This window comes from Cavia porcellus, unplaced genomic scaffold (genome assembly GCF_034190915.1).
Source record: "Cavia porcellus strain 051 isolate PalLab524CR breed Dunkin Hartley unplaced genomic scaffold, mCavPor4.1 scaffold_2, whole genome shotgun sequence".
Taxonomy (NCBI): domain Eukaryota; kingdom Metazoa; phylum Chordata; class Mammalia; order Rodentia; family Caviidae; genus Cavia; species Cavia porcellus.
This window is the reverse complement of record NW_026947485.1, coordinates 75,489,150-75,768,899: the sequence shown is the minus strand read 5'-3', so window position 1 is coordinate 75,768,899 and position 279,750 is coordinate 75,489,150. Positions and strand designations below refer to the sequence as shown.

The window sequence follows — 279,750 nt, the reverse complement described above, 5'->3', positions numbered from 1 at the left end:
TCACTTACACCACAAACAGGGCACCTGTCTGGATCCTGGGCCAGAGAACCCCACCTGCTGCCTCCTGGGGGGCATCACAGACATCAGTTCTCAGGCAGTGCCTCCATGGCCCCCAAGCACAGATGGGCCACACAAAGCTTCTATTATAGTTAACAGGTTGAGCCAGATTCTCTGTGCCTCCCACGGTCCTGCTTGCCCAGCCTGTGCTGGATGCTGCCACCGCTAAGCACCACTGGGCTGGCTGAGGCTCTGCCTTGCTCAGGACTGGGTGGGCAGTGGGAATTCGGGCAGCAGCACGGGCTCACTCCAGCTGAGGAAGGAAGTGGGGACTTTCTGCCCCGACAGGTTGGTTAATTCTTCTTTTCCTCTCCTTGCCTGCAATACTTCAGACAATCTGTTTCTTTTCTGGTTGTGATCAAAGAGCGATCATTCCGGCAGGCGCTGTGTAAAGCCTGGAGTTTGGAACAGTTGGCTTTGACTCTAAGGCTCATAGCCCCCAAGTTCCAGCTCCTTTGCTCAGCTGTCCCCACCCACCTGCAGCCCTGACCAGGATCTTGTCCTGTGTTCCCTGGGGCCCTGGGGTTTGTGAGTCTCCAACCTCTCAGCCTACGGCTGATGCGGGATCTGCTGAGATTCCATCACAACGAATTTTGGGGGGAGAGCTAGCAGTTCTGTGCAGTCCCTCAGTGCCATGGGTCCCAAGAGTCTGGCGCTGCCAGGAGGCCTTGTCCAGGGCCCCGGTGGATCAGAGGGCCGGGAGAGTGCGCCTCCCAGGCGGGGGAGTGCGCCTCCCAGGCGGGTGAGTGAGTGCAAAAGTAGACAGGCCAGTGGGGCAGCTCGATGGTGCGAGGAGGTCAGATGCCCGCTTCTGTTCAAGTCCTGATCCATCGGGCAGGGTCCAAGACCGACTGCAGGACTGAGGTGCTCCAAGACCAAGACCGACTGCAGGACTGAGGTGCTCCAAGACTTTGCAGCAAGGTTCTAAAGTTGGGGGAGCTGCAGGAGGAGTGCGCACTTGTGCTCGCTGTATTTCAGGAGAGGATGGATGAGGGTGAGGACCTGGGCTTTGGAACCAGTTTGCGGTGGTGGTGTTGGGCCTTCAGCTACTCGCTGCCTCTACCCCAGCTCTTAGGTTAGTAGTCTGTGACCACAAATTATCCCGCGTCCTCCGAACACAGCAGGTTCATGGGACCCGGGGACTCCGGAAGTTCAGTCTTCCAGGAGTTGGCTGCTGGGACTGACACTGATCCTGAGTCTTAAGGATGCAAATGGAGAAGACAAACCGGATCCTGCCAAGAAAATGTGGGTTCAGTCGCCCCATCCTGTCAGGATTTGGGAACAGCCAGACCCACACAGCTAGAATAATTCTGTAGTTTGAGAGGTCATTTCCAGATCTTTCTCCGCCCCAGAGACCCACTGCAGACTGGGCACTGCCACCAGAGCCTGTCCCTCCATCTCCTACCAGGGTGCTGAGATGTTCTGAAGAAGGAGGGCAGGAAAGACACCATGAATGAGGGGCTCCAAGTTCCAAACAGCTGAATTTTCCCTTGGGCTTCCCTGGGTGGGGGCTGCTGTGCCTGCTATCCCCGTATCACAACCTTGTATCAGCCTTTAGTGGCTGTGAGGGCAGGACTAGGACGGTGACTCTGGGGGTTTTCATAAGTCACAGAGCATAAACTCTGCGAGCCTGCACATGCTCTGCTCCCCACTAACCTCCACTTCCTAGCCGCAAAGTTTGCTCATTCTCCAATCCCCACAGAAAAGATCCTGTGTCCCAATTGGACTGAACTAATCCCTAAGCCACAGGTTCCGCAGATCCACCCGCATCCAGCTTCTTCGAGAAAAGAAGTCAAGTACCTCACTGCAGTTAGTCTGGTCAGGAGCGGATCCCCCATAGGCCAGGCTAACACTGGGAGCTGGAGAGTCCCACTGGGAGCACCAGAGAGAATCCTGGCTCTGATTCCTGGTCTGGTGAGCCACTGTCCCTGCAGCCTGCCAGAAATGGAGGACGCAGAGTCCCAGAACTCCTGGTACAGCAGGTTCCTCGTAGCACACTGCATCCCCACCTCTGATTCCGCCCTTGTCTATATTTTCACTGCAGAATTGTACTCACCCACCACCACCCATATCCACAGGGACAGCTCCCCAGTGACCATACCCCTCCCTACCTTCACTGCCCCAATTATGTCTCACACACACAAGTGCACGGCTCCCACCACAATGACACACAATCATAAACATTCACACATTTAACAAAAATAGACTCACAGAAAGGAGTATGTGCTTTCACAAATTCAGAAAATGGGTGACCAGTCACACAGAAAGCCCTGTCGGCACATGGTTACACACACACTGCCCTGAGTAACAGTTTCGACTTTCAGTTTAAACAGAAACAAGCATTTACATGCAAGAATTGCAAACCCAGTTGCACACTTAAACATAATCACAAACATTCACTATCAGTAACATCCTGATTGCCCATACTACTACAAACATACCACATGCTCACATACAACCCACAAACACTAGCAATTCTAGGGCAGGCTGCCCCTCTTCAAAGCCTGAGAGCGCTGCTCCCCAGTATCTTTTTTTTTTTTTTGTCTTTTTCCTTTTTATCAGTACCGGGGATCGAACTCACTACTGCCCGCTTGCAAGGCAGGCGCTAAACCCCCAGTTCATCTCTCTTACTGAGGCACCAGTGCTACCCCGGAAACTCCAGTTCCTCCAAACTCAAGTAGCAGCAAGATGTTAGGCTCGGCAAAGAGCAGGCAGCCCTGATTCTGGGTGTGAAGGGTTTTATTTTTCCACATAAATTACACAAGCACTTTATAAAATGGTACACAGAAAACACCTTATAAGTGCATAATTTAAACCCCCTCCCTTACAAACAGGATCTGGAGAATGGGTTGAGTTTGGGTGAAAACCTGTCTATCGTACCTGGGATGGAGGCCAGGTGAGGCTGTTGTGTGTCTTGGGCACTCTGTCACTCGTATTGGAGGGGACCATGCTGCTCAGAATGAGTATAGGTTACCCTCGGGCTGTGCCCAGTAGTGAGCGCCAGTAGTATCTAAGCCATGACCCTGTGTTGCAGGACACTCTGCCACAGGTCATCCTTTGTGGTTCTGGGGTGACATGGGGGGGACAATGACAACACCTTTGCATGGGTGCCTGGTGCAGATGCTGAGTGGGACACCATGGGCTTCTCAGAGCAGCCGTGGGAATCCCAGAAACCCTTCCACCACTATGCCCTCACCTCTTGGTCCCTGTGAAAACCAGAATGAAAGGAAATGCAGGAAAGCCGAGGGGCTCTGAACGGTTTCAGCAGGCATGGGATGTGTAGGCTCCTGGGCAGGCATGTCGTGTCCCTGTCCCCAGCACTCTTTCCTTGACTTCCACTGAGGCAGATCTGCAGTGGCAGTGGCGATGGTGGTGGCAGGAGTGTGAGGCTGGTGCAAGGGCTCTGAGTTCCCCTCCTTCTCAAAGGAGAGAAATGGGGACAGTCTTGGCCCTGGGGCCTCAGGACCTCTCACTTGGCCTGAGGTCCCCTTGGGTGCCTGGACAAGCTAAGCTCACTCGCAGGCTGATGCCACCGATGTAACACTGGTGATCTTGGTGGAGTCGTCAGACCAGGGCTGCAGGTTCTGCAGGGCGAAGAGCGAAGAGTTGTGCACGCACAGGGGGTCGGCTGGCAGCGGCTGGGCCAGGCTTTTCTGGAAGGCTTCCTGCTGCAGCTGCAGGAGGATGCGATTTGCCTGCTGCCTCTCGGCCTCCCGTTCCTCCGCAGTCTGCCGCCTGCACAAGGGCAACAAGCGTTACTTCGGGCACCTACTCACCCCCTCCCGAAGGGTGGGCAGGGATCCTTGTCGACATCGCTCCTGTTTTGCTGGTCCCATCACCAGTTTGGGGCCCATTAGCTCAGACCCTCTTCGAGAGGGTCCTAGACTCTCACAGAGTCTGGGAACCCCCAAAGTGGACACAGCTGAGGTGTCCCAGAGGGTATACAGCCATGGGAAAGCCTGCTAGGCTCAAACTAGGTCTCCCTGGCCGCCACCTCACGGGCAGCTGGTGTAGGCCTGCCCCTCTCCAGCCCTCAAGAACAGGGCGCAGAGGCAAGGGTCAGCAGCTAGCCCTGCCTCATTTCCTCGGCGAATCTCTCCCAGGGCCCGGACCTCCTGTTCCAACCCCATGCCCTGCTGGGACTCCCACCAGTACCAGCTTCCTCCGACAAGGAGGAGGAGGTGATCTGGCCTGCCCGGACTCAATTATTCCACTTAATGCTTTCCCTCCACCCTGTCAACTGAGATCAAACGTCTGTCTCTAAGGTGGACAGACCTAATGGGAGCCCCCGGGGCCTCCAGAAGCAATTTGTTGACGATCGATCGATGAAGATGCTTCGCGAAGAATAGGAGGGCGACAACCAGCGGCCGCCTGCCAGGCCTTTACACCCGAGTATCTCTCCGCCTCTCATCTTTCCTCCTTCCCTGCACTTCAAACTGCACGAATGTTTCCCTTCCACCGAGCTCCTATCTTTCTTTAGTTTTCTCTCATCGCTGCCCCCTTAGTTCTCTCCAAAGTAAGAGAATTCGTTTGAAACGAAAATGTTGGTTTTATCTCAAGGAATTTGAAGAGCAAGAAAAAAGAAAAAAAGAAAATGTTGGTTTTAATCATCTGAAGCTTTCCTTTAGGACACATACGATTTCTTCGGTCTGGCTTTTTTTTTTTTTTTTTTTTTTTTTTTTGCAGGAAAGGGGAATCTACCTTTGTCTCTATTCTTTGTGTTTCAATTTCTGTTTGCCTGCGGCAGCCTTTCTGTAAACCCTGGAGGGAGGAGGCTGGTTTGCTACTCTCCTTCCCTAGGCCGCACTCCAAATAAATCTTGAAAATACCAGCGACCCCTCCTGCCTGGCCGCCTTGCGCTCTCTTTCTTACCAGTTTCCAAAGGGCTGGAGCCGCGTTCCCCGCCCCTTCCCCGGCAGCAGGAATGCTGGTGGGGGGCGGTAGACTTGCGGGGCTGCCGCTTCCTTTGTGGCCCCGAAGGCGGAATCCTAGGCAGATTCCTAGCCTTCATTCAGAAAAAGAGGAAACTCCAATTCCTTCCTCCTGCCCCAGGCCCGCCCGGCCCGGCACCGAAGACTTCTTCAGACTCTCGAGCCCCCTCTCCCCCAAGGCATGTGCGTGTGTGTGTGTGTGTGTGTGTGTGTGTGTGTGTGTGTGTGTGGTGTGGCATCAAGGGTGAATACCCGGGGAGGGGGGTGCTGGGATGCCCCTGGGCAGGCGCTCAGGCGTGCACAGAGCGGGCTGCTTACGAGTGCGTGAGGGTAGGAGAGAGCCAAAAGCGAAACCTGGAGGTAAAGGTACACGTATGTGAATAAACAAAACTGAGTGTGTATTAAGTGTAGCTCTCACAACGGGAGGGAAAATGCCTCTCACACACACCCATCTGCTCCTAATTGATCCCTTTTTCAGTGGGACTCGTGAAACCCCGCCACAGCCGGCGCGGATTGATTTTGCCCTCTCCGACCGCGGGGATCTTGTGCAGTGGCCGGGCGCCTGGGGAGCAGCGGCCAAGGGGCCCAGCCTGGGGCCCGGCGTGCTGCGGATCGCTGGAGCACAAGGCGCAGGCATCCTGCCTGCGGACCTCCAGGACAGAGGAGGGTCTCCCGGTAAACGCAGATTTGAGCTCCCCCGCCCCCACCCCGTGAACCTAGAAGTCGGGATCCCACAGTGTGCTACACACCTGTGTGCCCAAGTGGCAGAAGAGACCAGATGCATCTACACAGGCGATGTGTTGTTCCGAAAGCCCTGAAACCTCTGGGGACAAAGGGTTTTCCAGCCCCACCCAGCCATGACTGCTTCCAGCTCCCCAAAAGCTTTGCAGGAGCCCTCTCCGGATGAGCAGAGGACTAGCGCGGCAAGGTGTGTGCACTCTCAAGAGAGGCCGAGCAGCCCGGGCCTGCGTGCTCACCTCCACTTCGTCCGCCGGTTTTGGAACCAGGTTTTCACTTGAGCGTCGGTCATTTTGAGCGCCTTGGCCAGCGCAGCGCGCTCGGCCGAAGCCAGATACTTCTGGCGGTGGAAGCGCTTCTCCAGCTCGCAGATCTGCAGGCGCGTAAAGGAGGTGCGTGGCTTCTTCTTCTTGGGGGGCGTCCGGTTCTGATAGGGGTGACCTATACGACGTGTTACAGTGAAGGGTGAGAGGGCCACTGGAGCGGGAGACAGACAGACGGCAGAGGCAAGCGGCAGAGCGTCAGGAGGTGTCCCAAGCCCGACACCCGCGAGTAGGCAAGCACACTGGCGGGACCCCTAAGAAAGGCCTTGCTCCTCCCAGCAGCCCTCGCTCTAAACCCGAGGCATGGAAGGGCCTCCTCCAGGCCTAGACTTTCACTGTGCCCTCCTTTTAGCCTCCCTAACCCGCCTGAGGCTCCCGTCCTGCTCCCCTTCAGTTCCTCCGTACAGTGTAAAAGGCAGAGTCACCAAGGCCTCTGACTCCAGGTCCAGACCTGCACCCCCAATTAGAGCCCTACAATATACAACAGGAGCAGGCCTGCAAAGTGTGTGTGCCACCCGACCGGCAGGCACACCTAGGGGAGCCAGGCACAGGCACACGGGGCCACAATCATACCCTCCCTCAGAACCCCATTCTGGCTGGAAACCCAGAGTAGGCCCAGTGCAGAGTACCTTACAGGTGCGTGCTCACACACATGCACACACACACCAGCACCAGAATCAGGGTAGCGCCTGGGGCCTAGAGCAGCTCCTGGTGTGCCTTGGGGTCATCTAGCTGAGGCTAGCGGTAAGCTTTGGCTCTCTCCACAGCTGCATGCACCACACACACACACACACACACACACACACACACACACACACACAGAGTCGCACACCCCTTTCACAGTTGGGCCCTGGCCCCCAGCTCCGAGGAGCCTAGCATTGGCTGTGCCTCCTGCCACCCCTCTCCTAGGCCCAGTTGGTGAACCCACACGCAATTCCCGGTAGCTTCCCAGCGGGGCAGGATAATCTTGGAAGAGTATGGTCTCACATCCGGGGAAAGTGCGGGGAGAGGGCAGTGCGGACCTGGAGAAGAGGCGGGGATGCACGCCTAGAGCGGAAGGTGCGGAGGGGAGCCGGGAGCGCCGGCCTAGCGAAGAAACTGTCGCTACCGCGGGCGCACTCATCCTCCAGCCGCTGCGGATCACTGGCCTGTGGTGCATTATTCGCCCCGAAGATGCCAGCCCAGCCGAGCAGGGACAGAACTCAAATAAGGTTCGCGGTGCCAGGCAGCTCGGCGCTCAGCGCTCGGAGCCCACAGTCCGGGAAGGTGCGTCCAGCACGCCAGGTCCCGGAGCTCAGAGGAGAAGCGTAGGCCAGGAGCCCGTTCCTCTCTTGCATTAGATCCAGGGCCTCACTACTTCATCAGAAAACGCCAGCCGGGAGGGAAGGGACTTTTTTTTCAGCACACCTCTTTCTCTGAGATCTCTGAGCCTCAAGTATTGACGGAAAGTGTCGCTGAAGCTATGGCCCTCTTCCTGCCGTCCGAGTTGGCCCGGGATCCCGAGGGGACCAAGGATCGCATCTCTGAGCAGGGGTCCTACAGGAGCCACGAGGGGCCCAAGCTGCGAGAACTCTGGGAGCCCGGCGATCCTGGGGCGGGCTCCCAACTTGGGAGAACACCGAGGGGGCAGCCAGCGACCCGGCGCTCGGAGGGGGCTTCGTGGCCACCGGCGGAGAGGGAAACACAGAGCCCGGCCGCGGCCGGCCGCGGCGCGCGTGGGCCGACTCACCTGTGAACCTGTCCTTTGTGTATCTGCGGTTGCTCTCCATCCAGGGGAAGGTGAGGCCGGTGAGGTTGTTGACGCCAGGCACGGCGGGCACGGCGGGCACGGTGGGCACGGTGGGCAAGCCGGCGGCCAGGGGCTGGGGATGGGCCGCGGCTCCGGCCAGGGGCCTGTGCGCTGGCACCCTGATCACTCCCGTGGCGCTCAGCGCGCCGCCGCCGCCACCGCCGCCCGCGGGCCCGGGGCCGCCGGCCAAGGCCATGTTCACGTTGTAGGAGCCGGCCAGCGGGCCCATGCTGCAGGCGCCGCCGCCTCCAGGGGGGCCTCCCGGGGGGCCGCCGGCCGGGCCGCCCGCGCCGTAGGCCCCCGCGCCCCCGGCCGCCGCCCCGGCAGCAGAGCCCCCGCCGCCACCGCCGCCGTAAGTGTAGGCGCCGCCGACCAGGCAGCCGAGGCCATATTCTCCGTCCTGCAGGCGCGACGCGGGCCCCATGCAGCCGCCCTGGTCCGGACTGTTGAGGATCTGGTCAATGCCGAAGCTGATGGGCTCCGCGTGGCCCGGGTGGAGGTGGTGCGGACCCAGGTGCTCCATGCCGCCCCCTCCCGCCCCCGTCCCCGTCCCCCGGGGGCCGGGGCGGCGGCGCGCGCGGTGCGGGCTTCTCAGGTAGCGAGCGGGGCGCGGAGGCGACGAGGACGGTGCTCGGGGCTGCGCCCAGACTTAGAGGCGAAGGGCGCAGAAGGGCTAAAGTCGGGGGAGGGGAGGGAGAGGGGAGCCGTATTCTTCCCCGCTCCGGGTTCTCCTTCCCCTCTCCAGTTGCTCGCGAGCTGTTGACTCTGGGACATCAATCACCCGGCGAAAAAGCCCTACGCGAGCGAGCCTCGCCGTTTCGGCCGGGTCTCTCCATTGGCTGTGCGCGAGAGGAGCGGGGTGAATGACGGCGCCGGGAGGGGGAGGGGGAGGCCAGGAGCCCAGACAGATGCCGGAGCCAGAGCCTGCGCTCGCTGAGAGGCCGGAGAGGAGACTCCAGCAGCCCCTGCAGAGAGACACGAGGGAAATAGCAAGAGGCTTAAAATGAGAAAGAAAAAAGAACAAGAACGGGGACCGGCCAGTCCAGAGATGGACAGCCAACCCAAAGAGGGGAACGTTAGCTGCCCCCTCCTTTTGGACTATGCCAAAGCAAGCCATCCTGTCAGGCCTCTAGGGACAGGTGTCCTGCCCAACTGGAGAATCTCCCCAAGGGCTTACCTGGGAAGCACCTGTCACTCAACTAGGCGATTTACTCCAACTTCAAGTCCAGCTTGTTAAAAAGCAGAAGACTGTCTACTCCGCAGGTATGGAGCCCAGGCCCCGAGGCGGGACGGTGAGTTCAGGCTTGTCCTTCTCTAAAACAGGACCTGTGAACAATCAGCTGTGTGCTGCTGTTATAAAACCCCAGCAAGCACTCAACTCAGGCACTTTAGAGAAATTAAGAACAGGAAGACTTCCTGAAAGGCAGGCCCAAATCTAGGATTTGGCTCAGGGCTTATTGCCAGAGTGCCCAGTGCTCAAGACACCCTTTTCCTCTAGGTAAACAGAAGTAGTTCCTGCAGTGTTCGGATGACTCCATCCTGCTCCCTTTGCTTTCCACCTAGCAACCAGCGCAGGGGTGGCTCTTCTGAGCAAGATGGCTATAACTACTGTGAAGGGAAGGAGTCATTTTATTACCTTTGGAATCTTGGGGAGGAAGTCTAGGGGCTTAAGATACAGGGGCTGTGGCTGGTGGGGCTAGAACCAGGGAAGTGCAAATGCAGGCCTTTCCAAAATTCTGTCTGTGGCTGCCTGGCTAGAGCCCAAGAAAAAAAGGAGGAAACTCCCTTTTTCTGCTTCCTCTCTCCTCCCTGTCCAGCAGGGGAAGGTCTTCTCTCCTCTAGGAGCCAAGCTTTGCCAATGCCATGGGGTATCATTACTGATCTATTTCTGGTTAGTTTCAAGCTCCACCTTTGGAGAGTGCCCTCTCTACCAGGCAAGATGCTAGAATGTACAGGCTCAGGGTTCTGTTTACCAGGTCTCACTGTAACCTGGTCTGGCTGGGTCTGGCACCTCCACTTGAAGAGATCTCCTAATCTCTGCTTTCTCCTCCTCCCAACACAACCCCAGCCAATGAAATATGCTCATGTTGGGTGACTAATGAATAAATGGTCCTTCCTTAAGAACTATCCAATGAGTACTTAGTGTGTGTCTAGCGCTATTCAAGGCACCTGAGGCCTAGCAGTGAACAAAAGTTCCCAGCCTCATAGAGCTTACATTCTGTACAGTGGTTCAGACAATAAACAAATTCAATAAGCCAGATGTTCGTACTATGGAGAACAATATAAACTCCATGCCAGCCCTTTGAGTATTATCCCTACTTTACAGATGGAAGGAAACGAGGCTTCAGAGAGGCTACAGTTGATATGGGTTAAGATAGAGCAGCTAGACTGAGCTTGCTTTGATGGATTGGCCTGGACACCTGCAGCTGACTGGAAGCCCTCTCTCTGCACAGGGAAGAGTTTGATCTCCTACTGGGACAAAGGAAGACATAAAGCTGGTGTTGGTCTGTAGACACTAGCAAGCTTAAGAGGGAAGAAGGAGGTTCACTGTCTTGCTAGTTTTCTCCTCCCTACCCGCCCAATCCAGATAGGAGCTCCGACCTTTGATTTCCAGAGCTTGCTTTAGAAATCACCTGAACCTGAATGAATCTCCTTCCTAAAAGAACTAAAGTAGAAATAAACATAAATGTGTACTAAGAAATCACTAGGTGCCAGGTACCACATCTCCTTTAAGACTCACACAGCCCTGTGAAGTTTGGAAAGATCCCAATTTTTGTCACTAATACAACTGAATGATGGCAGTGTTATCATAGAAGTGCAGACTGCTCCGTTATCTATCAATGAATGAACATCTAAAATGTGGGATACCCACACAGTGGAACATTACTCAGCCCTACAGACAAAAAGAAAGTGCTGGCTTGTGCTGCAGCACAGCTGAGCCTAGAAAACACCATGCTAAGTGAAGGAAGCCAGGCACAAAAGGCCAGTTATTCTATGTTTTCGTTTTTTATTCAGTGTCCAAGATGCACAAATCCATGGTGGCAGAAAACAGATTTGAGATCCCAGGGGCTGGGAGGAGAAGAACATGGGGAGTGACTCTTCTGGGGATGATGAAAGTGTGCTGAAACTGAATGGTGATGAGGGGTGTACCACATGTACACTTTTCGCTGCTGAATATTGTGGTGAGCTGTATCTCATCTTTAAAATAAGAAAAAAGATCCCTGTGGCCTTAGTCCTTTCTGGCTGAGCTTAGCCTGCTGCAGTTGGAACCCTGCATTTCCATGCCATCACCAGAATTCCTCTTCGCCACCCTTTGTGCCTCTGCCTGACCCCTCCTAACTCCTCAATCTGGCATGCCGGTGTCCAGGTTCCTGGGAGGAGGCTCTACTGGCAGAGGTTTCACCTTCTGGTGGCCCACTGAGATCCTCCAGGTCTTTTTAAAATCCAGCAGCACAGGGATGTCGTCTGTCCTTTTCTTCTGCCCTTTCCTGGACTCTCTTGCCTATTTGAGTCTACTTTTATTCCAATCCAATTCTGAGGTGCTGGGATTTTACAAGTCCACTTGGTTTTGGTTGACAATTGTCTTCCAATGGAGCACAGCCACTCTCTGTCCCCTCCTACAGTGATAGGTCATGATTGGTTGGGCTCTGGCCCCCCGAAGCTTTCCTGGATATGCCTGGATATAATCTGAATATGACCTGCAGGCTGAAAATTTTCTGAAATGGGGAAGGCCGAACAGCTTCTGTGCAGCAAAGCATCTGTGTGTCCAGTGCACTCAGCCTGCCCCCAGAACAGCCTTGCTGGGAACAGGATGGAGGGAAAAGAAGCAGGACTCAAACACATGAGCTGGCCCAGCAGCCTTCAACCTCAGGGATTGTCTTTCCTTTCGTGCTCCAATGATTCTGTTGTTTTGCTATCTCCACTTTACAGATGAAAAAACTGAGGTGCTGAAAGCTAGTAGGAAGGGGCAGAGACTGGTGCCCTACATTTCTGTTAGACTTTGTACACTAGAAGCTTCTTCCTCTACCCCAAGCTTGGCTCTTGCCTTGTCATAGTATGTTGCACACAGTCATCTAGGTGAGCCCCTCTCTCCTGTCCCAAGGCCACTTGGTAAGCTCCCCCAGCACCATCTCTCCAGCCTCTCAGAATACAGAAGTGCCTCCAATTAAAAGAGGACCAGCTGGGGCTGAGCCTGGGCTGGGGGAGGAGGAGAGGAAGCTGGAGGCTCCAGGGGGAGACCTCTTTGGATCCCACATACCCCCCTCACCCCCATGGGAGAGAACCCTGGGCCAGGGATGTCCTTTAGCTTAGGGGTATGTGTGGTAACTTAATTACTTTGTGTTTGTGGGCCTGTGTGTCTACCAGGGAGAAAGCCTGATGTGAAAGCCTGCATGACAGTAAGGGGGCGGGGCTGTGCAGATGTCCCAGGCAAGTCTTTAAGGAATAATTTTAGAAATTTGTTCCATGAATATTTATTGAGTGTCTGGTACACACTAGGCACTGTGTTAGGCTATTGGAATAGAACTGCAAGTGAAACACGTGTTGGTGAGAGGAAAGAGGGGTCTGCAAGTTTTCTAGGATTGCCACAAGGAGTGGAGGAGTTGGTGTGTCAGTATGAATGTAAATGAATGGGTGTTTTCAGGAACAGGATGAGAGTGTCTCTACAGCTGTTCTTCCTTAAGTGTGCGTGCCTGTGAAAGTGTGCAAATAACAAGATGTGTGTGCATCTGTGGGAGAGTGTCCTGTATTCCAGTATAGCCATCAGGGAAATGTGGGTTGGTGCATGTGGCTGGGGAGAGGAGACAGGGTAAGTCTACTGGGTATTGAGCAGAGAAAGGGCATCTCCTGAGAAATATGCAGGTGGTATATAACAAAGTGGCCCATGGTGAGGTCATGTGGGGTCTGCATTTCTAACACCCTCTTCCTCACCCACTTGTCTCCTTCCACTGAGGCAGGAGAAGCTGGTGACTCAGGGACTCAAAGGCCCAGCAAAGTGCATTCTCATCTTGGGGAGTGCTGCTGGGGCTTTGGTGTTCCTAAGGCCTAGATTAGGAAAGGAGACAGCCAGGAGGAGGTCAGACTGCTCCAGCCCACACAACTCAGTGACACTTCTTTGGGCCAGGGGATATTTTTAGGTTGCCCCATATGCTCCTACTCGCTCTCTTCTGTAAGAGACAGAAACCTCTCCAGTACTGGGGCATAGGTACACATGTCCCCAGTGGTGGAGTGACCTTGAGCAGTGAGAACAAAAGGACAGGACAGATTCTTCCCTGCTAGAGGCTATGCCTCTGTCACTTGCTATAGGAGACCAGAGAATTTCTCTTCCTCCCACCCAGTCCCATGATCTTGTGAAAGCTTCTGATATAGGTCCTTTCATCGTCCCTCAGCTTGTGAATGCCCCAGCAGCCCTGCATATGAAGCCAAGGCTCAGACCTCTCTCTTACCAGCTTCCTACCAAGGGAACTCCAGAGACTCTTGGGACCCACCACCCAGCCTGCATCTGGACAAAAATGCCTTTAACTAGGGAATCTCAGGTGCTGAGTCTCCTCCTAGGATGCCACAGCCCCAGCCAGCCAGGGTCAAGCAGGAGGTCAACTGAGAGAACCACAGGACCAAACTCCAAGGCTCTGCACTCCACGGACAGCTCCCCAAGCAGAGTTCAGTCCCCCACCCTGGACCCCAGGAGGGCAACTCAGCCTAGCACCCAGGACTAAATGCTGGCCTCTGATTTTCCTATCCTTGATGGCAGGTGAGCCCTGTATTCCACTGACCAGGTGATTATATCCTATGACTGGAGGAGTTTTGGCAACAGAGGGCACCTTGGGGACCTCCAGATGGAGAACAAGCTAGTAAGGGCCAGGGCCTGAGAACAACCGAGTCTTCCAGGAAGCACCCCACTTCTACTTCTGGGACCTCTTGGCTGGCAGACTCCCCTGATGGTCCACAGGGGAATTCTAGGTGTGCAGGCTCCCCAGCCCTACCAGCACCAAGTGAGCTTTCACTCTGGGGCACAGCCCTGCGGAGCCCAGACCTATCCATATTGCTCATTTCCTTCACCTGGGAGAGTGGCAGCCCGGCTTTGCCTCTGGTGGAGAGCACAGGCAGGTAGTGGTGCCAATCTCACCCCAGGTGCTGGGGCTGCTTGGTGTGGAGAGGTCTGGCTGTTTCTGGGTGCTCAAATCTCACTTTGCAAGCAGGGACCGGCTGTGCTGGAAGTGGAACGCAGGCCAAGAGGTTCCAGCCAGAGAGTGAGAGGCCTGGGCCTGATGGATCCAGAATGGTTCTCAAAGTAAATGAGCTGAGTCTGGAGTTTCGGTTTGCATTAAATCGCCAGGCTCCTCCTCCATCAGGAAGGGCTGAATCGGTGTAGCAGGAGGGGCAGTAGGGTCCCTGGCGGGCAGCGCTCCGGAGAGAACACAGACGGCCCTCTGGCCTGCGCTGGCAGGGCCACACCGCTCACGCGTAGACCTACGCTAACACACGCACACAAACACGCGGACACTCCCCGTGTGTCTCGCCAACCCCCCTCAGCCGGTCACACTGCGGGGCGGCTGCTAGCTCAGGCGGCGCAGCGCCGCCGGGGAACCACCGGACGAACCACGTTCTCCGGCCGCGCACACCGCCTGGCCGGGCCCAGCGCTGGGCTCCCGCGGCCCACGGGTGCACACGCCTGGCCCAGACGGCTCCCTCTCTGCCGCACTTCAGGCCCACAGGCCGTCCCTATTCCCCGCTTTCCCGGAGACCAGGGCCCTGAAGGGGGGTCGCAGGTGCCAGAGCGGGGTGGAGAGCCGAGCAGAGGGGCGGATCCATATGCATGCGCCCAGCACGAAGCGCAGCTGCCGGCCGGCGGCCCCGGACTCACGCAAGGCGGCGGCCGCCCAGCTAATTCAATTAGGTCCGACCGGCCCTGCCACCCGCGCGCCACCCGCGGCCGCTCTGCCTCCCGTCTCGGCCGCCGCAGGCACTCGCCAATGCCAAGGGACGGATAGAGTGAGCGAAGGAAGCGCTGCCGCCTGAGCCTGGCCGCAGGCGCCCGCCCCCCATAGTCCCATTGTCCCGCCGCACTGGGCGCTGATGGTCACCGACAGGCTAGGACTCGTGATTAATGGGCCTGCGGGAGGGGGATGACACGGGGAGGGGCCGTGGCCACCCTGCTTCCCGGTGCTCAGCTGCCCTGGGTTCAGGTGTCCCTTCTCCACTCTGGACTGGGGAATCAAGGGCGCAGCGGAGGAGAGGCCATGGCTGATAGGAATTAGACCCTGTGGGTTGGGAGCGAAGTGGGAGTATCGGGTGTGGAATGTGGGGGTGGGAAGGGTGCAGATGCATCCGGAGCGCCAAGCTTGTGCACAAGTGGGGCCTACTCTGGGGCCTCTGGACAGCTTCCGGGGCAGGAACGTGGAGTGGGTAGGGAGGAATGATTGAGGCGTGCAGTGAGATCAACGCCCTACCTTTGGGGCCCTCTGTCTCCAAGAGCAGGGAGCTGGGCCTGAGCTTAGCTGACAGGAAATCCTCCTCAGGCACCTGCCCCTCTGTCAGCTATATTTCCGTAGTCACCTCACCCATTTCAGTACCAGCCACACCTGGAGGCTCTGACTACAGAACCCTAGCATAGAAACTCCTCAGACATGGCTGGGAAGCAGCTCCTTTCTCTAGGTGACCTGTGACTGCAGGGGCAGAGCAAATCTGTGTCTGTCCCACTCCTAAACTACAAGTTTCCTGAAACTCATGCTAGCAGACTGAGGTCCCAGTTTGTCTTTCAACCCTGAAACCCACCTGTAGGTGCCCTAACAGTGAATACACCTCCCTGGCAGTGGAGACCAGGCTGTGCAGTTTGGGCAGGCACATTGTGCCTGCCACCCTCTGGGCAAGCAAGAGACTTGCTTAAGATATCCCGAGTCAGGAGGAGGTCCCAGAAGGGCCAAAGAAGCTACCATCCAGGACCCTAGGGCTACAATGGGCTTTGGGGACCACTCTGGAGACAGTCCCATGCCAGGACCCCAGCTCCCTCTTCCCTGTCTCCTGCTCTGTGTTCCCTACCACTAGCTCTGCTTAACCCAGGTTATGCAGAAGAGTGAGCCCCTCTCTCCCTCCCTTTGTTCAGTTTTGTATTAGGTTTGCCTCCTGGCAAAAGAAGTTCCACCTAAGGACAGAGGTGAAGCTGGTCGGTAGTCTTGCGCCCAGCAGAAGGGCCCAGTGTGCCTGCCAGGTGCATGCCAAGGGTAGCAGTACCTGCTGCCCCTGCTGACCCCACCTGGACTGCTGCTCCAGGCCCCAGAAAGATTGAAGGGAGAGCTCTGAGGGAGGGCAGCCAGTGGGGCCACTCAGAACCACAGACAGCAACACTGGCCAGCTGGCAAACTGTGGCCTAGACCTATAGCCACACAAAATTCTCTGGGACTTTTACTGCTGCACAGAGATAAGCAGTGACATTCCCTTCTCCCCTTTCATAAATATTGCATCTTCCCAATGCAATTACAGGAGACTGAACGGCATGAGCGTTTACTAAATAAGATTATGGGGTGATGCTAATGCAGTTTATGTCTACGCTCTGACACCAGGCAAACTCCCTATTAATAACCTCTCAATGAGGTGCGAGGCTGGGATCCAAAGCCTGCAGTTACCTGGTGACCCACTCAGTGAGAATGGTCCTGGGGCAGCTGCCCCCACTTTGGGGGTGCTGATTAGCCTGCACCCTTATCTGCTGGTGGTGAGGGCCTGGAGTTCCCTTGCAGACCTCTTCCGAGAGGTGGCTTTGCCCAAGAGAGGAGCCTCATGAATGTCCCCTTCTCTGCCATTGTATTTCTATTGCAGGGAAATTCAGTCCCAGCTCATGCCTACCCTCTCTCCTGAATCCATCCCCCGGGATTCCCTCTGTCTTCCGCTGATTTGGACTGGGTCTGTCTTTCCCAGCTTAGGAAATCATGGCTCTGCACTTTCTACAGGGGAGAAGCCCAAAGGCTGTCTCTCCATTTGAGGCTCATAACTGACGAGCTTTCTGTGTCACTCAGTCTCCCTCCATGGTCACTGCCTACCGCTAACTCAGTGGTGTCGGGATGGATATAAATCCTCACACCTTCCCCAACCCCTGTTGCAAAGCCCTAGCAATTCCTCTCACCCCCCATCCTCAAAAAAAAAAAAAAATTCCCCTTCCTACTCTTACTTCATGACTACCTCAAAGCCCTACCTGTCCTGACTCTCTTGAGTCTTCCCAAGTGGATAATAGTGTAATGTGCTTCTGAAATTCTGTGTGTGTGTGTGTGTGTGTGTGTGTGTGTGTGTGGTCAGAGATCTGAAGCACAGAGAGATGAGCTGGAGGCCCTGGCCTGCTGGGCTTATGTGAAGGTGAACAGATCAGTTAACTCCTCTGACCTTTACTTCTCTTGTTTATGGAAGAGCATAGGAGAGTCTGCCCTCTAGTTCATCCAGCCCTGTCAGAATCCATACAAAGATGAAACAATGTTGACATTTATGCAAAATGTGTTTGGTTCCTCATCCTGCTGGTCGGGGAGCCTCTGGAATTGAAAGCTGTCCAGGCCCACTCCCCGGATGACTTACCCAGACAGAGCAGATGCCCTCACTGCCTGCCTGACTGCCTGGAAACCTGCATAGGGGCCCAGAGAGGGCAGGGCCAAAGCAGCAGCAGCAGCACCTGGAAAAATAGGACATTGTGTGGCAGAAAAGTGCAGACAGACCTTCAAGGTCAGGAGAGTCTGTGCCTGCCTCCAGCCCTGGCCTAGTGCCCTGGTCACTACCAACTCTGATACTCCTCAGCCTTCACGTGAGCAGACAGTTCTGCCCAAGGCCCTCAGGAATGAGGCCAAGAAAGGGTTAGGGGGCTGCAGTCTCAGCAAAAGCAGCCTTGCCTCAGAGAGAGCCTCCCTCCTCCCTTCCCCCTCCTCCTTGTCCCTCTGAAGTCAGCGAGTCCCTCCCACAGCTTCTGGGAGGAGGGGGCTTTTCACCCAGGGAAGGGGGGGGGTAAGGAGCACTGGCCTGGCTATTTTGTGGGCGGGCATCCTGAAGCTCATGCCAGTGCCTCCCTCCTCTTTACCAGCCTCACAGAGGCCATAGGGTCTGTGGGAACAGATTGTCAGGTTGGGCACAAAGAGCACGTTACATAGTGCTCAGTCAACCCCTTGCTCCTGAACAGCGATGACAACAGGTTAGGTCAGCGTGCTCTTGTGCTGACCCCAGCTGTCACTCTCCGGGCTGCAAGGAGCTTTGGAGAATGCTGTGTACCTGTCGGAATCTATCTACAACTTTTTCTTTTCAAGAACCAGAGATTGAACTCAGGACCATCTCACTGAGTTTTATTCCCAGCCCTTTCAATTTTTTTCTAAGATAGGGTTTCACTAAGTGACTGAGTTGCCCAGGCTGAGCCTGGATTTACGATCCTTCTGCCTCAGCCTCTCGACAGACTGGGGATACCAACAGGTACCACCAGGCCTGGCTGTCTGGGACATTTCTGATTTACCATAACATAACATCCCTTTGCTTTTCCTGAAGCTTCAGACCTGATCCTCTTTTCTTAGTATTCTCGGTACAAAGACCTTCCTAACCAGTTCTTTTATACAACTTGTGTGTGAGTACACAAGCACACTCACACAAGTCACACACAGAAGACTAAACAGAGACCTCACTCTCAGATGTTTACATATGAGTTGTTTTTCTCCCCCTACTTGGGATTAAACCTAGGGCCTTCGTGTGTGCTGCATCCTCAGCCCTTTTTGTTTTCTTTTGAGACAGGATCTCACTAAATCATTAAGCTGCTCAGGCTGAGCTGGAACTGGCTGTCCTCCTGCTTTGGCCTCCTGTAGTGCTGGGGTTCCAGGTATACACCCCCACGTCCGGATTATATGTGAACCCTTGAGCACAGCCCTGAGCTGTCACTGAAGTTGTGGGTCCCTCATACAGAGCTGTTTCTCCTGCCGCAAAGGGTGCACTTCAGAGCAATGTGTAACACAGGGCAAGTGTGTGCCGCCATTCAGAAGCACGCTCAGACACCATGACAGTCAATACACCAACCTCACCTCTCCGTGTGTGTGGTGGGGTAGGGCCTTGGGTATAGCAGGCAAGCATTCTGCTGCTGAGCTAAGTGCCCAGCACAGTCTCCAGTATTCCAGTTTGCTAGGGATTAGGAAAATGGCTCCACTCATCCTAGGTGGGGATTCTGTGTACACAACATAATGTGGGCCCAGGGTTTTTGGAGCTCACACCATTGCATGATGGGGTTGAGGGAGCCACTCCCATAAGGTGCCTGAGCTATGAGTCACTCCAGACGACCTGGAGAAGTAGGAAACAGAAAACTATGAGCTGAGAGGGAATCAGAACCCTCCCATCCCATCGTCTGCGCTGGACTCCAGTGCAGATCCTAGGCCTGGAAGTGGGAGAGTGATGGCTGGGCTCCCAAAGGGTGTGGGCTTTGAGGCCCGAAGGGAAATGGCTATTGGGGCTCACTTAGGGAGTGGCCTCAGTTCCAAAACACAGAAGGCAAAATGCTACGTAGCTTCCTTAGAGTGGCCACGAAGCTTGACTGCAGGCAGGCAGGCAGGGCGGCCGCACTACACAGAGTGACTTGCTTTCACTTCTGTGTGCTCCAGGAAACCAAGCAGGGCAAAGAGAAATGGAGTGGGGTAAAGGGGGGGCTTTGGGTGGCAAGAGAGGGGCCAGGGACAATAGAGAGATCAGGGACATTGCTGTTTGACTGAAGAGATTCAAATTCTCCTGTTCTACTGCACTGCCTTTGTGGTATTGGTAACGCATTTAACTTCTGTGGTCTGTTTCCTCTTCTGTAGAATGGGGTATGCTACCATTTTGTATGATTGTGGTAAAGATTTAAAAAGACGGAAAAACATGCTCAGCCCAACTGCTGGCCCATGGCAGGGTTGTCTGTGGATGAGAAAGGATGTTATGGATTAAAAATAGGGGTCAGCTTAACAGCAGCTGTACTGAATCAGCATGGTGCTGAGTGTGGATGGCCCGCCTGAGGAAAGTTGCCAGCATAAAAGGACACTGCAGCGGAAGAGCGGGGTGTTGCAGGTGCTCCTAAGTGTTGCGGTTTGAAGCCATTGGTTCTCCTGGAGGAGCGTGTCCTAGTGGCTTCCTTGATGTGTACTGAGATGTTATCATCGGAGGAGCTCAGGACCTTGCCACTGAGAGTGCCTGTGATTCACTTTAGGGGAACCCTGGTCCTCACTTTGAGCATCTCTTCTTGGCTCCACTGCAGAACCCTCAGCCTACTGGCACAGCTCCTTCACCCTACTGGCATAGACTTTCTAGCTTCCACCACTGACCTTTGGGTCTTCCCACTCCCGATCCATAAAATAGACTTGCATGAGTCATTGTTGTAGGCTCTAGACCTCCAGCTGGACTCGTAGGAGGCACTGCCATGGGCTCTAAGTCTTCAGCTGGGCTCACGCAGGACATTGCTGTGGCATCCAAGCCCGTGGCTAGATTTTCTAGGTCTTTAGTGTTGGGCACAGATTTCCTGCACTTTCTGATATTCATCTCTGGGTGATGTCATATGTATGTAATTGTTCTCCTAGCAACCCTTGACTGCAACGAACAGGTAACTGGAAGGCAATGTAAGAAGGTCCAAGACCCAGGACATAAAGATTTAGGACTTTTTTCTTAGAATTGAGGCTTCTGGGACCAAGACAGCACCCAGAAAAAAGGATAACTTCAAGTTAACTGTCCCTTGGCAAGTGAGCACTACACAGCAGCTAATAGTTCCATGTCAGACTGACTGACTTTGAATTTTTCTAGCAATATAATTTTTTGTCTTTTTGAGTCAGGGTCTCACTATGCAATTCAGGTTAGCCTTGAGCTCACTATGTAGCTCAGGCTGGTCTCGAACTTGCAGCGATCCTCCTGTCTCAGCCTCCCGGGTGCTGGGATTATAGGAGTACGCCACCACACTCAGCTCTAGATATATAATCTACAAGCTATTCTATGACTCAGTTTCCTCACCTGCAAAATAGGGATGCTAAAAAGAGGCTCTATCTCGTGAATACATTATTTTTTGGTTTTGTTTTTGGGTACCAGGGATTGAACTCATGACCTTGTGCTTGCCAGGCAGATGCTTGTGCCACTGAGCTAAACCCCAGCCTAATCTTGTGAATACATTTAAAAAGCAAATGGGTTAATGTTTGTAAGGTGCTTAGACTAGTGCCCTCCACATAAGAATTCCTGTGCAAATGTCTGTGAAAACATAAGAATGTGTTGGGCTTCCAGGTGGGCAGGGAACCAATTCTGAGCAGGACACAGGGCAGCGAGAGAAGCAGAAGGAGCTGGGAACCCACTGCTGGCTGTGAGGGAGAACTGCTCCCCCAAATTCCCTCTGCGCCCTCTAGGGCTGTTCTGTAGCTCAGGAGCAGGTCACTCTCTGCTCTACAGCTGCTCCAGGCTTTGTTAGGGTCAGTGGATATTTCTGTGATCTTCTCTGGGTTATGTAACAAAAACCGTGTTGCTGCTCATAGCCTCTGATCAGATAAGTACACTTTGGAGCCATGCCTCAAGGAGATACAGAGGTCATTTATGCAGAGATGTTTGCAGCTTCCCTCTCCATAGTAGCTTGACCTTGGAAGCAACCCCGATATCCAACACTGAGGAGGCCTTTGACCCTTCTAGGGGACGTCGGCCCAAAGCAACTGTGTGCAGCCATCAAGATGTTGAATGTGACACAGAAACAGTGACAGGCACTGCATTCCTAGGCCAAGATGCCAAGACCTGCCCAAATGGCAGTTTTTCTCAAGGTAATTGACAAGCTTAGCACCCTGCTAATCAGTGTTATACTAGAAATCTTGAAACTCGGGGAAAATGATCCTAAGTTTCAGGTGGAACAGTAAATAGGTGAGCACATCAAATAACCTCTTCAAATAACAGAAGAGCAAGCCTGAACATCAAACATTTCATCATGGGGTAATTAAGAGAAAATGAGGGGACCAAGGCACTGAAATAGATATTCAAATCATGGGGACAGAATGGAGATTCGAAATCGTCACAGCCACACCTATGGCAGGAGAAAGTGGGGGACCAAGGGGCACTCACTGCCCAACAGATGGCTTGAGGAAGCCTCAACATTTAAAAATAGGTTGATTGTATGTCACAGAAAATAAACAGCAGTTAGCTTAGATAATTAGCTGGTGGCTATCAGGAGGTAAAGATGCACTGGAGCACTGCAAGGTGAGTTTGAAAGGCATGCAGCCTCGGGGCTGGAGCTGTGACCTGCTGGCGGAGCCTGTACTGAGCATGTGCAAAGAGCAGGCTAGGTTTCCATCACCGCCAAAGTAGTAACCTCAGCTCACAAAAGCTCAGGTCTTTTGCTTTGGTTTGTTTGCCCTGTACTAGGGATTTCAACTGGTGCTTTTAGATGGCAGGCAAGTTCTCCATCACTGAGCTGTGTCACCAGCCCAAAGCCCAGTTTCTTTTTTAACCTTGATAAAGACCCAGGGATGAAGCATTATGATTCTATAAACAGCTGATGTTTCAAACGGTTGGAATTTTGGGTGGTTGAGAAGGTAGGAGTTCGATCAGGTGGGAAAACAGGGAGAGCTACAAGTGCTTCTATCTTGTACCAAAGCAGGGCAACACTGGCACTGTGTGGAGAGGCTAGGGCTCAGACAGGTCCCTACCTTCTGGCCTGACCCTTGGCCCTGGGCTTTCCTGTCCCTGTCCCAAGCCAGACTCAGGTACTGCCAGCCACTTAAAAGCCCGGCTGCCTGGGTTCTAATTCCATGCTTCTCTTAAAACCTGATGACCTTGGACCAGTACCTTAACCTCTTTGGATGTCAGTTTTCTCATCTGTGAAGTGGGAATAACAATGGCACCTACTCATGGTGCTATTGTGAGGATTAGGTCAGTTCATTCATACAAAGCCCACAGGATGCTATCTGTCCCAGAGTACCTTCTCAGTAAGAGCTGGCTTAAGGGCCGGGGTTTAGCTCAGCAGTGTAAGTGTCTGCCTGGCAAACTCGAGGTCATGAACTCAATCCTTGGTACCAAAAAAAATAAAAAAGCTGGCTGTGAGTTGGAGCTGATGCACTGACTGTAACGGGGGGCAGAAGCTGGAGCTTGATTTCCTCAATGCCTGGGTCTCCTGGGTCTTTGGCTGGTTTTGAAACTAAGCCCACCTGACTTTTGCCTTCTCGGACTTGGCCAGGGAAACACAGGACTCGGCTGCCTGGATTCCTGCTCCCACTATGGGCTCAGATGCCCCTTCCCTCAGGGATGGAGAACAGGTCAGCATCAGGGATTGGAGGGAGACCCTTTTGCTGGGGCACAGAGGGCTGGATTCTGGGTGCTTAGCTGCTGGCCATGTCTTGCCAGGTGGGGCAGCTCCACCTGTAGGGCTCTGGTCACAGCTATGGGCCTCCACAAGGTCATTCTTTCCTATGAGTCTGAGCCCCAAGCTGGGGGTGGTTCGTACCTGTGATCCCAGCACTCTGGTAGGCTGAAGCAAGAGAGTCACAAGTTTGAGTTCAACCTGGACAATTTAGCAATTTACAAGACCCTGTCTCAGCCAGGGACGGTGGTGAACACCTATGCTTCTAGTACTTGGGAGGCTGAGGCAGGAAGCTAGCCTGGGTCACATAGTGAGTTCAAGGCCAATCTGAATTACAAAGGGAGATCCTGTCTCAAAAAACAAAAGCAAAACAAAATAGCAACAAAAATGCCCTATCTCACCAATTAAGAAATTTAAAAAGGCCCTGGGCTTCACCTTCCCACACACACCTCCCCTATACTAGGGGACGGGAGAGGCGACTTCCACCCAGACACAAACCTGCTGGCTTTGCAGAAATGGACATGCTTTCTTCAAACTCTGTCCTCTTCCTTTTATGAGTTGGGGCAGATGGGTTGTGGGCAGGAGGTGTGATACCGTTTCCTGTCGGCTCGCCTGGACATTTTCACATAGACACCTGGGAGTCTTCCTTTGGTGAAAAGTTTGAATTCTGCTGTATTTAATGATTATGGTGCTTTAATGATAATTTTCCAGGATTGGCCTTGCTGGGACCTATTTGGTGAACACTTCATGGCCTCTGGACCCATGCAGCATGGTGACAAAGACACAAGCACAGACCCTTTGGGGGCCAGATGGCACAGCTCTGTCTTCCAGGGCCTGAACCTGCTGAACCCTCAGGAGGCAAGGTGATTACAGAATAGAGAATCCTGGCCCTGCCAGCAGGGCAGCCAGAGGGCAGCTGTAGGGAGGAGGAGAGGCAGGGGAAGGGCTCCATCCCACTTGGCTCCTCAGACCAGCCAAACCAGTGCCATGTCTGGAGATGTGGGAATCAGAGAGCCGAGAGGTGGGTTCCCAAGATGGGGCTCTCCACACTTCACACCCTGCTTTCCCTAGTAGCCAACCCCACCAAGCTTGGCTACAAACCAAGTGTGCTAGTGCCAAGCTAGGAGAGGGTTCCGGAGGGGCACACAGGCCTGAGGTCCAGCCTCTCTCATCGAGGAATCAAAGCCTGAACGGCCACTCCTTGGCTTCTCTGGGATGCCTGCAGACTGCAGCATGCCCTGGGTTTGTTATTTTTGCCAAGTCCTGTTTGCCTATAGTTCCCAGTGATTAGAAAAACAAGCAAATCAAGCCTTAAACAGGAGAAGGGGAATGTACCCTGAGTTTAGGGCCCCAGGAGCGGAAGAGTCCTAGAGAGCAGTTCAGGGACAGGGAGCCAGCGCTGCTCAGCATGTCCCCACACTCCTCCCTAATGTCCCTGGCGCCTTCCCATGCCCCTGCTTCCTTCTCAATCCCTACTCCCTGCCAGTCCCCTGGCCTCATCTAGGGCTCCCAACACCCCCGCCAGTCTAGCCAGCCTCCTGCTGGAGAACTTGTGCTGGCTGAGCAGCTCCTCCCCATGCACTCTGACCTCCAGGGGTCAGAGGTGCCAGCCTTGTGTACTCACAGCCTCACTCTCCCGCACCGGCCCTTTCATCATTCTTTATAATGGAAACAGCCCGATGGCCACAGGCCCCAGGAGACACCCCATGGCCTCCCTTCTCCCCCAGTCCCAGACACAGGCACTTGAGTCCCTCCAGTAAGAGCTCAGATTTCCCAAGTGTAGCTTTGCTTCCAGGACAGTTTTCAGCTGTCAATTTTATCGCCTTCTGCTGTCTGTTCAGAGCCTGAGTCAGAGAAACAAGGAGCCACCAGCGTGTGAATGAGTGGCCTCGGCATGTGACACGTGAGGTGCATGGCGTTTGAGAGTGTTTTTGTACGTGAGAAGCAGGAGAATTCTGGGGAGCCAGTGTCCACCACACAAGCACATCGCCACCAGTGACAGTGGGCAGAGTGAAGTATACATGCAGGTGAGTGGTTCGTGCAAGCAGGGCTGCCATGCCTGCGGGGCTGTGCTTGCGTGTATATGAATGTCTGTGTGCCTGGTGCACCCGTGTGCATGAGGACATGGTTGTGTGTCCCTAACCCTGGTGTGTTTGTGTCTGTGTGTATGCCTGCACGTAAGCACTTTAAGTGCACACCTGTGGCAGAACCACAGCTACACCAGCCTTCATGGGTGTGCTCTGCCCTGCTTGGAGGCTGGGGGTTCGTGGGTATGAGCTTTTATTTTTTTTTTCTTGCTATATTTGCTTTACTTTTTATTTAAAAAGTTGCAGGTACAACTGAAGCCTCCTTTATTCTTCTTCTAGACACTATAACATTTTCCCCTACACACTAGAAGTGATTATTTTTTCTAAAGAAAATATGCATACTTTCTGTTCATAGTCATATACACTTACTATATGTTTTCATAAACATTAATGTCATTACAACATGTTTTTAAATATTACAAAAATTGTGCCCATTTTATCATTTTGTACTTTCCATTTTTCTCTCAACAATGCCTTTGAAATCTAAGAATATTGATATATAATAATTTATTTATTTTGAGCTGAGCATGGTGGTACACAACTGTAATCTCAGTGCCTGGGAAACTGAGGCAGAAGGATTACCACAATTTTAAGGTTTGCCTGGGCTACATAGTGAGTTCAAAGCCACTCTTATATTAAGATCCTGTCTCAAACAATAACAAGAAGAATAGTTTTTTAAGTTTTTTTAAGCTGCTTCTAAAAATGTATTATTCTGCCCTTGATAGATGTTTAGGTTGTTTCTAACCAGTGTGGCATGAACATCCTTGTATATACCTCTTTGAAGATGTATTTCTTTTTATATTGCTTCAATGAAGACTTTTCCTTAATTAGGTACAATTTCAGTTTCTTTCTTTCTTTCTTTCTTTCTTTCTTTCTTTCTTTCTTTTTTTTAAGGACAGCGTTTTTCTCCATTCAGAGTTCAGGTGGACCTGGACTCACTATGTAGTTTAGGATGACCTTGAACTCGCGACTATCTTTGTGCTTCAGCCTCTCAGTGCTGGGATAACAGGCACACACCACCATGCCCCAGGTAGGTGCAATCTTTCAACTAAACATATGAAATTAAAGATAAAAATAGTCGTTCTCTAGCATAACATTTGTGTCATACTGTCTAGCTTAAATTTTTATTTATTTTAGGTCTTTTACCTCTTTGTTAAATACTTGTGATACAGGGAGAAAAAAACCCAGAAATCTGAAACTGAAGCCCTTTTTTCCCTTGAAAATAATTCTATTTAGGAGCCTATATGTCATATGTCTGCATATGCAGAATTTCTTAGTTTTAGAATTCTAGTGGTGTTATCACCTCAGGAAATTAAAAAAAGGAAGATGTATTATGTATCAGCATTTAAGTACTCTTTTCTGTAGAATCAACATTAGGATTGGAAAAAATCTTATCTAATTTCTACCCATGCTCTGTTTACCAAAATTGTGAGGGTATACTGACTAAGTAGGTTAGGAAACCAGGAAACCTAACTTTTTATTTCTTATTTCCTTTAGGGAATGAATATGACAGTACTGTCTACCTTTGATTGCTTGTCTTTTGATATTCCTGATTTCACTTTATCATGTGGCTGGTTAAGAGTCAGATTATTTTCCCTGGTTTCACCATCATCAAGCAGAGGAACACAGCCACAACTGCTATCTCGACGAATTCACAAGAAGTAACTGTGATAGTAGTTTGTTGAAGTGACAGCTGTTCCTGTTGCTCACGTATTCTGTGCTCATAGTTCTCAGTCTTTTGCTGTAATTCTTTTACTGCAGTATCTCTATCCATGCTTGCCTGTCAAAAGGCTTCATATGCTTTATTGAGTTGTTCACCAATGTTTCACTATAAAGGATGGAGTAAATGACAGGTAGCTCAGGGACTCAGCCAAGCTCACAGCACAGGTTGCTGGCCCCCAGCCGGGTGACTGGGTATGAGCTTTTATAAGTGTGGGTATAAGCCAGGTATGGTCGCACACACCTGTAATCCCAGCACTCTTGGAGGCTGAGGCAGGATCATAGTTCTAGCCTAGCTCAGGCAACTGACTGAGAGACACTGTCTCAAACTTAAAAACAGATATATATATAGATAGATAGATAGATAGATAGATAGATAGATAGGGTCAGGGACAAAGCTCAATGGCCCAGCACCTGCCTGGGAAGCACAAAGTCCTGAATTTGATTCCTGGTACCAAATAAATAAATAAATAAATAAATAAATAAATAAATAAATAAATAAGCAGGCTGAAGATGTAACCCTAGGGAAAAAGGAAGGGTGTCCACCCAGGTGCATTATTAACAAGGCCTATCTAGACAGCATGAAAGGACCACAGACCTCTAACGCTGAGCAACATAAGCCAGACAAAAAAGCTAGCCCACCCTATGATCCCACTTCTATGAAATACTGAACACAAACTAAGAGCTGGTGTAAGAGGCCAGAATAGGGCCACCCCTGTGGGACTGTGCCTGGAAGGGGCTCCTGGGGTCCAGCAATGGGCTGCTGCTGTCTGCTGACACTGGTGTATGCTTTGTGAGACTTCACTGACCCCCATACTTACATCTAGGTGCAAATCGGAAAGCACATTCAAAGTTTGTGTGCCGCTGCACCGTGCTATAATTTAATAAAACATCCACCACAGAAACAGCATGTGAAGACCACCCCCACCCCTGTACCTTTCCTGGCTCTCGCAAGTACCCACCCGAACCCTTCCCCACCTCACACCTGCAGGCAAACCTGGCTGCATGGCTAGTGACCCCTAGAGTATGATGCCGGCCTAAAGCCAGTCCTCCTCACCAGGGCCTCTGCTCACCCATCTCAACTCTCTCAGCCTCCTTTCCTCATGGACCTCCTTCAGAGGCAGTGTTCAGGGAAGGGAGGATTAGATCCCACCCCCAGGAATCCCCCCTCAGCTTTGGAAGGGGTGAGACCTCGGGTCTGCCCACAAAAGCTTAGAGCCAGAAGCTGCTCCTGGACAAGAGAGCAAAGCATATGTCAGAAGGAAGGGTGCCTGCAGCGGCCCAGCCCCAGCGTCCCAGACTGTGAGGCTGGGGGAGTATTGCCAGCTCAGGAGGCTCCCTGGGCTTTGTGCCTGCTGAGTCTGTGTGTATACAATTGCACGTGTGTGTACCCAGCTGGTGTGTATGACCGTGTGGCTTGTGCCAGGGTCACCAAGGATGCACAGGAGCCCACGGGAAGGGTGCTCCTGTTGCACGGAGAAGCTGCAGGAAACTCATCCCACCTCAGACCCACTGTCCTGCAAGCTCCCACACAGGCCACTACTGGCCCCAGGTCCCAGTTCGGGGCTCAGACTCTGATTCTGCAGGTCCCCACAAACACAGGGCTCTACTGGGGAAGGTCTGTGCCTTCTACCCTGGGAGGGGCAGCAGTTGGCACCCCACTTCCCCTAAGGCCACCGCTGCCCCTGGCACTCAGCCAGGTCCCTTCTGCTCGTCCCAAGCCAGTTCAGCTGGCATCTCCTGGAGGTGAAGCAGGCAGGACTGGATGGCTATCATCCGTGCATCAACAGGCGCAGGGCAGGACAGGCACAGGACAGGCTCACCCTTGGGAGGGAAGTGACCTGATGCTGCCTGGACAACTCCCTGCCTCAGTGTGCAGAGCCCCCGAGAGTGCCCTGGACTGCAGAAGTGGACCTCTCAGCCCTGGATGGATGAAGGGCCAGGACAGTGCTCCCTTCCCAGGGTGAGAAGCATCCACACCACATGGAGGCCCAAAATACAGTGTAGTTTGTTGAGCACTCACTGTGTGCCACGGCTTTGTTGTGATTTTTTTTTTTTTTGAGACAGAATCTCACGGTGTAGCTCAGGCTGGCCTCGAGCTTATGGTGTTCCTCCTGCCTCAGCCTCCCAAGCACTGGGATTACAGGCAGGTGCTTCCACACCCAGTCTCATGGCTATTCTAGGAATCTTACATAACATTGTTCAGTCACAGCCGAGCTCTAGAGTAGGTGCGTTTGTATCTCCGTTTTAAGGATGGGAAGACTGAGGCCCAGAAGTGTACTGGCCAAGGTCACAGCTCCTGTAAACAGGTTTAGATGCTGCCCCAGTGGCTTGGGTATGGTGTCAGCACCCAATGACACTAGCATAATTGCCCTTCAGGGATGCACACCTACCCTGGCAGGTCAAGCTGGCTCCTGCATTTCATTCTGCACAGACATCATCACCTATATGTTAATCAGAACCACTATCTATCAAGCAGTTTATTTACAAATCACTTTGACACCTAGAGCAGTACCCTGGATGGAGGAATTATCACACATTCACAGATAGTGATGAAAGTACCACTATTCCCACTGAAAAGAAGCTTAGCCGCTTGATAGTCCTGTGGCTCATCATTGCTTCTCTCGCCTCCCTTTTTTCAAATAAACATCAAATATGCTCAGTCTCAGTGCTGGGGTTCTGTGCTGGGCTGGAGCTCTGTCCCTGAGCACGCCCAACCCCAGGGGTAGCCAGTTACCACTTCATTCCTGTTCTCCTCTTTCTGGAAACTTCCAATCACGTCAGATGTTCTACTTGGTGTGTGACCCTGGCCACACAGTCTACCTCATAGATGCAGTAGCTCTCCCAAGTCTTCAAGCTCTAAACTGGGGAGTTAGAATTCCAGCCCATCTCCCTGACCAGAGTCCGCGTCCCCTCTTCCCCTGTCCCCAGGCCCCTTCACTCCATTCCAGGCTGGCATAGGATGGCCCCACAGTAAGGCTCTACCTGCACCAGAGCCAGGGCCACCACTCCACACCTTTACAGCAGGTCAGGACCGGGTGTGCTGCTGGATCAGTGGGCGGAGGCCTTGCTCCAAGCCCTGTGAAGGGAGGCAGGGGCTGACCAAAAGGCTGCAGGGCCTGCCTGGGGCAAGGTTCCCAGGCTACGCCTCAAGTCCATGGCAGGTCTCCCTGGCAGCCAGACCCTTTGACCAGAGTCTCAGGATGAGGAAAGGAATGGAGTGAATGGCTACTAGCTCCCAGCGTGGGGAGATTCTGGAAGATCCTGCCCCTGCCCCTGCCCCTGCCCCTGCTTGACCCCTGTCAGGTAATGCTCAGAGAGGTTCCCCAGACCTGTCCTCAGGTCCTCTTTGAGCCTGGGGACAAGATCTAGACCATGAAAGGTCTAGGGCCACTGGAGGCACAGACCACCACACCTCAGCTGTGATCCCAGCTGCCGAGCCTCCCAGGCTTCCCCAAGCAAGGTCACAGGAATGCCAGGAGACAGGACACAGGCTGCAGAGCTGCCCCTTTAGGGCCCTGCATGCCTCAGGCCTAGGCCCAGTTTTCTACCTTCCCAACTCACGAGGTATCTGGAGAACAGGCCAGGGGCAGGGGCAACAAAGACTCACACTCCCCCAGTCCTCAGGAGGGCCCTGGCATGCCTTGCAAGGTGTCCCCTGCTGTCTGGACAAGAGGGCACAAGGCAAGGGTCAGCTCCTCAGGCAGGACAGATGTCAAGTCAAGGTTGTGGGAGCCAAAGTAGGAGCTGAAGTAAGACTTCCTTCCCCTTCCGCGAACCTGCAGGATAAGGCAGGCTTCTCTCGTCTCCTTTCTTTAAACAAACCAGAATTCCCTGGGACTAGCCACCTTGAAGCCCCATAGCTCCAGGAAGCCAAGATGCGCAGTCATGAGTTGGCCTGTCTCTCTCCTGACTGCTTGGCACTGGATTGATAGCCAGAGGCCACAGGCTCCAGGTGACACTTCCCCACTTTGAGCTCAGTTCACTCACCTGTGAAATATGAAAATGTGGTTCCACGGGTGAGCTGGAGTGTGGACGGCACAGAGCAGGACTGCTTTCTAGATGCTGAGCAGGACCTCTAGAAGGTAGGTCAGGAGGTGTGTGTTTATTCTGAGTGCGTGATACACACACATGATGAGACCTGAATTCATGTGAAGCGCGCGTGTGTGTGTGTGTGTGTGTGTGTGTGTGTGTGTGTGTACACAGAAGCAGCTAATTGATCTCTCCCTCCTAGGTGGGGTGGGAGGAGGGGCAGCAAGTGCAGCCACTCATTAGCAGGCAGCTAATGGGCCCAAATGGCCATCTTAGCAGAGGCTGAGCTCAGCCGAGCTCCCTCCCAAAGGGGACTGGGACCACTGAGAAGTAGGGAGAAAAGGAAGGAGAGACAGAAAAAAGGGGAAGGGGGGCAGTGAGGCTTTCCAAGAGAAAACTATGAGGCTTGATCCACAGGACTCCTGCCCGTGCAAAGGAAGACTCATGATCCAGAAGCCGAGAATGGAAAGCGAGCAGAGGTGAGAAGGGAGGCACTAGCTTCCTGCACCCGCAGACAGGGCACACAGGCTGGGTGTGACCAGCTGTCCCAGAGACCTTGGACACTAGGTACCATGGGTCAGCTCTCAGCATCCCACAGTGTTACCTGTGGCTTCCTAGCTGGAAGCCACACTCATACTGAGGGTGGGGATGGGAGAGCCAAGCCAGTGTGCCCCTGGCCTTTACTCTGGGGTCCTCTCCTGACACCCCACTCTTCCTTCACCTCACCTCACTCTGGCCATTGCTCAGAAATCTTCTCACTTCTAAATCATGGCTGCACCGTGGCATTCCTTGGTATTAGCAAATCAGCCTCCCAGTCCAAATACCTGTGGCGGAGGGCAGGGATGGTGCATCTCCAGATTTTCAACTGGACAAGGATTATTTCCATAGCACCACTCATTGAATAGATTCCAGAGGAAGTAAATAGCTGGCTCTGAAAATACTGAGGAAAGTATGATCTAAAATTAAACAGCTTCATGTCAGAAAAGTCTGTTTAAAATAAGACAACAGGGCCAGGGATTTAGCTCCATGGCACAGTGCCTGCCTGGTCCTGATTTGATTTCTGGTACAAAAATAAAAAGAAATAAAATAAAATAAGACACTAACCATAAGAATTCAAAAAGAAAAACAGTGAAACATATAATTAAATATAAACTTTCTGTGCCTTAAAAAATCATAAATGGGGGCCAGGAGTAGAATCAAGCCAAACCACACCTTCCTGTGAACCAGCTGTGTGCTCCAGCTGGGAGACAAGAAGAGCAATCCTCTCCCCCCCAGCCTCCAGCTGATTTGGAGGAACCCAGGCTCAGAAGACAGCAACTGAAGTAAAAAAAAAAAATTAAAAAAACATAATGCTTAATGTTTGACTGACTTTGTGGGCCCAAAGCTGATAGTCTGAGCCTCTCTTGGGGGATAACAATATGCATGACAGAAACTGTAGGGAATTTCCTTCTATCTTTTTTTGAAATCCAATGTTTTGTTTTGCTTTATTCCTGTATCTAGTAACCTGAGCAACTATTTTGTTCTCCTTTTTTTTGTCTTTTTCCTTTTTATTGGTACCGGGGATCGAATTCATGACTGCCTGCTTGCAAAGCAGGCGCTTATGCCGCTGAGCTAAATCCCCAGCCCCCTAGAATTAAGAATCTTAATATAGTAATTTAAAAAAAAGAATTTTAAAACCAAATATAGAAACCTGGGAGACTGAGGCAGAAGGATTGTTAAGAGTTCAAGACCAACCTGGGCTACAAAATGAGCTCATGAGCAGCCTGAACTGCACAGTGAGATCTTGGCTCAAAAAACAAACAAACAAACAAACAAAAAACAAGCAGTAGAAAAAATGGGCAAGTGTATGAATAGGCAATTTACAGAGATGGAACAAATTTAGAAAAATATATACACAGGGCAAGAAATTAAACCATAACTAGAGAAACGCAAATGAAAACAGGATTTGTTCTTGCTTGGTCCATTATATTAGTAAAATTCAAAGTATCAACAGGCTCCAGTGTGGGAGAAGGGTGAGTGAGCAGGGCTGTCTGCCTTTGGCAGCGGCATCAATCCATTCAGACTTCGTGTAAAGTGTTTCAGCATCTGTATTAAAATTAAACATGTCCTTCTTCATGCTAGTGACTTATTTCTACATATCCATTGTCCTGAAGAAATAGCCACATCTGCCCTCAGAACAATATACCAGGGAGTTCACAGAGGATTGTTTATAAAATTGGAGGCAAACTAACAGTCCATAGGTCAGAAAAACAGTGGCCCCTATGCCATCAAGTACTTAATACATAGCAGTCTGACATAATGAGGTAGAGGTAGATGTATATGCACTGATACAGGAAAATATCCAACCCGCATTTTATTCCATGCCGTATTTTTAATGGGAAAAGCAAATTGCAAAAAAAATAAGCACGATTATGTACAAAGATAAGGCCATCCAAAAAAACATATATTTCTTTCTGTAAAATACACACCTGTGTGTAAATGCATGAGAAATGATGCTAAAGGAGACCCCGTGAGCAGACTGCAGCAGGCACTTTTGGGGAAGTCAGAAACTGGAAGGGGTGTTTCATCTCAATTCCTTACAGCAAAAAATGCATGTTTAGCTTACTTTCAAAATTTAAAGTGACTATGACAAACATGTAAAGGAATAAATAAAAGCGCAGACTACCGGCTTTAGGCCTACAAAGTCAATCCAAAAAAAATAAGCATTATTGTTTTTCACTTTAGTGGCTTTCCTCTCAGCCTGAGTTCCTTGGAATCAGATGGTTGCTGGGGGCAAGAAATTGCTCTTCTTGTCTCCTGAGCCTGACGCAGACATGAGACTAATATTTTCACCCACAGCAAGCAGGCAGTCCTGAGTTCTATTCCCGATACCAATAAAAAAGGAAAAAGACCAAAAAAAAAAAAATTTTTTTTTTCACCCACTGTACAAAATAAGAGCTTCTCTCTGGCAGCAATCCTGCTTGGACAAATGTCACAAGGACTTCTTTCCATTATACCTTTGGGATGTTAAATTGGGTGCTTGAGTCCCCCACTTTAAGTTATGAAAAGACAGCCAGGGCCCAAATCATAGCTGCAGAAATTCAGGAAAGTGTTCAGGAAGGCACAGAGCAGCAAGTGGACCGCACTCCCATTTGACTTGTGTTTTATCATTGGGGATAAGTTCAGACCCAGAGACCCCCGGCACTATGCACAGCCCTGCGATTCAGTCCCAGCAACTCATGACAACTCTTTCTTTCATGAGTCCTGTTTTACAATGAAAAATGCAGGGTGTTAATCCTGATCACTTAGCTGGGAAGTGGTGGAACCAGATTTTGGCCCTGCTTTTAGGCCTTGCTTCCTGTTACTAGGAGAATGAGCACCTTCGTATGAAATAAAACCCCTAGGAGCCTCCTCCAAGGACCCCTAATAATCCAGTCCTGTCAGGTGACTGCAGGCTGATGGACGCTCGGGAAGCTGCCCAGAGTTGTGGTGTCCATAACAAGAGCAGCCAGGCTTCTGTGCATCTCAGTGGTGAGACCTGCTGACTAGCTACCCGCTCTCCACAGATGGAGAGAGTGTGGAAGAGTCTGAAGCTCTCTTTGGCCAAAGTCACCAAAGGACAACAAATATGACAATATGTGAACCTTGATGGCAAAAAAAAAAAAAAAAGACTTGGCCAAATCCACTCTGGTGAAGGCAGAGTGAGACTCAATCTCATTTTTTGAGAGTCTAGATCCCTACTTCTCAGCCCTTTGGCTAAATCCCTCTGGGGTTGTCATCTGCTCCCTGCCTTGATTTTTCTGAGTGTGAGCCTTAGACTGGCCTGAATTTACTCTAGAAACAATCCAGTGAGGCTGATCCCAGGCAGAGGACTTAACTGAGGCCTTGACTTGGTAATGAAAACCATGAGAGGAAGAACAGTTGGGTGGTGAAGGGCCTGGATTCTGGTGTTACATGTGCATGAGTCCCATTCCTGGTGCGCTGACCTTCTTACTTAACAACATGGCTTCTGTTTCTCTATCCATAAAATAGACAATAAAGGAATGACCTGTTGGCAATGTTGTGAACATGCACTGAGATAATGCATGTAAAGTCCTTATTTGGTGCTCAGCATGTTACTAAGTCTCACTAGACACTAAAGATGGGGACAGCAGAGGCTAATGACAGCCTGTCCCCTCCTCCTGCTTCGTGAAACTTAGATTTCTGCTTTGCTGCTCGCTGGGCACAGGAGGAGGCTTATCTGAGAGAGGACAGAGCAGCTTAGGAACCACAGGAGCAATGCGGGAAAGGCTGCTGAGCCAGGAATCAGCTATAAAGAGAGAGACATGGGCCTCCAAAGAGGAAAACAAGCCACGTGTCTTTGGAGTGGATGATGTGAGAGGTAGTCAGAGCTCAGCATGGGAAAGGTGGCTGGGCCAGTGTGCCAAGAGGAGAGACTGGGGTGAAGGAACTGGGGGGGCTTGTGGTTAACTACAAGCTAACTGGATGAGATCCAAGGGCAAAGATGCTTCTTGCACCTGGATTTCCTTTCAGTTGGGCTTCATTGTCTGGAAGAGAGCTAGAGAGGGATATGTGGAGAACCAAGACACTGAGAAGAACCCAGTTCCCAGCCTTCAGTTCACAGCAGCTGCTCACAGGGAAGCTCCAGAGTCACAGGAGGTCAAAGGGAGGGCTCTCTAGGACACGCGTTCCATACCATCCTCCAGGTGGCTTCCTGTTGCCTTCCCTACCCTAGGACCAGAAGATCCCATAGCCCCAGCCCCAGGGCTAGTAGAGCAGGAAGGAAGCTTTCTAAGCAGCTGACATGTGGAGAGCTCTTCGCTGGACTCTGATGCACAGTCAAGCTGGGGTGCTGGGTTACTACTAATCTCCCTTTTCCTGTTCCCCTCCTTAACCCAGGCTGCTATCTTTCACCTGGACCACAGCAACAACTTCCTGGCTAGAGCTGAAGCCTCTGACCTATTCCCCAGGTGGCCAAAAGAGTAACCTTTTAAAAACGATGCTCCTGAATGAGCTCCTCCCCTGTGTAAATCCTCCCATGCCTCCTCACTGTCCTGCGGTCCAGTCCCAGTTTCTTGTCCTGGTCCCCAAGTTGGCTGTTTCCTCTCCAACTCACAGCCTATCCTTCACCTTCTCATTCACACTACTGGTGGTCAGGATGCTGCTCCTGACCACCAGACCAGACTTGAACCTTAGCAGATACCCTGGAGACTCTAAGGCACATTGGAATTTGGTTAGTGCTTCTCTTGGCTTAGGCTCTCTGACATTCCTGGAAATTGGAATCATTCTGACATGTTTACTGAAAAAGCAAATCCCAGGCTGGGATGTAGTTCAGTGGCACAGCGTCTGTCTGGCAAGTATGAGGCCCTGAGTTCAATTTCCAGTATCACAAAAAAAAAAATAGTAAATCCCTGAAACCCATCCTGGACATAACCAGCCAGAATCTTCCTGGGAGTGGGAGGGCTGTTACCTGTTTACCACGCTTCCCAGGTGACTCCTTCCCCAGGGAGGCTGGGAAAAGTCAGCAGCAATTGCAAATTGTGGCTGCATGGCAGAATTGCCCAGTGGGACTTTGGCACTGTACTGTTGCCTGAGACGCGTCAGGCCAGGATACCACCTCGGTCTCTGAGTTTTCAGATCTTCTCCAGATAGCTCCTGTCTGAGCTCCAGGTATGACTGAGGAAAAGTATTTAGGAAATAGATTCCAAACACAAGCACAGAGCCTCGCAGCACTAGAGGCATCTGAGAAGCTCAGAGGATTTGGGAGTGGCCATAAAACTGGCTCAGAGCCCTGGAATCCCAGGGGGAAAGAGGAGGTCAGAAGGAGAACAGAGGGTGGCAGAACCCGCAGGGTGTGGAGCTGGGCGAGTAAAGGAGCAGCCCTCAGGTAGGAGCAGAGCAAGGAGGTCCAGGGTGGTGGGTGCTGGTGAGCCACAGCCTGGGACAACTGGTAGACCTGGAAGACAGCTGCAACAGCTGTACTTTCTCACCCTCCCCTGCCTAACCAGGTCTCTGACACCTGGGACTCAAATCTTGCCATGTGAGTGACAACTCTGGGGCACTACCGGACTCCAGCTTTCACCTGGCCAGGGCATGAACATGAGAGTGGGGGAGACAGCAGACAACAGAGCAGCTCCTTGACCTTCCCAGGTGCCTGCATTGGACAGTTGACAAAATGTTCCCCTCACACACCTGTGCTCAGTCCCCACAATTGCCCCAGGAGTGGGCAGTCTCACCATCTGTGGCTCCGGAGGATCTGAGAATGAACACAGCCAAAGCCCCAGGACAGCCAGAGCAGAGCACAGACTTCAGGGATTTCCCTCTGAGGTGCTCAGACAGTGACTGCCCTCTGCACTCAGTCGGGCTGTCTCATCAGGCATGATCAGCTATGCCCTGAAACACCCACACACTGCCTGGTTATACTAGCTCATGTGCATAGTCACACTCATGCATGTTCACACACACTGATGTACAAATTCTTCTGCCTGGCTTCCACCATGGGCACACACCTTCACGCAGTGCAGCATACACAGCCTGGCCTGGCGCACACAGACACCTGCCCCAGGCTCACTCCCTGTAGGGCCTGTGCCAGTCCCTCTCCCAGAGACTTCTTGCCCTACTGCACCTCCTACCACACCTCCCGACTGTGTTCCATGTGTGGGTGGAAGCAGATGTCTGGCTCAGACAGCCCACCTCACGGTCCTCCACTTGCTGCGTGTGGGCAGCAGTGAGGCTTTGGTGGTGATCAGAACCCGAAACTTGCCCTCATCCAGAGACCCCGAGGGGGCAACAGACCTGGCCCCTGCCTTCCTATGGCAAAGCCAGCAGGGAGCACTAGAGGCTGACACTTCTTGTGCTTCCAGCTCAGAGTTGCCTTCCCCAGGTCCCGGTGGGATTCCTGGGATCCCAAGCCCCAAGTGGCCACAGGATTTCCTCAGTCCCAGTGTGGAACCCGAAGGCAGAGAGATGCCCCAGAGGCTATGGCCCCTAACACTCAAGAGGCCATTTCCACAGACCCGGAGCAAACCCTGTTCTCTCCAGGACTGGAGCCTGTGTGCACCCTTGGTTCTGAAGTCAGACTTCATGGGTTTGAACCCAGTTCTAACCCTACTTGGTGTTCTGGCTTTGGACAATTAACCTCCCAAAGGCTCTGCTTCCTACAAAGCAGAGCTTTACCTCTAAAGCAGAGTGCCATGTCCTCCCACCTTAAGGACTGGTCAGAGATCAAACTGCACACATAAAACACATGGAAAGTGTTGGAGACCTGCTTTTCCATTATCCCTGTCATCCCATTCATCAAAGATGCTCCCAGGTGCAGCTCCATCACAGTGATGGCCAATGGGCAGGTGCACTCCAGTGGCCTTTCCAGGGCAGAGCAGCAAGCCAGAGTAAGGGTAGAAGTAGGTACTGAGTGAAAGCAGAGAGGGCAGCGGGGAGGTGGGGAGCAAGGGGGAATCCTTCTCAGCCAGGGACCAGCAGAACTGGAGAGGTGCTGAGTGTGGCCTCTGCTGGGTCCCCTGGTTCCTGTCACAGTTGCAGAGGATCTGGCTCCTTTCCTAGGGATAAGATACTTGGCATCCTGGCTTCAAAACTCCAGGCAAAAGCCAGGACCAGCCACATGCAACACCCCTGCTCTCCTCTGCCCTGTGCCCAGCATCCCAGCAGCACCTCACTCTTCTCCCACTGCTCCCAGAGACAGGGTCCTGGTACTCTTTGGGCACCCCAGGGAGCTTAGAGCATTAGGGTCTTGCTGTCTCGTGCGGGACCATTCCTTCAGGCCTGGAGGTGGAAAACCAAGGCACAGGGCCTGAGGACCATGGTTGAAGCCACAGGAGTGGGCCCAGAGTCCCTGACTTTCACTCCAGACACTGACCGTGATCTGGAGTGGGGTAGGTCTCCATGGATTGGATGGGGCGGAGAGGTCAAATCTGCAACCTCTGAAGGTAAGGCAGCAGCTCAAGAGGCCCCTGGACAGGCTCCTGTTAGAGGAGGCCAGGGGGACTATGGGGGTGAAGGTGGCGGAGGGGAGGCACTGAGACTAAGACATTGTACCCTCTGTGGCCTGGACCTTGCTGAGGAGGCCAATTACCCACGAACCCCTGCTCCCTAGAGTCCCATCACTAGGAGAAGCTCTCATCACCTCCGAGCCCAAGCAGATTCCCCTCTATCAGGCCCCCTGGCACCAGCCTGTCTGAGACTCCCCCTCCTCTGACGCCCAGCACGTTTGTTTTGGTACCTGTGATAGCTGTGGTCAGAGCATAATTGGGGCTGAGACACTCACTTGGACCCCCTGAAGGATAAACAAGTGAGGCTGGGGCAGCCCTGAAACAAATGTGAAGACAGACGTGAAGAGAGCCTGGCAAGCTGGGTGTGTCGGGGCTAGAGCTGGTGGGAGGGAGGGGATTGGCGCCATGCCCTCTTCTGGAAGTTGGAGCTCAGAGCTCGGATACCCACCGGAACGCGTCGGTTGCCTGGCCTGGCTTGGCTTCCCCAGGAAGTGCGGAGCTCCAAACACCTCAGCTTGGCTCTGTAAAGTCTCCCATGCATGTTCACAGGCTGCAGGGACTCAGTGGCAGGGCAGCTGCCTGGATCCTGCCACATGTCTGAGGCCAGGGGAAGAGTTGCACTCAAAAAAGCACTGCTCCTCACAGATGGGACGGATAGGGCAGCTCTGGAGAGCCTGCGGGGGGGCAGAAGGCAGGCCCGGGGGCTCAGCACCCAGAGGGGGGCCTGCTATTAGCCAGGAAGACAAAACATTTCAGGGGGCCTGAGCCTACAGCAAGATCCTCTGGGCAAGAATGGCCATGGGGACATGTGGTTCAGATATTTTCTCAGGATTCAGGCAAGGCAGAGGGGCCTAAATGAGGCCTGGCTGTCAAGCAGAGCCCAGTTCACCAGTCCCATCCCTAGGCTCACAGATTTTAAAGGGCAGAGTCCTGTGCTCCTGGGGGAAGCAAGTGGCCTATTGCTAGGTGGCAGAGCCAGAGTCTACCTGTGGGCTGCATTTGTCTCACTGCTGGGTGGGCCCAGCCTCAGTGGGTGTTGCAAGATTGCACCTTCATGTGTGAGGCTTGCAGAGTGTCAGGCTGGGGGCCTCTGGCAAGTCCAGGGCTGAAGCAGCCACCTCCTGGATCACAGGCCCCTTTGCATCTGGGCATTTCACCACTGTTCTGGGGGCAGGGAGATGAGGAGAAGGCAGTGTCTGCAGGGCACCCATCTGCAGTGGGATGGCTCCTGACACTTCTGGCTGGCCTGTTCACAGGGGCTCCCAGCGGCTGAGCTGTGGCTGACCCCACTGGCCACCTTATTCTGGTAACTCCCTCTTGTAGCCTCTGGGGCTCTCCATGGAAGAAATGAATTTGCACTGAGGAGGGAAGCCCTGCAGGTTGCTGCACTTTGAGGAAGCTGGCCAGGCCAGTGACATCAGGCCGATTCTCACGGCCCACAACATGTGCCCTCCCAGTTCTAGATGACCCCGTGTGAGGGTGGCACTTCGGAGTCTGAGGCTGAGGTGGGCTTTGTCTTTTCATTCCACAGAGGCTAGTGCTTTCACCTTGGCAAGCTCTGGGGGTTCCTTTCCTGGTGTCTCCTCCCTGCTCACCAGAGGCCCATGATGGGCCACAGGGCTGCCACCTGGTGGACACTGCCTTAAGCAACTTGGGCCAGGATCCTCTTGGAGGATGACAGGAGAGGGTGGCCCAAGCCCCAGGGTAGGTAGGGGTGCAGCAGGAGACAAGGAACGCACACACATCTGCTTCCAGGAATGGGGGAGCCCCGGGAGTTATGCCTCCTTAGGGGGAGAGGCTCTCATGCAGGCAAGAACCTCCTGGTGAAGGCACCGCCTGCTCCAGCCCACGAAGTCTTAAGAAGCGCAGGTCCACCAAGCAGCCAGCTCCATTCTGCTCGCTCTCTGTCTAGAATGGGAGAGGTTCCCAGACCACAGCCTGTGCTCCTGTGGCCAAGAGCTCCCATAGGTGCTCCTAGGTGGGATGGAGCCTCATCTGAGGCAGACCCCGCTGCCCACCACCCCCTGGTCCCCTTGCTATGCCGCATGCCTCTGCCAGGCCAATAAACACCACAGCTAGGTGGAGCTGAAAGAGATGGGAGGATGGAAGTCCTCATTACAAGTTCCTCCAAGCAGCCTGGCAATAGTGAATAATTTATGTACAAGGCAGAGAAGACAATAAATCAGCAGCAATGATTAACATGAGCTATTTTATGTGTGAAAAAGATCTATGGCAGGAGGCTGCCAGGTTGCTGGTGATTAATTTTGCTGCTTGCGCTGGCTTCTGGGCCTTTGTATTCAATTATGGGTGTAGAGTATGTGGGGGGTCTGGGGATGGCCAGGGGAGCCTGGGAGCACACAGCAGGAATGCGGGTGCCTAGGATCAAGGATGAGGTGACAACAGGTGGCATCTGGCCCTGAGGCCCTTTTACAGACAGAACTGGAGTTTGTGATGTGGCATAGAGCCTGTTTTTGTAATGGGGGTCACTTCTAAACATTGGTCAGCTGGGTGCCCCAGGAAGGAGGTGCTCTTGGGAAAATCAGAAGGATTGGTTTCTGGCCCCCCTCTTGCCTGCTGCCCAGGCTGCAGTACTGCACTGCCAGGAGAGAAGTACACCCCCAGCCAGCTTGGGGGGAGCACTGGGAGAAGGGAGCCAGAGTCAGGCTTGTGTCCATACCCTGGCGAGCCTGGGAGAAAGCTTGGGGTGCTCTCTTTCAGCTGACCCTGGAGGCCCCTTCCTGAATTCCCACACTTGGGGCTCTGGTCCTTGGCCAGCTCCAGCTGGTCCCCGTCAGTGCCGAGGTTCCAAAGTTCGGTGGTGGCCTTGAGGTTAAGTGATTTCCCCTCACCCTGCCCCTCCCAGCCTTGGCTCCCATCAGCTCCTTCCTCCTCTTCCTCTTGTTCCTCCTTAGTGACATCTGGGCAGTGTGGCCCTGGCTGCCCTCAGAACCGGTTTGGCGTGGGGGTTCTCTGGGTGCTGGACTCACGCTGGGCTTGGGAGCCCTCTGGGCCAGGCCAGACTGGGAAGCCATAGGAGGGCACCCCTCCTCTCCGGCCTGCCTGGGAGCTGCCCTGCTTGAATCTACCCACACACAGCACTTCAGTTTTGGGGTGGGATGGGAACGTCATGGCCCTGGCAGAGCTGAAAGGAGCAGGGGGGAGGCCGGAGAGGCAGAGCAGCTTTGGCTGGAGGGAAAATGCTTCCTGGGCAGCAGCTCTGAGTCCTGATGAGGTGAACCTGTGTGTGAGCACACATGTATCGTCTGCCTTTGTGAGCACCCCAGCATAGGTGTGGCACACGCTTGATGTATCCAGCCCCCCACCCCACCTTCCTAAGCCTCTAATCCCCTGTTTGCCTGGCTCATCCTTGGGCTCCATTAATGAAGCCCCAGTGAACCCTACAGCTGACCTCGACAGGGACACCTGTAATTAGGCCAGGAGTGGCTGTAGCAGAGATGCCCCAGGGCTAGGTAAGGTGTAGGAAGGCTGAGCGGTGACAGGGGCCTAATGCCTAAGAATGCTCTCAAAGCAATGTGTGGCTCCAGGGTGGCCGCCAGGCTCACCTCTAATACCTCACAAAGCTCCCAGACAGGCTGCAGGAGGATTACTGGTGGGGCCCTGGAGGTGGCACGGCTGCCCTGGCCCCACCCTGCCAGCTCCATCCTGGGGGCTCAGGACATGGAAAGCTGCCCTCCTGTGGCCTCAGGGCTCAGCCATCCTGCCACGAGACCCTGGGCAACCCAGAGCCTGTGCCCGCAGCAGCAGCTGCCTGGGGAAGAGGCAAGGCTGGCTAGCAACTGCCCCCTGCCACGGCAGGGCAGCCCCCTGACTTGTTTTGTTTGCTTTGTGAAGCGTGTCCCGGTAGCTCCATCCGCATTAACCCCTGACCCTGACAGCAGCTCTGCCGACAACTGTGTTTACCCTGTGGCTTTCTCAGGCACAGGGACCTAGCCTGATCCTTTCCTTCCTGTCCCACCTCTCTCTGGGGAAGCTGCACTCCAGGTTGGATGGAAGCCTCACTTTGGGTCCTTGCTCCCCAAAGCCTGAGCAGGGGATGTGGCTATGGCCAAGCGCAGAGGCAGCACTTCCTCCAGTAGAGCAGCAGGGGTGGAGTATATCATCTGACTTGGTAATTGCGCTTCTAGGAATCTGTCTGCATATGTTCTGCCCTGTTCAAGAACAAAGTGTGTACACTGTGGGAAGGGCACTTAAAGTAGCATGGCGAGGGTTAAAGATTAGAAGCAGTTTAGGTTTCCAGTGAGAGAAACTCTCAGCAGCTAGCATGTGGCCATGACCTGGGACACCTTGCAGCCATTCAAGAGAGCAGTGAGCCTCTTCCCATATCTTCAAGATACAGGGTAGAGGGCCAGGGATTTAGCTCAGAGGTGTAAGCACCTGCCTGGCAAGCATGAGGTTGAGAGTTCGATCCCCGGTACCAAAAGAAAAAAGAAAAAAGCTATTATAAGATACAGGCTAGCAAGGTCCCCCCAAAAACAAAGGTATAAACCGGGCATGGTGGGGCATGTCTATAATCCCAGCACTCAGGGGGCTGAGATAGCAGGACTGAGGGAAGAGTTCAAGGCCAGCCTGGGCTACATAGTGAGCTTAAGACCAGTGGAAACTGCATAGTGAGACCCTGTCTCAAAAAGACAAAAAAAAAAAGAGGTACAGAACACCTTTCAGGGAAATGGGGAGAAGAAAAATTTGCAAATTAGCACACATGTAGTTTTGAAAAGATTTTTAAAATGTTCTTCCAGAAGGGGCTGAGAATTTAGCTCAGCGGCATAAGCGCCTGCCTTGCAAGCAGGCAGTCGTGAGTTCGATCCCTAGTACCAATAAAAAGGAAAAAGACAAAAATGTTCTTCCAGAAATGAAAGTGGTAATCCCTGGGAAAAGGAATTGAGGGCTTAGAGAGGAGTTCAACTACTCTGTGCTACAATTTTTTAAAATTGTACCTTTCAAAAGAAGTTTGTTAAACCTACAAAAATAAATACAGTGTACATAGCCTCACCTCAGTTATCCAGTTATCCAGAACCCTCACTCAGAACGCACAGGAGCGGGGTGCACACCTGTAACTCCCTCCAGCTACTCAGGAGACTGAGGTGGGGCAGTCACAAATTCAAGGCCAGCCTGGCCACCGAGCAGGACCCTGCTCAAAACACAATCTCCAAAAACAGACTGAGGACGGACCTCAGCAGTAGAGCTCTTGCCCAGTGTGCGTGATTTTCTGGCTTCAGTTCCCAGCACTGTTGGGGGAGGGGGGCGTGCACAAAGGCAGAGGATGAACGGGCTGCTGTTCAAATGACAAACCCCTGGAAACCAGTTGAACGCCCACCTCCAGGTAACTGATTCACTGAATGGTGGTGCACCCCTAGGGTACAATTCTGGGCAACTGGACAAAAAATACAGGCATCTATGTGCAATGGCATAAAAAGACCACAAAGACCAACATAAGAGGAAGGCCATTCCATCGCAGAAAGATGGAAAAAAGCAACACGGCGAATTTCTGCATTTGTGTGTATTTAGCATAAGTACCCCCCCCCCCAGCTCTGGGACAGGGGCAGGCGGGAGAAAAGGGCCCTTCTGTGTCTACAGATGCAAAGCTTCATCGTACACCCCTTGAAGCGCTGCCCAATAAAAGGAAAGGAAGCACGCTGCTGTCACCGGCCTGGTTTTCTCTTACCCCAGACCAGAACCCCAAGACCAGCCTGTGACCTTCATGTTATAGAAAGGGAAACTGAGGCTGCAGTCAGCCCAAGCTCACACAGTCATCCCTCAAAGCCCTAGGCTTGGCCCTGCCTGCCATCCTCAGCAGTCACGTTTCTCTCAGTTCTGAGCCTCTTCCCTTCCTGTCCACATCCCCCCTCCAGAGGACCCCATCTGGGGTGGCTGTGGAAGCTAGAGCAGGCCCCAGCTCTGACACAGCTGAGCTTCCCTGTCACCTGCTCCTGTTTTGGCTCCTTCCTGCCAGTGAGGGCCCAGTGCCCGGTCCCCATGAGCACCTCCTCCTTGCCTCAGAGCACCCCCTTAATTATACTTAATGGCAAAGACCATAAGAGCTTTATTAACTTTATTATGGACCCAATTAGCAGCTAATGCCCCATGACTACTGTCCCCCTACAATAATCCCATTAAACGTAATGAAGCAGGCTTCGCCCCTTCCTGCTGGGCACAGGCTGTGGGGACAAGGAAATCCATCTTCCTGGGCCCCGTTCTGCCCCTTTAGGCCCACTGGATCCCACCTTAGGCCCTGAAGCATCCTAGGACCAGCTCTGGGTATGCCAAAGACAGAGATTGATCAGCAAACATCCTGGTGCCAGCCACTGCTCGCCTCCTCTCTTTCTCTCTCTCTCTCTCTCTCTCTCTCTCTCTCTCTCTCTCTCTCTCTCTCTCTTTCTCTCTCTTCCCCCCAACCCCTGTCAAGCACACAGCTTGGCTGATGTCCAGGTAGCTTTCTCAGAACAGGGAGTTGAGAACACACACCCACAGCGTCCCCTCGCCAAGGGCTCTTCAGAGCAGGGATGTTTGAGTTCAGGGTCTCCATCTGGGCTTGTCACAAAGTGCAAGTCCAGCAGGCACAAGAAAGAGTTCTCTCCAAAAGTCTGCACTCGCCCCATACTCTAGGCTTTGCCCCTCTCCAGCTGACCAGTTCCAGACTCATTCAGCACCCACAAGGTGCCAAGACAGCCCTAGTGAGGCTATCTCATACCTCCTTTACCACCAGCCAGGAAAGTAGGTTGTATTTCTTCCCATCTACAGATAGAGAAACTGAGGCACTGAGAGATGTTGTCTGAAGCAGCTGTTCTATGTGACTTGCCTTAAAAGACCTTCTTTCTTTCCTTTCCAGAAAATTGCCTCTTCCATTCCCGTGGCCAAAAAGCCAGAGAACAAAGAGGAAATTGTTCTCCTTCACGTACAGATAGAGTCAAGGCACAGATGTGGGGTGAAGAACCACAACCTAAAAGACAGCCCTGGGCTCAGGTTCCACATCACCCTGGATGGGGTGGGGAGACAAGAAACCAAAGGACATGCTCCACCACAAGAGGACCCTGGCTGAGGGTCCTGTGTGGGTTGTGGGGTGGGCAGCACAAACACAGCTGGTTACACGCCTGCCATGTTTGGAGGACTCTGTCCATCTCCACTCCAAGCATAAGCCTCACCTCCTAACAGAGCAGCAGTGGCCCTCTCCAGGGCGCCCCCCCCCCCACCAGGGCCACAGGCCTCAGTTCCGGATGGGGAGGGAACACAGAGAGTGACAGGCCAGAATCAGTAGCTGCCCTGAGCAGGGAAAGGAGACCCTTGAACCCTGGCTTGGAAAGAGGCCCTGTTCCCACTCCCCTCCCTGAGCTGGCTCACCCTGGAAGCCACCACTTGAAACAGGCCCCAGGGAACCTGGGAGAGGGGCTGGCCTGGTGCCAGCCTCCAGCTGCTGATGCCCCAACTTCTCTACTCCCTCTCGCCAGCCCCAAAAGGGCCGAGAGGTGAGAGACAGCCTCCTGTCTGCACCCCAGCTTTGCACACACCCCACATGGAATCCCTCTACTGGCTTGGTTTCTGCGGGCAGCAGGCAGGGCTATCAGTCAGCACCGCACTCTTTTCCCCAGGACACTGCGGGGCTGGAGAGAGCAGATGCCACTTCTGGGGCTACTCCAGAGCAGGGTTACGGAGACTTTCTAGGGGGCCACATTTCCCTCACCTAGATGAGTGTCCTCCAACCCAGCTACCTGACCCTTGCACATCCAGGAGCTCCACCCTCCCTCATTCCTTACATTAGAGTGCCTGTGGCTGGAGAAGCTGAATCAGCCATCCAGGAATCCTGGGAACTCTGGCAGAAGATGGGATCATGTGGGGCAAGTGGAATTTGGGGACTGCAGGGAAAGTTAGCTTGTGCAGAGACTCAGCCAAGGAATTTACTGTGTCCTGGCTGAGTGAGTTTGAGTAAGTCTCCCAACCTCTCTGAACTTGTTTTTCATCTACAAAATGAGGCCCAAAATGAAGCCCTCATAAGCCTCCTTGTGAACACTAGTAACGTTGTAGACCCTCAGCAAGACCATGACACTTAGAACACAGCGGCTGAGGGACATGGCTATTGCAGTGCTTTCTGACTGAAGGAGGGGACCGGGGTTGGGCCTTGTGATGACAAGAACAGATAGCATGGTGGGACCACGACAGGAACCACAGACCTCAGCAGCCCTCACCCCGGGTTCTCCTGAGGAGAGGTTAGGAATCACACTCACTCCCCTCAGACTTCCAAAGGAAAGAGTCCAGGCCCTGCGACCTGGAATGGCCACTTCAGGGGCCTGACAGATTCTGGCTAACTCCTGACAAACCCAAGATGTGGCCCCAGCCCTTTCCCATCTTGCACGCACACAGTCATGCATGCACGTGTGCGCGCGTGCACACACACATGCACACACGCACACACACACACATGCTGGTCCTTTGCTCCTCCTTTCCCTGGAGCAAGGTGAGAGAAAGACATCAGAGTTTGAAGGATGTGAAAATTAGCTGGAGTTGAGTGGGAGCCCGTGCCTGTCCCTTCTCTGCCTTAAGGGTGGAGTCTCCACAAGTCTCTGCAGGGAGATCCGGCCTGCACCCAGGTGTGGACTGACACTGTCAGGAAGCAGCTGCCAGGCAGAGCAGTCCCCAGCCAGAGACACTCCACCACTGGTCAGGCTCTGCCCCCTGCCCCGGTGGAGTCAGCACCATGGGAGGGACCAGGTGGGCCCTCTGGAGCCCAGCTTCCCTGACCAGAGCCAAGGGTCAGGGCTGAGCCAGCGAGGTGCGGGGTGATACTTCAGCCCGAGGTGGAGAGATTGAGGACACTGTGGCCTTCCCCAAAGCACCTTCCTACTTCCGCTTCAGACCTGTCCAAAGGTCCTTGTGGAGTCCTCTCCTCTCCAAGAAGCTGCACTCAACTTCCTGGGAGAAGCCAAGCTGAGCCATCTGTGGCTTCAGTAGGAGAGGTCCTGGCAGAGGAGCCAGGCCCTGGTGGTCTCTGTCTCTGTCTCTGTCATCGTTAACAGCCACAATTATTGTTACTCGGAGAGACAGGCTGGAGGTGGTAAGGGACATGGTGGGTGAACGAAATGAGGTCCTCCGTACGCGCCGTCTTGCCAGGTTAATACTCCTGCCTGTCGGCCTGACAGCTGCAAGATTGATTACCCAGGCCTCCCGCTCTTTATAACTCGATCAGTCGAATTAATCTCTGGCTGTCGGCCCATCTGATGCCTGAATCACAAATTTAATTTGGAGGTGTGCCGCTCCTCCCCCATCCGGTCCCTCCTCTCTCCTCCCCCGCCCCTTCCTCCTGCATTCCCGCCCCCTTTCCTCTTCTCCCGCCCTCCCTCTTGCTCCAGGCTCTCCCTTTCCTGCCCCCCTCCTCTTGCCAGCCTCTTGGGCCCTTCAGGAGCTGCTAGGAGCAGGAAGAGGGGGTTGCTCTGAGTCAGCAGCCCCTGTGCCCAGACCGGGGGAGGGGTCACATCTCCCCCTACCAGGCAAGGCGCCCCCCTCACTGACTCCACCCCAAACGCAGAAAGAGGCTTAGCTGACACTAAGTAAGACATATTAATGTACTAAAGACTTAATGAAGTTGGGGGGGGCGCGAGGGGTGGAAAGTGCTTGCTTTATTAGTTTATGGCCGATTAATGGGGACGCCATTACTGTGATGGAGATGGATTGCCGCTGTCAGCAGCGTCCGAGGGCCAGCCAGGATCCTCTCCTCAGGTGGTGGGTGCCTCGAACAGTCAGGAGGACTTCATTAGACGCCTCCACAGGATCCTGTCCGGGGTGGGGGCAGGGGCTCAGGTCAGGCTTTGGAGGGAAATTCCAAGGGTCCAAGGCTGGGACTGATACCAGCTGGGAACTCAAGCAGAGGCAGCATCTGGAAGCAGCTGGCCCTTGCAGGGTCCTCGGACAGCAGGGGCCTGAGTCTTCCAGGGAAACTCAAGGGAAGAAGAGACTGGGGCAGGATAAGTAGGACCTTCTTGCTCTGTCCAAGCCCTTCCTTCCCTGGATGAAGGGAAAGACAAGCAAGGGAAGCGAGCTCACTCCTTCATCCTCCAGAGGGGGGGTGCACTGTGACCCAGGGTCCACTGGGCAGCAGCCCCATCCTAGCATGCCCAGCACCCAGGCTGAAGACCTCAGCCCACACTCCCCCATGGGAATGGGATACAGGCTGCATGGAAAACAGCAGGCCTCCAGTGGGAAGCAAGGAGGTGGAGGAGAGCTGGGGGAGAGTACCCAGATGCTTTCTGGGCTTTCTCAGGCCTGGGGGAAAAGGGGACCCAGTCACTGGGCAGCCACCAAACACATGCTGTAGTTGCCAGTCTCCTCAGTGCCCTCTCACCACTGCACCCCGCCTGTGACCTTGTTCTCTACCGAGGAGAAGCAGGGAAGGTCCAACACTGTTCTTCCGAGGGGTTGGCTTCCACTGGGAAGACTCCCAGTGCCCCTGAACCCCAAAGCCTAATATGAGTTCAGATATGGCGGTCTCCCAGATGCATGTGACATTTTGCCACGGCTCTTTTGATGCAGGGGCACTAAGCTTAGTTCACAATTATTTTTTATTAAAAACTGGTATCCAACCAGAGACTCTTCTTGGGCCTTCCCTGATCCCAGTTGGTCCTGAGTTCTTCCCAGTCCACAGAGGCAAGGGGAGGGATCCAATTCCAGAAGGGCCCAGAATCACAGCCTGTCATCTGGAGCTTGGAGTGCCAAGAAGACATTCTTACTTACATTTTGACTCAAGTTAGGTGCTACAACTGTGTCAAAATGACTGAGTCCAAATGTCCCCTTTGGTCTCTCCATTTTGCCCTTTTCCTCACCGTGGGTATAGTCCTCTGTGGGTCCTTGTGTCTCACATGGAATGTTTACTGTATATGAGGCAGCAGCCCATGGGCCATGGTGCTATGTGTTCCTGGGTCCCAGGAGGCTCCTCGCCTGTGTGAGTACCATAGATGTTAATTCTCTGTGCCTGCTTAGGCCAAGGCCCTGCTATCCATCCAGTGGTCATCACCAAGGGCATTCTCCAAGGTCGTTGGAGCTACTGCTCAGCCTAACTGGGCAATAAATATAATTTCTGAGAGTAATTTAATTATTGGCTCCTGCGGACAAGTGGGTAATTAAATTTCGTAGCTCCCAAAGTAATTAATTGCTATGCAAATAGTAATGCCCTCTGCTTTGGAGAGGAGGATCCCGGCCTGGGTTTGCCCTGCAATTAGAAGCTAATAATTACCCTGTCAGTTCCTGGCTTCTGCTGGGTAATTACCTGCTAAAGCCCTACCGGACACTGAGGCCGTTACTGTCACTGGGTCCTCTAGCTGGTGTAGTGTTGGTTCTGGTGGCCCTAATAGGGAACCCTTAGAGTACTGGTTAATCTTGAGGTCCTTCCCATCCTGCATGTTCACAAACCCCAGGAGCTCCACCAAGGAAACCCTCACTGCTAACCCAGAAAGCTGAGGACAGGGCTCCCCGGGCTCCCGAAGAGAAGAGACATCTCACCTACATGGAAGTACAAGTCCTGCCAGCTGGGGTCAACTCACCTAAACTTTTCCAAAGAGAGTACAACTGTTGGTTGTGATGAAAGTTTTCACCAGGTGGCCTGCTGTTCTGGGTGTCAACTAGGCTAAGCTAAGCAGTGATATGAGCAGAGAACAGGGCAGAGGCCGCATTTTGGGACTCACACACACTTCCTCTGCTATCCAGCACACACACTGTGTCCCTAGACTGTGTAGCCCCATTGAGCGGGGACTCCGTCCTTGCTGGGCAAGGCATTCTGAAGATACCATCAAGGTCTCCAGTCTGTTGACTTCAGACTAAAGAGATTATTTTCTACAGACCTGGCCTCATCAGGTAGGCCCTTCAAAAGGCCTGGGCTTTTTCTCACTTACATTTTGGGGAGCAGCGGGGTCTGTAGCTGCTTTCCCTAGCCAGGTTTCTCAGCCTGGCTGCCTTCGCACACACCCAGTGCCTAGGAGGTTCCAATTTATTCGTGATGCTTCCTTTCCACTGCCTGCACTACAGACTTCAGGCTTGTTTGGGCAACTCATAATTGCATGACCCAACTCCTTGAGAGAAATTTCCTCATACAATTGTACATGCTTGTATGGACTGTGTTCTTCTGAGGAAAGAGTCAAAGGAGTCCAGGAAACAGTGGGGCAGAGAACCCTCCCCTGCTGTGCACATGTACCTGGGTACCTCCACTGGTCCTTTGGCCTCAGTATCAGTGCACCTGCCCCTAAGTAAGTGCAGGTCCCATGTTCCCCCTCTCCCATCCTCTGGCCTGGGTGAACTCAGAGAGAGGAGATTGCTCGCCTAGCTGTCAGGATCATGAGTAGGACTGGACCAAGAAATAGGAGTGGCAGGAAGCACTGTGGGTGTTAAGGCCAAAGACTAACCCTGGGAGTGCCTTACAGAGCACCCGGTTCACACCCCTGGAATGAGTGTGAGCCACCTAAAGTCACACCACCTGCGCCAGGGAGGACAAGGGGAAAATGGCTGGCCAAGAGTGGCATCAGGAAAGTCAGAGAAAGAAAACAGCTTCTCCAAGCTTTAGACAGGATTGGGCAGGAACCGTGCACAGGGAAACCCAGGATTTCCAATACCAGAGGTCAATGCCTGACGTCAGTGGACCTTCTCTGTTTGGGAAGATCTGAGCTCCCAGGGGGCCTTTTCTCTGCACCCCAGCTTCACTTTGACCCAGCCCACCCACCAAGAAGGGAGGCGGTGGTGCCCCATGGCCTGAGGTCTGTACCTATGTCTATTTCCAATTTCTGCTGCTGGTTTCTTTAGGGGCTGGGAGGAGTCAGGCTTCTGTGGACCTTTGTGAGGAGACACTGTCTAACCTCTTGTTAGAAATTCTAGGATTAAGATGTCTGATCGTTCCTGTGTTAGTACTCTTCAGAGGGTTCAGGGAGCCATCTACAGCATGGAGCCCCACCTCACTCACTCCAGGGAGACAGGACAGTCCCTAAAAACAGGGGCCATGCATCCCCTCTCCAAACAGGGGCTCTCAGAGGCCATCGATATTTCTCTTCTATCTTCCTCTCAGTACTTGATTCTGTAGAGATTCCCAAAATAAAATTCCTGTGACATAGCCTGGTAGGACTGGGACCTTGGCGTGGCCAGGGCTGGCAGGTGCTCCTGCCCTGTGTGGCCCCAGAAATGGCTAGGGTGGCACCATGCCACTCCACTGACAGGTCTTTAGAGTCCATTCAGAGTTTGGCCCCGCTGTAATCTCTGGGTGATGAACATTTCCCCTAGTGAATGGTTGAGAATTGAGTTAAGCTGGAATGCCTGTGAGTTTAGACTACAGCGATTAAACCTCCATCTGTGCCAGGCCTGCCTGGAACTAGCTCATTACATGTAATTTTTTAAGGATGGAAAAATAATGTTCATGCTTTAGTTCTTCAAAGGAGCAGGAAGGCAAGTGGAAGCAAAATGTCAGTCCAGGTTTCTTAGCAGAATCTGATTGCTTTGAGTGGAACCATCCAGCACTCCTCATCTTAAGGGGTCCACTTGTCTCCTGAGGATAGATTCAGGCCAGAGGTCCTCTGGGGATCAGGTACCTGCCCCAGGAGCCCTGTCAATCCTTCCAAGCCCGCCAGCTGCCTGCCTCCTGGGAGCAGCTGGCTGAGGAAAGGCAGGAAAGGGAGGGGTTAAAGACAGAAGTTGGACCTGTGGCTTTAGTTCCTGTCAGATGCAGTTGCGGTTCTTTGTTCTCCTCCAGACACCTTCCAGAGAAATTGTGGGAGTTGGGGATCTATCCCTGGCGCGTGCTCACGCTCTCAAAGGCGCTGTCGGTCAGGACCAAGGACAGCGGCAGCGTCCTTTCCAGGCGCCCCAAACTTCCAGGTCTCTGCACAGCCCCCCTCCCTGCTGCTAAGCGTGTTTCCCGATTCTCTGACATCTTTCTTTCTTTTTCCATTCCTAGTACCCCTCCCTCCCTTGTTTCTCCTCCTCCTCTCCCCCTCTTGTCCCTAATCTCACGGTACAGCCCACCGGCTTCCCGTTCTTCACCCCTGGGCTCTGTTAAAAGACTGACTCTTCCCCACCCCTACAGAGAACACACAGACACACGCTGATGTCTACTGTAGACCTGGAAGAAAGATCGTTGTGACTGGTTTTGAAGGATTGGACAACTCTCCCCTCTCCAGGGGCGCTGGGATCAGCTTGCCTGGCTACTCCTAGCATGACTACAGCCCTAACTTCAGGAACCTCTCCCCCACTCCGCCACCACCCTCCACCCCTTGTCTATGAAAAGCACAGCAGCTGCTGGAGAAGGTAAATCCTTCAAAGGGCATCAGCAATTGTAGTGACTGAATGTCCCAGCTTTCTTCCCCAGTTAATCTAACGGGGGAAGAGTTGAAGTATATTCTGGCTCTGCTGCCCATGAAAGGCAGAGAATAACAAGCCAGAGGCATAAACAGATGTGCAGATATATGCAGCTGGCTCTTCCCTGCCAAATTACCATGGACAGAACCCTGGCAGAGGGCCAGGATGCCTCCCCCTCTGCTTGGAGTTCAGCCACCAGGACCCATCCAAGCTCACTATCCATTTGGCAACCTCTGAGTGAAGAGAGGAGATGCCAAGGCAGGGAGTGGAGAGGCTGAAGGTGCCCCCGGGTTTGGAAAAGAGCTCGACAGTCTTCCCATAAAGACTTGGGTATGTGAAGGTAACAGGGTGGGGGAGGAACAGGAGGTTCTAACCAGCTTTCCTGGACATTCCCTGGAGTCATCTTTCCAGGGTTTGACTGACTGGGGGTGACTTGAGCCTCAATTCTTACAACACTATATAGGACACCCCTGGATATATGATCATATTTAGCATGCGTAAAGTCAGTATGAAGTGCAGAGGGTAGGCAGCCAGTGGAAGAGGGCTGGTCAGATGTCCCTGAAGACTCTGACCCTGGAACAAGAGAGGTGGAAGAAGCTGGTTGGGATTGTGAAACCAAGAGACAAAGCAGAGGGCAGGAGACAAAGCATGAGCTGGAAGAAGCATTGCCCAGATAGGCCTCTATCTGTTGATTCTCCAGATGTGAATTTAGAGACTCCCAAGTATCCTCTGAACTCCCTCCAAGGAATCTTGTCTCTTTATTAATTTGACTTTCTCGCGCCAGTCCATCTCACAGGTTGGGGTAGCATGGAAGTTTCTCCAGTGTCTGAACTCTCCCTTGTCAGACAACGGCATACAGTTCCCTGACTCATGGGACAGTGATCCTGCTCTAATGAATGTAGCATTATGACAGATCATGAAGGGACTCAATTCTGTAGGCAACGGAGAACTACAGAACCAGATGGGCAAAGTAGTGGCCTAAAAAGACAAGACCAGCTGCAGAGTGAAGGGTAGGCAGAGGCTGGGTGAGATGCACATGGGGGAGCCTAATTAGGATCCTGCTGTTGTCATTCAACTCTTGTGATGGGACCCTGGGAAAAGATATGAAGGGATGGGGCTGAGGATGTAGCTCAGTTGCATAGCAGCTGCCTGGCAAGCACAAGGTCCTGAGTTCAATTTCCCAGTACAGAAAGAAAGAAAGAATTGGTGGGGCTTGATGGTGGATTTAATCAGAATCAGAGATAAAGAGAGATGTGTGGGGGCCAGGAATTTAGCTCAGTAGCACAAGTGCCAGCCTGGCAAGATCGAGCTTGTGATCCCTGGTGAGAGACAGAGAGAGACAGAGAGAGAGAGAGAGAGAGAGAGAGAGAGAGAGAGAGAGAGAGAGAGAGAGAGAAAGAAAGAGAGAGAGAGATTATAATCCAGTCTAGAACCATTTGAGCATGCACTAACTCCAATCAGCAATTTTACCACAACTGGAACACAAATCTAGGCACACAGGTAATGGTGCTTCTGCTGACAGCATTTATAGAGAAGATGCTGACTAAAGTGAGGAGGGAAGGAGGCAAAGTGGCAGGGTGACAGAAGAGGAGGCAATGGACTTGGCACTGGACAAGTTGAGGTGAGGGTACCCAGAGGCAGTCACCTGCAAACAGCCAGTATGCCACCCTTCTGCCAACAGCCTGAGTGGTGGCTTGGAAATGTTCCTCAAACGAGAACAAGAGGTCAGAATTAGATATATAATGTGTATCTTTTGGCCCACTAATGCCACTTCTAGAAGTCTGAATCCCAGAAATACTCATTCTTGTGCAAAATGACTTGCTGTAGGAAGGCTCACCGTGGTATGGTTTGCAGAACCCAAGGACACCCGCTCTCCTTGGGTGCAATGGGAAGTACATTTTCCTGTGTCGAGGTCCATCCACACTACCAACCTAGAAAATACCCTGACTTTTTTTGTTTGTTTGTTTTGAAACAGGGTCTCTAATAGGGTCCCCAGGCTGGCCTCAAAGTCAGGGCAATCCTCCACCTCAGTCTCCGGAGTGGGATGACAGGTGTGCACACCACACCCGGCTCACCTCTCACATTTTTAATTGAAAAGAGGAAAGTGAAAATAATAGAATGGCCTGATAAAGACAGGTAGTTATTTTTCAAACACCTTCGAGTAGGGGTGGGGGTGGGGGGAGGATAGGTAAAAGGCCCAAAGAGCAGAGATCTTAGAGCAGACAGCAGGACTGCAGGGAAAGAAGAAAAGTTCTCCACAGGCTCAACCCTCTGAGACCAAAACTTTATAAGCATACAGTCACAGACTACATTTGTAAAGGACAATAAACAGGAATTTTAAAGGGCAAACTAAGGATGACCGGTGAAGGTGACAGCAGAGATGGGCTGGAGCTTGAGACCCAGTCCCGTAGAGGGGCAGGCTGAGCGAAGAGGGCAGAGCCTGGGGGTGCGCAGCTCAGGGTGTGGCTGATGAGGGCGCAAGGACTTCGGGCCCCAAAACCTGGGGACCCGGCACCAACCAGTGGCCCCAGCCCTTCCGTCCAGATCGCGATCCCGCCTTCCAAGCAATGCTTCCAGCTCCCTCCCTGGGCCCTGAGGGTCTGAAGGGCCGCCTGGCCGCCCCAGGCTCTGCATTGTGGGGAAAATCCCACCCTGGGAGCACCGCGGCCTGGAAAACCAGCCCGGCCGGCCGCCCCAGGCCCCCAGACTTCTGTTCTCTCCCCGTGCTGTCGAGGAAAGGACATAGCCAGAAAGCACTCGGTCTTCGAGCGCCAGGCCGCGTGTGCGTGTGCGTGTGCGCGCGTGCTGAGCGGGTGAGCGGAGGTGGAGGCGGGCAGCAGCGTGACTCACAGGAGCTCCTCCCCGGGGGAGAAGGAAGCTGACAGGCGGGTGTGGGACGCGTCAAGTGACTTCTGACAGGCCCGGCAGCTCCTGGCTCCTCGCGCTCAGCAGCTCGTCCGGAGCCGAGCAGGCTCCTGTCCCTCCAGGCCCAGGGCTGGGGCTGCAGCCTCCCCCGCGCCCCTCCCCCACGGAGCACGCCCCGCCGGGGCGGACTTCCGGTCTCCGCGCACTTTCCAGCTCTGCTGGGCGGTTTTTTCTTCTCTTAACAGAAATACATAAAGTCAGCTTTTCTGTTGGGTATCCTGGCCCTGCAATCCTTCTCCACCACAGCACATTTTACAGATGATTGGGAGCCCAGGGATGTGTACGGTACAAGGGTCAAGGAGACTGCGTGTGAGTGTGAGTGGGGGGGGCAGCCCAGCTTTGGCTGTGTCTGCCGTCGCCCAGGGTGGGAGGGGTCAGAGTGGGTGCCTCCTGGAGGAGACACAGCGGTCCTTAAACCTAAGGTGCCCAGGACTGAGAATTCACAGGAGGACGTCGTCAGTGTCTGGGGTCTGAGGGCCCCTCTCTTCGGTGTCACCCTCTCCTCTGCAGTTGATAAGTGGGAGCCTGCGGTCCGAAGAGGCTGCGGCTTCTCTTCCAGCGCAGCTCCTGACTGAGCCACGCAGAACGCAGGGATCTTGCCTCGGGCAAGACTGCCCTTAATTCTATCAGAGATTTCGGAGGAAAGGTCTTCTTCCTAAGTAACCCTGTAAAGATGACAAACTGTACTAGCAACTCCTCAATAAGGTGGAAAAACCTAGGACCTCAGGGCTCCTCAACAGACCAACAGAAGCCTCTGCGTCCCTCCTAGTGCTTCTCCCCAGCAAGAGAACCCAGGGCCCCCTCCTTCCTGGACGCCTCACAGCTAGGAGTAGCTAGCGGGTCGCGCTCTGATCCCAGCTCCTCTCCTGGCTGGATGTCTTTAGGCCTGCCCTCCCAGGGGCTCTGTCATTTTTCTCCTCCCACCTCAATCTAGAATCGCTTTTGACCCACACTGCTTGTGGTGGCACCCCCTTCCCACTCGCAGACTGGAGAAGCATGTGGCCCTCAGCAGGGCTCCCGGGTTCCACCTACACCCAGAAGCACGATGGTCAGGCGGGCTCTGGTCCCCGCCAGGGCCGGCTGCCAGCAAGGGTGGGTCCCCTCGCAAGCCCAGCCCCAGCCTGCAGGGGACCAGAGCCTCCTCTCTGGGAAAAGTGGGCGGCACTTTCTCCAGCCCTCTGACCGCCTCCCCCGCACCCTTCCCCAGGCTCGGAGGGAGTGGGGGTGCGAGGGAGTAGGGGTGCGAGGGAGGCCGAAGGCTGCCAACAAGCCAGCCCCTCCCCCAGGCTCCCCACTTCCTCTCTGCCTCCGCCGAGCCCCGGCCCTCTGCAGAACCTGCTGCAACCGCGGCCGAGCAGCGGCGTTTGGGGGCTGAGGCGGAGAGGTTAATTATTGCTCCCCGCCTCCCCAAGATGTATCTGACTGTCAGAAGGGGTGACAGATGAAGACAAAGTGCAGGTGCGGCTCTCGCGAACCGGCCTCGACGTACGAGCCGGGCGGGGCCGTCAGGGTTAACCCCTGCGCCGCCACCGCTGCCACCGGAACCCGTGGTCGACGCCGGCCCCGGCCCGTTACCATATCGGGCTGAGACGCCAGCGGCCGGCCCGCCCCTGCCTGCGTCCCCAGGTCCCCATCGGAGTGTGTGCAGAGGTATCTGAGCCTGGGTGCTCCTGTGCTGGTGTCACCGGCAGTCTGGAAAGTGCACACGTGTGTGTGTGTGTGTGTGTGCGCGCGCGCGCGCGCACGCGTGCGTGCTGCAGGGGCTGGAGGTGCCGGGTCGTGCAGCCCCTGCTCATGAGCACACGGCTGGTGGGGGTGGAATTCAAAGCCCGCGTCCAGGAAGTGGGAAGGGGAATCTAGGCGTCGGCCAGTCCGGGCACCTTTTGTGCGCCAGTGGGGTGCGAGTATAAGCATGGCTGCGTTTGCAGACTTGCGTCCCACTGTGTGTGTGTGCACCTCCCTGCCTCCTCCCGCCACAAGCAAATGAGGTGAAATAATTACTTTTCCGTTTAAATGGCCCATGTTCAAGCCAGAATGAAAACAAAGTGATTTAATAAAGTTGTCTTTAAAAAGAAAAATAAACGTGTGCCCAACTCCCCTCCCTGGCCTTCAGGGAGACCCTGAGCCCTTCAAAGTTAATTAAAACAGGAACTAAAATCACAGAATCACTTAAGAGCCCTTTTCCCATCTCTGCCTTCAAGGTAAGACAGCCCCAGAGTCCTGCCTCAGGCTAGCAGACCCTCAAGGTTCCTTGCCCCAAGCCTCCCTCCTTTCAGGACCAGCCTTGTTCCTGGTCCTGCCCCACATCCTGACCTTCCTGGGCCTGCACCTGGGGGTCTGACCCTCCCACCCAGTCATCAAAGGCCCTCTCCAGCCCTCTGAGGCTCCCGATGGGCAACGGTCCCCATCAGGAGCTTCCAGCCTGCCTCTCAGAACACAGCCGGTCCTCAGCCCCCCTGGTCCCCAGCTGCTCTGAGCTTTATCTGTCTTCACTGACCCCTGGCCTGGTCCTCCGCTCCACTCAGCACTGTCCTGCTGCTTCCGCTGCTGGTCTATATCTGTTCCCCATCAGAGGCCCCATTGGAGTGCCAGCCCTTCAGCAACCCAGATAAAAGAGATGGATGAAGCTGAGTTTGGGGGATGCCCCTCCCCTCCCCTCCGGAAAGCCAGACCTAGAGCCCTGAGTTCCTACAGGGGCTCCCTGTGGAGTAGGGGTAAGGGTGAGGGGTGCATCCCTGCCCATCCCCACCTCCCCTCTTCCCAAGGTGGCCTGGGTGGGCCAGCATGCACACTCCAGCCCCTCCAAGCAGGCCATGTGCCTGGAAATTACCCTGGTGAAGCAGACCAGCTACCGGAGCCTGTTGTGTTGGAGATGTGTTACCTGTAGGATCCGTAGTCATTGTGAAGGAAGTATTATCACTGTCTTATAGAGGGGGACACAGAAAAGAGGTGAAGCAACTGGCCCCCCAAAGTAGGTATCCTGGTACACACCTATAATCAGCATGCAGGAGACTGAGGCAGGAGGATCAGGAGTGTAAAGGGTAGCCCTAACCCTAACCCACCTTTTCTCCTGAGTGACTCCAGATGTAAGTCCATCCTTCCACCCAAGGGATGGCACGAGACTTGATCACTGGGTAACTTTTGTCCTGGAGACTGGACGTTCATAACCAGTGGCTCTGTCCAGAAAGGGTTCAGTAGCTTGGATGGTGGTAAAATGTCACAAATAAATCTAGGCCAGGACCCAGTCTGTGTGTGTGACTCCTCCTGGCCAGTAAGGATACCATCCAGCCACATAAGATCTCAGTCCTGGGATGAAAAGTGGGACCAAAGAAAGGGAGAGAACCTAAAGAGGCCCTGGCCTTAGGTAAAGGAGTCAGCAAGGAAGAGTTAAAAAGAAGGGAACAGATGGGAGGGGTGGCCACCAGCTGAAGACTGGGCGGCACTGAGAACCCTCCAGCAGAAAGAGGGCAGAAAGCAACACTTGCACTCCAGCCTGGGAAGATGCATGGGGTTGATGTTCTGTGACCTTTGGGACCATGTCCCACCCCTAGGAGCTGCGTGGCGATGAGCCAGGTGGTGGGGCCAAGGCTTCATGGGACACTGATGCTATGAACCTGCCCCACCTCACCTACTAGTGAGTCATCTAGGCCAGGCTGAGCCCCAAAACCCAAGCTCCCCTCTTCTAACCCCCGCTTAAGCAGAGAGAAGACAAAAGAAACTAGGGCCTAGCACAAGGATGAGTGAGTAGAGAAGTGGAATGACTCCTCAGAGCTGACTTCTGGCCTCCACCCCAGACAGCCATGTCCACCAGAGCCTCTGTCTCTGCCTCTACCCTTGCTTCAAACCACCCCACAGTGTGACTCCCAGGGCTCCCAACCTCCCAGGCTGATCCCTGACCATTTCTAAGTGAGCCCATGCTGCCCTCAGGGAGCCCGCCGCTCCCCCCGCCTCCCATCCCTATGGGCACCTAGCCTATCATGCTTCCCCAGAGCTGCTCTGCCTTAAACACGGGAGGGCTTGGGCTGCAGCAACTCTCCTCTCCATCAGCTGCTTACCTAGCTGTTCCTCACCTAGGAAGAACGTAGTCATTGAGAGGTCCGTGGACACAGCCAGAAGGCAGCCAGGCAGTCATTAGCCTATCTCCAGCCTCCTTTCCCCCAGGTCAGCTGTCTGCACACTTGGAGTAGAGTTCTAGGCAGCGGGACCCATGCTTCTGAATGGGTCACACACAGCTCCTCCAATCCCAGCTGCTCTGGAGACTAAGGCTGGAGGATTGTAAATTTGAGGGCAGCCTGGGCAACTTAACAAGACTCTATCTTAAAATAAAAAGGTTGTATTCAGGGATGGAACATATGCCCAGTAAGCATAAAGCTGTGGTTCAAATCTCTAGCACCCTGCAAAAAAACCAAAAACAAAAAGCAAGGTTTTTCCTGACCTACCAGAGTTTGTCTGTCTGGTCTACAGACACATGCATTTCTGTGTACATGCATAATCCTGTAGGTACACCTGCCTTTACGGTTTAGACCAAGAACAGAACCCAAAACCCTCATACACTCACAGTGGGGCATGCAGAGGACTGACCACTGGTGGCCAACTTGTAACACCAGCTGAACAGAGTCATTGTGGTGCTGGGTGCAGATGGTCCACCTGAAGCCCATCATAACATAAAACAAAACATAAAACATGCAACATAAAAAGGAGACCTGGAGAGGTCTCCATCAAGAAGCAGTGTTGGTTCTCCATAATGCTGTTGGTTCTCCTGTTGCCCTGGGTTCTCCTGGAGAAGCTTGTGGAGCTTCTTTCCTGATATGAGCTTGGTCATTGTCATAAGAGGAGCTTGGGGCCTTGCTGTCTCTGAGAATGGCTGTGGTTCACTTTGGGGGAGCTCTGGTCTTTACTTTGAGCATTGCTTCCTGGGTCTACAGGGGAAGATGTGTGCTGTTCAGTCTTCAGGAGAAGCTTGCTATGCTGGCTTCCCGATACTAACTCGGCTGTTCTCATCTTTGGAGGAGCTCAAGACCTTCTTGTTGCTGAGGATGGCTGTGGTATTTTTCAGGGGATTCCTGGTTCTTACTTTGAGTGTCATTTCTTGGCTCCAGTGCATATCCCTTAGCCTCCCAGCACAGCTCCTTTATCCCACTGGCACAGGCTTTCTAGCTTCCACAGCTGACCTTTGGGCCTTCCCAGCACAGATCAGTGAAGCATGAGACACTGTCGTGGGTTCTAGGCCTCCAGTTGGATTTATTGGGGGGGAGGGGCATTGTCACGGGCTCTAGGAATTCAGCTGGACTCATGCAGGATGTTGCTGTGGGATCCAGGTCCTCACCCTGATTCTTTGGGTCTTAGTGTGTGGACAGATTTTCTGCATTCTTTCTTTTGTATTTAACTCTTTGGGTGACCATTATAAAATAATACTATAAATTTTGTGTCCTATATTGTCTTATTCTCCTTGAAAACGCTGACTACAATAGGGATCTTTTGGAAGGCGATCCAATCAGAGGGCTTATGGCTGACTCTCCTTTAGGAGGTAGCCTGGTGAGAAGAGCTGGTCACTGCAGACATGACCAGGAAGGGCAGATTTCTGTCCTCAGTTTTGCCCTTTTCTCTGCTCCCCAGCGCATGTTGTGAGCAGCTTTCTGCCACGAGGCCCCTCTGCTTGCTGTTCTGCCCTGGACCAGGTGACCATGGACTAAAACTGAGTCCTTTCAGTTTTGGGGGTCAGGTGTTGGGTCTGACTCTGCCAACCCTGTATATATACATGCTCACATGCACAGCCTACACTGAAATGTAAACCCAAGAGTCAGGGACAAACTTTTCCATGATGTAGCCCTGGCCCTAAAATAGCCCTATAACAAATATTTGTATGACACATAATGAAAGAATGTATATTCGACAACTATTTGGAAGAAAACAAGAGACAATATGATAAACAGTGAAGATTTCCGGTAGTCTTGCTTTGAAATCTGTGTTTCTTAAATTGTTTTCTTATGATCTGTTTTGTTCTGTTTTGTTATACCCTCTTTAAAATTACATACTGACAAATAAATGCATATATACACAAATATAATGATACGTTCACATACACAATTCTGCATACACACATACAAACACATACATGCCACCAACGTGCCTACACATGCATATATACTGTGACACACACACATATATTACAGCTAAACATACGTCTAATCACTGTACACATGTCATAGACATCACTTTAGACATCATATGTGGATGTTTATCATATATCTAATGCACGTTCACATGCACTAAAATGAACAGAAATCGAACCTCTCCTACACCGATTTTTTCAATCAAGTACAAACTCACAAAGATCCTGGCCCGCCCAGCCTGCCACTACCAGAAATGTCCACCAGATGGCACTCTTTCCCCACCTCGGTACTTTCTGGCTTGCCAGAGACCCTTCTTTGGCTAGGGCATAATTTCTGCGGAGTCAGGTGGACACGGGCACTCGCCCTACCCACCACCCCGAGTGTCCTCGGTCCCCAAAGTCTGCGGTTTTGGCTACTCTGAAGTCAGGGTCGTTTTCTTGGGCATCCAGGGTTCTGCTGCAGGCGCTGCCCCTCCCCGCCCCCTTGAGGATCTGTCTGGGCCTCTATACCCCGCTGGGCTAACCCTGGATGGTGTCGATTCCGGCCGGCGCGGCTGAAGCATTCGAGGGTGCCAGAGCCGGGGTCAGGGCCCCTTATCTCGTCCCTCACAGCCTGTCCTACACCGAGAAAAGACCATGACCTGTCCGGCCAGCCAGCCGTGGGATGGGCGGAAGGGTCCGTCTGTGGGCTTTGGAAAACCTAAGGGCCGAGGGGCTGCTGGTTCCCGTCTTTGGGGAGCCCAGCTGGGAGGAGCTGGTTCCCATCTGGTGGTGGGGCTCAGCTGGGAGGAACTGGTTCCCAACCTGTCTGCCACTTGATGGGGTGTGGACTCATCTGAGCCAGAAGGCTGCAGACTTGGGCATCACGAACAAACCACCCAAGACCCCGAGGTGGAGGTGGAACGGGGGGGGGGGCGTGAACGACCTCTCCCTGCCCCTGCCGAAGGGGCTTCTCTTGGGTGGGCTTTTCTAGAACCCCCCCCCACGCGAAGGCCCAGAGCGAAGGCGGGAGCTAGGGTCGAGTTCTGGCAGCCGCCGCCTCGTCCGCCCCTCTCCCCCGAGGGAGCAGCAGGAAATTATTTATTAAAACGCCGCCGAGCTCTCATTTATTTGCGGTGAATAATACTCGGTATCTCGGCGCGTTTATTAAACCTTTCCCGTCCCCGCGCCCGCATTACTTTAATAATAAATCGCGTGTCACTTTGCAGCGACGTTATTAAAGCCCGTCCGCTGCGGTGCAGGCGGGATCGGGCGGCAGAAGCTCCTCCCGCTGCGGTGCGGCAGAGCCAGCAGAGGGGAAATTGAGGCCGCAAGGAGGCTGCTTGGAAAACACCTGAGAACTTGCAAACACGATCGAGGAGTACAGGTTCCGAGGCGTACAGGTTCCGGGGACAAGGGTCACGATCTCAAGCGCTAGGACCTGGGCGGCGAGAAGCCTCGGTTACGCAGGTGGGTTGCCAGGCCCCAGACCTGCATCCCCTGCGCCCAGGCCTAGTTAACCTTCGCTTGGCTCCAACGCGGAACACACCCAAACCCTAGCACTCCTACTCCAACCCCAACCGCAACCGAGTTCTTGCTCCCAAGGTCGACTAGGAGTTTGCCCCAAGGACTCAAACCGCCGCCGCCGCCGCGTGGCGTGCAGCTCCTGGGGCTACTCCTGGGGCCGCAGGGCTCCAGTCTGGGTTGACGGGCAGAAGCAGCCTCTGGCCGACTGAGCTCAACAGCGGGAGGGGTGACTAAGCCTGAGGAGGTTAGGGTTTAGGACCACGTGCCCGTTTCCCAAAGGACAATTCAGACACGGAGTCACAGGCCCCCAGTCCTCCTACCTCCCCTGGCCCCGAAGTGGCGCCAGCCTGGGGCAGGCCCTGGGCATGGGAGGCCCGTTAACTCACACTGTTACTCCCCCTTTGGTAAGGAGAAATGTGGGGAGCCACCGTCACAAGGTCAGGTCACATGCGGGACAGATGGAAATAGGCTCTCCAGGGCTGTGGTTTCACGAGGAAGTGGGCAGCTTCCTGTGGGAGCTGGCGCAGGGCATGTGTCCAACCTCTCCCCTCCATCTCCTTAGGTTTGCTATTGGGGCCCACCCAACTATGCCCAGAGAGGAGACAGAGTGCACTGCATAGGGGCCTGGGACTCCCATCTCCACCAGCCCCAGGGGGCCTAACACAGGGCCACAGGCCCCATCCAGAAAGCAGGAATTCCACACACAGGCCTCCCCAGGGTGCTGGGCTTCACTTTCACTCCTGCAAGTCTGCAGCTGTGTGCTTGGTTTATTCATCTTTATTGGTGCCTACTGTGCCTGTCTTGTGTGGGGTCCACTACATAGCAGAATAAGACGGAAGCAGGAGCAGCCCCTTCCTGCACTGAACTAAACTCTGCTGTGTTCTTACAGAGCAGATGGTGAGCAGCAAGAAGAATTGCAGTTAGGATGTTGTAAGTAGGCCTGGGATGAGAAGGAAAACTAGAAGATGAGTTCTGAGGAAGGCTAACCTGAGGCCATGCCAAAGTTGCTTACCAGGAAGATAGCAGGAGGAAGAGAGGCTGTGGGGAAGGGCAGCTGAGAAGACTGGCTGCGCAGGGCTGAGGAAGAGCTGAGGAACACAAGGGGGCATCCTGGAGTCTGAACCTCTTTGCAAGCAGTGGTCAGACTCCATCCAGGGCCTGCTGGCAGCTGCTGCCTTCTAGCTAGCTGGCCTGTGCTGGAGATCTTCTGAGCCAGATCTTCTTATGCACAGGCCCTTTGGCATCCCACCCCCTCTCCTTTCTTCTCCTCTCCCTGCCATTGTTCAGCCTGTGTCTTCCCTACTACACCAGCATGATCACTCTCCTAGGAGCATCAAAACAACCCATGAAGTGGCCCTGCTTGCCCCTTCCAAGAGAATACTCTTCCACCCTGTGGGCTGGAGCGCTGGACCTAGTAGTAATCCTCGCTTTCTTCATTTCCGGCCTCCTCCTCAGGTGCTAGGCTCAGGGACTGCTGCTGGGGCATGCCAGTGGAGTTCAGCTGCTCTGCAAACACCATCACAGCAGAGAAAATAGTCTATGGAAGGTTGTGCTTCAGTGTGCACCTACCTGTGTACACATTTCTTACACTCTGGGGCGTCCTCACCCTGCACCATCCTCCCAAACCCCAGGGCTCAGTGTTCCCCTTACCTGGTGTGAGTACAGTCAGGGTAGCAGGAGCCTCAACTTGACCCAGAGCATTTCGGGCAAGACAGCGGTAGGTACCCTCATCACTGGGTCGCACAGCCTGGATCTGCAGCCAGCTGGTGACCTCGAACCTCTGGGGTCCACCCCTAAACTGAAGCAAGATGTTGAGTCCGTAGGGTAATTCCTTAGAGCCCTAGGCTGGCCCACAGGCTGGCCCCTGCACCTACCTGCACAGAGATGTGGGGGTCGTCCCCTGGCAGCTGGATGTCCAAGCCATCCTTCCTCCACTCGATGGAGGCCATGGGATAGGCAAACACCTCACAGCCAAAGATCACATCCTGTCCTGTCACATTCCAAACGTCATGGGGCTGTGACAGGATCTGGGGCTCTAGGGGAGGGGTGAGAGGTCTGAGAACAGGAGTGACTGGAGATGCTTATGGGAACACATTTTATGCTGAGGTGAATATAAATTCCCGAACATGGCACACACACAGACACATAGACATAGATGCAGGCACACACAAGGATACCCACAAGATACAAGGATGTAAAAAAAAAAAAAAGATATGGGATGTACATGCACACATGTGTGTACATGGCACATGCAAAGAACATGTACAAACAAGTATGCAGTGCCATACCTGATCTTGGCAGACACTGTCCCTGACTGCCCTCCTGTCCTCACTCCACCCGGAGAGGGGAAGGGTTTTCTTGTTGTGCCAGTAACCAACACCGCCCTCCTTTTCTACCCTAGCCCAGTTCCCCAAGGCCTGCAGAGCGCTCCCTCCACCTCCAGCCCTGCAGGCAGGCAGAGGGAGGCTGGGACACAGAGCCAAGCAGAAAACCTGAAATTAGGCGTCCACGGAAGCCTGGAAGACTGGGGGAAATTGCTGGCACATTTGTTTTCTTCAGCAGCCTCAGCCAAGCCAGACCTCAAAACGTGAACGTTATAAGTTGCCAAAGAAAACTGGGGGCTGAAATGGACCCTGTTCCTCAGGCATGAGGGCAGGGAGAGTGAAAATGCTGCCGCCCTTTTCTGTAATCCCCAAACGTGGTGGGGGGAGGGGGCTGGTCAACAAATGGCTCTAAGATTTTGCCCAAATGAAACTTGATCTCTCAGCAGACCGTCCAGCTGACTGGGCTCCAGCGATCTGGGCAATGACTGAGGAATCTCCCCACTTTGAGCCAGCCATTGGCCAGATCCAGCGGCTCTGGGAAGAACCGACAGACCAAGCTCAGGGCCGCAGCGTGGGGCTGAGGGGCAGCATCTGAGGAACTGAAGAAGAGCAGGTCCCCAAGGGACATCAGACCACCTTGCCGACCTCGTCAGTGCTCCACTATCAGTCAGAGATCATCGCCTGGGGGTTTGGGAGCCCCTGTCCTAAGAGTGGGGCCCGTGCTGAGCGTACCCGATTCACAGGGGCCCGGGTGTGCAACGGTGAGGTTGACGTCAGGCTGAGCTCGGGCTGCCTCCCGCAAGCGGCAAATCTGGGCGTAGGTGCGGCCGTCCGACCCGCAGAGCGGGCGCTGGGTTCTGCAGGCGCACCGCGGCTCCGGTACTTCCCCACGGCTCAGGGCATCACCCACGTCCAGCCGGCACTCCAGCTGCTCGCCGCAGCGCCCGTAGAAGTGGGCGCTGGGGTCCAGGTCGCAGAGCTGACCCTCGAGGTTGGCGCACTCCCAACAGCAGCCGCAAGCATCTCGCACCCGGCCCGCCAGGCAGCCCCGAGGCGTGGCGCACTCTCCCGGTCGACAGGGGGCGCAGGCCTCGCCCTCCGCGAGGAGTCGCTGCCAGCCGCGCCGCAGAGGGTCGGGAGCAGGGGGTGGCTTGGCGCGGGCGGGAGCCAGTGTCCACAACCCCAGCAGGAGCAACATCAGGGGCCGAGTAGAGGCCGCCGTGGCACGGATGGCTGGGAGCCCTGCATGCACCTGGGGCATCGCACACTGCCGGAGGGAAACGGGGCCGAGAGGTCAGAAACAAGGTCTGTGCAGAAACACAGACCTCACTGCTCTTGGCACCGGATTAGATCCAGCACTGCCCCCACCCCTGCTACCTAGGAGCCAGGAAGACCCCCTAAAACAGGAAGCCCTAGGGGTCCCTAGCTATGCCAGTCAATGAATCAGGCTTCCTGGAGGGGCAGGGGTCCCAAGGCTCCAGCTTCTCTCTTACACACACACACACACACACACACACACACACACACACACACGAGTACATATTCACATGCCATACAGCCTGGGTGCTCCTGTACCCACAGCTGGGGAAGTGGGCAGTTACAGGAGTTAAGAGGCTGTGAAAGGACTGGGCGGGGATGGGGTGGCTCTGTGGGTCGTCCAGGGCCCAGGACTCACCGACGAAAGGGCCGACAAGCGGGGGAAGCCAGCAGAGGGCTCCACGGGCTAGGCCGAGCACCTCTGCTCCCTACTGTGGACCTAAGTGAGCGCGGACTTGGGACTCAAAGGCAGCTCCGTCGCCCTCTCCTGTCCCCCACAGTCGTATCCCCTTTCCCCGGGCTCTGAAACGCCAATTTATGCAGCCTCCAGGGATCCTCCCCAGGCCCTTTCTTCTGGGCTGGCGCAGGGGACCCGTAACCCAACACCAGAGGCGGGAGAGGAGGAGTGTGCAGATTGGGGCCGCGTGGGGGAGTTCGGGGACCCAGGCTGCCAGGCGTGCCCCACCCCGTCCGGCCTCGAGGGAGACCACAGCAGCGGCCTGGAGGGATGGAGGAGGTGCTCCGGTGCCGCCCAGTCTGCACCGCTGCCGGGGCGCTGCTGGATGGCAGGGTCCCCCACAGGCCAAGGCCGCCGCCCCGAGCCAGCCACACCCAGTTTCTCCCCGGGGCGCAGCCATCTTCCCCTCCTCCCACGCCCGACAGGTGCCGCATCCGCGGGCGACCGGGGTTGGGGAGTAGGCCGCGTCCCCGGCCGGGGCCGCAGGTCTGGGCTGCGCGCCGCGGAGGGCCGCCCCTCCCCCCGCGCCACCGTGGCACTGCGAGCTGGGAGGGAGCCGCATCCCAGGGGTCGCACCCGCCAGCCCGCCTCCACCGCAGCCAGTGCAAGGAGGCACTGCCAGGCTCTGCCCCGGGGGCTCGGACCGCAGAACGCAGCCAAGACTAGCCCTTAGGGGCTTTTGAGCTGTGCAGACGCAACTTTATGCAAGGTGCCCCAACCAGATGGGCGACTAGCGACCACCCTCATCCACTCTGGCTTCCAATTCCTGGACTAGAAGCAAACTTCTCGCGAGCCCTGGGAACTCTCGCGAGAATTCGTACGAGAACTCTAGGCATCCTGAACAGGAAAAGCCCGCGGGTTTTAATCCGGAAGCGGGTAGTTCCCGCGGTCCCCGGTCTTTGCGATGGACGTGAACACCCCGGAGCCGCAGAAGGCCTCAGGGAGAGCTGGGTCTACTGCGCCGCCCAGGCAAGGATCCCCGCTCCAGCGACGAGTGCAGTCCCGAACCAAACCGAGGCAGCTTTAGATCCCTGAGTGAATTGCCAGGGCTCGAGGCCGGCGTGAGACTCGCGAACCCAGAACCCAGGAGTCTGGTCCCGCCTCTCTGCTCTTCAGTCTTTGTCGGGCTCTGAACCAGGCTGCGGCTGTAGAGCCTGGCTCTGGGACTGGCAGCAGAGTCGATTCTCGGCAAATATTTGTGCAGTAAATGTGAAAGACTTCCTGAGTGTCAAAATCAAGTTTAATTTGTATTTTCTAAGTCGCTGTTGGAAACTGGACCGACAGGGAATGAGCGCCCTCTGCTGGTTTGCGGCTGGTGACGAGATCGTAGGCCCTATAGATAAAGGAATGCGCTTTACGCATTATCTTAGTTTTTGTTGCTGTGGTTGTAGAAATTGAGCCCGGAGCCTCATACATACTAGGAAAGTACTGTATTACTGAGCTACATCCCCAGCCTGGCTGTAGCTTTAAAAGCGTATGTAAGGAATTTAAAAGCGTTAAGGAGGAATTGTTTGCATAAAATACAGTTGGAAAGCCTAATTTGTTCCCAGATCCTTTTACCTGATCCTTAATCCATCAAGGTTCCAAAACATTCAGTAGCAGCTGTATGTGGCATAAATAGTAAAGAAATAGCTAAGGATTTTGCATATCTCCGTGTTAGTAAAACAAGGCATGGTGGTACAGGCCGGCAGGCAGAAGGCTGACTGAGATGGAGGCCAGCCTGAACTGCAGAGCAAGATCCTTCTCAAAAAAGTCCACCTGTTTTGAGTGGGGTCATCCTGTTGGGCCAGAGGAAAAGAATTCTGTAGTGTAGGTGGTGTGAGTGCTGTACTGCAAGGAGAGGAGCCTTCATGTGTAGGCAGGGAGGCTAGATTCAGATGAACAGGGTGAAGTTAAAATTTGTACTTTTCATGTTACTGTACTAAGGGTGAAATGTGTAGTTTGCTGTCCAACTGTGAATTATAGCCTGAAGTTTGTTTTCAGCCACCAGTGAATGAAATAACTGAAATATAATGAAATGAAAAGATCTCTTGATAAATGAACAATATAAAACTTATGAAACATGGCATAAAGAGTCCATGTGGCCAGGCATTGTGCATCGTTGTAACCCCAGCACTTGGGAGGCAGAGGCAGGAGGATCACTACAAGTTTGAGGCCAGCCTAAGCTACATAGTCAGTTTAAGGACAGCCTTAACTACATACTGTGACTTTTGTCTTCAGAAACAAAAAAAAAATTGTGTTTAAATTTAGCAAGAAATTACTTGGGAGGACCCATACATCATAAGCTTTAGTTCATGAATCCAGTTTTGACAAAGCTGGGGAAAACAGTGAAGTTGCAGCTTTGAGGAAGAAATAAAATAAATGATGCCTATTAACTTGTTAGAGATGGGTACAAAGGAACTGCTTGCTGTAAATGTCAAAATCAGTTAAGCCAAAAGGCTTAACAGATAATTAAGGTGAACGACTTTACAGCCACCTACTATGAAAAACGGATGAACTCAAAGTGAGAAATCTGTACAGAAAAATAAGGGTAAGAGAAGTATACAGGTAACGATCACATTTGTATAAATATTCTCTCATCAATAAATGCTTAAGAAATTGGAATGAGGCTGAGCGATAGCTGAGTATAATGCTCATGCCCTTTATTTTGTAAAATAATTTTTCATAATAAAAGTCTAGAGGCTACTTTTTAAGGTAAATTAGTAAAAGATTGGGACAAATGTAGAAAGTTGGGACAGCCATATAGGAGAATAATTATAATTCAGTTACAAATAATGTTACAAAATTATGTTACTCAACTTTCTGTCACTATGACAAAATACCTGAGAATAACAGTTTAAAGGAAGAAAGGTTTATTTTGGCTCATGGCTTCAGAGGCTCAGTCCAAGGTCACTTGGCTCTGTTCTTTTTGGGCTGAGATGAGGCAGAACATCATGGTGGAGAAGGTGACAAAGGAAACGCACTCACCTCATGGCAGCCAGAGGGGCCCGGTATGAGGCACAGCCCCAAGACTTCCCTTTGACTTGGCCTCACTTCCTAACCAACTGTTGCACTATACATTAATAAATAAACTAATCACAAGAAGAGTAGCATCCCATGATCCAAACACATGCAGTCCTTCCTCTGAACGTGTGAGCCTTTTGGGGGACATATTTCATCCAAACCATAACAACAGTGAGGACTGGAATTGCCAGGAACTGGCTCTCAAGGACAACTGGAGACAAGTGACTGAGCTATAACATGGTCCTCAGGCGGCCATGATCCACGTCAGCTGCCTGGTAGCTCTGATCTGGTCCCTGTTGTTCTTGCCAGCTTGAGCTGCTGGTGCTACATACATGACTGCCCCACTGAGCAGCTTGTGCTGTTTCCCCAGGGTCCTTAATTATAACAATGCAGAAGAAGGCACTGGCTTACGGGAAATACTGAAATGGCATTTAAAAGTGTGATACAGCTGATACGTGGTACGGCATCGTTTACACCAGCAGGCTGGGCATGGTGGCACACGCCTGTGTCTCAGAAGACAACTTCTGTCCCTGCCCATGTCGTACTCACACCACCCCACCTGCCCTTAGGATGGGCACTGTAACTCCATCTAACCTGGTGACCAATGTTTGTGAAGATGAGTGTAGAAAGGATGTTTAAGGCATTCTGTAGACAACATCCTACGTTTTCTGCTCTATCTTTAACTTTTTAACCACAAAGTATAGCAGACAAATGGAGAAAGAAGCACAATCAACATATACGTCAGTTAACTCACACAGAATGAATGCTCACAGAATGAATGTTCTACTTTTTGACCTGGATGAGGACGTTGCTAACAACTCCAGAAGCCCTACCATACCACCTGAATTACTATTCCTTCTCTTGCTCTAAATAACCTGCTTCTAACTGCATACTGTGACTCTGTGTGTGTGTGTGTGTGTGTGTGTGTGTGTGTGTGTGTGTGTGTGTGTTACTGGGGATCAAGCTTTCATGCTTGGCCTTTATTTATCTGTTGATTTTTGAGACAAGCTTGCTGTGTGGTCTCAGTGGCCCAGACTGAGCTGGAATTTACGATCCTCCTACCTTACCAGCAACATGGGCATGACCACCACGCCCAGCCTTTTAACTGGCTTGAACATCATAAAAAGCTTTATAATTTAGGATAATATGGTCAGTTTTACAAGGATTTCTTCCCTTGGATTTTCATTTTGTTTTGTTTTTTGAAATAGGGTCTCACTCTGTAGCCCAGGCTGGCCTCAAACTCACAGTCCTCCTGCATCAACCTCCCAGTGCTAGAATTAACAGATGTGCACCACAACACAGGCCTCCCTTAGGTTGTTTTTGTTTTTGTTTTTTGTCTTTCTGAGACAAGGTTTCACTATTCATTTCAAGGTGGCCTTGAACTCACTTTATAGACTAGCTGGCCTTGAATTAGCAGCAGTCTTCCTGCCTCAGCCTCTACCACACCCAGCTCCCTTAGATTTTTTTATTTTATTTTTTTGCCTTTTTGAGACAGGGTTTTACTATGCAGCTCTGGCTTACCTTGAAATCATTGTGTAGCCCTGGCAGATCTCAAACACACAGAAATCCTCTTGCTTCAGCCTCCTGAGGGCTAGGTTTACTTGTGTGCACCACCATGCCCAGCCCTCCCTTAGATTTTTTGTTTTGCTTTGTTTTGGTACCAGGGATAGAACTCATGATCTCATGTTTGCCAGGATCCCTTAGATTTGTGTGTGTGTGTGTGTGTGTCTTTTTCCTTTTTACTGGTACTGGGGATCAAACTCACAACTGTCTGCTTGCAAGGCAGGCACTTATGCCACTGAGCTAAATCCCCAGCCCCGATCCCTTAGATTTTTAAAAAAACGTTTTATTAAAATAATTTTAGGGGGCTGGGGGTTTAGCTTAGCGGCATAAGCGCCTGCCTTGCAAGCAGGCAGTCGTGAGTTCAATCTCCAGTACCGATAAAAAGGAAAAAGACAAAAAAAAAATATTATAATTTTAGACTTGCATAGAAGTTGCAAAAATAACACAGGGCATTCTCACATACCCTTCTGAGAGCCTCTCCTAATGATAATGCAGTGTATAACGGCACCATAATTATTAAAACCAGTACACTGAATTACTGTAATATCATTACTAGGGGATTTATTCATATTTGATCAGTTTTTACCTTACACATGCATATGTTTAGTTGAAATGTCATTACAGGTTTAGGTTTGTGTGACCATAAATGAGTAAATGATCCTTTGGAGGACAGAAACTGATACCAAAAGAAAGGTCAGTGGAATCCATGCTAGGCAGAGTGTCATTTAATATATGAGTTGTTTTTAAATTATTATTTTCACAAGTCAGTGATGGGAAAAGTTACTGGTAGCTGTAGCTAAAATTTGCACCTACCTGTCAGGGTAACCCTAGTCTGGGTGGAGCCCCAGGGTCCCCCGTGGGAGTCGGCTTCTCATCGTGGCACACAAAACAGGCACAGCTGGTCCGACCCTTTATTCCCTTCTTACCTGAAGACGGTGTATGTAGGGAAGGCCCACGAGCTAGCTCCCTGCCTTCACCTTTGCAGACTTTCTCATTCCTGTCCCACAGTCTTTTTTTTAAAATTTTTTTATTACCCCCCCCCGTCCCAGATTCTTATCCCCTGCCCATACCTGTCACCTGAATAGCACTCCAATACACTCAAGCTAATTAGCTGATTCTGATAGTTTCTGCCCAGAAGCTAGGGAAGATGGCTATAAAAGGATCCAGTCTGCTTCAGACCTCTGGCTCCCAGAAAAAGCATCAGTGTATCAAATCTCAGAAATCTTTTTTTAAAGCAAAACAGAAAAAAGGATAGAAATGATACAGCATTTCAAAAATATAGGAAATTAACACTAATTAACATATTGCATACTGTTATCTTAGAAGTAGTTGTTCAGGTTATAAGATCTAGGCACAAAAAATGATCACAGTCAAAATGATAGCACAAACTGTTCTTTTTGAATAGCTAACAGAGATCAATAGTGTAATTCTCTATCTTGCATACATATAAATATATACATTTGTATATGCATACCTACATAAATATAATCTTTTCCTTTCTTTCTTTTCTCCTTTCCCCTAACCCAGTAGTTCTGTCCTTTTGAGCACTTTCTTTCCCTTTCATTATTAGAATATCTGTTGTACATTTTGGATGTTGTTGCTCTTTTAGTTTTTTATTTTTAGTTTTTTACACTAGAGAGACAATACAATATTTATACATGTGAGTTTTTATTTCACTTATGACTATTGTCTCAAGTTGCCTCCATTTATTTATAAAAGTCTCAAGATTATCCTTTTTATAGCTGAGTAATATTCCATTGAATAAAAACATCACTTATTTTTAATCCATTGCAGTTGATGGGTATTTGGGCTGTTTCTAAGATTTAGCTATTACAAATTGTGCTGCTATAAGCATAGGTGCACATATATCACTGTACTGTGACATTTTCAGTTTTTCTGGGAAAATACCCAGAAGCAGAATAGCTGGATTGAATGAAACTTCCAACCCAGCTTTTTGAGGAATCTCCACACTAATTTCCATAGTGGCTGTACCAGTCTGCACTCCCACCAACAGTGGAGGAGTGCTCCTTTTCCCCCACAGCTTTGCCAACATTCGTTACTAGTTGATTTCTTGATGTCAGCCATTCTTTCTGGAGTGAGATCTCAGTGTTGTTTTAATTTCATCTTCATGTATTTATTTGCCATTTATATTTCTTCATCTGAGAAGTACATGTTCATCTCAGATGCCCATTTCTGAAGAGGGTCTTTGAATTTGGGGGTTTTGATGTTTTTCAATTCTTTATATGTTCTAGTTATAAGTCTTTTGTCTGAGGGACACCTGGCTAAAATTCTTTCCCATTCTATGGGTTTTCTTTTCACTCTGCTGGTGATTTCTTTTGAATGCCAAAGTCTTTAATAAATGAGATCCCGGTTATCGATTCCTTAAAGTACTTCCCATGCAGTTTGCATTTTGTTCATGAACTCTTTGCCTACTTCTATGTCTTTGAGATTTCCACCTACCTTGTCTTCCGGTAGATTGTGTTTCTATTTTAATATTTAGATCTTTGATGCATTTTGACTTTAATTTAGTTTTTATTGGTTTTGTTTTGTTTGTTTGTTTGGTGCCAGGAATTGAATTCATGACCTTGAATTTGCTAGGCAATTTTGACTTTAATGCACTGTAACAGACAAAGGTCTGCAGCCTGAGTAGAGCCAATTTTTCCATCACCATTTACTAAAGAAGCTGTCTTTCTTCCAGTGAACATATTTAGCCCCTTTGTCAAAGATAAGGTGGCAGAGTATCTTTGTAGTTGTGTCTACATCTTATAATCTGTTCCACTGATCCTCAGGTGTTTTTTGTTTGTTTTGTTTTTGCCAGTACCATGCTGATTTTATCACTGTAGTTTTGTAGTATAACTTCAAGTCAGGGATTGTGATGCCTCCTGCCTTGCCTTTGCTGCCCAGGATTGCCTTTGCTATTCTAGGTCTCTAATGAATTTTAGGAATGTCTTCTCTAGATCTGTAAGATATGTTAATGTTATTTTGATTGGGATTGCATTAAATCTGTATAACAGTTTTAGGAGTATGGCCATTTCCACAGTGTTGGTTGTTCCTAACCAAAAGCAAGGGATATCTTCCATTTTCTGATATTCTCTTCAATCTCCTTTTTTTTTTAAAAAGAGTATTATAGTTTTCAATGTATAAGTCTTTTATATCCTTGGTTAGGTTGATTCCTAAGTATTTCATTTTTGGGGGTACTGTTGTGAAAGGTGTTATTTCCATAATTTTCTCAGTGAGTTTGTTGTTTGTGTGCAGGAATGCTACTGATTTTTGAGTGTTGACTTTGTACCCAGCTGTACTACTGAATTTGCTTATTTACTCTAGTAGTCTTTTGATGGAGTTTTGGGGGTCTTCTATGTAGAGTATCACGTCATCTGCACATAGTGATAATTTAACAACCTCATTTCCTATGCTTACTCCTTTTATTTTTCTCTCTTGTCTGATTGCTTTAGCTAACATTTCCAGAACTATATTGAATAGGAGTGGAGACAATGGATATCCTTGTCTTGTTCCTGATTTTAGAGTGAAAGCTTTCAGTTTTTGTCCATTTAGTATAATGTTGGCTGTTAGTTTGTCATAGATGGCTTTTATCAGATTGAGCTAGATACCATCTATTCTAAGTTTCTGTAGGTTGGGTTTTTTTTATCATGAATAGGTGTTGGACCTTATCAAAAGCTTTTTCTGTGTCTATTGAGATGATCATGTGATTTTTGTGTTTGGCTCTGTTGATGTGGTATATTTATTCATTTGCATATGTTAAACTATCTCTGCATTCCTGGGATAAATCTCACTTGGTCATGATATATGATCTTTTTGATGATTTGCTGCATTCTATTTGCCAGTATTTTATTGAGAATTTTTGCATTGATATTCATTAGAGAAACTGGCCCATAGTTCTCCTTTTTAGTTGGGTCTTTCTCTGGTTTTGGTATCAGAGTAATACTTGCCTCCAGAAATGAGTTAGGAAAAATTGCTTGCCTTGCAATTTCATTGAAGAGTTTGAGAAGTATTGGCATTAAATCTTCTCCAAGTTTCTTGTAGGATTTAGCTGTGAATCCATCAGGACCTGGGCTTTTCTTTGTTGGTAAGTTTTTAATCTTTTTCTTTTTCGTTCTTTTTTTTTTTTAAATCAGTACCGGGGATCGAACTCACGACTGCCTGTTTGCAAGGCAAGCGCTTATGCTGCTGAGCTAAACCCCCAACCCCTTCCTATTTCTTTTAATTGGTGAATTGAGGTCATTTACATTGATGGATATAACTGATATGTACTGTCTTAACTTTGTCATGTTATTTTCCTGTTGTTGGTTTCCACTTTTCCCTTTTGTTTAATTGTTTGCCCTGTCTGTTGGTTTCTTTCTGTTATTGTACTGGGAATTGTAGTCATTTTTGTCTCTTTAGTATGTCTTTCAGTACTCTTTCTAGGGTTAGTGTAGTGGACATGATTTTCTTCAGCTGTTCTTAGTCATGAAAGTATCTTATTTCTCCACTTTTTTTTACTAGGGACCTAACTCATGACCTCGTGCTTGCGGGACAAGTGCTTATGCACCTGAGCTAAATCCCCAGCTTCTCCGTTAATTTTCCGAGAAAATTTTTCAGGGTACATCAGTCTGGGTTAAAAGTTGGGTTTTTTTCAGGGCTTGAAATACTTCGTTCCAAGCTCATCTTGATTGGAGGGTTTGTGCTGAGAAGTCTTCTGTGATTTTAATAGGCTTTCCTTGATAGGTTAGTTGTATCTTTTCTCTAACAGTTTTTAGTATTCTATTTTTATGATGAATTTCTAGAATATTAATTATTATATGTCTGGGTATAGATTTATTTTGGTTATGATTGTTTGGAGTCCTATGTACCTCACTTATCTTCAGAAATCTTTTATTGGCTTTGCTTGGATGATTTTCTTAGCCCAGTTAGTCAGTTAAAGAGCGACCACTTTGGACCACAAATGTCCTGTGTCTAATGCAGTCAGGGCCTCACGCACCTGTTCTCAGCTCACACTTGAGGATGCTTCAGGCAGCTGCCTTCCAATCTCATGGGTCTCTCTTCATGAAAGAATTCCCTGGCACCCTGAAGGAGCTCTCAGCTGGCATTCAGGACAAGTTAATGCAATCACTAAATTAGCTCAGAAAACCCCATCAACAGAGGGACAAAGTTGGAGGATAAATATCTGTGTTTCCCTGCCATTAACTGGGGTATTTTTTTTTTTTTTTTGGTTTTTCCTTTTTATTGGTACCGGGAATCGAACTCACGACTGCCTGCTTGCAAGGCAGGCGCTTATGCTGCTGAGCTAAATCTCCAGCCCCTGGAGTATTTCTGAGATACATTCTGTAGAGTCCTGCAGAAGGCCCCCAATTAGTGTCCTCAGTGGTAACCCACTCATTTTTTATTGGTTTCCCTACCTCTCTCATTTCCCTACTCCCCCACTGTATTTTCTGGGATAAACTCCCAAGGAAACTACTAGTACCCAAATTCTTCACTCAGGATCTGCTTTTGGGGAGCCAAAATTAAGAGATTCTCTGTAAAAGGAAGGAGGCCACCTTCCTGAGAACATTATTAACACTATAGAGACCAAGGGGGAAAAATTGGATTCTAAACTACACCTGTTTGTGACAATGTCCTTGTTTACATTCTACTTTGAAACTTTGTTCTTAAGACATAATATAGTGTAATGTGGGCTTCTGCAGAGAGTGGGAAATAAATTAACACTCAAGTCTTCCCTGAACTGACCAGTGGCTGAAACCAAGTGTGATGCTTAATCTGGATTGTCAGCTTGACTGGCATGAGAGGTGCCTAGGGGATTAACAAATCACATCTGGATAGGCCAGTTGAAGTCCCTGCCTGGAGCTCTTCCTCTGCTCTCACTTTTCAAATGTCATAAGTTGGGCAGCTTTCCTCTGCCATGTCCTTTTGCTATGATGTTTCTTCCGTGGAGCCAGCCAACCACGGACTGAAACCTCTGATACCATGAGCTCCAAGAAACCTGTCTTACTTTAATTTGTAGGTGTTAGATATTTTGTCCCATGGAAAGCTGACCAATACAGAAATTGATACTGGAGCAGTGAGGTTATTCCTGTGAGTGCGCCTGACCCTGTGGTTCAGAAGCTTTTTGACCTGGTTTGTGGGAGTCATCTGGAAAGATTTGGAGATGCTAGCTAGAGAAACCTTGTAAGCATGGATTGATGGGAAATTCTGGTGGGAGCTCAAAAGATCAGACTGCTAATAAAATCTAGTCAGTAAAAACTGCTCATGAGGTTGCAGATGGGAATGAGGTCTTTGTTAGGCACTGGACTACAGGCCATGTAGATTACATTCTGGCAAAGAACTTGTCTACATTTTGTCATGCCATAAAACTTCGTGTGAGACTGAACTTAAGATCAAAAGCCTAAGTGATGTTGCAGAGACGATTTCAAGGCATCCCCAGGCTGTGGCTGCTTTTTAGCCAGATTTATAGTGAGAAATAGAGTAAAAAACACAGCCATGACATTTGAAAAGTTTGTGGTTTGTCCAGATAAGAACATGTAAATTTGAAACCAAAGAAAGCATGGTTGCTGAAGAAATTAGTTCCATTAAAAAGTTACCAAGAGGTGGCTATGGTGGTGCATGCCTGTAAGCCAAGCAGTCAGAAGACAAAGGCAGGAGGATTGTTGCAAGTTCAAGACCAGCCTGGGCTACAAAGTGAGCTCAAGATGAGCCCGAACTGTGTAATGAGACCCTATCTCAAAAAACCACACAAAAGGTAACCAAGTACTTTGCACCAAAACAAAAAGTGTGATGGCTTACCAGCACCTCAAGAATCAGCAAGGAAGCCAGGCATGGTGGCTCATGCCTGTAATCCCAACACCCGGGAGGCTGAGGCAGGAGGATCATTGCAAGTTCGAGACCAGCTTGGGCTACAAAGTGAGCTCAACGCCAGCCTGAACTGCATATCGAGACCCTGTCTCAAAAAGACAAAAAAATAAAAAATAAAAAAAATAAAGAATCAGCAAGGAAAAAAAGGAAGAAACAGCAAGATCACATCCACTGCAGGCTCAAAGGTGTAAAAGTATAAACTCCTTTGAAGACTTTGTATTGAGGAAAAGACAGCAGAGCACCCTGTCATGGGCAGGGGCTAAGGAAGTGTTTTCTTTTGTTCAGCTAGCTAGACATTCAGATGCCACTGCAGCCATGGTCCAAGTGATTGCTCATACTGATGGCAGACTTTGGTGTGAGCCATGTGACACTAATTTTTCAGGCATGAAGAATACAAGAATTACAGGGTCATAGAAATTTCACCTAGATTTCAGAGGAAGATCTTGGAGGCCAGGAAATATGTAATAAAGTTGAAGTTCCTGCCTGGAGCTCCTAAAAGGCTGATGCAGAAAGCTATCAGAGTAAGACCACTGCATTGGAGAGCCTAGGAATGGGTCAGGAATGTAAACCATCTGTTCACTTCATCCAGTGAGCTGAGCCAACCTAAGAGAGGCCATGTGGGCTGCAAACCACAAAGCCAGAGGGACAGAGCTGCCCAAATCCTCTGAAACTCACATCTCATTATCATGTGCCCTGGATGCTGTACCAGACTTTACGTTTGCCCTTTCGATTTTGGTTTGTTTAGCCCAGTTCCTTTCCATTCCCTTATTCCTCTTTTTGGTATGTGAATGTTTATTCTGTACCATTGTATTTTAAGATTATGTAACTTTTTTATTTTTACAGGAATTCACAGCAAAAAGTTTGCCTTGAGCTTCAAAGGAGACTTTGGACATTTTTTTTTTCCAGTAGTAGGGGTCAAATACAGGGCCTCTGCACTGTGGTACAGTCCCAGATCCTTTTTATTTTTATTTAAGACAAGGTCTTTTTAAATCACTAAATTGCCCAGGCTAAGCTTAAACCTCTGTTTCAGCCTCCTAGAATACTAGTGTTACAAAGATTACACTTTTGAGCAATGATGGAACTGATGAAACTTTAGGGAAGAAATTAGTGTGTTTTCAGTGGAATGCAGAATAGTTACATCATGTTAGGTGGAAATATGACTTGTTATTGGCTCCTTTTGGAGATTATGGATGATTTAAGGAGATGCATTTAAGTATCAAAATGGACTGATTTTCTGTTTGATTGGCTTAAGAGATGCCTAGATTAGTAAAGCATACATCTATGTGTGTGTGTCTGGGAGGATTATAGGTATGACCTCAGTAACTATATCTGATCCCCAGCCCCTTCCTCGGGGACTCTTCCCCTGCTCTCTGTTTTCCAGAAGTCATAAGTTGAGGAGTTTTCCTCTGTTCTGCTCTTTAACATGATATTTCTGCCTTGCCAACCATGAACTGAAACCGTGAGCCAAAATAAGCCTCCACTACTTTGAGGCTCAGGTATCAGGTATTTTGTCCCAGCAACAGAGTTGACTGGTACATCAAAGGACAACCTGATAAATGTGTCCTCAGAACTTCAAGCCAAAAACAGCTAATGCTTTCTCAATGGCTAAGAGGAAAAATAAAGACAACTGATTAGTCCCCCATCACCTACAAACTGCTGGGCTTTTCAGCAACCAAGCTACAGGGAAAGTCTTGGGGCCCAGTAGAGCATCACAGTGTGATAAGAGGAAGCTCAGCCTGTTCACAAGTTTCTAGTCCTTCCATGTCAACATGCACAACCTCACAAAACCCCAGATTCCTGCCTCCCTGTCTGTCATTTTCCCCAAGCATAAGGCAAGAGAAGACAGGGAACAAAGGGTAGGAGTCAGAAGAACTACATTCAGCGAACCTCCTGCAGGCTACGTCCTGAGCTAAGGAGGCGCATGGGGGACTTGAGTAGAATCACACTGAAACTGATCTGCTCAGTAGGCCTGTAAAATACAGGGAATATTAGGGATTGAGACCTAGGGCCTGGGACTTGATTTACTGTTACACACCCCTCTCCAACATTTAAAAGAATTTGTATGTATCACGACATTGCTGTAACCCATGTGTTGAAGTGCCAGAGCTGCCAAACGCTTACGCTGCCTCAGCCACTAGGTACCACCTGAGTGGGGCAGCACCTGCAGCAGTGCGCAGCCACAGAAGCACTGCAACCCAGCAAAGGCCTTCTAGAAGTTTTCATTTTGACTTTTGTCTCCAGGCTTCTAATCCCAGCTGTGCCAGCAGCCATGATTCATATGAACTTTAGTTTTTTTCTCAGAAACAGTGGCAAATTCAGCCTTCAGACATGTGGCATTTCACACAGGGTTTAAAGTTTTTCTTTAACTGCCAATGTTTACACATTGAGAATTTTTCTATGAAAATCCAGATTCAGGGTCAGAATTATCAGGCAAAGATATTCAGAGAGGTATTGAGAAGAACTGCCAGCTAGTGCCTAGCTAGGAAAGTGTTAAAAATAGAGCTATTATGTGACCGCTCATCCAGATCGCTTTGAATACAAATAACAAGCAAAAATGGGAAATAGTTTCCATCTAATAAGAACTGGAGGTGAGGGCTGGGGATTTAGCTCAGCGGCATAAGCAAGCAGGCAGTCGTGAGTTCGATCCCTGGTACCGATAAAAAGGAAAAAGACAAAAAAAAAAAAAAGAACTGGAGGTGACTACTGGCTGTTTGGACAGGCCTGGTCCCCGCCCCCCTCGACAGTCCCTTCCAGGCCTTCTTCCCTCATTTAAGATTCTAAAGCTGCCCCTGTAGCCTTACAGTTTATATTTCTTGAACGAGATGGTTCCTGCAGCTCTCACTGCAGTGATAATGGCTAGCACTTACCAAATGGCTACAGTGTGCCAGGCAACGTGGTCAGCAATTTGCACACATTATCTTCTTTCAGAATTAAAAAATTTGTAAGGTAGGAGGATTATTAACTTATTTTTTAGATGAAAAAGCTTCAGAACTCCAGGTAAGTTTGCACAGCATCACATTGCACAGTGAGCAACACAGCTAAAACTTAAACCTGGGGCCACATAGTGCAGGCCCTGTCTGTGACCACTGCACTGTCCCACACTCCTGTGGTGACAGGTGGTATGGTATCTTTGCCAACCTGTCGTTGCAGCTTTAGTCAAAAGTGCAGCAGATGTTTTAAAATGCAAATTTCTCATGTTTGGAAGCCAAACTGTAGCAATGCAGGGTAGCCTGTGGCCAGGTGACACAAGATTAGGAGGTAGGGAGACAAAGAAGAACCTTCTAGACAACAGCACTGGGCACCTTGGCCAAAGTGCTTGGTGTTGAGAGCAGACCAGAAGAGCAGGGGATGTAGAGCAGTGGTAGAAACTCGCCTAGCATGTGTAAGACCACAGATTTGATCAACAGCAGAACAAAAGCACTGAGGAGAGATGAGCTATGGCGCCTGTCCACGTGGGTGAAGGCAGATGGCTCCTTGGAAGGCCAGGAGGTTTGAGGAGCAAAGTTACAGTTAATGCCTGAGCTGCTCATTTTGGCAGGAACTTTCCGGCTGCAGGAGTGTGCAAGGATGTGTGGGTGTGTGTGTGTGTGTGTGTGTGTGTGTGTGTGTGTGTGTTAGGGAATCGAGTGGTCCTCTGAGCTGCGGAGCAGTAGCCACGGGGCCCAGCCCTCCTCACTCTTACTCCCCTCCCCTTGTCCGAGTGCCCGTGTGGGAACCACCCAAGTCCCTCTGTGCGAGGCAGCCCAGCCGCCTCCCGAGGGAAGACACGGCCAGAGCCTGGGGCAGAAACACACCCGAGCCTGGCCCAAAGCCCCCAGAGCCCCGCCCTGCGCTCCTCACTCCACGCCAAGCAGAAGGAGAAAAGGGACTGGCTGCGGCGTGCGGGATGCTGGGGCGGCGGCTCCGTGTCCGAAGGCCCGATACTTGGCCGGGTTCTGCGCTAGAGGACTGGAGCACCCCCGGCCGGCGCCCGGAGCACTGCAGACTGGCGGTGAGGCGAGCGGGCTTCCCATCTGCGCCGGGCGATTTCTCCCGCCTAGGGGAGGAAAGGCGGGAGTCCGAGCAGGTCGGATTCCCAGCCAGCTCCCTCTCACAGGAGGCGACCCATTATCCTGCGTCGTTAAAGAGCAATTAGATGGAAATTAAGCCGAGAACAAGTATTGATTATCTCATTAAGGCCGGGGGAGCCCGCTCTGCTGGGGAGAGTTTACCTCGGCTCACCCCATTATCTGCAAGGTGAAAGCCTGCAGGTCATCAAAATCCACTGATGTATTGATCTTGCCCCTCATTTCCAAATCCACTCAGTGTCCCACCCCACCCCGTAAGTGGGTTCTAGAAAGGTGACATCAGGGGTGTGCTGAGGTGAATTCAACTCTTAGGCCCCTACTCTTGTCTCAGTACTTTCTTTTTCATTCCTTCCTCTTTCAGCTTATGGTCCCAAATTCATATTTTTCTCTGATGCTACTGGGGTGGGGTGGAGAGAGAGGGGACTCCCCTAATTGCACGCAAATAACACAAAGCAGAATTTATTTTGTTTTTAAGGGATAGGGCTTCCTATGTTCCCCAGACTGGCTCGGAACTTCTGGAATCATGCTATCCTCCTGCCTCAGCCTCTTGAGTAGCTGGCACTACAGACTGGCTAAATCATGGCCATGCCAGAACACAGACTTCAGAGAAAGAATGTGCTCCTGTTAACACAGGGTACAAAGGATCTCTGACTCCCAAGGCCCAAAACAGGAGGGGAAAGGCTTGATTCTTGGTCGCTACTATCACCAATCCCAGGGACCACCCTGGAGAAGCCAGAGGGGCCTCCACAGGGCCCTAGACGCGTGGGTGCTGGAGAGAAGTCAGTGCGCTGAGGAGAGGAGTTGTTTTCATCTCTGCTTTGCTTCTGGCTGGCTGTGTAACCTCAAGCAAGCCATTGGCTTCCCTGGGCGTGAAGTCCTCAAACGCATAGAATGGGAAGAACCCTGAGCTGCCAGAAACTGACCCTGGAGAACCGCGCCTTCCTCCGGAAGCTTCCTCGAGCTCACGACTCACCACGGAGCTCCCTTGAAAGCCTTGCTGGGCGGGAAAGGAGGAGGGTCGCAGAAAGGGCGGTAGGTGGCGCGCCCGGCCCGGCCTGGCTTCTGGGCTCTCCTCCCTGCCCCGGAGCCGGGCCTCTATTAATCTTTGCTGACTGCTACTTGTGTCCTAATTGGGAGGCAGGGGTGGGGGGAACGGCCCAAGCCGCCCTAAAGGTAGGGGCGGCTAATGGGCCTCTCCATCACCGCCAGGAGCGGGCCCCGGCGGAGCGCGAAGACGCGGGGCAGGTGGGCGCGGAGCCGGCCCTTAATGGAGCCCCGGACTGCAGCGGACGGCGAGGAGTCAGGGGAGGAGTCGGCTCCAGGTAAGGAGAAAGACAGGCGCCCCTTACCTGAGGAAGCGTCTGGGACGCAGTCTGGGGTGAGTGGGGAAGGCGCTGGGTCAGATCTGCGTGGACAGGGATTTTCCCGCGGGGGTGCCGGGAGTCGGTGAGATGGAGGCCCGGAGATCCGGCCGCCCGGCCGCTCTGCAATGAACAGAGACCGGACTCGGAACACGGTGCCACAAACTTCTGGGTTTTTTTTTTTTTGGTACCGGGGATCGAACGCACAACTTTGCGCTTGGAAGGCAGGCGCTTATGCTGCTGAGTTAAATCCCCGACCCGCGAAGACAGATTTTAATCCCCAGTTGCAACATGCCGCGAGACAGGGTAGGGACGGAAGAAAAGTGACCCGGAAAGCCCGGCCTGGCTGTCCTGGGAGCGGTGTGAGGAGCGGAGAGGACTCCCGGGCCGCAGTCCCCTCCGCGCCCCTCGCCCTCCCCGGATCCCCGGGGACGGCGGCTGCTGGGCCCGCTCCCCGTGCTCCGCGCCTCCGCCGGCGCCAGCCGCTCCTGCCTCCAGCCACATCTGAAATATATTGTATTCTCACCTAATCCTGTTCAATTGCAGCATAATAAAACACATAATAAAAACCTAATTCATTTTTCTCTCGCTCCCACCCCGTCTCGCGGCATCTTACAGCTCGGGATTAAAATCTGCCTTCGCGTTGGTGGCATCGCGCGCGGGCCCGGAGCCTCCGCATCTTTAATGCATGAGCCTGGAGCCGCGACGGCGCCTGCGGGCCGCCCGCAATACCAGCTGACCCTGCGCAGCCCCCCTCCCTTCCCGGGGTGGCGCCCTTGCTGGAAGCCCCTCGGAGGGTCATCTGTCCCGCCCAACAGACCCATGCGGCCTCCAGGGGGCGCAGCGCCCAGCGGGTCACCTGATCAAGTTTGCCCAAGAGTCAGCGGACCCAGGCAACCCAGCCAGAGGTGCAGGGGTGGGCACTGAGGGCCTCTCTGTCCTCCGCCTCCAACGTCCCCAGTCTCTACCTACTCTTGGATTATTCTAGACCCTTGGAATAAGGCGACACCTTCCCGGGAGGAATTAAGAATCCCCGAAGAGGCTGGAGCCGCAGCTCATGGACAGACCACTGGACTAGCACGCAGTCAGGTTCATCCCCAGTCCTCAGACAAGAAAAAAGAACCCAGGGAAAATTCCCTAGAAAGGAAGGCTAGCCAGTGAGTTTACAAGCCTGAGACCCAAATACCACCTCAGTGATAGTCTTTCATTACTTCATTTCTTCTTTTGTTCATTCAGGACACAGGCTCTCAAACTTTCTAAATTCATTGAATATTTTTCAGGATTTCCCCTGCTGGCATTCTAGGTCAAAAGAAATGTTGAGTTGGGTGCAGTGCACACTTGTAGTCCCAGCTACTAGGAAAGCTGAGGCAAGAAGATTACAAGTTCAAGACCAGCTGGAGCCACTTAGCAAGACCCTATCTCAAATAAAAATAAAAGAAGCTGAGGATGTCCCTCAGTAGGAGGACACCTCTAGGTTTAATGCACAGTACTCAGGGCTGTGGCTATGGCTCAGAGAACCCTTGCTTATCTTGTGTGAGGTCCTGGGTTTAACCACCAATTTCACCAAAAAAAAAAAAAAAATTAACTCAATCCCAACTACTGCAAATTTTTTTTTATTTCAATTGCTTTTCCTTTTAAAGTTTCATTCTTAAATCTAGTTACTAATATATACACCTGTTGGGTTCTGCATAACTTCAGAATTCTTAATTACCTTACACCCTGCCACCCTCACTTCTTGTTTCACAGTGGCTTTTGTTCTTGCTTTTTATCACAGCAATCATCAAAAGCCCAGTTCTGCAAAGACACAGCTAAGTAAAATGCAGACCAATCTGATGTTGAGTCTTAATTACTTCATGCAGCCTCCAACAGATGTTGAGTTAGCTGTGTCTTCCTTTCAGCAGTCTGGGGTGCCTCAGAACACAACATGGAAGCAGAAGATTTAGGGAATCTACCTCTCCTTGAGTACAAAGTCTCTTTAAGTGTGTGGAAAGCCTGAGACAACTGAACAGAGGTCTCCTAATTTAGACAAAGGAATAAAAACTGAATCTTCTCTGAAACGTGGGGTCAGTAGTCTGATAGCCTGCAGCTCAGGTGTGGGAAGCCAGCTTACAGAAATGGGCACTAAGAGAAAATCACTAGCAGGGTGAACCAGACTCTGCAGAAGGCCTAAAAATCGTAGGGAGTGATGCTTCCAGGCATATTGCAGTGTGATGTCTTATCTTACACCACCAAAACGTGGCACTGCCCCCTGGCACCACCACCCAACTCTACCATGCTGTGGTGTCCTGGCCAGGAAACATTAGCACCAAGGCCCAAAAAACACAGCTCCGGGCCACTGTCTAGGAACTAGACAACAATAAAAGCAGGCATCTCTCTTCTGGCAAGCCTTAAATGGTGGCAGTTTGGTGCCAGCTCTCAGCGGTGTACAGGCAGAGAGGTAGGTCCACCTCACAGCGCATTGCCATTGGCATGTGCTGGAAACACAGCAACAGCCTTGGAGAGAGCAGTTGTGACTACATACAGGACTCTTCCCCACATTGTCCCCTGAATTCAGAACTGCTAAAAAGGCAGCGCAAAGGTGTGGTGGCTCAGCTCGTGACCCCACTGAGATGGAGAGATGCCTCAGTGATTGTCGAGCCTGGGCTGTGTCCCTGGAGATGGGAAGGTTCACAGCCTGCAGGCTGGGGTGAACACAGCCAGGCATGCACAGGTTCAGCAAACATTTCCTGAACTGATGACAGCTGCCAAAATCAGGGCTTCATGATTTCCGGGCAGAAGTCTAAGGGGAGGGCACAATGCAGCTATTGGGTTTTGAATTTGGAAAGTGAAAAGGTTTTGGCCCAGACAGGACACTGTAGCCAGGAAAGCCTCAACCGGAAGCAGGAAGCCCCTATCTCTCCCGCCCCTAGGAAGTTACCTGTGATGCCATCTTCCTGCCCCTGGAAATTTACATATGACGCCAAACCTAGGACCAATGGGCTACCTGTACATCCCTAATGCCCGCCTTAGGTTCCACCCCAAACTGAGACTATTTACATACCCTCACACCATGTGTCCACCAGAGAGATCGCCAGAGGCCAGTGGTGGGAGTGCCAGTCATCTCTCTCCATGTTCTCAGAATAAAGGCCGCTTTTTATTTTATACTTCTCATCTTTTGAAAATATTTTTCATCTTTTGGAAATAATCCTAGCACTTGGTGCCATGACTCGATCGGTAGGCAATTGACTCCTCGGACACACCCAGTTGAGTCCCCTAGCTGATAACCAGATAACATCCTGGATTAATTCCAAGCTTTTTCCTCTCCTGAGACATCCTTGTCGCCAGCCACATGCACTCAGCATCGGCCAGATTGATTTCAGGTGAGCACTCCCCAGGGAAGTTTTGGCAGTGGGCAGCCCCAGTCGACTGTTCTCCCCGTTCACGTGGGTCTGTGCATTTTCACGTCCTTAGGACAACCCAGGGCAGGGTTCTTTCTGGGCAAACCTGTGTCCACACTCTATAAAATCTCTCAGGTTCTTTGGGTTCAGATAGCCCAAAGCAGAGATTTTTGGACTGCCCACACTGAAAGAACCGCCTCACTTCCCTTAAAGCCTTGTGCTTTCATGGGAAAAACTGTTACTGACCCCACGTGGGCTCCACTTGTAAATCTCTCAGTGACAACTGGAATATACGAGTTTTTGGAACCATAGCCGCTGTGTGGTGCCACAAATGAGTGATGGCTTGTTCTGGACCACCAGCTTATTTCTTGCCTGAATCAAGTCATGGGGAACGTATTTTCTAACTCCCAAAAGATGCCTTTACAATGCCTAATTTCCAATTTACGTACTCTAAAAATTAAAAGTACCATAAAAACTAAACAATTAACTTTTTACTGCCAGGAGGTCTGGACAGCCTACCCGCTTATCGGCAAGTGTTGGCCCAAAGAAGGAACATTTGACCCCTGCATTCTCAGAAACCTGTATGATTTCTGTCAAGCCGGCAACAAGCTATTAGAACTCCCTTATATTCAGGCCTTTCTTATTCTGAGAACACACCCATCTCTCATTAAGTCTTGTGCTCCCCCTCAGATACTTTTAGTTATCTCTACTGCACCACAAACTTTTCCATCCTGCTCTCTGGTGCGGCCGCTGCCTGCCTACCCCCAAACTCGTTCCCTGCCGTTACCTCCCACCGGACCACTCTCCCCTTCCACTATGCCTGATTCTCTCAGCAGTCCTGGTCCCAATGTGTCGCAGATACCTCCTGCTGTGCGATCGTCTCCCTCTCCGCCTTCTGGGACCCATAACTCTCCCAGCAACTCTAATAACTCTGTTAGCTCTTCCTCAAAGTCTCCGATTTCTTGGTCTCCTGAGAATTCTCTATCCCCTACAGCATTCTCACTGCCTGCCCACCATACTAGGTCTCAGTTGCTATGTCCTTCCAGCAGGCCACGTGATTGTTCCAGCTTGCGCCGGGAACAGTCCCCATGTTGCAACCCTGTGCCACGTGGCATGGCACTGCCATGTTCAGGAGGGTCACATGGCGACAGGCGCCACCATGTTTTGGGTCACGTGACAAGGCGCCGCCATGTTCCCAGGACCCTCACTATCAATGGGCTCCCCCTTGTGGCTCCTCTTGTGAACTGCAACAGCCACCCTGTTGCAATGCACATGATGCTTCATTGTGCTGCGGACAGCAGTCCTCTTGCTGCAAGGCACACAGTGAGATGCCATCTGCCTGTGTTTCCCAGAGTGACCAGCAGCAGCTCTGTAGGCTCTCTACAGATGATTGCTCACACGCGCCTATCAGACAGATGGCTGCCCAGTGGCCCTCTGCTCCAGAATCTTCTCAGGCTCTGCTACCACTTCGGGAGCAAGCTGGCCCCAAGAAACTTAAAAACATCCATGTGCCTTTTTCCCTTTCTGATCTATCTCAGATTACCCATAAATTAGGTAGCTTCTCTGATGACCCACAGAATTATATCAGGCAATTTAAATTCATTACTAATTGTTATGTTTTACATTGTTATGATTTACATTTTAAGGATGTTTATGTGATTCTAAATACCACTCTCAGCTCACAAGAACAGAATCAACTGTGGCAAGCAGCTCAAAAAGAAGCTGATCACAGACATAAGGTAAACACTGCTGATAATGACCCTGGGCCTATAACTGTGCCAGAGCAGGACAAGCATACTAACTATAACAAACTTTTAAAACAGGTCCCGGAGGCTAATAAAAACCCAGCTGTGTTTCTAAATTGCCTTTCTAATCCTCGCACCCCACAAGCAGTTCCAGCTTCGTGTGCTGCGTTGGGCCGCCTCCCAGCCCCTCCCTCCCCTGTGCGTTGTCGTCGCTGCCACCTTACGCGTTTCCGGGGGCAGTCCCAGCCCACCCCTGCATGCTACGTCCTGGCACTCGCCCCACCCCCACCCTGGGTGTGCTCTGCCGGCACGCCGTGAAACAGCAGCTCAGCGGCTCTGCTCAGGCATGTTTTTTTTACAATTTGGCTCCGCTCAAGAGATGCTATTTTTTTTTATCACAATCCTCAAACCATTTAATCAAAGTTACTGGCCACCTGATAATTTTACCAGCCTTGTTTATCAATCAAAGCCTTCACCAATCTCCTGTTTAACAACTAAGGTTATAACTTCCTTTTTGCTGGGAACCACTAGCTCTATTTCAAGACAAGGGTTTTCTTCAAAGTTTTATTTTATTTGTCTTGGTGCATACTACTGCAAATAACAACTTTATTTTTTTTTTTTGTCTTTTTCGTTTTTATCGGTACCAGGGATCGAACTCACAACTGCCTGCTTGCAAGGCAGGCGCTTATGCCGCTGAGCTAAATCCCCAGCCCCCTAAATAACAACTTTAAAAAGTAAATGTGTTCAAAATTTGACAGTATTAGATCATTGTTGATAGATTTATTCCTAAGATTGCTATACCTTTACTGCAAAATATTTCCATTAAAGCCTTTTTAGACAGACTAAAGCCTTTTTTGTTAATTCCACGTGGCACCCTATTAAAAAAAAGTGGTGTGCCATCCAGATAAAGCTTGCTCTCTGATCTGAAATAAATTCCTACATACTTACTTAATTCTACTGTAGTCCAAATCCCAAACAAAAAGGCAAAACTTGACCTTCAAACCTTATAGAGATCTTAATATGGTTTTTCATATTTTTTAACACTTGTGACACTTGGAGTTCTGAGGCAGGTAAACCTACACAAGGTGGAGCTGCCTGCCCCCCCCCCACCATGAACCATGCTCAAATGCAGCAGAAGACATTGGGCAACAAAATGCCCCATCCTGGTGTTCTTTGAGACCTTACTCCAGGGCTGCTGGACTGTCCTAGCCACCAAAGCGTGGGTAAGCCATCCTAACTTCTAGCCCTCACAGGAAATGTGTACACTGCCAGATTCATTGCTGAAAAAAACTGCTGCTGAAGACTGAGGGGGTTCAGGACAACAACAGTCCCCTTTAAGGTGTCCGTCTCAGATTCCAAGTCACACTAAAGTCTCAAGTAAGACATTCTCTATATTTGTGGACATAGAGGCCATATATAGAGAGTTCTTCCAGAGTATTCAGGGTGCTATATTAAGTCCTCAATCTCTATGACAGGATATTGAGGGTCAACCTATGCCATTTATAAACAGGGCCCATTTCGTGCAGGTCTCAGTCCTAAATCTTAAAATGCCTTTTATACAGGCTGACTTAGACACACTGAGGCCTCAACAGCTTCTACCTGTTATTGCTAGTAAATCTCTCCTCAGTGATATAAGACCACCCCCTTCCTTTCTTATTCACCAATTTGTCAGACAACCCTGGTCAAGACTGACAGATACATTTTGTCTTCTCACTTTGTTCATACTTTTTCAGGATACATAAAAGCCTTTCCCACAACCAGGTAAACTGCTGATACAACCACGTTACAGCGACCCATCCCTAAATCAAAGTTGCTGGACTCCCATCCTGGTTCCACATCACTCAGGCTAAGAGGTGCCCTTCCAGCCCTAAATCTGATCATTCTGAGTGATCATCTTATCTTCTGTCGCTCACCCATCTCCGTTTCACGAAGGCCTCGCAGCCACAGTTAATAGGCTAAGTCATGTTTTGTTATCCACTTAGGTTCCTAATATCTTACATTCTATTAATGATCATTTTTACAGCAGGACTCTTTAACAGCATTGCCTACAGACTCCAATGTCATGAATACCAGAGACAAGTCTTACACACCTACCCTTTTTAACTTTTATGCTTTCAGATGGGGGAGTAATCACCACTCATAACATCATCTCTCCTAACCTCACACTTAGTTTTCAGAATTCTGCCTTACCGTGGAACATGTCTAAATCAAAGGCACCTTTCCCTCTACCTCACCTGGGTCCTTAAATATGACAGTACCATGATTCCTCATAACATCTGTCTCTTTGTTTTTCCAGTCTAACATACGTGCATTCACCAGTGAAGTTGTCCTGGCCAAAACACCTGGCACCAGTGTCTACCTGGGCATCAACCTTCATCCTGTCGACTCCCCTAGGCTCTAGTACAGCGCCCTCTGCCACCAGGAAGTAGTTAAAGAGAGAAATCTTTGCCCCTTTTCATAATAATAATCATAAGACAGGATATGAAAGGGTTTTGGCCCAGACAGGACACTGTAGCCAGGAAAGCCTCAACCGGAAGCAGGAAGCCCCTATCTCCCCCGCCCCTAGGAAGTTACCTGTGACGCCATCTTCCTGCCCCTGGAGATTTACATATGACGCCAAACCTAGGACCAATGGGCTACCTGTACATCCCTAATGCCCGCCTTAGGTTCCACCCCAAACCGAGGCTATTTACATGCCCCCACGCCACGTGTCTGCCAGAGATCGCCAGAGGCCAGCGGTGGGGGTGCCAGTCATCTCTCTCCGTGTTCTCAGAATAAAGGCCGCTTTTTATTTTATACTTCTCATCTTTTGGAAATATTTTTCATCTTTTGGAAATAATCCTAGCAGAAAGGAGGAGGGGATTTGGAGGATTTCGCAGCCAAAGATCTAAGTAAGAGAAGACGGGGATCAGAAGTGTAGGTCTCAGGTGCAGACCCCGGAGGGCTGGTGGACCTAGCTGGCCTAGCAGCCCGTAGCTCTAAAGCTGTTCCCCAGGAAACTGGAGCTGAACCTAGTTTAGTTTAGAGTGACAGGAGCCACAGCAGGGCGTGGCACTTCCTCCAGGAGGCGTGGCTTGCCTGTGGACAATCGGCTCTGGGGCAGTGGCAAAGCTGAGAAGCAAAAGGGGTTTGTTTCGACCCTAGTCAGGGAGAACCCCCATGCTAGTTTCTAAGGCCAACTGCGGGTCGTGGACATAGTACAGCGTGCCTGTTGAAAGTTTGTCCCCGGAGAGCCTGTGAAGTGCCTTGTTGCTACATTTTCGAAGCTGGTGGGGCCTGAGTAGGAAAGAGAGGAAGGGTGGCTAGCCTGATGGGCCTTGCCCGCTTTCTCTCACGTGGCTTAGCACTGTCTTCAGAACATAGGTAATTCTTATAAAACAACCAGGTTTTGCTTTGCAGATTCCTACACCTTACTGCGCAAATGGGTTCATCCTACACAGATTCTCCAGGAAAAGTACAAGGGATCACCAAAGGCTTCTTCGCTGCAAAGGCAGCTTCAGCACTGGTCAAGAAGTTCAGGGGGCTGGCACCAGGCACTGCTCAGACCAGCATCATAAGGAGGAACTGCGATGGAGCCAAGTGGTCAGCTGAGTGCTGTCCATATTTAGTCAAGGCTGCGAATCTTTGCTTATATGCAAGCTATGTGCTCTTGGACTTGGAAATCCTTAGTGGCTTTAGGAAAAGGTTTGTGTATACTTGGGATGGGTTGATTTTGCTGTTGTGTAAACAAACTGGATCCAGAAATGAGAGTACCCAGAATGTCAAAGGGACCAGAAAAGTAACCTCAGGCCTGGCTGGCAGCTGGCCATACAGAGCAGGGTTCAATGGCTTCCAAGTCTCAGGCCTCACTCATACCCCACTTCCTACTGGGGAAGCTGTGGACAGCTTTCTTCCTGTGCCAAGCCAGTGTCTCTGCGAACACTGGTCGTGACCTCCCAGGTGTGGCAGAATGTATAATCCTGGCCACTTCAGAAGCCCAGGCAGGATGGTCACAAGTGCAAGGCAATCTCAGACAATTCAGAGATACTGGCTCAAAATAAAAAGTAAAAGGCTGGAGTTGTAGCTCAGCAATCCCCAGGCTCAGTAAAAATGTATGGGCTTTAGCACATCTGCCTCACAGGTGTGGCTGTAAAGATCAAGAGAGCACAGACTGAAAGCATTTGGCTCCTGTGAGCCTGGTGTCACAAGGCAGGACTTGGAACAGGTCCCATGTATCGCTGGCTCCCCAACAAGTACACTTCTGCTAACCTTGGGTCTGAGTGGTTGACCACAGACTAAGATTTGCTCAGAGAATGGCCTCAATGTTTATCTCCAACACCCAGTAGAACTCTGGGCTGAAAGGGCTGATGAGGGCTGATTCCCTGCAGAGAACTGCCCTGTGTTTACCAAAGCTAAGCCTTCAGGAAAGAGAGGCAACTATAAGTTGGTAAATAGTAGCTCTACCAGCTATCCACAGGCAGGACCTTTCAACCTTATTAAAAAAAAAAAAAAAGATTGCAGAAGTATGAAAGGAGTACAGGGGTCTGGGGTGGTGGGAAGGGCAACTGTCTGGGATTCTTATAGGCCTATTTGCCTGCAAACTGATGACGGGGATGCTGGAGTGTTGGTCCCCTAAAAGCTTCTCTCTGATGGAATTGGGCAGTCCTTGGCTTGTCCCCTCCCTCTCTCCAGAGGCTCTCCTACTAACCACAGGTGACCACCCCATCCCATATGCCTGCAGGAAACCAAAAAGCCCACAGCCTGGTGAAGGTGGAAATGAAGGCAGGGCGCCATCTCTGGAGGGAATAAAAAGGGAGCCAGACAAGGCTGATCTAAGCTCAAAGCACCCTCTGCTGGGGAATGAGGCTCCCTGCAGACAGGGCTTGGTCTCAGAGACCTGCAGGCAGGAGACTGTTCTGGGCACTCAGGGAATAGAATTAAGCACAGGTCAGCAGATAGACAGGGTTGCAGTTTATTGACTGACCAGCGTGTGGAAGCTGTTGGCCTTCAGGGCAGTGGTTACAGAAGCAGGAAGTGATCTCTCAGGTTCCCAGGGGGCCTCTGCTGTGCCCCACTCTGGTCTTCTGCCACAGGGAATAGGAACTGGAGTCTCGATCATCCAGGCTACACTCCGGACTCACCACTACCTGTTCCATTTGGCTTATCCATCGAGGCCCCAGCCCTCCCCTTGGAGATGACAGCAGATGGAAAAGGTCCAAGCCCCAAGAGAGCAGGCCAGACGAGGGGTGGGGCTTAGTGGTAGAAGACTGGCCTAGCTTATGCAAAGCCCTGGGTTCTGTCCCCAGCACCCAGTGAGAGAAAAGGAAAGGAAGGGAAGGGGTTAAGACGAGGGCTGTGGCAATGTCCAACAAAGGCAGATGGGACAATGACCCACCGCTAGATTGCACATGTGGGATATTGGGGGGGAGCACCTTTCCCACTTGAGTCCCTCGGCAGGGAGCACAGCGGCAGCTCCTGGAGAGGATGCTCACTCTGCCTGTGTGCCTGTGTGGCTTTCAGGTTGACAGAGGAGCTGGGCTCCTTGAGTCAGTGCTAGAGCAGGCTGAGAACTTCTACAGTTATGCCGCAGATGCCGTGTGGCAGTGTAGGGGGGCAGGTGGATACAGCTCTTTTGTTTTGAACAGAAGAGATGGAGCTACTCCAGGATATGTGGGGTGGCACTGAGGGGTGCATAAGCCCCCCACTTCCTGGTCCCAATCTGCCTTCCTCTGCTAGCTCAGGTCTTGAGCCAGTTTTGGAAGCCAGGTTATCAGAAACCTGAATGATCCAGCCCATGTTGGTGCCATGCTGTCAGAAGTGACATGGCCAGTGGAATGGTTTAGGGAAAGAAGTCCCACCTGTAACCTGGGAAGCCAGACAATCAGACTACCCAAGGATGGCATGTCTGCTCTTAGCTGCCAGGACCAAAAGTATAAACACATACAAGGATCGTATGTGTATAGGTAGTCCAGAAAGGATCGTGTGACTCTGCTTTTTTGAAACCAGAGAGGAGAGAGAAAAGGGTTCCTTGTTCAGCTTACTGGACGGCTGGTCTCGATGGCTACTGTCCTACCACGTTCGCTGAAGAGTACCAGGCAGATGGGCAAGCGGCAGAGACAGCAAAGTGGGCCTGAAGCAGCAGCCCAGGGAGTAAGGAAGGGACTGAGCTTCATCAAAGCCCCTTGTTGTAGTAAACCACCTCGATGCTGGGATTTTGCTCATGGATCTGGGCCCTCAGCTCCGGCTCCAGTCTGCTCACATGTATGGAGCTGCAACAGAAGAGCACAGCTTAATGGCCTTGGACTACACGCTCCTCTCAGGCCAGAGTCTTCTCGCATCCAGAAGGGGTGACTTGCTGGCTTCTCAGCCCCCAATCAGTGTAGGGCCTGCTAGGCTTCCCCAGAACACTCCAAAGGGCCAGTTGGTCCTGAGATGAGCAGTACCCCCAGCCCAGCTGGGGTAACACTTACCTCCTCTGGGGGAACAGGGCACAGCACAGAGGGGTGGCAAATACCAGGCTGAGGAAGAAGGTGTTAGAAAAGTTTGTGGAACATGGGCTGAAGAGTGTTCCCACCTGCACCCCACCCCACAGAAGCACCAACAGCCCTGGCGGTGGAGGTTGATTTTTTTTTTTTTCTTTTATGGTGCTAGGGGGTGTAAGCCAGGGCCTCACACATGCAAGCAAAGGCTCTGGGCCAAATCCCCAGCCCTAATGGTGAAGACTAATGAAGCCCGAAAACCTTTTTAGAACATTAAACCCCGCCTTGATATGAGTGTCTGGCTGAGGAGAGTCCCCAAGGTCTTGATCCGAGGCCCCCAAGCCAAAAAGTGGCAGAAACAGGAATTAAGTGAGCAGAGGCTCTGGATGGTATCAAAGGGACATTTCTATGGTTCTCTGGTGGATGAAGACTGTAACTCTTCACTAAACTCAACCTTTAAGGTCAGGGGTCACCCCTAATATGCACAGTATACCCCACACCAGCTGAATGTATGAGTGGATTATGTACAGAATCATCTTAAAGGCAGTAAATTTCTGCCCACATTTGCTACAGACAAGGCACTCCCCTGTACCCCCAGCTGGCCCCTGAGCACTTACCAGAAGCCCACCAGCCCCACCTGCAGGGGCGCCCCCAGCCAGGGCCGGCACTGTGGGAAGACAGAAACAATGGGAGGGCTCTGTGCCCACCAACCTCCTCCGAGTGAGCCCTACCTCTGCTGTCCACTGCCTCCAGCTCATGCTCACCAGCCTGCCTTTGAGCCCTAGGACGCATGGTCCTTTGCTTTCTTCCAAGCCTCTTCCTAGCTGGCCCTCTAGCCGGGCCCACACTACTTCGCAGCATCCCCACACATTCCCACTATTACAGCCGGTTCCAGGGTGCTCCCTGGGCCCCTCCTCTTCCTGCTGGAGTTGCTGTCTCCAAGAAACAGTCCTGAACCCCTACTTCCTCTCATCCCAGCTGCATGAATCTGTCCCTTTCCAAACACAAGTGTGCTTGACATGCTCTTCTCCACTCCTAGTCATAAGAGTTACCATTCTGTTCTTCAAGTGTGCAAGCCTACTCCTGTCTCAGGACCTCCGTATTGGATGCTTTCTCTACTGAAACACACCTCTCTGCCCTCTCTGCCTGGCTAGCTTCTTCTCATCCTTTGGGACTGCAGAGACCTCCTTCTCTAATCAGCCTATCCAAGCTGCTCCACACTGGTTCCTACAAAGCCACAACTCAAAGCTATGTTTACTGGTTGCTGTGTTCATTGGTTTCTGCACTGGACTATAATCTCCATGAGGACAGGAACTGTGACTTTTGCGTTCTGTGCTGCCTTCACAGCCAGAGCTTGTATTCCTGAACCTGTCTTCCCTGTGCCACGTGCATGGGTGTGGGTGTGCATCTGTTAGCAGGCGACGCCGTGAGTGACAGCATGAGTAAGATATGAAGCATAACAATGACAGTTCATTGGTACATCAGAAGCCTGCAGTGTCAGGACAGAAGCCATGTCCTTCTACCTGTTGTCAATGCCCTTCCCTGTGGCCCAATTCATTCTTGCTGAAGGAAGGAAGGAGCAGGATGGGAGAGGGGATGGCAAGTCTCAGACTCAGGCTGGGCTGGGAGTTGTCACTCCTCGATGACCCCCAGAGCTTCCACAACGGGAAAAGTGAGTGACCCACCTTCAGGAAGTCCTTCTTCTCCAGCGTGTCCATGATCACTGGGGGAATGGCTAAGGGCAGAGCGGGGCAGAAGAGGCACTTAGTGAAGAAAAGTCAACCCCAAAGGAGGAAGGCCCCTTCATGCATCCTCTCACTCCCCCAAGAATCTTACTGCCTGATTCCAGAGGCCCAAGAACCTCAAAGCTCTTGTCTCAAAGCCTTCCATGCCCTCCCCTGTCCCAGCCAGAACTCCTCACCCATGGCAGGGATGGCCATCCCAATCCTTGATATCACCACCTGGAAGATACCCTGCTTGGCTGCAGTGACCGAGTGGCCCAGTCTCTGTCCGGCCTCATCAGTCACTGGGATGCCCACTTGCAGCTCCCTAGGAAAAGAAGGGGTCTGGGGTCAGATGATAGGCCCCAAGTGGCCCCTTCAAAGCCCAAATGAGCAGCTTGTTCCTTAGAGCCCTTCACACACTCTTACACCCAAAGGCTGGTTCTCCCACCCCAGGATCAAAGGCATGGGGCCAGCCTGCCATGACTGTAGCCATCCTAAGCAGTGACCACCATGACTGCCCCTTAGTACTGCCCAGTTTTCCCTGCAGTTCCCTCAGAAGATCCTAAGCAAAGACACTAGATGGGGTGTGGAGTGTTACCACCCATATCCAGACACCAGGACTATGCCCGATTTTAATAACAGCTTAAATATATTTTGGCTTCCATCAGTCACTTTTGTCCTTACCATTCTGTATCATGTATCTGCTGACCAGGCTACTGTAAGACCACACTTAGGCCCTGAGTCCCCAGTAAACTGCACCTTGTTCATCCCTGGACCTGGCTCTATTTCCATCTCACAGCGCCTTAGGGCCGGTTCTCATCCGTGGGGACAGGGTTGTTCCAGAACACAGGCTCAGACTGAGGCAGGCCCAGCAGCTCACAGGCTCCTGCCTGGGAGAGGGCTCTCCCCATGCTGAGCTGTTTGGCATGACTGGGCCAGGGCCACTCACCGCTGCCTCATCAGGGGGATGTTGATGCAGTTGGCAGCAGCCACCGCCGCAAAGGGCACAAATCTGCCAACCAAGGTAGGAAGGTGCTGGGGAAGAAAAGTGTTGTTCAGTGCCCTGAGGGCCATGGGATGTGGAGGGACTCCTGGGAGTAATATGGGGAGCTGCAGGCCAGGACTGGAGGATAATGGGGTAAAAGCCCTGGATAAAGGACCTATGGGGGCTTACCTTGGTAAGAGATTTGAGTCCCAGAGCTGTGGCCACAGCTCCTGTGGTGGCACTCATATAAGCAGTGCCTAGCTGCCTATGGGCAGAAGAACCAGGTCACAAGGGAGAAATGAAGTCCAGTGTGTGGCTCAGATGCCTCAGAGACATGCAGTGCAGGAGGTGCTCTGGCCGAGGGGCCCTCCCTGCAGCACCCACATAAACTCAGATACCTACTCACTCCCTCTGAAGGAGAGTGGGTTCCCAAAGGGCCTCAGGCAGAGAAAGGGTCTGCACGCTGCAGCAAAGCTTAGCCCCAGGCATGGGGGGCAGCCAGAAGAGCACATGGGCTGGGCGGGGTGTCACAGCTTCCCGGGGACGGAGTCTCACCGCACTGAGATGGGCGCATCACCGCTGCGGTTGGAGTAGTTAACGATGGCATTGAAGGACTGATTCACCCACTGCCAGAACACCACAGTGGGGGTCTTCCTGGGGGAACCAGAGTTCAGTATTTGCTCCTGCCCCCTGTACAGTGCCCCCCCATCCTTGAGCCTCTGTAATGAAACCCCAGGGACCATTCCTAGATGCTTCAGAGGGACCTAGTCAATGATCCCAGAACCCCCTCTGTTCACCTCTGCTTTTCCCTCACTCCCCTCTCTCAGGCTGAGTTCTGAGGGTGGAAGGGGCTGCAGTAGCTCTCCTCCCCTGGCCACTGTTAATACAAACTGGCCCAGGGAGAAGCCCACAGTCACCCAGGCATGTTCCAGCGCACAACACTCAGCAGCGGACAGGGAGGAAGACCTGCCTGTAGAAGGTGAGCATGCAGCCCGTGATGGTCATGTTCATGGGCACCTGGGCAGACATCCGGCCAATGAGGATCACCTTCTCTCCTGTGTCTGGATGGAAGGCAGAGTCATACACATACTTGGCCTGCCATAGCTGGTCCTCGGTGAGTCCTGGGGTTACCACACCAGCCCTGCAGAAGTTGACATGGCACTGACGGGCAGATTCCCAGGCTTCATCTGCCTCCCAGGGAACTCTGAGCAGAAGACCAGGAACTCTGGTTCCCAACCTCAGGGTAAAGGAGGCTTTTGTCTCCAGCAGACTGATCACTAGAAGGGAGAGCCAAAGCTCCCCAGAAATAGGGGTTCCACTTCCACTTTCCTTCTAGCCACACAGTTTCTATTGGGTCACAGGTGATGGTAGTTTCTAATAGATCAGGAAAGAGTAGAGGCATCAAAGAGTTTTCCTCATGATGACAAGAGGAGTGCCCTCCTGCTTCCTTGGGAATCGATCTTGAATCCCTACAGTCTTGCAAAAGGGACCAAGATCCCTGGAGAGGGCTCGTGCAGTGCATGGGCAACCCCACCCCCACCCATAAAGATCAATGCCGCCTCTTCAACCCAAACACGATGAAATTCTCTGAGTTAAACTCTGTGCTATAGGTGTCTGAGATGCCGGCTGGCAGGGCCAAAGAAGCAGGGGGATGTGGGGCAGGGTCACCCTCATCTTGTGGAGGCAGGTACAAAATGCTCTAGATTATGTAAAGGAATGAGAACCCCGGGGTGACAGGGTCAGGTGGAGGAAGGATCACCTGTAGTTCTGCACAATATTCTGGGAAGCTTCCAGCTGTGCCCCAGACAGCAACAGGTTTCGGGGGTCAGTAACAGCGAAAAAGTGCCGGGCTCTGCCCAGGAAAGTGCTTTGGTCCCAGCGAGGTTCCTGAATGTTGATATCTAAGGGCAGTTCACCCATTTTCTGCAAGATAAGGACAAGGACCAGAGGGCTTCAAAGACAGACCAAAGGCTTCACCTGGAGGAAGTTTGTTGGCTTCCCCTGGTCCCTAAGCCTATCATCAGTCCCTTCCAGAGCTCAAGGAGACTGCAGGTAGGTAAGCCAAGGTGGAGGAGTAATTTCCTAGGCAATGCCCTGGTGAGGGACCTATAGCCACTGGAAGAGGAGGAGGGGAAGACCAGACCAGGAAAACAGATCTCCCTGTGCTCCGGCCTGGTGCAGATTTTCAGGACGGGATTTAACTGTGCATGATTGATGCATGCATGAACAACTAATCCTAAGCAGCTACCCATAAGCACTGGAAGGTCAAAAATACGTATGATTGGGGGCTGGGGATTTAGCTCAGCGGCATAAGCACCTGCCTTGTAAGCAGGCGGTCGTGAGTTCGATCCCCGGTACCGATAAAAAAAAAAAAAATACGTATGATTACACACCCATGCCCATGTTACCTGCAGCCCAAAGCTGTTCTGAGACCCGGACACAGACCCTGGAGGCTGTTGGGGTAAGCTTCCCACACTTTAGCCCTTGACTGAGTAGAGCAAGGGCTCTGGGACTCCCTGCGGTGTATATACTTGGAGCTCAGGAAGAAGTTATTCAGGTCCCTGCACTCAGGCATGCACTGGGCCCCTTTCCAGGACCCTCTCCTGCAATCCACACTAAGGACCGGAGGCTCTCCCTGCTCCCTGGCTAGGCAGGGCTGGCACAGACACCCATCCACCTCTCTCGGTACTACCTACCTCCGGAATGAGCAGGGTTCAGTGGAAGCTCCCTCCACCCAGCACGGAGAGGAAAGCCCAGAGCAGCCATCTGGCCATGCTAGGCAAAATCCTGCAGAATGACTAATCCCCTCCAACCTCACTTCCTCCCTCACAAGAAGACACACCCGCCTCACACATTCACAGCCCACACAGAGACAGGCACAGCTCTACCAAACATGCAAACAGACGGCCACACCCTTTACACACCATGCCCATACACCAAAGACCGTTACACACACACACACACACACACACACACACACACACGACCCCTGTCTGTGGGTTGCAAACACTTGAATGCCACCACAGGGAGCCTCACCCCACACTCATCTCCCAACCAACCCAACCCCTGTGGGCTCCCACGGGTCCCGTGTACTGAGTCTGGCCACATCCTCGCCACGGCCGAGAGTGAGCACCTCCCAAACACGGTCCCGCACCCTCCCTTCCCCGACGCCCACAGCCCACAGCCCGCACTCACGCAGTCCCGGCTTCTGCCTCCTAGCTCTCCGGGGCCGTGCTCCGCCCCCTTCCCCCCCCCGTCTGTCACGTGATGCGGGCGGAGCGCCGGGGCGGCCGAAGCTCTGCAGAGGCTGGGTCGGTGGGCGTCACGGCGCTAGACCCCCAGTTCGGGATTCGGTCCTGCGAGCTCCAGATCGTCTCTGAGGCGGGGATTATCTCTCGCCTCCTGTCTCTCACAGTGAGGCAGAAGAGGAGTGGACGTAGACGGCAGCGTCGCCTGCAGTGCCTGCGCCGGCCGCTAGAAGCGCCCTTCAGCAGCGAGAGTCCGGGGAGCGGCGCGCAGGTGGGTGGCTGTGGGCTCCGGTTGCTGCCGTCTGCCGCGTGACGCCTCGGCGACGCCGTCTGCCTGCCAGTCTCCCGGGCTCCTCCCCCGAACTCCCAGCTCGCGACGCAGCCCCTCGGCATCGCCTTCTTTCGCGGCCGAGCTCCTGTCTCGTCTGGCTCTTCCTGCTCCCCCCCCCCTGCAGTCCCGGCTGCACTGGGTCCTCAGGCTCGGGTGTCCCCAGCCCTTACCCGGGACCACACACTGAGTGACTGCAGGGCAGGAACCTCGAACAACCTCTGTGTCTGGAGCCATCGTGAGGGGACATGCATTGTGTCCCGGGACCGCGGTACCAAGCATCACCTCTCCAGAACGGGGGTCCAAAGAGACACCGACCTCCCGCCGCCCTCAGCACACAGCACACGCGACTCACCCAGTCACCGCCCCGCGCCGTTTGCACACGCTCCTAGCCCTGCGAGCTCAAGCCCCACGGAGCGCTGAACTCCGCTGAGCCTGCGGGTCGGCTGGGAACCAATCCTTCCCTACGCCCACCGGGAGGTCGGGAGCGGGAGTGACTGACGGCCCCGCAAGCCAATGGGGGCTCGGGACACCCAGGCCCGCCCTCCTGCACCGGCGGGGCGGGGCGGGGTCCCCCGCGGTGACTGCCAGAGCCAGGGATGCAAGGGCGAGGTAGGCGCAAGCGAGCAGGTGAGAGCGCGAGGGCGGTGGCCTGGCGGTCTAGCAGGGCCGGGGTGGGCGCTGCACTCAGGGTCCCGCAACGGCTCCGCTGGCTTCGGCTGCGGGTCTGCGCAGGGCGTTGTGGGGTCCTCGCCAGCAAATCCTCCGCCCGTGCGTGAGGAGAGGCTCACGCTGCGTCTGCACACCTGCGCCGCAGCCTGCGCCCGTGGATCTTGGGTCCTGAACTCTGTCCCGTGGCTGAACCCTCCTCGTACAAGCGGGAGAGGTGTCTCTGGGGATTGAGCCCACATCCTCTCACACGCTTGAAGGCCCAGGGTCTTGCGGTCTCCGTACTCAGCTCTGCCTCTGCAGAGCACGGGGGATGGGGAGATGACTGCTGAGAGTGGAAATGAGAGGTGCAGAAGGGCTCCCCATCCACTTTGTTATGTACTGGCTCCAGAGGTCCGAGCCAGTGAGTGGACCCAAAGTTGGTCCAGGGTAGGAAAGGCGTGCCTAGGGCCTGAGAAGGCAGGAGCCGCCGGGGCTGGGGCGACACGATGCACACAGCGTTCACATCCGCTGTCAATTCCTGCGCGCCCTGCCCAGGTCTGAGTGCACGCCGTCTGGAAAGGGCCCGGTGACACAGAAGGCCCATGGGGCGCGGGAAGCGGAGGGCCAGTCGCTGGAGGGCCACCGCCTCCGTTCTGGGCCAGTAGGGCGCCGCACCGGCCCCGCCACGCCATGGCGCGCGGGTTCGTGGCGGGCTTCGACCCCCTGAGCCTGGGAGAACTCAACTCCGGCTCTCTGAGCTCCCTGTCCTCCCGGGGCCACCTGGGCAGCGACTCAGGCTCCACCGCAACGCGATACCTGCTGAGGAAGCAGCAGCGGCTGCTGAATGGGCCCCCCCGCGGAATCCGAGCCTCATCGCCCATGGGCCGAGTGATCCTCATCAACTCCCCCATCGAAGGTGGGTCGGGCCCAGGCGCTGGTGGGGCAGAAAGAGACCTGCACTGTAGCAGGGGCAGAAGCGGGAGGCCAGACTGGAAGCTGGGAAGGGGTCCATTGGGGTGTGCCTCTGGGCAGGACAGAGAGCAGTGTGACCAGTATTGTCCCCAGGCTGGGGGGGGGGGGGGACAGGAGCCTGCAGGCCTAGCAGCAGATATTTAGAAGAGGAGAACAGGAGGACAGAGGGCCAGGGAGGGCACCTAGGTCCAGTCCCTGAAGGCAGGACAGTGTATGAGACTGACACTTCCGTGTTGCAGACCAGTTCTAAGCTTCGCTAGTTGACTCAGACGGGACATGCATAGACAATACCCAGTCTCCACCTTCTAGAACCGTACAGTGCGCCAGGACTCAGAGACCCCCCTGCAAGAGCAGCTGGTGTCAGGGTGCAACTAGCACCCACAAACGTTGGAAGCAGAAAGTGCAGCACACAGGGGAGGGCACTTGGGAGATATCCTGGTGCTGCAACAGATGGTGAATCGCAGAGAACTGGAACTAGACAAGACCTTGAATGCCACATGGAGCGGGAGGGGAGGGGCCCTGTGTACCCCCCGGGCTTCTGTGGGCAGGACCAGATAAGAATCTACAGCTCCTCTCCTCTTTCTTCTTCAGTGAAACTCCCCATGCTGGGTCTCCAGTAGGCCCCAGGGCCCTCTGGCCTGCCCACCGCCAGGCAGCTAGGGTAGGGGTTCTGGGAGCAGGCTTTCTTCTGCCCGAGGTGGGCATGTGTGCCCTGTCATCCACTGCAGGTGTGCACTACTGAGGGTCACCACTGTCATTCTGTCAGGAGACAGAAGTCCCAGAGGAGCTGGGTGGCCGGAGGTGCTACAGCACCCTGACTGTCAGAAGAGCTCTGCCGTACCTCCCCTTCCACACACCCCATGCCCATGCTTCAGAACCCTGAGGAGAGGTGCTACTAAAAGCTCTGGGCTACTTGCTTCACTACCTACCCCTGCAGTGGGCTCCCAGGGAGCAGCTTGTAGCAGTAAAGGCTGGGGCCATCGACCTGACCACCAGGCCCCACCCCGAGTGCAGAATCCTCCCTGCATCATAGGGACAGGCATCTCCCACTCACACAGCTCCTACCCCATGGTCCTACCTCCACCCCTCCAGGACAATAAGGTAACTGATGAAGGAGACCTGGGGCCTCCTTGACTTGTCTCTCGATGGGAGAAACCCAGAGGTCCCATAAGCACCAAAACTCAATTGGTCCCAGAGTAACGAATGCATGCTCTAACCTGGTACTGTGGTATGTGGCTATAATGCCAACTATTTTGGAGGCTGAGGAAGGAGGATCATCGGTTTAAGGTCATCCTAGGCCCCTTAGGAAGACTCCATCTTGAAAGAAACAAAAGAAAAGAAAATGCATGATCTTTCATCTAAACCAGCACTTTCTCCTCTCCTAGTTCATTCAGTCATCTATGTGTTCTCTTTACTCAAAAAATACTCGGGGCTTCGGATTTAGCTCAGCGGCATAAGTGCCTGCCTTGCAAGCAGGCAGTCATGAGTTCGATCCCTGGTACCGGTAAAAACGAAAAAGACAAAAAAAAAAAAAAAAAAAATTTAGCTACCAAGCACTATGCAGCATACTGGGGCAGTGCTAGTGGAAAAAAAAAATCCATGTGCAATTTCCACAGTTGAGCTTACAGCTCAGTGAAAGGAGACAAGTAATGAACAAGACATGAATAGCCATTGATAGCAAAGGATGGGAGAGTCCAGAAGGACAATTGGAGTGACACAACTGCGAAACACAGACTGGTTTTCAAACTCCAGAGTGGGCCAGGCTCCCTGGACCTTGCCTCCCAGGCTTCTGGTCCTGGGTGTTGGCGGTGAAGCCCAGGAATGCACTCTGTGACAAGTTGAAGGCTAATGCTGCGGACCCTGCTGCATGCCTGAGAAAGGCTGCCCTACGATGGGCAGCTCAGGCTTCCAGAGATAGTGATATTCAGGAGCAAAGGCTGTGAGGAAAGGAGTGGCCTTAGAAATGCCAGCATGAGTGCACTGCAGATAGAGGGGACTCCCAAGTGCTGGCCTGTGTGATGGAAAGCACGGGGGCGGGGGGTCAGGGAAGCCAATGCCCAGGGAGGAAGAGGAGTGAGCAGAAGAGGCTATGGAGGAGGAGCAGGCAGGGGGCTGGTGGGGACACTGCTGGGGTGGAACTGAGAAGAGCTGTGGAGAGCCTGGAGGGTGGAGCAGGAGAGGAGGGCCTGCCCTCATGGACACAGCCTGATCAGGACCCCAGGGAAGGACTCAGAGGAAAGAGGTGTGTGTGGGGGGGGGGGGGAGTGGCCCCTGGATGAGCTGCATGTCCCCAGTCTGTGTGATGCACAATTGGCTGGCTGCCCCAGGCTTGCCCAGGTGTCTGCCCTGCACCAGTGCTCCTTGGCTGCCTTGGGCATTCCTGTCTGAGCTGCCCTGGCCATGCACTGTAATCTGATTTCTGCCAGATCAAATTGAAGTGTATATAGCTGTGTGTGTGTGTGTGTGTGTGTGTGTGTGTGTGTGTGTGATTTCTCCCTCTAAGACCTCTAGAGTAAGCCTGGCCTGAGAAGAAATCTCACCTTCTCACCTGGGAACCAACTTACCATCTCTCCTGGAATTTTGAATTTCACTACCCAGGAGGCCTCTGGGCTGGTCCCCCTTCCCTCTTCCCCCTGACCCCATCTCTTCATCTGGCTAAGAGGCACCTATTCCTCCACCCTGCCCAGCACGGGCAGGGAGGTAGGTGCTGGCTGGGCTCTCTCCAGGCAGCCATGCAATTCCTGAAGCCCTTAGCCCCGAGCCCCAGAACCACAGCTGAGAGACAGATGAGGACTCAGAGATCCCTTCAGACCTAACAGCAGGATTCCCCCATCTCAGCCCACACACTTCCAGAGATGGGAAGCTCACTCTCTCCCAGAAAACCCATCCCATTGGGGCTGGGGGTTTAGCTCAGCGGCATAAGCACCTGCCTTGCAAGCAGGCGGTCGTGAGTTCGATCCCCGGTATCGATAAAAATGAAAAAGACAAAAAAAAAAAAAAAAAAAAAAAGAAAACCCATCCCACTGACAGCAGAGTGCTTGGGAAAACTTTCATTTCAAGCTCTGTAGCTCCTTGTCTGGCTATGTGGGCTCAGTTCTGTCCTCTAGGTTACGCGGTCAGGACCATGTGTCATGCCTTCCCCAGGACAGCTCCCCAGGTGTTTGGAGTCAGTCCCGGTGCACTCATTTCTGCTGTGAGTGAAAGGGTGGGGCTCCCTCAGCTGCCCCCAAGTGGAACCTTGCAACTTCCTTTCTATGCATCTGACTGTCAGAGTAGCAGGAGTTTTTCAGAATGTGGGCACTGTAAAATTATACGTATGCGCATACACGCACCCACTCTCCAGCCGTGCTCACCTGCCCACATCTCTGTGGCCCGTGGGGCAATGGGAATTGACATGCACACCCCATCAGGGCTGTGTGACTGCCCATAGCCCAGCCTTTACAGGCCTCAAGTTGGGGAACCCGGGGCCTCTGTGCCCAGACTGAACCGGGTTCCCACCTGTATCCTGTCCCCCACAGCCAACAGCGATGAGAGTGACATCATCCATGCCGTGCATGTGGAGAAGAACCCGGCCGGGAGGCTGGGGTTCAGTGTGCGCGGTGGCTCTGAGCATGGGCTGGGGATCTTTGTCAGCAAAGTGGAAGAGGGGAGCAGTGCAGGTGAGTGGGGTCAGGGGCCCAGTGCAGGTGCCACCCCCCACAGCAGAGGCTGGAGCAGCCCAGAGCTGACGGCTGGCCGCCCCGGGCAGGGTGGGTGGAAGAGCACAACGGTTCCCCCGGAACCCCTTGGGAAGGGAGATTGGTGCCACCTCGTCCCTGCAGAGCGGGCTGGCCTGTGCGTGGGGGACAAGATCACCGAGGTGAATGGGCTGAGTCTGGAAAGCACCACGATGGGCAGCGCTGTAAAAGTACTGACCAGCAGCAGCTGCCTGCACATGACTGTTCGGCGGATGGGTCGCGTGCCAGGCATCAAGTTCTCCAAGGAGAAGACCACGTGGTGAGCAGCGCCTGCCGGCCCCAGCCATGCCCCTCTACCATTAGCTCTGCTGTCTGGCCAGAGCCCTGTACCCTCTGCGCTGCTGCTGGGACCCAGGCCCAGGGCGAAACTTCTGCGTGGGCACTGGGCTAGAAACGGAGCCTGGGCTGCCTTGGTGGAATAGCAAGGGCTTAGCGTGCTCTGGGCCGTGGGTCAATCCCCAGGGAGGAGAGGGAAGAAAGAGGACAAGAGAGGAGAGAGACGAAGGAAGAAGCAAGGAGGAAGGGAGGAAAATGAGTGATCAGAGGGAGTGGGACGTTTCCCCAACCTAGGCTCAGCCGGCGAGCCCTAGGTCCTGCTGAGCTTGCCAGGCCTGGCTCACGCAGCTGCCTTCCTCGGGCGTTGTGGGGCTGCTGGGAAGCGAATGGCCCAGCAGACCCCTCGCTCTGTGCCCTGTGCAGGGTGGACGTGGTGAACCGGAGGCTGGTGGTGGAGCGCTGCAGCTCGTCGCCATCCGACAGCGGCTCGGAGGACGGCATGCGGCGCATCGTCCACCTGTACACGACCTCTGACGACTTCTGCCTGGGCTTCAACATCCGTGGGGGCAAGGAGTTTGGCCTGGGCATCTACGTGTCCAAGTGAGGGCCAGGGCAGAGGAGGGGCTTGGGAAGGGGCCAAGGCGCTGCGTGGTGCGGAGGTGCTCAAAGAAAGGGCCTACGCTAGTTTGAGGACACAGCCGACACTTGTCCGATCCCAGAGTGGACCATGGTGGGCTGGCCGAGGAGAACGGCATCAAAGTGGGGGACCAGGTCCTGGCAGCCAATGGTGTCCGGTTTGACGACATCAGCCACAGCCAGGCAGTGGAGGTGCTGAAGAGCCAGACACACATCATGCTAACCATCAAGGTGGGCGGGGCCACAGGAGCCAGGGAGGGGAGGGTGGGGGTGGGGGCCCGCCAGCCCTTGTCCTCAGCTGTGCTTGGTGCCATCCTCACAGCTGTGGGAAGGAGGCTGAGCACGGTTCTCCACCTGTTCAGTAAAAGAAGCTGAGGCTTAAAGAGGCTCAATAAGCGAATCAGTGAGTGCTTCTGCTGCCCCTGGCCCCAGCCTGGCCCCTAGATTGCGTGCGCCTCTTCTGCGTGGGGCCTAGGACTGGAGAAGCTCGGCCCCACCCCGCAGGAGGCGGGGCCCCTGCAGTTTAGGGCAGGACCTGGCGGTGGGCATTCTGGGGCGTGGGGCAGAGGGCCGGCTGCAGCCAGGGCTTGGATCTCAGGGGAGATGGCTGGATTCCTCACTCATGCGCGTCTCGGAGGGCCCAGGGTTAGGTGTTTCCCCTGGCTCCTGCAGGGACTGATGCCTCCCTCCCAGTCCCCACCAGGGCCCCACTCTGCCCTCTCCTTCCCACACCTTTGCCACCTCGTGTCCTCCACCTTAGCTGCCTCTGTTCCCCGCCTCTCCCTCCCCTCATGTCACCCAGACATCCTTGCAAACTCTTTCCTGACCCTCACTTATTGTTTGGCAGTATTTCTTTTTTTTTTTTTTTTTTTTTTGGTCTTTTTCGTTATTATCGGTACCAGGGATCGAACTCACGACTGCCTGCTTGCAAGGCAGGTGCTTATGCTGCTGAGCTAAATCCCCAGCCCCTGTCTGGCGGTATTTTTAAGCATGTACTGTGTGCTGGCCACTGTGCCAGCTGCAGCAGTGAATAGGGTGGACAGGATCTCTGATCCTGGGCGGCAGTGGTGAGGTTCTTGCAGGCTGTGACATGGCTGTGAAGGCACTATGGAGTAAGGAAGGCCAGGCATCAGGGCAGCCCCTCCGAGAGAGGGACACCTAACGCACAAGCATGCGCTAGCTGCATCGTGAGCTGAAGGAGGAGAGAATCAGGGGCAGGAAGAGCAAGTGCAAAGGCCCTGAGGTGCAAGGAACTTGCCATGTTCTGAAATAAAGTGGCCCATGTGGCCAGAGCACAGAGGACTCAGAGGAGAGAGAGATGGAGTTGAGAAGTTTACTCCCATTCTGTTCCTTCCCCATTCCTACCCTCCTGCTCTACTATGCCCACCCCAGGAGACCGGCCGGTACCCTGCCTACAAGGAAATGGTTTCTGAATACTGCTGGCTGGACCGATGTAAGTGGCTCAGGTACCTGAGGGTGGAGGCAAGGGGGTTGTCAGATCTCTGGCAAAGGAAAAGGCATAGCCCAGAGTCTCCAAGACTACTTGTGAGCCCCTCTGAGGACGTGTAAACTCAATCCCAGCTCTGTGCCTGGAGCCCCTGTGAACCAAGAAGTGGCTTTCTGGACAGGCCTGTAGTAGCTGTGACTGAACTGCAATCTGATGGTCCTTCCCCAGCCCGAGCCCCATTGGCCTGGAAGTCTCAGGCCCTGGAGCAAACCAGCCAGGGCCTGAGGTGGCACTGCCTCCGCTCTCCCTGCAGCCAGCGGCCGGGTGCCGCAGCACCCATCCTCCGCCTCCGCCTCTGAGAGCAGCTCCAGCGTCTCCTCCTATGCCTCCAGCGCCCCCTACAGCTCGGGCTCCCTGCCCTCTGACCGCACAGATGCCTGCCTGGGATCCGAGGAGCCCAGCGGCCAGGGCCCAGGCTGGGGCCGGGCAGACACTGCCATGCAGACAGACCCTGACGTGGGTGGCCATGTGAAGACCTGGTGCAGCGTGCGGCCCACGGTCGTCCTCAGGGACACAGCCATCCGTGCTGACGGCTCCCTGTCCTCCCGCCACCTTAACACCGTCCTTTCTGAGTCCCCCAAGACTGCTCTGCTGCTGGCCCTCAGCCGGCCCCGGCCCCCCATCACACGCTCCCGGAGCCAGCTGACACTGTGGGGTACGTGGGAGAGGGGAAGCCACTCTCCCCAACCCCCTGCTCAAAACCTGCCTCCTACTTGGTCCTGGGCCCAAACCTCCACTTGCCTCAGCCTTGATCCAGAATCAGTGGAGAATATTCTCAGATCCTGCTCTGGGCTCCATTTTAAACCAGGCCAGGGCCCCAAGCCACCCTAGTACTAGCTCCAGCTCTGATCTGCTCTGAGCCCCAAACCTGACCCATCCTCCAGCCTGAAGTGCCCAGCTTGCATGCATTCTGTCTCTCCCTCTCCTTTCCCACGGACCCCTTACACAGCTGCAGCTGTGCACTGGGGCAGTGAACTGCTGGAGAGGACATGGAGCCCCACGCCTGCCAGCTACAGATCTGCCTGGCTCCCCTTTGTCCCCCAGCCCACGCCTTTGCCCCTCAGCCTTTCCTCCTGCCAATCCTTCAGCTCCTGGCTCTCCCTGTCTCTGCAGAGGAGAAGAGGCAGCGGAAGAAGGAAAAATCGGGGTCCACTGGGGAGAAGGGGGCTCTGCAGCGCTCCAAGACGCTGATGAACCTTTTTTTCAAGGGAAGGTGGCAGGGGCAGCCTGCAGGGGACAGGCACAAAGAGGCCTGGACACTGGACGGCGAGAGCCCAACCAAAGCCCGCCCTCGCCTGGACCTGGAGAAAGGTAGGGAGGAGGGTTCGAGGCCAGGTCCATCAGCGGCACACGCTGTAGTCCTGGGGTGATACCCAGTCCCCCTCACCGCCCCACACTGGTGAAGGAGGAGTGTGATAGGGTAGTCGGTAGAGGCCTCACACTACCTGTCAGTCACATGGAAGGTGTTCAGAGCACATGGTCCTTGTCACCCCTCTTCTGTCCCACTTTCCAGAAAAGGAAAATGGTAGAGGCACAGCAGGGAGGTAGAACTGGTCATGGTGCTGCTCATCTGTAATCCAAGCTAGATGTGAGGCTGAGGCAGGAGACTTTTGAGTTTGAGGCCAGCCTGGGCAACTTTAGTAAACCTTGCCTCAAAACACAGTTGATAAGGGCTAGGGATTTAGCACAATGGCATAAGTGCCTGCCTGGCAAGCACAAGGTCATGAGTTCGATCCCCAGTACCGCAAAAAAAAAAAAAAAAAAGAAAAAAAGAAAAAAAAAAACATAGTTGATAAGAGGGTGAGGCACAGTTCAGAGGTGGCGCATTGGCCTCATGTGCCCAGGACCCTGGACCTGTGCTCAGAGCTTTGGACCTTGATGGTAGTGACAGTGAGCCCTGCTTTTGTCCAGGCATCTGGCTTCACACCCCCTGGCCAGAGCTTCATGTGCCCAATCTACTTCTGGGGCCATGCTTGAGCAAGGCCATGTCCAGATCAGCCCAGCAGGTGGACCCGCCTAGGCTTCATGCGGAGGCCACATTTGTTCTGGAGGCTTGGAATCTAGACCGAGAGCTGATGAGTTAGGATGGAACTGCGTGTGATTCAATTCCAGCCAGTTCTGAAAAGCACCTCTGGGCTCAGCTGCCGGCTTGCGCTGGCCTGAGGTCCGGGAGCTATCTCCGGACCTCTGGTCCTCCGCATCCCTCGGTCCCATTCTGCTGGGTGGTTTTGCCGTCGTGTACAGAGGTGCAGCGGTGGCTTTCGCTCAGCAGCCCGGGGGTGGTGGTCTTACATCCTTCCCACTCAATCTCACAACTCCACGGTGGCTGTGGGTGCTTCATAAGCCAGGCTGGGGCATGGGTACCCAGGACCTAGGCTGAGAAGGGAGCGGGTGTTGGGTAGGTGGAAATAACTGGAGGAAGAGGAGCTGAATGCTTCCCACCCTAGGGTTCTCGCTTCGGGATGCCATGTGCCAGTCCACAGGAAAGGCGTCTCTCCAAAGTGAGGTGGTCACCCCTCGTGCCTCCATCTCCCTCAGCACCTGCGGCTCTGTGCTTTCCTGCTCCTTGGCCTCTCTGGCCACTTCCATCTCTCCTCCCAAGGCTCCCTTTCCCTCTGATCCTTGAAGGTAGGTCCTCCATGCACTTCCCTTGGGGCCCTTCCCACTGTACAGTGGTGTGGAGGGCATCTCCATGGGCAGCTCGTCTACTCAAAGCTTCTCTGACTCCTGCGTTCCCTCTGAGTGAAGGCCCTTGCTGGTCTCTTGCCTCCTGTCCCACCTCTTTGCACTCCAAGCTCCCTGTCTAGTCCGATCCCAGCACTCTACTTCCAGGCCTCAGCCCCAAACCCGAAGCTGAGCCCTCTCTCCTCAGCAGGGAGCATGGGGCCGGTGCAGAAGTTTGTCACCTGGAGACTGAGGCGAGGTAAGTCCTGTGTCCCTCCCCAAAACCTGGCCTACAGTGGAGCAGCAGGCAGACATGTGCTGGGGTCAGCTTAGTGGCTGTGGGCTAAATGCAGGGACACACAGGAGGGGACTGGTGGAGGGGCCTACTGGACAGCATGAAGACTGGACTGAGCTTTCTAGGAAGCACAGGGCTGCAGGCAGGTATGGGGTACATTTCTGAGAGTATGTTGAGACTCTCTAAAGTCAAATCTGGGGGCAGCAGTGGGAACAGACTGATGTATTTTTAGGAGACACAGGGATCACTAGGCTGACTCCATGAAGGAACTGATTGGATCTAGGCAAAGTTGTGCACACCTGTAATCCCAGCACTTCAGGAGGCTGAGGCAGGAAGACGGCAAGTTCAGAGCCTCCTGAGCAACTTAGAACCTGCATCAAAAATAAAAAGCGCTGGAGATGTAGCTCAGTGTGAAGCCCCTGCTGTCTCCAGTACCAGAAAGAAAAGAAAAAAAAAGCCAGATACGCAAAGGAGCATGGGGTCATGGCATGGGGTCAGCGCTGAAGACGTGACAGGCTGGGGCTGGGCTCCGTTGTGAGCAAGTCACCACAGGACACCACTCTGGGGAGCCCATATTCAGTCCTGGAACTTCGGCTCACCCTGACCTGCTTGGGGCCTGGTGCCAATGTGAGAAGCCCATCACCCGGCAGCTTCTGGTTCCTCCATCTTACCCGTGTGCTCCTGTCTTGCAGACCGGGAGAGGGGCCGGGCCCCTCTGTTGGCCAGGTCTGGGAGTCCCTCAAGCCAGTTGCCCAGTGTGGAGGACCGAGTGCAGGCCTGGGACAGCCGACGGCCCCTCATCCAGGACCTGGCCCGCCGGCTGCTGACTGAGGACGAGGTGCTGGCTGTCGCTCGCCACTGCTCCAGGGTAAGCAAACCTCTGTGCTTCTTGGTCTGGCCTCTCACTCAGGCCACTGTGCACTGCCACCCCCAGTGTCCATCTGTCTATCTGTCCACATGCACAGCACAGGCACACACACAGGCTGAACTTGCAGTCAGGAGGGGACAGGTGGGTCGCATGTCTCTGCATATCTGGTTAGTGTCAACCAGACAGTGTGGCCCGGCATGCGTGAGCTCTGGGTATCTGGCTGGTGAACGTGCAGCGTGGCCATGCAATGCCAAGGGAGCAGAACTGTGGCCCTGTGTGTGCCCTGCCCAAGGTGGAGATAGAGCTGGGGGGCCCCAGCTCTGAGCACTCAGTGGGTTGGCTGCAACTCTGGGATCTGGGCACTAGGTGGGGCTCAGTGTCTGTTTCTGTGGCTGCTCTCCTTTCTGCCCCACCTCAAGCGGGAAGTCTCCTTCATGTGTCCCTGAGTCTGCTGTGGCCCCCACATACAGTTCAGATCAGACCCCAGCGCTCCCAGAACCCTCTGGAACAGAGCCTTGGTCTGAGGGATTGGTGCAGCTGCCCAGATGACTGGGAGGAGCAGCCCTGCGCCAGGCTCTCTCCAGGCCGCATGACCTGGAATCATAAACTTTACACTCCCAGAGGGAGTGTGAACCACTACCCCCACCCTCAGCCCCCTCCACATGACTCCCTGACCCATTCACCTTTCCCGTCTCCCCATTGCCAGCCAGCACCCCGGCTCATCCAGGCTGTGAACTACACATCTAGGGGCCCCAGCCCAGGCGCTCAGAATGTGCAGTCCTCAGGGGCACCAACTCAAGGCCCATGCAGGCTCAGCATCCACACCACTTGGGGGGCCCCTCCTCCTCACAGTCACACGGCCCAGCACCTGTCCTGTGAGAGTCAGCCCACAAATCACCACCTCCATGATGCATACTCTGACCTCCTGCTTTTCTGAAATTCCCCTCTGTGCTTCTGCCAGTGACCCATGGCCCCTGCTTGATGTGACTCCTCTGCCCTCATTTCACTAGGCTGAGCTCCTGAGGGTCTGGGACAGGGTCTGTATTATGGTGCCCTAGTTGCTGGTAGAAAGCTTGGCACTCAGAGGGTGCTGAATGCAGATCTGTGAGTTTGTAGTGTGCACACAGCTGGTTCCAGACGCAGTGGGACACCAGAACCAGCACTGTTTTGTGTCTGTGCCCACAGGGGACGTTCAGTGCGTGCCGCACACGCTCGGCTCCTCCTCGCCACCAGGGGGCAGTGTGCTGTCCAAATGGGGCTCCGGATCTCCAGCGTCTGTAGGGTGGGGCATCCGGGCAGTGCCAGGCAGAGGACCGCGGATGGGAAGGGCTTCTTGTGGAGCCGTCCCTGCCCCCTCCCCATCCCAGCCCCAGACAAAGCACTGGTGTCCATCTGCGGGAGAGGAGCTGGGGGCCGAGTCTCCCCGAGCTCCCTCTCCGTAGGACAGAGCCTGCCTTTGGGGAGCCAGATGCCAAAGCCCCGGCCCTGCTCGCATACCCTCGCCAGCCCAAGCGGCCCTGTGCATAGCTCTCACATCTCAGGGTGGCTGCGAGGATGTGCTGTGGGCTGGGGACGAGGCTCAGTGTCAGAATATGTGCTTCATGTACACAGGGCCTTGGATTCAAAGCCTAAGCACAAAAATAAAAAATAAAGGGAGAAAATGTTGGAGAGGCTCATCCTGTACATGTTTTCCTGGTGCAAGGCACACACTTGGAATCGCAGCTGCTGGGAGGCTGAAGCAGGAAGATAATTTCAAAGCCACCCTGGGCAATTTAGCAAGCCTCCATCTCAGAAATCAAATGAACTAGGGATGTAGGTCGGTGGCAGAGGGTTTACTCACTTTAAGTGATGTCCCCTTAAGTCCTCACTATAGAGCAAAACAAAACACCTAGTCCCAAAGCCATCATTGCCGTTGTTCCCTGTCTACCCTAGATGGGCTCCCCTGGGCAGCTCAGTTCTACACCTCATAAGACCACCTTGGGCCCTGAGATGGAGGGAACATGTCCTGAACGTGTCCTAGAGGAGTGGGTGGACCTGGCCCCTCAGGCCGCCTGAGCCATATGCCTGTCTCCCCAGTACGTGCATGAGGGTGGTGTAGAGGACCTGGTGCGGCCCCTGCTGGCCATCCTGGACAGGCCCGAGAAGCTGCTGCTGCTGAGGGACATCAGGTGAGCGAGGATGTGGGGTGGAGCGGAGATGAGGTCCCAGAGGCAGAGCCCATCCGCCCTGAGCCCTGGCCCCTCGCCTCTTTCCTGCCCTAGAAGTGTGGTGGCCCCCACAGACCTGGGCCGTTTCGACAGCATGGTGATGCCTGCAGAGCTGGAGGCCTTTGAGGCCCTGAAGAGCAGGGCAGGTCAGCAGTGGGGACGGGAGGACTTCTGGACCCTGGCACTAGAGAGGGCAGCAGAGGTCTCAGAGCCCAAAGGGTGCTAGTGGGGGGCTGGTGGGAAGAGGCCTGACTTCCGACCTGTGATCTTCCACCAGTGCGGCTGCCTGCTTTGAGACCAGCCCGGCAGGACACCCCGCCCAGGCGCCATCTCATCACCCCTGTGCCTGGTCAGTCAGACTCCCAGGGCCCAGAAGGGGGCCACACCTGGGGGATAGTACTGGGGGGGATGGGCATTCTGCAGGTCCTGAAGGGACCCTGGCTCACCCAAGCCACTTTATCACAGTGACTCACTGCCTGTCCTGTTGCCCATAGCTGGGTTTAAACCCACTTGGCTTTCATGTATGTATTTTTGCCATGTTGGGGCTTGAACCCAGGGCTTTTGCACCGAGCAACATTCCCAGCCCTTTTTATTTTGAGACAGGGTCTTGCTAAATTGTTCAGGCTGGGCTCAAACTTGTTATCTTCCTGCCTTAGCCCTCCGGAGTGCTGGGAGTACAGGGGTGTGCCACCATGCCCAGCTTGCTCTGTAAAATCTAGTTTCATTCTGTGTAATGATCTGGGACAAATCACCATTTTGATGTGGCAGGCATATTTTTTCTTAGAGACATTAAAATAGGACTGTCTTAAATAGAATGAACTGAAATACCATCACAACAGACCAGGGGTGTCGCCTGTCCCAGAGGACAGTGTCCTTATGGCAGGGTAGAATGCAGGGGGCTGAGGAGTGCAGGCCTGATTCTCCAAGGCCCTCAACCCCGAGGTGGGGACAGGGTCAGGAGCAAGGTAGGTGCAACACCAAGGGCGCCCTGACTTGGCCTCTTCCCCAGACAGCCGAGGAGGCTTCTACTTGCTGCCCGCAAATGGCTTCCCTGAGGAGGAGGATGGAGAGCTGCAGGAACGCCTGGGGGGGCTCACTGTCTCTGCAAGTGCCTCTGCCTCCTCCTACCCTCAAAAAGGGGTCCCACCTCTCCAAGATGTGCCAGTCGATGTCTATACCCCACACCAAGTCTTGGGAACATCACCTGCCCTGCTGTCCCCAGTGGCACCTGGGCTACCTCAGCCCAACTGGCTGCTCGCTGCAGCCCTGAGTCCAGAGAAGGCTCAACAGAGCCTGAGCCAGGGCCCAGCCCGCAGCCCCAGCCGCAGCCAGGGTCGAAGCAAGTCCCCTGGGCGCAGGCGCTCCCCATCCCCGGTGCTTCTCTCCACTGCTAGCGCAGCCAGTGGGCGCCACCACAAGCCTCGGAAGGCCAGACCTCTTCTGCCACCACCTCTGGGTGGGCAGGCGGCCAAGGCTGGGCCCCGGTCAGGGCCTTGGGAGAATGGTGATGGCAGGGCAGCTGAGGCGGCAGCCATGCAAGCCCCTGGTGGGGAGCTGAGGACGGTTACACTCTCCAAGATGAAGCCATCCCTGGGTGAGTCTGGGTAGACAGGGCCGGCTGCTTGGCTGGGAGCAGGGTGGAGTACAGAGGAGGCAGCTATATTTGGGGAAACTGGGATCTGGAGGATTTGAGAGTTGAGGCTTGGAAGAAAAGGGGCCCAGATTCTTGAGATGGGGTTCTAAGCTCCTGTTGGGAGCTCAGGGTTACAGGTGTGGTTGCATGCTCACCCAGGACTCCTGCCTTCCCAGGAATCAGCATTTCAGGGGGCATCGAATCCAAAGTGCAGCCGGTAGTGAAGATAGAGAAGATTTTTCCGGGGGGCGCTGCCTTCCTCAGTGGGGCACTGCAGGTGGGTGAAGCACCAGGCTACTCAGGGCTTTAGCCAAGGACTGGCAGGGCATGGGGCAGCTCCATGTCCACCTTCCAGCTAAATGGGCTCTGGCCAGGTTGCAGGAGGTGGCTTAGGAGCCTGAGGTCAGAGAGCCAATGAGCAGGCTTGGGGAGAAGCTGTCTGCTCCGTGAGCCAGGCCTGATGGTGGCCCATCTTGTTCTGCCCTGAGCCTGAAGGGACAAAGGGCCATTGTCTGGCCCCACCCTACCCCCAACGGCTCCAGGCACAAAAGTCTTATTGTCCACCCCCTGCACCCAACTGGGGGAGGAGTGGCCTAGCCTGGAGGTGAGAGGCATTATTACCCTCAGGTTGGTGACTGGATGGGGGTGACATGGGAAGAGGGGCTACAATTGTCCACCTCCATTCCAGGCTGGCTTCGAGCTTGTGGCAGTAGATGGGGAGAGCCTGGAGCAGGTGACCCACCAGCGTGCGGTAGACACCATCCGCAGAGCTTACCGCAACAAGGCCCAGGAGCCCATGCAGCTGGTGGTCAGGGTCCCTGTGCTTGGCCTGCCCACCTCATCCCCCAACCCACAAGCCCTCACTGATGGACATCTTCCTGCTGGCTGTCCTCTTGTCCCCCAGCCCCCTGACCCTGCTCTAGACCCCTCTCGCTGGCTTCCAGAACCTCCTTTGGAGGCCAGGCTCCTCCAGCGGACTGCCCCTTCCCCGACCCCCAAGACTCCCCAGGTCATTGGGCCCTCTCCCCACCAACCCTCGGCCCTTCCCACTGACAACCCTCACTGACCCGCTGGTGCCTTGGCTTCCGTGACTTCTCCTGTGAGCCTCTTGGGGCTTGGGAACTTCAGTCCTATTCGTCCTGCCTGTGGTAAACTCTTCCATGTTGGTGCCCCTCTAGTGACCAGGACTCTGCCCTACCAGATCGGCTTGGTGTCCAGATAGGAGCTAGGGAAAGCTTGGTCAGCTGCATACACCACTCCTTGACTGAAGGGGGTTCAGGGAAGAGGGTCAGGAACTCTGGTTAAGAGCACAGGACCAGCAGGCACTTCTTCAGCGTGCTCCTCCTGCAGCACTGAGGGATGCAGATGTCCCGTGCCAGGTAACTGTCCATGAGAGGGACAGGACAGCGCTGTTCTCCTTCCTTAGACCACAAGGTCACTTCAAGGCCTGTCTGCCAGGACCTGACTGCTGGGTTTCCGTCACAGGGGAGTGGCCAGGAAAGGATAAAAGGACGGAGCTCACGGAAATTTTCTCCAGCACGGTCACTTTAAAAAAATTTTTTTAAAAATTTTTTCTTTGGGTTTTTACAAGAAATTTACAGTGTGAAAAATATACAAGTGAAAATGAGGCCATAAATCTGGGTACTGGGAAGGTCACAAACACAAATAAACAAGACATCTCTGAGTTCTTCCTTTGGTCTGACTTCAGCCCCCTCCCGCCCAGGAGAAAGGCTGCAGAGCCGGGACTTGGGGATCAGGCCCAGTCCCAGCCCTGTCCCCCGCCATGGGCAGGGGCAGGCACATTTGGTGCCATCTGGCTCTCTTAGCTTTGGGGTAGGGTGCATGTGAAGATGAGACACCCCCCACTTCCCCCCAGCTTCTGGGCTAGAGTGGGTGGGCAAGTGTTGGGGGCTGACAGGACAGGCAGCAGCTGGGGTGTGTGTGTGTGTGTGTAGAGGGAGGGAGGGAGGGAGGGAGAGAGAGAGAGAGACAGAGAGAGAGAGGAGTGTTAGGAGCCTCTGGGGGACAGTGGAAATGGTAGCTGTGGAGTGGTCTGCTTTTGTTTCTCCTGGGCACAGAGCCACACAGGCCTGTTTCCCAGGAGATGAGTGGCTCTGGAGTCCCTTGGACTTCGGGATGCTCGGTGGACCCCAGGGCCTGAAGCAGAGTTCTCTGCAGAGGTGGCACCCTAGATTTCAGTGGCAGTGATCTCCTCTAGGCAGATACAGGGGGCTGGCTCAGCCAGGCCCAGTTCGGCCAGCTCCCGGGCCTCCAGCTCCAGGCTGAGCTGCTGCAGCTCCTGCTCCAGCTGCCGGTTGCGTCGGTACATCTGGATGTAGTTGTGCTGGAGCTGCTTCTGGTATCGGATCACCTGCTCCTTCTCCGCCTGCCAGGCCAGCCGCTCTCCCTCGAAGCTATCTCGCTGCTCCTCACCCCTCCGCCGCTCCCGCTGCAGCTCAGCCCGCAGCCGCTCCACCTGGGCCCGCAGGCTCCCTCCTGCCCCGGCTGCTGCCCGCTGTACCTTGGCCTCATCACTCTCGGCCAGGAGAAATGGGTCAGCAGTGGCAGGCGGCACAGAGGGCTCCCGGAGTCCGGCCACCTCCAGGTCCAGCTGCCCAGCTTTCTCCCGGAGCCTCTCAGCCTCCTGGCGGTGCCGCTGCAGCTCCTTTGAACAGGTCTCCAGCTCCAGCTCCCGGGCTCGGGCCGCTTCCTGCAAGCCCCGTGCACGGCCCTCACTGACCCGCAGGGCAGCCCGGGCCTCCCGCAGGGCCACCCGTAGCGACACCAGCTCGCTGCCCTTCTGGACAAGCTCTGCCTGAGACTCCTTCAGCTGCTGCTTCAACAGGGAGATCTCGCCTGACTTCTGGCACACCTAAGGTGGAAAAGATCAGGAGGGTGTGAGAAGTTTCCTCACCTATGAACTTGGTATTATTAACAGTACCCACTGCACAGGGAAGGCAGTAGGATGGCAGTGACACTGGTTACATGGGCATCAGACCAGCCCAACGCGGAATCTCCAGAGAGGAAAAGTGGAGGGTCTCCATTACACAGGCCAGGAACCCAGGGATGGCTGGGCCTGTCCTAGGTATACCCCACTGTGGCTCTCCTGCCCGCCCACCTGGCCTGGCGCACCTCCCACTTGGTCTCCTCCAGCCGGGGCCCAAGCTCCCGCTGTTCCTGCTCAAAGGTGGCACACCGACGTTCCAGCTGCTCCCGCTCCTGCAACAGCTGGGCAAAGTCGTCCTGCAGCTGCCGCTTCTCTTGCTGCAGCTGGAGCACCTGCAGCTGCAGCAGCTGCTGGGTCCTCCTGGCCCGCTGTGCCTGGGTTGCACAGTCTTCCCGTGGGGCCTCGCGCTCTCTCCACCAGTGCCGTGACTGCTCACTGAATGCCTGTGGGTGAGAAGGCCCCCAGGTCCTTTGTAGCCCTCCATCACTGTGCCCCCGCTGCCTACCCCCATGTGCTCACAGCTCCGGGGACCTGCTGCCCAGCAGAGGGGTAGGAGAGGCCATCAAACCTGCGATGATTAGGGAGACATTGGCATTGAGGTTTTTCTAGCAGGAATAGCAAGCATTTACTGGCACTGCCAAGGTGCCACCTGGCACAAGGTGCCAAGGAGCACTTTCTACTCACTGCTTTATTAATCCTGGAAGAGCCCTACGGAGTCAGGAACTTTCCCACTTGTAGACAGAAACTGCAGCTCAGTAAGACAAAGTCACCTTCCAAAACCTGGTGCCCAGCAGTGCACCACTACTCTGCCCCTTAACAGGTTAAGCCAGGCAACTTGGGTCACACTGCGACTGCCCACCACCCACCCTCCCTCCAGACCAGGCACACCACCCCGGCAGCTCCATGACCACACCTGGCACACGGTGGCCTCGCTCTCATCCAGACTGTCCCGCAGCTCGGCCTCCCGGTCTCGGAGCTTCCCTTCCAGGACGCAGTGCAGCAGGGCCTCATCCGATGGCGGGGGTGGGGGAGGGGGTGGTGGGGAGCGGTCCCCACAGGAGCTGCTGTCAGGGGAGGCCTGGGGCCCGCTGCCCAGGAGACTTCCAGCTACACGGCCGCCACCAGAGCCTGTGCTCTTGCTGGAGGAAGACCGGCCACTGTCCGAGTGGGAAGGCCCAGTAGGGGCTCCTCGGGCTGCCCCAGGCAGTGGCCCTCGCCCGGGGCCGTGGGAGGGCAGGTGTCTGCCTGGAGAGCTGGTGGCTGGCTCAGCACCACTGGTGCTGTAGGTGGGCAGGCTGGACAAAGAATTTCGACCCGAGTCAGACAGTGTCCCCGATGGGCAGCCACTGGCCCAGCCGCTCAGTGCCAAGGGTTTGTCAGCAGCCGAGGAGGATGAGGAGGAGGAAGAGGATGAGGAGGCAGGGCCCCCAAACAGCTGTGTCAGGCTGCCCTGGCTCCCAGACAGCCCAGTGGCCCGAGGACCCAGGAAGCCAGGCAGGGAGGGGGCCCCTCGAGACTTGGGCAGCACTGGTTTGAAGGCCGTGGGGCGGATCAGGACTTTCTCCATGTTCTGAAATGAGGCGCCATGTGACACTGAGGAGCTGCCCATCTTCAAAACCCCTGTCTTACTCCCTGCCCTCCCTCTATGACCCCAGGTCCCAAGCCAGCATCACTTGCTGTCTCTGGCAGGGGACCTCCTGAGTGTCAACTCATGTCCAGCAATCCAAGTTCATTTTTAGTCACTACACCAGTCATACAAGTGACACACATGGCCACTGTGTCCACATCACAGATGAGATGGAGGTTTTGCATAAAGCCTTGCCCAAAGTCAGAGTCAGACTTATAGGGGTCATTTAATAGTAACTCAAGCAACCAACATTTATGGGTACTTGCTAATACCTAGCATTAATTTCATTTAATTCTCCTAAAAGCCTCTAGCAAGAGCTGGCCTATTATCCAGAATATACAGATAACACAAAATGGGACTCGGACAAGTGAAGTGACTTCCCTGAGGTGGCACAGCCAGGATGAGGTAGAGAGGGGATTGGAAACTGTGGGTGAACTCCCTTCTAAACAGACTCCTGAATTCCAGCTTCCCCAGGGACTTCTGAGTCTACACAGATCCCAAAGAGGCGGTCCTTACCTTCTCCAACTTTCCAGAAACAGGGATGAGCTTGGGTGGGGGGCCGCAGAGGTGAGCGCTCCGTGCCCGTTGTTCTCGGGTGTCCTCAGCATCACTGCTTGGGGTGGGGGGTGACTCTGTCCGGAAGTCCTCGTTGATGTAGGTAAAACTGGGGCCAGGGATGGCCTTCCTGGGTGGCACCGTTGGGCACAGAGGCTCCTGTGCTTCATAGGTGCCCCGTAGCAGCCCATCTTGCTGGCGGAAGAAGGTGGGCCCTGAGGAGCCATGGTGGCGGGGAGGAGCTGGCCCTCCGGGGCAGGGCCTGCCGGAGATCAGACTACTCACACTGCCCATGGCTGGAGTTTGTGGGGTGGTGGCAGCCTCAGGAGTGGGCTCCAGTGGCATAGGTACAGTGTGCACAATGGCCATGGTGGCTGAGGCTCAGGCCAGGCCAGGGGCCTCCAGGGCAACCTGTAAACAGGACAGTGGTGTTAGAGTCCCTCTACCTGAGGCTCTCCGTGCATAAGGCCTTCCATTTTCCAATCCCCAGATCCAGGCCACAAACTCCCTGTACATCGGAAACAAGCTCTGGTGTTTCCCAAGTACTTCCAAGGACCTCAATTCTCCGGTCTTCCACCACTCCCTAACTCTGTCTGAACATAGCAGAGGGCTGAGTAGGGGACAGGAGGCCGGCACAGCTACGTGGGGCTGCTTGGCTGTGGAGACACAAGCCTGAGCCCACACCTGCATCCCCACAGAGCCCAGGATGCAAGGCAAGGCAAGGAGTCTCCTCTCCCAGGTCCAACCACCTGTCCAGGCCCTCCTGGGCAGAGGAAATGTTGGGGGATGCAATCAGTAACTCAGATGGTAATTAGGAAATAAGAAGCCAAGGCCGGGGTGGTGCCCAGTCTCTCCCCCGCTGGGCCTCAGTTTCTCCCAGACAGAGAGGCGGCAAGGGTGGAGCCTGCCTGACAGGAACCCCACAGCTCTTAGGAAAGTCACAGGTGTCCTCCAGAGTCTCCTACCTCTCGGAGATGCATAAAAGCTCATACTTGTTTCCAAGACAACTCCTAGCCCAGTGACGGTGAACCTTTTAGGGACCAAGTGCCCAAACTACAACCCAAAGCCCATGTATTTATTACAAAGTGCCAATACTGCGGTTAAACCTGAATACTGAGGTTTTGGTTTAGAAAAAAATAACTCTTACAAATTGTGACATCAAGGCAGAGAGGGCTCTGCAGCCACTGCTGCACACATGACACAGGTTTGCCACTGTGGTCCCAGCCCCTCTATACCCCAGCACTCAGGCCTAAAGGAGCCCAGGAGCCCTGCCCCAGCACTGTGACACCTAGCCTCTGCTGTGCTCCCTGGGGTTGCTGGGGAAGACAGCAGAGACCAGGCTGGGAGCTACAGAGGCTCACTTGCCTGGCACCCCAGGCTGAGGGCTCCACCCACCCAGCCCTGCTCCTTCCTGAAGGGGACCCTGAGCCTCTGCCAGAAACTCCCTCCCAGTCCAAGGCCACCGTGACCAGAGATTAGGCATCTGCTGAAGTCATCATGCAGAGCAGGAGACTAGAAGTGGAGAGAAATATTCAGGGGAGGAGGGGTGCATGTTTACTTATTTGTGCATGTGAAAATGTCTGTAGGTAAGAACCGGGCACTTGTCTAACACACAAAGTAGGGCTTGGGTTTAATCCCCAGCACTACAAATAAACAAAACAAACAAACAAGGACAAAAACAACCTAAAATGAGTATGTGTAAAAAGGAGTATGAAAAAGGAGTGTGTAGGGGCTAGGGATTTAGCTCAGCAGCATAAGCACCTGCCTTGCAAGCAGGCAGATCCCCCGTACCAATAAAAAGGGAAAAGACCAAAAAAAAAAAAAAAAGAAAAAGAAAAGAAAAGAAAAGAAAAAAGAAAAAGGAGTGTGTGATGTGTACCTGGGACAAATGCACCAGCACATTAGTGTATTTTACAAGATTGTGAATAAGAAGTCTCAGTGGATGACAGCTGCAAGTGATAGCTACCAGCCTGTAAAGGAGATGATTAGGAAAATGCTAGCCACCTCCATCCAGATGCGGGGAGTCTGTGGGCACTGCTCTTGTGCCTGCATGAGCAGGGTGGTGAAGCCTACCTACTTCTTTGAGAGGGATGGTACCCAGGTCAGCAGGGTGAAGGGAGCACAGGTTTTTCACACTGGGTAGTGGGGTAACGGGGAATGCATGACTCCCTATTTTCTTAGAGGAAGTCTACCCACCCTCCAGTGGATGGACACGGAGGCCCTGGAGGTGCAGGCTGAGTACATTGTGGAGATGCAGGAGGTCAGTCAGCTACAGAGTGAATCCTCAGGCGTCCCAACAGAGCTGGGACCTGGGACCACCACACAACACCAGGCTTGAGCAAAGGGCCTCTGGGTCACCCTCCTTCCAGGCCCTGGGAGATCTGTGTGCCCTTCCGGGCTGCGAGGGCCCAGAGCGCGGCCTGGGGAGGGTGATTGTCGACAGAAGAAGTCAGAGACAAAGAGTCGGAGAGTCTGGAGGTCCACTCGGGAGAGAGGGGATGAACAGACCAGCGGCCGGGCCAGACCCACGCGGCCAAAGCCCACGGATCCACAGGGCTGCCAGGTGGGTGAAGTCAGGCCTGGAAGTCAGGCCTTGCCGGGCAGCCGGCTCCCTGGCCAGCCGGCTCCCTCTCCGGGGCTACAGAAGGAGGGGCAAGTGAGGCTCCATTTTGAGAAATGCGTCGTGGCTGTGGGAACAAGGAACCCCTGGCTCTCCCCAGCTGGCAGAGACCCTACTCTCCTTAGAGAGCCGGGAACTTGGGAGTCTGAGGCTCAGCCAAGGCCACACAGGCATTTGACCCAGGGCCTGACTGCACAGACCTCGGCTTCGGGGTAGAGTTTGGCAAAGTCTCCCCCTCCCAAACTCCAAAGACCGTCCGTCGGGACTAAATTCTACGATCACGGATCCCCACTCCGCGACCGGAAGCCGGGAGCCTCCATCCCTCCCCGAGCAGCACCCTCCCAGGAAGCAAGGGGCTGTGGAATGCGCCCCCTCAAGCTGCGCCACCAGTCGGGACGCCCGGGCCCGGCCCCTCACCTCCACGACGCTGCTCCATGCTCAGCCCGGCCGCCCCAGGCGCTCTGCCCGCACGGCCCCTCGCAGCGACCCGGCCGGCCCGAGCGAGTGGGCGGGGAGGGGATGCGGAGGGAGGGGCGGGGAGGGGTCCGAGGGGCGACCCGCCCCAGGCGCGGACACGCGCAGGCGCCCACGTCACGCGTGTCCGCCTGGGCGCGCGCAGGGGCCGACACAGCGCGTGGGGTTCTCCGCTGTAAGGCCGCGTGGTGATGCGTCCGGCGGGGGTCGGCGGGCAGACCCCCCCATTCCGGCCCGGCCCGGGGGCCGGCAGCAGCTGGTCATTGTTCCCGCACAAAGAGCCGGGCGCGCGCTCCGCCTCTGCGCGCCTGGGCGGAGTTCCCCCTCCCGTGTCCGAAGCCGGCCACCCTTTCGGCCGCCTGCGCCCCGCGCCGGCACCAGCGGGCCAGGACCTGGGCTGCCCCCGCCCACCCCCGGCTGCGCCTCTTAGCGGCCATCCTGGTCATTGCAGCCACCCTCTAGGCCGCCACCCGCCTCCCGCCACTGGGGAGGGTGAGCCGGGCGGTCACCGCTCGGAGGCTGCGTCGGGCCCCGTCACTGGACGGAGCGGCCACACGACAGTTCAGGCCGATGGAGCCGGAAGGCAGATAGCGCCTCACTGTCTTTCGGGGTCAAACGCAACCTCCCAAAAACAGAGCAAGCTGAACGCCCACGTGCCCCTTTCCACACTGTGCCGGGAGGCCACAGCCCCACGCTCAGGCGTCACGTGGTCCCGCGCCATCTCCACGGTTGCGCTCCTGCCGGCAGCCGCACACACCTCGCATCCAGTCCTGGACTGCGATATACTTCGCCTCCAGCCCATCTTCCAGTACTGACAACTTCCTACACCCCACTTTACGTGACCACACAGACTTGCCCTGCCGACGGGTCTCCGCGACTGTCCCCTAGGCCGTCAGCTCCCTTTCTGCCAGACCAGGCCTGCCAGCGCCGGGCTCAGCCCCAAGAAGGCGCGTCCCCTCCTAGCCACCGCTTGGCCGGCTCTCTGCTCTATTTTTAGCGCTATGGAAAGGGTTGTTTTTCTTTCTTTTTCCCTGGAAAGGGAAAATACAGCCCAGCCACCCTTGGGCTCCCAGCAGATCCCGGCCTCCCCAAAGTCCACTGCACCCCTCTCTCCAGGAAAGACCCCTCCTTGTGCCTGACCCTGATCCCTGCTCCCGGGCACCAAGAGCCACCTCCCCTCTCTGGCAGCCTGCCTAGTAGTGCAGGCAGCAGCTGGGCTCCAGTATGCAGGAGTGCGGGCGGGGCGGGAGGCCTCGGTTGCAGCCCCTTCCTTCTTCCCTGGCAGAGGGGGCTTGTCCTCCCATCTATGGACCGAGGTCGACCCCCTCAGATGTTGAGGGGTTTGTACTTTCATGACTTCCGGAGGAGGGCTGCCGTTCTCGTTTGGGTAGGCTCTCTTCGCTTATCTTGGGATAGCGAAGTAGTAGGAAAGGGGCAGCTGTAGTCTGCCACCAAGGGTCCCCTCCCTTGCCATTCCTTCGGGGATGCAGACTCCAAGAATGTGCTCGGAAGCAAGGAGCCCAAGGGCACGCCACCCCAGCCCCTCCAGGTCTCCCGTGCCACCTGGCTCCAGGGAACGTCATTCTCCCGTTTCTAAGGAGAAGGCTATCACCACCCCAGGCCGAGAGGACCCCGCAAGCTCGCCCCTGGAGGGGTCTGCAGAGCGTTCACGTCTGTGGTGCTTCTAGACGCCGCAGGCTTCACCTGCAAGTGTGCGGCGGTGAAGTAGAGACCCCGACACGTCTCGCTGACCTCTCCCCGCTCGCGGTCCCTTTCTCTACCCTAGTCCAGACAGCCTGAGCCCTGCCCCAAGACCCCGGGGTACACCCCCGGCGCATCCTTTCCGAGTGCACGTGTGTCAGTATGCCCCAAGTGCGTGTGTGTGTACGTGCGCGCGTGCCTACCGGCCCGTTGACACGAATTTCTAGATGGCTTCACTGCTGAGACTTTGCCTGTGCCTGGCGGGACTCCTCTTCACTCCCACCCTAGCTTCCCTAGGCGCACAGTTCTCTTAGGAGCCAGGATGTGAGAGGAGGGAGTTCCTGCACCCCTGTCGCCTCGCCACTCACCCAATGCCGCCGTTCCGCAGCTCTGACTCGGGCCAGGCTCTGGCTCCAGCGCGCCCGCTCTCGCGCCTACACCGGCGCCAAGAGAACTGCGGCCCCCAGCCCACCTCGGGCTTTGGGCTCAGCGCTCTCGGCTCCTGGGTCCTGGCGCCCACGGAGGGGCGGGGCAGCTGAGGCCGCGCCCCCCACCCTGGGAGGGGAGTGGTCTGCCCAGCACCCAGCAGCATCGGACCCAAGACCCAGCCCAAAAGCAACTCGACTGCAGCCCAAGACTGCCCCGCGGGCCGGCGACTACATAGTTTACCGACTAGGCAATAGGACCTGGGGAAAGAGGCGGGTGTCACGTGACCTCGATCTACGCTACCTGGCTGCCATGAGGGGCTGCAAGGCATGACCCAGACACCCTGCCGGGCCCTGTAGGGAGCCCAGCTGGGGCCGCGCCCTAAAGTCAAGGAAAACCTCTGAGAAGTAGACAAAGGGAGCTTGAAGTTCACCAGAACGCCCCCACTCAAATCCACAGGTGGGAATGGGGCTGCCCAAGCAGCCAGCACCATCTTCTTCCCTGAGTAGATGTCTGCCTGGGGAACCAGCTGCCGGTGCTGGTCCCCACCGCGCAAGGTTGGACTCCTGAAGTCCCACCCACAGACGCAAACAGGAAGTCGGCTGCACAGGGAGGCACGGAGTTCTCTCAGCCTCCCTGCCTCAACGCCTTAGGTGGGAAGGCACAGGGCTGCAGACTCCTGAGAGTTTAACTCCTCTCCAGGCGTCCACAGTGGGGAAGCCACTCTGGCAGCCACGCGTGTCCACACTTAATGAGAATCCGGCAGCAGACCCAACTCTGCCCTACCTAGCCAGGCCCTCACTGAGCACCCCCCCCCCCCGGGCTTCCTAACCAGGTACACACACGGTGGATCAGTTCTAGCCCAGGTAATTTGCCTTGGCCACGTAGGCAGAGCCATGGACAAGTCCCGGATATTTAAGGATCTAGACCACCCTCTGACCCCAGCACTCCCCAAAACACTTTGAGCAAGTATGCATTATTCGAGCAGCTAGGGTGCAGTGTTTGCACAGGGGGTGAGGTGGGGGGCGTGTACAATCCCATCTCATCCTTCAGGTTTGTGCTATGTGGGAGTGTGCTTGGAGGGCGGGGCGAAACAAACAGGCAGCTGTAGAATCTGTCCAGCCCCCGCTTATGGAGCCCTCACAAAGGTCCCTGTTGGAAACCCCTGCAACATTTGAGGCCAGTATGTGGAGCCCAGGCCCTCCCAGGCAGGATTGAGAGGGCATTGTACATCTGGAAGGCCCAGCTGACAGTCTGCGGCACAGGCCTGGGATGGGGCCTAAACTAGCCTCGGCTGGGAGTGATTATGCAGTTATGGAAGTCTGGCTCCAGCCAGTCTAGGAGACCCCCAAGAACGCAGGCCCCGAGGGGGGCTACCCCCACCGCGGGCTCTCCCCCCTGCCCCCGCACAGCTCTGCTCCAAGGTCTGTTCCGGAGCTATTCGTGGCCACACCTCTCACAGACCCCTTCAGTAGGCTCCTTATAGCCCCTCTTGGGTAGATGGCAAGACCTTGAAAGGCAGGATCTTTTCCAGGAAGCAGGAAACTTTCTTTGCTGGTACAAAGGCCTTCCCCTCAGAACCTTGAGCATGGCTGCTCACCATTTTTTCAGGCAAGGGAAGCCAGGATTTTAAGATACCAGAGGAAGTGAGATGAGTATCATCATGCAAGAATATTTGGGAAAGGATCTGGGGGACCTATGTCATAATCTCCTGCAGGGCTTAAAATACAAATCCCTGTAGCCTCAGACTCCAGAGTTAGAAGTGTCTGTGCAGGACCAGGGAAGGGGGTTAGGGCAGGGCCTTGGGTCCTGCATTTTTAACAAATCTGCAGGGTTTCTGCCACATCACATATTATGTGGGGAAGAGGAACATGGGCGAGGGCACAGCAGGAGGGAAACTTTTGGGGAACAGAGATAAGAATAGGAGGACACTTGAGACTGCACTGAGAAGTGGCTCATAGCAGAGGGGAGAGGAACTGTTGGTGAGGCAGGGCACGGGCCCAGGGCCCCAGACCTCTTCCAGAAACTCATGGGAGAGCCACATGGATCCAACACACCCGGTCTCTCTAGACCAAGAAGTGGAAAGAGAGGTGGGAAGTCAAGGCCTTTCAAGGTCCTGTTTCCTCAGGAGCCCACAGCTCACAGTCCCAACCCCTACTCACAAGTCCAGGTAGACTAGGGAGACACCTGGTGGACAAAGAAACAAAGATACAGAAACAAAGGCAATGGAAAAACTTTTTCATGAAAACTGCAAGTCTACAAATCCTACCTCTAGCTCCTTGAGGCAATGGACCAGTGTCCACAGGCAGGGCTCCAGCATCCTCCATGGCTCTATAGCTAAGCACCCAATGGGAGGACACTTCCAACAGAGGCCTGACGTTACTGGCTAAGTACTCAGAATCCAATTCTAGCAGCTACCACCTTGTGCCTGGCTCTCCAGTGGACAGCAGAGATGCCCCATACTCATGTCACCAAAAGCCTAATGGCTGGACTCATACCAAAGTGACTGGTTACACTCTGGGCTCAGGGTGCCAGAGCACCCTTGACCCACCCAGAGCCTTGAATCTGCTGTGCTCATCCCCGCTCTGGGCCACATCCCCTTCTCCAGACACCGACAGAACCTTCTACTCCAGTGCCTGAGGCCCCAACTCACACTCCTGCTGTTCTTTAGACCTAAAACAGCCCATGCACACTGTACCACGTGTGTTTTCCTTACAGACTTTTCAGTTTTGTGTGTCTTTCCAGTGCTGCACATACAGGACCTTGGACAAATCTGATCACATCATAAAGTCCTTAAACAGCTGCTAGGCTGATTTTCCTATGGAGCCTTGCCCCAGTTTGAGAAGGAGCCACTGCTTAGAATTTTGGCAGAGATGACAAGAAAGAGTCCACGTTCCAGCCTGTTCCATGAAGCACATTCCAGGGGTCAGCTCTGGACTGCTTGTACCTTGTAGGCTTAGAGTTGCCTGGCTAGTAAGGGATGGGCTCAAAGGTCTGAGCAGGTCTCAGAGTTCTGGGGCACAGCCCCCTTTTTGCGAGAAGAGGACTTTTTGACCACTAGTCCATTGTCATCCTTGATCTTCTTGAGCCGAGCCTTGTTCTTTGGTGGGATGGAGAAAGTGAGGGAGCTCTTATTGAACTCAAGTGGAAAGACACCTATGTCTCCATCAAAGCGGTTCTTGGACACCTGCAGATACCGTTTCCCTGGCCCAGTTACCAGCTTCCTGTCCTGCAGGATCAGGACATTGTCTGCTTCTTGGCTTGCCTAGGGGATAAGGGACACAGGAGGAAGGCAGGAATAAAAAACGTATGAGTAAAGCAGGAAGGAAGGCTGATGGTCAGGAAGGAATGGTTGGGGAAAGGGAGGAACAAAGCTCTCTGGACACTATGCTGGGGTTCCCTGACATGAATGAGTGACTTTGGCCATGCTGTTCCCTCTACTTGCGATGCCTGTCCTCCACAGCGGGTCATCTTCACCCAGCCTCAGCTAACTTCCAGGCTTCGGTCTGACTGTCACACTTCATCAGAAACCGTTCTTGACAGCATAAAGGATGTGCTACCACTTTTTTACTTCTGCATTACTGTCTTTTTTTTTTCCAGTGTGGCACATAATTTGTGCTCCTTGCCTTGAGTTCCTTGTACTCAGCCCCTCCCTGGCATACCACAGGCACCCAGTGTACCACTGCACGCTTTAGGACTGGGTGGCCCTGCTGCCCAGTAGGCTGCCTTGTTTACTAACAACTCAGCCCAGTGTGTTGGCACTTTCTCTGGAAAGCCTCTCCAGATATTCTAGGCTGACTCAGCCTTTTTTCTCTTTGCTGCCCAAATTCACTGTGCTCGTCACAGTGAGCTGCAGTCAGTGTTTACCTCGATATAGGACATGAGCTCTTGCAAGGCAAAGAACCAACTATTACCAGAGCCTACACCCCAGTGCATGTATTCCCCAGGTCATGGTCCAGACACACTGCTGCCAGAAGCGTCGGGGAGCTCTAAGGCTGACTGATGGCTGTCCCCTCGACCCTCCAAAGCTGGAGCTCTTTTAAAGCCTACTCACCTTAGCTGAGCCAAAAATGGATGCTGTCTGCAGTTCCTTGTCATCATCCTCCTTCCGGGGGTGAATGACCAGGGTCACATGGCAGTTACTGTCTGTTGCAAACTTCCGAAAGGCCCCAACAATGTAGTCTTGAGCTGCAATCCTGTCCCCAGCCCAACAACATGAACAGGTCATTGGACAGTCAGGATGATACGAACATATACATGCTCTTGGTCCACTCATATCTCCCCACAGACCCCCCCCCAATCCCACTCTACACCTCCCCTGTCCACTCTCAGGTGGCCCCTGTCCACACTTCTTTCGGCCATACTCCCACCTCTCAGAAAATAATTACAATATTATGCCTAGATGCTGTATGAAAAGATTATCTATATTCCAATTAGACAAGAGGATGTCACCTGTCTGTGGACAGTTGCTCGTGACCCATCATGAACTGCAAGTTGTCAATGACCACATGGCAAACATCATAGACGTAGACAGCATGGTGCATTGTGTCTATTACAGACCTAGAAAAAAGGGCAATGAATTCAAGAGTCAATTACAAAGGGGCTGGGGATTTAGCGCAGCGGCATAAGCGCCTGCCTTGGAAGCAACGTGGTCGTGAGTTCAATCCCTGGTACCGATAAAAAAAAAAAAAAAAAAAAAAGAGTCAATTATAAGCAGTCTTCTTGACACCATAAGCCTAAAAGCTAAGATCCTGAAAACTGCTGCCCACCTGATTCTCTGCCCTCCCATTCTCTAAAAACCCCAAACCCATCAAAGAAGAGTTGGAAGGAGTCCCGACTGGAGCTGAAAGGGGAACCACATATGCACAGTGCTGGTATCTGGCTGGGAAAGTAAAGTGGCTGGCCTCTGAAGACCTCACCTGATGCTCTGCTGCCCGTGGAAAGTCATGAAATAGAGGGGAAGGTCCTCAAACCGGTCAGCCCACTCATCATATTTGTCCAGTTGCTCTTCTAGCCTCCCCACAGCAAACTGGGTCAGCATGACCCGGGCTAGTCTCACATTGCTGATCTCAAAGCTACCCCACAGTGTGTTCACGCCCTGGGTACATAAATCCAGGGCATACTCGCTGATAAATGTCGTCTTCCCACTGCCTGTCGGCCCTGCAAGGAGATGAACACAGCCCAAGGTAAGGAGGAAAGTCCAACCCTTGAACCTAGACACTGATCAGGGGCCCCAAACCCTCATGCTTTTGTCCCGACTTTCTGCCCCTTTATCACCTGTAAAGACTGTCAGCTCGCCTTTCCGATGCCCCTTCAAGAGACGATTGAGGTCTGGGAAGCGGCTCCAGCGGATGCCAGCTGCTTGCTCCACATTTGAGAGTTCTCCTAGCACCTCTTCCCGGAGCTGCCGGAAAGACACAATTGACTTGTGCCAGGCAGGCAGGGCAGTACGAAGAATACGTGACAGATTCAAGCCTTGGTTCAGGGCCTCCAGGGGACGAGGTTGTTGGTCTCCAGGGCGCACCAAGAAGCATCGTTTGGGGTTCAGTTTTCGGGCAAACAACTTGGCAGCTTCCCAAGACCGGAGGTCATCGCCTAGCCATAATATAATACGGCGGAACTGTTCAAGGTATGGGAGCAAGGCAGGGGGTAAGGAGAGCGTTCCTCGGGGCAGGGCAAGAGTGGGAAGCCCTGTGGCCTGGCTTAAGGCCAGGCTGTCCAGCTCACGACTGGTCAAGACCACCTCGACATCTCGCCGGCTAATCAGTGGTAACCCAAACAGGTTGTGGTAGGCACCAGGGCGGGGAATGGTGGTCTCCACATAGTGCACAACATCCCCCTGGCCTTCAGCTCCTAGCAGCTTCAGGCCTCGTAATCCTGAGCCCTGAGAGGAGAACCAGGGGAAGACAAGGCTGCGGGCAGGCCGCAGGTACTGCACGCTGAACCGCTTCAGGGTGTCATCTGTCACTCTGGTTAGGCTAAACATTACTCGAGCCAGCTGGGCCTCCTCTGCATCAGGCAGCTCCCAGAGAGGTACCGCTCTGTCCCAAATCCTCCGGATCTCCTCGCTGCCCTCAGTTTCTGGAGCCTCACTAAGCAGGACTCCCTCTTTTACTCCATCCCCTCGCCCCTCCACACTGGCCTGAAAGTCTTCCCAGCTCCCCTCTGCTAGGCTGGTCATGCAGAGAAAGCGGCCTGTGGTCTTGTCAATGAAGAGGCTGAAAGATGTGCTAGTTCTGGTGAGATCCTTGCCCTGTGAGGACTCCACAAAGGGGCTCGGGGCCCTTAGGCAGCTGTGGCCATCCTGGAAGGGGATCCCGCGTGTCCGCAGATACTGGCGAATTTCGGCTGTCGTTACAGGCAACACCGTGGCCTCCAAGGCCGAGAGAACCTCCTTCCGGTACCGTCTCCGCGGAGGGCCTGGGGCTAAGCTTCGGGGCAGGCCCCTGCGGCCCATCCACTCCCCTCGCAGCTGCAGCAAGACCCGGGAAGGGTACCCGCCTCGGAGAAGGCTCCACATTCCTGAAGCAGCAGGAAGTCACCTCTGGGCTAATTTAGGGGCCCTTACTAAGCCAGAAATCCCTAGAAATCCTCCACACAAAGCTCCAGAGTTTCAACCTGTTTCCGCCGGGCGCGCCAGTGCTCGCCCACGATTCCCCCGACTCAAGGACCTGCGCGGGAAAACTGTACACATCGATGCATTCAAACACCCCGTCTCAAGGAAAAGCCAACCAACCCTCCTCAGCCCTTCGACACTGCTGCTTTACGTCTCTGTTCATCCAAGCGACCCTTTCACATTTCTGTCGCTCTGCGAGGACTCCCTTACAGTCAGCCGCTCTCCCCCGCTCAACCCCAGTGCTCCAGCAGTAACACGACACGGGTCCCGCGGGTCATCTCCCCGCTCCCGCCTCCCTAGGATCCCCACCAGCCCCGCCAGGGTGTCCGCTCGCTGCGCCCTCGCCTGCCTGGAACCCTGCCGCCTCGAGCCTGAGGCGCCCCTGTCCTCTCGGGCCGCTCCTGCCGAGACCTGGAGCCGCCACCGCCTCCTCGGTCCTTGGCTAGCAAAGTGCTTTGCAGCAAGGGCCTGGCGCTGTAACCTCGGAAACAAAACTCTCCGGCGCTGAGACCTCCGGAACCGGAAACTCGGGCTTCATCCCGCCCCGCCGTGCCCCGTCGCGCCGCTCTGCTCCGTCGCGCCGCTCTGCCCCGCGCTCTGGGTCCGCTGCCATGACTGCGCGCGGAACTGCGAGCCGATTCCTGACCAGCGTCCTACACAACGGGTTGGGGCGCTATGTGCAGCAGCTGCAGCGTCTCAGCTTCAGTCTCAGCCGCGATGCTCCGTCGTCCCGCGGCGCTAGGTGAGCCCGGGGGCTCCGGAGCGGGGTATTGCCCCATCAATGGTCTCTGAGTTCGTCCTTCCTGGGTCCCTCAGGGAGTTCGTGGAAAGGGAGGTGATCCACTTCGCCCATCGCAACCCAGGGATCGTAGTGTACGTGAACCCCCGACCGTGCTGCGTGCCCAGAGTGGTGGCCGAATACTGTGAGTGGGGCCGGGAATGGGGCCGGGCGTGGCGCGCTGGTCCCCACCCCGCGTCGGCCACCGGTTCGACTGTTTCCTCTCACTCCCGCGCCTCTCTTTTTCCAGTGAACGGGGCGGTGCGCGAGGAAAGCATACACTGCAAGTCGGTTAAGGAGATCGCCACGCTGGTGCAAAAGCTGGCAGACCAGTCAGGCCTGGATGTGATCCGCATCCGCAAGCCCTTCCACACGGAGAACCCCAGCATCCAGGGCCAGTGGCACCCCTTCACCAACAAGTCCACGACGTTCCGGGGGCTGCGCCCCCGGGAGCTCCAGAATTGTGCTTCAGCCCAGGGGCAAGCACAGTGAAGAGTCGTCCCACCTACTCCCACCCAGGTTGGACTATTGCCCAATAGAGATGTTTCTTCCCCTGAGGATTCCAAGCTCAAGCACATAGTCTTGCTTGGGATAAAGAACTGCCTGTTTGGTGCCAATGTCCTGTGCTAAGAGCCAGGACCTTTTGTTTCCTAATTCAAATTAGTGAACATCCCTGAAACCTGAGATGAGAGGTGCTTGTCGTCCAAAAACTGAACTGAAGCCACAAGCCGTAAATGCAGCACTTGGAAAGCCAAGGCAGGAGGAAATAGTGAGTTTGAGGCCATCCTGTGTCAAAAAAAAAAAAAAAAAAAAAAATCCAAATTGATAATGCTGACTTCAAAACACTAGTGGGGAGGGGTTTGTCTCTGGGCTGGCTTCGCAGAATCCGTGATGTTCTGCCACAGCCCTTGAGCTAGAGTGGACTGCTGTGACCTGACATTGAGCAAGACTATGTGAATGTGAACAGATTAAAAAACTGATGTCATTAAACTTATGTAAATTTTTCTTCCAAATGTGTGCATGTTTAAGTATAAGCCCATTTTTCATTATTATAAAACCAGATGTAGCATATAAACCTTTAGAGTAGTATTAAAGGCAGTGTGCTGAGTTTAGGCCCGATTCCAAGGAAGGAATTCTCAGACCAGGTCCTGGTAACAGACAAGCTCTCCTGGCCCCAGCTACACTCCTAAGACTGAGCTTTGTCTAGAAATAAATCCATGTCTTTCATTGTACCTGAGGACAGGAGGTGGTAAACTGTATAGGAAAGGGGGCTGATAAATGTGAGCATTTTTTTTTTCTGGGCCTAGTTTTTAAAAGGCAGGCATGATAGCACACATAGACACATCTGTAATCCCAGTTTCTCAGGAAGATGGGCACACAGTAAGACCATCTTAAGCAGGGACATTGAGGAAGTGAACTGGAAAGCAAAATATTTAGGAACCTCTGTGTGAATTCTTTGGTTTTGGGTGTGTGTTTCTCACTATGAAGTTCAGGCTCGCCTTGAACTCACTATGTAGCCCAGGTTGTCTTCAGACTGTGGCAATCCTGCCTAAGCCTCCAAATTGCTAGGATTATAGGCCTGCACCATCGCCCTCAGCCCTCTTGTGAATTTTTTTTTTTTTTAATCGTATCGGTACCAGGGATCAAACTCACGACCGTCTGCTTGCAAGGCAGGCGCTTATGCCGCTGAGCTAAATCCCCAGCCCCTCTCCTGTAACTTATTGAATTGAAACTTAGTTCTGACTTGTTATACTGCTACCACCATGATCAATGAATAACTTGAGCCTTAATAGGGCAGGCTATGTGTCTGCCAGCACAGCCTGGACAGAAGTAAGGACCCAGTTTGCTCTCTAAGTGGTTTCATGGAGGTCAGAGCCAGCTCTGGGTGTAGAAGTCCCTGCTTCCAGTGACCCAGGGAGGCTGTTTATTTACTTTGGTACCAGGGACTGATGTCATGGCCTCTCGCTTGCCAGGCGGGTGCTGTGCTGCTGAGTTACATCCCTGGCCCAGGTAGGCCATTTAGACCAAACAGACTCAGAGCATTGGGGAAAGAAGGTATTTATTACCAACATCGGGGGAGGAGCTGATCCCAGGCTCCCCACTGTCGCATGCCTGTTCCACCCACCTGGGGCTGAGTGAGGGCATTCCTAAAGAAGAGCAGCCATTCTCACAATAAATACATTCATTGTGGGGGAGAGGTGGGAGAAGTTGGGTGAAGGGCAGTAAAAACTCGTGGGATTCCACGTTCTCAGCTACAAAAATAACAGTCGTCCTCACCCAAAGGCAACGGGAGCTCAGTCTGGGTCGATTGTCCCACATGGGCCTAGAGACTTCAGAGACTCCTGGACATTGAAAGTGCTCCGGTGAGGTAGGACAGGAATGGGAGCCACACATACAAACTCCCAGCCTCTGCCCTTTGCATAGTTCCAAGGACGGGCTTTGTATGCCAGGTGAGAGTTCTTTCCCCTGCTCTGGTCTAGGGGGAACAAATGCTTGGTCCCCCAAAAGGCTGGCTCATTGAGTGCAGTGTTGGTCACCTATCCAGGGAGGGGTCTCCAAGGACAGCTAAACGGGAGTAGGTGTTTCCCTCTGAAATGTCCACGGACCTAACCCAACAGACACAAGTCCGGCAGCAAGGAGGGGGCTCAGAAGATGCACATGGGTGTAAGTGTTAGCACATGTACCACAGATGCATGGGGAAGGGACATGCCCGGAGGTCTGTTTGCCACTCTTCCTTGTGACCGAGGGGAATAGGTAAGCCGGACTCGCAAAGGCTGCACAAGAAGGAAGAAGAGGAAATGATTCCACCTTACCTCCTGGGCTGGCCTGTTCCCAAGCTCTTGCAAGTGGGGTCATACACAGGACAGGGACAGGGAAAGAGCACTAGACAGATATGGCAATTGGGAGGATAACCCTAAATCCAGAAGTATGAAACAGGAGTGCCCAGGGAGAGCATGGAAATGGGCCCTACGGTCCAGCTATGTGTTCTGCTGTGAATGTATGTGGGGCTCCAGTGGCTGGCTGGGGTTCTGGGTGGCTTCAGGAGTACCTAGCACATGGGGACATGCAGAGGGTGGTGACACAGAGGCTACCTGGGCCTGCAGAGCCCTACCTGGGAGCAAGAGGAAAGCCTGGGCAGATAGGACAGGAGGATGGAGGCCTCTGAAGCAACAGGTTAAGGGCATAGGAACTGGGTCTGGGTGTGCAGAGTACCTGGCCCCAAGGGAGCACCTACCTCTGAGGAGCACCGGTGAGCCTGGGCTGCTCCCGTGTGGGTCTTGGAGGCTGAGGGGGCTTTGGCTGGGCCTAACTGGCTAGCCCTACTAAGATGGCACAGAGTTGGGAAGAGGCATGGAGTGAGGGTGGGGAAGCAGCTGCACAGCCTGGGGCAGACGGGGAGCCAGGCTCAGACAGAGCTCTCATCCAGCTGCTCCACGAGCTGCGTGTGCTTCCTCTTCTCCAGGATGCGGCTGAGCTCCTCAGCAAAGGAGCAGGGCCCTGCCGGCACTCCATTGCTGCCCTGCCTCAGGAGCACGTAGTTGTTGCCGTTCACCCTCCTGAGCCGGCTGGGCAGTGCTGCCAGCCCATTGGTCAGCTCGGCCGGCGGGGGCGGGGGCGGTGGGGGCGGCGGGGCCGGGGCGCCTTCCCCAGGAATGATCTGGAGGCAGCTACCCTCCAGACCTCCAGCCCCCTCCCCATCGTCACCCTCATCTTCCTCTCCAGGACACTGGCCTGAGACTGTCTGCAGCTGCACGGCAGAGCCCCCAGCCCGGCCCAGTGAGTACTTTCCTTGGTGTCCTCGTCCACCTCCGCGCAGACAAGCCACGTAGAGGAGGGCGAAGGCCAAGATGAAGCAGAGGGCTCCAAGGGCAGCAATGGCAAGCACGTAGAGCAGCTGCACGTCTGGGCCCAGCTGGGACCCTTTTGTTGCAGGGGCTTGTGGAGCTGGGGCAGGCGTGGCTGGCCGGACAACGAGGCTGTAGGAGGCCAGCAGGGCTCGAAGGCCGTTCTCCTCAGCAAAGCAGCTGTAGCTGCCACTGTGCTCGGGCTGGGTGTCTGTCACCAGCAGCCCATCGACACCCACACGGTAGCCATCTTGCCCATCGCTCAGGCTCTTGCTCCCGTTGAGTAACCACAAAGCCCGAGCCAGATTGGACGGCTGGTCACAGGGCAGGAGGACATCGTCGCCCCGGAGCACAGAGCGGGTCTTCAGGGGTGGTGGTGGCCCTGGGGAGAAGTCGAAGAGCTCAGAACTTGCCACCTCAGGGAGGGCACCGGAAGTGCAAGCGCACCACTCACTGGTAAGCCCAGCACCCAGCCCGAGGTGAGCCAGCAGGGACCACTGGCCAAGTCCAGACACATGAGCGAGGGTCACGCTGGCTCCCAGAGAGCCCGCTTCCCTTATCCCCACACTACCATCTTCTCTGTGGTGTCCTGCCATCTGCCAAGGACGGCCAGGCTGCTCCCACACAGACCTCGGCTGAGTACCAGGCTCCAGTGTACTGAGTGCTCCATAAGAGGTTCCGGGCCCCTTGCCTGGGCCAAAGCCTTGCGCCCTGCTCCTGAACTACACCAGGGCCCGAGAACTGCCCAGGTCAGGGTTGGCAGTCGACCTTGCCTCTCCGTCCTCCTCATCTGTGTATCAAGGCCTGCAGTGAGCTATGAGAACCAATGGGGCTGGGGGGTGTAGCTCAGCAGCAGAGGCGCCTGCCGGCAAATGCAAAGACCTAGGTTCTATTGCTGGTACCAATAAATAAATAAATAAATAAATAAATAAATAAATAAATAAATAAAAATAAAAAGAATAAACGCACGGCAGGGCATGTGAGTGTTTGCTCAGTGCCTGGCTTATTAGGAGGACTCAGTACATGTAATTATTAACTTTTATTTTCCCTTTAAATATCAGTGCAGTTACTTGATCTTCTTCAGGAAAATAACTTATACCTCTGAACCCTGACATGGTTGTAATTATTAATAATTAAATTAATTAAATTAATTACATGTGTGATCATTTCCCTGTCCATTCCCCCCACCCCCCCATCCCACATACTTGGCTATAAGTTCCAAAAGTGACAAAATACTTGACTTTTGGTGGGGTGCTAGAAATCAAACCCAGGCCCTTGCACGTGCTAGGCAAGTGATTCCCTGCTAAGCTCCCCCTCAGTTAACACCTTGAAGCTGGCTACTCATTACTTCATGCTTGCAAGGCAGGCACTTATGCCGCTGAGCTAAATCCCCAGCCCCCTGGCTACTCATTTATAATTTGTCTGGGCAGGAAATATCTACAGAGCTGCCCTGTACACAGCCCCCCATCCTGGGTCAGCCTTGCCAAGAGCACAGAAGTCGGCTGGGGATTTAGTTCAGTGGCTTAATCGCCTGCCTGGCAAGCGCAAAGTCATAGGTTCGATCCCCGGCACCAAAAAAAAGAGCACAGAAGCCTGGCCCTGCGGCTGACATGAGTGGCAAGAGAACAGGTCCACAGACATCCATAACAGTCGCTTACCTACATCAGTGCTGCCTTCACAGCCTCGATTTCCTCTCTCTATGTCCTGTATCAGTGATGTTCTGGGGACAGGAGATCAGGATTGATGAACAAGAGGAAAGGGTCAATAGGGTCATTTCGTATGTAACAAGCCCCACGTTCCCCACAGCAAGCCCTACTCTGCTCCGGCCACAGGTGACCTCCCCTTGCTCCCTCCTGCTACCCTGGGACCTGTTTGCTGTGGTGGTGGCTGCCACACAGGAATGGCTGCTGGGGCTCCAGCCACAGTAGGGGTCTCGGGCCAGGATGCAGTCATAGCAGGATCGGTAGCGGAAGCAGGTGGACAGCGGCAGCTGGATGACTCCACTGGGGGCACCCACATACAGGCTGTGCTGGGAGCCAAGAAGGACAACTGGTTGGCTACAGGCCATGCTCCCATGTGCAGATGCAGGGCCTCTGGCCAGTCCCTTGTGCATATAGCGAGCACACACTGAGGGTCAGCAAGCAGACCTACCTGCCGCAGGGAGACGACCAGATTCTCCACTGCCTGGGGCTCCCTGAATACCTGTGTCTCTTCAATAATGTGCATCCCAGAGCCGAGGACGACAGCCTTGTGGATCCAGCCATCAGCTGGCATGGAAAGGACAGAGGGTCAGATCCCAACAAAGGGACCTGCTTTTGGCACCCCACAAGAGGTTTAACGGGAATGGTTCAGGCATCATGAGGCCAGGGACAAGGGTCATCCCGTGGACACCGGGAACTCCAGAGGGTCATGCCCGGGGTTATGGGGTACAGGAGCACCCGTGATCCACTGAGGGGGGGGCAGGGATTCGGGTCAGAAACACCTGTGCCCAAAAAGAGGAGGTCATAGGTGGGCCCAGCAGGAGTGGTAACTGGTGTCCCTGTGAGATGTGTGTAGCGCACGTTGCGCTTAAGGAGCAGGGGCCGTCCACGGGTGGGCACCACAGGCCGCGCCATCAGCGGGTGCAACTTCACAAAATCCAGGACCAGGGATGGCAAGTCTTGGGATGAGTTGTAGCCACGACTGCGCAACGAATCTGTGATGCACTGGGGTGGGGTGGGGCGAGCCTCCGTCAGCTGCTTCCCCTCCGGCCCCGCCCCAAGCCCCCGCCAAGGCCCTGTCTGCCCCACAGCAGCCTGGCCAGGGATCTCACCGAGCCAGGCCGGGGCTCAGGGATCCCACCCTCGTAGCGGCCCCAGCGCCGGGCACCATCCTGGTACTCCATGTAGGGTCCTGAGAAGACAGCCTGCACTTCAGCCAGGTCATAGCGGCAGATGGCTGAGGCCTCCAGGGTCTTCCTAGGAAGAGGACGCAGGGGAAGGGGCTGAGTCGCAGAATGAGCTGCCGTGACCTGTGCTCAGCCTGGAGCCATGGTTACCTTGGCCAGTGCCACTTCCAGTCCCCAGGGCCATATCTGAGGGTCAGTGGCCTCCAGCCCTAGGCTAGCTTGATACAATGATGCCTTCACTTTGTACCCAGTCTCCCCACGACAGATCCTGTTGCATCTTCACTGGCCTTAGCTTCACTCCCATGCTGCTGCCCCCAGCTCCTGGCCTCCCTGCTGCTCCTGCACTCACCACTGCGTGGTCAGGGTGAAGGCTGCGTAGAAGTGCGTGCGGGCTGAGTGCTCGGTGTCCAGGCTGCAGACACCGCGCAGCTTCTCATACTGGGGGATGTGGCAGATGAGCCGGGCCTTCAGGAAAGAGGTCCACTTCTTCTGCAGGATCTTTTTTCCTCCCAGGTCTCCCTGCAGAGGGAAGGGCGCGGGCAGGGGTCAGAAGCCAGGGCCAGAAGCCCAGGCTCTGTCCCATGTCCCAGCCTCAGCCCTGTCCACCTTGCACACACGGGCCACCCGGGCCACTCGGTGACTGCTGCGGCTTGGCCCGAAGCTGCTGGAACCCTCCTCGGCAGCTGCCCGCTCCGTGAAGAAGTAATAAACCTTGTCGTCATCACCCACAGTGCTGGCCTCGCTCTCCCGCACCAGCACTGAGAACACAAACTCAGCATCTGCAGGGTTAAGGCATTTGGGGGCTCCTCAGACACTTGAGGACCCGGCCTGGCCCCGTCCCTCCCCTGACAGCACACGGGAGTGGGGTGGCCAGGCTCACTTAGCGACCTGGGGATGGCGTGGCTGCCTGAGGAAGGGTGAGTGAGGGACAGAGCTTGCAGCCACCCGGCCTCATCCTCCTCACCATTGAGCCAATGCACCGGGGCCTCCTCGGTCCTCAGAGAGTGCGGGTGGCGGCTCCGACGGATGTCAGGGATGCTCCGGAATTCGTACCTCGTGGCTGTGTAGAGGCCTCCATCTGGGGAGGGACAGGCCGGGCGTGATGGACACATCATATGTCTAACAGGGCACACCACACACACGTGGCAAGTCGTACAGGGGACACACATCCCGCCCCCGGTCCTGCGGAGGAGCAGCCAGATGGGGGCGCCCACTCACCGATGATGAGGCCTGTGAAGCCCCGGGCTGGGTCATAGGGGCACTTCTCCTTCCCCTCCTCAAAGCTGCCTGGCAGGGCGAAGGCCTCGGCATCCTGGGGGACATGGGCAGCAGTCAGTGGTGCTGAGGACAGGCAGGGCATCACAACTCAAGCTCGGGCCGCCGGGGTGGGCAGTCAGGGCTGGGCGGGCATACTCACGATGGCAGCACAGAGCGGCTGGAAGGCATGGGTCCCGCAGGCATAGAGGTGGGTGGCGTTGAGCCGCTGCAGGAAGCGCACATGGTTGAAGCACTCGGTCTGTGTGACAGGGAGCAGGAGAGGGGTGAGTGTCACAGGCCCCAGGCGCCCCTCCGGCCTGCTTCCTTCCTTCCTTCCTTTCCTGCCTTCCTGTCTCTTTCTCACCCCTCCTTTTTCTTTCCTTTCTGTTTCTGCCTGTCTTTCTTCCCCTGCTTTTTTTTCTTATCTTTTCCTTCTTCCTGTCTGCCTTTAAAAGTAGCAACTGAACCCAGGAGCTTCACACTGAATTACATTCCCAGCCCTTTTTACTCTATTTTTGCAACTTTGAGACAGGGTCTTGCTGATTCCCAGACGATGCTTGAACTGAGTACCCTCCTGCCTCTGCCCCTCACAGTGCTAGGATTACAGGAGGGAGCCAACATGCCTGCCTTAGTCTAACTTTGTAGTATGACTTTTGCGTCCACGTTCAGGATAGAACAGTTCTTTCCAAGATGCTCATGGACTTCTTGTTGCCTGAACAGTGCCGTCCTGTGGAGCTCATTCTTCTGGGCCATACAGTGGCACAGCCTTGGCACTACCCTGCCAGCTTCTTCTGCAGCCCCTGCTGTGCCCAGCTCAGCCACTTCCAGAGCTCCCACCAGCCTGAGGTGCTCCTCTCCCATTGAGCTCCTTCTTGGCAGTGCCCCCAATTCCGGAGCTCCTACATCCTCTCTGGAGGACACCAGGAGGCCCAGCCTGCCACCCCCACCCAGGGATAGACACATCCATTTCACCTCCTCGGGAAGCCAGTTTACTGCCTCCTCCCTGACCTACATCTTGCCACCCAGACCTGCTCCTCCAGCCATTCCCACTTACTCCCGGCAGCCTTCGAAGTTCCAGAAGCCAGGACTCAGCTCCTTTGGGCTTCCCACTCCTGTCCCCACACCCAGTCCCACTGCATGACTTGTTCTTTGTCCTGAATGGCTGCAGAATGTGGTCTCCTCCACCCACCCCACCCCCAGTCCAAATCAGCCATCATATTTCCTTTGAACAAGTGCCAGGACCATCTGCCCACCCTCCCAAAACCACTCATTGAAGGAGGAATACTTCTAATTGCATAAAATTCAGACAATATAAAGGGATACATGGCAAACAGCCTCCCAGGTTTGTGTCCTGGGGGCCTGGAAAGGGGCCTGCCACTGCTGCCATCCACGGCCCATTCCAGAGGTGCCCTCCTTCCAACATGTGCTCATGCGCAGGGCCCTCAGGTCCACTTTCCAAAGCAAGTCACTTAGAACACAGCCCTGCATGCCTGGGCCTGTGTGACGCCTTCTCTGCTCCTGCTACCTGCTTCACTGGCGACCCTCCTCCTGCTCCAAGGTGTGAGCCCTCACAGCTTCCTTATCTCCTGCTTTGTGCACTCACTGTACAGCCCCTGGCTCTCAGCATGCTCAGGTCTGGTGCCTGGTCAGATAAATATTCCTGCAGTGAGTATTCCCAAAAACGTTTATATTTAATTATTTATTTCAACTTTTTGAGACACGGTCTCACTAGATAGTGCAGGCTGACCTTGGACTCACAGTGATTCTCTTGCCTCAATCTCCCAAATTTTAAGATTACAGGTGTGTACTACCACACTTAGCTTAAAATGTTCAGATTTAAAAACAGGAACTGGAGCAAAGGATGTGGTGCTGTACTCCTATAATACCAGCACAAAGGGCTGAGAAAGGAGGATCGCCACAAATTCAAGGCTAGCCTGGACTATACAGCAAAATCTCGGTCTCAAAAAATAAAAACAAAACAAGAAAAGGGTGGTGGTTAGGAGGAATTCTGTGCTCAAATAAGTTTGGAAACAGTAGATAAACTGTCTTTATCTGGGGTATCAAGGAAGTTACTGTGCTTGGGGTGCTTCCCAAATGAATCTGACCATTAAACCTCTTCTGAAAATGACTGTTCCTCAGAACACACTTTGGGAGGTGTTCTTAAGAGCTTGTGTGGAGGTTCCAGAAGGGAGCACAGCTACCCATGCATCCTAGACCAAGGAATTGTCCTCAACCCTCTTCTGTCCAGTCCTGGTCCTCTGCCACCCAGCATGTACGCAGCTTGGGACACACACAGAACAGTGAGGATGGAAGGCGACCCTGCCCAGCCAGCACACCCAGCCGAACCAACCCTGGTGCTCACTGGGCTACAGATGTGGCAGTCAGATGGCCCTCACTGCCCGAGAGGTATTTTTTAAAGCCTGGAGAACAAAGTGCACCTGGGAACCACTGTCCCGGCTTCGCCTGCAAGTATATTAGAACTGTGGAGCCCATGCCCTTCCCAAACAGTTCCTAGGTAGCACCTGCATTTGTACCATGAATCCCATGCATGCTCAGGTATCAAACTGTCACAGGGAAGAACCAAACCCTCTAGGGGCCCAGTGCCACCTCCACCCTCACTGACCCCACTCAGCAGCAGACTTTGACAGACTCTCTAGAGGGGTGCAGTGCCCCAACACCCCCGGGCAGAATCCTAGGCCCAGCTCCAGATGGGTCTAGCACACAGCCTGCCACAGGACCCGGCAGACATCATCTCCTTTAGCCAGAAAGGACTGAAACTTTGCTGATTCCTCCCCATGGAATGCTGGGTACTTGGGCTAGTCTTCCACCAAATTTTTCTCATCTATAAAATGGGAAAAGCTATGACTTTATAGTTTTCTTAGAAGTGAATGAAGAGAATAGGAAAGTCAGCACTTAATAGATTATTAATTGTTACCATGACTGTAGTTTGGGAGACCCAAGGGGGTGAGGAGGCCATGACAGGCAGGTTAATAAATTGCCAGAGGCTGATCAGAAGGGGCCCCAGAGCCAGCACTCTGGCAGCACTCACCATGCTTGCAGTGGCTGTCTGACTGGCTAGCAGCCTCTGTCACCCTAATGTGGCCCTGCCAACCCTGGTATCCCAAATTGAAAAGGCAAAAAAGTAAGGATCTTAGGACAGGGCAGGCTACATACCAGGTTGTTCTTGCCTTTTTGGTGACATTTGCTTCGCATCTCTGGGGATGCCTCCCAGTGTATCTAGGAATAAAGGGAACACACTGACCCCAAAATCCACTATGCATAGGATCAGGCAACAGGACTTCAGGGAGCTGGGGCAATGGCAGGAAGGGTGAATTCCACAGTGGGCACCGGAGGCTGGGAAGGACAGTGCTATCCAGGGCAGTGCAAGACCGGCTGGGTTTCTGGGAAGCCAAGGTCCCAGTAAGCTGGACCAGGCTGCAGCCCTGGCTTGGGGCTGACCTCTTTGTGAGCTCCATCTGCTATGTCTCGGGCGCTGAGAGAGAACAGGGCGCCTCGTGCTCCCACCAGCAGTCTTGCTGAGGCTTCCTCCAGGAGAAGCGTGGAGTAGTTCTGGGCTTGGGCCTGAAAGTACCGGGTCCCAGAGAGCTCTGGGGAGAGTGGAGGTAGTGAGTCTAGTTCCAGGACTGCCATCTGCCCCCACCCTGGCTGATGCACGGGCCTTTGGGGCCTTTGAGGATTAAGAGTCTAACCTTCATGGGGGATGGTCATCCGAGGGGTGGCATCTAGCTCTTGGGAGGGTCTCCGCAGGGAGGGCCCAGGGACTGTGGCTGCTGCAAGGAAGCCTAGGAGGAGGGACCAGAGCCTCCCCCACATCTTCCTGGGGAGGTCAAGACCAGCAAGACCTCCAGCAGAAGCCAGGGCCAGAGGCACAGGGGTATGGGAAAAACAGTCACAGGGGTCAAAGTTTAGGTATGTCAGGTGGAAGGTCAGGGGTCATGAGGCCATGGGGGTCAAGCACTTATGGGGCCAGGGAGGATCCTGGAATGGGGGGGACATGGAGCCACAGAGTCGTATGGCCATGGAATCACAGCTCAGGGGTCAGGGAGAGGGATCTGTCACGTGCCTCTCTGCATCAAATGCAAACTCCACAGTGAATTGGGAGATGAACAGTCACAGAGGGCTTCTAAGTCCCCGTTAGGGTCACCCCAGTCTGGATGGCAGGGCTAGTCCTGGCTCTCTGAGATCTGTTTTTTGAAAGAGGGAAAGAGGGAAAAAAAGAGAAAGCACTTTGATCTGTGTGTGGGTGGAAGATGGATGGCCTTACCCAGATTTTAGGGGCACCCACAGAACTCTCACGCTAGGATGCCCTCAGTGTGTGCATCTCTGCTCTGATGCAGGAGGCTGGGCGAAACTTGCCCTTCTTACGCCCAAGGTAACAGCCTTCTTCTGGTCAGAGCAGGAGTGTGGGTTCTCAGAGGCAAGGCCTGGGCCTTCAACACCAGCTGCCCTGCTGCCTGCCCTCTGCAGGAAGGCTTGGGCAGAGGTATTTAATGGGCCTTTGTTAATTCTCTCCCATTTTTCCTTTGTTTTTTTCTTTTCCTTGGCCTGAGAGCTCCCTCTGGAATGTCTCTTTAATTAGACACTTCTCAGAGGCATTCTTCGCTGAGGGGGTGAACATTTCTGTCCTGCCTGTGCTGAGCCAGTGCTTCGAAGGGGTTCACACATGCCCCTACCTGCCAGCAGGGTCCCCAGCAGGGGTGGGACCCTGGGCGGGGCCTCTGGGTGCCCCTCCCTGCACAGTAAAGTCAGAGCAAGAGATGTGATGCATGTGCAAGGCCAGAGGCTTGCTTGAGACCTAAGCAACGTGGTATGGCGGGAGGTGAACGCAGGGACCCCAGGCTCCTGATCACCTCCCCTAGGACATCTTGAGAATAATTCACAATCTGAGTCTTTTGTAAGCCACCCGTTGGGGATGAGTTGGGCTGGCTGACAGCCTCCCCCACGCTCTGTGGCAGGTACCCTAAACTCTGAAGGGGCTTCTGAAGGCTTCCAGAACTGGACCAGAAGTGGAGGAGGCCAGACCCACTCCAGCTCATCAGACATCCACAGGCAGGGGTCAGGGTGCCACTGGTCTCACCTGTCTCTTCCGAGTCAAACATTAACTGCCTGGCCTTGAAACGAGGAGGAAGCAGGAGCCAGCCAGAGTGAAAACAGTAATCTGGAGGGTAAAGGTCAGCACCATCATAGGAGGGCAGAGTGTAACCCAAGAGGGAGTAAAGGAGTCTCGGCACAGCACAGCAAGGGTATCAGTATCCTACTTTGGGGGCTGGGATAGTAGGAGGCTCCAGGCAGGCTGCCCATCCAGACCGTGGGCACACCTGTTTGCCTCTGGAGCCTCCTATTTGCTTAGCAGAAGGGGGAGCCTTATGGCTAGGAGGGGCTGGTCCCTGGGATTGGGCAGGAAGAACACACCCCAGATAAGAGCCACTCAGTGTGCACAGCACACTTAAAGCAGTTTCACCTAAGTCTCATGAGCTGAGAAGGGAAGTACACATACACAGATATGCACACATGTTTGTGAGGAGGGTTGTGAACACAGGTATCCACAGGGACATCAGTCACACAGCCACAAGGAGGTCCTAAGCAGGCAGAGGACTTGGAGACAGGGTGCATATCTGTTCACATTCAGTGGGTCACAGCCCAGAGTGACAAGCAGGGTTATAACTTACATATGTAAGTTTCTATTGAAGTCTGCACACCCTCATAACAGCAGGACCAGTCTGTGTAGAGACACACACCACACCACAGATCCAGCGGCTCAGGCAAGTAGGGCTCACAGAGGTATCAGGAACATGTTATGTTCCGTGCTCTCAAACATGCAAGTACATTCATGCAGAGACAAGTGCACCTCCACATGGGGGGCCACTCCTTGCTCTGGGGTCGCTGACTGTCAGTGTCCACTGGGGTGAGGCACAGAGCAGAACCTGCCTCCCAGGTCAAGGGCCAGGAACCAGGTGTGCCCCTGCATGCTCATGTGGGCTGGGGGAGGCTTCTGACCTGGGATGAGGGCCGGTCAAGGCTATGCCGCAAGGGTGCATGCGTGCGTGTGTGCGTGTGTGTGTGTGTGTGTGTGTGTGTGTGTGTGTGTGTGTGTGAACCCGAGGGAGGGACCGCGGTTCCAGCAGGGCAAAGCAGGAATGGAATCTAACTAAGCAGCCCTCAGCCCCTACCTGCTGCTGCAGGAGCAGACAAGGGGAGTTGGGCTGGAGCTCACAAGGTGCCCACTTAACCTGTTAGAAGGGCGGGCGGGGCAAAGCATGCCACCTCCCTCGGCGGCCAAAGGAGTTCAAGGTCTGCAGTCCACACCCCACACTGCCCGAGCTGTACAATTCTGCGTCCTCCCAGAGTCTGTCCCCTGGAACTCTGCGATCGCCTGCTCTTTATTAGACCCGGGAGTGGAGAAAACTAGATCTCTCCAGTTAGATCTCACAGGGAGGGGACCTCGACAGGATCCGCGCGGGGTCCGCGGGTAGGCCCGCGACCTTCACCTCCGACGCCCCTTCCCGGCTCGGCTGGGGCCTGCCCGGCGGCACGGCGGTCTCTGGGCTCGAGACCCCTCCCTGCCATCCCGCCTCCTCCCGCGGCGGTTTGCTCACCAAACCGGGCTAACCTCAGTCTCTCTTGCTGCAGCCGAGGACAGGCTCTCCTGAGATCCCGCCGCACGGCGGAGACGTGACCCAGATCCAGGGGCGCTCTGGCTACGCCCCGCTCGGTCCCCGTCCGCGGTGGCCGCTCCGCACCGCGCGCACTGAGGCCTGGCCCGCGCTCCCCGGGAGCCTACAAGCTGGGCCGGGGGTCTTGGCGGTGAGGAAGGCCTGGCTTAGCGCGGCGGTGGGGAGGGCCGGAGAAGGCCCGCCAGCCCCGGCCCTGGACCCTGCCCCTGCCCGGCCCCTGTCCGGACCCTGCCCGGCCCCATCGGCTCCGCCGGCTGCTCGCACTCCCGGCCTCGCTCACCTCCGCACCGCGATCCGGGGCCACAGGGACAGCGACTGGCGGATTCAGCGCCGCACACGCCGCTGCGGGAGGAAGGGGCCGCACCGGGGGCGGGGCCGGGGGCGGGACGCAGGCCCCCACCCTTGCACGGGTAGGCCCTGGCGAGCGTGTGGGGTGGCGCCCCCTTCCAGTCCCGGGAGCCTAGCCGCCCTGGCACCGCGCCCTTTGCGGTCGCCCACTCGTCCTGGGGGTTTCTCTCAGGGAGCCCTCGCTGTTCTCTATCTGGACTGCGCTTGTTTCTCAACCTCGGTGTGGGTGAAGTGGAGGTGGGTGGCGACGGCAGGTGGAGACCAAGCCCCGAGATCGATCGCAGGTGCAGCTCAAGTCAGCTAGCGAGTCAGTGTCCTGCAGGGAATGAAGTGACAGCTTGACCCGAACGAAGTGCTTACAGAAGATGTTCTGTTCTGGATAAATGAGCTTTTTGTACCATTCATTCACCAAATCTGAGCCCTAACCGAGGTTCACCTCTCAGATCGGGTCATTCAGATACCTTTCTTCTCAAGCTTCTCTCGAACATCATTCTTAATCCGAAATTTCCAGCGCGCATCTCAGGCAAATAATGTTTTCCTCCCCACCTCCAGTCACTTCCCCAGCAGCCATCTGGAAACTTTCTCAGATCGGTTCCCCAACTCCTCTCACCAGGCCGGTCTTCCCTGAACATTCACACTCTGCCTCCTTCCTACCGGTCCAGCAGAATGAGCACTGCCACAAGCAAGTTCTGGCCTTACCCAGACTGCGCTCTTCCTGCTAAAATCTGGCTATGTTGGTGTTGGCCCAGAAAATCAAAACATGGACCACTGCAACTGATGCTTGCATATGCCCGGGCATCTGAACATTTTGCTTAAGGAACCTTCCTTGTTCTATTGTCTTCAAAGCTCACACTTTGGCACATCAACCTCTATACAGTATTGCCCTTTGGACCACTTTGTGTGACTCAAAACACACCTCCCAGCAATCTGCGAACAGGACTGAGGTGGGCTGGGAGAAGCACTAGAAAGTGCACTGAAGTATTAAGAGTGCCCAGCTCCATCCCTTTTATTGCACCCTGAGCCTATCCGGAAGAATTTCCAGCCACATTTTATACATGAGAAACAGGTTAAGTAACTTGCCTTAACATTCATTCTTCTATTTACAGAGGACAATCAAATCTGGAAAAGTCAGGGGCTGGGGATTTAGCCCAGTGGCATAAGCGCCTGCCTTGCAAGCAGGCAGTCGTGAGTTCGATACCTGGTACCGATAAAAAGGAAAAAGAAAAAAAAAAAATCTGGAAAAGTCAGTGAAGGGAGAAACAGGTTAAACTCAAGAGGAAATATCACTAGTAAGGGTAGAAATGTACAAATTTGTGCACAAACATGTTTGGGGAGAGTAGGGTGAGGCCAGTTAGTGGGACTCAATACAACAGGAAGGTCCCGGGAAGCACACGGGAAAACTCAGGCGGAAGCTTGAAGTCCTGAAAGAGCTGATGGTTTGGTGAGAAGTCAGTAAAGACATGATGAAGGGATGTAATTCAGCAGTCGGAGTGGGCAGGTGGGTGGGAAGTGACACCAGGATGGGGCAGCAGGAAAGCTGCCCAACTGTATCTTGCAGGAGAGTGCACAAGCTGCAGGGCAAGTGGGGCAAGGGGGCGACTCCTCAAGGTCTGACTGAGTGCCAGTACCCACTTGGATACGCAGGAGGCAGCAAGCAGGCTAGTGTGATGGGTTTGCATCTCTCAGCTTTGCTCTGAGGGAAGACTTCCTGTCTCAGAGGTGCTCTGGTGGCAGACAGAACCTCACACATTTTTTTTTTTTTTTTACCTCACACATTTTTAAATGAGGAAAATAGTAATTTCAATGCCAGGTGCAGTGTAGCTCTTGTTACACTGTCATGGGTAGTTACTTTGGACCACAATTTCTGCTGTCTTCCATCTCTGAACCTAATCAATCATCAGAAAGCAATTTGTGGAACTTTCTATAGGAAGCAGATGTAATTCAAGTTTCATTAGCATGTCCGCAGGACATGGTTATATTCATTGTGTGGAGTTGATACCTGTACATCCTTTCCTTTCCTTGCTCCAGATTCTCCATTTCTTGGTTTGTTTTTTACTTGCAAAAGATGTATCTCTGTTTCCAGCCTCGGCTACAAAGTGAGCCCAAGGCCAGCCCAAATCGCATATTGAGACCTTATCTCAAAAAGACAAAAAAAAAAAAAAAAAAAAAAAATTCTCATTTGGAAATGCCTGGATACTTCACACATAAACACGAGTGGGGGTTTGTGTGCTTTGAGATAGGGTCTTGCTTCTCAGTGCAGGCTGGCCTTGAACTCTATGCAGCTCAGGTCAGTCTCGAACTCAGTGATCCTCCTGCTTCAGCCTCCTGAGTGCTAAGATTACAGGTGCCCAACTACAAGTTTTGTTTTCTGCTGGGTTATTTTCCCTAGCTGTGTAGTGAGACAGGGCCTGAGGGAAATGTTGGCTGTCCTCAGGAAGTTCCACCTCAGGGTTGGTTTGGTTCCAAGTTCTGCAGTGAGCAGTTACTTACTGTGGTGAGGATCCTAGATAGGTGTGAGTTCTTGCCCCCGTAAGGGGCTCAGGGCTCTGCAAGTACATTGCCTGTTGGTCTGCCTGCTGCCCCCTCTAGGTGGAATCACACACAGAGCAGGGACTCTGACCTATGTGACAGTGCGGTAGTCTCACTGTTGCTCTGTGCCTGAGAAACCTGTCTCCTCTGGTTCTCTCAGTCAGCCCAGGCTTTGGCCTGCCATCTCCCCATTCCAGGCCAGTAAGGAAATGTCAGTACACAATTACATGATATAAAGCCACCACCCAGTTTCCTTCAGTTTAGCACACTTTTTTTTTTTTAAAAGTCAAAAACTGCTTTTCCTCTGGTGAGGACTGAACCCAGGGCCTTCACACCAAGTTCCATGCTCAGTCTTTTTAAATTTTTGAGGTAGGGTTTTAAGACGTGGCCTGAGCAGGGCTGACTGGAGACCTTGTGTGCCAGGGGTGTAGGAGTATGCCAACACGCTTGACTCGGGGCTGCACTGCTTGAGGAAGCTGGATCAGCTATCAACACCCCCAAGGTGCCCACTGGAACAATTTCAACTGCCCTCTCCCAAGAGGAGTCTCAAGAGCTCCCTACAGCAGTACCCCAACTGCTTTTGCTGACACTAGGCATGGAGAACCCTTTTGTTTTTTTTTTTTTTTTGTCTTTTTTTTTTTTCATTTTTATCGGTACCCCTGGAGAACCCTTTTGATGTGTGCACTGTTCTCACTTTCTATCAGAAAGGAAGCAGCAACCTGCTCAAGGTCAAAGGGTTAGTGTGTGAATTTGGGATCTAGGGCTGGGCCTAAGGGCCAAAGTCAAGGCCTTTCTTTCTCTGGAACTGCACAATGCTGTTATCCCCCAGTAACACCTGGCAAGATGGCCCAGCTCCCAGCCTTTCACCCCACTACCTCAAGAAGAGCGCTCACAGGAAGTTTCCTCTAACCCAGACTGCCTGGAGGGAGGGAGAGTGTACGGCTCTGAATCTGGGGCTCCACACCTTCTAGGAGTAACCAAGAACAGCGTCCAGAGGAGCCAGGTCCCAGTCTCCCCTCCGCAGCCTGCTAGCCACCCCAGTGGGTGGCACCGAGAGCTGCACCACATGGCCTCCCTTCTTGGCTGTAGGCTCCAGAGCTCAGCACCCAGGTCACCCCTTGCTTCCTTGCCCAACCCACTGCAGTACTTTAACCTGGACACCAGCAGGAAAGAGCCCCAAATCCTTACTGGATCCTGAAGTGGCTTAACATGTAGCTACTCAGCAGCTATTGAATGAACATGGCCAATGAGGTGACAAGGACAGAACTCCTGTGACATTAGAGAATTATTAACTTGTTATATAAAAGGGAGCTGTGTGCAGTCCCACATTTAAACAAGACATCAAGATAAAAAAAAATGGGAGAATCCAGAGCCAGATGGAGGGAGGAAGCAATCAGTTTAAACAGGGAACAGGGTAGAGGAAGACACAGGGTGTTCAAGATGTTACCCCCACTCCTGAATAAATGTTACCAAACATATTTCAACTGAGAAAAAGCAGTTTAATAACGTACACATACATTCATTGGACTCTTAACAAGATGTAGTATAAAAATCTTTTAAAAAGGAAAAGGAAAGAGAAATCTGCATTTACTACCTAGGAGCGGATGGGAAGGCCTGGAGAAAACACACACACACCTACAATGAGTGAGGCCCATCTGGCTACCTTCGAGTGCCAGGTAATCAGCAAGATGTGAGCCCTGTGAGTGCAGTGCTCCACATCCAGCTCCTGGGCCTCACCCTCACTGCCCCAGAGGCAAACCAGGCTGTGATTTCAAAGTTTTTCCAACTAGCTGCATGTTAGTAGTCATTTCTTAAAATTTTTTCTGGTTTTTGGAGACAAGTCTCACTACACAGTCCAGGCTGGCTCTGAACTCACCATATAGTCCAGGTTGACCTAGATCTTTTTGTCTCAGCCTCCTAGATGCTGGAATCACAGATGTATGCCACCATGCCCTGTGCTTCATAAAATCCTAGTTTTTTTTAAATTTAAAGGTTATTCTTGGTTTAAAGACTCCACACATTATTACTGGCCGGTCCCCATCAACTACATCTGTTTTGATAAATATAAACATACAAATAATCTGACTGAGATGGTAACACTTCATTGTCTATCTTTTACATCTGGGGAGATTTTTGTGAAGTCCAAGCAAGCTACTTGTGTTTCAAAACAAAAACAAAATGCCAACCTTCTAAAAGGTGACAAAGGTACCATAAGGAAACAGACAAAAAATATACAGATACTGTTATTTTACTGCGACATGGGTGCATTTTGTATACGACGAGTCTCTTCACTTAATATAACTAACAGAATTTATTTTCAGAGAATAAGGAAAGGTAAGAAAAGGCAAACAGTCACACACAAAAACATAAACACAAGTACCTTAATTTTCTGCTTGCAGAAAGGGTAGCAAGGCTTTGCCCACTTCCAGGTCACTGGGCAGTGATTTCTGGCACAGTGGTGCTGCCCAGCCTGGAGCAGGCTGGCCTTTGCAGTGAACGCCTCTCCCACCCCACCACCCCACTCACAGGCAACAGCAGCAGGAGGGAGACAGGGCCTGGGGACCCGAGAGGGAGAGGAAAAACTTAATTTGGGAGAAAAACCATGGGCTACTTGTGCTACAAGACAAAAGTCATGAAATTTCTATGAGAGCCCAAATGGAAATACTGAGTGGATTCAGACCCAGAGACAGGCCCTTTTAGAGTCATAAATACCAGGCCTGACACAGGTATCTGGCCACTTACTTTTAAGGTCAGATGAAGTACTTTTCTTTAATGGAGAAAGACAATTAAAAATAGAGATTTTTCTTACTAGAACTGCTAAATAAAAATATATCAAAGTGGTTTTAAATTTGATGGGCAGTTATCTGTTGAAACTGCAATATAAAAGCGTCACTTAAAAAAAAAACCTGGATAACCCACTTGCCCTGCCCCATCAATGTACACAATTAGAAAATATTTACACACTGTAATTACAAGCAATATAAGCAGTATTTTATACTTTGAAATTTTGTACACTTTACACAAAGCAAAATGAGAAAAATATGGACACTTATAAAATTACACACAAATAATGTATCCACAAATTATTAAATTACAGAGTGAAAACCCCACTGCTGGGCAGATAGACATGAATTTTAAGCTTCTGTCAAATATAACTCTTTGTATTTCTCTTTTTCTTTTTTTTTGGTGTGGTACTGGGGATAGGGCCTCTGCACTGCGCTACTTCCCCAGCCCCCTTTTTGATGTTTTATTTTGAAACAGGCTCTCACTAAGTTGCCCAGGCTGGGCTCAAACCTGTGATCCTCTTAACTCAGCCTCCCAGAGTACCAGGATTACAGGTGTGTCCCACTACACCTGGCTATATCTATCTCTTTAACCTTAAGTGGCAGTTTTTAAAGTGGCATTTTACAACAATACCTTTGAGAGGTAGTATCAAGATAATATTCTTACCAGTAAACTCAACACAGAATAAAACTTTTGTTGGTCTGCCTCTTCGAGACTCATTCGGCCTGGCTTTTTGGAAACTGATTTTAATTTTGCCTATAAAAACTTACCCAATGCTTGACATGAGCTCGAAAGTTAATTGACATCATAATGATAAATTTATTACATTTTTTTTACTCCTACACCTCAAAGTTGAGGTAGAAAGTTCTCAAAGTTTATTTTGTCCCCTTTCAAACCATGTACGTAACCCCATCCCTGTCATTTTCCTTCCTGCCAACTGGAGACATCACAATGCTCAGGAAAGAGCCAGTCACCTGACCCAACACTGAAGGAACAGCGACAGAAAAGCTGGAGTTCTCCTTCAGGAACCAAACCCTCCTAACAGGAGTACTTAGCCACCAAAAGAATTCTTCAGGCAGTTAGTAAGGGTCTGTCACCAAAGGCTTTAAGGGCCTTTGGGCTAAAACCAGCTTGTTCTACTGAGCCTCTGCCATCTTAAAAGGACGACTTTCCAGTGTTTAAGAACTCAGAGCAGCTCTAGTTTCAAGTGCAATAACCTCATGGTACGGGAACACACAGGTATGCATGCCTGCATGTCAATGCCCTTCAGTGTCCCGAGAACACACACAATCCAGGCCTCTGCAAAGTTACAAACAACATGGAAACAAGCTGTTTGAAAATGTTTCCAGATCCGAAAGCTTTTATAATAGAGACTTCTGTAATACTGTTATTAAGGGCCAGAATTCTAAGATTTTAACCAGTATTTCAAAAAGATGCAAGTACTTAAAAGAAATCTGAAATAAACTACCTATGAATATTCTGGCATTTTAAAAAGAGCCACTATTTTATAGCTCACTCTTTTTCACTTAGGGAGAACTTGAAAATACACCAAACTTGTTTCCTAATTGTTTTAAATGTTTTGTTTATTTATGGTTTGAGACAGGGTCTGCTACACAGTGCAGGTTGGCCTTGAATTCACTATGTAGCCCAGGCCGGCCTCAAACTTGTGGCAATCCTCCTGCCTCAGCTTTCTGAGTGCTGGGATTACTGGTGTGTGCCACCCACGCCTGGCATTTAAGTGTATTTTATTCATTTATTTTTTTGGTGCTGCTAATCAAATGCATGACCTTGCACTTGCCAGGCAGGTGCTATGCCATAGCTATATCCGTGGCCCAAATACATTTTAAAAACCTAACATTTATAACCCTAAATAGTGAAGGAAACTGTAGGACCTGTGGTTTATAGGAGTTACAGAAGAGATCTATACTTTTATTAGTAAATGTGATAAGCTTTTCCTTTGCACCCTAAAATAACCAAGACAAATGAAACCCAGTGGAAACTTAAGTCTTGGTTTCTAATGTCCAACTCAAGCTGGTCCCAACTCTTCTTCTATCCTTCCTATGATCTTCCAGGTGCCACAAATACCATCTGAAAAAGGCAACTGGCTTCCAGTATCACAGTAAGAGGGCAGGCAGCTCATACACGTGACTACTACTGCTTCCATCCCTCTCCTCCTTTCACAGGCTCCACTCTAGTAAAAGGTCAGCTGCTGTAACAGTTAAGCCATTTCTTCACCAGCTCACATTCAGTTTTCAAGCGGTACATCTGCTGCAGTTTCTTAACATCCCCTGGATTCTGCAGAAATACTTCCTACTCATCTTGGAAAGGTTCTTAGTGAATTTCTCTCAGTTAGTATGTTTGCTGTTGTGACTTTTGTTAAGAATCTGGTACCCAGAAGTCATGGAGTTGCCCCTAGAAAAATGAAGGAGAGAAAAATAAAGGTAAATTTAATCAGATTATAAAATTAGTCATTATACAACTACTAATTTACAGACAATGGGGCATTGATAACGAAAGAAAAACTTTTTTGGGGGGTACTAGGGATTGAGTAGTACTAGGTATTAGGGTACTTTGGTACTAGGGAATGTCCCCAGGGGACATTTTACCAGTAAACTAATTCCTATCATTTAACAAGTGATGTTTTGAGACACGGTCTCCCTATGGAGTTCAGGGCGACAACTTACTAGTAACCCAGGCTGGCGTCGAACTTGCAGCCCCTTCTGCCCCAACCTTCCAAGTGCTGGAATTACAGGTATGTACCACCACACCTGGCCCCAGCCCTGGTTATTCTGAAACAGGGCTGCGTAGGCTGGTCTTGAATTTGTAATTCTCCTTCCTTCCGCTTCCAGGTTTGAGATTACAGGTATGCACCACCATGTTTCACTGAAGTTGTTTTTCCCCTTCTACACTCCAAGTTCTTTTTAAAATTTCTGGACAGCATCTTGCTCAGCCTGGCTCAAATTTATAATCCTCTTGGCCTAGACTCCCAGAAAGCAGCTTTAATCTTTATAAATTTCTCTGAAAACTTCTGGCCATCTGATTCAAATTTCATTTTTGTGGTTTAACAGCTTAAAAAAAGTGTAACATATATACAGGATTTTTTTTTTCCTTATCCTCATGTTGGAGACCACTAATGAAGTGGCTCTGAACAGGACTTCTAATTGGCTATGTTTATCTGTGAGTCTTCCTAGGCCTCAGCCCCTTGCCTGGCAACGGGAACTGATTCACAGTAAGTGAACCTCTATGAATCACTGGTCCTGACCGAGGCCTATATCAACCTGTGAGGCCAGAGATACTGCAAAGGGCAAGAAGATAAGGCCACAGCTGCGGACACTTGGCTCAAACATCAATTAAGTAGATAGACTGCAGCTGCAGCAGGAATTATTCCTACAGTCTCACTCCTACCATGTCTTCATAAGACAGTTCTGCTGAACTGACTTGATTCATTACTTGGAGATGTCCTCGAAGTGACTCCCAAGGTCCTGTTCATTGCCTACATTTTCCTCAGTTTCCCCAACCCTTGTTGGACCTAATAAATAAAGTGGGAGGTCCAGACAAGCCTTTGTCATAGCCCTTGGATTCTCGAGCTCATCTAAAGGGTTTTGACCCTCTTGGAGTCCTAAAATCCTACCACTTGTTGCATTTCTTTTAAACCTCCACTGTATACTCGTTTGGGAGATTGAGGATCTAGGTCAGGACCCAATATCCTCACACTCACACAGTGGCACATTTAAAAGATTAATATGTTAAGTTGATTAATATAGTTTTGCTATTAAATTCTTTTCCATTTTAATGCTACATCAGTACAGATGGCCAGCCTGAAAAAGGTCTGTTGATGTCAGAAACTGAAACAATAACAAAGAGAAAATTTAAGACTCCAGAAAACTCTGAAAGGGCATGTGTATCTCATGAAGGACAGCAATAGCAAGAGTCAAAATGTCATCAATGAGCGAGATGCTTTTCCAAGCTCATACTTGGTGTAACTGTTATTTATTTATTTGGTACCAGGGAACAAACTCATGATCTGGTCCTTGCCAAGAAGGCACTTGCACCATTGAGTTAAACCCCTGGGCCCTGTTACTTTGATACAAAACACAAGCAACTTCTAGACCCTGGCTACTCTGAAGTTTAACTCTGGACCAACAACACTGGCATCAATCTGAGAACTTGTTTGAAACTAGAGTATGTCAGTTCCCAGCCCAGACGTAGTGACCTAGAGTATCATTTCAGCAAGTTCCTGGTTGGTTCCTATGTACATTAACATTTGAGAAGTACAATTTTAGACAATCTGTATCAGTTACCTTATAAACAAATAGGATGGCAAACTTATTATTATGTGTTAGAAAAAAAATGTCCTCTTAGTCAAAGCTTCTCCTTAACTTTGATGTCAACAGCATAAGTGAGAAAAAAAATTAAAATTAAGAATACTGTGCTAAAAGTCATACTATGAAATGTCAGACATGGTGGCACATAGCTGTAATCCCAGAACTTGCTAGGCTGAGGCAGGAGGATCATTCCGAGTTTGAGGCCCCTGTGGACCACATTGTGGGTTCAAGGTCAGCCTTTAATGACATGTGAGATCCTGTCTTAAAAAAAAAAAAAGAAATCATACTACGGAGACAATGAAAAGTCAACATACAAGAGAAAATATTTATAAACTATATATATAAAGGACTTATCTCCAGATTACATGGGGAATTCTTAGTGCTGAATGATAAAAAGAACCTAATTAAAAGTGGGCAAAGGACCTACACAGAAATTTTTCCAAAGAAGCTATACAAAGAGCCCAGAAGTAATCTTCTGGACAGCCAGTATTGGTTCCTGGCAGAATACGAAGTGAAACCATGAAGTCTCACTTCTCACCATCTAATATGGCTTTTGTCAGTGAAGACTAACAAGTGCCGGAGAGATCACAATCCTCACCCCTACTAATGCAATATAAAACGGCCCAGCCACTACTGAGAACAGTTCGGCAGCTCCAGAAAACACCATGCACAGGTACTGTGAAGCCCAGCAGTTCTAGCCCCAGGAATATATGCTTGAAATGCTTTCATCTGGAGATACATTCACACAAGACTCGCATGCACATGTTCACGGGGACACCAAGGGAAAACCCCTCAAATGTCCATCTTACACTGTAAAGGAAGATGGCTCTCCAGCCAGTACACTTCAGTTTCCCAATTGACAAGCTATCCTGCCTCTGCACTTCCCGTTAGCTTGCTTATCTCATATAAATCCTAGACCACCAGAGATCTGGGACTGATATTCTGGGAATAATCCTGATCAGTGCTCCTCGATGTGAATAAAACTGTCTCCAAATCCTAGGGGTTGTCTGGGTGTTCCTGCTTTCTATAGCAGTATGTCAATAAATAAAATGTGATGCATCCAGACAATCTGGTATTGTTGAGGACAGAAAAGACATACATACGACAACATAAATCCACTTATCATTATTTTAGGGGTAAGAAGATAGTCACAAAAGACCACAAAGTCTATCTCATATGGGAGAAATGTCCAGAATAGGCAAATCTATAGATAGAAAATAAATAATACAAAAAATAAAGTAAATTAGAGGCTAGAAATAGGGTTCAGTGGTAAAGGGACTGCCTGGCATGTTTGAGGCCCTGGGTTTGATCTCCAACAATACCACCAAAAAAAAAAAAAAGAGCGAGACAGAGACAGAGAGACAGAGAGAGAGAGAGCATAAAGAGAGACAGAGAGACAGTCTTAAAGGAGTGAGGAGAGAAGGCAGGCAGCGGGGAATGAAGAATGACTGCTAGTGGTAGAGGATTTCTTTTTAGCATGACAGAAACATTCTAAAGTTAGGCTGGTGATGGTGTGTACTACTCTGTGGATACATATGAAAAAGTATCATGTATGTTAACTGAGTGAAACGTATTTTATATGGATGAAAGTTTTTTTGGGGGGGCGGTAGCCGGGATTGAACTCACGGCTGCACACTTGCAAGGCAGGCGCTTATGCCATTGCACTAAATCCCCAGTCCTACATGGATGAAATTTTAATAGACCTGTTAAGAAAGATGTTTCTCATGAAATAACCTCCATTTGGTGCCACATAAAATTCTAAAATGGGCCATACCACATCTTTTTGTGTTTGTCTGAGACAAGGTCTCACTGTGGAATACATTCTAGGCTGGCCTTGACTTCACTATATAGGCCAGGATGGCCTTGAATCTGTGATAATCCTGCCTCAACCTCCTAAGTGCTAGGAGTATAGGTTATGTGTCACTGAGCCCAACTTGGCTATACAATAAAAATAAATTAATAAATATAAAGCAAATTGAAGCCAGGCATGGTGGCTCACGCCTGTAATTCCAGCATTTGGGAGGCTGAGGCAGGTGCTTGCAAGTTCAAGACCAGCCTGGGCTACAAAGTGAGTTCAAGGCCAGCCTGAACTGCATAGAGACCCTGTCTCAATAAAAAAAAAAAATAAAAAAAAAATTAAAAAAAGGCAAATAAAAATATAGAGAAACCATATATATATATTTTTTAATTTTTTTTTTGTCTTTTTCGTTTTTATCGGTACCAGGGATCGAACTCACGACTGCCTGCTTGCAAGGCAGGTGCTTATGCCGCTGAGCTAAATCCCCAGCCCCGAGAAACCATATATTATATTGGTATTTTCAGTTTATCTTCACATTATTTAGGCCAAGTACTCTATTATTCTTTGTTCCCAATAATATGAAGAATATAATTTACTTAGTAAAACTATTACAAATAAATAAAACTGTTTAACAAAATGACACCTGAGTAGGCCGACAGTTCTGGATTATTTCCTGCCATTTTCCATGTATCCTGGCAACCAGGTCTTTCACCTTAAAATCAAAAAGAAAAAGAATCAGTTCAAAAAATCTTCAGCTACAATCAATTTAACATGTAACATAAAAAAATCTTAAAGTTATCAAAGGGTCATATCCATTATGATTAAGGAGATTCCATGACACCATTTTTTTTTGTACTAACAATCAAACTCATAGCCTTGTGCTTGCCAGGCAGGCACTGTGCCACTAAGCTAAATCCCCATCCATGAGTGGCATCTCTCTCTCTCTTTTTTTGGTACCAAGGATTAAACTCACAACCTCACACTTGCCAGTAGGCGCTGTGCCACTGGCCTACATCCCCAGCCCCAAAGGACCGTATGTCAATAACGGAAACAGGCTACTCACCTCATGGAGGAACTTTAAAATTGTAGTAATTAATAAATCTACCCCTCTAATCTAAAATACTGACAGTGTGGAACCACTTTCCCACTACATTAGTTATTAAAGGTCACTTCCAAAACATAATTCCTGTTTCTGAAGCTTATGTTTTTGACTGGCTGGCTTTTGAATACTCAGAGAAGTTTTAGGGTGTTCTGTGCGACAGGATTCAATGTTCTGGCTGTTCCTTGCTTTGTCAATTTTTATTGACAGCTCACAACCCTATGCTTGCCAAACAGGCACTTGTGCTGCTGAGCTAAATCCTTGGCCCTGTGCTCTGTCAAGTTAAAAGACTCAAGACCACAAAAAATACTTGTCATTTGCTCCTTCCACATTATCAGAAGACCCAAAATTCAGTTAGTTCTCTCCATATTTTTTGTGAAGTACTATGAAGGCCCTTTAATTTAATTAAAAAGTTTTTGTCTTTTTGAGAAAATGTTTCATTTTATAGTTCAGGCTGGCCTTGAACTCACTTTATAGGCCAGCCTGGCCTTAAACTTACAGCAATACTCCTGCCTCAGCCTTATGAGTGCTGGGTTTAAAGGATGCGCTACCACAGCTGGCTGTTACTTTAATTTGAGAGACAGGGTCTTGTTATGTATGCCAAACTAGTCTTGGATTTGCTACTGGGCCAGATTGGTCTCAAACTGTGATCTTCCTGCCTCAGCCTTCTGAGTACTGGGATACGTGGCCACCATTCCTGGCCTGAATTTCTTCCAAATACTTGATATATTCTAATGTAAGGTTCAGTCAGGTCTCTGCAAAACTCAACACTCTTGAACACAAGGCTGAGTGTGGTGGTGCATACCTGTAACCCTAGCACTGAGGCAGGAAAACTGCCAGTTCAAGGCCAGGTTGTGGCTACATAGTGAGATCAAGCCTGAACCACATAGTAAGACCCTAATAAAACAGAACAAAACAAAACAGTTTCCACATTACATTCAAAAAGGCATTGTTTAAATTACCAGTCTTAGCAGCTAATCAATGTAAGATAAGAAATCACAAAACTGAGACCCAACATTTAATAATTATTCAAAATAAGGCACATTATTAAAGTTAAAAGACTGAGATTTTTAAAAAATCTGTTATTTAATTTTGTTTCAGGAAAACTTGAATCATTCTATTAATACATAAGTTGTTTTCCCAGCACATACTCATACATTTGGTTTTTTGACTGTCTTTACATAAATAAAACCTTGAAGAAATAAAAGACATAGCAAGGTTATTGAGAACATTCCATCCTAGAGCTCAGACAGGGTGATGCAGGACTTGGGAGATTTCCTGAAGAGCCTGTCCTTAACACATTCTTCAGTGGAACAGTCAAAGAATGACAGCTAATTTATTTCTTCTTTTTTATTGCTTTTGTTTTTGCGTGTTTCACTATGTAGTTCAGGCTGGCCTCAAATGCATGGTAATCCTACCTCAGCCTTTTGAGTGCTGGAATTACAGGTGTGTGCCACCATGTGGGGCTCTATTTTTTCTTTATGAGTAAAACAAGTTTTCAACTATCATAAAATTTCATAGTGCTTCAATTCTTGAAACTATCTTAAGCGCAGGAGTTTAATCTTTACAATGGGGAAAAAAAACTAAGAAATCACAAACAGTAACTAGAAAGAGTTTTTCTTCTTAGTATTAAGAGTTTCACAATAATTTTCCCTTTCACTTCCAATCTTGCTAAACAAGTACAGTATTTAGCAGAAACACAGTCTGCTATAAAAGAAAGAAGTCCTCTCCTTTAATTGTGTGTGTGTGCGCGCGCGCGCGTGTTTTAAGAGATAAACACCAGGACCTGGCAAGCCCTCTAATGCCAAGCTGCACCCCAACTCCTTGTACACAAATTTCCTTTAAAAGAGGGCTTCTATGATTCTTTCCCTTTAGTATCAATATGACCAGAATTGAACAAAGAAAGTGTTAAAAACATGCTTACTTTAGTTCTGTAGAAAAGTCTTGCATCTTCCCTAATGTCGCACTTAACATGCTTTTCCAGAGCCCCACAGAGCAGCACAAAGTGTTTCTGTACACAACAAAATAAATGCAAGGAACAAAACAATTCTGAAACATTATAGATTAGCAAAGAGATTGCACAGTAGAAACTAAATCATTTAAAAATCTATCATCTCCCAATTGGCAATTTCTGATGATAATAGCAGTCCTATCAGAGAAATTTATTTATATACTACCTTAGTATGTACAAGGTTCTGATTCAATCTCCACCACTGGAAAACAAATGAAACAAATCCACAAAAATGATACTTTGCTATGCTGTAAATTATACTAATGAAGATAAAACCTCAGAGATCAAACTGGTAATGTTGTACTGATAATTTGAAGTCTTTCTTTTAACATGCTCTTAAATATTCAAATAGAAACTAATCAGCTTTTGTATTTATTTACTGAGCTATGTCCCCATGCCTTGCAGTCCTCCTGCCTCAGCCTCCTAGTGCTAGAATACAGACCTGTGCAACCATGTCCAGTGATTTTATTTTTTTAAACAAGAGGGGCACAGAGTCCTGAGGAGTATAGCTGCAGGTTCTCCTCTACTCTGACTAAGGAATGGATTGGGAATGCTGCAGTGGCCACAGTTCAAGTATGAGCAGATGATTGGAAACAATCTAAGGCCTGGAGATTAAGGCACAGAACTGCTCTGGGCCTCCTGACCACCAAGCCGGAATGTGGTTGTTCCACGGAGCACAGGTTCAAGCTTTTAAGGCCACTAAAGTGGGCAGCGCTTGTGAATTTCCCTGCAGGGATGAGATCCAGATTAGCTCCGCCACCTCCCACCAGGTCGTCACCCTGTCACTTTAGAGTGGGCTGCCTTGTGTACCTGGCTGCTGGAGCTAAAATGTCTATAAAAACGAAAGGGTTTAGGTCAGTGTTACTAGACACACACACAAACACAGCAGTGGGGTAGGGGACATCTAAGGCTCTATAAAGTGTAACTACTAACCTGTGTTTCTACTCTCTGTAGCTTAATAGGAAGATACCACGGATGATTTCCTGGGTCTCAGATGATGCAAAGTATTTTGTACAAAAGCTGCAATGAAACTGTAGGCTATGATTTCAAGTCTTTGCTTATGTGTAGATACTTGACAGGGGCTTATAAAATAGCAGTTAGTCTACTTTCTGTCAAGTTATTGCCTAAACCTAAATGGAAGTATAAGATTTTCTAGTTAAACTCATTTTTAGATAAACAGCATTTTTAGATAGGCAGGATGATATATGCCTATAACCCCAGAACTCTGGGAGGCTGAGGCAGGAGGATTCAAGTTCAAACCTAGCCTGAGAAACTTAACAAGACCCTATTTCAGAAGGGCTAGAAATGTAGCTCAGTATGAAAGCTGTGGGTTCAATCTTGAGAACCACAAAAGCAACAACAAAAAACCAAGCAAACAGCATTTTCTGTTTGGATTTATCTATTACAAGTGGACATTTAAGTGAAATATGCATCAAAACTGTTAAAAATTAATTAAAAAATACACACTTTATGATTTTTAACATATTGTTCTGAGATGTGACCTTATTATATATGTGCCACTGAACCCAGATTAAGCTACTCCTAATAGAGAGTCAGTCACTTTGAAAAATTAAATGTCTTAAGTTTTAAAGCATCCAAAAGTTTCTTATATAGTTGGTGAACCTAAAAGGACACTTTGTAAGAAGGAAATGTGAGAATAGCTATTTTTATGTAATTAAAATCTGAAATATTTTAACTTCTGATCTAAGAATTCTAGAAATTTATTGTGCAGACTGCTTGCACAAGTAGACAGATAGAAATGAACAAACACATTACATTACTGTATTTAAATCACAAAAAAATGTTACTCATAATGGGTCCAAAGTGCTATATGTATTACAAGTTATTAGAAATACTATAGTTATTAGTTCAGTGGCATAAGCACCTGCCTGGCAAGTATAAGATCCTGAGTTCAATTTCTGGTACCAAAACCAAAATGAAACAAAATAAAATAACAACAAACCTCACGCTAAAAAGACAAATTGCAAATAATGTGAATAGTATGATCCCATTTTAAAACAATAATTGTTAGTATATGCATAAACTAGGGAAAAGATAATGTAAAGGCCATGTGAGAATATTATAAATAAATGATGATTATGTTCTAATTAGGAAAGTAAGTATAGTTCTATGTATAATACCGCTTAGCCTGATTGTAGCTTAACTTTGAAGGCAAATGTTTCTTCTAAAGACCAAAAAAAAAAAAAAAAAAAAAAAAAAACCACAAAAAAACAAAACAGCTGAATGGGAGAGAAGATGAGAAGAAACAGGCAACTACTGGCTCACTTGGTATCTAGGAATTGTGCTATCTTATGAATACAGTGTACTGTTGCCAAGTTAGGATGGGTATGCTATACTCCAACAAACAGAACATTTAGTATAAATAACCTTTGTCCATACAGTATGTTTGCAGGTTATGATTACTCCTCCCTTGCCAGTTAATTTCTATTAAGTTCTCTCCTAACTGAAGCACGTACATTCACTCCATCAAGAGCGACACCTGTTTAAAATAACATTACATATTACCTACCCGTTGTCCAGAAGAAAAAGAATGGGAACAACTAACTTCACCAACGAGATGAAGAAGAATGTAGGTCAGGTAATATGCCTATTAGAGAAATAAATAAAATTAATATCCACGAAAATTAGTTGGAACAGATGTAATTTCAATTTATTCAGCAGGAAAGTACTATAGGAAAGATAAAGGATTTAATTTAACCCAGCTAGTAAAGAAAGAGAAGCCAGGCCTTTAAGCCAGGCTTTCTGATTTTACATCAAGAGGATTCATTTTATCACATGACTGCCCTAGTACAGGGCTACAAAAAATATTCTCAGTATTAAAATTACCAGCAACCACCCTTTTACCTAAATTACCAACTCTCACATTTAATGAATTACTTTACAACAGTAATAAGTAAAGATACCTGCTTTTCAAGTTCCAAGTGAAGACTATCATCAATAGTGCCATCTGGTTGCTCAGCCCTTTTCTTCAAGACCATTTTCTTTAACAAATCAGACGGTTTCATTTGCACGAGATAGTGATGGAGGACTGATATCTACCAAAGACAGAGGAAGCACTGAGCGACCCTTGGCAGCACAACCAGCTTTCCTCAGGCTACTTTTCACCTCTGGGTGCACTGTTCGCTTTGCCTTCTCTAATTATGCCCCTGTGGCCTTCTTTAAGAGTCCAGTGATAGTCATTTCTTCTTGATAAGTCTTCAATTGCTTAAGAAGGGGCTTGAGTTAAAGATTTAGTGCTTGAACCTTGGGATATCAGCAGTTAAGATACCAAATACAGTCCATAAGGAATGGTTTCTCTGTGAAATTACTTGAAAGTTGGCAAAGCTGAATTTCCCCAAGGATAGAAGTCACTGAATTCTGAAAAACAGCACTTAACAAGAAGCTATGTGAAAAACACAAAACACACCAAACCAAAAAACACATCTAGGGTGAGTAATCTGAGGGCTAATTATTCATGCAGTTCTATTTTACATGGGTGCAAATAGAAAAATACTAAATAGAAGTCACCAGGCACATGGTATAAATCCTATCCTGGGTCCCTTTTGGAGGTAGGGAAAGGAGTGGGAGCTACTTGTTAACCCTGGTTGCTCAGAAGTGATACTTATATTTGGAATCAAATCTACTTCAACCTAACTAAGGTTTGGGAACTGGCTGTCTCCATCACTCTGGCCCCCATGGCACCTTGCGCACATCTCTACTGCTCCTTTCACAACGCTAACCTATGATGGTTGGTTTACTGTTCCAACCACTACCTTCTGTCTTCTGTGAGACTCTAATTCACTTGTATACCTCAGGACCTGGCAGAGTTCCTTGTACTGAAACGTAGCTCAAACAAGGACAACACAGAAGCACCCACACTGGGCTCTATGGTGAGTTTTCTAAAGGAGCTCCACTAGTGCTGTCAATGTAAAACACCTTGAGATTCAGAACTGGGTCTCCACGAGGCATGTTCATACACAGCTGTGTATCCCTGATGTACACTCAACTGAACACGTGCTGGAGGGAAATCATGTGTAAGCTCTGTCATCTAAAAAAATCACTTAATACTAAAACAGGCACGAGGTGCAATGAGTGTGTAATGGTTTTGCAATTTTTTTGGGTGGTACTGTGGATTAAACCTATGGGCACACCTAACACTGAGCTACAAACCTAGCCCTTTTTATTTTTTCTTTGGAGACAAGGCCTTTCTAGGTCAGCCTGCTGGGACCGAAACTTGCAATCTTGCCTCTGCCTTCTAAATGTATTAATTCCACAATTTCTAATCTTTGCTAGTTTTGGTAAGTTGAGCAAATTCAATAAATAATGTCACAGCATATCATAGTACATTATGATTTTCCCAATGGTTTATTTATACATTAACTCAGTTGGTCCACAACAACTGTACATGGTAGAGTCTATAACATCATCTCTACTATATTTTACAAATGAGGAAACAGGATCTTGTTAGGAAGTGCTATACTAAAGATTTTTTTTTTTTGTCTTCTTGAGACGGAGTCTCACTATGCAGTTTAGGCTGGTCTTTAGCTCACTTTGTAGCCCAAGCTGGTCTTGAACTCACAGCAATCCCCCTGCCTCAGCCTCCTGAGTGCTGGGATTACAGGCATGTACCACCACACCTAGCTGCCATGCTAAAGATTACATGAGTAGTAATTCTTGAGAGTTGAGATCTAACTCTTGAATTTGTGATTTAAAATCCATCGATCTCCCCCATACCTCACTACCTCTCTTGTTTATCTATTGAAAAGTACTTATACCTGAAGATTACTTGTATTAGGGACATCTCCATGTTTCTCATCCAGAAGCTTTGAAATAATCACTAGACTGAGGCACTGTCTCAATTGCCTGGAATTAGAATTTAAAAGTATTAAGAAAAAATTTTCATCAATACCACTTGAGAAGCAAACGTAAGATCCCAAAGCAGCTCCAGGTCTAACTGGAAATACAGGCAACAGTAGAGGATGCTGTACAAGAATACATAAACTGTTAAGGAAGAGTAAAATCTTCCCTTCTTCTTTTGCCGTGTGTTGGGGATCAGACCCAGAGATTCATACATGCTAAGCAAGCGCTCTGCCATAAAGCTCATTCTCAGCCATTTTACAAATAAATTGCAAGAGCAATGGATGGTCATCCCAGGATTCAAGAAGCAGGAGGACCACAAGTCAAAGGCTAACCTGGGCTACCAAGCAAGTTCAAGGATAGCCTGGACTATATGTGGAGAACTTGCCCTTTTTTTTGAGAAACAGTCACTAATTTGCCCAGCCTAGACTTAGAAGTTGTAGTGGCTGGGGATTTAGCCCAGCAGCATAAGGGCCTACCTGGCAAGTTCGAGGCTGTGAGTACCCCCCACCCCAAAAAAGCTCTAATACTACCTCAGTCTTCCGAGTAGCTTGGAATTATAAGCAGGTACCAAAAAGGGAGTTTAGAATAGTAAATCTCTGAAAATTTCAATTCATTTATTTTTTAAAATCTATTTAAGAGAGGGTTTGACTATGCAGTCCAGGCTGGCCTTAAATTCATTTTGTAGCCCAGACTGGCCTCCAACTCACAACAATCCTCCTGCCTCAGCCTCCTGGAGTCCCCAGCTAATGCATTCACGGGGTGGGGGTGGGATAATACCAGCAATCAAACTCAGTATCTCACACTTGCCAGGCAGGCATTGTACCACTGAGCTAAATCCCCAGCTAAATCCATTAATTTTTATGGTTAGTGTCATCTATATTGTTCTCAAATAAATTAAAGATAGAAATCAAGAATACTGCAGAGTGATCTGAATTAAGAAATAGAATCAGGCTATCAATGTCCTTTACCCTCAACTCAATATAAAAGGCTCTGACCTAAGATTCAAAGAGTGAAGAATGGAAATTAAAAAAAAAAAAAAAACAACTTAACAGCAGTTCTTAAAAAGATTTTAAGCTTAAAAACTTAAAAACACCTAAAACTGCTTAATGCTTAATTCCCATTTTTAAATACCTTCCGCGTGCTGTCCAGTTAGGGACGAGCTGCACCAACCACAAAAGATTGTGAGGGTGACTGGAGAGGTTGTTTATGCCCAAACAGAGTTCAGGCATCTGAAAGAAAAGACAAAGAACACTCAGGACTCCTTCCCAAACAGGCCAGCAAAATCAAGTCTGTAATCTTTCTTGCATTATTAGGGACATTTGCATTCATTTACTGAACAGCATGGAGTCTAAAATATGTAAAATATACAACGAGATTCTGTTCTATCTAAAATTACCTTGTACCAAATTTATATGCTCATTAGAATGCCACAAACACTACTGGCAAATGTGTGCAATGAGAGCTTCTCAAGATCATCTCCATTCCTAATGTGGGATTTCTTGTACTTACTTTTTTTTTGGTATTGGTATCCGAGCTCATCACCTCACTCATGCCAGGCAGGTACTTGTTTCACTGAGCTAAATCCCCAGCCCCTCTTGCACTTATTTTATTTATTTTTGGCTTTTTGAGACAAACCTCAAACTTGTGGTACTCCTCCGCCTCAGCCAGTATGTGCCAACCATGCTCAGCACAGCTGGCCTCTAGCACTTATAGCAGACCTGCAATGCACAAGGCATTGTGGCATGAAGAGCCACCGTTTTAGGAAAGAGCACCACTAATTTAACAGTTCCAGCAGTCCTTTTCTCACTCCCTTCTTCACCAATCAAAGGTTGTAACTGAGATCAGAGTGACTTTAATTCTGTATGCAAGTAGGAGATGGAATTGTGGTGTACAGAAAAAACAGCACTGAGAGTGTGAGTAGTATTTATTACCTTTGCGTTCCAGTCTCGGATATTTTTCATCAGGTTTATCAGAAGGCTCTGGAAGTCTACGAGAGGGATCTGCTTCAGCTGTTTCTCTAAACTCATTTTAAACAACATGAAGATCAGCAGCATTGTCTCACGGTCTTGGTACCCTTCTGGGTGTATGGACGTACACAAGCCCAGGAACTTTTGACAGAAAGGCACAAAGAATGTTAAGAAAATATGTTTCACTTCAAGAATTTTAAAGTTATTTTTGACAAAAGATACCAGTATCAGATGCCTGGAAAAGACCAGAAATACTCATGCTAGTAGATGAATTAAGCAGTACTTTTGTTGGTTTTCTACTTTTAAGACTAATGATTCACTATCATTGATTTGATACAGCCACTAAAACAGTTTTTCACTTTTTTTTTTTTTTTTTTGAGGCAAGGTCTTGCTATGCAGTTCAAGTCTTGAACTTGCTATATAACCCAGGCTGCTTCTACTTGAAATGGTGACCATCTGCCTCAGCTTCCTAAATGCTGGGATTACACATGTGCACCACCACACCTGGCATTGTTCCTGATTCCTGATTATAAAAATTATACTGTAAGTAATATTTTTATCCTTCATAAATGATACTTCTTTTTTTTTGTACTGAGGATCGAACTCACGACTTCACACTTGCCAGGCAGGCACTTATGCCACTGAGCTAAATCGCTCGCAATCCATGATAATTCTGAAACATTATTGGTTTCAAAAGTACTTTAATGATAAAACTCTGACCTAAAGTTCCCCTTTCACTCCTCATGAAAAATAAAAACAGCAAGCTATCCTGACTTTCCTTATAATAGCCCACCTATGTCCTCCAGGGCATTCTTTTATCCTGTGGTTTCCTCTTCTACTCAGTCCAAGCTCACTGCAGAGCCAGTTTCTCTCTCACTCTTCACTTTTAGTTTTTCAAATAAACTTTATCACACAAAACAAAGCAGTAAAAGCCTTAAAGGATTATTGCTAAGAACTTCACTTAGTAAAAAACTAGTAAATCCATCTGGTAGAAAACTAGTTTTTAAATACCATTAACAAAAAAACTAAAATTATTCTGTACCAAAGATAAATGAAGTTTTAACCTACCTTAACTACATTTAATATATTAGTTTCGGGAAGAGCTGAAAAAATTGGTTTGGAAGATGAGTCTTCACTTTCTGTTCCTCCTAGTGTCATCTGTGTTCCAGAACTATTGAGAAGTGAATAAAGCAAATGAAATTAGGCATAAAATAATCACTTAAGAAATAACGAACAACTAACTTTGGGGGCTCTGTGCAGGCAGTGAGGAGCCATGGAGGATGGAATCCTGTGCTGGAAAGCACTGGGCTCTTCTACTGAGCTGCAGCATTAGCCCTGGCCTTATTTATGTTTTTTTTTTTTTTTTTTTTTTTTTTAAACAAAGTCTGTGTTGTTCAGGCTGGCCTTGAAATTTAAATGTTCCTGCCTCAGCTTCTTGAGTAGCGGATTATGGGACTGTGCCTTATTTATGTTTTTTTTTTTTTTTTAAACAAAGTCTGTGTTGTTCAGGCTGGCCTTGAAATTTAAATGTTCCTGCCTCAGCTTCTTGAGTAGCAGATTATAGGACTGTATCACCATGCCAAGCTTTACAAATATTTTTTAATAACTGCTTTATTAAAGAGTAACATATATAATAAAAGGAACATACCGATTTTAAATACTGGTAAGCATGTATACTAATGTATTAATTACTCAAATCAAGAAATGACATTTCCAACACATTCCAAAATTCTTCCAAGTCCATTTGCTACTCCCCTACAAGGCAGACACTCCTCTGTCCTCTGCCCCTGTGAACTCCTTTTCCGATACAGCAGCTCCTTGTAAGACACTGTTCTCAGTGTTCTTGGGTTTAGAAAGCTGCATACAAGGTGGCTGACGACAACTACTCACAGTTAAGTGGCCAAAAGAAACTACCATAGCAGCATAAACAATTCTAAGTAACCCAACTGTAGCTCAGGATATCAATAAACCTTCATGGAGGAAGAGATGCATGGACTTGGCTTTCAAAAATCAAGAGCTTTTAAATTTAAAAAGGAAATTTACAGGGACGAAGGAAACCAAAACATAACTAGGTGCACTGTGAAGAGCTGCCTTCCCAGACTGGTGAGCTTCCAGGGGCCCCCATGTCTCCATGGTAACTACAGTGCACGCACTGCACCCTTATTTTCATACCTGCCTGTCTAGTGACTGGCTGGGTTTATGACCAAGGAGCAATGTTTAGATTTAGAACCCATATATACGTTTTTTTTTGGTTCAGTTCTGTCTACCTTCTGTTGTTTATAGATCCTAAATGTTTTTTTTTTTTTTTTGCACAGTACATCTTGTTTATATAGTACCGCAGTTTTATGTTGTTATACATTACAGTACTGTACGTAAGAGTAATGCAAATAGGGGCTGGGGATTTAGCTCAGTGGCATAAGCGCCTGCCTTGCAAGCAGGCAGTCGTGAGTTCGATCCCCGGTACCGATAAAAAGGAAAAAGACAAAAAAAAAAAAAGAGTAATGCAAATAAAAGCAAAGCAATCAAGTTAGAGTTGCTTTGATCATTTCTTTGTTCTGAATATTGTAACATGCATCCTATGCATATATAATTCCTCATTTAGCGACCAATTATTGACTAGTGGTAGGAACACACCTTATTTGATAAATGAGGAACCTCTGCATAAGAAACACATTTGGTTCTACACACACACACACACACACACACACACACACACACCTGCCTCAATTTCTGATCAACAAAGGTGTTATTCACAGTAACATCCCTCCAGCCTTACTGGGTCTGTGCTAACTGGTTAAGTAACCAACTTGCAATTAGAGGGCAGTCCCACCTGGAGGGACCAGAGATTAAGTTAATGCTTTCATCAGTCATCTTTGTGTAATGGAGCCTTCTTCATAAAAGCCCAAGCATCTGGACAGCTGCTGGACCAAGGAAGGACCACATGAGTTGATGGAGAGTGGGATACCTGGAGAAGGAACCAATGTTGTTGGCACACCCGTCTCCAAATCCTGCCCTAAGGTCTTTTCCATTTGGCTATTCCTTATGCTATATCCTTTACAGTGAACTGGTAACTGTAAATAATTTGCTTTTTCCAAGTTCTGTGAATCATTCTAAGAAATCATCAAACCTTAGTCAGGGATGGTGGGTTTCCTAATTGACACTTGTGGTCACAAGTAAAGAAGATGTCTGTGTTTGTAACTGGCACGGGAAGTGGGGTACTCTGGGGAAATGCAGCCCTTCACCTGTGGAGTCTGTGCTAACTCTGTAGTCTTGGACTTTAATCAAGTCATAGGACATCTAGTTGGGGTCTACAAAGAGAACTAGAGATCTATAATATGTGCAAGCTCACGTATTTGGTAACAGAAATGTGAATGTAGAGAAAAAAAAATTTTTTTTGGTACCAAGGATCGAACTCACAATGTAGTGCTTGCCAGGCAGCCGCTTACACCACTGAGCTAACTCCCCGGCCCTGAGAAAGTAGCTTTTAAAAAATCATTTACCATGCCCTCCCTCTCTGGTCCTGTTTTGTTTTTTTTTTTTTTTTTCTTTTTTCTTTTTCTTGCTATGTAGCCTCGGTTGGCTTTGAACTCAAAGCAATCCTCCTGCCTCAGCCTTCTGAGTGCTGAGACTACAGGTATGTACTACCATGCTTGGCCTTCAGGTCTACTTTTAACAAATGGTAGGATACTATTCTTGTCTTACTTTGTTCACTTAGCAATGTACCTTGAAGAAATTTCCATAACTCTACATGAGTTAACTTTCTTATTTGAGACCCACCTGGGCTACACAGTGAGTTCCAGACCAGCCTGAATTGCACATTGAGACCCTGTCTCAAAAAAATTAAAAAATAAAAATACCTGCTTAGCTGGACACAACAGCATATGCCTATAATCCCAGCACTTGAGAGGCTGAGGCAGGAGGATTGCCACAAGTTCAAGGCAGCCTAAACTAGATAGCAAGTTCAAGGCCAGCCTGAACTGCAAACTGAAGCCCTGTCTTAAAAAAAAAGAAAACAAAAATGCTGCTTAGTAGGCCTGAGGTAGGACAGAATAAATAAGAGACAGGTTCAGAGGAAACAAGAACACTGTAACTAAAAAGAAAAACTTTTTTTTTTTTTTTTGGTACCAGGAATTGTGCTTACCACTGAGCTAAATCCCAGGCCTCTATAATTAGAAACCATCAAGGTCATGAGTTCGATCTCTGGTACCAAAAAAAAAGAAAAGAAAAACTAAACTAAAAACTGTACTTGAAAAACCACAACTTCTAGGACTTTGTTAAAGTCACCCAAGACAGTTCTATGCCAACATTTCTTAACTAGATTTATACTCACTCCTTGTGAGACCTATCACTAAAAGGCCATAAATTGACTCAATTTAGAAAATAAACAAAAGGCTGAGTGAATCCAGAGAATGTTTAAATTAATTATCAAAAATCAAACAAAAAGCACACCCATGCTTTGGAAGGTGCTGGTGTCCTTCTGAAGGAGGAGGATAAGTGGCCTCTCCTCAAGAAAAGTACCATTGATTCTAGTTCCAAACTGCAATGCATCTCAGTTTTTCTCAGTGCCCACACTCCTTTCAAGAGTCCTATAATATCTATTTCAGCTTGACAAGTTCTGACTGTGTCTCTTTCTGATTGAGTCTTGAAAACTTTCCATGACAGACACTAGCAAAACTGCTTGGAGGGGTGGGTTAAGTTTCGGAAACTCAAAGTCCAGTGACAGTCCTTTGTGCCCCTTCCGGGCTGCCTAACTCTGTGCAAGTTACTTAACCTTTCTATTAAGGGATTGGCTTATTTAAAAATGAGAGATACCACAAAAACATGTAGTTATCATGCAGTGAGGTACTGTGCCAAGCCTTAGAAGAGTGTCTCACAAATAGGAAGCACTACATAAAGGTGAGAAGTCATGATGTGTAGGAGCCGCCTGCAGACCAACGTGGTTACAACAGAAGGCTGAGAACAAAATAGAAAACAGCTCAGAATGAAACTGTAAATCCTAAACTATAGGAGTGCAAAGGGGCAAGAAGTTATTCCTACAACATTGTGAAGGTGAAGAGATTTGCTAGGCTAAGAACGAAAGGATCTGAATTAGATGATACTGGGAATGAAAAGGAAGGAAAAATTACATGACAGAAGGATACACAAAAATCATCAGTATTCTTATAGACCAACAACTAACAATGAGCCCATAAGAAAGACATTAGGAAACCAAACTCAACATAGTAGCTTAAAAAATATTAAATACTTAGGAATCGACCTAATCAAGAAAGTAGATCTTTTTTTCGAGACAGGGTCTTACTATGTAGGCTGCCACTGAACTCACTGTGTAGCCCTAGCTGCCACTGAACTCATGGCAATCTTCCTGCCTTAGTTTCCCCAGTGCTGGGATTACAGGCATGTGCCATTGCATTTAGCTAACCTATGCTTATGCCTGAAAGTGCTTGGGATTGTTTCTGCATCCTGTACTCCCCCTCCCCCCAAGAGAGGGTCTCAATACGTAATCCAGGCTGGTTTTAAACTAACTGTGGAGCCCAGGCTGCCCTTGCACTTGTGGCAATCTACCTGTCTCAGCCTCCCTAGTGCTAGAATTACAAATGTGCACACCACACCAGATCTCTGTATCCTCTTTTCTGTTCCACCGATCTGCTTGTCTGTCTTTATGGCAGCACCACGCTGTTTTTGTCCTTGCAGCTTTGTAACAGAACTTGAAATCAAGGATTTGTGATGCTGAGTTTGAGGCCAGCCCAAGCTATATGAGTTCAAAGCCAGTCTGCACTGTGCCTAATGAGACCCTGTGTCAAAAAACCTAAGCCAAACAAACAAAAGCAAAGGCTAGAGAAAAGACAAGTCTCTTCAACAAAAGATACAGGGAAAACTGTTGTCTACATGCAGAATACATCTATATTCATCTCTCTCACCCTCTACTAAAATAGATCAAAGACCCAGATATTAAAACAGAACACTAAATCTGCTGGAAGGCAAAACAGGTCAAAATCTTTGAAGACACAGGTACAGGCAAGCATTTCCCAAACAGAATTAAAAAAAAAAAAAAACCCACTAAAAATCAAGAAATGGGTTCATATCCCATTAAAATGCTTCCATACAACCAGCAGAGTGAAGAGACAACCTACAGAATGGGGAAACCACCTAGCTATTCCTGGGCTAGAAGACTTAAACACAGCGGCACCTCGGTTCATAAACTTAATCTGTTCTACAATTCTGGAACAGACAGGCACAACTATGTGGGAAACACAGCTGTGGTCATGTCTCCCACTCAATGCACACTCTGCAAAACAAACTTCTGCCAAACACTTGTTAGTGAACCAAACTATTTGCCAAAAAAAGTGCTCCTAAACTGAGGTACACTGTATCTAGAATATATAAAGAACTCAAAAGAAAAAGAGATTCCTCCAAATAAAAGACCCAATTTTAAAACGCAAGCCACTGAAATGAGCAGACAGTTCTCAGAAGAAATACAAATGACTAACAAGTACATGAAAAAATGCTCAGTATCTTTCACCATTAGAGAAATGCAAATCAAAAAAACACTGAGATTCCATCTTACTTCAGTAAGAATGGTTATCATCACAAACTCAGTAACAAATGTTGGCAATGCTACAGGGAAAGAAAGGAACCCCTGACAGTGCCAAGCCTTAGAAGAGGCTAGTGGAGTCCAAAGCCTTAGAAGAGTTCTGGTAGGAGTCCAAAGGAAATTGGTATGAAGATTCCTCAAAAGATTAAAAATAGAAATTTCATTTATTCTAGCTATATCTCTTTTGGGTATCTTCACAAAAGAGCAAGACATCATACTACAGTGACATATGCATACTCACGCTTATAGCAGTGCAATTCACAACAGATAAATTCTGTAAATGGTCCATATGTCCATCAGCAGATGAGTAGATAAAGTGTTATAGATATATACACAATGGAGTATTAGGTCATAAAGGATAAACCTGAGGTCTTTGCAGGAAAATAGATGTATCTTGAGATTATAATGCTAAGTGAAATAAATTTGATACAGAAGGCTAAATACTATATTGTAAAGTTTCTCTTACCTGAGAAACCCAAAGTATAAATAACTTAAGGAACAAAATAATAGGTAACAGGAAACAGAGGCAGATCTTTTACAGACAGGAAGTGGTCTAGGGATGGAGGAAAAGAGGTGAAGAAGAGGAAATAAAGTGAATTACGATGCCATACGTATCATGTACTACAAACATACTAGTTAAAAATGCTATGAGTGGGGCTGGGGATTTAGCTCAGTGGCATAAGCGCCTGCCTTGCAAGCAGGCAGTCGTGAGCTCAAGCCCCGGTACCGATAAAAAAAAAAAAAGACAAAAAAAAAAAAAAAAGCTATGAGTTATGCTATGCTATGGGGTACGAACACAGGATTTGAGAACTGATGAAATAATAGAACCGAAACACATTAGGGCGTATTTTAGGACTCAAATTTAAAGTCTGTGTCATCTAACAGACTAATGGTCAAGAAAAGAACTGTACCACTACCCCTTAGTATTCCTATGTGAATACTTAATAATCCATAAATGTCTTCACTTCAAATCTACATGATATGCAGTTTGCTGTAATGAATACAAATATACATCCCAGCGAAATAAATGTGTTACACGCCAGTCTTGGTCACGAGTGAGCTGTGAGGTCTCAACAGTCCCCAGGTGCATGCCTGCATTGTCTAGATAGGAACTGCATCACACTGCAACTGCTCCTTCACCATCCACTCCTGTCACTCAGGCAAGTCTCACTCACCACTACCCGGCCAGAGTGACTGCAGCTACAACCACCTGTTTAGCTCTTACACCTGACCAAGGGACTCCTCAACTGGCTAAGTAACCAATACAAACTATTTTATTCTGCTAAATATTATTTGCATTTATTAGGTATTAACATAATCATTATATGCTTTTACCATTTATGTCTACTGCTGTACATGCCCACTAGTGAAAATGAATTCAAAATATGCTTCCTACAACACATAAAATCACCATTAGTGAATTCATTAAAGTAGGTGGTATTTTATGGGCTAACTTTAATAATTCACAGGTATTTTAAGAGTGTCCTCACAATATGCAGGGAAAATGCATGGGGCTTTTGGATGGGCTGTGAAGGCACTTTTTTCTATTTAGAGTTTATGGACCACAGGCTCTAACAATCTGCTATTCAATAAAATTTCAGGGGGCAATTTACATCTGAGTAACAAGTGGTCTACCAGTCACAAGTTATGCCTTATAACTGGATGTCCTCCCCCAAACCCTCCTGCGATCAAAGGCACAGATTTTGAAAGGTAAGTGGATTATGCAGCAGCAGTCATGGGGTCACTGGAGGTGATGCTAAGAGGCAGGGCCTCTGCCAAGGTGAAGGTGGGTTGGTGGCATATGCCTGGAAGGCCGCATTGCCTTCTTCCCTCCTTCTGCTCCCTGTCTGCAGGAAGCAGCTTTCCTCTGCCCAGGCTCTTTCACCACTGATCATGCAAAGACCGAAACTTTTAAAATAGACCAACACAAACCTCTCCTCAAGTTGTGGGTATGAAGTATTGTGCCCCAGTGATGGGGAAAGTGACTATGACAGAGCGCTACACAGAGTGAAAACAGGAGGAGAAACGAAGAGTTTTGGACATATCAAGTTAGTAAAACTTGCCTCTTTCTCATAGGTGAAGATAAATATATTCTAATCGTCAAGAATTTACCTACTTTTCTGTGATCAATTTGCTCCCTTCCTTTGGCCATTTTTCTACTAGGTCACCGATCTTTGTCTTACTGACTTGACATTAAGCCTTTGTCTATTACCCCCTTTCACACATTTGTTTCTTGCCTTCTGTGTTTTTTCCCCCTCGTTGTTTACAATGATTATGGTCATACTGATTTTTTAAAATGTGGCCAACTAAGTTAATATTCCCTTTAATGGAAGCTGTTAGTAAGTAGACAAAATCATCTTCTAGGATCATATACAAAACCATGCCAGTTTCTTCTATTACTTTTGTTTTACTCTATACATTTAAATCTTTGATCTATAATTTAAAAGTATAAATCAAAAAAATTTTCTCATATAGCTACTTGTTTTTTGTTTCTTTTTTTTTTTAATCGGTACTGGGGATCGAACTCATGACTGCCTGCTTGCAAGGCAGGTGCTTATGTCACTGAGCTAAATCCCCACCCCCTACTTGGTTTTCTTAATGCTGGATAACACCAGACACCAAGTAGCTCACTCTTTCCTCACTTCTGATGTACTATTATTAAATTCTTGCACATATGTGGGTCTACTTTGGACTTCTGTGCTTTGCTCCATTGATGAACTTTGCATTCTCCCACTCGAAGCATTCTATTTATCTATGAGGTGAGTCCTGCCTCATAGATTTCCTGGACATTGTTTTTTTTGTATCACTTCAGAATCATTAGCATGGCCCCAATTCCCTTCCAACTCCCCCAAATCCTGCTGGCATTTATATTATTAGGATTTTGTCATATAAAGCTGCATTTTCCTAGCTGAAAGCATGGTAGGCATCCCATTTAATAAGGTTGTTTCTGTTCCTTCATACACACACATTTGTAATTAAAGTTATAGACCTGGTAGGTATCTGTAGTTACTGGCTTCTCTTAGGATTTTATAGCCTGGCACATGTACCAAATTCCCTCCCTTCTCAGTTTTCAATTGATTCTTATGCTTCTGTGTATAGGTTAAATATATTAGATAAACAATCTTTCACCAAATTCTAATTTTTCTGTCTTCTTTTCATCTTGTCTAATTACCTTGGGTGACACCAGAAAAACAATGTTAAATAACAATGACCTTACTTTTTTTTTTAACCTTGGTACTGGGGAGTAAACCCAGGGCCTTTGCACTAAGCTACAACCCCAGTCCTTTAAAAATTTCTAAGTTCTGAGACAGAGTGTTCACATTCCCTAGGATAGGATTAAACGTTTGATTCTCCTGCCTCAACTTCCTAGGGTGCTGGGATTACAGATTTACCTACCATGCTATTAAGCAAAACAAAACAAAAAAACTCTTGATGGCAATGTTTCTGTACTTCCCTGTTAAACATGATGGTGGCTTTTAGATTTAAGACAGATGTTAAGAATGTATCTATTAGGGGCTAGGGATTTAGCTCAGCGGCATGAGCACCTGCCTTGCAAGCAGGCAGTCGTGAGTTCGATCCCAAGTACCGATAAAAAGGAAAAAGACAAAAAACAAAAACAAAAACAAAAAAAAGAATGTATCTATTTCAAGACTGATCTCAACTCTGAGAGACTTTTTAAAAAATCAAGAATCAACAATGTAAGCCGAGGATTTAGCTCAGAGGCATAAGCGGCGCCTGCCTGGCAAGTGTGAGGTCGTGAATTCGATCCCCAATACAAAAAAAAAAAAAAGAATGAACAATGAACTTATTAATTTACAATGACTTTGTGTAAGTTGTCTTCAACGATGTTTTTGGTTTTATTTATTTATTTTTTTGGTATCAGGGATCGAACTCACGATTGTGTGTTTGCACAAGGCAGGCACTTATGCCACTGAGCTAAAATCCCCAGCGCCTTCAATGATGTTTTTGGATTCCACTAAGAAAAGAAAACTTACACTAGATAGTCTTCATTAAAGTCTGGCTGAAAATTCTCCAAAGGAAACAAAGATCTAAAGTCGACTCCCATATTGAAGAACACAGCTGCTATGTCCAACAGTGATGGGATCCAGGGCCACACGGGTGAGTCGCTGAAAGTATCTGGTTAATAGAAAAACTGTTATTCCACATCATCAGCCCACACCCCCACATTGGCAAGATGATAATCCACATGTGAAGCATACAGTATTGCAATTATTTATAGAAATCACATGCTAATGATATGTTAACGACACAATCATACTCAGCTCAGGAACTTAATTCTTCCCATGACTCTGGTCACAAACTGAGTTAGAAAGGAGCCAAATCAAATTTCCCCAAAAGGCCAACACTGACCCTCACCAGTGAATGTGCGGTACCACTGCATAGTTGAATTACAAATGAAAAGTAAGTGAATGAAACATTTGTGAATATCTGAGTGATGGCATGTAACTCAGAAAGCAGCAGCACACTTGGAAATAAATGAAGATAGCAAGGGTTAAATGTCAATGACTTTTAACATAGGAAAAATAATATGAGGAATCTTTAGTTGTAACTTCCCAAAAAAATCATCAGGTCACCATAATGTTTCTTTTTTTTGTCTTTTTTGAGACAGGGTCTTACAATGAAGTTCAGGCTGACCTTGGGCTCACTTGGTAGCCCAGGCTGGTCTCGAACTTGCAATGATCCACCTGCCTCAGGCTTCCCAAGTGCTGGGATTACAGGAGTGCGCCACCACGCCCGGCCACCATAATGTTTCTTTTTTTTTTTTTTTTTTGTCTTTTTCCTTTTTATCGGTACCAGGGATCGAACTCACGACTGCCTGCTTGCAAGGCAGGCACTTATGCCACTGAGCTAAATCCCCAGCCCCTCACCATAATGTTTCTATCACTACATTACTATTCTTTTCTACTAGGGACTAAACACAGCATCTTCACACTGAACAACACCTCCTGTCCTCTGAAAACTTTTTGTTACCAAGTCCCTAAGTCCCCAGGCTGGGCTCGAAGCTGCCATCTTCCTGCCTCAGTCTCTCATAATGCTGGATTACAGGTGTGCGCCACCATGCCTGGTTTCTTCTTTTATTATGAGAAACTGTTAGACTGTGTAGCATCAATACAATATTGCTGGCTCTTGTGGCTTTCCTTACAATAGCCTGCTCTGCAACCTCTGGGGCATATTGCTTTTCCCCATTTTACTCAGCCCAAGCTCACTCTGCAGCGCCAGTTTCTCCCTCACACTTCATTTTTACTTTTTCAAATCTACTTTGCTTCCGTTAAATATATAGATAGGTAGCTACTTGCCAACTAGCCAAATAAAACTGCTAAATAAGAACATTAGTAAATTTGCAACTATTTTCACTTACATTGATAAACATCAGGCACTGGTTGCCACTTGTGAGATCTTTTATATCCCTTTTTTCATGACTAGAAAAATGCAGACACTCATTTTGTACTAGAATTTCATTTCATTATTAAAGATGTTTCCCTACGAGAATAGATTCTATATTTCTAAATATATCAATGTTTGTCAGTATGAAAGGTATCATGAGATAGTAATAATACAGGCTATAAATCAGTAAATTTATATACTTACCATTTCTAATTGTTATTTCCATCAATGTACTTAAAATCTGCACCGACACAATACAGTCTGTGTGAACTGACATCATCTGTTCAAAGTACACAAGTGACAGTGTTAGAAAGGGAAATGAGCATACATCATCTGCTAGGCACATATGAAGGTGTTGTTTTATGTGCATCCCATGATCTTATGAGTGTTCCTCATTACATATGTAAGCAAGCACACTCAGGGAAACCAAATACTGTGTCCAACATGACAGATGATACATGAAGAGTCAGAATTTAAATCCAGACCTGCTTCCAAAGTCAGGACTTTCCTACTCTAACATGTTGCTTGCCTTTTAAAACTTTCCTTTATGTGTCAAAACATGCCTTTCTAGGATATATCATAACAAGATAAGATACCAAAAAAATGGTTTTTGGACTTCCGGGAGAACATGGCGGACAGATATCAGCAACTACCGGAGGCTCTCTGAAAGACTCGGCTCAGAAGCCAGGAATGGTGCGGACTAAGGAGACATAAGTCGGTGGAGATATGCTCTGCTGACTCAGGAACGAACTGGGCTGAGAGAAGCCAACTTGGAATGCAGTCCTGGTGCTAAAACAGGAACAGAAAAGACTCGGGGTGGAGGCTGGAACTGCGCCATTGTAAGCCGCGATTTGGGTTTCCCGCCGCGCTGGCTGCCTCTACAGCAGCTCGGCAAGGAGAGAGACGCACGCAAGCTCTGAGAACGGCAATCTGCGAACGGCAGGGAGGTGTGCACTGACTTGAGGTGAGGTGAGTGAGAGAAACTGACACTCTACCACAGTTTGACTCCAGCAGAGGACTTTCTGGGCCCGAGCAGTCCTGCGGGAGCAGGGCGCGGTGGCGACTCCAGTCACACATCCCCCTCTCGGGCGGGATTGGTGAAAAGTGCCTGGCCTGCGTGACGCTGCCGGCGGACCTGGTAGACTGTCCCAACCCAGATCCCGGAGCCTGAAGGTGGCCGGGAGGGGAGACGCGTAGGCTGCCTGGTCCGTAACTCCCTGGTGCGCAGCGGTGAGCGGGAACAACTAACTGACGCAATTCGATCAGGCTGTGGCTGACTGGGAGAGAAGCTGGGCCTCTTATATAAGCTTGCATATATAAGGAACAGAGAAGAAGAGGCAGCATGGGAAGAGGCAGCAACAAGAAAGGCTCCTTGGCCCCCAATTCTGAGAAACAGGCAATAGCAGACACCACACCAATACACATAAGGCACCATATAGAGAGCCTCATAGACCAATTCAGGAATGAAGTTATCAATGACCTGAAACTAGAAGTATGCAGAATAGTTAGAGAAATGCTAAGTACCACCCAAGAAAAAACAGGTGGTGGAATGGAAGAACAGAAAAAAAGGGGAGAATTGTTTGATGGAGAAAACAGAGAAAGCATAGAATACGTGAAGCAGGTTCAAAGGGACTACCAAGATACTAAGAAGTCTATAGAAGACTGGCATAACAGCTTGAAAGAAACTAAGGACAGACTATCTGAACTGGAGGGCAGACTTGTAATATGGGAGAATGAAATGAAAAACTTCTTAAAAATAACAAAGAAACAAACAGCAATAATACAAAGATAAGAAGATGATAAGAGGATCCATAACTTAAGGATTAAGAACATAAAAGAAGAAGTAGGGACACAAACAAGTGAACTACAAAAGCTACTCACAGAAATAATCCAGGAGAATTTTCCTAATTTAGCAAAAGGTAAAGATACTCAGATGTATGAGGCATACAGGACCCCAGCTACCTACAACCCAAACAGAGCAACACCCAGGCATATAATAATAAAAATTCCAGAAATTCAATACAAGAACAGAACATTAAAAGCTGTCAGAGACAAGAAACAGACCACTTACAAGGGAACACCCATCAGAATTACAGCAGATTTCTCTGCACAAACCATCAAATCACGAAGAGCGTGGGGGGAAATAATTCAAGCATTGAAAGATAATAATCTCCAGCCAAAATTGAGATATCCTGCACAACTGTCCCTGGAAATTGATGGAAAAACAAGGTGCTTCCAGGATAAAGAGGAACTGGGGGAATTTGCAACCACCAATTCAACTCTACAGAGAGTATTGCAGGATATTCTAAAAAAAGAAAAATACAAAGAATCCAGAAATAATGGCAGAGAGGCCACAACGAATGGAGCAGAGAACAAAATGAAGAAGACAAACTGACCGCTATGGACAGAAAAAGAGCTTAACAGAAATGAGGCAGAGAAGATTGGATGATAGGAACAGCTATTTTGGAGAAAATGACATCTTAATAGGTAATACAGATTTAGTATCATCTTGTTTTGAAGTCTCATCTAGCTTTTGTCCTTCTGTCTCCAATGGTCTAAATAGGCTGTATCTTATTGGATTTTATTATGTACGATAGTACAAGCAAAAACCTTTTAAAGACAAGGAGATTATACAGAAACCATTGTTCATTTTGTTAGTCGATTCTAAATACTCTGTAATGCTGTCATTCTCTTGAATGGTTTTACATTGTTTTGATATACTTAATGCTACAGTATACGAAGTTGTACTCAAGGATTTCAAAGAAAGAAACAATATGGTAACTACTTTTAGCTTAGGATTATCTGGTGGTGAAACACTATTCTGCTTAAATGGTTATGTTATGATCTGCGCTGTTTCGTTGTTATGCCCTCTTTTATCTCAATCTCCACTCCATTATTTACTTTTTTATCTTTATCCTTTTAATTAAAGGAAAAAAAAATAGCAGGATATATTATAGTAACCCACTTTGACTTTCCATTACCTTGATTTAAAGCCCTGTATTACTCTCACCATCTGGTTTTTAACTGATGTTCCCCTATTCTGTTTTGCTGGATAGTATCAGGTTCGAAAGTTTAGGCATCAGCTGTGAAGATAATGAGATTCATTATGACGCCCATTCTTGTTGACTTTTATCTACTTTTGAAGACCTACAATGTCTCCAATGTTTTGGTTTTGTTGGTTTTATTCTTTACTGTTTTGTTCAATTGTATTATAACTAATGATATAGGCAATTCTATTAGAGATAGCGGGAGGCATTATGGTAACCATTGTTGATCACCTTGTATTATGTTTTTACATTATCTATTATGTCCACCCTTTTGACTTGACCGATTCTGTTCTGTTATGTCACATTTGGTTTTACTCTCTTCCAAAAAAGTAATAAGAACCGTGGGAGCAATGAAACCCAAAATGTGTAATAGTCATGGTACAAAAGAGAGGAAAAGAAAGTGCTCCAAACTATATAACTGCATGTATATTTAAGTGTATAAGATAGAAAATGATATCACAGAGTTTTATTGGATCAATGAACAGAACTGTTTGCAGTATCATTGATGGAATGTCCACTTTACAAGCTTTAATTTTGTGACTTGAACAATTATTTCTAAGATGACAATATGTAATCCATTAACTAGTGATTTCCTACTGTTCATTTTTTTTCTGTAAATCTGTATAACTTGTACCCTTTCCCTGCTTTTTTTTTCTTTTCTCCTTAAATAAAATTAAAAAAAAAAAGAAAAAAAAAAAAAAAAAGGAGTTACCTATCTAAAGACTAAAAAAAAAAAAAAAAAAAAAAATGGTTTTTAGGTTGATCATGTCATAGACAACAAGGCACACACTCGTAAAATTTTTGAAAAGATAAACACAAATCAACATACCAATGCATTTTTTTAAAAAAATGTTTTTGTTTTGTTTTTTTTTTTGAGATGGGATCTTATCATGTTGCCCAGGCTCAAATTCCTGGACTCAAATGATTGTCCTGCCTCAGCCTCCTCAGTAGGTGGAGTACCACCAGAGTAGTGCCATTATGCTCAGGTTACCAACGCATTAAAAAAATAAAAGCACTTTTGTTTTGAGGCAGGGTCTCACTATGTAGTCCACGCTGCCTTGAATGCATGGTGATCCTCCTGCCTAAGCCTCCCAAGGGCTGGGATTATAGGCATGTTCCATCACACTCAGCAAAAAAAGTACTTTTAAAAAGATATTCAGTATTACTACTAATGAGATGCAATGAAAACCAATGATAAATTACCATTAGCTGACTTCAAAATTGGCAAGTATCACAATAGTGATAATACTGTGTTCAAAAGTAACAGAAAAGAGGCAAGCCATCCATCTTTTAACTAGTGTAATTTAATAAAAATTCTGAGGATTTAGCTCAGCGCGCCTGCCTAGCAAGCACAAGGTTGTGAGTTTGATCCCCAGTACAAAACAACAAAAAATCTAAAGCAATTTTCAGTAATACTCTTGCAAAGCACTATACTTACAACTTTCACCTAGTCAGCTTTTTAATATATGAATTTAGATGCAGAGAAAAACTTTAGGGAACAAAATCTCATCTTATTCATCACAGACAATTTATACCTCTATAGAATATAATTTCGTTTTCTCCCCATCCCCCTACCCTCCCTTTAGTGCCTCTTCCCTTCCCCATTTACAAAACTTTGTTTGTATATTTTTCTTTTGCTCTCTTGCTTTTTTAAAAAAACTTTTTCCTTCTTTCCCTCTTTCTTATTCCCCTTCTCACTTGAACATTTTCCTCCTATTTCAAAATACATTTTGGTCCTTATCTACACTTTTAGTCTCTCACACCAGACAAAGGATGCAATATTCACGTATGTGTCTGATTTATTTCACTTCAGAGTCTCAAGGTGCATCCATTTTCCTAGAAATGTCTCCAGACTACCCTTTATGGCAGTCTTACTCCACTGCATAAAAAAACCATATCTTTATCTATTCACCAATTGGTGGGAACGAACCTGGGTTGTTTCTAAGATTTGGCTATTACAAAATGTGTCACTATAAACATGGGCGTGCATATGTCACTATGGTATGATCTACATATCTATATCTATATATATATATATTTTTGGTCTTTTTTGTTTTTATCAGTACCAGGGATTGAACTCATGACTGCCTGCTTGCAAGGCAGGCGCTTATGCCACTGAGCTAAATCCCCAGCCCCTAGATATATATTTTTAAAAGCTAACCAAGTATCATTAAAATAAATTTGGACAGACTAAAAAAATCCAAGTTTGTAAAACCTCTTCATGAAAATGGATTTAGAATTGACAATGAGAAATGACACAAGGTATCTGGTACACAGAAAATATTTCATGAGCAGGATGTGCTGGCACACGTTTGTTATCCCAGCATTTGGGAGGCTGAGGCAACAGGACTCTTTCAAGGTCCAGGTCAGCCTGAACTACACAGTGAGATCCCACCTCAAAAAACCAAAAAAACCCCCAAAACCCCAAAAGCCTTCACAAATGGTTATTACCTTGGTTTTCGAAAAATGAATAAGAGTATAAACCCCTGCTCAGATGGAGAGTAAACCACGTGCATGCACACACATATAGTTATATATGTGTTCTTTTTGAGCCAGGGTCTCATTGTGTACTTCAACCTGGCCTTGAACTCACTATGTGGCCCAGACTGGCCTCTAACTTGTAGTGATCTTTCTGCCTCAGTCTCCAAAGTGCTGAGATTACAAAGATTTGCCACTACTGATATTTATAAGTTATCACTTAGGCCTGAGCATAGTGGCACGCACCTGTATCCCAGCATTCTGGAAGGCTGAGGCAGAATTGCAATGCCCAGCCAGATAAATGAGATCCTGTCTCAAAAATTTTAAAAAGGGTTGGGGATACTGCTTAGTTTGAAGGCTCTGTGTTCAATTCTTAGTGACACATACAAGCACACGTACACAGTTACCACTGATATAAAACAACACTAAGATAACTTTTTTTTGGTACCAGGAATTGAACTCAGGACCTGTGCTTGCCACGCAGGTGCTTGGGCTGCTGAGCTATATACCTGGTCCTTAAGATAACTTTTTAAGTAGTAAACATGAATGAAGAAAAGAAACAGTTGGAATTACATGAAAATATTAACTAGAACTGAAATCCTGGCAATCTATGCAAGTATTCCAATAAATATGAAAAAAGGAAAGTTACAAAGAAATTATATACTTAAACATTAGACCGTTTCTAAAACTACCTGTAATAGTGAGTTACTAGTGTGATAAGAATGTATGAATGTGTTAAGCATTATTGACTATCGTACAGACGATCTTCCCTACCTCTTCACGAGCTCTTCAGGTTGACTCTTCTTGCCTTACTCTAACCTACCGAGGCCATGAGATTGATATACAAATTTTTTCACTAATAATGCATAAAAAACATAATGTTCAATCTCCCAAGTATTTCTCTTACCCGAAACAACCACTTTAATACAGGTATAGGACACTGGACGTAATGATAAGCAGAGGTAAGGAAACCTTGTGTTGTCAGAAAAATCTGATCTGTTTTTCCTGATCTGAAAAAAAAGTAAAATCAAAATGTTACCTTCATGGCAAAACATTTCCACCACTACTACCACATCTAACATCATCAAGGAATAAGCAAAAACCACTACCTTCCACCTATGGATGTGGATTTTATACTAATACAGATGTGTTATTCCAAAAATGAAGTGAAACTGATGGCTCAATGCTTACTCCATCTGCAAGGTTAGCTCCACACCTATCTGGTGGACAAAGCGATGCTTTTTTTTTTTTTTTTTTGGTCTTTTTCCTTTTTATCGGTACCAGGGATCGAACTCATGACAGCCTGCTTGCAAGGCAGGCGCTTATGCCGCTGAGCTAAATCCTCAGCCCCCAAACCGATGTTTGCTAGCAGTGTTAAAAGAGTATTGTCACATCATCTGCTGTTGCCACCTTTGGGGTGTACACTCAAGTACAGAATTAATGCAATCTCTCTATAGACCTGAGATATTACATCCTGAGAGAAATTATATCAGCTTGTGCACTGGGATAAAAATTACTAGTTGCCCTTCTTAATATCAATTTTTTCCTTTCTTGTTGATAACCGAACCCTAATTTTCAGCTGGACACATTGGCTGCCTGAAATAAGAATTACCTCTCAGCAGCCTTTGTTGCTAAATGTCCCTCTGTTGACTAAATTCTAATGTGGTGTGAGATTTCTGGTTATCTTAACATAAAAGCTGGAGTTCCAGTGACACTGAAGTAGTGAGGTGCTAAAAATGATGAAGAAGACTACATGGTAAAACTATCACAGCAGCCCCAAACTTCCTAGTTCTACACTTCTTCCACATCAGAAAGAAATACACTTATTAAACCATAATCAAAAGGCCCTGCCATTTGAACAGCTGTTCCTGTTGCACGGTTCTTAATCCTAATAAAAGCGAGGGAGGTGCTAAACAACTATGCTCACACCTGTGTTGAAGAAAATGCAAACAGCAAGATCAATAAAAGGATTAGGAAATTAGACAGGCACTCAGGGAAAGTAACTGTTTAGAAGACCATGCTGGACAGAGGTCTTTTTCCTTCTTTTTTTTCCAGGTGGTACTGAGGGTAGAGGACAGAGCCTCACACTTAATCTGCATGAGCTACATCCTGGTTTTTTTTTTTTTTTTTTGTAACAGGAATCCAACTCACGACTTTGTGCTTGCTAGGCAGGTACTGCGCTGCTGAGTTATGTCCCTGGCCACCCAATCATTTAAAAAAAAAAAAATTTTTTTTTAAAAAAAATTTTAAGTGTTGGGCTGGGGATTTTTTTTTTTTTTTTTAATTTTAACAGTGTTGGGCTGGGGATTTAGCTCAGCGGCATAAGCGCCTGCCTTGCAAGCAGGCAGTTGTGAGCTCGATCCCCGGTACCGATAAAAAGGAAAAAGACAAAAAAAAAAAAAAAAAAAAAAAAAATTTAACAGTGTCTTACTAAATCGCCCAGCCTGGCCATGAACTTGTGATCCTCTCATTTCAGTCTCCCAAGCAGCTGGGAGTAGAAATAAGCACTACTATCCCTGGCAGACAAAAGCGTTTTAATTGTTTGGTTGTGTTTTCTGGAACAGAGTCTCATGATGCAGTTCAGGCTGGTCTTGAACTCATTTTGTAGCCTAGATTGACCTCAAACTCACAGTGATTCTCCTGCCTCAGCCTCCCACGCACAGGATTTCAGGGATGTGCCACCACGTCTGGCTAACTCTTAATTTTTAATACAGAATAAAAGCAAGGTGTTTACTTTCCACTTACTTGAGAATAAGCTTTTCTACAGCACTTTTTCCAATAAAACCAGAGTCTCTTAAATCCAATGTATACTGATTGAAAATTTTTCCAGAATTGAGGAAATTAAATATGTCTTCACCTGGATGATGATCAGGAATAGCATCAATTGTAACTGAAAATTTCTTTAGAAATTCTCTGAAATAAAAAAGTTATTGAATACTGAATAGTTACAGTACATGTGGTTGGCACTTAAAAGTTGAGTATAAAAAACGTTACCATCCCAGACTAGACTCATTTTCTAGTAATAGACAAAAGCCACTAAACGTGTCTGCATGAAAAGGAGCAGTAACTAGAGAAAAGCCAATATGCAGAGCTGGCTTAAGCATTTGCCTCCCAGCGTCATCACAGATGGACCTGAAGCTCAGTATACAGGCATCAGTGGCCTGTTGGCTTTAGAAAAACTAAATATAAAAGCAGTAAATTATATGTATAAGTTATGAAAAATATTTTACCTGTGCTCTTCCAAGAGGTTATCCTCATCATCTGTACTGTCTTGATCTCCAATTCTAATTGGAGATTTAATGCCACGACCTTGCCTTATGTCTTCTTGTAGTTGCTTCTGTAGTTCATCTAGCCTGAGAATTAAAAGAATGCTAGGATTAAGAGCTTACTCTAAGAATTAAAAAAACAAAACCCCAAAATGTTAGTTGACATCTAAAAGCAGCACAGAGGGACCCTACCATATGACAAATTGTGTTATACTATAGGTTATATCACATCTCTCATATATGTCATGCTCAAAATAGTAGGCCATCACATAAAAGACTTGAATATAAGACTTAAGAGTTAGAACTTTGGGAATGACCTGTCCAAATCATTCAGAGGATGGGAAGAGAAAAATGGCAAATAATACCATTAATTTTATTACTCTCTTAATCTTTAATACTCATTTGAGATCTAACAGAGTAAAAATCCGCTAATGTTAACTAGGCTTTTTTTTGGTATCAGGAATCAAACTCAGGACCTCATGCTCATCAGATGGGCACTGTTTCGCTAAGCTATATGCCTGGCCTTAACTAGGCTTTCTAGCAGCATCTTTTGCTGTCTCTGTGTTCATCATCATCCTAACATCTAACACTGAGCACTTACACAGGACAACACTGTACTAAGGGCTCTATGTGTTAACCCACTAAATCCTTAACAACCTCTTGGTAGTTTAATATTATCTGTATTATAAATGAGGAAACAAACTACCTCGCAGCAGCTCACAATATGAAGAGCTGGAATTAAAATTCAGGGCCCAAGGGGGCTGGGGATTTAGCTCAGCAGCATAAGTGCCTGCCTGGTAAGTGCGAGGTTGAGTTTGATCCTTGGTACCGTAAAAAAGCAAAAATCAAGGTCCTGCTATCAATTATTAGCCCCCTCCCTTTTTGATAGTACTAGGGATAGGGCAGGGGATTTAGCTCAGCTGTATAAGCACCTGCCTGACAGTACTAGGGATCAAACTCAGAAATACTCTACCACTGAGCCACTAGGGATCAAACCCAGGAATACTCTACCACTGAACCACATCTCTAGTACTTTTTATTTCTTACTTTTGAGACAGGGCATTGCTAGGTTGTCCTGGCTGGTCTTAAACCTGCCATTGCCCTGCCTTAGCTTCCTGAATAGCTAGGATTACAGGTATGTGCCACTACATGTGGTGTGCATTACCTCTGTTTTTACTTTTTTGGTGGTACTGGGGATTGAACCTAGGGCCTCAGCCTTTCCCTCTTTTATTTTGTGATAGGATCTCACTAAGTCCCCAGTCTAGCCTTGAATTCTAGATCCTCTTATCACTGCATTTTTAAAGCAAAGTTATTTTCTGCTCCAATCCTAAACAGAGCATTGCTTTCAGAACAGTACAATTCTATTAAATATATGCTTTATCCTACAGAAAGGTCAATGATCAGATCACACTATCTTCTACTCCTTTGCTCTGAGCAATGTTCAATTTTAAATAGGGAACTTCAGATATCACATCCCTGATCTTCTGAATTCACAAAACATTTAAAGAATTTTATAATAGAGACGATTTCTCTAATTATAAAATCAAAGAGGAAAATACTTTTGATCTACTAATTTCTACAAAATTCCTATATGGAGCTCTTTGGTCATCAAATTTGAGATATGTACATATATATCAACTTCCTGTAATCAAGTCAGGCAAACTTTTAGTGAAGTCCTCTGGGCTAGTTTCATGGATATGCTTTGAATTAATGAGGAACATTATTTTTCCCCCTCTTATTACTCTAAAAGGTCTGTAACAGTGGTGTTAAGCCCATGGCACATATGCCACAGTGGGCTGTGTGTATCAAAAGCTCTTCAAAGGTTTGCCATCAGTGGTCTGTAACTATCAGCCATAAAACTTTCATGAGGGAAATTATGACCCTGAACCTTCTGATTTTTCTGGATATATATGTTTTTGTGGAATGAGGTGAGTGTTCATAATTCTGAAATTTTCACTCAAAAGAGTAACTTGACAGAAATATCATGTCTACATTGTTTTCAATACACTGTTTTCAAAACTTGGATTTAGTGAACTAACGTTTAAAAACATTTTACCTGTGTGAACAACAGCAAAACTAAATAACTTGATTAAAAATAGGTAAAGAATCTGCAAAGACATTCCATTAAAGCAGCTGTGTAAATGGCTAACAGCACATGGATACCCAATATGTTTAGTTAGTAGGGAAATGCAAATTAAAGTCATCATATGATGCCACTTCACATCTACTAGGACAGTTATTAAAAAAAGAGAAAGTAGTAAGTCTTGGAGAATACACAGAGAAAGACAACCCTTGATCATTATTGTTGGGCAACAGTGTGACAGTTCTGCCAAAAATGAAGCACTTATTGTAATACCTCCAAAATTATGAAAAGCAGTGACTTCAAGATATGTACCATTACTCACAATAGCCAAGGGTACATAAAACCTAAGTGGCCATGAAGGAATGAACAAAATATGGTATATACATGATAATACAATGGAACAGTCCACCTTAAAAAGAGATTTTTACACAATCTTGCCATTAATGAACAATTAAGATTATGCTAAGTGAAAAAAGCCAGTTACAAAAGGAGAAACACTGATGAACCCACATATGTGAAGTACAGTAATGTCAATGTACTTAACAAACTATATGCTTAATAAATTCTACCCAAGCTTCTGGTCAAGGATGTAAATTATTACCTACGAGTTGTGATAAACAGAAAGAAACATTAGTTAATGCAATACACTGCCTACTATGCGAACTTTTTGTTTTTTTCTCTTTTTTTGGTGGTGCTGAAGATCAACCCCAGGGCTCTGCACACACTAGGCAAACACTCTACCACTGAGCAAATCGCCAGGCCCCAAACCCAGACCTTTTCATTCAGCCTACAAAAAAGACAACCTGTATTTCTATCACAGCTATCACAAGACAAACAGACCACTATTTTAACAGTATGAACACAAAATGTATGCTAATTTCTATTTTGAAAGTAAATTAAAAACCAACTATACCAACAAGCAAATCTGTCCTGAGGCTAACCAACCTTTGTGTGTCTTCCATTTCCTTCACTAGACGCTCCAAAGTATTTGTGTAAGTACCACTATGAATGTGTTCCTAAAAGAAGAAAATTCAGAATATTTTACATGTTTTAACAGAAGAATTGGGGTGCTTTTAGTCATTTAGAGTACTAAGAACTACTTTCTATTTCATTAACCAAGGTTAGAAAGACACTTTTCTTTAAGAGGAATTTACACCATCATGCTTTAACTCTAGTATTTTGTACTGCAAGCAATTTGATTTTGCTATAGAAAAGGCTCTCCTTCTAGAACTCTGCTAACACTGGGATCTGACAGCAAACACCCAAGGGTTCTGTGGCTACCCTCTCTTTACTTCTGAGTTCTAATCTAGTGGAATCAAATTAGTAATTTGTAGTTGTTACCATGAAATGGTATATCTTCCCCACCAAATTTTACAGATATCTGAAGCTTTAATTCAGCTCACTCCCAAGAAAGAATGAAGCACTCTACAAATAAAATTGCACACCACAATTAACAACATTTCTACACTCTACCTTCATTTACAGCAGTGGTCTCCAAAGCAGGAGGTGTGCAAGGTGATCCAATGGGGTGCAGGAAGAAAATAATAGAACTTCTATTTATGTCGAACTTCTATAGAAACTCCAGTAGAACTTAGGCTATAGTAACTTCTATAGGAAAATATTCACTTTCTTCTTTTCCTTTTTAAATCCTGTTTTTTGTATATGCTTTAGAAAGTACATAGTATTATAGTGGTACATGTATACACATCTACAAATATACATAACTGGGGTACATGCTCAAAATTTTTTAACATGGAATGTGTGTGTGATCAAGAAAGTTTGGAGACCACTGATTACAGTAATAAAACTGAAGATATGGAAAATTAATTTACCCACCAAGAATTATACTACTTTTCATTCCAATTATGGATTGTAAAAAATACCGAATTTTAAAGTAAGTTTTAAAAATTTATCCTTTTTTATTAATCAATTTTTTTTTCCTCTTCAAGTAAAGATAAATGTCATAAAACTACTTACTTTGTAGTCTGGTGACTGAGACTGAAGCTTCTTTGAAACAGCAGGAGGCCTTGCTGAAGTTGCAGGAGTCTGACTGAAGTTCAAGGCCATTATTTCTGCCAGTGATTCTAATGGTTCTTCTTCCTCATCACTGTCTAGGTTGCAAGCTAAACTTTCTTCATCACTATCAAAATCACCCCTTAATTTTCTTTTCAGTGCACTGCTACCCACATTAGAATTGCCTGAACTCTCCTTATCAGAGGGGGCTTTATCTGAAGGTGCTGCAGGGCTTGGATTACATGGCACAACTTCCAAAGCAGCCAGAGGAGACTTGGTAGGAGTGCCATATTCTGCACATAAAGATCCCTCAGAAATTTTCCCTGAAGACAAATTAGAATCAGTCTTATTAGTCTTTGCTTTGTGTTCTTTGTGTTTGGAGGATACTGTAGAATGCCCAGAACATTCTTTAGAGGAGGAACGCTCTTTATCTTTCTTAGGAACCGGAACAGTACAATTTTTAGCACTTAATGGTACCTGGGAGGAACCAGCACTTGGAACATGGGAAAGTAAAGGTAGAGGTTTTGTCTCTTTCGATGTCTCGGAGCTAGCAGTTTTAGTTTTATGAAGCGTGCTAGCTTTTTTAATTACAGATTTTTCCTGAGGTAAATATAGGTGGGGTTTTTGTATCTTAGTCTCTTTGGTACTTGCCACACGGATTTGGTCATTATTCCTAGAAGAATGATGGCCAGCACTAGAAGGTACCAAGCCTGGAGGGGCGCAATCGGCTTCACCTCTTGTTTCCTTGGCTATATCCTCCAAACGCAGCACGTCGCCAGGGGTCTTTAGTGCAATGTGTCTTATAAACTTCTCTTTCTGATGTGATCCATCAGGACGCTTCTCAAGGAAAGACTCTTTTGCTCTTGGTATCACAAATTCTCTTGTGCTTTTCAGATGTGAGTCCACAGAGTTCCTTTTTCTTTTGTCAGGGAATTTATTCTGCTTAGAGCCTGGTAAAATTTAATTTTTTGTCAGATTAGTGAAAAGTACATGGTCTTATCTGAGTAAAGCTTATTCAGTGAGTGTCTATAACACTCTGACAAAACGATCAAATTCTGAAAATTTCAGGCTAAGTAAGATTATTCGTAACATATTGAAAGAGGAAAGAGAACAAATACTGTCATTTACTTCCCAAATTTTAAGTAGTGGTGTTCAAGAAATTCAAAGCTAATGATGAATGCTCATTTTCCATTGTAAATCTGTGGGTTGAGTTGTGTGCCCCCAAAATGATATGCTCAAATTCTAATCCCTGTATCACTGAATGTAAGCTTAAGTAGGAACAACGTCTCTACAGGGATGGCTGAATTAAATTGAAGTCTTTAGAGTCTGGCTATACGCCTGGTGCCTTTATGTGAAGGGGAAATTGGACACAGACTCACGGGGAGGTAACAGTGAAGATAACCAAGGAAAACATCTGATTGAAATGATGTGGCTACAAGTAAAGGAATTCCAAGTACTGCAAGCTAACAATAGAAGCCAAGAGAATTAAGAGAATTTTCCCTTAAGCTGTCAGAGGCAGCAAAGCCCTATGGACACTGAAGCTTCCACAACTGTGAGGCAGTGATTTCTGCTGCAGTGCTGGAACTCTGCAACTATAACGCTACAAACTTATACAGGCCTTTTATAGAGGCTGCAAAGTATAGACTCTGGTAGCTGTGAGCAGCAAACAAGCAATTTTCAAGCAACTCTGTGGTTTGAAGCTAACAGGTTTTCTGACCCTTGCCTTTGTGTAGGTAAGACTGTCCCTCCTAGTGCAGATTGCCTTGCCTACTTAAATTCCCCTACTAGTCCACAAGACCAAAGCCCTAGCAGTAAGTCCAATATCCAATCAATCGTTAACCCTCGGGGTAGAGATGGGACCCCTACCCCATAAAACACTACCACTGCCCCAGACTGGCTGCGTCTCAGCTCTGAGAAACACCACTCCTTCTCTGGAGTGGTTTTATATCCCTTCCTACAATAAAATTACTTTTGCTTTAAACTGATCTTCTCAGACTTGTTTTCTTCTTTCTATGGTGAAGAGAGACAGACCCCTAGATCCCAGCTCCACTGGACATAACACTAGGCCAAGCTCTCTTTTTTTTGGTCTTTTTCATTTTTATCGGTACCAGGGATCGAACTCACAACCGCCTGGTTGCAAGGCAAGTGCTTATGCCGCTGAACTAAATCCCCAGCCCCCAAGCTCTCTTTATTAGTAACTATGTTCAGATACACTTCAGTAAGCACCTATATTTGAGTTAACCAGTTTTTTTTTTTTTTTTTTTTTTTTTTTTTGGTACTGGGGATTGAACTCAGGACCTTGTGCTTGCCAAGCAGGAGCTTGTGCCACGAGCTAAATCCCCAGCCCAGAGTTAACCATTTTTAAAAATTCATAGTGTGGTTAAAAGTATAGTTCATTGATTATTTATTAAAAATTCACTAGCACTATGGATATAGCTCACGGGTACTCAATGGCAGAGCACTTGCCTAGCATGTGTGAGGATGCTGGTTCAATCCGCAGCACTGAGGGAAAACAGCAACAAAGACAATACAACACACAACCCCTGACAAGACACTAAAGGTAAAGATTATTATGTTACAGATGTCCTTGAAAAATAGTTTGTATTTGAAATACTAGGAAAAACTGTTTTGGATCATGGTGAACATTTTCATCCTTAAAGAATCTTCAGCATAACAAGGTATCAAATGAAAGAAAATAACATTATATACTGTTGATGTAGCTGAAGATGCAGAAGTAGAACACTAAATATTAATATAAGAAACACTGTAAGGAACTCCTGAAGGCAGAATAAAGTCAAGACAATCCACAGATTAGGGATACTAATTTCATCTTTAAATTCTTAACAAACTTACTTAATCTTAAATAATTAATGTGTACAAAAGAAGGGTCTATTTTTAAAAAATGTTTTAAAGAGCAGTGCCATTAAGCAAATTTATTTAGAAATTCATATATTTAATTTTGATTCTACCTGAAGTAGGTTCCCATGAATCAGAAGAGGACCTCTTTCTTGAGAGATGTCCATTTTCCTATGAAGGAAGAGAAAAAAAACCCAAGAATTTCAAGCAGTAAGGACATGAATTTTTCTTTAATATGTAATATAGATTTCCATACTAAATTTAAAAAAAATCACCTATGTTTAAAGTCTAAATTCTAAAATAAAAGATATTAGATATCTTTTTTTTTTTGTCTTTTTCTTTTTCTTTTTTTTTATCGGTACCAGGGATCGAACTCACAACTGCCTGCTTGCAAGGCAGGCGCTTATGCCGCTGAGCTAAATCTCCAGCCCCGATATTAGATATCTTAATATTAGAAGATATTAAGTTTTAAAATGAAGGAGGCAGGCATGGTGGCTCATGCTCCTAATCCCAGCTACTCAGGCAGCTGAGGCAAGAAGATCTCAAGTCTGAAGATACCCTGGGCAACTCAGAGAAACTATTCCTTGAAATTTAAAACAAAAAGGGTTTGGGATATAGCTCAGCTCTCTGTATTCAACCTCCAGTACTGTAAATAAAATAAAAGACATGATTGGGGGTGCAGTTCAGTAGCACACCACTAGCCTAACATGCACAAGACCTTGAGTTTAATCCCTAGCAGTGCGTACACATGCACACAGTCAGATATCTGTACCATTAAAAAGTATCATTAAAGTTAAGTCATTTTCATAATGCTAATGTAGGGATTAGTATTAATAACTAAAAGATGATATGAACTCTAGTATTTCTGTTTAAGGGTAAATGCATCAACACTGAAATTAATAAAATAGAGCAAATATTACTAACTTCTATTTCTCACTAGTAAATCTCACTGGTAAAGGCATCCATCTTCTTATAAATACGCCTCAGGAACTATTCTTCCAGTAATACGCAACGCTATAACCTACTCACTCTAGAATGTCGTATTTTAGCTTAATTTTTCAAGCTAGTTTTAAAATTTCATAGTATTTTCTTGACATCTGACATTCCTTTATTTGCTCTGACTTTCCAGGTAGAGGGACAACTTTTTATTTTTTATTTTTTGTCTTTTTCATTTTTATCGGTACCAGGGATCGAACTCACGACTGCCTGCTTGCAAGGCAGGCGCTTATGCCGCTGCACTAAATCCCCAGCCCCTGAGAGACAACTTTTATATGGAATTCAGTCCTTTGTTTTTTTTAAACTGATGTGGTTTAAGGTAACTGGACAGTTTCCAAAGACCCACAGTCAATTACTTAAGATCTCTATATAATCTCACTTAATAATTCTCAAGCTTTCACATATATCAGTATCATTTGGAAGGCTTATCAAGAGCAGATTGCTGGTCTCTACTGTTACTATCTCTGATTCTGTGTATCTGGGATCTGAGATTGCAATTCTGACAAGACACTATTCTGAAACATTTTTGTTCTTTTAAATTTTCTTTTTTTTTTTTTTTTGTCTTTTTCCTTTTTATCGGTACCAGGGATCGAACTCACGACCACCTGCTTGCAAGGCAGGTGCTTATGCCGCTGAGCTAAATCCCCAGCCCCTCTTTTAAATCTTCTATCCTTCAAGTATCTCACTTTGGCAGATCCTAACTTAAAAATGACTATACTTGCCTAAAAAGACAAATACTTTCCTGATTAAACAAGATCTTTATCCTGGTCTGAAAACCAAAAAACACTACTTCACTGACTTTAATGAAAGGAAGTTGGAAGAAATCTAGTAAGATCACCTTCGAATTGTATATTTTCTTAAAATAGATCAATATATAATATGTCATTATATTTTAGATTTGGTATTCTAAATGGTACAAAAAAGACAAAACTAATTTAGTAAACATTGCACATACCAAGTTTGAAAGATTACTTTGTCCAGGTATATCATTCTGTTTATTTTGTTCCTGGCTTGGTTTACATTTTCTTGCTGGACTGGTGGCTTTTAAAGTAAGATTACTTGCTTCTGAGAAAGAATTTTCTGAGTTGATTTTTTGCTTCATTTGCTCCTTTCTCAGTTTCTTTAATTCTCGTTCTTTGCAGTACGAAGCTAGCGACCTCTGGAAACTGGTTGTTCCCAGTGGGCTTTCTCCCAGGTGGTGTCTGGACAGGCTGCTCCTACTGCTAAGACTTGTGGAGCTGCTCTTGACGATGTCAGCTTCTGTCACCATGGCTGGCTTTCTGGAATTTGCACTAGCCTTTCCTCGATCTTTATCATTCTTCTCTCTGCTATTTTCACGAATGAACTGTGACTTCTTTCTTTCTGGAGACTGTTTTTTCTTCAGTGTCTTCATTTCTTTAGACAAATAATATGAATGAGAAACACTGAAATTTGTTCCTTTGGAAAAATATTCAGACACCAATGACATACAAGGCTGGCGGGACTCGTGCGTACCATGGTCTTTATGGTGCTCTTTAACACCTTTCATCAAAGATTCTATGATACGGCTTTTTCCTGATGGCGTTTTTTTGGGTTTCGATGTTTTTGGTGAGGACAGTTTCCTCTGTAACTGCTCTGCACCTGTGATGGACAATCCATTTCCTCCATATCTGATGTCTGATTTTTGTGGAGAATCCAACATATGTCTCTCTAAATAGCCAATTAAAACACAAATTCCATGTTATTTGAAACAAACTGTTTTGCATTATTATTGATCTTCATTATTAAAATACAAAACTACATTAAAGCAATCATTTTTCAAAGCAAAATGTATTTTTAAGACAAAAGATATGGGTAAATAATACACACTATATTGAGAGTAAAAAAAAATTAAGTCTTATATAAAGCTCCCTTTTGCTATAGCATGGAACTTTCCTGTGACTCTTAAGTGACTATTAAGATTACCGAAACATGCATTATGTGCCAGGCTGAGATGGGAGGACTGCCATGAGTTCAAGGCCAGCATAAGTGACACAGTGAGACCCTGTCTCAAGAAACAAACAAACAAACAAAATCCCTCCAAAATACTATGCATTTAAACATTATGGATTGGAGTTTTTAAATGTAAGAACATGTAACAGCAAAAAGACTAGTGTAGGACATGTTTATTAAAAAAAAAACTGCATCTTCATTAAAACTCTGCATTTTTAATTTTTTTTTTGGTCCTTTTGATAGTTTCCATATGTAGTTCAGACTACGCCTGAACACTCTGTAGTTCTGGCTGACCTTGAACTTGTAGCAATCCTGTCTCAGCCTCCCATTTGCTGGGATTATAGGTATGTATCACTACACCCACGCTGCATTTTCAATTAATAATAATCAAAAAAAGTTTATAAGTTGAATCCATCTCTTAGCTCCAATATAGCCCACAAAAATGTAATATATGCATACCTTGTTTTGAAGCTGGTTTGAAGAAATCTATAATTGACTGCTTCCTGAAAATAAAAGCATAACTAATATGGAATCACATAAGAAAATAATGAAACCTCAATTCAGATTAAATGGAGAATGCTAGATTTATAAAATATAGGCTGGAACTCATCTGGTTTAACTAAGTTCCAACAATGGCAATGATTTTGCTATATTGTAAAAATGGAAAGTATAATTCATCACTTTCTGTAGGGTTTATAAAAACAAAAGTAAAATTCATATAATCTATGTACTAAAATAGTAAAACTGGAGTGTAGATTCAGGGAATTGGTGCAGAGTGCTATTTAATACTGAAACACAGCTACATGGTGGAATGAAGGATCTCAGAGATAGATGCTAAATCCTTTTGTTGCTATTTCTGGGAATTGGTATAAAATAGAGACTGTAAAAATGGAGTAGACAGTGATAACAACAGTACTGCAGATGGTGAAATGGCAATAAAAGTGATTTGACTGATCTTGGGAGGCAGCTGAAGAATGTGCTAGCCAAAGACAGCAAAGCGTACTATCCTGTATACATTAAGGAAAGATGTTGATCTAACAAAAATTGGCTTAAGTCTTCACAACTAATATTTCAATTTAGATTTTTTATTTTTGTTGTTTTCTGACAGTCTTGCTGTGATAAGGCTGGCCTTGAACTCAGTAAGTAGCCCAGGCTGCCCTTAAGACCATGGCAATCTTCCTGCCTCAGTCTCCCAAAGGATGACAAGTGTGTACCATCATGCTCAATCTTAAACTTTTAATTTACCTAAGAATTCTTTTTTTTATTTTTTTCTTTTTATCAGTACCAGGGATCGAACTCACGACCACCTGCTTACAAGGCAGGTGCTTATGCAGCTGAGCTAAATCCCCAGCCCCTAATTTACCTAAGAATTCTTAAAGATACAGAAAAATAACATACTGCCTAGGAAAACCGCAAGACAAGGAGATACGGAAGTTACCAAGTTAAAATAAAAAGCTAACTGCTTTTTTTTTTCCTTTTTATTGGTACCAGGGATCGAACTCACGACTGCCTGCTTGCAAGGCAGGCGCTTATGCCGCTGAGCTAAATCCCCAGCCCTAAGCTAACTGCTCTTACTAAGGATTTTAGTTCCCTAAAGTGGGCACAAAATGAAATAGGAACATATGACCAGAATTTGTATTCTTGTATTTTTCATGTATTGTCAGCTACAAAAGGAGGATGTTATATACAGAGGAAAAAAATTAACTTTCTAGCAAATTCTGTGAAAACGTACTTTTGATGAAAGAAATGTTTGGCTTCTCCAAACATTAATCCATGTTTGTTGGAATACTGTGAAAACCTTAACAGTCCAAATCTAAGGTTAAGTCTACCTCATGTACACTTCAGTTACATTACAAGAGCTGTGCAGCTTACTGGCTGCCGACAATGTTTGTCTGAGGTGTTGGTAGATAATCTAAGTGATGATGAGATGAGAATGAATAACAGGTTATGGTAAAATATGTACACCTGCTTATAGAAAATAAATTACATTAGGAAAATGAAGTCTACCACAGCGCAACAGAAGAAATGCCAGACACTCTGGTGCATTGTTACTGTAGGAAATTCAGCTAATTTTAAGCAAGATTACATTGTTAATTACTGATACTCCAGCTCTTCCTTAAAGTATTAGTTCTTAAGCTCTTTTACATTTAATGTATCAGAAGAGAAAAGTGGCTTTGGGTAAAACACACAAACCACAGATTATAACTTTCAAATGTCATTTGTTCACTAAATTCACATGCACAGAAATGTCTATTACCTATTTATAACATTAAGAAAAAATTATAACAGCTTCACAAACCCTTATCTGAAACTTCTGGGGCCAAATGTGCATTAGACTTCTGAAGCCACTATATTTTAGGAAGGGGATAATTTGCTAACTGTATTATGTAAACCCCCAATGAAGGCCTGATGCTGCAACATGTAATCAAACGCGTAACAATTTCTCCAGCAAGACAGGAATATTCACACTTAAAGTACTAAACACTACAAAGAGCCTCACACTACTTCCGGCCAGGTTGGCTGCCAAGACAGACATGGTGCTAAACTCACTGAAAATTCACGTTTGGTTTTCATAGCTTTCTGGATTAAGATACGGGATTGTGTACTTGCACCACAATATTAGAACATCCATTTACTATTAAGTTTCTGTTACAAGCTTTTGAACTTAAAAGTAAAAAAGACAGTACCAAGTTCGTAGGGAATGTAAACATGTTTTATTGTCAAAGGATGTCATTTCATCAAATTCTCCATCTTTACATAGCTCCCACAAAAGCTATACAAAAAACCGCGTTCTTGGAAAGGTATAGATACTGAAAGAGAAAACCATCACATTTTAAAAATGTAATTCCTTGTAAATGATGAATTATCGTGTACACTGGACTATAAATCCGTACGGTTTTCCTCACCGCTTCTTATATAACTTGATTCGCAATACTGAAAACTTACTAACCCACTAGAATCAGACCTTAGAACTGCAGAAAATCACCTAAACATGCGTCAACACTTAGGGACCCGGGTCCAGCTTTCCAGGACAATAATCGCGTCCGCCGGGCGGGCTCTGGCCGCCGCGCAGGCCAGCGGTCCTAGCCCGAGCCCCAGCGCGAGCGCGACCCGACCGCGGGACCGGAAGCCGCGCTCCCGGCAGCCCCCCTACGCGGGGCGGGGCGAGGGCGCGCGGCCCAGAAAGCAGGCCCGCGTTCACGGAGAACGACGGAAGCCCGAGCGCCGTCCCCGGCCTCCCTCAGCCCTGCCCCCGCGGCCCGGCCCCTTCTCAGCCCTCTGCACGGTACCTGTCCCCAGGACTCTTTGCTCTCTTTCCCGCTGCGGCAGGGGCGGTACTATCGGGTCTCAGATGGCAGCGCGGGGGCGATGACCCCGGGGCTGGGGACGAGGGGAAACCTGGCCTAGCGGGCATGCAGCGCCTTGTCATGTCGGCGCCGCTGGCGACGGCGGCATGAGCTGTGGCTGGAGAGCTTGGGTGCGTGGTTGCCGTCGTGCCGCTGGTACCCGGGAACGCTGTGGGAGCAGAGGTGGGCGGCACCCGCTTCTCTCTTCATGGCGGTTCTCACTCTTCGGAAGTGACTCCAGAGTGAGCGGGAAGGACCGAGGGGACCGGCGGAGGCGGGACTTAATGGGAGAGCCGCATCCTGATTGGCTGTCACCACAGTCATCCTGGTGGTAGGGCAATAGCCGCAGCCTCTCCGGAGGAGGTGGGCTTCAGGAGGGGGAGGGAAGGGGCGGGAGAAAGCCGCCCATCCGCCCCGCCCCGCCCCGTCACGTGTGCGGAGGTCGCGAGGATGCGGTGGGGGCGGTGGGGGTGGTGGGGGCGGTGGGGGCGGTGGGGGCGAGCTGGCCGCGGCAGCGGCCTTGGGCTTGGGCGTCTGGCGCTTGGGCTCCTGTTCCTTCAGCTGTGCCGCAGACAGCCCAGTTGCTGGTTACATTGTCACTAACCTGTGCTATCACCGGGTCCGTGGGAGGTTGTGTAGCCAATCTGAAACCTGGCCGTGAGGGTTTGTTAATCGCAGCTATTTTCCTTTTTTAATTTTTATTACGTATTTGTACTATATACAGAGTGGCCACCTTCCCTGTGGGAAGTGAGAAGCTGTATGTAAACATCTCAGTTCTTTTTCTTTCCCCTTCTCTACCTCCCTCTCCGTTTTGCAAGTGATCTTGTTCCCTATTCACTGTATTTTCAATTTTCAGCCTGATTTATATTTAGGTTCATATAAGAGAAACGCAATATTTACGCGTGTGTGTCTGAGCTTTATACGAAGGGGGGAAAAAAAAACCCGACATTGAAATACAGTTGTTAAACCACAAAAGCATTTTGTTTCTTGCATTATCAGTGATGTCCCCACCGAAGGCTTCCATGGGGATTTTTTGAAAGGACGTGGAATCAGCTTACAAGTATGCATAGTGACTAGTATAGTACCTAGTATAGTACCGGCAGTCCGCAGGCTTGTGCTTGGAGGCTGCTAACCCGGTTTCCCTATAAATTGAGAGACTGTATCCGAGCCTCAATTTCCAGGTCTGTATAAGGGGTATATTACTTTCCAGGCAATTATAAGCCGTAAATGAAGAAAGCAGTGTGAACTGGATAGTTCAGTTTCCCTCGTGTAATTGGTACTGATTATTGCACCCTTTCCTTTATTCTCCAGACACTGGCAGTGAACTTAACTTCCCCAAAAAGTCTTCCAGGGACAGGGCAGATACTGTTAAACAACTGTTAATAACCAAAATATCAATTTCCAGAATGTCCAATCTTAAATGAACAGGGGTGTTCATTTAGTTGGATGGAGCAAAAATCTTAAATGGCACAAAAGAATTCGGGTAGATCTGTTAAGTGTACTGTATTGAGATTGAACTGCTTCTGTCACTAAGCATGCTGGACTGCCCTGAAATTCATCTCCTTTTTCTCCCCTGGTAGCCATCCAGGAAGAATTCATGAGGAATAAAGTGGCCAACAGGCTGGCAAAATAGAGGGTAAAAGAAACTGTGAACATAGAGAGCTGTCATTCATCCAAGTTTGTAGGCACAGCTATAGGCAGTGGTAGTACAAGAAAGGATTAACTGAAATGGCATGTTTCTCCTTGCAACTGAGAATTTATTATGCTGCTTTTATATGAGTGTTATTCCCTACATAAAAAGGAATATGATAGTTGCTAGAAATGTGTTGAAATGAATAATGGCTTATACATTGGTTTGCTAAGAGCTTTTTGATTGTATTGTTTTCCTATTTTTTGACTTAGTGCTTTCTGTTGGCTGTTTCTATGTAAGAAAATACCTGCTTCTGTAACAGAGCACATCTACAAAACATTTAATCAGATTCATTTCATTCCATGCTCAGTCCATAAAAAGAATAATGCATAAAACATGTTCTGTGTGATCAATTAGTTGCTTTTCTTGGATTATAGTATTTGAATCATCCTACCTCTAAGGTATCACTTTAAAGTCTGTATTCATGCTATCAAACAATAGTATTCACATTTTCTTAATCTGAGCAACAGATTATAGAGTTAAGTGAGGCAAGAAATCCTTTGATCAATAAATGGAGATACAATCATAATGAAAACACAATTTAAAAAAATCTCTTCTTAACAAGGAAGTAGTTATCTAAATCCTCACTAAGTAGCCAGGCTCTTCTTTGTTTAAACTGTAGAAGAATGATACAGATTTGGTTGGCAGAGTGAGATGCGTTTTTCATGCTAACAAGGATGGCTGGTGGCATCTCATGCTCTTCTCTCACAAAGTTGACCTTTATTTTGTATTTATGCACCTTCTCCCACTTTTAAGTGTGCATATTATACCACAGAAGCACAACATAATTGTAAGACCTTTTTTACCCCCTTTCTTTTTGTGTGCTTGGGATTGCACTCAAGGGCCTGAAGCATGGTAGGCATGCGCTCTACTACAGAACTATCTCTCAACCTTGTGTTAGGGTGTTTTATGCTTTAATTTATGGTGGGTTGGCAATAAATGACAGGAAAGTACATAGGTAAAGAATGTCAAAGAGTTGTGTGCATTCACATGGAGAAAGGTGAGCCTGGGGGAAAGGGATCTAAGCAAGACTGACTTAGAAACTGGAAATCAACCCTTAGCAAGAATTGGAAAAATGGGCTGGGGATTTAGCTCAGTGGTGTAAGTGCCTGCTTAGCAAGTGCAAGGTCATGAGGTCAGTCCCTGATACCAAAAAAAAAAAAAAAAGAAGAATTGGAAAAACGAAGTCTGGGTGATCATAAAGTCAAGTCTGGGAAGGTTTTTGGGCAAGGGGATGAGGGAGCAAAGACCAAAGGATTAAAGTGGCTTCATTAAGCTTTTATGGGGAATAGCTCAGCACCCTTTACCAACTTGAGTTGTGGAAGACAACAGGACAGGTTTCTGGCCCTGATGGGAAGGGGTGGACTACTGTGGAAACAATGTTAAAAAGTACTGGAGGAGATGCCCTGGGAGAGCCAAGCTCAAGGCTGTGTGTGGAGAGGAGTGATGGCACAGCAGCTGCCAGAGTGCCAGCAGTCACAAAGATGAAAGTGTCTTGGGCAGATGGGTTCATCCTGTACCTTAGGATGCAGGAAGTGGGACCTAACAGATCAGTAAGTTACAAAGAATGTTACTAAAACACAGAATCTGAAAAGTAACTTCAGATTCGCTCTGAGATGAGTACACTGTGGTTCAAGCCCAAGGCTCTTAAAGGGAAAGCCAAAGGACAGAGCTGTCTGCTGCAGGGCTGAAATAGGGGCAGGCACAGGAGTGTGTGTATTGTAGGTGACAGTAATAGAGAGTGGCCGAGAGGGGACAAGGATAGATGCAAGAAACTAAAGAATTAGCTTAAAAGCCTAATGGGGAAAAGGGCCATGTAATTTTTGGAGAAGGGAAGGTGTGCTCACAGCAAATGCTGCTGAACTCAAAATTGCCCAACAAATGATTAGAAAAAGCCTGGATCGGTTTCAGGGGCTGCTGGAGAAGTGTCAAAAGTAATATAATATCAGGCAGTCCAGACTTTCTGGGAGTAATTAGTAAAACTGGAAAAGCAGATCTGATGTTAACAAAAATCAGCTCTTGTTATTCCATTATGGAATGGTATAGGACAGTTTCCCACACATGTGTAAGAAACATTTCTGATTTTTGACATACCTAAAGATCTCCTATACTGTTAATGTTTTTCTTTAAGCTACTTTATTTTTATTTTATTTATTTATATTGTAATCCCATACTGTGTGCAGTTGTCCAAGTATTGTAATCCTCTTTCTAGTTTCCCCACAATCCAGAAAGTTATATTTGTAATCCCATTGAGATGTTAATGGAATCCCAGCAAATTAATTCCAATCTACCACCAACAATGCAACCCACAGGGAGAGTAAAGACACCAAGACATATTCCAAGTTAAGGGCTGCCAAGGGGTCCTAAGTCTAATCCCCATGAAGATGTGCAGGCAAAGGCCTTGATCCTAGGCCTCTCCCAGCATTTATTATCTTGTGAAGAAGGGGGGTGGCTCAGGGATAAGTGACAGTGAGGATGCTGGGAATTAGGTGAGTAACTTGAGCTGGCTGGTCAGGTGGGAGAAAGGCACCTCTGTAAATTACAGAGATAAAGATATGCAGAACGATCAATTCACATAATCTAATTAAGGTGGCAACTGAATTGTTTTGGGAGGCTGTCGCTTTGGTTTCTGATATGCAAACTCTTGTGCCTTGGAGAGTCATAGCCTCTTTGCTTTGAGGCTCCCACCCAGTTGACATTCCTGGAGCTATTAGCTCTAATATCCCACCGTGTTCATATCCTTATACAGAGAACACTATGCCAGGAGAGGAGGAGGAGACAGGACTGTCTGTTGGCTTTAGAGATTACATACCAGGTAGCCTTATTTGCAATGCTTAAAGCCAAATGAAGAGAGAAGGAAACACCATAGCCAGCTCTCTACATATCAGTATAAAGAAATAAGTATCCAAACAATCAGAGGTGCAGTAATTGTTTTGCATTCAAGGGGAGTCACTGGAGTTATCTCCCACAATTTATTTTGGTCTTTTTAAGGCAGATCTCCTATGCAGTTCAGGCTGGTCTTGGGCTCACTTTGTAGCACAGGCCGGTGTTGAACTTGCAGCAATCTTCCTGTCTCCTGAGTGCTGGTATTACAGGCATGTGCCACCATGCCCACCTTTTTCTCTTTAAACTATTTTTAAAATTAGGTATTTTTGTTTTAGAAGAAAACTTTTAAGATGTACATACATGGAAAATCAATGTCACCTTTTTAAAATTGAAAATAATTATAAGAACAAATAAATAATAAATGGTAAAAATGTTATCCCTCTCTAACTATCCAAATTTCGAGTCATCTTGTTAGCCACTGGTAGTAGGCATAAACAGATTATTTGTACATCTAAAATATGAGTTGGGTATGGTGGTATACTCCTGTAGTCCCATCATTCAGGAGGTTGATACAGAAAGATCACTTTAAGTTCAAGGTCAGCCTAAGCTACATAATGAGTTCAAGGCCAACCTGAACTATGTAGTGAGACTGTGGTTTTTTTTTTTTTTTTGTCTTTTTCATTTTTATCGGTACCAGGGATCGAACTCACGACTGCCTGCTTGCAAGGCAGGCGCTTATGCCGCTGAGCTAAATCCCCAGCCCCAGTGAGACTGTGTTTCAAAAGCAAAAATCAACCAACCAAACAAACAGAAAAGAACAGACAGGAAGATACTGGTTTGGGAGACTTAGCCTGCAGTCAGGTGTTTCTCACCGTTGGTTAGCATGCTACTGGAGGGTTTTGTAACTGATGTAATGGTACTGATGGCATTACAACAGAATAGTGAATACTAATATTCACTAACACATGTTGTTTGCAAACAGTTTTACTTATCCAGTTGCACATTAATTTTCCATGATGATGATGGTATAAATGTTTCTGTAGCCCTGCTGTTGTGGTTTGTAGTTGAAGTGTTTGAAAAGCATTGCTGTTTCATGTGTTGATACTCTATACTTTTCCATGTGGGTGGCACTAAACAGCACAAGCTTTTTTGGGACAAGAACTAGGCTTTCTTTGGTCACTCCAGCTGGCGAGGGACTGGGGACATGATATGGGTTTGACTCCCCTTTGGGGATGGGGAGGCTGGAGAGGGAGTGCCATGGGTACCCCGACTCCTTCCTACTCTGTATAGTCAGCCCTCTGTAACTGGGGGTTCTTAGTCCATATCAGCCAGCTATGGATTGTAAATATTTGAAAAGAATTTCAGAAAATTCCAAAAAACCAAAAGTTGAATTTGTACTTCAAGCAAGTATTATGCTGAGTCCATGGAAAAGAGGCACCACGTGGGCACACCTTGCTGCAGCTGCCAGCCCAGTTACAGACCCAGGGCTTCCTCTAGCGCTCACCGGCATTTGACTCACCCGTTTTTCCTGTGCTGTGCACTTCAGCCCAGGATGGTTGTGTCCATACTAATCTTTCAGCATAGACTGTTTTCTCCCCATTGTTCCCCGGAGAGTACAGAATATTGACTACAGAGCATTTCTTGTATTAGGTATCATAAGTACTGGCTGCAGAGATGGTTCAAAGGATAGAAGAGGATATGTATCTAAAAGTATCTTATATGATCTGGCATCTTATATGAGGGACTTGAACACCTGTGGGTTTCAGTATCTTGAGAGGGTCTTGGAATGCTTTGCTTTTGGGTGCTGAGAGGAAATCAACAGTAGAACCTCCTGCACTCTGATCCCATCTGGATCTTGTTCTGTATATTTGTTCATCTCGCTGTTTATTTGTACTCCTTAAAATAACCTCCATCGTAAATCAGTAAGCAGCTTTCCTGAGTTCTATGAGCCACTCTTGAAATGAAGTGATTCAGTGTGGGAGTCAACTTGTGTTTACATGTGGTTGGTCAGAAGTTCTGGAGGCTTGGACTTGTGAGTGGCCTCTGAAGTACGGGACATTCTTACAGAACTGCCTCCTCAGTGTGGAGGATCTGATGCCATGGCATTAGAACTGATTTGAGTTAAAGAATCCAACCAGCGTCCAATCAACAACCAGCACCAACAGCCAGCATCTGGCCATAGAATTGCTGCTCACTGGTGAGAAGAAATCCCCACATGTTTGCACTCTGTGTTTTGAGAGTATACTAAGGGAAATCAAGTTTGTCTTTCTCTAGCAAATTTCCTTCTTCCTTTCCATACTGTAACAGCTTCTAGATGGAGAGGGCTAAGGTGGCCCTCTTTGTGACTGCTGGTAAGAAATGGTTGTGAAAGGCAAATGACACAAGAGGGAGAAAGAACTAAAGAGAGCCTTCTGGAGCCAGGATTATGTCACATCGCTGCAAAGTTCTTCACAGAATTCAGCATGCCTGTCGGGATGTTGGTTTTGCTTTGCTTTGCTTTGCTTTGTACTGCCGGGGATGAACACAGTACCTCCCACGTGCTAGGCAAGTGCTGTACTGCTGAGCTACATCCCAGCCAAGACCCCTTGGTTAAGTTCCAAGATGCCTCTTCAGGGTCATTCCCTACTGTCCAATTTGCAATCTTTAAGCCTTATCAACACTGAAGTACTGAGCCTCTATCCATCATGATAAGATGGCCTCTGAAGATGGGTGTCCTTTGGCCCCCAAAGAGGTTTTTTTTTTTGTCTTTTTCGTTTTTACCGGTACCAGGGATCGAACTCACGACTGCCTGCTTGCAAAGCAGGCGCTTATGCCGCTGAGCTAAATCCCCAGCCTCCCAAAGAGGTTTTTAAAGGGGAGTGGTTGGACAAGACCTGCAGTGAATACACATAGTCATTGAGGCTGACACCTACCTTGACACTCATTTGTTTTGACAGCATTATGTGATTGTTCCCCTTGGAGTACTGGGGACTGAACGTAGGCTTTACACATACTAAGTAAGTGCTCTACTCCTGAGCTGCCTAGGTTGGCCTTGAACATACAGTCCGGCCTCAGCTTCCCTTGAAGCTGGGGTTACAGGTATTCCTTATCATGCCCTGCCAAGACCAACTCTTTTAGAGCAGATGTCTTTTGGAGCCCAAAGAGGAAGAAAGAGTGAATGCTTTTGATGCCAGAGGAGTGTTACAGGAAGTTGGCAAGATTCTCACTTAGCATTCTTAACCCTTTTTCTGTTTAGGAAAAAAAAAATTGCAGCTTACTGCTAGCATTCACCTAATTTTCAGTGTTCAGAGAATTACTGCATTTTATAAATAGAAGCATTACTGCTAAAAACAATGCTGTTCATAGAATGATGCATTTTGTTTCCAAAGACTTGATACACTAGAGTGATGCAAAACAATAATAAGAGTAAGATGTTCCTTGGCAAACTTTGGGGGTAAGGTCAGGGCTGTATTCCCAAGAGTTACCTTGGGGTAAATGGTATAGCTATAGGTTCTACCAACAAATATTCTGGAGACATATGTTACCTATGAGCAATGCCCCTGGACATCCAAGAGGACGAATGACCATTGTCTTGCAAAAATGTAAAATACATACATCCTTCGGCCCAGCAATTTGCTTTCTAAAGTATATTAGGATCTACTTCCAAGTTCACAAAGGTGGATGTGTAATGGTATTCACAGCAGCGTTAGCAGTGGCAAAAGACTGCAAAGGAACAACTAGTCCAGGGGTAGGGAACTAGTTACATAAATGGTGAGGCATCCACACAGCAGACTGTCAAGTGCTTAGGAAATTAAAGTTAGATATACAAGCTGTGTTGTGGATAAATGTGACCTGCGGCCTGGGTTTAAATCCCAGCCCTGACACTCAGCAGGTCTGTGACCTTGTCTCTGTGAGACTGTGCTCATATGCACAAGGTACGGTGGTAGTACCTGCTGTGTGTTTTTTGAGTTTTAAATTTCATACAAGTAGAACACATACAACAGTGCCTGCAGTGTATAAGCTTTAGCTATTGTAACCGGCATGCCATAATCTCTGTGCTATATTAAATGAAAACATAATTCACAGAGCAGTGTATTCTGTTAGTGTTTATGTAAACAAAAGGACTGATTTGGGTTGCCAGGACAGTGTCCAGAAGGGTGCTGTACTTCCATGGCACAGCCTCATGTGATTGGTTATTGTTTATTTAACTCATCCCTTATCTGGACTGGACTAGTTCGCCTTCAGTGTTTGGTACTAGTGGTACTACTGCCACTGGAGTGAGTACTTTGATATATCCGGTTTTTTTTTGAAAATGAAATATACTTTATTTTGCAACCATGTTACATTATGAAAGATCATGATGCATTTACAGTTAAAGAGAAAAAAATTCAAAACAAGAGCTAAATAATTTAGTGTGACTCTTTTTCCTAAAATGAAGATTTTCATATTCCTAAACCTATTTTAATATTATTTCTAAATGTTTTAATTTTATAAAGTTAGCCCTCCCTTTGATACTTCCAGTATTATTTTATCTGAGAAGTCAAGATTTCTTTTTCTAAAAAGATAGTTTTTTAAAAGCCTTGTCTTTTCGAAAATTTGCTTATAAAAAATTCTAGCCAATTAAGCTATAATTGGGAAAGACTGGTGGCAAGCATTTTACTCAATTTGATATAAAATAGAAGGAAGTAGTACAGATATGGTTAATAAACAGATTAAACATTACAAATTCTGAAGAAGTTTCCTAATACAATTTATGATAAAATTTTAAAAAGTCGTACGTATTGGCCTCATGTCTCATTAATATTAAATTTGAAGCACCAAATTTTTAAAAACATTCCAAATTGCAATGTTTTTCACAATCCCTCTTCTAATCTACAGGGACCTCATTTAGGAAATATATCAATAATTCTTGAAATTGTACTAAGGTTTTTTTTTTCGTTTGTTAAAAATCAAATAAAAGTAAGTTTAATATATGAATGTCTTCCAGTATAAAACTTAAGGAGAACACTCTAAAAATAAAAAGTAATTATAACACAGCCCAGTTTTTATAAATCCAGGCTTATCACATTATTTTCCTGCCCATAAAAAGTCAAACAATGTTAAAGATAATGATTGTTTATGGAGATGTTGTTTTAAAAATTCTTTGCATCTCTTCGGATTAATTCTTTATAATGAAGTCATTATGTTTGCAAAAACCTGACTTTTTTCTTTACCGTATTACAACTATTAAAAGTACAAGAAATTCCCATTGATTTTGGGTTTTTGTTGTTGTCGCTTTTGTTTTTCTTGTCTGTTGGTTTGTTTTTCCTCTTTATTTATTTTTTGTTTAAGGAAAAAAGAAAAAAAAACAGAAAAAGGGTACAAGTTATACAGAATTTCAGAAAAAATAAACAGGAAATCACTAGTTAATAGATTACATATTGTCATCTTAGAAATAGTTGTTCAAGTTACAAAATTAAAGCATATAAAGTGGACATTCAAACAGTAAGACTTCAAACGGTTCTGTTCAATGATCCAACAAAATTCAGTAATATGGTTACCTATCTTATACACTTAAATATACATGCAGTTATATCCTTTAGAGCACTTTCTTTTCCTCTCTTTTGTACAATGACAATTACACATTTTGGGTTTTATTACTCCTGCAGTTCTTATTACCTTTTTTTCAAGAGAATAAAACCAAATGTGACATAACAAAACAGAGTCAGTCAAATCAAAAGGATGGACATAATACATAATGTAAAAACAAAATACAAGGTGATCAACAATAGTTACCATAATGCCTCTTGCTATCTTAAAAAGAATTGCCTATATCATCAGTTATAATAAAATTGAACAAAACCAATAAAACCAAAATATTGGAGACATTACAGGACTTCAAAAGAAGATAATAGTCAAACCAGAATGGGCATCATAATGAATCTTATTGTCTTCACAGTTGTTGCCTATACTCTCGAACTTGGTACTATCAAGCAAAACAGAATAGAGGAAAATCAGTCAAAACAAGATGGTGAGAGCAATACAGGGTTTCAAATCAAGTTAATAGGAAATCAAAGTGGGTTACTATAATATATCCTGCTATTTTTATTTATTTTTTCCTTAATTAAAAAGATAAAAATAAAAAAGTAAATAATAAAAAAAAAAGGAGATTGAGATAAAAGAGGACATAACAACAAAACAGCGCAGGTCAAAACATAACCATTTAAGCAAAATAGTGTTTCACCACAAGATATCCTGACATAAAAGTAGTTACCATAGTGTCTCTTTCCTTGAAATCTTTGAGTATAACTTCATATACTGTAGCATCAAACATAGCAAGACAATGTAAAACCATTCAAGATAATGACAATATTACAGGGTATTTAGAATCAACTAACAAAAAATGAACAATGGTTTGTGTCCTTGTCTATAAAAATTTTTATATTATCACATATAAATCCAATAAGATACAACATGTTAAGACCAATGGAGACAAAAGAACAAAAGCTTGATGGGACTTCAAAACAAGATGATGTTAAGTCAGCACTAGCTATTATGATGTCTTGTTTTCTCCAAAATAGCTGTTCCTACTATCCAACCTTCTCTGCCTCATTTCTGTTGAGCTCTTTTTCTGTCATTAGTTGTCAGTTTGACTTCTTCATTTCACTTTCTGCGCCATTCATTGTGGCCTCTCAGCCACTGTTTCTGGAATCTTGGAATTTTTCTTTTTTAGAATGTCCTGTAGTATTCTCTGTAGAGTTGAATTGGTGGTTACCAATTCCTCTAGTTCCTCTTTATCCTGGAAGCACCTTGTTTTTCCATCAGTTTCTAGGGACAATTGTGCAGGATATATCAATCTTGGCTGGAGGTTATTATCTTTCAAAGCTTGAATTATTTCCCCCCACACTCTTTGTGATTTGATGGTTTGTGCTGAGAAGTCTGCTGTAATTCTGATGGGTGTTCCCTTGTAAGTGATCTGTTTCTTGTCTCTGACGGGTTTAATATTCTGTTCTTATATTGGATTTCTGGAATTTTGATTATTATATGCCTGTGTGTAGTTCTGTTTGGGTTGTAGGTGGCTGGGGTCCTGTATGCCTCATACATGTGAGTATCTTTACCTTTTGCTAAATTCGGGAAATTCTCCTGGATTATTTCTGTGAATAGCCTTTGTAGTTCATTTGTTTGTGTCCCTACTTCTTCTTTTACATTCTTAATTCTTAAGTTATAGATCCTCTTATCATCTTCTAGCCTTTGTATTATTGCTGTTTGTTTTCTTGTTATTTTTAAGAAGTTTTTCATTTCATGCTCCCACCTTACAAATCTGTCCTCCAGTTCAGATAATCTATCCTTAGTTTCTTTCAAGCTTTTTTGCCAGCTTTCAATAGAGTTTTTAGTTTCCTGGTAATCTCTTTGAACCTGCTTCACGTAGTCTATGTTTTCTCTATTTTCTTCATCAAACAGTTCTCCCCTTTTTTTCTGTTCTTCCATTCCACTATCTGTTTTTTCTTGGGCGGTACTTAGCATTTCTCTAACTATTCTACTTATATCTTGCTTTATTTCATTAAATACTTCACTTTTGAACTCATCTATGAGGCTCCGGAGATATCACTTTATGTCTATTAGTGCTGTGCCTGATATTGCATGTTTTCTGTCTTCATTCTCCTTTGAATTTACCTTTCCTGGATCAGTGTCCTCAGGATTGGGGATTGAGGACCCTTTCTTGTTGCTCCCTCTTCCCATACTTTTTGTTCCTTCCATACAAGTGTGTATAGGAGGCCCAGTTTCTTTCTTTGTAGGTTGCAGTTTGTTTGAATCTGCCGGCTAGGTGTTCCCGCCCACTGCAGTGTACTAGGGAGACACAGACCTGGGTAGCCTCTGCTGGGCCCGCTCCTCCAGGTCAACCTACTAAAAGGCTTCACTGCTAGGGTACACTGCCAGGCACTGGGACCTGGTTTGGGCTAGTCTACTGGGTCTTAGTCCGCGGCGTCACCCAGGCTAAGAGCTCCCCACCAGTTCCGCTTGAGAGGGGAATATGCGACTAAAGTCACTACAGCGTCCTGTTTCAGCTAGTCTGCTGGGTCCCAGAATGTCCTCTGTTGGAGCCTCCTAGTCTATGAAAGGGTCCCTGTTCCTCTCACTCACTGCAGTTCAATGCAGGGGTCCCCGCCAGTCCCGCTCTCAACTCCATTTGGTTTGCTGATTTCCGTTCTCAGAGCTTTCGCGCGTGCTCTCTCTCCGTGTTGTGTGGATTGGGACGCAGCAGCAGCAGCAGGAAATTCAAATCGTGGCTTCCAGAAGTGCAGGTTCCACCTTCCGTGCTGAGATTTTATCTGTTCCTGTTATAGCATTGGGATTGCATTTCCAGTTGTTTTCTCTCAGCTTAGTTTGTTCCTGGGTCAGCAGGGTGTATCTCCCCCTGCTTAGGACTCCTCACACCACACCATTCCTGGATTTTAAGCTGGCTTTCTCAGAGAGCCTCCGTAGCTGCTGTTATCTGTCTGCCATGTTCTCCCAGAAGTCTGTTTTCTCTCTTGACTGGCAATAGCCCTGTGAAAACTGCTCGCCATATCTCGCTCTGAAACTTCTTGGTAGCAGGCCTAGCACCCGACCGATATATCCTTTTTTGTGAACATGGAAGTTTAGCTCTAAAACACATTAGAAGGGAAATTGTGCTGGGTCAAAGGATATGTATACGTGCTAAGTGAAAGGATTTTGCCCTGGACGCTGAAGAGGTGGGAGGCTGGGAGGCGGAACCAAGGGGCTTTATCTTGATCTTCCGTGCCCCTAGGCAATTTACCTGGGACGTGTGAAATGAATTCCAATGGGCTACTTGTGCATCAGTAATGCCCCTTAGGCACCATCCCAAACCTAAACTATATGTATGCCCCCCACAACACATGCCTGGCAGAGAGAAAAGCCAGACTTCAGTGGTCAGGGGTTCTCTCTCTGTGTTCTTAAAATAAAGGCCACTTTATTTCATATTTCTATCTTTCTAGTCGCTCCAAAAATTCTATAACTAAGGATCACACTTGGAATCTTGCACATGGCAAACAAGTTTTCTACCCAGGAGATTACTCCTAATGCCTATTGTTTTATGGCTATCAGCTAGTTTTGTTTTCTTTCTTTCTTTTTTGTTTCTTTCTTTTGCTATGCAGTTCAGGCTGGCCTTGAATTCACTTTGTAGCCCATGCTCGTCTCCAACTTGTAGCAATCCTCCTGCCTTAGCCTCCCTAGTGCTGGAATTACAGGCATGCACTTGCTACCATACCTGATCATTCTCTTTTTTTCTTTAGTGGGGATTGAACTCAGGGCCTTGGAGCCTAGCTATGTCCCCCGCATCCCCTACCCCTTTAGTTTTGAGACATGGTCCTCTTTAAGTCAGTAAGTTGCCCAGGTTATGCTCGAGTTTACAGTCTTCATGCCCCTACCTCTCAGAGTTGGGGTTATGGTAGGTGTACACCATTGCCTGGCTCCCCAGTCACTTTAAGAGACCAGCTCGCTCATAGGAAAAGGACAGTTTAACAGCAGTTGCCTCTAGAGACATAAACATTACTTTATTTGTAAAATTTATGTTTTATTAAGTGCATATGTGATTTTTTTTTGAAATACATATCTGTGTCTATCTAGGTCTGTCTTATTTATCTCTTTAAAAAGGGCTATTGACTTTAGATGACAAGTTGTGCTAGTGTTATGTTTGGTGTTTCCAGCAAAGACTGCTGTCTTGGGCGGTGCAGCAGGTATCGTGATGTAGCAGAGGTGTTTGTTTTGAGGCAGTTTTTGTGTGTGTGGTATTTGGGATGAACCCAGGGTATTTGCTCTGATCTACATCCCCAGCCCTTTTAAACTTTTTTAAATTTTGAGACAGACTCACTAAATTGCTAAATTACTCAGGCTTGGGCCCCTCCTGTCTCAGACCCCTAGAGTATAGGGGTTACAGGCATGTGTCACTGCACCCAGCAGCTCACTAGGTTCTTAAACTCCATGTGTGTAAAACAAAACGTATCTGCTTTTCTTCCAAAACTCCGACTTGATATTATCTCAGCGAGTGTCTCAGTCATCTTCCCCAACTTGTAGTCTGAGCCGGAGACCTGGCAGCGCATTGACGCCTCGCTGTTACCTCTGCTCTCAGGTGCTACCAGTCACCAGGCCGTAAGATTGTGCACCCCCGGCAGCACAATAGCATTTGTATCTTTCTTCTGTTTCACACACACACACACACACACACACACACACACACACACTTGATTCTTTTTAGAAATGTAAAACATAAATGAATACAATAACATTATAAACATTCACCTCTAAATTCAGACCGCTAACCTATAATCTAATTACTTTTTTTGTCCTTGTAATATAACATTATTGGTCTTTTAAACTGTCGCCCAGTTTTCTACTGTGTTCATGTCTACTAAAATTGTTTCACATATACCATCTGTAAGGCTTTTTTGCACAAGGAAAAAAAAATACATATTCTGGATACTCAGAATGAGCAGGTCCTGGTCAGCCCTTGTGACATCTCTGGCCGTGGTTTCCAAACTGGTCTCCTTGCCCTGCTTTAACTTGTCATTTACAGCCCACCGAGAACTGAGAGCTTCTTGCCTTGAAAAGCCCTGGCTGAGCCATCCTGGATGCCCTCTACCCGTCCTCTCCAGGCCACTCACCCCATGCATGCACCTGCCCTCGAGCTTCTTCGCTTTACAGCTCTGGGCTCTGGCCCGGCCTTGGTGTATGGTAAACACAAGCGTGAGAAGGCCTCGACTGCAGGTGTCTCACATGCTCCTGACCATAGTGTTCTCTTTCTGAGCTCAAAATCCTTGCTTGGCATTCTTCTTTCTGACCAGAGCAGAAACCAGCCTTTCTTGGGCAATCAGAAGCAGAAAAGTATGCTTTGTTTTTATTTTGTAGAGCATAGTTTAGAAATGCCACACCTGCTTTTCCAGAGGTGCTTCTAGTGCTGCTATCTGAAATGACATGTGAAAAATTCAGAGGTGGACATGTGTGAAAGTCTGGATCAGCTTCAGGGATCCGGGATTCCGGGTATTTCTGATTCAGCAGAACAAATGGCAAAACAACAGGTGTCCACAGATGCAGCAACCCAGAAGGCACTTAAGACTCAAAGCACATTTTGGAATTGAATTCCACCTCGAAATCTGCCCCTTCTGTGGGCAGCCCCCGTTCACCCTCTCCGGAAGTTTTATGCATTCTGCTGGCCTTTGTTATAGGTTACATGTGACTCACCCAGGATTGGCTGGCTTCAGGACTTAAAGTTCTGACATTTTCACATTGTTAGTCACAGAACATTGCAGCCTACCTATTTACATAACACTTTTTTTTGGTCTTTTTTTATCGGTACCAGGGATCGAACTCACGACTACAAACTGGCAAGGCAGGCACTTATGCTGCTGAGCTAAAGCCCCAGCCCCTTACATAACACTTTTAAGACAAATGCTCAGGGTAACCACCACTGAAGGACAGGAACCTGTGGAGTAGAGTGCCAGCCTAGGAGCCTCTGAGTCACAGAGATCTTTCTTAAAATAGGAAAACACTTTGAGGCCAGGGAAGAATGTATGTTATGGAAGAAAGAATCAATCCAAATGGTGGAAAGAAAAAAAGAATCTATCGGCCTTACCTTGTGTTTGAATTGGACATGATGTTGGAAAACTTTGGGAAGTACGCATTTCATATACTGCTTTGTAAGGTAGGTTGGGAGCAGAGGCAAGGACGGCTAAAGTAAAAACCTTTTACATTTTATAGCACACCGCATTCGTTCTTTTTTTTTTTTTTTTGTCTTTTTCTTTTTTATTGGTACCAGGGATGGAACTCTCGACCACACACTTGCACTTATGCTGCTGAGTTAAATCCCCAGCCCTACCACATTTGTTCTTATTGCTGCTCCCTGTTTGTTGGAGTGGTGGCAGGCACCACGTAAACACGCAAGTCAAAATGCCCTGTGCGGTGGTCAACAGGGACATTAATAAAGCGGGATCTCAGGATGTGGCAGGCTTTTTCTTAGTCAGACTTCGAGGCATAGGATCCCCCCAAAGGAAAGATAGCAGTCCCCAATGGGAGTGGGAGAAGGAGGATGCTTGGTCCACACAAGGAAGGAAGAGGAGGCCTGGGGGAGGAAGGTGCACAGTGGGAGGAGTAGCTGGGCTCACCTGTGAATGAAGCCTGTTAGCTGGAAACAGCCCAGCTGGTCACCAAAAGGGATTTTTTGTTTTTGAGACAGGGTCTTATTGTGTAGTTCAGGCTGGTCTTTAATTCACTGGGTAGCCCAGGCTGGCCTCAAACATATTGATCCTTCTGCCTCAGTCTCCTGAGTGCTTGGATTATAGGTATGAGCTGCAACTTTTGACCAAAAAGGGATTATTAAATAAGTGTGGAAGCCATTTATCATGGATTACCATACACATTTAGGACTGTAAGGATATCAATGTCCTGATAAAAAGACATATTGAGATATAGTAAATGAAAAAAGCAAAGTACACAAAACTGCGTCTAGTGAAATCCCATTTCTGTATGGGTTTTCTTGTTAAAGATAGGCATATGATATTTACTTTTTTTGGGGGGGGGGTACCGGGGATCAAACGTATAACCTTACGCTTCCCAGGCAGGAGCGTATGCTGCTGGGCTAAATCACTGGCTACATACATATTCTTGTAACATGTACACAGACAATGTCTGGAAGGAAACCTGACTTTTTTATTTTTTTTTGGAAACCTGACTTTTGATGGGCCACATCTCAGTGAACCCACCCTACGGTGAAAATATCGTCAAGTGGAAGTTGTGTTCCATGCACTGCAGCTCCTGAACATAGCAGCTCAACAGTACAGCGTGCTCAGCGTCCCGCTTCCCTTCATATCCCAGCGGGTCCCACACTGGCCGCCACTGCCCACGTGTCCAGCAGCAGGCCTGCATGGCATATCTTGGCTGCAGGAGAAGATTTGGAGCCTGGTTCCTACTGTGAACTCTGCTTTTACAACATTGATAAAGTGAAAGCAGACTCGGAAATGGAGTCCCGGGACTGAGCCTCTATCCACGCCGCCCCCAAGGTTTGCGACTCGGAGGCTGCCGCCAGAGGGTTACTGCTTCCAATTTGGCAATCTCCTAACCAGCTTCCATGCTTTAAACACTATTAACAAATTATATATGTATCTACATATAGATGTATGTGTCTCCTTCCTTCAAGGGTTTCAGTGAGGGAACGCCAAGATTTACAATCAATTTGGCTTCCATACCAGTGAATTCAGTCAACCACAGATTAAAAATTTTTTTCAGATTAGAAATATCTGGGAAAAATGTTGTCTCTACTGAACATGCACAGTTTTTTTTTCTTGTCCGCATTTCTCGAACATACAGTGTAACAACTATTAGCAGAGCTTCCATCTGTATCAGGCATTGTAAGTAATCACAGAATGCAGAAGGGTGTGTGTGGTAATGGTGGGACTTTTACACTATTTTTCACTCGAGATGTGAGCTCTCAGGATCCGGGTGTGCACCTGAGGGAGGCCCTTGAGGCAGTATTAATTTCCATTTCATACAGGGGGAAAATATTTGCAAAGAATGCCCATATTCTCAGCCATAGCAGCATTTTTGAATTCTGAATTCTTTCACAGAGATCATGAAGGAAAACTTGTATCAGTGAATTTTCTCGGGTTTTAATCTTCACGGTAATTGGAGCATTCCCTGCTTCTGAGTTGAAGTGCCTGTGACTAAATGAGCAAGTTAATTGACAGTTTACCTCTCCCTGAAGGTTCCAAGGTGCTTGTGGACTGGATTCTGAATCCAGAGACTGTCCCACCAGTGGGTGCCGCACTAATTCATTACAGCCAGGCTAGTTCCTCAGAGGCCCTAACCCTTGGCCACAGGCACTGGCATGCAAGGAACGATGTCACCCCAGAGCAAGGCCCACACCTGCCAGTCACAGTAATGCTTGGATGTGAAAGCAGGCAGAGGCCTCAGAGATTTCTGATGGAAAAAAGACAAAAAAGGTTGCAAGACAATTTATTGTACGCATTGTTAGACTGTCTAATTTGCAAACCAGTCATATGCTTAGGGTATTAAGGAAAAAATCTTAAAATGCATTATTTTTAAAAATGATAAAATAATTATTAAAGGAAAAAAACCTTTGACTTTCTTCTTATTTTATTGTTTAGTATTTTTATTTTAAACTACACATGAGTAAGGTAAGGGACATGGTTAACTTCTTTTAGGTTTAAAGTTGCTTAAGTGGCCGTGATCTTATGATAACTCACTTTGCAAACCTTAGCATATATGTGCATATATGTGACACATTCAAATGTGTGGGGAAAGCAGTCTTGATACATTGAACATCTCTGAAGTAGAGAATTTGATTCCTACCTTGCACATTTCTTTAACTTTTGATGTGTTTACAATGCCTATGAGTTTACTTTTGTAGTTGAAAAAGCAAGATTAAGATCAAGATAAAGCAGACAGCACTGGCAGTGGGTCTTCTGGTCTGGAAATGTGACTCACCCTGCAAGGCTGGGTGTGTGGCCTTCCCTCCGTCTCAGACCTGAGATGCTGTCAGGTGCAGGATGAGGCCTTGCCTGCAGGGCTGGCCTGCTCACTTGCTCCGCTGATTCACACGGTGTGCTTGTGCGCACACCTCTGACTTCTGGCCATCCCGTGCCTGTCCCCCTGGTCCACCCGGGCTCATTAGGCATTGATTTGACTACTAAGATTCCAACTCCGAGCGAGGCACATGTACTTGGCTGCTGGGAGACTGAGGCAAGAGGGTTGCTAGAGCCCAAAAGTTTGATGCCAGCCTGGACAACATGGTGAGGCCCCTATAAAACAAAACAAAAAACATTCTGTTTTTCTTGTTTCCAGTTTCCCCTGGAACTGACATTACTAGACTTGTAATAAAACCTACTTCTTTTTCTTGCATAAACAGGCTTCTGGCCATTTTCTTGTGTGAGTCAGTAGTTTATGTTAAGGTTCTGAGAGACTTGACAAATGTAAAATTTAGATAGGATTGATTAAAAATACTGAGTTGCCGGGCGTGGTGGTGCATTGCCTGTAATCCCAGCACTCAGGAGACTGAGGCAGGAGGATTGCTGCAAATCTGAGACCAAGATGGCTACAAAGTGAGTTGAAGTGCAGCTTGAACTATGAGTAAGACCCTGTCTCAAAAAGACCAAAAGCAAAACAAAACCCCAGAGTTTCGCATCAGTGCGCTTAGCTGGCCCTCTCGCTGTGGCTGGTTTCTGGCTCCCTCTTCCCAGGGCTGGGTGCTGCTCGGAATGTGAGAACAGCCTGGACAAAAGCAGGCTAGGGAATGCAGTTTAAGAAAAAAATAAGAGAGAAGCCAGGTGAGGTGGCAGTTGTCTGTGATCCCAGCACTCAGGAGGCTGAGGCAGGAGGATTGCTTTGAGTTTGAGGCCAACCTAGGCTAAAAAATGAGATCAAGGCCAGCATGAACTGCGTAGTGAGACCCTGTCTCAAAAAGGCCAAAACAGAAAAAAGAAAAGGGAGGGAGGAAACAGGGTACAGTAGCACAAGAAGAAATGGAAGGTGCAAAATATAAGGAATGAATCTTCATTTGAAGAGCATCTAGACAAATAAACTATCAGACAGAAAATGTAGATCTGGGACCTCTAAAGGAAACTGACATTAAAACGGGTGCAGAAGCCAGGCTTCATGTTGCATGCCTGTAATCCCAGCAACCATTTGGGAGGCCGAGGCAAAGAGAACTGAGAGTTCCAGACTAGCCCAGACTACCGAGCAAAATTCTGACTAAAAAAAAAAAAAAAAAAAAAAAAAAAAGTCACCTATAGACAAACTCAAAAAGCTCTGTATGGACATGAGGTGGCAAAACCAGTCCCCCTAGGTTGGAGGGTGTTCATCAGCTTCCTGGCAGACTAGGGATGCCAGTGACACCACTGGAGTGTGGCTTCGGCTGGCAGAGAGAAGGCTGCAGTGTTGGGAGGTGCCCAGCAGGGTGAAGGGTCCTGGACAGGCTGAAAAACTCTCGGTGGAGGGTCATGGGGGCTGGGATTTCCTGAGGATGAAATCACTGAGCAAGCTGGGGTTTGCTGGGTTGGAGGCTCGCAGAGTCCTGTCTGGCTGTCTTTGTTGGTGTGAACCATGTGGACATGGAAACCTCAGAAGAGAGTGGCCCCTGAGAACAATGGCTATGGAAGGAGAAGGACCACTTACTGGGGAAGGCTGATGACAAAACTCAGATAAGGACCTGCATTATGGACAGGAAACAGAGAGAGACACGGAGGGGAGGGGAGAGCAGGGGGAAGAGGAGGGGAGGGGAGAGCAGGGGGAGGGTGCACCCAGCGCTGGGCAGGAGGAGCCCAGGCCAGAGGGGTTGAGGGAGCCTTGTAGCAGCTATACCAGCAAAGCCTTCTCAGCTGTGTTCTTTCTGCTGTCCATTCTCGTTTCCATGGTGATTATCAGTAAATTAGTAGCAGTAAAAGCTTTAAAATAAAATGTGTTTATCTTGGAGGGCAGCCACATAGGGGGAGCTGGGGAGACTAGCAAAGCCAAGCAGGAGGAGGAGTTGGCTGGTCGAGGGCTCCCATGTGGCGGTGGTGGTCATTCGGATCCAACAGGATCTTGGGCTTAGTAAAAAATAATTTTAAAACCTTCTTCCCCTTATTTCATTTGCTGCTCTGTGAGGTTCTTATTTGACACCTCCTTGGAGGCATATATGGCCCTCTCTTTGCTTGTTAATTTCAATGACTAAAAGAATAAACCATGTTTGCATGTGCCTCTGTACTGCTCCTGCCTGGTGCAAAACTGGCCATGTATCCAGAATGCGGTTCCTCCCTCTTTCTTTCTTTGAGACAAGGTCTCCCTATGTAGTTCAAGCAGGTCTTGAACTCACCGTAGCCCAGGCTGGCCTTGACCTCTCGGCAGTTCTGCTACAGAGGTGTGCCACTATGTCTGGCTCATTCTTTTTTTTTGATTAAAAAAGATTTAACTTGTACACATGCAGGAATAATGTGTGGATGTATGGATGTGCCCTTCTTAAAAAACTTTTTTTTTTTGTGGTGTTTTTGATACAGACTCTTGCTATGTAGCCTGGGCTGGCCTTGAACTCTTAACAGTCCTCCTACCTCAGCCTCCCTGGTGCTGAGATTACAGGCGTGTACCATTGCACTTGGCTTTTTTTTTTTTCACCTTTTTAAATTAGCATGCTACTTGTTCTCTATCAGTAGATTTTAATTTGTCTCTTTCTTTTTCCAGGTCTGGAGAGAGGGGAGAAATGATCAGTATACTCACACACACACACACACACACACACACACACACACACACACACACCCCTATGCAGTATGCATGAGTGTTTTCATTCCTGTGATGAAGGAGTGGGATGGGTTAGGTCAAAAGAATACATGTTTTCAATTTCTAAAGATGTTGCCAAGTTATGCAGGTTTATAGAAATTTACATTCCTCTGAAAACGTAAAAACTGTTTTCCTGGTTCTTGCCAGCAATGAAAATTGGCCTCATTTTAATTTTTGTTAGTTTGAAAGGTATAAAATAATATCTTATATATTAATTTGCATTTCTCTGAATAATAATAATTTTGAGCTTCTTTTCCTAAGCATGTTGATGACGTAAATATACTGTTCTGTGAGGTGGCTTCTGATATCCTTTGCTCCATCTTCAACTGAATTGCTTAGTTTTGTCTATTTATAAAACCTTTTTGTTTGTTGTTGTTTCCAATTATCCATCTCTCCTATACACATCTATTGTTTGCCTATTGGCTTTGCTTATTTTATCTTCTGCAATAGGGAAGTTTTTTTCATTGTTACAAGGCAAAGTATGCCACGTTTCTTTTATAGCTTCTGGATTTCCAGTCTTGGTTTACAGAACACTCCTCCCTTGCCTCTATTGAACACATAGCCTCCTAAATTTTCAAGATTGTTATTGTCTTATTTTTTACATTTGTCTTTAACCTATATGGAGTTTATATTTGTAAGGAGTATAAAATAGGAGTCCAGTTTTATTTTATTCTAGATGAAAGTTGTCTTGGCATCATTTATTAGATAATCCATTCTTTTTCATGGAATTGAAATACCAGCTATGTCATATAATAAATTCTCTTATATAAATTTGGTCTATTTCTGGGTTCTCTATTTTACTCCACTGATCCATTTATCTATTCCCATGCCAATACCGAATTGATTTAATTACAGTGCTTTTATAGTACAGCCTGAGATCTGGGAAGACAAGTCTCGCCCTTCACCTTTCTTTTTTGCATCTCTATTTGCCATTCTAAAGCATGTGTCCTTCTTTATACCTTTAAGATTATTTTATTCAACTTTCCATTAAAAAACCTTTATAATCTGATTAGAATTGCATCAAATGCATGCATTAATTTGGAAAAGCTGACATATTTGTGAGTATTGTTTATCCTTGTCAGAGACTGACTGAGCCTTACGTTGGGACAAGGCCTGGGGTCTATCAGCAAAGACGGCAGACAGGGTCCTTGCCCTCTTTGAGTGCAGGTTATTTTGTTTATAAGTAAATGCCCCAGCTGGGGACACAGCTCAGCAGCACGGTGCCTGTCTGGCAAGCACGAGGTCGTGAGTTTGATTGCTGGTACAAAAAAGGAAAGGCCCAGCAATTCCACTCCCAGATGTACGTACGCAGAAATGAGTGCTGACATTCACCACAGGACATGTACAAGAATACTCACTGCGGCTTCGTGCATGACAGACAAGAAAGGGAAGTAGCACACATGTCCCCACAGTGGGATGGGTAAGCTGTGGGACACTTACGTAACGGGTTACCACACAGCAGTGACAAGGACTGGACCATCAGCACCCCCGCTGACACAGATTGCACTTGCAGATGTGTCAGGCTGAGAAATGGGCACAAAAGGACATCCTGAGTTCAAACTCTGTCGCAGCCCAGGGTGAGGGATGTGGATGGCTGGAGCTGTGGCTGCTCCAGAGCGGTGGGCTGAGAAGTTTGGGCCCAGGAGTACAGACGAGCCTTGTAGACTTTGCCCTGGCCCTGGCAGGTGGCACCAGGGCCCATGCATACCCATCAAGCTGCATGGGAGCCACCCACTTGGCTGCTCTTCAGCCCAAAGAAAAGAATGGAAAGGAAACATATCCTCACAAAGCTGCCTGCCCCCCTCCAGGCGCCTAGGAGAAGGGCTCACCTCCCTTTTAGCCTCTGCCTCTGAAGGACTGAGTTTCTGGGCCATGTTGGTCTCGAAGCTGGTGTAGCTGTTGATTGTGCCATGATTTTCTAGCCCTCGTACCTTTAAAAATCTCATTTCCAAACATCTCTTGGTAGACTGCAGTATAGTCTTGTGAAGAACAACAGACCCAGCCCAGGTGCTCTGGCTCCCTCTCCCCAACTGGTCAATAAGAAACCTGGGTCTCTGTGCCTTACTCCCAAAAGAGTTATAAACTTCAGTAACTGTCTGGGAAACAGGCAAGCCTCTGCTGTGCAATCTGGATCACCCAGTACCAATTTGCTTTGCTCACCCACCGTAGTGGCTGGGCCTTATGCTTCCTAGGGGAAAATGAGCAGTTTGAATGCCTGCCCCTCCTTCTTCCTTTCCTATCTCATCCACCCTTCCTTTGTTCTCCATCAATGTGTTCCCTAATGTGGGGGCGCCTGTAATTGTGGCTCTTTGGGGAGAAAATTTGGAGTAAAAAACTTGGGCCCTCACATGTAACCCCAAGATTGCTAGCATGAGATGTAGCCGGCAGCAGTCATAACAGGCAGATTACCATGTGGCGCTGCTGAATTGCAGTTATTTCATGGCATTTTGTATTTCCTCTCTCTAGGGTGGTGACTCACTGCTCTCCAGTTCAGTGTGAGGACAAGTCCCACGGTGCTGACTGCCTGATGCTCCTGGAGGACATTCCTAACCCACCACTCACCACATTATTAGAAATCCAACTCGAAATCGCTAATCCCCAAATAGCCTCTATTCTCTCCACTGCTGGCTTCGTTGCTTTGATTTTATGCACAGTAGTTCTCAACTCAAGGCCAAAAATTCTACCCCATGCTGCGCCACTTTCAAAGGAGAACCAATATGCTAGGACTGGAGGGGGATTTGAATAACAGCTAATTGTCAGTTTGTCTAGTGAAAAAGCTTCCTTTCTCCCGTGCGCAGGCTGGTTATTTGTTAAAGTTTGCTGGGGTTTTCGAGCTCCTCCTGGCTAGGGGCAGCTCAGACTCAGCAGTTTTAATTGTTGCTCGGGTCAAAGGCTGATGATAGTCTTTCCTCTCTTCATGGGAGGGTCTGAGAGTTCACAGGAAGGGCTGTGCAGGCCCTGTGCTGGGATGGGAAGAAGCAGTGAGGGCTGCAAAGAGCTCAAGGCACAGCAAGCCCAACTTTTTAACGGCCCCTTGACCCAGACAGACCATTGAAGTCATGCACTCTGCCTATGGCTTCACCTGAAGTGAGTGTGTGCTTTATCCTTTCCGAGGGGTGCTGTCTTCTCATGCTGAACATAGTCCAGACTCAACTATTAACGTGCTTCTTTCCAAACTGGAATATGGAAAAAGAAGTGGTCGCTGCAAATGGGTCTGCTCACTTGCATAGGCTTACTTCAGAAGGGCGCACTTTCAAAACGGCCTGAGGCTTTTCCAAGGTTGGGTTCCTGATGTCTCCAAACGTGTCCACACTGTGTTTATCCTGCCTCTCACACTTCTTCCTCATCCTTTGGGAGGCTCTCTTCTCTTTTTAGCCTGAAACCCCAGCTTGACAGAATCCAGAAAGGTGTTTTCCATATCTGCCTGCTCTCCAGGCATTCTAAACAATTCCAGCTGACACTACCTCCCACCCTGTCACTAGGCAGAGTCCCTCGTTGCTAGGCCACCATCGCTTTTTCTGGGCCTCAAAAAGAGGTACGGATTTCTAGTGACCCCTCAACCATCTGTCCACCCACCCACCAAAAAACAAACAAACAAAAACCAAACCAAAATAGAAAAAAACCAAGTAAACTCAACCACACACCCTCTGAAAACCTGTGTCCTGCGGGTAGCAATTCCCAGTAGGAAAAGAGCAGAAAGCCAGAGCGCCAGGCACAGAGGTCTCAGTGGCTGAGGTGAGAAGCAAGCCGTCTCCTGGGGGCTTCTCTGGGAAGCCAGAAACTTAGAAAATGTTCTCTGATCCAAGGCCTGACCCTCTCAGCCTTCTGGTTTCAGAAAATGTATTTTCTGAACCAGAAACAGATTCTTTGACTTACTGGCAAAACAGCAAAAAACAGTATTGGCCAAGCTTGAAACACTGAATTTATTAATTTGTAGTGAGCAGTCTGTCACATGGACCTAGAATAAGCCTGCAGGTGTATCTGAAGTCACTGAAGAAATTTAAGGAGTTTATATGGACACCAGTTTGCATGGGAGAAGGGATTTATCTGTATAGTCAGGTCTATTTTAACATTGTTACCATGTGCCAGACAAAATGTGAGGTTTATAGATGTAATTTTATTGATTCTTCACATCAGCCATAAGAGGGAGCTAAGAAATGCTTAGCCTCATCACAGAGAAAGCAGTTCAGGTTCAATTACTTAATGGAGATCATTCAGCTAGTAGGTGAAGGAAGCAGGATTTGAACCCAAAGCCCATAGCTGACCTAATTGACCCCAGCTACCTACAGTGGTAAAGCAACACATTAGATCAGAACCGAGTTGGAGGTGTGGGTACATCAGTCAGATGGGAATTTCCTCTGCATTCCCAATGGGACGCATGGAAGTGGAACTCGGGGAGCCTAGGATTAGAGATGGGAGCAGGGAACTTGTCTTGCCTCACCTCTTCCCCAGGTATTCTGACAGGAGGGCTTCCGGGGGCCTTGTTGATAGTGGGCCAATGTTTGTGCTGATGCACCCTGGATAGTGACAGAATACACTGGTGAAAATTCTAGAGCACCAAGGAGGTATGGCATGGGGTTAGAGGGGCTGCCTGAGGGGACTTGCACAGAGTCCTCTGAGAGAAAGGGCCCTGGGAGAAGGTGCCACCATGTTGCCAGGCAGCCGACAGCTGAGCACATGAGGAAGCCAAGACAGTGGTGTGTGAGAAGGTAGGGATAGCCTGGCAGAGTGGCCTGTCTGGGGATGGAGCATGGTCAGGGCTCCTGGACAGGGCACCAAGGCTGCGTACAAAGGGCGACAGAGTCCTGGGGAGCAGGTTCTGAAAGCCACTGTGAGCTCATTCAGGCACGGCAGTGGGCAGCCTTCCATCTGTGCTGGTGCATGGGTAGGAGAACTGAAGAAGAGGGAGCAGGGAGGCCTTTGTGTCCACGAGCGCTATCTGTCCTCCTTTCTCTTCTTATTCTCTTATTCTTGCAACAGCATTTTGGGGATTTGGGGGAACTGGACGTGTGTGTCATGCTAGCGAAGGAATCTGTGCTCTGTAAATTGTCCATTTCTCTGCTTTTGTAATTTTTTTCTTGGGCTTTGCCTCTAGTTTCCTAGTAAGATGCTATGAACAATCACAGCCTTGTCTGGATGCCAGAGATCAGCCCACATCTGGGCCAAGGAAGCCAAGGGGCTCCAGGGCCTCCGAAATCCAGCCTCATAGGGCCTGCAGCTGTCTCTGCTGGATTTGCAGGAAACAGCTGGTGGGGCCAGGATGGAGAGAGGTGAAATCTTGAAGAGGTTGAGAGAGGGAGGGAGGGAGAGAGAGAGAGAGAGAGAGAGAGAGAGATGGGACAGCTGCCATCATTAACTCTTCCCACCTGGGCTCTTCCATCGCAGAGGCCTGGGGGCTCCCTGGCTCCGGCTCTCCCCACACTGGCTTAAAAGCAATAAGCAACAGAGTGATGCCCAGGACCCTAATGGGGCAGGAACAGAATGGAAGCAGGGCCTGACCTGGGCTCTCAGCCGGGCTAGTTGGAGGTCACTGCAATGCCTGACAGTGCCTACAGTGTGACTGAAGCTGAGCCAGGGCTGTGGGGCTGAGGTCTGGTCAGGGCACAAGTCCTTCATTGGACACAGCAGAATGTGGGAGGAATTCAGGCCTGTCCCCTAGGCGAGCAGCCCGGGAGTCTGTCCAAGAATTGGCTTAGCTCTCATGGGCGTCTGATTCGAGACCTCCCATCCTCACCTGCTGCCTTACTGGGGGGAACTAGGAGAGACTGGGAGGGTACGTAAACTGGAATTGTGTAATAAGCAGGGAAAGGTGGTACCGCTTGCCTTGTTTCTACCTGGCCCTTTGGAAGGAATGGCTGAGGATGTGGAGGTGCAGTTACTCAGAATGTGTTGGGGGCACCTTCTCCTAACCCACTAGTAATTCTGCAGATTCAGACCTGGTTCCTGGGCAGCATGGTTAAACTGAAGTCTCGATCCTCTTGGTAACTTGATGGCTTAGTTTAGGCCTCAGGTTGCTGTTCCATGAACTGCCTTGAAATTTAATCACCCAAATTTATTTCCTAGAGTGTCTTCACATCCCCTCCTCCAGCCCTTTAGTCACCATCCCGTGACTTGACAGAGTGATTATCAAAGGCCCCATGGTCCCTTTGCACTAGATTTAGGGGTGCTGGAAACTCTGGAGGCAAGTTCTGACTTGGGTCACAGTTGGGTGGGTTTTCTCTCAATTGGTTGTGAATCTTCCCAGAGGGCACCCTGAAGGCCTGGGAGAATGACTCAGGAGCCTCTTGTTCTCTCTTCAAAAGAAGACTAGGGCTCACTGGGCTCCTCCACCTCGGTGTTCCCACTGAGGATTACACTGTCCTTTGCCTGGGGTACATCTCTGACACCTCCTGCCTCAGCAGCCCTTCTGGCAGTAAGCAGATACTGCACACTTTAAAAGGGTGTGGAGCCTGGCACAACATGCGCAGCTGACCTGAGCTCCCTTCTCTTCTGACTGGGGGGGACCCAGGCCTTTCTTCTGGGAAGAAAAATTTTATGAGTCTGATTTGGAAGCATTCTTATGCAATTTTATTCCAAGAAGGGTTCCATAAAGTAGATGTTAGTTACCTGTGCTTCCAAGCTGGACTTCAGAAGGCAGAGTTGTAGACCTGCACAGTGAACAGTGGTGCCAGGTAGGAAATATAAATACACAGCAGGCCGGAAAGCTCTGAGCATGCTGCTCTTGATTTTTGAGTTTGTTTTGTTTTGTTTTTAGTTTTTTTGAGGCAGAATTTTCCTCTGTAGCCTGAGCTGGCTATGAACTCTCGGTGATCTTCTTGCCTCAGCCTCTTGAGTGTTAGGAATACAGGCAAGAGCTGCCGTGCCTGGATGGAGTGGTGTCCTTATTGTTGCAGCCTCTGTTCCTCCCCCAGCAATGGCCATTCCTGCTGTGTGCTTGGCAGCCAATGGAGGTGCACCTACTCCTTCCTGAAGACACATGGAACAGTTAAAGGTTATTCTGTAGAAACCTCAACCAACAAGTCAAAAGATGAGTTTCCTGCTCTTAATAGATAATTTTTATTGGTTTTGCAATAAACGTATGAAATAGAAACAATAGCAATAAACTAGCTCAACAAGAAATCGAAAGGCACAGGCCCCCAAAGCCCTTCCTGCCTCTTCTTAATGAGTCTTTAATTTATAGGCCAACTCACAGGCCCACTTTGCTTTTTCCGAGCTTGCAAACTTTTTCTTCGTGGAGGCTGGGCAGCTCCGTGTGCTCCTTTCCGGAGGTGCTGACAGGAAAGTGAGGGTGCAGCAGTGCCAGGCAGGTGCAGGGGCCATGACCTCGGTTTTGGGGGGGTCGGGGTCCAGCCCTTTTCCTTTGATCTCAAGGGGCTTCCTCCTTCAATTTAACATTCGTCAGCAAAGGGCACAAAGGGAGAGGTCATACTTTTGGAAAGTGGAACTGGCACAAAAGGAATCTAGAAGCTTACATAGGGGTTTTTATCTTTAAAATCTCTATCCTTTGGAATATATAGAATAATTTTGGTCTGTGGGGCCAAGCCTCTTCCCAGGACCAGGATGGCAAATTAAATAGCACTGAGGTTAGAAGGTGACCATAGTGTCTTTCTTGTGGACTGACCTCCTTGTTACCCTTCACAAAGGCACACGGGAGGCCCTGGGTTCCTGCCAGCGGCTTACTCGCTGGGTCACCACTGGGTCGGATGAGTGATGACTCAAGTCTGAAGGGCTCAGTGCACCCTCCAAACATTCCCCCGGGGGCCTGCAGCCCGGAGGACAAGTTCTCTGTGCTCCTGATCAGTCTCACAGAAAGGGCAGGCCTCCCCAGGGAGGAAGAAAACAGCTTGCATCCCCACACCCAGCCCGGTGCGTGGTCCAGGGCCTGGTGGGCAGCACCCGTGGCAGGGGGCACTGAGGGCGCCCCTTCCCTAGGGATGTCGACACCTTGGCCAGCTTGGTGCTGCAAGGCTTCTTGCTTCTGGCCCCTTCTACCATGTCTGGGGAGGACAGAGTGTGAGCGAATTCATAGCTACACTTTGGCTCTGTGTTCTCCTCTCTCCTAGTGCATTTCCCCTTCCTCAGGAGCCTGGGGGAAAGACGGCTGACTCTGCTACCCTCAGCTCCTGCTGTGGCGCATAGCTATGCTTTGAGGACACAGAACTGTGAACTGGAAATTGTCTTGCCTTTGTCACCTCCTGGCAGGTCTTTAGAGCTTGGGGAAACCGTCAAGTGGTACAAATTGCTGTGGCTGGTAGAGCCCCCCTTATCCTGATGGGCTGCCTGACTCATATTCGTTTCCCTGGCAAAAAATAAGTTTTTGTTATTGCTGGCTTGGCAGAAGCACGGAAAAGCACACGAGGATCTACTGCCCTATGCATCACTGGCCAAATTGCCTGAGTAATCCCAGCTCCAGAACTTTTCATCGTTGGCTGTGATGTACAGAGCAGAACAGCAGCTCCATTTCCCCGAGTGGGGCTCTGCCGATTACAGAGCTGCTCGGACTCCCAGGGATGTGGCCTCCTCTCCCTTCCTCCTCTTGGCCCTTCTAGCCCCTCACTCTTTATCTTTTGCATCCCCCCCACAGTCTGCTCATCAACCCCCTCCTTGCCTCTTCCCAGCACAGCCGTAGCTGGAGAATCAGGAGGAGGCCCACAATGTCATTTCCCCATCACTCTGCAGACGATTCCACGCTAATGTTCTTTTAATGCTGTGATGCTGCACTAATTAATAAGCGTCCTGCACAGAGGCCTCGCCTCGCCTCTCCTCCCCTCCCCGCACCTCCCTTGCTACCCCTCCCCGCCAGCCCTCCTGGAGAAGGCCTCGTGACATACTGGCATCTGGCAGCAGAGAAAGGATTTCAGTCCTCTACCTGGGCTGCCTGATATTGCTATGAGAGATAACTGTATACGAACCAATAATCTAGCCTGACAATCCAATTTACTGACCAATAGCGCACAATCCACCATGTCATCGGCTGTGGGGAGGCCCATAAATTAGTTCCTAGTAATTTATTCTGATCAATAGAATGGGCAAAGTCACTTGTCTCTTTAATCAAAGGCCCTCTCAGAGATGTCAGTGCAGGCAGCTGTGGGGGCAGTGGGGCTCTGTGAGCGAGGAGGTGGTGGATGTGTGGTGGTGTGCCCCCCACCCTGGCTTCCAGAAGCCTCCCCAAGGGGCCAGTGTGGGAGAGAGCCATAATAGAGGTTGCCTCTGTGTCCCCTTGCCACCCAAGTGTACGCTAAGCACTGGCCTTCCACAGCAGAAGCAGGCAGGTTAACAAGAGATAAGTTGAAGGGACCCCATGCCGGTCTCCAAGGGTGGTTTATCCCTTCTGAATGCTCAGAACTGTCCTCCTATCCACCAGGCCTTGCACTAGCGCTTCTATGGTAGAAGGTTCCCAACATGGAGACTGAAACAAGCATGTTCCTGAGGCATCCAGATGACTGCTTGGAAATAGCTACTGAGAGGGGTTGAAGTGTAGAAGAGCTCTGAGAAACTTCACGTCCATGGAGGAAACCTCCACTAATGAGGCTGACAGGGTTCCCCATCCGACTCACCTGATGCTAGGAAAGATCCCACTGACACCTGGTCCAGAGATTGCCACGAGATGTCACCCATTCTCCTCAGGGATCGTGCCTGAGAGACTTCACCAGGTGTGATGACAGTTTGTGCTCCCTCTCCTCTGTCTCCTAGCTTGTCCCACCACCCTCCCTCCAGGAGGCCCAGCCACTTTCTGCCTGTGAGACCCATACTGCTTACTTACCTCTCTGTGACTCAGTTTCCTCCTTGAAAGGGTGGAACTAATAAAGTAGGTAGTACCTACTTCAGAGGTTATTAAGAAGATTCATTTATTCTTTATTATGTGATACACAATAAGCTAATGTGAAATTAAATAAGTAAATAACTATACAGCACACTTAGAATAGTACCTGGTGTATCATCTGGCCACCTTAGTGTAAATACTCACAGGATCAAGAGAAATGCTGCTGGGATCCCTGAGGTGGCCTTGAGATGCTCTGCTTCCTGAAAACCTTTGCTGCCTTCCAACTGTCTTCATCTCTTGCTCTTCTCGTCCAGAGTACATAAATGGAGGAAGAGTCAGTTGATGCTGACTCTTTAAATGATGGAGAAATGCCAACGCCTTTCTGAACCAGACTTTTCCCTCCTGTGGGCCTTGGGCATTGGCTGTGGGGAAAGAGATGACCTTACCTCTGGGAAGAGGAGCCCAAGGGGAAGGATGGCCTGTGACCTGAGCTGCCTTCTGGGACAGGCAGGGGCAGGGCTCTGGGACAGGATCTTGAGAGAGGAGGCACAGAGCAAAGAGCAATGCTGCAGGTGCCTGACACTGGCTTCCACCAGCTCTGCCACTCTGTGTGACGGACTGAGCTACTCAGGCCTTGGCAGGAAGGAGCTGAACACTCTGACCCTCAGGGATTCTGATTGAGTTGGCAAAAACTTGTGTTAGCTTTTCCCCCACAGTAATCATCCCAAAGCCTCTCAGACCGAGCACCGAGCACCACCGATAGGACGGAAGCCTGCAGCATCTTGGATGTTACAGTTCCTGAATAGAGCTGATGTCATTTGCGACATGGGCCTGGGGCTGCGAACCAGTGCACTTGGTGTAGGGTTCCTGTCTCTCACCTTCACCATGACTGGATTCCCAGTGCCTGGTCAGGGGCCTCTGTTCTTTGAAGGTCAAAGCCAGGACTTTGGATTCTGGGAACCCCTGGGCCTTTTCACTCCTTCTATCAGCCTGCAGGGCTGTCTTAGGCAGGGAAGCTTGTGCTGAAGGGAGATTCCCTGAGGCATGGAGGAGAAGCTGAGCCAAAATCCCACTTGAGATTCTAGGCTCCAGGGACTGTCCTGGACCCTTTCTGGGCTTCGTGTGCCCCCACAGCTGAGCCTGTGTGGCTGTCAGAGGCGAGGGGTGTGCGCTGTCTGGAGGCCTGTGGCAGCAGGGGGTTGCTGTGTGGCAGGTGATGCAGTTCTTAGTGAACAGGAGTCTGGCACCCTCTGCTGATCCCGAGGCAAGAGACAGCTGGTCAACCAGGCCCTGACTGCAAGCACGCAGAGGGGAAAAGGTGGGACCCAGGGCCGAGCAGCAGCTTCCAGTCAAAATAACAGTTCTTTACTCTGAATAGATCATTTTTATTGGTTTTGCAATAAGCTTATGAGACAGGAACACTCGCAATAAACAAATGGAATGAGAAATCGAAAAGATTGGCCCTGAAAGCTCTTCCTGAGCCCTTCTTACTTTCTCTTAACGAGTCTCTAATTTATAACAAACTCAGCCCAGAACCTCCAAGATTCCCTGGTTCCAGTCACGAGACCCACGGCCTCTGCCCTGCCTGTGGTATGCCATGTCTTGGTGTCGAAGGCTTGGCTCCAGAGATCCTGGAATCCAGTCAAGGCTACTTCTGTGTGCTTTCACCCAGGAGATCTGTCAGGGTGGGTGGGGCTGGCTCAGGTGGGCCATTACCCCCAGACTTCTGCGCCTGGCCTCTCCCCAGCCCTAGGCAGGAGCAACAATCATTTTCTTTTGAGAGGCTCTGCCTAAGGCCGGGCGGGAGAGGTGGGATAGTTGGGGCTCCCATGGCCCCAGACCACTAGCTCTGCAGAGAGCCAGTCCCTGCGAGTGGCTGAGCCTTTCCCTTCCCCAGGTCAGAGACTCCCCTAGGGCAGAACCTGTCCTGTCGGCATGCGTTCCCTGAAGAGAAGGGTGTGAGGAGGCCAGAAGTTCACTACCAGACCAATGCCAGTGAGGCCAGCATGGGCTCCTCCGTGGCCCGGGAGCCCAGGGAAGGCTGACTGTCCTCCACAGTCTGCAGTCTCCCAGAGCGCAGTGTTCCTCATGTGAGGTTGGGGCCAGAGGTGAGCATGGCTTCTTCTCAGCTCAGACTGGAGCTCCCAGGGCCATCCTTTATTTCAACCCCTTTTTGTCTGAAGCTTTTCCCCAAGGCTGCCTCCTGTCCTTCCACCTGTTCCCCTGGGAGGAGCATGACAGCCCCCCATGCCTTTTCCAGCAGCGGAGGATGGGGCAAGGCGTCCAGGGATGGGATCCACTGTCCACCATGGCCTGGGACCAAGGGCCTCCTCGTGGTGCCTGCAATCCCTAGATGTGACCACAAGATGTCAGTGTGAGGCTGTGGAAATGGCTCCCGCTCTGCGGCTCAGCGCAGTTGGTAAGCTGAACCGCACTTGAAGACAGCCAGGAGCTTCTCCCTCTGTCCGCTGACTGGAGACTGTGCTCCCTCTCGCCCTGCCTCAGTTCTTTGTTCCTTGAGGAGTGGCTTCTTAGGCTCCCAGGCAGCCTGCTTCTGGGAAGGATGAACAGCTGCTGTCCCTGCTCTAGGCATTCCTATTGCATGTGTGTGGTGTGTGGTGTGTGTGTGGCTTCAGGCTACTGTAAGGTGGGCACTCAAAGCTGGAAAGTGCTCGCTTGAGAACTGTGTTTGTGACTCTTGGCAAGAGCGAGATTCGGAGGCCCACAGAGAGGAGGCAGCTTGTGCATCTGGGGCTGCACTGTCCCTGGAACCCAAGGTTCCTGTCCACAGCCTGGCAGGTGTGTTCCTGCTGGTGGGGTTCTGCTGGTGGTTTGAGGCATTGAGGCTCTGAACAGAGCCAGGAGGGCAGGGGCAAGGAGGGACGCAGGGCTGGGCATCGACTGCGCATGGGACTTGCTGCTTGGGTATCTGTGCAGGGCAGGCCATGTACCTATGGCAGAGCCCTTGACTGCGGGGCACAGGTTGAGTGTATGTGAGCGTGAGTGTGTGTGACAGCCTCCCTGGGAGGTGTTGGTGCTCTGGGCTGGCCATGTGGGCGGAAGGGGGGCCAGGTGAGTGATGGGGAGTCAGTGAGTGGGAGGGGTTGCCTACCCTACTACTTGCCTCGTGGCCTGCCCTCCCGCAGCTCCTAGAGCATCTGTGTCCCTGCCTGGCAGCAGTGAAATCCTTTATCGGCCGGCCGAGGCACCAGCCCTGTGTCGGGATTTCAAGGCTCCTGTCGGTTCCATCCATCTTGCAGGGCCTCCTGGTATTAGCATTGATCTACAGGGGAAATGGAGAGCGCCACTGGGTTATTGCGCTGTGCCGCCTTCCCAGCCGTGATTGAGTGCGCATGGAGAATTTTTGAAACATGGCCGCCCTAACTTATTCTGTCTTCCTGCCAATAGCGTGGCACGGGTCCAAATGAGGGGTCGATACCAGCTGATCTTTTTATGCTAAACTGCAATGAAGTTGCCTGTGTGTGGAGCTGAGATGAGGCCCTGGCCCCTCACTGAGTGGAGAACTCTGGGGTTGTGAGAGGGGCCTTGGGGAGCGGACAGGGCATGGTCAGCAAGGCATCAAGTGGGGTGGGCAGCTGACGAGCTTGGCAGAATGGACTGTAGGACCCTTAGGCCAGGGTTCCTCAGGGCCCCCAGCAGCCCTTCCCACCAGTCAGCCAGTCTCCCCATGAGCCTCCCCGGCTCCCCTCTCAGGATAGAATTCCACTTCCCTCCTGCCCTTCTACCCTCCACCCCCCACACACCTGCACCTTCAAACGGGTTTGTCTTTAACCTCTAAACAGGGGACTTTAATTAAAGAGACAGTGACCCCTTTTATGAGTTTGGTCGAGTTGGGTTTCAGGGCCCTTGTCACTAGCAGCTCACATAACACTGACAAAAGCGTGCAGGCCTCAAGAGGAGCGGGTCTCCCCCTAGACATGGTGGTGGGGGCACAGGGTGCAGGTGGGGGAAGGGGAAAGGGAGCTATCCTTGGGTCAGGATCCCTGTGAGCACATGGGCAAGGCCAGAGGCTGGGGGCAGGTGAAGACTTGGGGAGTGCTGCCGACTCTGCAGCTCTGGGGGACATGACCCCACTGGTGGGACGAGTGTGTGGCCAGGCTGCGCGGCCACAGCTCCTCTCTGAACAAGGTCCCCTGTGGGAATCCAGGGCTTCCAGCCCGTATCACCCTTGGCTACCTGTAAAACTGGAGGTGCTTTCCAGCAGGAATGAGCTGGGTAGGGTTGGACCCACTACAAGAACAGCCAGTGTTTTCTACTCACATATTTAAAGGAAAAGTGACTTTATGATTAAACAAGATTGCTAATGATGATAATAACATCGATCAACATATAGCATGAAGCACAAATCCTGTCCCAGGACCCAGGGTACGAATGGGGTACAACCTTCACTGTACATGAAAGGGAGCAGCCCCTTCCCGTGGGAGAACTGCCCTGACCTCAAGCATAGTCAGCCCTTGGGCCAGTGTTATGGGTTTGAAGGGCCCTTATCTTATGTGTGATCACCTCTAAACTGTTGATTTTTAACCACAGGCTTCGCTGGTCCTGTGAGGGATGTTTGCCCGGCCTTTGATCTGGTTCTTTGATACCCTTTGTGAATTCTTTAAACTGCAAAAGGCTTCCAATCTGCCACACTTATTCATTCAACAAACATAACAGACTGTTAAAAGGAACCTATGTGTCACTGACTATTCCCGGAAGGGTGGGTTTTCTGAAAGTGGGGTAGATTTCTTTTAACTGGAGCTTGATAAGTTGTCAATTATCTCCTCGAGAATTAATCAGCTAAATGGCAATCCAGGCTTGCTATGACCAGGATTTAGGATTTGAGCTCAAAAACTCAAGGAAGAAGTTGAATAAAGAAGCCTCTCAGGCTAAACCTCCACCCACAGTTCTGTGGCCTCTTGTGGGCTGCTGGTTCTGCCGGTGGTGCCTGTGCTTGGTGGATGTGAGGACTCCACGAGAAGTCAGCTCTCTCCACAAGGCAGAATCTATGCAGTGCTCACAGTGCACGGGGAGTGGATCTTTCCACGCACCCCCTGGGTGTCGCCAGCCCCGAGAATTCGGTGTCCATGTGCGCCTGGGAGGGCTTCTGCCCCACTTCCCTGCTCCCTGGGGGAGGGACCTGGAGGCCAGAGGGGCCGGGAGTAATTGGTTTTGGCGTGTCTTACCTCCGCCGCCCGGGGAGCTTTCTCTGTCTCATCTTCAGCCTGATCAATCCCCAGTCATGTGCCTTTCCACATGGACGCCCTGGGCTCCCCAACTCACCACGCTCACTGAAACTTCGTTAGTGCCATTAATCTGCTGACCCAGGCAAACCACTGACTTCTCCTGCAACCCAGCTCCTCACTCCTCCCGGAGGCCCCCTGGGGATGGTGGCTTATCTCCCTTCCTCCACTTGCCTGTTCTGTTGGATGTCCTCCTTCATCTCATCAGCCTAGTGTGAGATCCTCTTTCCTCTTGGCTGGCGTCTGCATACTCACTGCTTCCCAAGTCTCCCCCGTGTGAGTCCTGGAACTTCGTGTGACCAGAGGCCAGTCCATGTCCACCACTGCAAGCCAGAGTGGAACTGGTCCTATATACCTACCTGCTCCTTACCACCAGAAAACAGGGTCAGGTGCTGGCTGCAGGGCCACAAGAGAAGAATGCACACGTGGTGTTGGGTGCTTACTGCAGAACTACAGAGGCGACACTTCCCACATGTCAAAGACAGGCAAAGAGGCTGCAGAGATGAATGCTTGTTAGCCTGACTTGTAGGCCATTCTTCCTGTGAGGAAGGAAGAGGACCTCTCTCCTCAGGCCACTTCTGGGTAGCCCCATGATCCTCCCTGGGAAAGGGACCCTGGGATGAGGCTGGCCTTCCTTTTCTTGCTGCTAGACTAGTTCGTGAGGCAGATGTGTGCCTCTGTATATGAGGCCAGCTCCTCTTCCTTTCAGTCTAGATGGGGCCTGTGATGCCCGGGTCCTGGCTGGGGCCCTTGGCTGTGCTTGGTGCCAGGATGTACCCAGCTCATCTGGCTCCAAGCCTCACAGAAGAAGGCCCTGCTGCTTCTGTGTCCTCCATGGCTGATGCACTGAGCCCATTGTCCAGGAGGGAACAAAGGCTTCTGATTTAAGCCTAGTGACCAAGCGGCTCTGCCAAGCAGAAAAGGCTGCCCCCCTGGAAGCTGGGCCCAGCCGGGGGTAAGGCGGACCCAGAGAAAGAGGACAGGGAACCTTTGAAAGTAACTAATTAAAGAGCCTTTGCCTGCCCCCTCCTCCTGGGCGCCTAATCTCTCTGGGGCAGCAGCCAGACAATGTGCCCCTCTACCCTGACCCCCTCCCCCGACTTTTAAAACAAGAGACAACTTGAAGTTAATGAGCGCCACCTGATGGGGGTTCCCTAATGAGAAGGGGCTGGGGGCAGCTCATACATTCTCTGGTCCCATGAATAGCCGCCCCCCCCCCCCGAGTTTTATTCAGTGGGGGCCAGAGGCAAGGAGCAGAAAGGAAAGGGGCCCTGCTCAGCCTCAACACGTGGATGGACCCATGCCCCTCCCGCTGCGGCTCATGCCCAGGCTTCAGCTGAACAGGCTTCATGGCTAGGGCTGTCCCGTTCCAAGGCTTGGTCCCCGCGCCAGCTGCCGGCCCCACCTGAGGTACCCAGGGACAGGGTACTTCTGGCTGCTGCATCCGCAGGTGGGCTTGAGGTCTTCTGTGCATATTTGGACAGTTGCTGCCTCCTCCACAGAGTTGTCCGTCTCCACCACCACCACCTCCCTCCCGGAAGCCTGCCTTTGACACAGCTCTGGTTTCCGAGGTGGTTCCTTCTTGTCCCAGTAGCTGTTACTTTCAGCCTCCACATCTTCCGTCCCCAGCCTGGCCCAGCCGCCTGTAATAGCGTGTGGGTGTGAATGTGCAACAGCAGGGGGAGTGGGCAAGTTTTGGGGAGCTGGGGACCATGGTAAATGCTCCAGCTCTGCCCCAAACAGCTATCCCTAAACCCATCCATCATTCCAAACCCCAGCCCAGCCCAATGATGGGACTCAGAACCAGAGGCGCTGACCTGGGGTGAAGACTCTGGGCACAGGCTCCGAGCAGCCCCGTCTTCACTCTCAGGTGAAGGCCCACAGGGGCTCCTCCAAGATATGCCATTATGGGGGGGAGGGTTGGGGAGGGGGGTGGGTACTGTGGGGAGGACGGGAAGGGCCCAGGATGGACTGTGGTGAAGGCGAAGAAGGGGACAGACGGCATGGGGTCTCCAGCCAGCAGTGAGCCATGAACAGAGGTGACTAATTTCTCAACTACTCATGGTGAAAATATCACATTTCATGCTTTGTTGCCGATTCAGAGAAAAACCCTATTAAAACCTGCTGGATTATTTATGCAGTTTAAATAGATGATGATCAAAGATTTTACATGTTTAGAAAAGAACTCAGAGTTCTGTAGCCTGGCTGGACTGGCCCGGAGTGTGGCAGCTAAGTGTGGGGGTATGGATGTCCAGGGGTGAGTTGTTGAAGGCTGGGGTGGAGGGGCAATTACAGCTGCTCTTTCCAGCAGGGGGCGCCCTCTCCACTCCATCAATGCCCCTCCCTCTGCCTAATCAAAGCCTATAGATGGGCAATGATTTCATGCCACTTTTTGTCTAGTCAGCCTTCCTCACAACTCCTGGACCTGATTTAAACTCTTTCAAAAGTGCAGTTGTGCAGTGCTGCCCTTCGCAGGACTGTGGCCTTGTGGACTAGGGCACAGCGTCCACTCCCATGGGTCTGCGGGCACACTGTGTGTGCTGTGCATGTCTGCTGCTTTTGCCTGTCAGTCACCTTCCTCCTGTCCCATGCCGAAGGTCCTGGAGCTGGCCTGCTTTCCTCTTGCACGAGCCCTGGCAGGGCACACACAAGCACACAGGTCCTGTGTGGAAGGGTGCTTTTTGCAGTGGCCCACCTGAGGTGTTGGCCAGTGGCAGGCAGGTAAAAGAGGTCTCTTTAGAGGCAGACTTTGGGGGAGCCTAAGATGACTTCATCACCCCAACTCTAAAGGACCCACGGGAATGTCTGAATCTGCCCAGCCTCCCCACTGTGGCCCTCAGCCTGAAGGAAGAGTGCTAGGCAGTGAGACCCCGCCAGAGGTGAGGGCGTAGCACCTCTCCACTGCAGGTGCTGGCAGACAGGGCTAGAGGAAAGGCAGGGTGGCGCCTGGGGCAGGGACAGAGCAGCTCTGCCTTCCCTGCCCACCAGGCCGTGCTGCCTCAGCAGTTTTATGACCGTGGGGAGATAACACCCTTCAGGGAGGCAGCCTGTGCCAAGGAGAATGTTCCCCTGCACTCCAGCCTCGGGGCCAGGCCAGTGCCCAGCCCAGTTCCTGGTCTGATGGACCCAAAGGAGGAGAGATCATGGCCAGTCCTGGTGGGGCCTCACAGTCAGGCTGGAGGCGAAAGGGCAGAGAAGGAGGCAGGGCCAGGAGAGTGAGGCTTCCCTCCAACGGGAGGAGGAGGAGGAAAGTCTGGGTGGACTGAGCTGGAAACAGAAGGGGAGGTGCATCTGGACACCCTCAGCTGGGAGCCCTGGTGCCAAGCCAGCCAGTGCTCAGTAGTGCTGGTGGGTCTGGGGAGACTTGGCTTGGTTACTTACATATTTATTTCTTCTCCCTAGAAGCTGGTTCCCACGGTGATGGGCACATCCAGGGCTTGCACAACTAGCTCAGGAGTGAGACCTGGCCCAGGATGCGCAGTCATCTCACTGCGAGACCACCTGTTTTCTCCCTGACTGCTTTTTTTCTTTTCTTCTTTTCTTTCTTCTCTCCCTCCCTTCCTCCTTCCCTCCCTCCTTCCTTCCTTTTTCCTCTTTTCATAGACAGCAGGCCGAACGTGGAGGTGAAAGGTTGGCGAGCAGAACAGTGGCTGGGACTGCAGCGCCCGCTCCACTGAGGTTTCCATCAGCCCGACCTGGAGGAGCCACTGTCGCCGTCACTGCAGCCTATACTTTATTAGAATTTATACGTTGCCTGGATTGAGGGGGAAAATAATTAACACCCTCACAAATATATCGTAAACAAAATATTTATTAGAAATAAATAACTCATTTATTTTACATATTTCATTTCAACAATAACATTACCCAATTTATCATTTAACATTTTTGCAAGACAACTTAACGACTACTTATTAGCATTTCCATTTTTCACCCGCGCACCATAACGCACGGGCGCTCCCTAAATGGCCTGGCACAGGCCAAGCCAGGAACTCAGAAGACCCTGGGGAGGGAACTCCTCCCTCTTATCCACACCACGAATGCAGGAGCAGATTCTCACAGTGAACACATAATCACTGTCCTACGCGCGCGCGCGCGCACCCATGCACACACACACACACACACACACACATGCCTCCTAATGAGCAGCTCTCTCAGAAGAGAACAGACATGCAAGTTGGTTCCCTGCCTGATTCCAAGTGGTCATCTCACATGGCCCCTGACCCCCACTCACACGCAGCGTGCATTTGCATATGTGTACATGTGTGTGTAGATGCCCCATGGCATACAGACAGCCATGGACCATGGCCTATGCCTGGCTCAGGTCTCACATAATTGGGGAGTGGAGAGGAGCAGCTGCCTCCTCTTCTTCCTCCATCTTTGTGTGTGTGTGTGTGTTAGGGAGACAGGGACCCCACAGAGGCCATAGGCCAGTCCTCCAGCTCCTCAGTAGCTCTGCAGCCCAGGCCTGCTCCATGTTCTCCTCTTTTCCTGGCTCAGTGAGGGTTGCCTGGGGTCAAGTAACCATGTGCTCCAAATGTCTGCTAATGGGGTTACCCGGAGCCTGGCCTGGGCCCTCCCCACCCCATCCTGGAGCTTTCTCTTATAAGGATATGTAGAAACTACCAGCAATCAGATGCTGGGATTCTGGGGTGCGGGGGTCTAGGGTTCTGGGCTGTGAATTTAGTCCTATGCTCTGAGCTGTGGGGGGTCTGGTTGAGGATGAAGCAGGTCAGACCACTGGTATTTGGTGTGGCTTACCTATCCCTTGTCCAGTCTCAGCCTAGCTCCCCCTGCCTTCCTCCTCCCTGGGGAAGCCCTCTCCCTGCCTGGGGAGGAGAGCTGGCAGCAGGGATGCTCCTGCCCCAGCCCTGGCATGGTGCCTGGAACAAGAGGGAGGTGTTCCTAAATGTGTATGGAACTCTTCTCAGTCCTTGAACAGACACGTTGTAGTTGTCTGTGTTAGATGTGGGCTTTAAGGAACAGATGGGTGCACATCCCTTGGGACACATGTGGGTACACATGCACATGTGACACTCTGTGGACCCTGCCCAGGCCTGACTCACCCTCTCCCAGCACCAGCCACAGCATCTGGGAGATCAGGGTTCTTTTGGGTGTCAGGGACAAGCCTGAGCTACTCCCTCCATGTGCAGAGCTTTTGCCCTCCAGCTGGGAGGCAGAGATGGCAGGCAGAGGTGGGGTGGGGAGGGGTGGTAGTCCTGGGGCCCAGGAGGCAGGGCAGGGGGCCCTTTAGAGTCAGCCTCCCTGGGGCTGGGGGCAGGGCTCGGGGGAGCTCACACAATGGCGGGAGGTTAGAGGGTCTGAAACTGGAGACTTTAATAAAAGCCACTGACAGCAAATAAAGCTGCCAGGGGAGTCCCATTACCCACAACAAGGACCCTTTGTCAGCCAAGTAGGCTGAACTAACCCTTGCCACCAGCCTGGCTGTTTCCCACCCACAGGGCCCCATCTCCCAGAGGCGAGGCTGAGGCCGAGGCAGCCTCCTCCCTGGCCAGGCCTGGCCCAGTGTGGCTCAGGGAACCTGGCATGGTTTCACAGCCTCCAGTTCTACCTCTGCCCACCTGAGCCTGATGCCATCAGTGTCCTCAACACAGTGCCCAGTGAGTCTGTTCAGGAGCCCCTCTGAGGCCTGCACTCTGCTCACCCAGGCTGGCAGGTGGGGCAGAGTCGACCCAGATGCAGATCTGAGATGGCTCTTGGCCCTGGCCAGCCTTGGGCAGCCCTCGCCACCGTAGATTAGGAATGGTGGGTCTGGGCTGGGCCTGGGCTGTTCCCCGCCAGGTGTGTGGTCCTGGGTCATTGCTCCTCTCTGAGCCTCAGTTTCCTCACACTCAGGGCAGGACTAATTTAAAATTATTCCCCTGAGGATTTGTGACCTAATAAGTATGTAATTTATAAACCAGGCACCCCACACAGGTCATAACCACTCACTTTCCCCCACCCCGAAACCAAATCATGACGGAGGTCTTACAGTTCTGCTCTGCAGTCTGCCCCCCCCACGCCCCCGCCACAGCGGCTGCCCAGTGAATGGGTGCTAGATGAACAGCCAGTCGATGGGAAACCGAAGGACACTGAGGACAGCCTAACCTGGACCTTGGCTAAGCAGCCCACTGTGCCAGGCATCAAGTCCCTGGTACTTTCCGCTGTGTGCCAGGCGGAGGGGTTCAAGGTGCCATGCATTCCGGAAGAGAGAAGCTGGGGATGATAGCACTGCCTGGAGTGGGGAGCAGGTAAAGATATCTGGGGGGCTCAGATACAGAGTTGAGGGTGCAGAGGGGAACTTTTCTGAGGTTCAGTACCCTGGTGAGAGGTGGAAAGCAGGCAACCTACACATTTTGGGGTTTGCCAGTCTAGGGGCAGAATGGGTCTTGAGGTCGGCTCCACCCAGGGTCAGAAGGTGGGGTCCAGCCATCCCAAGGCCCTCCCAGTCCAGCAGGAGGGGATTCTGGGGCAGGGCGGGGAGGGAGATTAGGAGGCCTCTCAATTGCCTTAATGGGCTCTAAGAGGCGGGATCCTATTACAGCTTGGGGTGCCCCGGGGTGCCTTGCTGGGAAGACAAGCTAATCTGCCATGCAAATTAAATCCTGCCTCAAGACGCAAGGCCTGCTTAATGTGATCCATTACACAGTTTACTTGTTTATATCTAATATTGGAACAGGCAGCCCGGGCGGGCGGCAGCGGCAGGCAGAGCAGCCCAAAAGCAGGAGAGTAAATTACTAGCAAAATGAGCTTTTCAGCCTCAGCCTCTGCCACCACCCGCCTGCCCGGCTTTCCACGTCCTGGCGCCCGCCCGCCTGCCGCCCACAGTGCACCCTCCAGCCTCTTCCTGCCCTGCTTTTCCCCATGGCCTTTAGGTCTCCTCTTTGTCTCTCTCTTGTGCCTGTGTCATATCCCCCACCCCGTCTCCGTCCTTCTCTTGGGTTTCTGTCATTCACTGCTGTTTTCCCTTCATGGAGCAGGAGTCAGAGGATGTGGATGTGTGGCCAGAAGTGGAGGGTGAGCCTTGGCCTGGGCGTGCTGTGTGCACACACTGGGGAGTGCCAGGCACCTTGATGCTGGGCTGTGGCCCTGCTCTGCACTCTGTCCCTGGCCGGAATGTGTGGTCTGCAGTGTCAGTGGTGCTGTGTGCAGGGTTGTGGCAGTGTGCCCTGTGAGTGAGCACAGGTGCATGCCGGGACCTGCCTCTGTGAGGTGTTTGGGGTAGGTTTTAACCAGCTGGGGAGAGGTTGCCATGCTTTTCAGTGGGCCTTCCTGCATCTCACTCCGCTGGGCCAGCCTCACAGCAGAGCCCACCATCCCCTTCCTTGCTTTTCCTGCTCCTGGAACAGCGCCAGGCTGTGGGTTCCCACTCACCTCCCTCTCTCTCCCTTCCTCTGGCCAGCTTCTCACCCTGACTGGGACCTGTACCCCTCTATGGAGAACCCCCTCCAGCTAGATAGCGGAGAGTCAGAGGATGGAGCAGAACCACAGACAGTCGGGGAGGAGACAGTGACCCGAGGTGAGATGGGCAGTCACCATGGGGAGGAGGTGAGTGAGAGACAAGGGCACCGTTGAAGGTGGCAGTGGGAGGCAGGAGGAGCAGGATGACCGAACCTCCCTGCTGGGAGCCTGTGGTCATATTCACCAGGTCCCAGTGACCACCAAAGGAACCATCTCGCACTGAACTGCTGGGGGCTGAGGGACACAGGTGCTTCCAGCCCATGGGCTTGCGGGGCCCCTGCTGGTCCTGTGGGGCCGAGGGACACCACATGCACTCCGTGCACAGCTGCTGTCCCTCCATCCTGGTATACACATGACACGTGCCAGGCTGGCGGCCTGCCAGGGAGGTCCCTGGTCCTGGTCCATAGCCCGTGCAGACCTGCCGCAGTCCTTACATTCAGGCCTTCTGATGCCTTCACCTCCCACCCAGTGCACTCCTTTCCTCAGCCCCTAGGTGCCCTAAGTCCCCGTTCCACTGGGTTCCCAAGGGCACATCTTGTTACCCTGACCCCTGACCCTGGCTGGGGTGGGGCCCTGTGGTGGAGGGCAGGAGGAAGGTGTGAGTCTGTGAGTCTGTGTAGAATGGGGGCTGTTTAGATAAACAGATGGCAACAAATGGCATAAAATTATATACCCATAATGTCAGTTCATAACATTTTGTTCGACATACTTGATTTAATCGCTTAGCTGACGATTTGGCTTTTGGGCCCATATGGTGGGGAATGAAGCTGCGTGGCACCCGCTCCAATCTGGCTCTTTTATCACCGAGGCTGGGGGGCGGGGATGGGGGGTCGTCTGGGGGAGGAGAAGCAGTGCAGATGGAAAGAGAATGAGCCGGCAGGAGCAGGGCTGGGAGGGGGTGGTTGGGGGGACCGAGGGGCCTGGACCCCAGCAGGACCCCGACCTCTTGAGCAGTAAGGGCACGGCTCACGTAGCCAGGGTGCAAGGGCGGTATCCCCAGACATGGGCCCTAGGGCTGACAGGGCTGGGGTAGTAGCCCAGGAACCTGACGCTGACTTGCTTTCTTTAGAACCAAGACCCACATAGACCTGTGTGGCAACCGACCCATCGCTTCTGCTGACTCTAGTAACTTGTGTGTGTGTGTACGCTTGCATGTGTGTGTACGTGTGCCCCTCTGTGTGTGTGTGGGTAGCAAGATGTCCTGGAGACTGTGTGCAGGATTTTGTCTTGTGCTTTGCTTCTACTCTGAGCAACTGAGAAAGGTGTGAGCACGTGCTGCTGGTGGCTTCTGGTGGCAGTGTGTGACCAGGTGTCTTGCCTGGTGGGATGGGCCATGGTCTGCAGTGTCTGATGGCTTGGTATGGCTGAGGGTTGTGTGTGGGTTGGGTGGGTGGTGGTGCATAGTAAGTGGTCAAACAGTGTGGCTAAGGACATGCTGCGGACAGCTCACAAATTTATTCCAGGGGTGAGACTGGGAGGAAATGGCACGTGCGAACATTGATATACGGGATTGAAAGAACAACTATTATAAAGATAACAAAATATATTGTGATACCTATTACTGTTATCCTGGTAACCTGCTGTGAAGTTCTGTACCAGTTTCACTGTATGATCTTAGTTGGCTTTATTCTGACTTGTTCTGTTGTATACTTTCAAAATAAAAATTAAAAAAAAAAAAAAAACATGAAGTCGGCCCGGTGTGGTGCGCCGTCCTGACTCCAAGTCCACGGGCGCCCCCCCCCCAGAGATGCCGCTCCCCTGCCTCCGTTCAGCTGGTCACCTCGTGCACCCCCCGCCCTCCAGCCTCGGAGCTGCGCCAGCCCCACATGCAGCAGATGGAGCCCGAATTGTCACCAGGCATGGTGCAGCTCAGCCGCCCCTGCTGGGTGCTGTCCACAGGCTCTGGATCGGGTGGGTGCTGGCCTAGGACACCTGTCCCCCGGCCCCAGTGTGGGCTTCGTGTGTGCTGAGGTCCGGGCTGGCTTGGGGACCTGCTCATGAGCCCTCACGTCTCTGCTTGCCTCTCCCTTTGCGCTCTTTCTGCCTCTGTCTTCCTGCTTCACTTCGACTTCTCTCTCCTTCTGTTTTCTTTTCTTGTTTCCAGGACTGCATCTCTGAGAGGCTCCAAAAGGGCATCTTGGGCTGGAGCTGGAGTTTGGGCACAGGCCTCACTCTCCCCTCAAAACAGCAGGGCGACCCAGGGTGGGCAGAGGCCGAGGACACAGTCCCCACACAGGGAAAGGCACATGTCCCACCAACAGCTCGACTGCCAGGCCACTTGGTCATTCATTCATTCAATCAATAATCATGGGTACAGCAGATGAACCTAACACTGTGTTAGCCAAGAGAAGCATGCTTCCTACCCTCATCTTCCAGGGCCTCGACGTGTAAGGGAGACCAGTGTACAAGCAGGTAGAAGGCTGGTCCTCCAGCAGGTGGGAAAGAGGCTTCAGTGAGGCCCAAGGTGGGCTGCATTCTAAGGGTCAGAGTGTAGGAGCCTGGGGAGAAGTAGAAGGGAGGAGGTATTATCAGGTACATTAAAAATATTTTGTTTTTCTACTGCCAAAAATAACACTTATGCTGAGGGTGGTGGTGCATGCCTGTAATCCCAGCACTTGGGAGGCCAAGGCAGGAGGATTGTCATGAGTTTGAGGTCAGCATGGGCTACATAGTGAGCCCAAGGCCAGCCTGAACTGCATAGTAAGACCCTGTCTCAAAAAATAAAATAAAATAGGGAGGAATAATAATACTTGCTCAATGCAGAATACTTAGAAAGCACTGCAAAGCTCAAAGGAAAATGAGACAAAAATATAGAAGTCATAAATTAAGTTGCAGTGAGTTGTGAGAGATCACAAAGTCTTCTGGGATGAACAGCATGGTGAGGGGAAGCTGGAGTGTGGTGGGGCTTTGAGAAGCAGGTGGAGGCAGGGCCCTTGTCCAAGCTCAGGACCTTTGGGGTGGCAGCCTCCTGGGCCTGTCATGAGCAGAGTGGTGTGAGTATTTTTCTACCTTAGAACAGTTATTTTGGAGCAGGTGTTGGAGGTGGTGGTGACTTGAAGCAAGGACTGGCTAGAAGGTGACAGAGAGGTGAGGGTAAGCAAAGGCCTGAGGTGTCGTGAAGAAGTCCTGAGCCAGGAGTGGGGACAGTGCATGGGGAAGAGGCGCCTTGCAAAGCCCAGGCTTCTGGCCTGCTCAGCAGAGAGGCTGGAGGCAGAGCTGGGCGGGCGGGTGGAAGCCAGCTGAGCCTCATTATTAGGTGACTCCATCCTGTGGAGTGTGAGGTGGCCGAAGGCCAGCTGGTGCCCAGGCTGCCCCCTTCCCGGGTTGCCTGGCTGGGCAGCTCCCGAGGTCCCTGCTGGGGTCCCTGCCTCTCCTGCAAGGCTTGGAGCCGCTGTGCTCTGCCTGTGTCAGGCTGCTCTCCCGGAGAGGTGGGGAGAGGAGTCCAACACATTCTGCTTCTGCCCAGGGCACACATCCTCCTTCAGTGCAGTGATGTTATCTGAAAGACATGGAGCTTCTTGCCTGGATCTTCAGAGCCCTGCAGAATCTGCCCGTGCCAGCTTGGTGCTCCGGACACCCCCTGCCTGCAGGCTCTCCTTCTCGGTCCCAGCCACCAGTGGTCAGGGAGTCTCCCCATTCTCTAGAGCCCTGGGGTCCTCTCCAGGGCTTTTCCAGTGGTCTGAAGTCCCCTATCCCCTCAAAGCTGCTCTGAAACCCTCCTTTCAGGAAGGTGGGATTAGGAGTGAGGAATGGGGAGGCAATTAGGTCGTAAGGGTGGAGGAAAGAGGCCAGTTCCTTTGTTAAAGAGACCCCAGAGCTAGCGAGTCCTGTCCACTATGAAGGACACCGCAAGAGCACAGCAAGAGGGCGCCATCTGTGAGAAAGCAGGCCCTGGCGAGACTGAATCGCAGATGCCTTGATCTTGGACACTCAGCCTTCCTAATAGGGAAACTGAGTTTCCTCTCTTCCTTCCTGCCTGTCTCTTTCTTTCTTTCTTTCTTTCTTTCTTTCTTTCTTTCTTTCTTTCTCTTTTTTTGGAGATCAAGTCTTACTTTGTAGCCAAGGCTGGCCTGTAACTCACAACAATCCTCCTGCCTTGGCCTCCTGACTGCTGAGATTATAGGTGTGTGCCACCGCACCTGGGAAAATTGACTTCTAAGTTGTTTCTAAAATACCCAGTTTATATTTTGTCATAAACAGACTAAAACAGGCCCCCTCCCTATTACTGGGATTTGAAACCAGGAGGGTGTGTCGAACTGTATCCTTTTAATTTGATTTTGAGATGTCTTGCTGAGTTGCCCAGGCTGACTTCAAATTTGGGATCTTTCTGCCTCAGCCTGGAAGAACTGAATTACAGGCATGTGCTACTATTCCCAGCTACAGTTTCTCTTTAAAAAAGCCTTATTAACTCATATTGTCTTTTTGCTGGACTGTGTCTACATCTAGATAAGGAAATCCTTTGGTGAGGGGGGCTTGGTGATTGCCCTCTTGATAGCTTCAGCCTAAGTAGTTTCAGGACTGTATCAGGTGGCGCACTGGAGGAGGCTGCAGCTGGAGGGAGCTGGGTGCTGGGTGGGCTGGTGTCAGAGGCGGGCTGACCAGGAAGCTGGGTCTTAGGGTAGTGTGGCTGTTGTGGTAGGGCTGGTGGGGAGGAAGGCGGTGTAGGGCAGGGCTGGGGTGGGCACAGTGCTGGCTCTGTGTGGGTGTCAGAAATGCTAAGCAGGCGACTGAGGCTATCAAAGGGACATGGTGTTCAGGGCAGGTGAGTGGGGCAGAGCTGAGGAAGAGAGCAGAGGCTTCAGGACCTCTCCAGAGCTCTGACTCCCCACACTGCTGACCCAGCGCTTCCTCAGTAGCCAGTGTCTCCCCAGAAGGAGAGAGAGTAGAGAAGACCCGTGGAGAAGAGCCTAAAAGGGTGAAGAAGGATTTTCATTATGAAGTTAATTAGCTTCAGAGCTGCTGCACCTTTCAGGACGAGGAATTAGAGGGATTTAATTGCTTTATCAGCCTTCCCTTTGATTTTCAGCAATCAGGCCGATTCCATTTAATTTAACTGCCACAGACGAGGAGAAAATTGATGCGCTCACCTGCCTCGGAGCAGAACGAGAGAGAGCGGGGAAGAGGGAGAGAGAGAGAGCCAGCGAGACTGGCAAACACAGAGTCTGCAGATTAATGAAAACCAACAGCATTTGCTCACAATTGGAGATGAAGTGTGCCCTGGAGGTGTTTGGAGCTGTGTGCACCGCTGTGTGGTTTTGTGTGAGCTTGCGTGTTGGGTCGTGTGGGAGTTTGTGACTGTGCATGTTTGCATGGGTGTGCCGGAGCGTGAGGTGAGGATGCGGGGAATGCTGGCATTTGGCCACAGGTAAGTGACGTTGGAGACATGTGATTGACTGTCAAAGATGCTGCTTTTGTTGGAATGACAGTGGGGGTGAGGATGACTGTCTTCGCCCATGTAACCATGAATGCAGTGACGATGTGTGTGTCATTGCATAGGTAAGAATTGCCCCGGCTGGGAGGCAACAGGCTGTTTCCAGTTCCCTCTGCTCAGGAAGCGCTGAATGAGCCCCAGCTCAGAGCCAGGCTCGGTGCTATGGGGGCAAAGATGACTGAGACATGGTCCCTGCCTTGGGGGTTCAGAGTCTAACAAAGGAGACAGCCTGGCAGATAGTGCTCGGCCTGAACAAGTGCTGCGTGGGTTCCCTTGGAAGGTGTCCTAGAAAGAGAAGAAATTTCCAAAGATCGAAGGGCTGCTGGAGTTGGGTATAGGAAGGCACTGCAGCCAGATCAAACAGTATGTGCAGCGTCTGGGAGCCAATCCCACAGCAGAGAGGACTGTGATCATGGAGATCCCCAGTAGTAACAGTCAGCTGTGCGTTGCCGAAAGTCCGCTCCGGCTGCTAGGTGGAGAAGCAAGACCATTGCAGCCACTGCTCAAGGCAGGAGAGAGATCCTAAGGCCCAAGGGATAAGAGGCTAGACTAGGCCGAGGGGGCAGGACCTGCAGGCAGAGAGGGCCATGCATAAGGTGAAGGCTCTGGAGAGTGAGGTAGGTGACTCCTTATGAGATGGAGGAAGAGTAAGTTGCGGGTGACTTGGTCTTGAACATATGGAATTCAAGCTGCTTGGGACAGACAGTCTGGCCAGGGCACCGAGCACACAGCTGAGCATGGGGGGACCTCTGCAGAGAGTACCGGCCTGTAGATGAAATGAGGGGACTGTAGCATGTGGAGGTGGTAAAGAGCCTGATACCAGCGAATGCATGGAGATCGAGAAAGGAGGCCAGGGCAGAAGCCATCAGCTGGACTTATAGACAAACTTGATGTCTACATGCTGTTCCCAGGAACCTGGGAATAAGTTGCAGAGTGAAGGGGGAATTAAAGTTGCAGAGGGAATCGAGGTTGTCATTCAGCTTTAGCAGCTTTATACTGGGTCTGAATGTATCAGTGTACACGTGAGAGTCCTTATGTTGAGCAAGAGGCAGGAGGGTCAGAGTTTGAGGGAGACTTGTGGGTGGAGAAAGGGCCCTGAGCATGGCAGGCAGGTGGCCTCTAGAAGTCAAAAAGGGTGAGGGAATGCACTCTCCCTGACTTCTGAAAAACAGATGAGATGCCCACCCATGACTCCTGACTTCCACAGCTGAAAGATAATAAATCTGTACTGTTTAAGCCACTCGGTTGGTGGTACTTGGTATAGTAGCAACAAGAAATAAGAAAAAGTCTAAGAAGGAACTCTTGAATGACCTCCACGATTTCTGTCTTGGGCTAGCCAGGGACGAGTTTGTTGAGAAAGGAAAGTGAGGTGAATTGGGAAGGAAGCCTCCATTATTTCACTAGATCCTCTGCGGGACAGCAGGGAGGGACTTGGAGCCAGGCCATTGTGCAGGGTCGGAAGCCAGTGTGCGGGAAGATCTAGGAGGGGTGGACCCTCATCACACGCCAGTGTTTGCAGCAGCCCAAGCCTGTGAGGTGCCCAGCAGGATAAGGACAGGACTGGGGGTGCCATTGTGCTGCACTGGCGGAGGGTATGCTGTGTCCTCTTGGCGAGCTTCTCGAGTTCAGTGTTTGTTCTGTGCCTTGCCCTCTCTCCTCCATGTCTTCTTACCTTCCTCAGAGGCTGGGTTTCTTAGGAGGTGACCTGCAGGGTGCTGCTGGGCTTACTCCTCATGCAGAGCACAGCACGTCGGTGACAACGGTGGCACACTCCTCAGCAGCCAGCATCCAGCCCTGACCAGTGGGGGAGGGGAGGGGGGTGGACACAGCCATAGTGCGGTTGTTTTGCTCACAGCGACAGGGAGTCAGGGTCACTCTGCCTCTGCCCCCCATAGCTCCAGAGCCTGAGCCTTGGCTTGCACCCAGGATGTGCGAGGGGCCCAGGCACAAGGCCTGGGCAGAGCAGGGCAGCCTGCAGCTGGGGAGGTCAGCTCTCCCCTGGCCCTGAACCCAGCCCTGTTGGTTGCCTTTTGATTGGAATGTGAACTCTAACTTCAAATTAACCTGATTAATGTGGCGAAGGCAGGGCCTGCTCGGCCGCCTGGTGATGAGGGGAGATGGATTGGGAGCGAAGGCGCCACGATGGAGGCGCAGCCGTGATTGCCAAGCTCGATGCTCCCCGCCTCGCTGAGCTACTGCTCAGCCCATTAATGATGACACACAGGCCTCACTCTCCAAAGATGATGATGGAGACCAGAGGTGGGGGGACCTGGGCTTGGGGTCTGAGGATGGGGTGCAACAGTGTAAGACAGGGGCTGATGCTGGGCCCCTGCTCCTCAGCGTGACTGCCCAGCCCTGAGCCTCTGCTGTCCCCCAGTCGGAGAGGGGTCCTGGGAGGAGGAGAAAGAACCAGGGTGTGGCACCAGCCTGAGGCTGACTGGAGAGCCTGTGGGGCCAACGCAGAGGCTCTGGGTGTGGGTGGGCACAGGAAACCCACACAGAAGGCAAACGGGTGACTCACTCCTGCTCTGCCTCAGAGACGCGCTGGGTCTCCACGTTCACATTTGCTGGGGTTTAGATGGGCTGCAGGGGAGCCACAGAGCTGACTTACTCTTGACAGGGTCTGGCTGGGAGGCAGCCATGGCTGGATGTGACTTGGAAGGGCTTCTGGCTTCTGCCTCTGCTTCCTGGTCACTGGACACCAGGGGCTCGCCTCCTCTAGACTGCCCACTGAGCTTCCTACCTCAGAGCCAACTCAAGTCCCCTAAAACCCTGAGCCAAAATAGAACTGTCCTCTGTCAAGTTGTAGGTGTTGGGTATTGTCTCCTCACTCCCTCACTCTCCGTTTGTTCAAGGCAACCGAAAGCCACCTGGCTCTGATGCCACCTTCCGGCTCTGATGCCGCCTTCCCCCTCCGGGCCTCAGCCCATGGCTGAGTAACTGAAGGTGCCCAGGTGCTCAGCCTGGTGTGCAACATGGAGACGATATGTTTCTTCCTTAACACCAGCAGCCCTGTGAGGAGGGTGGCCGGCTACTGGAGTCTGCGGACAGCGTCCAGCCCACACAGAGCCCCGCTGGAGCTCCTGCACCTGCAGCCTGCCTTTTCCATAGCCAGTTGGCTTTGTGGACATCGTTAAGCTCACGGGCATGAGTTGCCCTCCATCCCAGTGCACCAGGGATGGTCGATTTGTGAAACAAACCCACACATTTTTCACACTTTCCTCCTGCATTCCTTTCTGTTGCTTTGACCATGGTTTCTAGGAGGCCCACATTTTGCCCTTGCCAGTTAACAAGTTTCATATCTTCTGATGGTCAGAGGAGCCTGCAGATCATTAAGAGAAGCTGGAATTAGAGCTGAGGAGAGCATTATGGAGAAAAAAATGAAACAAAACAAAAAACTGCAGACATCTCTGTCTGCACTCACACACTTCTGCTCTTCCAGCGCCTTCTCCATGTGGACCCTGGTTCTCAGTGAAGCTGGCCTGGTTTCTGCTTTGCATGCAGGCTCCCCTTGCACTGTTGATACTGCAGCTCCAGGCAAAGAGCGAGCTCGGTGCAGCGAGGACGCCTCTGCCAGGTGCACCCCAAATCTCCCGGGCCTGGTGCGATGGGCTGGGACGCAGAAAGTACTCCGTGGAACGGAGCCCAACAGTTGTGTCAGCGGGGGACAATTAGGAACAGCAGTAAGTGTCACCACCTGGTGCCTACCTCTCAGCCTCTGAGGACAGGCTTTTCATGGAAGAAAGGTAAAAAAAGGATGATTTGGTGGGAAATTTTAAGTGAAACCCAGGGAGAAGGCAAGTGGAGGCAGGCTGACTTGTGTTTTAATTTGTTCATTAACTGCATAGTTGGAAGTGGTTGTTTATCATCAGATCCTCAGTTTTTTCATCTGTAAAGTGGAAAGGATAATATCCAATCCTTTTAGTTGTTTCAAGGATGAAATGAAACAGTGGAGAAATCCCTGGCTTGTGAGTCGGCCCTGCTCCTTTGAGTACCCCTTACTCCTTTATCCTTCCTGTTCTCTAGGGGACACCAAAACTCTCAAGAGACAGAAGGGCCTGGGGAATGTATTTGTGCTCTGGGATGGCTCTGTGTAATTGCTGGGGTTGGAGGCTGACTCCGACTTTTTAAAAAGCTGTTTTCCCTTATTACGTGAGTTATGAGTGCAAAGCAGCCCATGCAGTGGCGTTAGCAAGTCGGCCTCAGACCTGAACAGCTATTTTGAATAAAAGATGAATGGAAGAGGGAGGGAGGGTGGGAGTGGATGGAATACAGCACCCCCATCCTAGTCACTTCTGTGTCACCGCGACCAACACCTGACACTCACAGCTCAGTGGAGGAGTTATTTTGGTTCAGGGGTTTTTAGAGGATTCGACTTATAGCTGCAAACCTGGGAGACGCCCATATGCAAATGAAATGTCACCTGTCATCCACCACATTACGACCACCGTTAACATGTTGGAACTGTAGCCCCCAGGCTTTTGCTTTATGTGTACATAATCAACTTGATTATTTTTAATAAAAATGAAATTATATGTATATTGCATCGAGAACTTTATTTTTCACTTAATATTTGGGCCATTTTTCATGTCAGTTCTGTAACCTATAAATCACCTTGTTAGTGGTCGAGTGTGAGGGGAGCTGTTGGCTAATTGCTGCAGATGGACTTGTGTCCTACCATCCACTTTTATGAACAATAATTTGAGGAATGTTCCTGAGCTGGTAGTGTTCTGAGTCTAAGAAAGACAGGGGAGGGTGTCGATGTCGCTCCCAGCCGGCAGGAAGGACACACGACAAAGTCTGGCAGTGGACAACCTTTTCTTTTATTTTCTCTCCGTACAGCCTGCCCTGGGATCGCTCCCAGCCGAAGCCTCCTCTGGTCCGCTCCCCGCGGCTCCTTCCGTGCTTCGCTCCGAAGCTTCTACCGGTCCGCTCTCCGCGGCTCCTTCCGGGCTTCTACTTCCCCCCAGGGGTGGCACCAGTATATATACGGATACAGTGTCCAATCATATTAAAGTAAGCAAGGCAAGCTGATTGGCTAACATATTATTGAGCGGGTTGTTTACGCGGTAAGCAGGAAACTAACGTGCTCGATGGGAGGGGTAATCTAACTCAGGCTTTACTCTTTACCACAGGCCGCATGATCGCTATATGCGGTGGCTCGGCAATGTGGTGGCTCCCAACAGGAGGGCACTGGCATGAATGCCCTGCAATTTGCTAAGGACAGACCGACCGACGCTTTGTCTGTACCTTGCAGGGAGAGAAGAAGGATGAAGAGGAGGTGCCAGCCTGGAGCATACCAGGAAGCCCCTGCGAGGTCAGAGCGGAGGGCAGGGGCTGGCTCCTGGACTCAGGGGCTCCTGAGCTACAGGGGGCTCTGCGGCAGCTGCATACTGGGTGCTGGGTCTTCATGCAGAGAGGTCACCTATCGGTACTGTTGAATAAGAAAAGCAAGCTTATAACTCCCTCCCCCCTTTTTAAAGGAAAATTAAAAGTTTAATAAGATGAAGACAAGATTCCCCACGAACACCTCCCTGTGTATATTTGGACTGTTTATAGGACTCAATGTAAATAAGAATCTCAGTGCTGAAGAGTTTAAAAAATAAATTACTGTATCTTTCCTTTTTATTGTAGTAAAACACAATAAACTTACCATTTTAACCATTTTAAGTGTACAATTAAGTGGCAGCTATTATACTCACAACATTGCACAACCTACTTTGAATGAATTTCCACAATGCCAAACAGAAATTCTGTACCAGTGAGGAACACCCTGTTGCTTCCCACAGCAGCCTCTGATGATCTTTCCTCCATTCTATTCTCTATGCATTTGCCTGTCCTGAGTATTTCATATATTCTAAATACTGCAGTCTGAAAAAAAAAATACTGCAGTCTGTCTTCTATCCCTGCTGTCTGTCTTCTGTCCCTGATTTTTTCGCACTCAGCATAATGATACCCAGGTTTACCCACTGGAGCACAACCCACGCTCCCTCCCTTTCTGTTCAGCACCCCTGCGGGTGCCACACTGTCTGTGGTGCCACAGTCTTTGTCAGTGCCGTGTTTTGCTTATTCCTCCATTTGCTGATATGCAGGCATTTTCTAGTTTAAATCTATTCCTGCAAATCAGGTGTTCTGCATGAAAATGCTAAGGGGAGCCTGTTGGCCATTATTTCAAGTGAGAAAAATGATAACAGACTGTATGTTAACTTAAATCCCCTAGCCAGTTTCCTCCAAAGTAACTAAACTCAACAAATCTATAGGCATATAGATAAATAACAAAGTATGACAGGATGTAAGGTGTTCAAAGCAATGCTTCCCGGATATTAAACGATGAATCTGGTGGCCACAAATGATCTCTGTTCGCAGTAGTGAGGCTTATGTCGCTCCTGCACTGTGGACGGAGTCCTGGGCTCTTTTCACCGCGTTGCATCCTCACCCCTTTTTACTTATTATTTTGAGACAGGATCTTGCTAAACTGTCCAAACTTGTGATCCTCCTGCCTCAGCCTCCAAGGTGGCTGGGATTACATGCATGTACCACTGTGTTCTGTTAATAATTCTGACACCCAATCAATTCCTTTTGAAATGTAACTTGGGGTTCTTCCTGTACCCCATTATGTTTACAGTACCATACTGAGTCTGGGGAACGCTTTTACTGCATCCATTTTCCCTATGTAAACAACAGCTGAAAAATGTTAGTGAGGGATACATGTGTTCTGTAAAGGTTGGGTATTAAAACCCAGTAATGTTATTTTGGAAAAGTGTTAATAGGAGAATATATTCTACAGGATTTGCCAGGGTAGTTAAAAGGCAAAGCCAAAACATGTGTTTTTCTGTGTGTCTATGTGTGTAAACACACTAAAAAGACTTGAAAACAGGCTGATGAAGTAGCCTGGATGAGGCTCTGGGTTCAGTCTGTAGCACCACACACACACACACACACACACACACACACACACACACACACGGAACAAAGAACATATACATGAAACTAGTAACAAGAGAGAGGACTAGAATTAGAAGAGGTAGCAAATAATAAGTACACAAAATGTGCTTTATGCCCAGAAAAGCTGTTGGGATAGAAAGCCATGATGTACTATTAACCAAAGGTGAAGAAAAGACCTGTTATCTTTCATTTTCCTTCTTTCCAGAGTGTAAGGTGAAAGACCTCAAATCAGAAATAGTAGGGAAAAATCATAGTCATAATTCCAGATAGGTGTCAGAATCCTATGAGATCAGGAGTCTGCTGGCAGGGTCCTTGGGAGCCATGCAGGGTGGCAGAGGTACTCCCAGCCAGGAGTACATGTTATCTTTGGAAATTACAGATTGTCAAGTTTGGTATTGATTCCTGAAGGAATTCTTTTTTTTTTTTTTTTTTGTCTTTTTTGAGACAGGGTCTTTTTATGCAGTTCAGGCTGGCTTTGAGCTCATTTTGTAGCCCAGGCTGGTCTCAAAACAATCCTCCTGCCTCAGCCTCCCAAGTGCTATGATTACAGGCATGAGCCACCATGCCCAGCTCTGAAAGAATTCTTAAAGCAACTATTATACATGGGGTCTGGCCATACTTAACCAGGAAAATGATGTTTAGTATAAGCCAGAATGAATACTCCATGCGCAAATGACAAAGAACCAAATATCATGCTCTCTGCTTGGTAAGGATAATGAATGGAGAACCTCGGGGAGTGATACAGAGATTAGGTTTTTTCTTTCAGCTTGGCGGTTTGTCATATTACCTGCTGCACGTGATGGAGGAATGTGGGCTGCATGATGGTCCTGCTTGGAGAATTCATACCGGATTCACTTTCCATGAAAAATCATGGTACAAAGGTCCAGATAGGTGTCAAGATTGCATGCGGTCGGGAATCTGCACAGGGACCTTGGAGGGCTGTGGGTGGGAGAGGTGCTACAGGGTAGAGCTACACAGATCTGTCACTGTACCCAGCAAGGAGCAGACACACAGCCAAAGAGGCTGACATGGGTTCGGGTCTTGCCAGCAGGATGCTTTTGAGCTGTGAGTCAGCCCTGAGCTCCATGATGCTTCTTCAGACAAAGATGTGAGCGTCCAGCTCAGCCCACTCCCAGGACACCAAGGGGGAGGTTGACAAAATGAGCTGTGAAATGCTCTCAGCAGGATGGAAGGATGGTCTTACTGAATAGGTGACACTCGGAGGGGCTGGAGAGAGTCCTGCAGGCAGATTGAGACCAGAAGTGTGAACCCATGGCTGTGGCCCCAGAAATGAGCATGTGAAATGGGCAGCTTATTGGGTACCCAACTCATTGTGAGTCGGTTGTGTGGGAGCCTGGTGACTCCCAGTCTGCGGCAGCAGATGTAGAAATCCTGCAATAAGAAAGGTTAAGGGTCTCACTGGACCCCATATTTTGCTAGGTTCAGTGCTGGAAATCCTTAAAAGCAACACCCAGAGGAGACCAGCCTCTAAAGGTGAGGAATCTATAGCATAAAGCTATACAAATAGGGTAACCATAAAATTTATCACTCACTGGGATATACATGAGAGAGAGTTATGTATAACATTAATTTTGAATTACACCTTTTAGGAGCAAGACTGTAGGGGAAAAGACTTTATAAAGAACATTTCCAAAGAGTTGTCATATGAAAGGGAACATGTTTTGTGGCTATTCTTTTAATTCTTGTTTAAAAAGAAATACCTGCTCATTGAAAAAATTTCAAATTATGTACAACTAACTCTCATATCAATATGGATAAAAATAGTATACACTTTGTGCAGTTACCAAGATAATTTTTTTGTTTGTTCATTTGAGACAGGGTTTTGCTATGAAGTTAAGGCTGGTCTTGAACTCACTATGTAGCTTATACTGGACTCAAACTTGTGGATCCTCCTCCCTCGGCCTCCTGAATGCTGTGTGTGCCACCACATCCACTAATTTAAATTTTTTTATTTTTATCAGTATATGTTTCAGTACATAATGACTGCATTCATTGTGGGAAGTTATATGTACATAACACAAGTTCTTTTTGTCCTGTTCCCTTCTCCTCCCTCCCACTATGAGTTTAAAATGTTCCTAAATATTATTATCTGAGTTTAAAATGTTTATAATTTATGTTTGCATTAAGTTTATAATAAAACTTAAAAAAATAAAATAAGACTATTGATAGATTGATTGCCTTTTTGAGACAGGGTCTCACTACGCAGTTCAGGCTGACCTAGAGCTCCCTTTGTAGCCTAGGTTGGTCTCGAACTCACAATGATCCTCCTGTCTCAGCCTCCCAGTTTCTGGGATTTTAGGCATGTGCCACCATGGCCAGCTTTAATAACACATTTAAAAGAAAAATTTCTATCTTTTCTTCACACCTTCTAATTTGTTATATCAATCAAAGGCTTTAGGAGTAATTATGTTATTAACTTACCATGTACACTTCTAAGTAGTTTTAAAAATTCAAAAATTTAATGTTTACATAAGCAAGTAGCTCAAAATCTTGATAATTATTGTGTCTGAAGGATTAGAACATGAGTGTTTACCATACTGTTTTTTCCACTTGTGTGTGTGTTTGAATTTTCACTTTCAAATGAGTTAGAAAAAGGCACTTAGTCTGGACAGATGACTTTTAACAAGGTGCTTCCTAGGATGACAACTTATAAAACAGAGCTCTCTGTAGGAAGACTAATTGTTAAGAAACTCCTTTTCCTCTAGGTTTGATACAATCATTCATTAGGGTTGTGATGTGGGCAGCATATTTCAGCTTTCATTCAAGACCCCAAGTCAGACCTTCAGGTCAGGAACAGACCTGTGTAAATGTGATATCCCCTTCTTGTTCCCATCTGGCACTGGTAAATTCATGGTTGTGTTGCACAGCGATTGTTGTGGAATTTTCCTTCTCCATCATTGTGGGAATTTCCCTTCCTGTCACCTATGTTACAACTTGGGCCTCTGGGGTCTCAAGTATTAATTTTTCTTGATTTATTCCTTCATTTTTAATGGAGGACAATCTCTAGTAACTTTATAAGAAAAAATAACTTGAGCACTAAGTTTTTAAGGATGTTGGATGTGTGATGACATTATTTAATCTCACATTGGCTATTTTGGTTGAGTATAAAATTTCAGACTTGAAACCATTTTTCTTAAAAATGTTGGCTGTGTCCTTCCATTACCTTACAGTTTCCATTGTCACTGTTGAAAGTCTGCTGCCATTCTTATTCCCAAATTGTCATATTTGATTTTTCTTTCCCTTGTTTTTTTTTTATCCTGGAAAGTTTTATTTCTTTTTTGGTGTTCTAAAATCTCATTATTATAGGCTTTGGTGTGAGAATTTGTAAATCAATTATACTGGTTATTTAATAGGCCCTTTCAATCCACATATTCATCTTGTTCTTTTCTAGGCAATTTCTAGAATTATTTTTTAAAATAATTTTCTCACTTCCATTTTTCTTTGTCTTCTTCTTCTGAGACTTTGTCTAATCAGATGTTTAAATTTTTATTTATCCTCTAGTCTAAAATTTTTCCTAGTTTTTATCTCTGTGATTATCTGTTCTATTTTTTCATGATTTTCTCAATATTATCTTGCATATTTTTTCTTCTAACATATATATGCTAATTTCTAGGAGCTTTAAAATGTATTCTTTGGATATTCTTAAAAATGTGTCTTGTACTTATTTTATGAATGTTTCTTTAAATTACAGATTTTTTACAAAGTTTTAATTCTTCCCTGAAGTATCTTTGACTCTTTCAAGTTATTTTGCTTACAGTATTTAATTCAAGCCTCTATCTTTCATGTTACAAACCCTGTTTTAAATCATTAGTAACCTAATATTTTCTGTTTTGATTGGTATCCAAAATTCCCTCCAAAAACACACTGTATTGAAAGCTTGATTGCTGATGGCTTTTGAAAAGCAATGGACTGTGAGGGGTCTAAGTCATCAGTAGGTCAATCCACTACTGAGTTCATAATCTGATGACATTACTGGGAAGTAATGGGAACAGGAGGTGGGACTGAGTTGAAAGGAGCAGATAATGGGGTTTGAGGACTGTATCCAATCCTAAGCCCTTTCCTCGCTGGCTCTTTCTCTTTCTTTCTGTTCCCTGCCTTCCTTGAGGTGAGCAGATTTTCTCTACCAGACCCTTCTGTCATGATGTTTCTGTTTCATCCTAAGCCTGAAAGCAGTGGAGCGGACAGCCATGGACTAAGCCTCTGAGACCACGAATCAAAGTAAATGTTTCTCTATTTGTTTCTTTCTGCCAATGTTTAGTTGTTGCCTCGGGAAGCTGACTAACACTTGTGTGTCAGCACGTGAAAGCAAGCTCTGTTCATGCTTGGGGCTTGTTACCACACATCTTGTGGGAGAGGACACCAGAACTGTCGGCAACTAGAGACCTTTGCTTTCAATCTGGACCAGTTTCTTCAGAGTCTGCAGGTTGGAGGTTGAATGATTGAAGGCACATGCCAACTTCCTGGAAGTCTAGATGGGGAGACGGTACCCTAAAGTTCAACTGGTTCATTTCAACATAATGAGCGTTTAAGCATACTTTCTTATTGCAAGCTTCAAACATACACAAAATAGTACACTAGTGTAAAAAGGTTAGCTCCAAAAATTATCAATTTGTGATCAGTTTTATTCCATATATTCACTCAACCAACTTCATTCCTCAGATTATTTTATAGCAAATACTACATATATCTAATCTACTAATGTTTTAGTTTATCTCTAAAATAAAAGGACCTAAAAATAAAATAAAATAAAATTTAAAAATAAAGTAAAATAAAATAAAAGGACCTTAGCCATAATACTACTAACACACCTGAAAGGTCATACTGTCCAGTTAATGCAGGGCTTACATATTCCTGATGTCTCACAACTTCCACTCCTTTTTATCTCCTTTTTCTTCTTCATCCTTTTCCTCCTCTTTACTACTTGTAGAATTCAAACATAATGCTAACAGCCTTAAGTTTGTTGTACTCTATCCGTTTCCCTCCTGTTTACTGAGGAAGCCAGATTGTTTGTCCTATAGTTTCCCACAGCCTGGATTTTTGTGAATTGTATCAGTGCCATTCTTGTTCTTGAAACAGTAGTTACATCTACAGGCTTGACTAGATGCAGGTTTGATTTTTTAAAAAAATACTGCATATAGCGTTTTGTTTTGAATTTTCATTATGAGGCATCTAAGTCTCTGTTCTTTCTCTCTTTTTCATTAATTAACTATAATCATTATCTGGCTTCATTATTTCATTAAGAATTGCAAAGTGATGTTATTCTAATTCTACCTATTTGTTTTTCATTCATTAGTTGGAAAGCTTTGATAAAGTTTTATCAGCTTCCTTAAAGTCTTGGCTGAGAGTCTTGTGTAGTGGTAAGGTGCTTGCCTAGCATGTGCACCATCCTGGGAGAAAGGGGGAGACAAGAGGGTGGAGGAAGAAGGGAGGAGAGAGACAGAGATACAAGAGGAGAGAGAGAGACAGAGAGACAGAGAGAGACAGAGAGACAAAGAGAGAGAGTTCTCCTTACTCATTATTTGACTATTCAGAGGTATAGTTTATTTAACTAGAGGTAGACAAGAGAATGGGGGCGGGTATTACCAGTTATTCCTCAGAGGACTAATAGCTAGAATATACAAAGAACTAAAATAAATTAGACCCCCCCAAAATAGAAGGCTCTAATAATGGGCAAGTGAAATAGACACTACATTGAATATAAAAAGAATATTTGTTCAACATTACTGATCATTAGAGAAATCCAAATTAAAACAACCCAGATTTAAGCTCAGCCCAGAAAGAATGGCCACCATTAAGAGATCAAGTAATAACAAATACTGGCAAGGCTGTGGGGAAAGGACCCTTTCCACATGGCTGATACAAGTGTAAACTAGCACATTCACTATGGAAAGCAGAGTGGAGAGCCCTCAAAAAACTAAAACTAGAAGTTCTGTTTCAGCCACTTGTTCCCCCTTTAGTATCTTGCTGATGTGAGTTAAGGAAACCATGTTACAGTGATCCATGCGTGCCCCTGTTTATAGCAGCACAGCTCATGACAGCTAGCTCTTGGGGATGGCCTATTTGTGCATCACGAGATGAATGACAGAGAAAATATGGTGCACTGTGGAGCACTGATCTGCATAAAAAAGACAAACCAGAGTCATTCGCAGGAAAATGGATGCACCTGAGAGCATGTTAAGTGAAATAAGTTAGACACACAAGTTTAGGATCACGTGGCTTCTCTTATATGCGAAACTCGAAATATAAATATAGAGAAAAATAAAAACTGGTAATGGGAAGTAAAGACATTGATCTTTCTTAAATGGGAACGTGCTCAAGAGTGGGAGGAAGGGAGTGAAGAAATGAGATGAGAAAGAGATCTAAAACGTGTTGCGTACATATATCATTCCACGCATGGTGTGTGAACATTCTGTGCTGTGAACATCTGCCTCAGGTGGCAGCAGACATGTCTGACTCTTCTCCAGTTTTTCAAATGAATTGTTTCTCTAGAATCCTTCAAAGATGATCAGTAGAATTCCTCTTCAAGTCTAATTATGTACTTGGGGATTTGAATACGTTTGATGAGTCTCAGTTGCAGTTAATATTCCCATTTATGTTCAGTTGTCTCATCTTTGACTAAAGCCCTTTCTTATGCACCTCTATCAGGTTTTGATAGTTTCTTTGCTTTCTGATGTAGCACAACTTCCAGGCTCATCTTATAGTTAGATTTTAGACTTGGGATCTTCCATTTCCCTCAAACAGTCTGGTTCATTTTAGTGCCAAGTGGTATTTAAAGAACATAATCTAGTAGCTAGAGGTGCTTACAGCTACTGAGCTGGTTAGTTTCTTGTCCTTTGCAGTGGAAAGAACCACAAAATGTGTATTTTAAGAGGTAAAGTGTGGGGCTGGGGATTTAGCTCAGCGGCATAAGCGCCTTGCCTTGCAAGTGTGTGGTCATGAGTTTGATCCCTGGTACTGATAAAAAAAAAAAAAAAGAGGTCAAGTGCATCTAGAGATATTACTGATTCTTCTAAGACATTCAGGGCTATAAAATTTTGCTAATTTTCATTGATCTACCATCTGTTTTTGTTTGTTTCTCCTCCACCAAAAGCCTCCAAGAACATCAATATCATTACTTATTTGCTCTGTTAGTATATATCCCACTAGGGATGTATGGAGATTCAATTATTGGATTTTAAATTACATGAAATTTCTATGTGGGATGACATGAGCTCAGCAGAAGTTAGGTTCATCTGTTTAATTTTGCTTTTGCTGTCTAGGGGTCACTTGTTTATTTACCTGATTTTGCTGTGTCACATAAAGTATTCACACAGTTTTAAGTTCAAGTCTATGAGGTTAGTTATACTCACTAATATCAACTTTCTGCTCTGTCCTCTCTACTTTGTCTCTTCTCTTCTCTAATAAATGTTTTTTGTTTATCTTTCTACTTTGTGAAATGTAAGAAAATAAATACATGTATATCATATATATTTGTATTTCTGCTTTCATTTTTATGTACCAGTTAAGTGTGCATAGCTGCCAGTTACACACATTTTACCCACTCAAGTACTAACCTTTTAATAAAATAACTGGGAAGGAATATGTTACGTAGTTATCTTGTGGTTCAACTCGCTTCCTGGTTTGTCTTCTACCACATTTTTTTGTTGTTTTGTTATGTTAGGGTCTCACTATCTAGCTCAGGTTGTCCTGGAACTCACTAAATAGCCCAGGTTGGCTTTAAGCTCACAGTGATCTGCATGCCTCAGCCTCACAAGTACTAGGATTACTGGACTGTGCCACCACACCCCGCCTCTCAGCACTCCTTAACTCAAGCGTCCCATGGTAAGGACACAGGGGCAGTTTAAAGGGACATAGATGTGAGTTTGAATTCTAGCTTCGCCCTTTCTTGCTATGTACTATGGATAGATATTTTTTGACCAGATATATTAATCTCTCTGGGTCTTTGTATCTTTATCTGTAAACTGAAATAATAAAAATTTCTTCACCAAGTTATTTATTGTGCATGATTCAGAAAAAACACTTCACAGAGTGCCAGCACAGGGTAAATGTTGGACACATGTGAATCATTTTCAGTTGTTTCAGCTGGGTTCTGTCATATTCTTATTGATCTGATGATTTCAAGGATCTTACAAGTACTGAGTGTGATTTCCCCCATTTTCTAGCTTTGAAAAACCAGGCCTTTCTTGGGCCCAGTGAGCAATTAGAACATTGAATGTCACCAAGGATGCTGAGGTGTTATTCACAGTCAGAGGGCTTCTACCTCCAGTCTTGGCCCCCCACCGTGACAGAGCTGGGTCCTTCCACCTTCCAGTGTTCCTGGTTGGCTCAGCTCTTTCCTGCTCTGGACTGTAGCCTCCCTCAAGAAGCTGCTTCTAGGCCTCTTTGACATCCTGAGGAACTTCTTTTCAGACTTTCAAAGGGCTTTCTTTATTTCCAGGTTCTGTGGTTTAGGTTAAGGTCTCCACGTTCCCTTCTAATGCTTTTGAGCTGTCGTGGTGTGGCACTGCTGCCACCCCCTGCCGTCGTAGCTGCCATCATATCAGGACATCGTTACTAAGTTACCAGGATTGCACTGTCAGGCTGTTGCTTGCATGCTGGGTTCTGTGTCTTGGTCCACAGTACCATGATCATATGGTTTTCTCATTAGGGCCCACGGTGACTGGAGACCTCTCTATCCAGGCCTTCCTTCCCCAGACTCGCCTCAGAGTCTGCCCTCCTCGTTCTTTCTCACTCTCACTTTACCTTAGTGGTCTCTCTGATTCAATTTTCCTGTCACCAACCCTATCTAGCAGCCAGAATTAACTTTGAAAATAACATTTTGCATCCGGCCATCCTTAGAAGCAGAGTATATATCCCTCACTCCACATTCAGGGCAGGAAAAAGGGTGGGCTCAGCCTGGCATTCATTTCTCATTCCAAATTGGTCTCCTCTCATTCCTCCCTCTCAACCAGTCACTCTCCAAGTTCTGTCAGCTCAACCTCTAGTGAACAGACCAAGATCAGTCTGGAAAGATCCCTTCCAGTTGTGCGTCCCCGCCCTGAGCAGCCTTGGCAGCCTGCACTAAGTTCTGAGCAGAGCTCCCTTCTCCCAGACCCCTAAGAAGGGCCCCTCCCCAGCCCCTCTCCACCACTGTCACTGCAAGGTCTCAGCAGCTTCTGCCTCATCTCAGTCCATCTGATGGGCTCACAAGCAACCAGGTGCTGTATTTTCTGGAAGTCTCTCATCTCTCGGACTGCCGGGAGAGTTCTGCCTCTGTGGAGCTTGGCCTCACAGTCAGGCTAGGGGCAGAGTCAAGACAGAGCCAGGCATTTATTCATCCACTCACTCATTAACAAGGATTTCCTTGTGTCCATTAAGTGCCAGGCCTGAGAATAAGCACATGGACTCCATTTTCATGGAACTTAACATGTTGGGGAAAGATAGACCAGAGTAACATGGTGACAAATGGGGAAGTCTGGGGAGTGGCACAAAAAAAACATTAAGGGATTATCTGAGATCCAAAGGAGCTGGGAAGTGACTGGTGGGAGCTGCAGGTGAAGGGAGGTCTTCATGTTGAGCCAGGAGGGTGTGCAAAGGCCAGCAGGCTGGGGCAGGCTCAGAGACACTGGCAGGAGAGTGGGCTGAGGTGTGGACTGCAGCAGTGGTGTTGGACCTTTAGAGCTTCCGGTGCCACAGAGGCAGCTAGGCCCCTGGGCCCAGGTTTTCCACCACTAGAGTGGAGCATTAGAGTGGTAAATCCCTAGGGTAGTGCTATTTATTTCTCTTTTAAGATGAAAGATATTAATGCATGAATTGTATGACTTTTTCTAAACTAAAACCTCAGTGTTCAGATTTAATTGCAGTGCTCATCCTCTGAGATAAGTAAGTGAGTTTTGGTTGTGGTTTGGACACTTGGTCTCTAAACAGTTCAGCATCACTGACTTAGGTTTTGGGCTTGATTTTGTGAAGGCCTGTAAAGGTGTACCAGAGAATCAAGCTGGAAGTGCACGCAAGTGTGTGCTCATGCAGTGGTGGGGGTGGAAACTGCAGGATGAAATTTACATTTTCAAGGATTATATTTGCTATGAACAAAAGTTAAGTTAGGAGAGCAGGCAGAGCCAGCAGTGGCTCTGTCTGGAGTGGTGGTAGAGAGGTAGAAGCCCCTCTCTATCTGGATCTGATGTTCTTCTGGGAGGGTGCATTCCCAAGCTTGGCTTCTGATTGGATGAGCAGGTAAAAAGAAGGAGGAGTCAGCATGACTGGTGGGACTCTGGCTTGAGCTTTGCGTGGACAAAGGCTCCTTCCTGCAGATGAGGATCAGGGAGTGGACACCTGTGCTTCCCCCAGGTGCCCACAGGTGATGATAAGGGAGTACAGGCATTACTGGCCTGGCCCAGCGCAGGGAGCGAGGCAGTCATTCTGGTTGGGCCTGAGAATGGCACCGTGTGACTACAGGTGGCAAGGCCTTGAGCTAGGACCTGGGGGTCTGGACTTGAAGAAGCAGGAGGCCTGCAGACTTGGAAGTGAACCCAGGGTGGCCCACGGCCTGGGTGACTCCACCCTTCCTTGGTGACAGACGGCTGGGCTGGACTGGGCTGCCCTCGCCTCCTCTGATAATTAATCCCGTGCGGGGGCCGCAGGCGATGACAGGGCTGTCTAGCGTGCACTTAAGCATTAAATGACCAATTTCTGTCAGACTAACTTCCCCAGCCTCCCTGTCCCCTCCCCTGCTGCCCGCCCCCTGCCTACACCCCTCCCTGTGTTCCCTGCACTCTGAGTTTTTCAGCAACTGATGGCTCCTGGTTCATTTCTGTGGAATTAATTGGTCCCTGAATGAATTCTGTTGACAGGGCAATTTATCATGTGTTTGGGCTGACAGTGCGGGTGTCGGGGGGTAGGGGGTGGGGAGATAGCACAGACATGGGGAGACAGAGAGGAAGAGGTCTGGGTTGGGGTGAATATTGACCATATGTAGGGGCCGGAGAAGCACAAACCAAGGGCTTTGGGTACCACTGAGCACCCCAATAATGGCTTCATCTTTTGCTATATACCCTGATTTCACAAGTTGAGAGAAAACCCCAAATTGGAGAGACTTCCTAAACTTTGGTCACTCTTCAATTCTCCAGTCATCTCAAATGGGGTCACCTTCATTGGGGGAAACTCAGAACCACCCTACATTAACCTCCCAAGGCTGGAATGGGGTCCAGAGCTCTGGGGCTCTGGGAAGTGTGTGTGTGTGTGTGTGTGTGTGTGTGTGTGTGTGTGTGTGTGTTGAGAACTCTCATGCTCTCAAGGATCCAGGGACTGATTAGTGTGGTGGGGGAGACGGCTGGTCCCCCGGGAGCTAGGCGCTCAGCCGGCCTGCCTAACAGGAACCTGAGGGACTGGCTAATTAGGGTACTGGGCAGGCAGGGTGGGGGCAGAAGGCTGGCAATGGAGTTGGCCTCGAATGACTGCTTCCTTTGTGTCCCTCCCCAGTACCCTATTCTGCACCCTCCAAGGTCCCTTCAAGCCACCCTCATCTGCCTCATTTTTACTATTGTAGAGATCTCCAGTGTCAGCTGGGGGTGAGGTGGTGCAGCAGTAACTCTCAGGGGGCGACTGTGCCCTCCTGCTCTAGTTTAAAAAAGCCCCCAATCTCTCCCTCATCACAGGCACCCATTTGACTGAAACGGTACTTTCCTGAACTTCTCCCGCACACAGAGACGGGCTGGGCACCCACCAGATGTAATCTCAGAAGTCTAGGATGCCCAAGTGGGAGGGGCCCAGAGGTCTTACTTTTACATATCAGGAGACGGAGGTGTGAAGGCAGGGAGGGGCTTGTTGGTGGCCACACAGTGATCTTGAGAGTCAGCTTGTAGGTCCCTTCTGCCCTTGGCTGGGAGCAGCTTCCATACCCACACTGTTCATCCTGCTTCAAGGTTCTGGGGGGTACTGGGTATTCCTTCATGTTGGGGTGGGACTCTTCACACACGGCAGCTAAAGCTGGCCTGGGCCTTGGGCGATTGGAACGGAACAACCATCAGCCCATGAGGAGAGGTGGGGTTGTGTGAGGGAGGTGGTGAAAGTTGTGTGGGGAGGGCAGTACAATTGTGAGGGACCTGGCTGCTGTGCCCTGAAGGGTGGAGGCAGAGCACGTGTACCCTAGGATCTGCCCAGCTCATGTCCTCCCTCTGTTGCCCAGCAGCACCTTCTTCTGCCCTCACACTTGTCTTTTTGAATCCCTAGGAGACAATCTCCGAAGTCCTGTCTCCGCCAAGGCAGGACGGCAGCTGTGCCTCCTGCAGTCTCCCCAGTGCAGCCCAGGTGCCCCTGCCTTGTGATCTGTCCCTAGTAGGGCTCCTCGCTCCTCCTCACCCTTAGCCTTATGCCTCTACCTCATTCTTTCATGCCTCTTTCACAAGACCCTGGTGTCCACATCTCAGCAGCCTCTCTTCATCCTCCTGTGTCCTGCTGCAGCCTCAGCCACAGGCTTGTCCACATAGCACAGCCCTTGGCCTGGAGCATGTCTCCGAAGCACACGGACCATGCTCCTGACCCTTCTCTTCCCACTTTCAAAAGAGCCATCTGCACCACCTTCTCTGCTTGCCACACCCTGAGGCCAGCGGCCTTCCGTGACCCTCTGAAAGCCCAGTTTGGAGGTCACCAGTGTCCACTGGCCCCAAACCCAACGGCCTCTCCTTCCACCACAAAACCCAAAGCATGACAACCTGGTTTATTTGTGAAACACGTGTGCTTCTATGTGTCAACAATCTAGCTTTCTCTTTACTTTTTAGAGACTGTATTGAAACTTACTTTCAATACAGTCAAAGTTATATTCTTTTTAAAACACACTTATAGAAATCTCCCTCTTGCTGTTCCTACCCACCCTGCTCCTGCTCCGAGATGACTTTTATTAGATTGCTGCTTACCTTTCTGTCCATGTATACACGTGCAAACGTGAAGAAATTCTTAATTTCCCTCTTTCTCGCACAATGTGCCCTCTACTCTTCACTTTATTTTTTTACTTAAAAATAGAACCTTGCCATGTTTCCACACCTGTTTCCTTCTGGAGCTGATCCAGCTGTCTGTCGGACTGCCATCATCTGGGTGGACCTTGGTGGTGGCCAGGTGCAATCCTCCCTGCTCTACTGTCTCTGCTCGGACTCCTGGCCTCAAATTATGGGCAGAGTGTGCTTCCAGAAATGCAGAGCATTAAGCTGCTCTCTTTTGCATAAGATTTTTAGTTCTCATTACTTATAGATAAAACAAAATAAAACAAATCACCAAAGCCCTTACTTAACGGGCATTTGAGCTCTCAGAATGGTTCAGATCAGAACTTTGCTGGTGAGTGTCAGACACACAAAACATTTACTTAAATCAAAAAAGAGAAGATATATTGGTATATTGGCTTCTGATCCCGAAAAATCCAAAAATAGCTCTTCAGGTCTACCCAGCCAAAGAGGCCCCAAAGATACTGCCAAGCTTGCTCTCCCTTTTTTCTCTCCTCTGCTGGTCTCCACCTGCCTCCCAGTGACTTTCCTTGCAGGCAGACGCCTCCATGCAGGGGGTGAGTCTTTAGGAGTCCTCAGCCCTCATCATTGCAGCTCACAGCCCAAATAAAAATAAAGAGACCTGCTCTCTTCTGGCACCCATTAGCACCCCACTGTGTCTAATTTGGGGTCCTTATTGGCCAGATGCAGGCTCCTACGTGTGGCCAGGACTGACTCCCACCAGCTCTGCAAAGAAGGGGAAGAATTCTGGCTGATGGTTTGGCTGGGAAGGAAAGAGCCTCCAGGTGCTGTTGGAAGTAATTCCAGGAGCTCAGGGTTTACAGATCTCAAGCCACTGGGCTGCAGGGGCAGCAGAACAGCATCTCAGCAACTCAGCTACTTCTTCCTCACAGGACTTAGCGTGTCAGTGTCCCTTACCTCTGTCCCTGCCCCAGGCTTCTGCTTACTCCTCCTCTTCTTCATCACTCCTCCTTCTGCTCGTGCACCCATGGCATGCATGCTGAATACCCACTGTATGCTGAGGGCCATCCCAGGCATGGGGGCGCAGCAGTCAGAACAGCAAAATGCATCCCTCTAAGCACCCATTGCGGCAGGAGGACTGGATGAGAGTACAATGGAACAAGTCACCTCTGACCAGCACAGGAAGAGGTTAGAGAGCGGTGGCTATGTGAGCTATTTTATTTCAGAGGCTGAGGAAGGCCTCTCTGGTGGGAAACACTGGGGTAGAGACCTAAAGGAAAAGAAAGGCAATCCCATGCTTGTGCAGGGGCACATGGCACCGCAGGTCCAGTGTTCTCAGAAGTGACACGCTTGGTGTGACTCAGGCACAGCCCGAAGGACAGCAGGCTCAGAGAACAGCACAGAGGGAGACAACGGGGAGAGCCCAGGTAGTCGTGGAGCTGGGAGTGCAGGTGGACACCGCGGCAGGGAGAACCTGGCAGCAAGTCTCAGGGTTTGAGCCTTGACTTTGAGGGGAGCAAGGAGCTCTCTGTGGGCTCTGTGAGCAGCTCCACATCTGGGAGGACCACTTTGGTGTCTGGAAGGAGACAAAGGTGGAAGCAGAAGACCAATTGGCACTGTTTTTTTTTTTTTGCAAGTCCAGGTAAAGGACCACAGTGGCCTGGAAAGGGATTGCGTGGTGCAGTGAGGAAGAAGAGGTGATATTTTGGATCTGATTTAAAGGTGGAAGAGTCTGGTTTTGCCAATGGGTTAGACATGAGATGCAAAAGTGAGGAGGAGTTGAGAAGACTTGGGTTTAGGGCTCAAGTCTCAGGTAACGGAGCTCCCCCTCAGTATATAAGGACAACCGGGGAACTCTCCAAGATCTTGGGACAGTACCTCTCTGGGGAATGGCCTCAATGTCTCTACATTTCCTACTTCTGTTTCATGAAAAAGGAGGGTGGATTGGTTCATCATGGACTTATGCACAAGTCCAGTTCTGAATTGGTGACACAGTCACTGGTTCAAACTAGTTTCTATGGGCAGGAGGTGACTACGGGTGGGAGGCCTTTCTTAGAGCAGCTGAGTGGCAGAGTTGGGACAGTCTTCCTGCAACAGTGTCTTAGCCACAACTTGACCTTCTCCTCCCACCCGTCTCCCATCGCCATCCTTCCCCAGGCACTGCACTTTATCTGGCCTGTTTCTACACCTTTACTACTATTGTCCCCTGCCATGTCTTCTGAGCTGTCATACTTAGTATACCTCAGCCAGGGACTCTGTGGGAAGCAGAACAGAATAGCAGAATCCAGACAAATCTGGGGAAAGTGAACAGAAACTAGGAAACAGGCCTTTGTGTTGCTAGGATGGGAGAAGAAGTTGTGGTCGGAGGGGACACAGGCACAGGTTGGGGAGGTCTGCAGGCTGATCCAAGCTGAAACAAGTCCCCCAAGAAGCACCCAGCTTGAAGGGTTCTTTGCAGTGGTCACTACTACAAATGGTGCAGCCCTTGCCATCCACTTCAGTAGGAGGGAGACTAGACAGAAAGAGGTTGGGGGGCACATAAGTGGTATGGCTCCCAGTTTGGTGGACTGGGCAGGAAAAGACTGTCTGGCGGACTTGGAGGCAAAGCTAGGCACAAGGGGCCAAGAACCTGCTGTATGTAACAAGGGCAGCACTCAGTGGAGTGCCCTGGGCCAGCGCAGTGCCCTGGCAGCTTTCAGGAGCTTCCCTGCTGGACAGCACACAGAGAACCACCAGTTTTGCCAGCCTAGATTTTTGTGAGTTCTGAACAGGATTCCAAAGTGGGGTGCACATGTTCCAGGGGGCACAGTATAATCCATATGAGTGTGAGAAGAGATCATGAGAACAGAAGTTCTAATTCCTATGGAGTCCAATTATATTCTCTATAAGATTCATGTCAGTCCAGCAGTACATGTATGGAATGTGTGTGTGTGTGTGTGTATGAATGAGTATATAAATTCATAATCCTCTGGTGACAGAACATATGACCAAGGAAACCTGAAGACTCCTCTCTAGAGGGCTGACACCAGGGAAGCTGGAAGGTGGGATTACCATTCACTGGGATGTAGAATGGAAAAGGGAAGAGGCTGGGCACACCAGCTTGGGGCAAGGCCTTTGGGCCCTGGTGGGAAGTAGGTGTCAGGAGACACTGCCCCAGCCAAAGGGAAAGGTCATTCTGAAGTTGCCCCAGGCCCCTGGGGGAGGGCTTTCCTAGAAGGCCAGGGTCTGTCAGGTGAGAGGGGATGAGTGCCAAGCAGGGAGGCTTTCCAAGCTGAAAAAGAAGGACTCCAAGGGTGCTGAGAGGGAGGAAGCTGGGGCTTCCGTTGGCCAGAGAGGGAGGGTGCTGCCCAGGGCTGAGGCTGCTAGGGAGGACAAGAGAGGGAGGGTCTGAGCATCTCTGGTCAGCAGCAGCTCCACTGTGGGCATCTTGGCATCCTTTCCCCTAGCAGGAACAGAGACACACAAGGGCTGAGGACACACAGATCCTTTGCTGTCATCTAGGCACAAAACAGCTGGAACTCTGCCAGACTCAGGGCTGCTGCTACGCCCCTTGAACCAGATCCGGTGCCGTTGAGTCAGGCCAGCATCCTCCCTCTGGAAGTAAACTGCACAGTACAAACTGCAGCCTCCTGGGCAGGGTGGAAAGCAACCTCATGGGCTTGGGGACTGCTGACCGCCCGGACAGAGAGAAGGAGACAGAGACAGAGACAGAGAGCCCACGAGCCAGGCATTGGAGTTGGAGAGCGCAGAGCTTCTGGCCAAGGAGGGTGGGCAGGGCAAGGGCTGGGGCGGGGTGCCCCTGTGCGGAAGTGGGGTCTCCATCACCACTGGCTTGGGTAACAAGAGGAGTGCAGTTGACATAGTGGAAAGGATTATTGGGGATCAACCAG

The 279,750-nt window shown here is 49.4% G+C and overlaps 10 protein-coding genes across 43 annotated transcripts; 3 read left to right on the top strand and 7 right to left on the bottom strand.

Annotated features, from left to right (window-relative positions):
- Positions 1–2,787: 2,787 nt before the first annotated feature.
- Positions 2,788–8,791, bottom strand: Tlx1 (T cell leukemia homeobox 1). Its single transcript, XM_003475026.2, has 3 exons — positions 7,779–8,791; positions 5,966–6,167; positions 2,788–3,792 (listed from the first exon to the last, which is right to left on the bottom strand). Exons 1-3 carry the CDS (start codon positions 8,359–8,361, stop codon positions 3,570–3,572), a joined length of 1,008 nt encoding a protein of 335 aa, XP_003475074.2. The 5' UTR covers positions 8,362–8,791; the 3' UTR covers positions 2,788–3,569.
- A 55,784-nt stretch (positions 8,792–64,575) lies between these two features.
- Positions 64,576–69,132, bottom strand: Kazald1 (Kazal type serine peptidase inhibitor domain 1). 2 transcript variants are annotated; one of them, XR_010045966.1, is made up of 5 exons: positions 67,818–69,132; positions 66,875–67,409; positions 65,693–65,853; positions 65,469–65,611; positions 64,576–65,324 (listed from the first exon to the last, which is right to left on the bottom strand). XR_010045966.1 is itself a non-coding variant. In XM_003475028.5 (5 exons), the coding sequence occupies exons 2-5, from the start codon at positions 67,401–67,403 to the stop codon at positions 65,230–65,232; spliced, it is 933 nt and encodes a 310-aa protein (XP_003475076.2). In that variant the 5' UTR covers positions 67,404–67,409; positions 67,818–69,129; the 3' UTR covers positions 64,576–65,229. The 2 variants fall into 2 exon arrangements, 1 of the variants encoding a protein (XP_003475076.2); XM_003475028.5 differs by having other exon boundaries at positions 65,469–65,616; positions 67,818–69,129.
- Positions 69,133–94,810: 25,678 nt separating this feature from the next.
- On the bottom strand, positions 94,811–103,104 carry Sfxn3 (sideroflexin 3). 4 transcript variants are annotated; one of them, XM_063244121.1, is made up of 11 exons: positions 102,974–103,104; positions 100,802–100,965; positions 100,009–100,183; positions 99,598–99,692; positions 99,232–99,307; positions 99,007–99,092; positions 98,255–98,382; positions 98,019–98,068; positions 96,951–97,000; positions 96,325–96,372; positions 94,811–96,123 (listed from the first exon to the last, which is right to left on the bottom strand). In XM_063244121.1, the coding sequence occupies exons 2-11, from the start codon at positions 100,960–100,962 to the stop codon at positions 96,027–96,029; spliced, it is 966 nt and encodes a 321-aa protein (XP_063100191.1). In that variant the 5' UTR covers positions 100,963–100,965; positions 102,974–103,104; the 3' UTR covers positions 94,811–96,026. The 4 variants fall into 4 exon arrangements, with proteins under 4 accessions (XP_063100191.1, XP_063100185.1, XP_063100193.1 ...); XM_063244115.1 differs by lacking the exon at positions 102,974–103,104 and adding an exon at positions 102,238–102,370; XM_063244123.1 differs by lacking the exon at positions 102,974–103,104 and adding an exon at positions 101,739–101,952.
- Positions 103,090–119,748, top strand: Pdzd7 (PDZ domain containing 7). Of its 10 annotated transcripts, none has more exons than XM_063244031.1 (18): positions 103,090–103,230; positions 103,825–104,185; positions 107,760–107,900; positions 108,063–108,237; positions 108,678–108,854; positions 108,974–109,121; positions 110,283–110,343; positions 110,651–111,052; positions 111,611–111,708; positions 112,845–113,025; positions 113,270–113,320; positions 114,049–114,224; positions 116,301–116,392; positions 116,486–116,577; positions 116,709–116,780; positions 117,441–118,025; positions 118,241–118,341; positions 118,753–119,748. In XM_063244031.1, exons 2-18 carry the CDS (start codon positions 103,960–103,962, stop codon positions 119,128–119,130), a joined length of 3,156 nt encoding a protein of 1,051 aa, XP_063100101.1. In that variant the 5' UTR covers positions 103,090–103,230; positions 103,825–103,959; the 3' UTR covers positions 119,131–119,748. The 10 variants fall into 10 exon arrangements, 8 of the variants coding, with proteins under 8 accessions (XP_063100101.1, XP_063100108.1, XP_063100094.1 ...); XR_010045919.1 differs by having other exon boundaries at positions 103,116–103,248; positions 118,224–118,341; positions 118,753–118,933; XM_063244038.1 differs by having other exon boundaries at positions 103,116–103,248; positions 113,273–113,320.
- On the bottom strand, positions 119,606–128,599 carry Lzts2 (leucine zipper tumor suppressor 2). Of its 5 annotated transcripts, none has more exons than XM_003475034.5 (5): positions 128,357–128,599; positions 123,155–123,604; positions 121,925–122,581; positions 121,197–121,454; positions 119,606–120,936 (listed from the first exon to the last, which is right to left on the bottom strand). In XM_003475034.5, the coding sequence occupies exons 2-5, from the start codon at positions 123,560–123,562 to the stop codon at positions 120,253–120,255; spliced, it is 2,007 nt and encodes a 668-aa protein (XP_003475082.1). In that variant the 5' UTR covers positions 123,563–123,604; positions 128,357–128,599; the 3' UTR covers positions 119,606–120,252. The 5 variants fall into 5 exon arrangements, with proteins under 5 accessions (XP_003475082.1, XP_013013711.1, XP_005006077.1 ...); XM_013158257.3 differs by lacking the exon at positions 128,357–128,599 and adding an exon at positions 128,192–128,326; XM_005006020.4 differs by lacking the exon at positions 128,357–128,599 and adding an exon at positions 127,045–127,315.
- A 2,036-nt stretch (positions 128,600–130,635) lies between these two features.
- On the bottom strand, positions 130,636–135,480 carry Twnk (twinkle mtDNA helicase). Its single transcript, XM_003475035.5, has 5 exons — positions 133,692–135,480; positions 133,334–133,574; positions 132,867–132,974; positions 132,469–132,610; positions 130,636–131,679 (listed from the first exon to the last, which is right to left on the bottom strand). Exons 1-5 carry the CDS (start codon positions 134,932–134,934, stop codon positions 131,401–131,403), a joined length of 2,013 nt encoding a protein of 670 aa, XP_003475083.1. The 5' UTR covers positions 134,935–135,480; the 3' UTR covers positions 130,636–131,400.
- An 81-nt stretch (positions 135,481–135,561) lies between these two features.
- Mrpl43 (mitochondrial ribosomal protein L43) lies at positions 135,562–136,821 on the top strand. The gene is made up of 3 exons (XM_003475036.5): positions 135,562–135,772; positions 135,847–135,953; positions 136,059–136,821. The coding sequence occupies exons 1-3, from the start codon at positions 135,642–135,644 to the stop codon at positions 136,298–136,300; spliced, it is 480 nt and encodes a 159-aa protein (XP_003475084.1). The 5' UTR covers positions 135,562–135,641; the 3' UTR covers positions 136,301–136,821.
- A 1,029-nt stretch (positions 136,822–137,850) lies between these two features.
- On the bottom strand, positions 137,851–150,928 carry Sema4g (semaphorin 4G). Of its 8 annotated transcripts, XR_010045926.1 has the most exons (18): positions 150,773–150,928; positions 150,429–150,615; positions 148,896–148,976; positions 147,508–148,002; positions 147,257–147,405; positions 146,972–147,034; positions 143,958–144,056; positions 143,759–143,852; positions 143,505–143,618; positions 143,147–143,319; positions 142,890–143,059; positions 142,466–142,610; positions 142,136–142,358; positions 141,805–141,920; positions 141,522–141,682; positions 141,312–141,373; positions 139,044–140,035; positions 137,851–138,582 (listed from the first exon to the last, which is right to left on the bottom strand). XR_010045926.1 is itself a non-coding variant. In XM_063244059.1 (15 exons), the coding sequence occupies exons 2-15, from the start codon at positions 147,629–147,631 to the stop codon at positions 139,215–139,217; spliced, it is 2,514 nt and encodes an 837-aa protein (XP_063100129.1). In that variant the 5' UTR covers positions 147,632–150,615; positions 150,773–150,928; the 3' UTR covers positions 137,851–139,214. The 8 variants fall into 8 exon arrangements, 1 of the variants encoding a protein (XP_063100129.1); XR_010045924.1 differs by having other exon boundaries at positions 148,896–150,615; XR_010045927.1 differs by having other exon boundaries at positions 147,508–148,976.
- A 3,919-nt stretch (positions 150,929–154,847) lies between these two features.
- Positions 154,848–206,511, bottom strand: Slf2 (SMC5-SMC6 complex localization factor 2). Of its 3 annotated transcripts, XM_063244017.1 has the most exons (21): positions 206,212–206,511; positions 203,381–203,424; positions 202,445–202,639; positions 201,906–202,345; positions 200,068–200,125; positions 197,063–198,048; positions 196,031–196,101; positions 192,967–193,089; positions 192,482–192,649; positions 190,644–190,746; positions 184,416–184,491; positions 182,801–182,942; positions 173,282–173,384; positions 172,178–172,354; positions 171,378–171,475; positions 170,162–170,249; positions 168,311–168,442; positions 167,917–167,994; positions 165,300–165,386; positions 162,920–162,988; positions 154,848–158,565 (listed from the first exon to the last, which is right to left on the bottom strand). In XM_063244017.1, the coding sequence occupies exons 1-21, from the start codon at positions 206,349–206,351 to the stop codon at positions 158,530–158,532; spliced, it is 3,414 nt and encodes a 1,137-aa protein (XP_063100087.1). In that variant the 5' UTR covers positions 206,352–206,511; the 3' UTR covers positions 154,848–158,529. The 3 variants fall into 3 exon arrangements, with proteins under 3 accessions (XP_063100087.1, XP_063100084.1, XP_063100091.1); XM_063244014.1 differs by having other exon boundaries at positions 201,906–202,639; XM_063244021.1 differs by lacking the exons at positions 197,063–198,048; positions 200,068–200,125; positions 201,906–202,345; ... (1 more) ...; positions 203,381–203,424; positions 206,212–206,511 and adding an exon at positions 196,559–197,001.
- LOC134474974 (uncharacterized) lies at positions 205,881–261,626 on the top strand. Of its 8 annotated transcripts, none has more exons than XR_010045958.1 (4): positions 255,293–255,896; positions 259,467–259,645; positions 260,805–260,978; positions 261,220–261,626. XR_010045958.1 is itself a non-coding variant. In XM_063244133.1 (4 exons), exons 1-4 carry the CDS (start codon positions 255,841–255,843, stop codon positions 261,460–261,462), a joined length of 714 nt encoding a protein of 237 aa, XP_063100203.1. In that variant the 5' UTR covers positions 255,293–255,840; the 3' UTR covers positions 261,463–261,626. The 8 variants fall into 8 exon arrangements, 6 of the variants coding, with proteins under 6 accessions (XP_063100210.1, XP_063100214.1, XP_063100220.1 ...); XR_010045961.1 differs by having other exon boundaries at positions 258,818–259,645; XM_063244133.1 differs by having other exon boundaries at positions 259,405–259,645.
- Positions 261,627–279,750: the final 18,124 nt, after the last annotated feature.

What these genes read in the sequence shown, in the direction of transcription:
- Tlx1 (XM_003475026.2), bottom strand. Translation starts at nt 8,361, where the DNA reads ATGGAGCACCTGGGTCCGCACCACCTCCACCCGGGCCACGCGGAGCCC. An exon ending in CACAAAGGACAGGTTCACAG is followed by an intron (nt 6,168 to 7,778) that starts GTGAGTCGGCCC and finishes CACGTCGTATAG; the next exon opens with GTCACCCCTATCAGAACCGG. An exon ending in AACCGGCGGACGAAGTGGAG is followed by an intron (nt 3,793 to 5,965) that starts GTGAGCACGCAG and finishes GCCCTTGTGCAG; the next exon opens with GCGGCAGACTGCGGAGGAAC.
- Kazald1 (XM_003475028.5), bottom strand. Translation starts at nt 67,403, where the DNA reads ATGCCCCAGGTGCATGCAGGGCTCCCAGCCATCCGTGCCACGGCGGCC. An exon ending in ACCCCCACATCTCTGTGCAG is followed by an intron (nt 65,617 to 65,692) that starts GTAGGTGCAGGG and finishes ATCTTGCTTCAG; the next exon opens with TTTAGGGGTGGACCCCAGAG. An exon ending in CCTGACTGTACTCACACCAG is followed by an intron (nt 65,325 to 65,468) that starts GTAAGGGGAACA and finishes TGGTGTTTGCAG; the next exon opens with AGCAGCTGAACTCCACTGGC.
- Sfxn3 (XM_063244121.1), bottom strand. Translation starts at nt 100,962, where the DNA reads ATGGGTGAACTGCCCTTAGATATCAACATTCAGGAACCTCGCTGGGAC. An exon ending in TGCTCACCTTCTACAGGCAG is followed by an intron (nt 99,693 to 100,008) that starts GTCTTCCTCCCT and finishes TCCCCCAGGAAG; the next exon opens with ACCCCCACTGTGGTGTTCTG. An exon ending in GATGCGCCCATCTCAGTGCG is followed by an intron (nt 99,308 to 99,597) that starts GTGAGACTCCGT and finishes TTCTGCCCATAG; the next exon opens with GCAGCTAGGCACTGCTTATA.
- Pdzd7 (XM_063244031.1), top strand. Translation starts at nt 103,960, where the DNA reads ATGGCGCGCGGGTTCGTGGCGGGCTTCGACCCCCTGAGCCTGGGAGAA. An exon ending in GGAAGAGGGGAGCAGTGCAG is followed by an intron (nt 107,901 to 108,062) that starts GTGAGTGGGGTC and finishes TCGTCCCTGCAG; the next exon opens with AGCGGGCTGGCCTGTGCGTG. An exon ending in GGCCCTGAAGAGCAGGGCAG is followed by an intron (nt 116,578 to 116,708) that starts GTCAGCAGTGGG and finishes ATCTTCCACCAG; the next exon opens with TGCGGCTGCCTGCTTTGAGA.
- Lzts2 (XM_003475034.5), bottom strand. Translation starts at nt 123,562, where the DNA reads ATGGCCATTGTGCACACTGTACCTATGCCACTGGAGCCCACTCCTGAG. An exon ending in GCGAGGCCACCGTGTGCCAG is followed by an intron (nt 121,455 to 121,924) that starts GTGTGGTCATGG and finishes TCTCACCCACAG; the next exon opens with GCATTCAGTGAGCAGTCACG. An exon ending in TGGAGGAGACCAAGTGGGAG is followed by an intron (nt 120,937 to 121,196) that starts GTGCGCCAGGCC and finishes TTTCCACCTTAG; the next exon opens with GTGTGCCAGAAGTCAGGCGA.
- Twnk (XM_003475035.5), bottom strand. Translation starts at nt 134,934, where the DNA reads ATGTGGAGCCTTCTCCGAGGCGGGTACCCTTCCCGGGTCTTGCTGCAG. An exon ending in GAGCAACTGTCCACAGACAG is followed by an intron (nt 132,611 to 132,866) that starts GTGACATCCTCT and finishes GGCTGGGGACAG; the next exon opens with GATTGCAGCTCAAGACTACA. An exon ending in CCATTTTTGGCTCAGCTAAG is followed by an intron (nt 131,680 to 132,468) that starts GTGAGTAGGCTT and finishes CTTATCCCCTAG; the next exon opens with GCAAGCCAAGAAGCAGACAA.
- Mrpl43 (XM_003475036.5), top strand. Translation starts at nt 135,642, where the DNA reads ATGACTGCGCGCGGAACTGCGAGCCGATTCCTGACCAGCGTCCTACAC. An exon ending in CCGTCGTCCCGCGGCGCTAG is followed by an intron (nt 135,773 to 135,846) that starts GTGAGCCCGGGG and finishes TGGGTCCCTCAG; the next exon opens with GGAGTTCGTGGAAAGGGAGG. An exon ending in CAGAGTGGTGGCCGAATACT is followed by an intron (nt 135,954 to 136,058) that starts GTGAGTGGGGCC and finishes CTCTTTTTCCAG; the next exon opens with TGAACGGGGCGGTGCGCGAG.
- Sema4g (XM_063244059.1), bottom strand. Translation starts at nt 147,631, where the DNA reads ATGTGGGGGAGGCTCTGGTCCCTCCTCCTAGGCTTCCTTGCAGCAGCC. An exon ending in AAAAAGGCAAGAACAACCTG is followed by an intron (nt 144,057 to 146,971) that starts GTATGTAGCCTG and finishes CCTGTCACACAG; the next exon opens with ACCGAGTGCTTCAACCATGT. An exon ending in GGGTGGCCCGTGTGTGCAAG is followed by an intron (nt 143,060 to 143,146) that starts GTGGACAGGGCT and finishes TTCCCTCTGCAG; the next exon opens with GGAGACCTGGGAGGAAAAAA.
- Slf2 (XM_063244014.1), bottom strand. Translation starts at nt 206,351, where the DNA reads ATGACAAGGCGCTGCATGCCCGCTAGGCCAGGTTTCCCCTCGTCCCCA. An exon ending in ACTTGGAACTTGAAAAGCAG is followed by an intron (nt 167,995 to 168,310) that starts GTATCTTTACTT and finishes TTTCTCTAATAG; the next exon opens with GCATATTACCTGACCTACAT. An exon ending in GACTTTTCTACAGAACTAAA is followed by an intron (nt 162,989 to 165,299) that starts GTAAGCATGTTT and finishes TTTGATTTTAAG; the next exon opens with GTGAAAGACCTGGTTGCCAG.
- LOC134474974 (XM_063244133.1), top strand. Translation starts at nt 255,841, where the DNA reads ATGGGTGTGCCGGAGCGTGAGGTGAGGATGCGGGGAATGCTGGCATTT. An exon ending in ATGCTGGCATTTGGCCACAG is followed by an intron (nt 255,897 to 259,404) that starts GTAAGTGACGTT and finishes CTGCTCTTCCAG; the next exon opens with CGCCTTCTCCATGTGGACCC. An exon ending in GGGGACAATTAGGAACAGCA is followed by an intron (nt 259,646 to 260,804) that starts GTAAGTGTCACC and finishes CTCTCCGTACAG; the next exon opens with CCTGCCCTGGGATCGCTCCC.